We start from the raw sequence: 250,216 nt of genomic DNA, 5'->3' as shown, positions 1-250,216 counted from the left end.
TTTTTTTTCAGTCTGAGCCATAGCTAAGTTATTATACCCAATGCTTTTTGTATCAGGTGGCATCACGCTGAATATGCAGAGGAGGTATAGGATCTCGACACTTTATAACCTTTTTAAAAAAGAAACTTGTCTGTTTACTTCTGTCTTGTGTAAAAAGGAAAAAGAAAACAAATGTATGCCTTTTAGTTATCACTTTTTTTTTTTTTGAGTTTTATGAAATTACAGTGGTTTCACTCCAGCAGTGGCGAAATAAAAAGTGTTTCACTGTTTTGAACATGTGTTCCTGCTCCAGTTATCTCTCCCGGGTCTTGCAGAAGACCCTGTGTGCTGCAGTGCTGCTAGGGTTGGTGGAGGGTTGCACAAGGAGAGGGGTCCTTGGCTGGCATCTTCAGCCCTCTCTTGTCCCCCCCCCCCAAATGCGTCCCAGCTACATTCCCTGGGATATTTTTACCTGTCTCATCCCCCTCCCCTTTTCTCAGAACTCCCGGGACATATGATGGAAGTGGCTGGGAAAGGGTAGGACTTACTGTGACCTATTGAGACCCTGGAGCACATGCTCTATTAATTACATGCTTGATTGCCAAAACACGTCATGGTTCGTAGGTATCCACCTCGTCATCAAATATTTGGCATAAGCAAAGCTCACACACATGCCCTGATCCAGTGCCTAGCATGTCTCAGCTGATGGAGTTGGACAAATGCTGTTGCTACTGATGCTGTAAGGTCCAGAGATGCTTTATCCCATATAGAAAGAGCTGGCTCAATGGAAATGCTGTAGGGTAACAAAGCTGACCACCCGATGGTCCTGGCTGAGACCCCAGAGGACCATGGCTACTAAACCATACTGTGAAAAACCCTTGAGGTCACCTGGGCAGTGAGTAGCCCTTGTACCAGAAACACCAAATACTTGGATCAACAATGACCGGCCTCTCTGGGCCCTATAATGAAGCAGCAATGGGAGGAACCAGCTCCCAAGTAACCATCACCCACCTACATGATCTGGCATGGGTTGGGAGCTTGGGCAGGGACTGCAGCTGGAGATGTGGTGGCTGCTTCTCCCTCTCTTTCTTCTTCTCCCATTATAGACCAGTTGAACAGCTAAATCTACTGGGTGGAGAGCAGACACTGCGACTGAAGGCTTGAGGCAGCATCGTCCAGTTGAGCAACACCGGATGTGTTGACCTCAGTCCACCCAGGAAGGCAGACTGGGTGGACTGGTCAGCACACCATCAAGGAGGAGACAGGCTGGGTGTCTGGGCAGGCTGTCTGCTAGCAAGGAGATGGCTTTTGCCGGGAGGCTGTGGTGTCCAAGCCCTTGGAGGACTTCAGGAACAGGGCTTGTGTTTTGCCCCATCCAAGTTCAGGACAGGAGAATGACCTCTGCTATGTGATTTTTATCCCAAGCCATGCTAATGCTCTGGGGTCAGCTGTGGTCAGCCCAGCTCCTCTCTGGGCTCAGGACACACTGAACAAATTAAAACTGCTGAGATAACTAAGCTAGGCACAACATGGGCACTCAGAGACATCACGGATATCTCAGCATTGCTGCAGGAATTGGAATGTGTTTTCTATGGGAAAATATCTTCCCTTGACTGGGAGAGGGAGAAGGTTGAAATGATCAGGACTCATAATGTTTTCTGCAGGACAGGAACTTTGGAAGAGATTAAATGGGCTTTATATACCCACTCTCACCATCCAGGCCCAACTCTAGACCCCTCAGCTATGCCCATGGGGACTCCTTGAGAAACCAGTCACTATGATGTATCAACTGAGCAGCAGAAGAGGTGGGCTTTAGAATCAGAGAATCACAAAATTAGTAAGGTTGGAAAAGACTTCCAAGATCATCTGGTCCAAGCATCCCCTACCACCGATGTCACCCACTAAACCATGTCCCTAAGCAGCACGTCCAACCTCTCCTTTAACACCCCCAGGGACGGTGACTCCACCACCTCCCTGGACAACCTGTCCCAGTGCCTGACTGCTCTTTCTGAGAAGAAATGTCTCCTAATTTCCAACCTGAACCTCCCCTGACACAACTTGAGGCCATTCCCTCCAGTCCTAACACTAGTTACCTGTGAGAAGAGGCTGACCCCCAGCTCCCCACACCTTCCTTTCAGGTAGTTGCAGAGAGCAGTAAGGTCTGCTCTGAGCCTTCTCTTCTCCAGACCAAACACCCCCAGTTCCCTCAGCCGCTCCTCACAGGACTTGTGCTCCAGGCCCTTCACCAGCTTCGTAGCCCTGCTCTGGACCACTGTATCTCAGCAGGGCCAGCAGGCCCAGGAAGAGTTTTGACCCCCTTCAGTGAGTGCTGTGCTCTACAAAGCTCTGCCAAAGGCAAACACCCACTGGCCTCAGGCCCAGGCAGCACTGGCCCGGGGCTCACTGCATAGGAAGCTGCTGAAAGGTGGGTGCTGACATTACTACTTTGAAGAGTGTCATCCTTACACTTCCACTGCCAAACTGAAGGCTCAGAATTTGTCTTGAGGATTGAACTGTTTGAAACGGGGCCTGTAAGGACCATTTGTCCACCTCTGTACCCCAAGAATTTGAATCCAGGAACTGATTACATCCAACAGAGCATGAGAGCTCCCAACATTACCACGTTCCTACAGGGCCAGTGACAACAGCAGGTAAAGGCTTGCCTTAGGAGGAAATTCTTCACTCGGAGGATGGTGAGGAACTGGAATAGATTTCCCAAGGAGGTTGTGGATGCCCCATCCCTGGAGGTGTCAAAGGCCAGGGTGGATGAGGCTTTGGGCAACCTGATCTATTGGGTGGCATCCCTGCTTATGGCAGGGGGTTGGAACTAGATGATCTTTAAGGTCCCTTCCAACCCGAGCCATCCTATGATTCTAAGCAATATATCCAGTAGACCACAGTTCAACCCTTGTTGGACACATGAGAGTCCACCTAGAAGAGACACTGCTCACATCTCGCCCACGTAAGACCTGCTCAGTGCTTCACCACGGGCAGAGACCAGCCATGTGGAACAAAACCAGGCTTTGCTCATGAAACCAGCTGGGTTTTGCACTCTGCCCCCCATGGCCAAGGCAGGAAGGCAACGACTGGAGGCTCCATGGAGGCCAAGGAGCAGGAGTTTGCAAGAACAGACTGGTAAGGAAAGAAGGCTGACGCTAATTGTGTGAGCTCCTGAGTAATTACAGGGGTTTGGGTGGGGTAAGCAGGGAAGGGGGGAGGAAAGTCCCCTTGCACTGCTGTAGGCTCGGGGAGACTTTTCAGTGAGATGCTGGTTTGCAAGAAGGGAGAATTGCAGGTCAGATCACACCAGGGCACAGCAGTCAAAGATGTCCTTGGTTCGCCCCAGCGCTCCCCAAGTGCTCTGCAAGGCAGATCCTTATCTCCCCACCCGCTTTGAACCAGGCAGCTGCAAGGGGCACTGCCTCCAGGTTTGTGCAATAAGCAACTGGGCCTTCAATCAGCCTAATTGCTGCCTCGCCTCCCCACCAGAAGGGCCAGGGGGACTTCTTGAATGCAAGCATGTGTGCTGGAGGAACACCCGCCCGCACTCCTGCCCGTACATGCTGTCTCTTACCTGCCTGCATTCCTCCTCACCCTCCATCGCCAAAAATTGTGCACCCCTTTGCAGGACAGCCCCCGACTCTGTTCCAGGCCAGGCTGGTGCCTCTCCATGTGCCCATCCTCAAGAGGAGCACAACAGAAGCCCAGCAAACTGGGGCGTGTGGAAGGGTCTGGGTTGGTCACTCGTGGGTCCTGGGATCTCTTCCCAACTCACACCATGGTCAGCGGAGGAGTGGGTATCTGTGAGCCTACCAAAACCACGCATCTCAGAGCCTTCAGTCATGACAGAACCAAATTTAGTGAGATCCAGCCAGTTCAAGGTGAGCATCCATGGCGTGGTCTCATCCCCACCTCTCTAGTCAGCAGATATCAAGTCAAGAGCTGATACCGAAGATTTGGGAGAGACCAAACTCCTGCAGATATCCAGCTCACATGGAGACCCACTCTGGAGACCTGCAAAGCCTTGGGAGATGACCCTTCACTCTAAACTCATTCCATCAACGTTATTAAACCACGTCAGAAAGCCAGCTCTCAGCAGAGCCATGGAGGAAAAAGCAGAAGGGACTTCAGTGAAGCCATGGTCCAGGTTCATTAAACTGGATAAAAAATGCTTCTGGAGGGCCACTTTGGTCCCCATTTGCAGCACACTGAGCTGTGACAAAAACTTCCCTTGCTTTTTTTTCAATGTCAAAGCCAACACCATCTTGTCTTGGGTGTAACACCTCTCCCACTGTTCCCATCAAACTGCTCGGGGTTTGCAACATCTCCACCTAAGGACATGGAGCTGTCTGAAAGGGGACTTCCATCAGCCCCAACAGCATCATGGAGAGGCTGTGTGGTGATGGCAGGCTGCAGGGGCAAAGGTCCCACATCTCCCCAGGGTTTGGGGAGCTTTGTGGGCCCGGGCCATGTATCCAGCACAGGAGGATGGGAGGTGCTGCCCCACTTGCACTGTGGTATCTGGAAACTCCCGTGTTCCTAAGGACGAAAATGTAGGGCAGATCTTGGGCTGGGAAGAAAATTAAAATGTTCTCAAGAAATGCAGCTAAAAAGTCAAGTGAGAAATTAAGTGCTGCTTGGCAAAGGTACAGGGACTCGGATCGCCGGAGGTGAGTTTTGCCCTGGGAGCTTTCCCTGAAAACAGAGCAAGGAGGGGAAAGAGAAATGTTTTGCCCAGACACATGCCACCAGCCCCACGGTTCAGAAGGGATGTTTTCAGATTGCTGCTCCTTGATGTGACCATGCCAGGGAGTCGTGCTGCCCTGCTCACCGGGCAGGACTTGAGGGCAAAGAACTCATTTCAGCCATCAGGGAGAAAAAATATTTGAGTGGCACGAGGGCAAGAGGCTTGCACGGAGCCTGGAAAGGGCTGAGTCATTTGCTGACGGTGTCAGCAGCCAAGGAGAAAGCACCGCTGCCAAACAGCCACCTGGATCTGTGTCAAAGCATCCTTTAAAAAAAATTACAATAAAAATTTAAACTGACAGCCTCTCCCGCATCCCGACGGAGAGCTACGTGTGCAGCCGGGGAGTTCCCTGCAGAAAGCAGCAGCGGTGGATAATGCCCATCCCTGGCTGCAGGTGCTGGTTTCTGTTGCAACACCTCCCTTGGGGCTCACGGAGCAGGGGAGGCTGCGCGGCTCTCCCACAGGAACCGGGCAGCCTCCAGGGACGTGTCACGGCCAAGCCGGGGCTCGGGCCAAGGACCGGGGGTGGGAGATGATTAGAGACCTGCCAGCTGGGTGCCGGGAGAAGCATGACACAAGGGCTGCCTCCGCCTCACAGGGATAACCATGGCACTGGAAGTGCTGCTGACTTCAGCCTGGGACCGACACATGGTGGGTGATAGAGGACAGAGGTTTGGGCTCAAGACACTGAGAGGAGTCTTGATTTTGGTGTGTGGATGCTCAGCACCCCAAAGAAAGGCTGTAAATAAGAGGGATCATATGAAAACTCACTGGGTGCTGGCAAATGCCAGGGGCAAAGGTCTTGGGGCTTCTTCTGGGTTTTAAACCTTCCACATGTTCTAACAAACAAAGCCAGACCCCCCAAAAAAGCCTGCTGTGACAGCTGTATCTACTCCACCTGTAGCCAAGTGTCCCAGTCTCGAAGTGAGCCTGAGTCTTTGTGGGTGCAGCTCCGCAGCCTGTTATACCTGCACTTTCCATCCTCAGAGGGTCTCAGGACAAACCCTGAGCAGCTTGGGCTGACCCCAATAGCTGACGCTGCTTTAAGCAGGAGGCTGGACTGGAGTCCTTTCCAGCCTGGGCTATCCAGTGGTCCCACAATGATCCCAGCAGAGAAAAAAATATCTTACAGCTTATAGGATGCAAAGCTGCAACAGACTCCAGAGAGATATTCCCCTTAGGGCCTGCACCTTCTCCTGAAATTGTGACTGTGTCCTCCAGATCCTTGTTTTAGGGTTAAGGCATCCACAGCTGTAGAGCTGTAGAGATTTACCAAACGCAAAGCTCTGCATAAAGATGTCTGGCTCCATCAGCCGTTGCCACATGCTCCATCGTGCCATCAACGAGGCTGAGCTGCACACCTCAATCCTCCAGCCCAGGTCCTTTTCCCCAAGGATAAAACTTTTCCACCTGGCTGGGCTGAACTCTGCATCCGAATGACCAGTCCTGTGGCTGTCTGTCCGCACCACTCCACTATGTTTAATCCCTTCCCAGCTTCATCAGGGGCAATTTAGGGTTCATTTCCAGCACGCTGGTGGGGAATACTGTGTGACTTTGGATTTTCCTCAGAAGAAGCCGATCCAGTCATTAACGACTCCCCACTGATCACCACATTTTGAGATCTGTCAGTTGGCCATTGCTTAGCTCATTTCATTGATGCTGCGTGGGGCTTTTTTCCCTCCCCTGCAATGCCACATTGTACAAACCAAACATTTTACAAGCATGTTGCACATGCAGTAACGTTTATGAACCAATCTGATGATCTAAAAGAACAAAATCAAGTTGGTACAATGAGACCTTTTTGCTATAAAACCACGTTGACTGGCATTTTTTATATTACTGTTCTCTCTGTTTTTATGAATCAGATCCTAGATCAGACTGTTATTATTAACCATCAGCCTGTTATTATTAGCCTGACATCACTCCTAGATGTGTCTGGCCCGTAAAGGCAGCTGAGCTGTTCAGCAGGCTCCCGAGGCTTAGCACCACGTTAGTATGGGTCCTGGAGACTGAGAGGAGATGCTGGCCTGCTCACCAAAGCCTTTGCATCTCCCAGAGAGCTGAGCTTCAGTTTTGCTCGGGTTGAGCTTCAAGAAGCTGTTTTTTGTCCAAGAACAGGTTTCCTTATTTCGTGTTTCTTTTTGGGAAGCACAGGTAGGAGGTGGGTGCAATTTGGCTAGGCTCACGGGGGCTCACAGCATCCCCCTGTGGTTTTGTAGAGCTGCCAAAGAGAGGAGATGGTGGTGGTGGCAAGGTGCTCCAGGTGCAGCTGGGTGATGCTGCAAAGCCCTTTCTGGGTGTTAGCAGAATGGCAAGGATCGGGATGGACTCTAGGGTCGGACACAATGCTAGAGGAGGACATCCTGTCCTGAGAAGCTCAGGAAGACATCAGTCCATAAATGAAGATGTCTCAGGTTTTGGACCCAAGACTGAGCCAGATCCTAGTGCCCAATTCCACTGCTGTCTTGCTGCCTGCACCCACACCAGTTTTCTCTTCTCCTCCAGCAAAATCATCTACAACACTAAAAAGCAGCCGGCACAAAGAGCCAGCTGCCCACCCATGTTCTCAGCCTGCCACCAGGGTAGAGAATCAGCGTCCTTAAGGACACAGCCTTGAACAAAAGCCAGGGAATAAACCCAAAACAAGTTCTTCTGCAGCCTGACCTTTTATTGTCCGCACGGGGCTGCCAAACCAAACTGCGCCGCGGGGCCCTCCAGCTCCTTGCAAACTCAGCCCAGATTCCTCCCACCAAGGCTCACGGGGACTCCCCGGGTGCGAGGAAGACAATGGGGGGGGGGAGGGAGGGGGAGGAAGACAATGGGGGGATCCTCGGGGTGGGCAAACAATAGCCAGGGAGGGTCGCTTCCTCTGCCTCTGTCTGGGGAGGGGGCCTAAGGGGGCTGGGACCCGCAGCTCCTGGCAAAAGGGAAGGTGAAAGCAGATGCTGTCTTTGGGGCTGACCGCACCAGGAGGATGCAGAGGGTTTAATTTTCACCCCTCTGGGGTCTGTTTGGGCCACGCTGTAAAATAAATAAATAAATAAATTGTCCCCCTGTGAATGTCTGGTGCTGGAAGAAAAGCTTAGCTCTGGGCTGTGCTCACCCCAGAAAATCAATACCTTGCTTTGCTTTTGCTGCCCTGAGTTTTTCTCCATCAACACCCCGCTCAGCTCGCGAGCTCCTGAGGACACGGGCAAAGCGCAGTGGCCGAGGAGCCTTCTGCTTGGAGGGGACAAGCCCTGCTCCCCCCGCCTGCGAGCACGCAGACAGGGCTTGTCCACATCAGTCAGAGCTGGCTGCCTCCAATTAGCAGTGGGTAATAAATCCAGAGGGGGGGGAAATGACAACCCGGCGAGATGAATCCAAGCATCCTGCCTTTTCGGTTCTCTTCTCCCCATCAGACGTGGCTGGATTTACCCATTCCTGATGCACTAACTGAATGGGGAACCTGGTTTGTGTCCTCCCACCAGGCAGCAGAGGCACTCCCAGCCTCATTTGTCCTGCTGTTAGTGGAAGGAGATGCCAGAGGTGTCCCCTGTTAGCCCATGGATGGGCTCAGCCCCGTTGTCCAGCAAGGACACGCAGTGCCAAGCGTGGGACCCTACCCCAAACTGACTTTGGCTTGGTAGGTATTTTGGGTGAGGAACCACCTGGTCCCACAGTCTCCTTCAGCATCAGTGCCTGCAAAACAGGCTGGTGCAATCACAGCCGTGATTTGCAGAGGATGTGGGCAGCCAAGAGGGGTGATTCCCAATTTTATTCCCTTGTCCAGCCCAGCACAGGAGAGCTGGGAGCCCTGAAAAGCCAGCGTGACACGCATGATGCCACACGGAGACCCCACCATGTGGAGCTGTCAGTGCGAGCCCTGGCACCACCGTGACACACGGGAGCCCGGGGCAGGGCACCCCAAAACATCACCACCGTGCATTTCCAGTCGGAGAGCTGCTGGCATGGGATCAAGGGGAGAGGAAGAGCTTTGGCCAAGCAGACAGGGCGGGGTGGCCCAGCACTGCCCTTCCAGCCCTCCCCAGCCTCTCCCGGCTCAAGGAGCTCCACCCCAGCTCATGTGGAGGCCTGGCTCGGGGCTCAGACCATTTTTTTCCCGGGGTTTTAAGGAGGCTTTGCCCTGATCCTGCCAAGCAGAGGAAGGTTCCCCTCAATGCCACGCTCCCCAAGGGCAGTGGCTGCTTTTCCCCCGAAAATCTGGAGGGAACATAATCTCCTCGAGGGCTTTTCAGCCTCGGCGTCATTTGGGTTGAAACTGCCCAGGATGATTCACATAAATCTTGCTTCTTTAGGAAAACAAGGAAAAAAAAAAAAGCCGGGGTGTGGTGTAAAAGCAGCTTGCTGTGCCAGCAGCATCCCTGCTGGGCTTGCTAAGCCTTCTCTAGTGGTTTGCAACCCAACTCTGCAACTGGCTCTTTTGGGAGGCTATAAACCATCCTTGGGACCGGCACGGCTCTGGGGATTGCCAGCCCCAGGAGTGATGGAGAGTAGCGTCTGCTTTGCAGACCTCCACAGACAGCTCCAACAGAGCCCAGCCCTGCTCTGAATTCATCCCCCCTAAGGAAAAAGGGGACTCATGACCATTTCTCAGCTCTGTCCCTCCCTAAGCAAAGTGTGCACCTCAGCAGGGTGTTTCATCCCACAGCCTTGTGTTGTTGTCCTTTGGTTTATGGTGCGTTTCTCATTGCACCAGCCTTTATTGCAGGGAAAAGAAAAAGTGGGAGGGGATGTAGGAAATGCAGCCCTAGGGCTTGGGTCGAGGCCAGGGTGGGATGAGTAGTGGAGTGGGGAGGAGAGGAGGAGGACCTCATGGGACGTGGTTTCACAGTGATGCCTGGCTCCATCCAGAGACACCTCGTTCAGGACTGGAGGCTTGCGGAGGCACCGCAGATCCTGCCAGCAACCTGGAGAGGCAAAAATCATCATCAGCTGGAGCAGGAGGCAGGGGGTGAGGGTATGGATATAGAGCTGGTAATGTCTGGAGGTGTAGGGTGTAGCCTTGAGCAGCTGCTGATCTGCCAGCAGATCACTTCTCCTCTTTTGGAGCAGCCCAGCTCCTGTTTTGGGGCAAAAGCTGCCATTTGGCTGTTCTGGGCAGCGCCTGGCATAGTGGGGGCAGCAGAAGAGCTGTGACATGGGGCACGGGTGGGAAAAAAACGGCTCGTCCAGCCATCGTTCCCTCAGACCAACGTGGGGCTGGCCATGCACGGTGCATCAATGCCCTCTTCAGGAGCCATGCCGGCACCGTCACACCCCACAAGTACAGGGCTAAGGACTGCAGGGCTTTCTCCCCATCCCAGGGGGCCAGGGCATGGCCCTAAGGCAAAGCTCCCTGGGCTGGAAGAAGGTGAATAGAGAGAGGGAGGCAGAAGGGATGCAATTCCTGATGTGCCAAACTCATTTCCACTTCTTTCCTTCCTCACCAGAAAAGGGTTGGGAAAAGAAAATGAAAATTAAAAATGAAATAAAAGGAAAAACAGAAAATAAATAAATAAATAAATAAAAAGACCAAAACCACCTGGAAGCATGTTTTTGCATCTCCATTTGGTCTGGATTGTCCTTGGACATGTTTTTGTAGGGTCTACCCAAGGCCAACCCAATCATCTCCAAAGTGGGCCAGGTGAACAAGCACATTAGCAAGTTGGCAGCTCTCCTCCTTTCCTTTAAAAAGGAAATTGATAGGATTAGTTGTATGCTAATTAAGCATGCGAAACAACCACCGGTGAGACCTGCCGCCGTCTTGTGCTGTCATGAAATGCAGGAGCCGTAAAACAGGTCCACGGCTCCGAGTGGGAGTAACAACAACAAGGGGTTTGCCCTGCTCCAGCACCACAGACCCAGCCCAACCCTTCTGCAAGAACAAAACATGCGTTGCAAAACTTTTTTGAGCTGAAATATTTCTGCAGTTTGCTCTCCTGCAAGCGTATCTCATGCCAGCTGCAGCTGGTGTGCTGTCCTCGGTGCTCAGACATGTCCCATAATCCTGGGGTAGCTTCAGGCAGAAGCAGATCTTGCTGGAGGACTGCTATTGAATGGCATGGGGCTCTCTCAGCACAGTGCCCTCCACACCTCCTGCCTTTCCTGGCTCATGTGGGTGCCACCGGTGTTGTTACCAAACCTTCCCAAACCACAGCTCTGGGACATAGAGGTGAGGCAGGTTGATTTGGTTTGGCGTCTGTATCTTAATCCCATAATTTGGATGCTTCTTGCAGGCTTTCTCTGCTTTATCCATTGTGAGGGAAATGGGTAATGATGCCTTGTGTTTATAGGTAGCAATCTGAGGTGGTTGAACTAATAATTAACAGGAAGAGATTAACGAAGAGCAGATGTTGGAACAGTTGTTTCAAGTCTGCTTTCTCTGGGTAAACAACAGAAAAGGTCGAGTGTCTTTGTCATTGGATCCACCACGTTTGGTTTCCCTGTTTTCTTGGACTAAGCTAACAAAAATTTTCAGGCTGGGGCTCAGATTCAGCACAGCACCCAGCCAAGTGCTCAGATCTCCGTGGCCTCCATGGCACTTCACTGCGACCTTGTGCAGTTTGTTAAATTTGAGGACCCCGTTTTTTTTTTGGATAAGATACCATGTCTGTGTCATTGTCATGCTAAGGGTCACCAAGTTGTACTGCTGGCTAGCACCAAGCTCTTCATCACTTTGTTCTCTATGTAAGTGGTACAATAACTGACTAGGGTGTTTTCACAAGTTTTTATGTGTAAAAAAGTCATAAGTCCCTTCTGTGAGGCTGGTGGAGCAGCAGCAAGCAAGCCATGCTGATCTCTTTTATTAAGCAAGACTCAGGCCTGCCTCAGCCTGTTGGCCAGCTGGCTGAGAAATGATGAGAGGTGGCTCACTGCAGAGAAGAGTTCAAGATCTGAGGCATGACTTCGGTGGGCTATGTCCCATTTGGGGCTCATGTGGCACAAGCAAAGAGCTCCAGGTCCCTGCCCTCCTGTAAATGTCCAGGTCTGAATACCAGGATATCTTCAATAGAGAACCAAGTGCCCAGGGAACCTGTGGACCACACTATTGCTGCTGAAGGCCAAATAGTCTCTCCAACGCGATGCGTGCCCAAATAAATCAAGCATTTCTGGAACAGTCCTCCATCTTTGGTATTTACAGATGCAACGCAGATTGTGTCTTTACTGCTAATGACTCTTTGTGTCCTGGACAGTGGTCGTGTCCAGCCTGCCCGTTGGGAATGCTGTCTGGTCCACGTGCATTTGGAAATTAGTGGAAAGAAGCACAGGGTTGCTGAGTTAAGAGCACGTTAAGGACTCTTTTAACAGCTTAACATCCCACTCACCTCCCAGGCAGCTCCTTGCACTCTTTCATTTATTAGTAAGGATGTAACCAAGGATGCTGGGGAGCCCACTGATAATTGTTCTTTCTCCAATTTCCTTCCAGCCATGCACTTCACACTGGAAGTGGAGTGATGGTGTGGAGGCTGGAGGACAGAGCCAGCATGGCCATGCTGAGGCCATTTGCCATGACCAAGGGATGCCACTTATTCTCATCCACTATTTAATACACACAGCACTAAGATTTGGAGAAGATGGTCAGCTGTTCGTGGAGCTTCTCCCCTTCTCCCATCCCAGGGCAGTGATCACACTCTGGAGGTGCAATCTAGACCCCAGCAAGCACTGACTTTCTTCTGCAGGATTCATCTTATTTTCTAGCCAAGGAAAAGGGGTTCTAACATATCTCCTCCCCTCTCCCAGAAAAAGATGCATGTCCACACCACTGAAGTCACTTGTACCCAAAAAAGGGTGGCCACATGCTAGTTGCAGCTCTTGCTAAATCCCAGACCATGACAGGGGACCAAGCTGGGTGCCTCGGCACAACTCAGGACCCACTCTGCTGTTCACCAGGGTGGATGGTCAAGCTCCAGTGCTCAGGACTGTTCCTAGATGCTGTTTATTTAGCTAATGTATGCGGACCCAGAGCCTGCTAGGGGGGTGATACTAAGTTTCCCTGCTACAACAGACCGTGGTCATTTGCTGCTGCTGTCCTTCATCCCTAGCTGTGTCCTGTTAACCGAACCTTTTCCCCACTCCTGGAGAAGGGAGTGGTGACCACCCTCTGGGTCAGGAAGGCTGGGGTATCTGGGGAACAAGGCAGGAGAGGGGTTATGAGTCCTCATTTCCTACCCTCCTGCCCCAGGGCTGTACATGGCTGTGTTTCTAGGCTGCAGCTTACGAGGGCGAGAGAAGGAAATGCCCTGAAGTGGCACCTGGGACTGCTCTTCGGTCTGTGTACTGTTTGTGACACCCAACATGAAGCAGCATTTCCAGGACTTTCTCCAGGACAACAAGACGGGGTTAACCCGGGTGATTTTCAGCCCATCAAAGCCTTCTGGTTGCTCAGCGCCAGCTGGCTGAATCCATCCTCCTCTAAGACTCCCCCCTTCCTTCTCCACCTCTGCAGCACCCACTGTGCTCAGAAGGAGCAAGCACTGTCCCTCTGCCTTGGCTTTTGTCCCCTACGGATTGGCACCCATCTGGCAGATGAAACCCCTCATATTCAGTGTACTCATTTCTTTTTCCTTACTCTTGCACTCCCTCTGCTGTCCCAAATGATCTACTGACACCGAGAAATGCTGGTGCCACAGCTAAAAAACGCAGGGTGTTTCTGTATAACAGAAAATGGACCAGTTAATCCGAACTGGAGTTTACCTGTTGTTCAGGAAAAATGGGGAGGGAAATGGAGGTGTGACAAGTACAGCCCCAAAATGGGGTGGCTCAGCTTGAGTAAGGACTTCTTCAAAACCCCAAATTCCACCCAAATGTGGAATCCCCCATCTCTGGACAAGCTCAAAAGCAGCGGCAGTTTTTCAGTGGGCCAAGAGCCCATCGGTAGGATTGCCTGAGCTAGCAGGCCCCTAGGGCTTAGCCCCCCCCGAGCTAGCAGGGGCAGAGGATTGTGAGATAATCCAAGCTGAGAAGGACCTTGGACAGTTTTTAGTCCAACCTTCTGTCAAAGCAGAGTCAGCTACAGGGCTCAGCCCAGGTTGCTCAGGGCTTTCTTTAGTCTGGTCCTGAAAACCCCCAGGGATGAGGACCACACAACTTGTCTTGGTGTCCATCTGTCTTCACAATCCAACTCCATCTAGCAGCCCCTAAAACCTTGCGGTTTGGGGCTGGCACAGCCAAAGCTCTATCAGCTGCAGACACTCCTGCACATCTGCCTTTGTCATCACTAATGCTAAGTCCTTCTGGGTGCAGAAGAGAAGCTCAGCTGAACCTCTGGAAACAAGCAAGTGCCAGGGTCTAGAAAGCAAAGCTGCCTGGTACACTCTTATATTAGCAGGTCAGGCCATTAGGACCCATTTCCCACCACTAATGGATGCACCATCAGCGGAGAAAAGGGACACTAGCTCATATCAATGCCAGCAGCTTTCCTGTTCAGCTTGCAACTTGAGGAGCTTCACCATCTGAGGACCCTTTGCATGGCATCATCTGCCAAACTCCTCTGCCATAGAGACCCTAAACTGAGGTAGGGTTTTTCCCAGACAGGTCAGAGATGATGGCCAGGCTCAGAGGGGCAGGAGGCAGCTCTCCTCTCCTCCATCTCTCTCTTAGCAGCCCAGAGCTGCTGTCTTCTGCTTTTTCCTCTCCCAGTCTTGCAGTGATGGCTCAGGTCATGGTGACTCTCAGGAGCCCAAGGGATGCAGTAGAAGACAAGACAGGAAGGGGACAGGTGGGATTTCCTTTCCAAACCATGGCCAAGGCAGTGACATGCATCTGTCTTTTATCCACACTCTTCTCTGGATGCCTCTTGGTCCTTTGGAGTGGATTTCTTGGCTCGACCACCACGTTGGGCACCCATCCCTTCAAAAACAGGCCCAAAATAAGAAGCCTCATATTTCAGCTCTGGAGGCAAGCTCTGGAGGCCAGAAGAAACATAACCCACAGAGGCCCAGTTAACCTTTCCCCAAACCGCTTTGCCTTTCAAAGCCAAAAAGATGAGAACTAATGGGGCTGCTGGGAAACAAGGGAGAGCATGGAATTGCTCTGCGTGTCCTTTTGAAGGTCCCAAAAGGAAAAGGTCTCTGACAAGGAGTTTATTTTCATTAAAAATGACAGGCCCAGCTCAACCACTCAAATAAACAAAGCAAGTCTGTAGAACAGCAAGTGCAAAAGGTCCTGGGTTATTTATAAAGGGCTTTTAAGTATATTAGGCCTAACACCAAGATAAATCAACCCTGCTAGGATTCCAGAGGCATATCACATGTGGCTCTAGCTGTTGTCAGCTTTGTGCCGGAATATATTTAGCGGGCTGCTATCTTCCAGATCTTCCCTGCTTTTTCCCTAGAGACTCCAGTTTGAAATCTAATACATTGAGACCAAACACAAGTTCCCGTGGTCTGTCACATATTGACCAGCTCAAATCCTCCAGAAGCATTCAGTTGCCATTGCGTTCAACAGGTATTTTGCTGCCCAGCATATTGCAGAATAGAAAAGGAGCTTGTTCAAGACCAGGTTTTCTCGGTCTGGCTGGCAGTAGCAGGTTGGTTTTTATTTTCTGTGATAGGCTGTTTAGTTTAGTGGGTCTTCAACTTCTAACACTGTGAGCCCACGTTCAAATAAGTCTGAGGGATTACTTCACAGTTGGTCATAATGAAGATGAGGATGCTTGGGGTCTTGTGGGAGCTGTTCAAACAACCCATTTTATAGGGCAGGATGACATGGCATGTCCTCAGCTGTGCAGAGCAGAAGAGGGTTTCAGCTGGAGATTGACCATTCAAGTGTCTACATGTAGGTGCCTACTGCCTTCTAGGGGTGCAATTCAGTGTCCTAACCACAGCTGTTTCATACTGCATAGGGTATTCCCACTGACCTCCATCTGCCACAATGGAAGGATGTGGGTGTCCTATGGCTCCCATGCCATATCTGGCCTTTTCTACATATCTCTCAGGTATCCTGAGGCATCTCAAACTGTACCAGATGACTAAGCAACTGGATCGTTCTCTGTATGTCCCAGAAACTTGGGTGAAAATTGTCCCATATAGCGCCTTGCAAAGTATGGCTAGGGATAGGCCCATTTCTAACTATTGACTTTAATTCCTCCCACTCTTTTTTGGAAAGGATGCCACATCAGGGGAGGGGACTTTTGGGGGAGAGGAATAATCCTAGATTTATGTTCAGATGGGTACCCAACTTTGGACACCAGTTTCGCTGCCAAAAAACAGCTGCTTGTGCATCTCTGTCGGAGCAGTCTGGACAGTTGGATTCACTCTTCCAGAAGATGCAGGACAGGTTTTTTTGTCTTTGTTTGGTGATGAGGCCAGAGTATGTGTCACTGCCTGGGAAAGCGATGACGTTCTTTCAACACTGCAAGGCCAGCATCGTCGATAAGATTTAAGAAAATGAGTGGAGAGAAGGAAGTACTTGGTTTGGGGAACACTGGTGGAATCCTTTGGATTTGCTTTGTGATCCCACACACCTCATCTGTTTTCAATTCATTGAAATTAACTGCAATTTAGAAGCACCCAGTAACTGCCTAATTGGTTTGATCTAACTGACTACGTACAACCCAGAAGATACCAGCTGGTGACCTCCTGCCTTTCCGAAATGGCTGTGGGAATTGTCTGCAGGAACAATTGCTCAGCAGGAAAGGCAAGCTTTGCAAAATCGGGCTTACTGTGAGAAAAAGCTGTGGTTTTGTTCAAGTAAATTCCAAATTTTGGTTATTAGTTTGATTTTTTTTTTTTTTCTTCCCAGAAAACTCAATTCAACTATCCTGCTTCGGGTTAGTTTAGTGCCAGACATCTGCTTTTAAGTTTGTGCCACGACACACAGCGTGGCAGCTAACCTCTTGCTTCAGCTGAGCTGTGCTGGGGTTGCCCAAGAACATAGCTCTCCCCATTAGCCAGACAAGAAGCAGATGAAAGCACTGAGGAGACTGGAGAAAGTTAAAATTTGGCTTTCTCATATAGGGACTTTTGTAGCTTTTTTGTCACCATGGATAAGAAATAACACTGTTTTTTTCAGAGTTTTACTCAGCACTCCTAGCAGCCATCTTAAAGCCAACTGTCAGCCAAATTTTACCAACCCCACAGACTCAAATGCTCCCTATAAAAGACAGGGGTCTGGCCTCCATTGCCCATCACTTTTCTTTCTTTCCTCCATCCGTGCACTTAGCACTTGCAACTTGATGCTCCCGGTATTTCTGAGGGGGAAGTCAGTCTGGAAAATGTCGAGGACCAAGGTGATGTCCCCTCGAGCCTCTCAGCCCAGCATCGCTGAACTAGAATCACCAATACCAGCACTGCTCTGATCAGTTATAAAATCCCAGCCAAGTGTTTTCACTCTTGGGCTGCTCAGAGTCGGGTAATTCCTGGAAACTTGCACCAGATGGCGGTGCCAGCCCATCTCTGCCTTCGTCTCTTAAATAACTGCAAAGGCGAGCTCTGTGTGTGGAGAGGACAGGGAGAGGAGAGAGAAAATTGTCTTGGATTGCGATGCAGCATGGGATGTGGGTGACATAGAGCAACACCTCCTGTGCACACACCGGCAGCATGATGAGCAAAGCTGGACACGAAACAGGTCAGTCGAGATGTCAGCAGAGAAAACTAAGCTTTCTCCATACAAACCTCTGAAATACTGTCCTGAAAAGCAGCAGCTAGCAAGCCAGGGCTGGACCAGTTGTCACACTGGGGATATATAAATTGCACCGCATAGGTTGAAATACACAACTCCCCAGCCTGATCCTTCTCTGCCCAGCATTTTAAGCTTATTATTTCCACTTGAGCACCACTGGGAATGTGATTTATCTGGTCAGAGAGGAGCCTGGCCTCCCCCCCTCCCAAAGGTGTCTCTGGGTAGAGGCATGGAGAAGATGAAGAAACCAGTCTGGCCTCACTGGGACATGGCTTTTGCCATTTCCCACAGCAGTAATGAGTACCTGCTCTGTGTCATGGTGGTTTAAAAGCTCTGGTTGCAGCCAGCAGAAATTTCAATCCCTCATTTGCCCTGCAAGCACAACCTGATCCCAGGGGAATTCTGCATTGGAGTGAAAATGTGTCCGAACATTAATGGGTGCAAAGGTTTAGAGAGGCTGTCAAAAAAACCCTGATCACTCATGGTTTAGCAGTTATGGATCCAAGCTACGTAAATCAGTAACAGAGTACACTGGGAATTTGTCCACCTTTTTATTCTGGAAACCCTCAAGGAATTCAGTCATGATGTGACTGAGGACACTGCTCATCTTTCCAGCCTGTCTCCAGGTGATGCCAACCCTCTGCAGGATGGGATGAGCAGCACCTGAGCAGGGAAAGAGTGGAAGAACCACAGAGGGCAGGATGTAGGCAGCTTGGAGGTAGGTACCTTGCCTCCTGCTTTATTTAATGGGACAGGTAATAAAATGGTTTCCTTGTTCTCGGAACTTCCAAAGAAGTTCTGATTGGGGGAAACAAAAAAAAAAAAAAAAAAAAAAAAAAAATTGTTGAGTTTTTCAAAGAAAATTAGAGCGAATGATGCAAAATCAACTTCTGTTGCTTGGCCAGCCCATAGACAGGTCGCTTACACGCTTACAAACCCTATGACAGTCAAATCACTGTTTAACCCTCATTCAACTCAACCACCCAACTTTCAGCCACAATATTTATGAAGGCTGCCAACCCTGTTCAAGGGCTCAAAGCCAGAGCAGGTTGCTCAGAGCCCTAACTGGTTAAACTCTGAACATCTCTAAGGCTGGAGATGCTACAGGCTGTCTGGGCACCTATCCCAGTGCTCAGCCTCCCTCAGGGGAAATTTTTTTTCAAGATTTCTCATTGGAAATTCCTTTGCTGACACTTGGGCTTGTTGCCTCTTGCACCTTTGAGACGAGATTGGCTCCAGCTTTTTTCTAAGTCCCCTTTAGGCATCAGAAGCCTCTTAAGTGTAAAATAAAGGAGAATAATCAATTTCCCTGACCTGCTGGCTATGTCCTTGCTGAAACAGCCCAGTATATGGTTCATCTTCATTACTGCAAGGGTGCATGGCTGACTCCTACCTGTGTTGAGTTGCTCCATTTAGTAAGAGCCAGTGATCACTGAAGCAGGGATTTGAAGTTCCCTCTGCTATGGGATTTCTTATCCACCATGTTCAAATAAAACTGTGTGCAGTGTCCCTTCTTCTCCAGCTTTGACCACAGATTCATGCTGGGGCCTGAGAAAATTTTCTCAACTAAAGTTCCATTGAAAATGTTTTGTTCCATGGAAAGGTTCAGTTTCAAATAAACCAGCATTATTTTATGGGGAAAAAAAAAAAAAAAAAAAAAAAAAAAAAAAAAAAATCTGTTCTAGACACTTTTACTAATATCTACCCCAAAGAGACACTCACAGAAGTTTTTCTTCATTACCACAACTTTCGGGAAAGGCTCTGGAGTTTCAGGCTCTACATCTTTCTGATGTATAAATATGGCATGAAAGGTTTGGCCTTGATGATTTTACTGTGTCTGTCTTTATTTGAGTAAGAGATTTAGCATTGACCTTCCTTAGTTCTGCTGAAAAACATCTCCTGGATTCAAAAGGATATTTACTGCAATCTCTGAATTCTTCATAGCAGAGAAAAGAGTTTGACTCCTTAATAAGGACTTCCTTCCTCCCAGTATCATTCATTCATTGGAAAAAGCGAGGCTAAAATAAACATAAATGGCCGGTAAAGACGGAAATTTCAGCGATTAAAATATGATTCTCCCATTTGTGTTGCACATAACTTCCTTGATTCTTAAGATACAGCTTCTCAGCCTCTCCAGTTCATCCTGAATGACCTCAGATGGCGACAAAGCCAGACTTTATTGTGAATAAAGGTTGCAGGACTTTGGAAACAAGATATTCTGACACGCATGGATGGTTCCTCTGATGCCCCCAACTTGTAGATCAGCTGTTTATCAGAGCCCTGGTCGGATAAGGTTCCTTCTGCCTGAGCTCCTGTCACATTGCAATGGTTGTGTCTGTTGTCCAGCCCTGCTCCTATGTCAAACATTTGTCCATGTGCTCTGCATTTCTGCCTGAAATGTTGTCACTCCCTGCTTTCCTCAACAGCAGAAGAAACATCCCTCTTTGGAAAAGGCTTGATGATTACAAGCAGACCGAAGCTGACAGCCCGTGTTGCCTTCAGGGTTGTTCCCAGTCCTTTCCTAAGGAGGACACTGCATGGAGTTCATTCTTTAAACAGACATGAAGCCCTTTTGGGCATGGGTTTACGGCAAAATACTGATTAGCGCTTGTTGTAGGGAAGAGGCATATGTTCAGCCCAGGGTGGTCAGAAAGCTGAAAGGGAAGAGTTCAATTTGAGGCCACTTGAGCAATTACTGGCAAAAACACCCACCTCTCATTTTTGTTGAAGCTCCTTATGTGTTTAGTCCTCAGAAAACCAGATTGCCTGAGGGGAAAAAAAAAAATAAATAAATAAAGAATAATAATAAAAAAAGAAAAACGTGAGCATCATTTGACTTTTGGAAGAGAATAAATGAGAAAACAATGTGCATTTCGTCTGGCACGTGTCCACATCCAGCTCCCAATCCATTGTGTGCTTTGTGCTGCAGAAACACTGCCATTGCAGAGGTGGAACTCCTTGACTTAGGACCAGCAAGGGCAAAGCACGGCACATATGGCTAAAAGGGACTGCTAACCATGCTGGAACCCAGCCTGTACCCAAGGAGAGAGTAAGACAAAGTGTTTGATGCCAACAGAAGGAAAGGTCTTTTCCTCTATGTGATGTATATAACAAATTGGGGGACTTGTCACAGGATGTCATGGAGGCCAACATTATGACTGAGTTCACAAAGGATTTCTTCAAACTCATGGAGAATTTCAGCAGGACAACTTAGCACAGTGATCTGGCTTCAACTTCTGCCTTATCAACCCCCTAAAATACTGATTAAAAAAGGCTGAGCTTATCAAGTATGTTACTCTAGGCACCCCTGTTTCTCTCAGCCCAAACATCTGCTCCGCTGTCAGAAGCAGCGTACTGAGATGCACAACAAAGATTGTCATTTATTGCCCAGTGTGGCAAGGAAAGACTGGGGATCAATGAGATAATCCTTTATTTCACAGGCCTTGGAAGGCAGATTTTCAGCTGCTGTTAATCAGCCTAGCTTCCTACTTATCCGTGAGGCTCTGGAGATTTACCCCTGCCAAGGAACTGGCCCTGTTTGTCTTTTTCAGACGTGATAGGACAAGAGTTTCCAGCATGCCCTCAAGAGCTCCCCTTGCACTGCAGAGGGTCCTAGCAAAGCCCTTGAGGCTTGCTGGAGGTGCCCAGAGGAGTTTCCCCGTGTCCCTTCAGAACTGCCTTTAGCAGGGAGAGAAGGATTTCTTAGAAGTGCCTCAAGAATGGCTAGTCTGGGAGGTTTTCAGTGCAGCATGGGCTTTTCTTAGCAATGAACAACGTCCATCTCTTGGGATCCACCAGACATTTGAACCTTGGGGGGCTGGGCAGAGGTCTACATTATATCTGTTAAACTAAACATGTCAATGCAAGCCAATCCTTCTCAAAAACAAATTCAGAAACATTATTTTTCCAGCAGGAAAAAATGAATACAAATAAAAAATCACAATAGGGGCGGCTATTTGGCAGCTCCCACCCATTCTCATGGGACCAGCCTATCTGGTCCTAAAGGAATTGCCACCATCTCGTAACATTATAAAGTTTCTTTCCCTGTAAGTTGCTAAATAAACTTTTCTAATAACCATAATGTGAACTGATCCCAGCTGCTCAGAAGACGGATGGCCATATCGAGATCAGTATCAGACCCTGACGTAACACTCGAGAGCTTTGCCTCCCCTGGTTCCCACCCCTTACGATATCCTATTTCACAAGAGTAATTGCTAGCAATCCCCAGCCAACAGCTCAGAGGCTGGAAATGATATGTGGAGACAAGCTCTGCTCCTGCTCTGAAGGATTTACACCAGCTGGCTGAGTTGCTGTAGGCAACCAGAGAGAAGTGTTGCCTCCCGATGATATTAATGGGGCCGGGAAGTTTTGTGGTTCCTGCTGGTTGACAGAGTCAGCCTGGAGTGGTGGCAGCCCTTAAAGAACAGGTGATTTGAGCCCTGTTTCTGCTGGGTGTTTACCTGCAGAGCTCACATCAGCTACCAAATGCTTTATGATGAAAGGCTTGGGATTTATTGTCCTCTGAGACCGAAATATCACGTTGCTGCTAAAGGCTGTGCTTTCCACCAAACGTTGGCAGGGCAGTCTGAAGAGGGTGCTGTGAAGGATGCATTCTGTGCAGCCGTACATGTCAGGGCTTTATTTTTCCTGTGATAACAAATTTTGCCTGTGTGCCAAGGTAAAATGATCACCTGGTCCTTTGTTGTGTTAAATCAAAGATAGTCATGGGCCTTAATGGAAGTGTTATGCTCCCAGCAAGCTTCATGTGGGACTTCCTCCTTCAGTTCATCAGCTGCAGCCTATCAGTCAGCCTCGCAGGGGTCTTCCAGGGGTCTGTCCCACAGAGGACAGCCAAAGGTCTGGCTCCATCCGTCTTCCATCTCCCACCAGAGCCAGCAGTCACCTAGGAAAGTGAGTACAAACAGGGATGAACTGCAGTACAACTCCCCCAAAATATTCCCACTTCGGTCAGAAAAGTTATAATTCTCCCTAAGGATCCTAACTCTATTCTCCTTGCATGGATTTGTCAAGGCATAGGAAACCTTTTCTGCATTTACAAAACGCTATGGCATGGAGATCCGTGTTTAGCAGCACACTAGGTGAAGCAGGAGCTGCAACCAGGACCACTTTAAATATGAGCCAGTTCTTACTGTTTCCTGAAGTACAAGCCTCCCAGCCCTTGGTTTGGAAATGGTGTTGGTTTTATGTATTTTCTGTGCCAAAAGGCACCAAAGAAAATGTTAGGATCTAGGATTTCTTAGGAAGGTCTTCTGGGTGTCTCATCTGCCCAGAGGTGATGCTGGGCATCACTCAGAGTACATGGGGAAGGATGAGCCACAGCAGGCCCATTGGCACTACAGGGAAATACCGGCTAGAGGATGCTCTAAAGCACCACATCTGCATGAGACATAGCTGTAAATGTCTACATCAAGAGATGTATGCCCACACCATATGGCATTTCAGCTTCCCTTCACTGCAAGCTATTGAATCCCACCCCACCTGGCCATGTGCACCAGTCAAAATGCAGGTATCAGTGGCATAGACACTAAAACCTCTTCCTGCCCACCCATATGTGCTCATGGCCCAGCAGCTGGACGAGTCTATTCAATGAGCTCAACAGAGATGTATTTGGGAGCTAAACATCCTGAGGTGTAGAAGGGGCTGTCAAAAGAAAAGGTTTCCTTCCTTGTTTCAAATCCTACGGGCTTTTTGCAGCTGGAGACATCCCAGGGTCTTGTTGTTGTTCGTTAGCCTGCTCTTCTTGCCCCCAGCAGATGGATGCTTTTCTGAGATAACACAGGCCAGGGGTACAAATATATGGACCCCCTGAAAACCCAGTGTTTGATACCAAAAGGCACTACCCCTTGTCCCCAGTGCCAGCTCTGAAGTCCATTTGCTTTGTGATCACAGGAGCTTTTTTTCCCATTTTGGTACCTCTGACAGCACCTCCTTTCCTAGATGTGTTTGAGAGCTCTCACTCTTCTCTTTCTGTAGAAGAGGAGGGCACTGAGTCGAGCGTACAGGGACAATTCAGGTGCCCTGGCACCTGCCCTGGTTTTCAGCATCAATTCAATTCACTGCACCAAAAGAAAACACCACGAGGTTGTCTGCTGCTGTCATCCAATTTGTCCTTTAATGTGCTTACAAAAGCACTTTACCTCCGTGTGGGCTTTACCAGCCTTGTGCCCTGCAAAGTACTCAGAGTAGCCCCCAGAAAGGTGGAGGCCATTTAACAAGAGACCTTTAATGCATTAACCTTCTCTTCCCGACCATTTAACAAGACACATTTAATGCATTAACCTTCTCTTCCTGACCTGCTTGTGCCAACTCTGCGGTGGTTTCCTACCCAGTCCCAGCAGCTGATGGGTCCTGGTGCAGCCCAGTCCCTCTTCCCAAATGCAAAACCCTGCAGCAACCCCTCTTCTTCAACATCAAAGAGGAAAAAACCCTTCCTTGTGGACGTAGCCAGGATTTTTGGTGACCCTGGGAGGCTCCAGGCACAACCGCTCACCCTTCTGCCCCTTGGCAGCCCACTGGATCCAGCCGCTGTCCCACCGGTGTGGGCGTGAGCTCCCCTGAGGGGAAGGAGACCGAGGTGCCAAGAGATATTGCTGCACTGACAGCTGGATTTACACTTTCTCCATCTGGACCAGACGTCACTTTTCACAGCTCATTGCTCTGCTTTGTGTCCAGCGCTGCTTCTCCCTCCCTCCCCTCCCTTTATGTACAGATATTTTATTGCAAACACTCTGGGTTTTTACGACCGGATTTTTCACGCTCTGGCCCACTTCCCCCATCAATTCTTTTGTCACTTTTACTGTCAGCTGCTCCTGGATAAAAATAACAAGAAGGGCCAGCTTTCGTGAGCCGGTCTGCGTGCTCATGGGAACCGACAGAGAACAAGGGGAAAATTATTCTGAATAACCAGGCTATCTGTCAGGAGAAGAAGTCGCTGATAATAATAGGCTGGTGCATTGTAACTTACTATTTAATTGAAATGCTGCTCTATTCTTCTTTGAGGTCCTCTTGCTGGGTGTCCATTAGTTCACCCCAGCCTGAACTGGGAGCCAAAAATCGCCGCTGTAATTCCCAGCGAGACCCTGCTGCCTCCAGAGCTGTGCTCTGCCCTGCTCCCACCCACCCATGAGACCAACCAGCACCTCTCCCAGGCCATCTCGAGCAACCGATGTGAAATACATCAGCATATAAAGTCAAATCCAGGGGAAAATTCATCCTTTCCCTGGTTGACAGACGCAGACCAGGAGGGTTTCATTAGCAAAGGGAAAACCTCATGAGCAGCAGAGGGCAGCTGGTTCTCCTTGGCTCAGTCTGTCCTTGCTGCACCTTGTGAGATTTGCAGCAAACAAATCCAAACAATCCCTAAATACACGGTCTAATTCTAACTAATGCTGGTTTTCATCTTCCACAGAATAACCACACCTCACTTCTCCCACCAGGCAACTTGCATGCAGCCACCTCACCTTGGATGTAAGGAGAGTTTAGCAGTCCAGACATGCCTAGATCACTCCCATTGAGCTCAAGGGAACAGAAAATTCCCTGACACTGCTGCCTTTACTGTTGTAGACATAGGTGGCCAGTTGGAATTGCTGCTGCTGCCCTTCTAGCCTGAGCACTACTCAAACTATACCTTGTAGGACTGCTCCTTACTGGACCAGAAATGTTACAACCAAGGACTTTGCCACCATAACTTGTTCTTCACAGCAGTTTCTAATTGAAAATCTGTTTTCTTCTGTGTCCAAGAAAGCTATCTCTCTGTTTGTCCTCCTTGCCCAAAGCTGTGCTCCTGACTTGCTACCTACACCCCAGCCCCAGCATTAGCAGCTCCAAGACACCTTCTCCCAGACTGCACCTTTCAGTGCTTCCTTCTCCTCTTTTCACTGTTTATACCCCCCAAAAAAACCTTTTCCACAACATAATTTCTCAGTGCTGGAACAGCTCTGAAACACCTGGATAATGCAGCAGTTCATCTGCAGGGATATGACTTTCATTTATATTGCACACTAAACAAAGATACTAAAGCAGCACACTTTTTTCATTCATATTAATTAGGCTGCGAGCATCACAGAGAGAATGACACAATTGTGATTCTAATTGGCAGGAAAGCACAGTTTCCAAGTTAACAGGAAAAAAAAATTTCCTGTCCAAATTGGATTCAAATCAGTATATGTATATTTTTTAGTTTCCTGGAAGCTGGAAGCTTTCCAAACATGGAGCACACCCGTTGGAATTGGCATTTTATCAGTTCCACAGCCAGTAGCAGCAAACTAGAAATTGATACCAGTTGCACTGCGTTGCCGCAGGCAGCACCCACGTTCCCCTGCTCCTGGGGTTAATCGCTGTGTGAATGCAACCAGGGCTCAAAAAACAGCAGCTTCAAGAGTTCCTGGCCCATAATTCTGGCCAGGTTCCACTGAAGTCCAACCTTGGACTCAGTTAAATCTCTTTAAACCCAAGCTTTTTTTCAAAGAGGGAATTTCATGTTTTCTGAATTAGCATTTTCCCATGACCCTTTTACTTCAGGAAAAAAAGAAACAGCGACAATCTGAATAAACCTGACTGCAATGGTAGGTCTTTCGTATGCCTATCCTTGATTTTACATGGCCATCTGTGCAACTTTTCCTAGTCAAGCAACGGCCAAGCATGCAGAATATAATCATCACATAGCTAGTAAAAGTAGCTTGTGTCAGAGACACAAAGCTCCTGGAAACAGGAGATAAAACCGCAGATTAAAAATAACTTCAACCCAGATGGAGTCAAGGTTGAAAGCACACTAGCTGTTTTCAGGTAAATATGTTGCAGGATATATACACCAAAACAAAGTATTAAAAACATTGGGAATTCACTATAAATTTAAATTTAAAGAAATCCAAGCATGTTAATATAAAGAAATGTGAAGGTAAGATAACCAAAAATATTAACCCCATAGCAAGTCTACACAAAACCCATTTCATTATGAGAAGCACTCTAGTTCTATTTTTCAGTCATCAGATGGATTGAGCTGCCCAAGGTCATGTTAGATATTTTCACTTTCCTCCTTAGTGATGCTTTTCATACAAAATTAACAAACAAACGTCAAGAGCTTTAAAAGAGTGGTTTTGCAAAAGTACATGTAGGCAGTGGAATTTTCTTGCAATAACAGTCTTATGGCTGGAGTTGTTTAAATGTAGATGAGGCACTACAGAAAGAAACAAAGAGAGAATCCCATTCTGCTCCTGCTGGGGCATGTGGACAGGATGACCTAACAAGTCTTTCCCATCTGCCATCCCCGTGGTTCTCTGAGAAATCAAATCCCAGGAGACCCCAGGGCCTGATCCTGAGAGGTGAACCCAGCAGACTAGACTTCACCCTGCTTAGATTTACTATAAATAAGCTTGTGTCGGGGCCAATTCCTGGCACTTGCCTCTTTCTCAGTCCTCTCAGTCAACCCCTCTTGGCATTTAATGATGTGATTTTCCAGCAAAGTATGGATTGCTTTCACTTCCATGTTTTTCCCAGCTGTCTGACTCAGAAATGTGGGCTGTCCTGGTTAAATCTGGGGTGCCAACACTAGACAAATGGGCAAAGATGTCAAAAATAAATAAAGAAAACAGGCCTAATTTTGCAAATATTTGTGCAAAGGAAAAAATGAATCTGGATCTGACGTCTACCCTCTTGCTGAGTGTATAGTAAGTATGCCAACGGATGAGTTTTCTGGCAAGAAACTTGGTATAAAGAGAATACACTAAGTGAATTCTCAAAAATTTCAGGACGGTTAATTTTCATTGCGCAACCCTTATTCTAAATGCCATTAATCTCATCAAAGATCAAAAACATTAGTGTGTAATCTGTGTACCCTACAGAAAGTTAACCAGACATGCAACTGTCACTAACTGAAAAATATTTACTACAAGCAGATGAAAAATAATATCCAATAATTTGTACAATCAAGAAAACCTTCATTCCCTAGGGGACAAATTGAAAACAGAAGAGGAGACTAGATTCCTGGAATGTGTTATTTGACTGAATTACGTTCTCAGCCTTCATTTCTTTTTTTTTTTTTTTTTTTTTGGATGTGCCATCCAATCTGGGAAAAGCGTTTGACAATATTTTAAAGCTGGTAACAATTGTTGGTGGGAAACTACTCATTTAACTGAAATCAGCCATTTTCTGTCAAACCAGGAGTTTACACAAGAACTTTCCATTTTCCAGGTAATAATTTTAGCCAGAGAAAATGCCCTGGGACGGACATCTCAGTCAATCTCATGGAAGTTAGCGATTAAGTCCAGAGTGAATTGCTGAGAATTTGAAAATTATTTGCATTTAGCTTTCAAACACCAGCAGAACTTAAAATATAATATAAATTGTATGTTGCTTACAGAAAAGGACCTTGTTTCAAGTGCACATCTGGGGGCAGAGGATTCCTTTCTAGTCCAGAAAAACACCTTCACTATGTGCTGGCACTGCTAACAAGATAAACAGCAATGTTGACGACAACATTCTCTGTCCTGTGACTAGTAGCTACAGGAATCCACCACCCCCAAGGTTACACCTCAATGCCCTGGATTCCTTCTCCTTCGTACTCCACTGGGTTAGATATCATCAAGGTATCAACGGTGGAAAAATCCAGCTGAACAAAAAGATGGCATCTGAGAAAGACGAGATTCCAAGTGTAATAAAGTTCATATGTACACATAGGTACTATATTTTTTAAATAAAATAAATAAAAAAGTTGTGGATGGGCCTTTTTCTCAACCATACATGGGTCTGAACCCTGACTAGGACTCTATGCATCTCTTCCATATGAACTGGTTCTGGTGCAGGAGTGTCACATTTTATAGCCCTCTACCCCCACAAGTCAATAAAGAATACCTTGATGGGCCCAATTTCAGTCCAGAAATTCAGCCCAGTTTTTGTCACCTCAGCACAAGATATAAAGGAGCCTTTTGGTATAAATATGGGTGGTTTTCTCCTTCTGGTCTGTTCATTGGTTTCCATTTGCCAAGTTCTCTCTACTTTCCATAGGGCCACTATCATGGAGAAGGCGATGAATACATGGGCATGGCATACTGCTGCTTGGAAGGGCCAAGAGAAATCACTTGGATCACGGATGTCAATAAAAGGTAGACCTGGTGCCCTGAAAGATGGTAAAGACCTGGGGACATTCCTGGCTCTCTGTACCCTTCCTGTTATGGATAGTTTTGTGTCCATTTTGGACAGTACCACATCATGCATCCAAGAAGAAGACAATAAAGACTGTCCTCCATGTACTGCTGTGCCAGTATTCAGTAGCCCTAACCCTCCACCCAGACCTGTAAATGGAATGCTGAATTCTTTCTTTTGGCAAAGCAAGGTATTTTCTTCCCAGGTCCACAGTCAAATTTCTCAGTACTTCATAGCTGGACCATGTCCTGTGCTTCCACCTAGCCTGAGTGGGCTTTGAGAGTGACAATGAGAAACTCACTTGTGGAGCAGGCCGAGGCCACACTGGGGAATGACTGCATGTAAGGAGGAGACAACTGCATGGTCCTCATCTTCCTCCCATTGACCTGGAGGGCAGGCACAGAAGCATAGACATCTCAACACTGTTGTAGGCAAGCCATCACAGGGAACATACGGTGTTACCCAGCACTCCCAAGCCAAGGTATTGTGGACCTGGTGTCCACAATGGCAATGATGTGAGTCACATCTTCAGTCTAGTCCATGCAATGTCTTGCCCTTCCCAAAGCAACCAGTTCCAAGAGGGACAAACTGACATCCACTTATCTAAGCCTAGAGAAAAGCAGAGGACTGTGAATAGGTAGTGAGGGTAAAAGGAATTAGGGCTACTCTGTGCTTGCTAACTTCATTCCTCTGCACCCATTTTGCTAGTTAATAATGAAGACTACTCTTCTTCAAAGGAAGATCGTGCTCCTATCTCAGCCAGTGGCAGAATGCCCAGCAATTTTAGTGAGAATAAAACAAAGCGTTGTAGGAAAAAAAAAAAAAAAAAAAAAAAAAAGAAAAAGAAAAAAAAAAAAAGGGCAAAGAAGAAGGGGAGCAAAGGAGCAAATTCACACTTTCCATAAATGTGCCTATGTGATGGCTTTCTATCTGCAAAGGCTTTGTGTGAGCTCACCTCGTCCCCATCACCGCCAGCCGTCAGCCTGCACGTGGGTGGTCAGGGCAGTGCTCACCGCAGGGTGAACATATATCAAGGAGCGATGATATCAACAAGCCACCCAGCACCAGAGCTCTGCCCTGCTTGGGAGGGGAGATCTCCCATGTGCTGGGTAGTGCTCAGAAGGTGTACGCAAACAGTGCCAGCCCATCGTGCCAGAACCAGGAGGAGACAGATGAAGGAATTCAGGCTGGGAGCTTCCCAGCATTGCCATGCAGTGTCGTCTTCCAATGTTTGCTCATTCTCTGTCAATTTCAAAGCCCTTGCACATTGCTACCCTAAGTCAGTGTTAAGCCATGCTGCTGACATTCTGCAGAGGAAAGTGATGGTGCTGGGGATTTGGATTTTATTTCAACATACATCTTTGCTCTGATTCTTTATTGCCCAGGTGAAGAAACAGAGCCCAGGCTCCAAGGCAGCCTACCAGGCAAGGATCCTGGAGTCTCCAGCTCTGAGCAGTTCACCTGATGAAACACCTTGAATGTCCACCAAGATGCTGATCTGCTCAGAAGCCCCCACAATAATCGTCAGAGTAATATGGCAGGAACCAGGCTGACGTCCACTGGAGCCTACCTTTGTAGGAGCTAGGACATGTCAGCCCCACAGGATACTCCCAGGTATGGGAGGGTGTGGACTATAATCCCATCTGACACATAAGTGTAATTAGTCTTCATTTTCCTTGCTCATCACCTAGGTAGTTAGCCCCATGGGGCAGAAATGGCTTCTCACCTTGTCTAGTGGCAAAACCTCTCCTGGAAGCCCCACAGAGTAAATCAGCACACAATAGTCTCCAGCAGACTTGAGATACAACAATTTTCTTGGCAACATGTGAAACTTTTTCCTTTTTTTTTTTTTTTTTTTTTTTCCCCAAGGTCTTGACAGGCTCTAGGGGGAAGGTAGAAGAAATATTTTTTAAGATGAAAGAGGGACACAGGTGCAACGTGAGTTCTCATCTTACTGAGCTGTGGTTGTCAGAAGTGTTAGGGCATTGGGTTCTCAGGCATTCATCTCCAACTCTCTTGTATAAACAAAAGTCTAAACAGCCGAGCAAAAGCTTTATGTCCTAGGGAATTTAGCATTTTTCTACAGTGCTCTTCACAGGGAAAGAATTCAGCTCCAGAGATGGACAATTTGCTTTAAGCCATCCTCATGGTTGACGTCACTGTGGTTAAACTAAGCAATTCTGGGGTCAATAATGACAAAAAGGGCAAATTCTTCTTTGAACAGTTACACCAAGAGCTATCCCACCTGCTCTGAGGGCAAACCAAGCTCCTTCCCAGCTGACCAGAGGGCTCTTTGGAAAACAGAAAACACCCTGAGATGGCCACAGTGACCTGGCCGATCACCCACATTTTAACAAGAGTCCCACCATTCTCTTCAACAGGTCAGAAGAACCCCAAGATGATTGTACTTGAGGCCATCTCTCCCATGTCATCTTGCAAAGTGCAGGGTACAAAAGAAAACTGCATGGTGCAGCTGTGGGACCACAAGTGGAGGCCAAGGATAAGGGCATTATAAGATAGAGGAATGAAAAGGGATTAAATAGTTTGTATTCTCCTCGCCATCTTCCTGATTCACCTCCTATGAGGCAGTACAGGCTGAGATTCATTCCTGATTGAGACACAAAAACATAGCTGCTCCCATGTAAGTTTAGTGTCTGAGTTTCCACCAAAGTCACTGCAGATGAGTCAATGGCACCTAGAATTCAACCCATGCCATTCTACATAAGATAATCAGCTTGGTATGGGTTCATTTTCCTGAAAGGAGATATCTAGAAATGCCTGAGATGTCCAAGGGCATTTAAGATGTCCACATGAAGCTGGTAGATAAAGACACAGGGTCCTTTTCAAATGTGGAGGTATTTAGATAATTGAATCCCATCCACAGCTTCCCCATAGTAGTCGATGACATTGACATATCAGGTAGCCTGATATGTTCTCAGGCAACATGGATGCTCTCCTCAGCATCTGGTCCTCGGGAATGATCTAAATTTCTCGCTGATGCTGAACAAAGACCTCCACAAAGCTCATTTAATATTACGGATTAGAAAAGGTTAATAATTTAAGCAGAAAAGTGTCCTTGTATGTTCCAATGCTTTTTCATTTGAAGCAGCCAGGCTGCTCTGTTACCTCTCTGAAAACACCCCAGAAGAATCACTGTTCTCCACATCAATGACACTCTATATTTAGGCAACCCCTTCATCTCCAGAGTTCAGAAATGTTCTTTGTGTATCGGCTTTCTTAGCATTTAAGAACCATTTCCCACCTAATTCTCTCAGTGGCTTTACTTGCGTTGGTGGGACCTCCATTCAAACCATGCTTGCTACAGGCTTCTTGGTCCTAGAAGGTTACATTTGAATGCCCATGCCTAATCTATCTCAAAAAGAATATCAAGAAAGGAGTGACCAGGCTGCCTTGTTGGCTGAACCCAAGCTCAGTATAACCTCGGTGCTATTGCAGCATCTCCTTTTGGTGTAGACGTCTCTACACTGCTAATTCCTTCAGTATGGAAGCTAAGATGATAACAAAAGCTATCCATATCCTTTTTTCCCACTAAAATAAGGATTTCCTTGACTGCACCCAAAATGTTTTCGTTCCCCAGCTCTGGTGCACCAAGCACTGCCTCTGGACACATCAGCCATCCCCTGGGACTAACAGGAGAACAAGCTGGGTGAGTCAGCATCCTGCCTCCAAGAGTGGACGCCCAAGAAGGAACATAGGCTTAGGACAAATATATTACAATATTTCCTTAAAACACTTCCCAGCATTCAACAGTCTGGGAGTTGGGAATTTCCCAGGTAAGAGGGATTTCTGCATGTAGTCTTCAATGAATTTCTCTTCCAGATTTCACCAGTCTCTTTATGAGCCTACACAAGCTTTCCCATCCATCGCCTCCTTAGCAAGGAGCATCACAATTTTATGATGTTATGTGAACCACCACCTCTTTTTTCTTGTTTTGAACTTGTCCCTTGGTAGCTTCTTTTGGTGTCCTTTAGTTCTTGCATTGCAGAGATCATGAAGAGTCACCCCCCCAGCCTCCTCCTCTGTGCTGCTCAAGAGAAATATTTTCCGATGCCCCCTTACTCTTCACTTTTTCAGCCTGAGAAGTCCTAAAATTTGGCAACACTGCCACTTCTCTCCAGAGCAGGTCAGCAGAGGGAGCTGATGGTCTGAGCCCTTCCAGCAGCTCAGGTCTCTGTGCGTGTTTCAGCTTCTAGCACTCAGTCTAAATATAAAACAATACCCATTGTTTTTCCCAGCTGCGTGTCTGCAAGTTTCAGGGGAATGCAATCAAATAGCCAATTAAGGCAATGCTCTCAAAAGGAAGAATAGTGGTACTTAAGATAATGCTTTATTCTGAACAAAGGCAGATCCCAGGGCTTTTCGTAAGGGACCAGCCAAGGGAATGAGACAAGCAAGAACAAAACTCGTCAAAACTGAGTCAGAATGACCCCTGGATCTTTCCATGTTTTAGGGAAGTTGTTCTCACCTGAAACATCAGAGCCTGAAAGATCTTGCCCTGAATACCAGGGAATGTGGGGATTTGAAGGAATGCAGTTTGTGTTTTGCTGGAAACTGCTTTTAAGTCTTGGAGAGGTCACCCAAGCTCTCCGTGCCTCCATTTCTCCAAACACCTGGGCTTTGGCCACCTTTACTGTAAGTGCCCAGTACAGGGAGGATTTCTTGCTGTGGTGGTTAGATAAGGCTTCAGCTGATGGGACCCATGTTAACCTTGCCACATGTTCAGCTCAGAGGAAAAAAATAATCTGGCTGAAAAAGCCCGGTTTCCAGAGTATTCCCCTAGATACTAGCATATGTTTCTCCTATTTTTTTTTCTGCAGAATGAGAGAATTTTGCCTTAGGGTGGAGGAAGCCAGCATCTGGTGCAGATTGCCCCAGGAGAGGTGATCTTTGTGGGGTCCGCCACGAGACCCAGAGCACAGAAAGCACCGACTGCAAGTCATGAGCTCCCCTCGTGCCCTGAAGCTGAGCCTGGAGCCACTGGCTGAAATGAGCTGAAATGGAAGCCGAGTGCAGGAGGAGACCCAGGGGCCTGACAGCTTCCAGTCCTCCGGAAACTTCAGGGGGAAAATAGAAAAAATAATAATAACAAAGAAAAAAAAAAAAAAAATGTCTGGTTTTGGTCCCCCTTGGAACCAAACCAGGTAGAAAAAAAAAAGAAAAAAAAAAAAAAATAAGAAAAAAAAAAAAAAAAAAAAAAAAAAGCCTTGATGACATTTCCCACTAACCGGAAAGTCTGCTTTCTTTTCCAGCAAGCTCTCACTCCCCCCTCACCTCTGGTTCTGGCATCCTCCAAAGCGCACGTGCTTTGGCTGGATTTTATTTGATCCTCAGCGCAAAGAGGAGCCTCACGTCTCGTTTCTGGCAGCTGGATCCCACCACCGGGTAATTCTGTGGCTAAACTGTTTAAATAATGTTAATGGCTTTACAAATTCACTTTTCAAAACAGCCCGAAGTGTAAAGCCAATGCAGCTGAAGCAGCATGCTGGGGCTTAGGCGTGTTTAGATAAGAGTGGGTGCAGTGTAAGCTTTCAGAGTGCTCCACACGAGCTGTTCAAAAGCTGGGAACTGAGGACTTCGGCCTCTCAGCTGCATCTCCTGGGCTCTGGTGGGGTAGTTTCTTACTACAGCAGGGCAAGGTTTGAAAGCCAGTGCAGCGAGAGGCTTTGGGGGATTAGTATTTTTATTTTTCTTGGCAGCCGGATCCTGCTCTGTGGCAGGTGCCGTTGGAGAAAACAGCAGCTCCATGTGTTTCTTATTTTTTTCCAGGTTCTTCAAAACAGCAATAAATAAAAAGAAAAAAAATATATATCAAAGGCTTAGCAGAGGGCTCTGAATTTATGATTGAAGCTCAGGCCTTAGCATGGGGCAAATCTGGCTCACGCCCACTTCTTTGAGGCCGTAATCGCAGTTGTCTGGAGCCATGTCACACTCTCAGCTTTTAGCCAGGACCTGCCCTGGCTCCCCAGCTGCTGAGGAGGAGGTTGTGAAGTGTGATGTGGCTGCTGGAGGTGGCAGGACTGAACCTGGGCAGAGAGAAAACTGCAGAGCTGCAAGTCCAGAAGGCAGAGGCAGGAGCACGGTGATGCGGGCAGCGCATTTCCAGTCCCAGATGTTTCCTGGGTGCAGCACAGAAAGCAATCAGAAGAGATATAAGAACATATAAGAACATCAGAGCTCTCTGATATAAGAACATCTCTATAAGAACACCAGAGCTCCCCATGCTTAGTGGTATTTGCACACCTACAACTCTCAGGGCTTGCACAGGCTTTGCATCTCCCACGTGGGTCCTGCTGGTGCTGTGGTAGTCCTAACAGCATCACGCAGGATTATCCGTGCCTCATAGCAGCCCACATTTCAAAAGGGTCACACGCTGCTTCCACATAACTGCAGCTGTGCTCAGTAATCTCCCCTGGACAAATAAAAATAGGTTGGGGATGTGCGTGTGCTGTGATTTACATCGGGATAAATCAGCGGTTCTGCCCCAGTGATCGGCTGTGTACCAGCAAAGTGAGATAAGGTCGGTACAGACCTTTGCAGCATGCTGTGGGAGAGATTTAAAGTGTGTCAGCACGGCCAAACTCCATGTTACGTGTTTAGGAAACCAAATAAATTCAAAGGAAAAAAAATGTGTATTTTAACGATGGGGATGATAAACCACTAAAACTACAATACGGGAAGGGGTGGATTCACTTCTTCTTGATGCCTTCATAATAAATAGCTCCTCCCAAAATTGCTTTCAGGCAATTTACTGAGCAATGATGTAAAACGCAGAGGCTGCAGAAGTCAGAAGAAGGTCTGCCAGCGGCTTTGAAGGTTTACAGTCTGGTTTTAGCCTTGATGAATGAGAGGGAGCGAACAGGAAAGAGGGTTTGGGAGGAGAGACAATTTCAGGTCAGTGTGGAAGGAAAACCAGTCATATGATACCGTGGTGTTTGTGGAGACCACGCTGCAGACCTTGGCCATTGCAGGATTTGATGCCATGAGGTCAGGGCTGGCTGAGCTGGGGTCACGAGGACAAGAATCCCCCAGGCACCAAGCACAGGTCTCCACATCCAATGGAATCATTATGGGATAATTCTGGCTGGAGGGGACCTCAGGAGGTCCAACCTCAAAGCAGGGTCATCTCTGGCCAATAGCACAGGTCACTGTCCCCCAGGATGGGGACTTGGCAAGCCATCTCCTTGCCAGCAGAGTTAGGGTCACCCTGCCCAAAACACAAGCAGAGGAGGCAGCCCAGGAAGGATGCATGAAGGACAGGTTCCATGCTCACTGAAGCCAGACAGAGGGGCTTTGCCCTTCCTACACCCTCATTCCCCATCTCCTTGTGGACTCCTCCAGGCCACAGGAGCCCCAAGGCACCTCTTGCTACCCCAGGGTGGCAGCTCCCATCTCACCCTCTCTGGCAAGGGTACTCTGTGGTCATCCTCCTGCTCGCTGCCCTGCCATAATTCATGGCTCTTCTCCCACTCTTCCAGAATGAGGATCACAAATCCCAGACTGGTTGGGGTGGGAAGGGACCTCTGGGTCCAGCTGGTCCAGACCCTGCTCAAGCAGGGCCACCTCCAGCAGGGTGCCCAGGACCACATCCAGGTGGCTTTTGAAGGTCTCCAAGGACGTGACTCCACAACCTCTCTGGGCAACTTGTGCCAGGGCTCAGCCACCCACACAGCACAGATGCTTCCTGATGTTCAGAGGGAACCTCCTGAGCTCCAGTTTGTGCCCATTGCCTCTGGTCCCGGCACTGGGCACCACTGAAAAGAGCCCAGCTCTGTTTCCAGTGCACCTTCCCCTCACGTACTGAAGGTACAACTGAGAGCTGAGAAACGTGGCCACAGATTTTCTCCAGCCCCTTGTTTGCTTCGTTCCAGGTGGATGAAAGACTGCAGTGTCAGAGCGGGGAGGAACACAGATGGACAGACGCCCATTTCCTTATGAAACCAGGCTAAAAATAGGGTGAGATCAGCCCTTGGAAGCCACCCGGTCCATCCTTTTGTGCCGAGGTGGGACCATTTCTACGAAAGCAATTGCGACAGAAACTATTTTAAGCCCCCTCCAGCTCCTCCCCAAGCAAGCTGGTTGCGTTTGTCCCCATCACCCCACTCCCTTGTGTCACGGGGTGTCCCACAGGGCTGCCTGTGTCATCCCACCACTCTCCTCCTCTCTCTGCTCCTATTTCCAGATGTGTGCCAGACACACAGACTCTAAAACCCAGGGATTCAAGCTCTTATACCTCATTGACATCGGCCACTGAAGAAATGGGTCCCTCCTTAGGATTTTTTTTAAAAAAATGAACTGGATTTAAATTTCTATTTATTCCACCTGTTTTATTATGGGTGATTTCTGCCTCTTGACTTCATGGCTGATTTCTTCATTTCCGTAGATTTCCCTAGGAGATGTTTTCCTACAGTGAAAGCCATCTGCTCGAGCCTTCCCTGCCTCCTCTGCACCAGATACACCCCAATTTCCCCAGCCTCCTTCTGCTAAACATGAAATTGTTTCATCAGCCATATCCAGGGCAAGGTGGATCAAAGCTGATGAGCCAGTGAGAAGAGATTCTCCAACCCACACTCTCATGGGGGGCACATCCTTTGGAAAAGACATTCCTGCTAGTTTCAAAATTCTTTTCCCAGCCCTTTTCCCAGTGAAAATTCTTTTCACTGCCCTAGCAGTGGTGTCCACCCTGTTTTGGGTCAGAAATTTTGCCTTTCCCCTTTTCCTTCCTTTCTCCCATTCTTCTCCTTTGAACCAGCCATTCCCCATTGCTATATAATCCAGATTAAGATGTTCATCATATTTTAATTGCAGCAAAATCACATTTTTTTTTTTTAATTATTATTTTTATACTGGGAGATGAGGCCTTCTCTTTCTGTAAAACATTTATTTAGAGAGTGAAAATGTAATAAAATAGAATTAAAATGAAATATAAATAAATACATAAATACAACCAGAGAAGAGTGCAGCAGCTAAATCTCAGAGTTATTAGACCATGTACTTTTTGCTGTCTGCATCCTTGATGGGAAGGTTTTGATCTGTGGTGACAATTACTTTCTCAATAGCTCTTTCCTGCCCAGCAATTTCCTGATGTGAGGATGTCAGTCCTGACTGCAGCCGGCAGCTTGAGAACAGCCCTATTGCAGCCAGGGAAACTGAGAGACAACAGATGTGGCAAAGAGGGAATGGCAGTATTAGGCAGGCAATTCCCAGAAACATTCTTCTGGCTGGTGAGAAGAGCACAAAAAGGAAAGCTCTCTGGGGACAGCAAAGCCTGTGGAGGGGACACAAGATGACGCAGAGCTTCAGACACTCCAGTTCTCCCCAGACAGCTGATTCTCCTGAAAATAAAGACTGAAGTAAAGGAACACAAACGGATAAATGAGTGTGGGGTAGGACCAAGCTGGGCAGAAATTCAGGAAGAGGAAAAACGAACAGATTGGAGATGAGAAGAGCATCCAGAAGGCCTGCACACAAACCCAGCAGGACGGTGGTTTGCTGAACAGTTGCCCTTTAGTTCCATGTTTGCACTTTACAGGGGTGAGAGGACAGAAAAGAGGACATCCAGCTCTTTCCTCCAATGCCCCTTGTGCTCCAAGTGACAAAGCCACCCATCATTTTGGGCAAGGCTTTTCTTGACTCATGCTTTTTCTCACCGTGCTGGAACAAACACCTTCATCTGCCTGTTCTGTACCTGCAAGACAACTCCACCATGCTCCCACTGCTCCCTGTGCAATGCTGAGCATCCCCTGCACTTCCCACAGAGCCACGGGGTCACAGAATGGCTGAGGTCAGAAGGGACCTCTGGAGGCCATCTGGTCCAACCCTTGCCCACCTAGAGCTGCTTGCCCAAGCCAATGTCCAGATGGCTTTTGAAGATTTCCAAGGAATTGTGTCGTGGGACTGCCCCACCAACTCGGGGGACCATTGGAAACATTGCAAAGCGGAAAAGCAAGAGGAAAAATGAAGTGTAGCTTCTTGATCCAAAGGGTAAAATGAATTTAGTTTTTTGTTGTCATTGTTGTTTCATATTTCCTTCTTCATCCCTTTCTGTTTTGCTGCCCCCAACGTTTTCCACTGCCTTGTCTCCCTGTAGCTTTGAGCTGTGCTCATCCCAGCTACCTCCCTGTAGGATAAGCCTTCCTCCCTCTCTGTGCAAAGCCAGCTCATCCAGATCCCCAGGGGACTGAGGAGGGATGAAAGATACTGCAGAAATCCCCAGGGCCCTGGCTGCAGAGTCATGTTCCTGGAAGGAACGGGGAGGTTTAGCAGGGGTGATTCCTGTTTGCAGATCTCACACGCACAGCTGGACTTTGCAATTTCTGCGACTTGGCTGCAAAACCTTGGGTGTGATTTCAGATCCAACAGCCTGTGCTGTCTCCCCACATTGCTGCTCCTTTTCCATGTCCCTGGCAGGTGAACAAGGAGAAGTTGACACATGTTGTCATAGGGTGGTTATTGCTTTTCCTGCTCACATTTAACAGCCACATGTGCCCATTGACATTTATTTCAGACGACTTCCGTTTCTTCACAGGATGATCACGTCTCTCTGTGTGTGGAAAAATCAGCTGCCCTAAGTAACGAGCTTGTTCCATATGGGAAGGATCGGAAACAGCTTGAGTGGGGTTTCAAAATGCAGATTAAAATGATGGGCTGGAACTAGATCTTGGTTTTGGATGCACCATGAAAACATCAGCTCGGGTTTCGGCAGGCTGAAACTCTGAATTGAATTGCATGCCAGGATTTTTCAGGCTGGAAAAAAAGAGATGAGCAATAGGAGAGATGATGGAGGTTATAAAACCACAAAAGGCATGGAAAGGGTAAGCACAGGCTGACTTTTCATGGCCTCTTTTAATGCAAGAACTAGGCCTTTAATCAAACCAACATGAGGCAGCTGCAAAGCAAACACAAGGCAGTTCTTCGTGCAACGTGTGGTCAGACTGTAAAAATCCTCGCCACAGGACTCCGTGGGTGCTAAGCGTTGCAGAAGTCAACAGGACAGAAGGTCATGAAGAGAAGTCCACTGGGACTTGCTAAATATGTAAAACCCAGTGCAGCTCCGAAAGCCTTCAGTGCACAAGTACTGGAGGCAGGGAAAGTACTTGGAGGAAAAGCTTCCAGCACCTTTGCTGTTCTAACATGGTGTATGTACATACCATAGAGTTTTAATTCCTCTGTAAGCACAGAGGAGATGCAGAGGTCCCTTCCAACATGAATTATGCAATCACCCCATGACCTGGTGTTTACTTGCAGCCCTGGTTGGATTCCTCCATCACTTCCTTGGCAGTGGATCAGTCCAGCCCCACAGGGATAAGCTGACATCAATGCAACAAAGAGTTTTGGTGCAACCAAGTCACAAGTTCAACCTGTAATCCTGTCCTGGTGTCAACTGTATAGATCACATTCTGGTCCCTGGGATGCCCCGCTACAATTTAAATATCTTGTGCATCCTTCTGGCTGCAGTGATGAGAGGTGAGACCAAAACGGGACCAAGACTGAGCTCCGGTGACATTGGGGTCTGGGGCAAGGTGGATTCAACTGGTGACTTACGGTACTCCCCACTTTTCCCCACTGGACACACAGGGAGAAGATGACATTTTCCAAGTGACCCACCCCTGCTGCCGATGCTCCTAAGCCTCAACTATCACTCAACATCAATTAAATGCTCCCTTCCCTCCGAGCGTGTCTCTCTCCTGCTCCGCGCCCTCAAGTTCAGACTTGCCTCCAGGGAATTGCAGCCCGACTCAGCTCTAACCAAAATAAACTATTCTGGCACAAGTCCCTGTTTTTCAAGACGTAGCTTTAAAATACTCAGCAGCAATTTTCCCCTCTCCTTGCTCTTACAGACAGCACAGGCTCGGTTGTGAGAGCTTCAAAGATTGTCACCTACAACACCATAGTGGCCCTGGTGTACCCATGTATTTATTTTCTGATATTTCCCTGGCCAGTGGAGATTTATAAGCTGAAAACAGATGAGATTTTCCATGGCTTGTAAACTTGTGGAAAAAAAACAGAAAGACAAAGACAGCTTCGGGCTTCAGCCCATGTGATTTTAAATGCTTTAGACTTTATATCAATATTGTTCTTCCATCGGGGGGGGGGGGGGGGAGTAGGAAGAGGGACCCAGCTACTCCAACAGCAGGAGAAGTCTTTCAGAAACAACAACAAAACCACAGGCCTGGGTAATCCCTGTTAATAAAAACAAAGCTGCAGCGCAGATTGTATTTATAAGATGGAATCAGGCAAGCACTTTATTCCCATGGTGCTGTGAGACCAAAGGGATATCAGAGTGGTCGTGGACATATTTTGGAAGCTCCCCAAGTGCATCCTTTCGTTGTCTTCTCTTTTCTCTTTTAAATTGAAGGAACTGAGCCCCGAGTGCTATGATCTAGCCTGGATCTCCCACTCTGTCCCTCCTGTTATTTTAACTTTAGGCACAGCAGTCCTTTGAAAAAGTGTCCCGTTCCCACTGCCTGGGAGCTATGGGAAAAAGCTATCTTGGTCCTATCAGGAATGTGCCTCGCCTCTGCCCTGCGGTTGTGCTGCCTTCGGAGAAACTGGTGTCACAAAGCAGTGTGGAAGGACGGGCCACGACTTTCCCTCGGAAGAGCTGGGGATGAGAGGGGACAAGTGGATCAGGCTGTGCTGTCCCTTGGCTCCTCGGAGCTGGAGGAAACTCGGAGAGACCTGAGTGGTTTTTTTTCCTGCTTCTCGGGGATGGGAATGTTTTAGAGATGTGGAAAGTTTAGGTCAATGTGCCGAAGGATTTTGGAAAACCCATGGCCTGGGGAGCAGCTGGAGGCCAAGTGAGATGCTGGAGAGCTAGAAACCTGCACATCAGTCACTGAAACGAGACCTTTCTGGCTGGTCTCTGCTAACTAGCTCTCCAGAAGCTATAAGGGGAGCTTAGAAACCCAATACACAAGGAGACATGAACATGGAGGCTCCTACATGTCTCAGTCCCCATCCATTGCTGATGGGGAGCTGGTGAGATGGATTCCCCCCAACATGGCCAAAGGTTTTCATTGGGTATGGGGTCCACAGATATTACCCAGCAAGAGCTTGGTGGGGAAGAGCAGGTTTTGTAGCTTGGACCTACCTGACACAGCTCCTGGAAAGCTCATCTTTAAGCCCAAAGCTTCAATCCCTTTAAAGGTGGAAGAGCTTAATCCAGAAAAGAGGAGCCCAACAAGCAAGTACTGACACCATGAAGTGTTCATCTAGTACTTGCCTTTCAGCCAGGAGGGTTGTTAAGCTGCAGGGTACTACATATAGAAAGGATATATCTGGCATTTCCAAAATAGATCCCCTACCCATGGAAAATGAGAGTGTCCTGCCCCAGATTCTCTAATAGAGCTGTACGGAGTGACAAGGAGGGACATGCTGAGACATCTCAGAGGATGATCCTGCGCATTAGTTCAATCTTCCCAAACAGGACCAAAGTCTTTAACACTTTCAGTGTCAAAAACCACTGTCTCCCTCTACCTCTGCCCTCTCCAACCATCTGACCATACAGAAACCTCTCACGCCATTCAACCTAACCTAGGGTATCTAAGAGGTCCACCTGGGGATGGCAGATTTAAGTCCCACAGAAGCTGCAGAAGGCCCATGGCCTTTTGAACCAGTCAGCCAATATTCCCAAGGGCATCTCAAATACCAATACCATGCCTGACCAGATTCTCATACCCTCAAATCCAGCATCTCCATCTGACTTACTGGCTCAGCTTGCAGCACCTGGTTGCTCAGGGTCCAGAATTGGGGAGGTCTTGCTTCCCTTGGTGTCCACAGCAAAATTCTCATTGATGTCAAAGGAGAGGACCAGAAGTCATAGACTTTGGTGATGGAGAATGCACAGACAGGTGAAAATCACGCACACACACAAGAACAGTTTACCCAAATCAGCCTCCTCCTCAAGCACGTGGATCCCAACCACGGTTGGCACTGCCAGGGCCATCGCATTTGGCACCTGATGTGCAACCCTCAAGCACTGCCAGCTGTGTAAAACATGTTTGGCTCCAGTCTGGAAATATGAGCAACCCAGAGAAGAGCTCTTCCCCCTCTAGCTGTGACTGAAAAGGGCTGGTTAATCCTTTTGTAAGGGTACTAGGCAAGCAGCCAGGTCTGCCCATGGGGAAGCCATCCAAACCTGATTCATCCTCAAGCGATTCAGATTGTTCCTCTCAGTACTTTAGAAAAGGTTATCAGTCTTATTGTTTCAGGCCAGAGTGGATTGATGAATAGTGGGGGAGAAGGCAACATGCACTGCGCTCTGCCTCCTTCAGAGATGATGACTTTATCTATGGAAGGCAGATAGGTGTGTGATTTGGGACTGCCTAGTTTGCCCTCTGCAGAAATCCATTTTCCACACATGAAAAGAAGGGTTTTGTGCTGCTCTGCATTATCTGACCACCTTGGGAGATGCCCTCAGGCTGGCCAAGCAGCCCAGCTCCATAGGATGGGGACTCCATAAAAAGAAAAGCAGGCGGTGAGTCAGGCACTTGGCATGCAGTACTTTTACTCTGCAGTAAATGCATTGGTCAAAGTACAAAACCCAGCCAAGGAAATGACACATCCTAGAGCTGGGAAGGTGCATGCTCTCCTTTCCACAGACATCCCCAAGATCATGCTCTGGAGAAATCTGGGTGAGAACTCCTCATCTTTACTGAGCTACCAAGCCCAGGAGAGGAGGAGATGAGCAGCAAGCTACAGGTAAGCAGTGACTGCTTCCACTCCCTCTTGGAGCCAGACACTCTCAGAGGTGTAGGATTTCCCTTGCTATTCAAGCATCCATGTCATAGTGACTTCTGCTCATATCAAGACTGGTACAAGACCATAGGAACCCTGCAGGTAGGAGAAGGGAAAAGCAGGAGGGTGGCTGGGAAGGACCAGAGTAAGCTGGTTCTGCAGCACAAGCAGGCTCCACACCTGCTGATCCCTCCAAACTGTCTCCTCTGCCCACACCTTCTCCTGCCTTTTGTCCCTGTTTGGGAGGCAATCCAGCAGCTGCACAGGTTCTATGCATCCTGCATGTGGCCTTTCCACATGGAAGCAGATTTAAGAGCTCTTCTGACTGAGCTGTGAACTGAAACCAAGAACAAAGCTGAGCTGATTATCACTTGCAAATAAATCCTTCCCAGTAGTATGGGGTCAGAGGAGTCCTAATTAGATCACAGAAGACACAAAACCGAGGTCATGGCAAATACAATCAAAACAGGAGGGCATGTTTATCTCATCACGGCTCACCCAAAGTGGTCAGAAGTAACCTTGGAAGACCTCAGAGATGACACAAGACCCACTTTTATTCATCAGTGTTTGATATAGTTTTGCCTCAGAGCTGTGCTGGCAGCCAAAGATAATTAACAACATCGCTTTCCCATTAATCTGTAGCCCATTGGATGCATGGAAGCAAAACAAAATGTTGCTGAGATCTACTTACTTCCCCCTTTTTTACATTCCCAGTTATTTGCCAAAAGCCATCAATACAAACAAATCAATAACAGGCCTGTTCTCACTTCCAGGAATGAAATGTGTGCCAGCTCCTATGAAACTCCTATAGGAAAGACCTTGGCCTCATTGCTCAAACACACAGAAAGGCTTTATAGGGTGTAAATTAACAAGCTATAAAATATATCAATGACCTAGCTATTCCTTAAACATTTTACTGCTTCCTTCTGTGTTAATACATCTTCTTTATGGGATTGAGCCTGAAGATATCCTTGATGGGTACCACCAGTTATGTAAGTGGATGGAGAGAGCGTAGCAATTTCTCTTTAGAGAGCATCAACCAGGCTTACACAAGAGACCCCCACCAACAGGGCAGATAGTGTTGTTAGAGATCAAGTGCACATCAGAAAATAAGCATTTTCTTAATTCAAGAGAAAAATTATTCAAGGGACTGTGTCCTTTCCGACAACTGGTTGAGTGTAGCTCTGTGGTCATCTCCAGTCAACGTGAGTCCGTGCTGATGCAGCAAGGACCAGCCCTGCTTCACCCACCATGACCTTCCCACCAGTCATGGGCTCCCACGCTCTTTTTGGGCAGAAAGGCTGACTGGGGAACTGATCCAGCGTGGGATTAAGCACTGTTTCATTCATCCAAGACCCTTTCACATCACTTCTCTGAGTCATTTCCCAAGCAGCCACTCCAGTATTTTCCTGGTGTAAACATGGCAGAGAAATGTGCAGCTGAGTGAAGGGGAGAATGCAATGACTACAGAGAGATGTCCAAAGCAGGTGAAGCCAACAGGAGCTAATCCATGGCTGAACTGCTCACCCAGAGACAAAAGATGTGATTTCAGAGAGGGACAATGCTTGTCACCACCCTCTGTTTCCACCCACTGCCTCCTGTGGCAATGTGCTCCATCCACTCCAGTGCAAGTTCTTGTGGCTCAGCCCAAAAGGCAGTGAAAGTCGATTCTTCCAGGTTTTATCTGGGGGATGTGGCCTCCAGACTGGAGAACAGCCAACCAACAGTGGTAACCTGGCCATCAGAACCTCTTGAGCTTCTCTGTTCATATCTTTATTTGCTCTGTGACAAAGCAGACAAGAAAAAAAAGTTCATTTGCATCCATTTTTAGCCTATTTTGCATCATTGGAAGAAACTTTGTGTAATTCAGAATCAGGCTCAAAAGTAAAATTGTCTCTAGGAGTCCATCACTTGCACCTCACTCATAGTATGTTATTGTTTTGGTGTATTCATACAAGAGCTTGACAGAACATTTTAAATTGGAACAGGCTCTCCAGCACAGTGTTCATGACACCAAGCCTCCCAGAGCTCAAGAAGCATTTGGACAATGCTCTCAGCCATGTGGTTTGACTTTTGGGTGGTCCTTTGTGGAGCCAGGAGTTGGACTGGATGATCCTCTTGGGTCCCTTCTATCTTGAGCTATTCTGTGATTCAGGTCTTGGATGTTTTTTCATAAAAGGCTTTGGGTAAATATTTTACCCAAAACAAGAATTTCTGGAGAAGGCAAGGAAAAGCTGCTACATGTCATGCAGACACATAAAGTTCCATGTCAGCTCCTGTATTCGTGTCACAGTACATGACATATGGATTATAGATCACCTTCCATAATTCATGTTGAAGGTCCGGCATAGAAGCTGAAGGACTCCCACCAATTTTAACAGGAATAGAACTATCCCCAAAAGATTAACTCATTTGATTGAAATATTAATGTTCAAATTGTTTACATTATCGCTCCTTAACAAGGTGAGATTTACACTGCCTGGGAGTCTAGCTAGCACCAGCACAATAAAGTCCTGACTTTTCTTCCATTGGCTGTAATACTTTTCTTAAAACAAGCATGTTATTTTCTTTCCAAACATCCCAGCTCATTCCAGCTAAAAAATCTTTGAGTTCACTTCACCCTTAGAGCAAGCTGGCCAAGGAACAAGGAGGACACTTTTAATGAGGGCAGAGCTAGTAGAGCTTGAGTTGGTGATGCTAGAAATTTAAGGCAATAGCTATTTTCCCCCCTTTTTCTGCTCTGGCATAGATAAATCCCCCTAATGTCAAAGTTCAGCATTTACTACATAGCAAATGCACTTTACTTCTCAAACTCACTTTAGGTAGCCAAGGTGCCAGTGCACAAATAGCCAGCTTTGCATCAAAGTGGTGTTCCCATGGTAGACAGCTTAAGCTAACGCTTGTCAAGGTTGGGAACAGTTGCACAACAGAGCAGCTGGTGTTGGTGTTGCTGCTATGCCACGGGGCACCCATCTCACTGCACTGCGAGGATGGGAGCCAGTAGTTCCCTCAAGAACACAACCTCCTCCATCAAAGGTTAAACCGTGGAAAATTCCCAAGTACGAGATCATCTGCCATTTGCAAATCAGGCAGTTAGTTATGCATGTACTTCTCTGGCCACTTGAACTAGGACCTCTGTGTGTTGTCCGGTTGACTAATGGAAAGTTAAGCCTTAGGGGCTCTGAAGGCTGGGCCACCGAGCCTTAAAACTGCTGTGTTGTGCCAGTTTGTCTGAGACACTTTGGGCAGTACAGAACATTGTTGTTGGTTTGTTATTTTTATTTTTAATCTTAATTTTAGCTGGAATAGAAAAGCAAGATGATGGAAGAAATGGAGCAACAGAATTTGAAACAAGCATGGAATTTTACACAGGACAGAGCTCCCAGAAATAGCTCTGAAAGAGACTGCTTCAAAAAAATAAAAATAAAAATAACAGATTTTATTGGTGTTAGAAGGGTGATTTCTCAGGGCTCTATTTACTGAGACAAGCCTAGAAGGGAGGAAAAGTGTATTCCTACACAAGAGAAGGCAAGACACGTGCCATTACACAACCATGCAGTGCATGAGACCAGGCTCTCCATGATATATTCTGTTTAGATAGTGGCACTGCAGTCCTGCGTGTTCACTTAGCAAAATCCTTTGGTAGATCCAAATGAAAGACTCCTGGGGATCTGCTCAGATCACAAGCTTTGGATATGGCTCTTATTTGAGGGAATGAAAGGCTAAAGATGCAGAACAGTTGCAATCTGTTACTTCTCTTGGTCACTGAGAAAGGAAAAAATAAATCCAGGTTCCTGATGTTCCATTTTCAATGTTGCAGGTAAACTCCTTTGATATACTTTCATGTTTCCCTGGGTCTGGGCTGCCACCTAAATTTCTGCAAAGTGAGAAAGGAGAGAAAGGAAAAGCTCCTATGGAAATGAGAACAGACCGAGCTCCCTCCATGGTTACAGTGAAGCCCTTTCACAGCATTCTGTTAAAAAGGAAAGCAAAGAAAATGCCACCACTGAGCACAACGTTCAGCTCAGGTGAAAATGCACCAGGAGAAATAATAAACACTGGCAGGGCCACAGACAGGCCATTATGTTTTATGAGCTTGTGTTTCCTTTATTGATGGACCAGCTCGGAAACACAAAAATCTGCTTTTGCAAGGCAAGAGGAAAAAAACACCTTAGAAAATCCAGAAGTGAGGACCGGCATGGTTAGTATACCACGAGGTCAAGGAGGAGAGGTCATGGCAGTCCCCACTCTAATGGATGTTAAGATATTTCCCGAAAACCAGACCCTGAATATATACCTCCAGAGTTAACAAAGCAAAGACTGCAACACAGGTGTTCAGTGAGAGTTTCCTAACTATGAGGCTTGACAAAGAAGAAACCCCAAATCCCTGCCATCCTCAAGAATATCCACAGTTCTCTTTCAACCCAACACCTTCATGGTCATAAGTTCTTCCTGAAGAAACCTTCACACCCTTCAAAAGCTGTGAAAGACTCTAAAATCCCTGCCAGGTAAATGGAGGGTTAATATTGCTGCTACCTAGGAGGTTATCACTAAAATGGGACTCTTGCCCAAGCGTGATGGCTTATGGGCATACCTCCACTGTGATGGGCTCTTCGGAGGTAGATGGTCTTCCTTCTTTTGTTCAGGAGATCCATTTGTAGTAAAAACCTATAAATAAGGTTAATAAATAAGTGGATAGGTCAGGAGACAGAATGAAAAAGGGCCACTGCTGGGTCATTTAATGTATAGACAAATACATGTTCACTTGATCTGCCGTGTAAACCTCAACTGTTCAAGTTTATCATTCACTGCCAAAAATGCTATTACAGCAGCTTGAGATTTCAAAGACAGCTATATTCCTGTTTCTGACTGACCTTTGGATGGATTTTTTAACTCGGAAAAAAAAGAAAGAAAAAAAAAAAACACTTTATGTGTTCTGAAATGGAGCTTAAAAGGTTTAACACATTTCTAAGTATAGGCATGGTGATTTATGAGGGCCTCTTTTTCTGTTTTTTATAAGACTGTCTTTCTCTAGCAAAGAAAGATATATTGGTTCGGACAAGAACACCGGGAATCTTTAAGACTTTAATATTTATGACAAAGTGTGTGATCCGATGGCCAACAAACTGGACTTATTATTTGGCTCAGCCGTGGATGTGCCGAGCAACCCAAGAGCTTCCCCTCTCTGTGTCTCGTATTCTCAGTAGTGGTGGTACACAGGGACAGAAATTATTTTCTCACTGGCTGGTTTTCAGTACAATCTAATAATTTGGTGGTACCAGGTGAGATTTCCTTTCCCAAATTCCCTTCTCCCTGCAAAGTTTTATTACTGCAGTTTCCAAAGGCTGGCCAGCCCAATTACGTTTTTATCACCAGGTGCTTGGGGCTGTTCTAGTTCATACAGACTAATCTCAACACCTGCTCCCAAAAGCTTACAATTTATGGTTTGTGCATCATGGTATCACCTAGATGATCAAATAGCAGATGACAGACCCGTTGTGTAAGAGCTGGACAAGTGCATCATAGAAAGCTATGATGCAAAAAGTTCCTAAACCCAAAAAGAGCACAGGTTTAATTGCAGTCGTGCAACAATACAGGTCAAGCTCCAAATTCACCTTCAGGTGTGGCTCTAACATCTGAGTGCTCAAGTGCTTGCATCACACAACCCAAGTGAATGAGTACTCATGAATCTAACATAAAATTATCAGCATTAAAGGTATGAAAGCCTCACATTGGAATTCCTGGAAGCAGCTTGGCCACGCAAAGAAATCTGGCTCGGCTCCCAGGCAGAAAGGAGCCCTAAACATAGGTGTGATTAATCTGCTGTGAATAATTCAGCATTAACGATCACACTCACAGGTTCCAGTTTCCACTGGTGTTCTCCAAATCCTCCAAATCTTCCACAAATCCTGGTCCTGTGCACGTCCCATGCACATGTCCATGCACACGTCCACTGCACGGAGCTGGAGGAAGGATGCACACGCCATGTAGCAGAAATCTCAAGATGAATTCTGAGTCCTAATTGGAGAGAGTGAGATCTCCCCAGGAGAGGAGTATTCTCCAGCCTTCTGAGGGTCTACAGAGAGGTGAGTTATTCAGGTGTTGAACCTGGATGTAAGAAACTGTGACATGTAAGTGTGTAAAAGGCTGACGTGTGTGTGCACAGGTACATTGATGTGCACACTCATCTACAACTTCATGGGTATGAAGCCCACATCTTTAAGGCCACCCTTTGTGATGGGCACAGCAACCCAAATCTGCACCTCCTTTTCACTTGGAGACAGACAGAGCCTTGGCCCAAGCATGGAGGCAGCAAAACTGGGTGGCTGTGGCTGTGTGGCACCAAACTGCCTCTGTCCCTATTCCTTGAACCAGCACTTGGGGCTGAACAGCTGGTAGAAGGCAAGGTTTTGCTGGCGCAGGTGAGGAAGAAAACAGCTCCCTGCACAGATACAAGGGCCATGCCTCCAAACATCTCCATGTCCGGGTGGTGATCAACACACGGGGCCAGCTTGGCCTGGAGAAGCACCCTTTCATCTACCACAAGCCCCTAAAACTGCCTACATCACGAAATTCACCTCCAGCTCATCTTCGCTCCTCTCCCTCCCCAGCCCTCCCCTCCACCCTGAAGACATCCTTTGACCAAAAGGAGCCGCGGAGGCTAGGAAAGACACTGACGTCAATGTAAAAGTAAACCAAAGAGGTCTGGTTCCTGTATCGCTGTGCCGGGCTGAGCGCTGGAGAGCGAGCACGCTGTCGCTCGGTCGAGGAATCCAGGAGCGGGATCAGCAGCTGAGCTTTCTCATCCGAGCTGCGTAAGTACCGGCGGGGGACGTGCAGCGAGGGGGAGAGGGAGGGAGATTTACCAGCTGCAGCTTGGGAAGGCAGCCCTGGCTGGGCTGAGAGTTTGGAGGCACGCGGATTGGGATGGGAGTCCCTGCAAGCTGGGAAAAAGGAGGAAAAAGCACGTGGTTTTGGGTGCTGTTGGCTCCACACAGGTGGGAACGGGGACGGCAAGGAGCATCTCCTAATGTGCATCTCCTGATGAACATCTCCTGATGAGCATCTCCTGAGGAGCACCTCCTGCACCAGGTGCTGCAAGGGAAGGGGAGGGCTGGAGAGTTTTGTGCTGGTGCAGTGGGAGTCTCATCGAGGGAGATGTGGGTGAACTGGTGCAGGTGAAAGCCAAATTTGTGCTGGCCCACCTTCTAGCCAGGTACATATGCATGAGGATGCACATTTGACATGTATAAAGCAGGCTGCAGGCTGTGCTGAGAGATTCTGTATGAAAAAAATAAATATGAATATTTCTGGTGTATCTCCCTATTCTGACTACCTCTGTTGAGTCCAGCTACGTATACACGTACACATCTTGCAGATGTCCCCGTGTAGGGATGCAGAGCTAGACAGAGATTTTACACCCACACGATGAAAACGACGGTCTGAGAGGGCTCAAAATGAACTTTGCAACATACCATTAGGGAGCAGGAAACTTGGTATGGAAAGCACCCTTGCTTTGGATGTTCCTGAATGGGGGAAGCAGCTGGTGGGTGAAAGAGATGAATGGTCCCACGCGCAGCTGGCCGAGACGTGTCTGGCTGCAGTACATCATATAGAGAGCACCTCCTGTCGTGTACACAAACCATAGTCAGCGGCGGAGTGTGATGAATTGGAAATGCAGCTCTTTGGACCCATTTCAGCTGTGTTTTGGTAACATGAGGCGCCTTCTTTCCTAGCATTTCTCACATGCCAGGGCCAGTTTCTCTCCCTCAGCAAAAAGCTGTCCCTTCTCCCGAAATGGCCGCTCCTCCAGCAAAGCTGAAACTCCCCCATTCAAAAGTAAAAGGCAGTGGGCATAAAAGTTTAATCCCTATTACGTGTGCCTGATGGTCCCAATTGAAAACCACCGGGGCAAATGCCTCTGTCATCTAATATTAGATGCAAAAGGCTGCACCTCAGCTCCTGCTGCAAGCCCTGAGCAGAGCTGGAAGAAAACTAGGATGCCATGTAAAAAAGAGGCAGAAATGCCCACCACCTCCATGACACAGCATCCACAGGCACTGCCTTCAGTGGGAACCTCTTTACTAAGAAAAGAGATTTCTGTCTCCTTTGCCTGCAGAAATCTCTGCCAGCCCACAAAAGGGACAGCAAATGCCCTTCTTCCCTCCTCTCTTCCTACAAGGACACATGGCCACTTACTGTATTTATTAATTTATTAATAATTTCAGCATGTTTTGCTTAACTCCATTTGAGCCTCCTTTGCCTTTCTCCCCCCCCCTCCCCCATGTGTTGAGACAAAACACAGGGACGGAGCCATCTCTTCCCTCCCCTCAGAGCGCAAAGGCACTGAAAGCACCCTAAAAGCTTTCCTTCCCCTGTTTTGAAGACGGAGGCAAAGGCCAAGGAAGGAATTGTACACGAAACATCCCTCACGGCACGTTCTCCCGCAGGCGGCGGAATGGGGGAGGCTGCTGAACAGAGCAATAAATCCCACCCCGTGCACGTACAACGCCACCGTGGCGCTGCTCCCCCATGTGTGCACCACAGCCCTCTGAGGACAGGGATGAACCCTGGGGGGGTGCTGTTCTTGCAGGGACACGGGGCTGTCCTGCCCCTGTGTCCTCCTTCAGGGGGGAAGACAAAATCCTGCCCTCCAGCTGGTCAGAAGGGAGGTTGGCTGCCTGCATTTTAACAGGCTGGAGACACGTAGATGGGGATTTTCAGCAGGCAGGTGCTCAGCACATTTGGGGAAACGTCACCCTTTAAGGAGACATGAGTCCCAGCATCTAAAAATGCAGACGTCCAAATTCCCAAGCCCTTATTAAAGCGGGAGCCAGAACTCCCCCATGGGAGTAACACTCAGAAAAACACACAAAACACATATTGCTTGGACTTTTCTTTACACCAGGGCCAGTTTTTTTACATGCCCAGGTGTTGGGTTTAAGGAGAGGTAGAACCATGTATCACCTAAACGTGCATCTTAACAAACCTCCTGTAACATCTAAGGTCAGGTCTACAGCCCCATCTGAGGAACATCTGCTGCTTCTGCAAATACTCTAAGGACCCTGACACCTCTACTTGCTCTCTTTCACCTCCCCTCCAGTTTTCATACTTGGATTTTAATTTTGTGGCATTTCACTCAAAACAACCGATTAAGGCTACCCACAGAAAGAAAATCCTATCCACTGCTTAGCAGAGAAACTCTCCCCTTCCAGTAGGTCCTAGGGAGACACAGCAGAGCCCAGCCACACTTGACAAAGCCCCAAGGTCAAAGAAGTTGGGCTGGGATAAGGGGCGAGTGAGAGGAACAGAAAGGTGTGAAGCTTTGGGGCAGATGGGTCTGGGCTGAGCAGGGCTGGGTTACCAAAAGAAACAACATCACCTGGTGGGATGACACTAACTAGGGACACTGCTGTTCGATCTCAACATGATATTTATGGGGATCGATATTCCATTAGTGTATAGACCCAGAGGACTGAATTCTTTATTGCCTCTTACACATAATCCATAAAAGATGTGCAAGTCATCTATCATAGCCTCAAAGCGGCCATTGTCACACAACAAAAAGGGTGATTTCTTCCTCGTCAGTACAAAAGGATCTACTGGCAAATGTCCCTTCCTCTTCATGGCTCCAGCCACCTGCTCTGCAAATACCTGCCAGAAAGCTGGGGTTTTGGGACATGCCCTAAAGCCACCAAACGTGGGATATGACATCAGTCATCACTGAGTCCACTTGGGTTGTCAGTTCTCTCTGTAGGACACCTGGAGAGATGGATTTGGGTCTCCCTGGGGAGCTGCCCCATAGAGGAGCTGTCGCAAGTAGGATTTGGCCTTGTGGATGAGGGCGGGGAGGTTTGTTTAAGTTCTCTGCTTCATCCAGGACACCAAGGGCTTCATCTGGCAGGACGGAGAGGAAAACCTGGGTGGTTGCAGCCGGGGTTCACCTGCTTGCACTTGCAGAGTGGCAGTCCCCCGGGAGGCAGGCTGTCTCTTTTTCCCCTGCTCGAATAAGCCAAGCAATACATCTCCAGGAAAAATCCAGGCTGCCAAGGCACATCACGCTGTCTTCAGCCACCAGTTATGTAGATAAATTGTTTGTCATGAGAGTGATGAAGCAGCACAGCAAACAAACTTGCAGGAGCATGGCAGCCCGTTTTTCACACCCCAGGCTCAGGGCTTCCTGTGGCTTTGATCAAACACACCAAAATGTCTGCAGACTGCACTTGTGTTAGAGACAGACTCGGGAGCTGAAGCAAGTCAGCAAGGGGCAGAGCTTTCTTAGACACTGACCACATTCATGCAGTGCTGTGCAGGGTGAATTGAGCAAGTATCGATCGTGGGGCAAGCTCACACAGGGCAGGGTTGCATGGAGCAGGACTGCACAAGGAAAAGCCCAGGGAAACATGCTGCCCCCAGGCTACCCCTTCTCCCACCATCCCCAGATGGATTCTGAAATGCTGGGAGAGCTGCACAGGCTTTGCATATCCCACCCTGTCTCAGCCCTGCGTCCCGTGAAGCCACCGAGCAGCAGCCACCTCGGAGGATGCCCAGGACTGAAATAGCAAGGAGCAGACGTCAGGAGCCAGAGTCACTGGTGGGGAGAGGAAGGGGAGTCATGCTGCCTCTGGCCCCTGCCTAGATTAGGGATGTCTCATACCAGGGCTGCTCGCCTCCCACTCACCGCGGTATTAAGTTCTCCCAAGGAACAGGAGCTGCTAAGACACCAGCAGCAATAAATCCCGACGGTGTGACTCCTCGTGAGCAGCTTACCTAGGGAAGTGCCCGATTATTTTACACATGCTGATTTATTAATACACTCAGGAGGGCTTGAGCCACCACTTCTTGCCCAAGGGAGCTCAGCCATGGAGCTCAGCATCTCGACTCACGGTATTGGGGCTGATAAACGACTGGCCGTGATCGGATGGCATATCTAAAAATACAGGGCCTGCGGTTTATTTTTCTTGGAAAATGGAAAGACACCCAAAGAAGCAGAGCCCGATTTAGCAACCACAGCAGGCTGGATTTTTGCTTTAAAGAAGCCAGCAGAATGTGCCTGTAAGGAGGAGACACTTGGGTTGTGGTACAGTCATGGGTTTCACCTGCAGAGCCTTTTCCAAGGCACATATCCATTCATTAGACCATTTAACACTATTTATTACATCTAGTAGTGCTTTTCTAGGATGAAATCCTTCCAGGCGGTGCAAAGGGCCGCAGTGCATGGGTGCCAAATGGCACTTTGCAGCACCACCTGAAATAACAAAGACAGAAGCTAGGAGTAACGAGATGATGTTATGGAGAGGAACCATTTAGCAGTGGCAGGCTGAGCTTTTACTCCTGATAAAAAATTCACTTTGAGGCCAAAAACATGAACTGGAGGTCTTCCATACATCCTACCATCTCTTGCCCATACCTCAACGAGTTGAAGACGTCCTTGATAACTGGTAGTGATGACCTGCTCCTGTCCATAACCTCCTCCAAAGCAGAGAAAACTTTCCCCAAAATTTCCACCTGACCTGGGTCTACTGCAGGTCCCTTATGCCCCCTGTGAGGGATGAAATCCTATAGCAATCCTACGGCAAAACCCACCAACAGAACCAACAGTGCCTGCTGGATTCTGCTGCCCATCCACGGGTTTTCAAGAGAAAACTGACTGTGCTGGCATTGCAGTTTCTCATATCACATGCTAATTCCCTCCTCCACTTCCTGAAAAACTATCAAGAAAGGGGTATTTCTGCACCTTATGCTTAGAGGGGCCATTTCGATAATAGGGAAACTGAGGCACCTTCACAGGTGGTGGCTTTCTCGCCAGCGAGGCCCCTTGCACAGAGCTTGCTGTGGGAGCAGGGCCTGCCTGCAGGGACAGGAGCTGTAATTCCAAAGAGCTGAAAACACAAAGGGAAAAAAAAAATAAAAACTCCAAAATAACAGGAAAAAAAAAATCAGCAAATGTACCAGCTTCGTCCAGAGGCAGCAATTTTAGGAATCACTTGTAACCGAGCAGCAGCGGAGTTGGGTGGGGATTTTTTTGTTTTGTTATTTTTGTTGTTGTTGTTGTTGTTGTTGTTTTTCCAAATGGGGCCCTTTATTTTCTTCATGTTCCTATAGGGTTTTTCATCCCCGTGGAATTTCCTACCATAATCCACCAGATTTATGCTGCCCTATTCTGGACCAGAGCATCACTGAGCTCCACGTGCCTCTAACAAAAGGCAGCTCTGCGCAATCCCCACAAAGCAGGCGAACAAAGGGGACGGGAGAAGAGGATTAGCATGGGTTCAGCTTGCAGAGAAAAAGTACAGGGAGGGGACGTGATTTTCTGTAAAGCCATTGGGGGAGCGTGGAGCCAAAGAGCAGATTTTCTGACTCGCAGGCTTCCTGCCTCCTGGTTTCTGTGACTCCACGTGGCTCCGGGGCATGGGTTCAGCTGCTTGCACAGTGAAGGAGCCTGGCATTGAGCAGATGGTCCTGGCAGCATCTGCTAAATTGGAGCAGGTGGAGGTACCAGATTGGCCCCCTAAGGTCCCTGCTGCTTGCTTGCTGTATGTTTGTGAACGTCCTTTCAGTCCTCTGCACCCCACATCTACGCGCTCAGCTTGGGCTCACCAAATGCTGGAGGTGGGAAGGGACCTCTGGGGCCATCTGGTCCAGCCCCTGCTCAAGCAGGATGCCCAGGACCACGTCCTGGTGGCTTTTGAAGATCTCCAAGGAGGAGACTCCACAACCCCTCTGGAATACCACTTCCAGAGCTTGGTTCAAGGTTTTCTGGCTCAACCCTTTCACGTTGTGTTTCCTATCACCCCAAACACACAACCAGAGCACCAAGAGACACTTGGGGGTTCTGTTGACCACCCTGGAGCTGCAGCCCCGCACAGCCAAGCCCAGTGTCCTCCTGATTCCTGCTTTGCAGGCCTGGAGCCAGAGCTGGGCAAGAGCCACTCCACAGGGCCCGGCCCTGACCTCCTGGAGCATGTGTGCCCGAGTGATGCCAAAGCCCCGGCTGCCTGCATGGCTTTCCTCTCCAAGCACCCGTGTCCCTGTGCGCCCAGCGACAAACAAATCCAGCAGGGATTGCTTTGCTGGGAATGGGGAGAGCTCCGCGGTGAGGTTGTGACACTGGACGTTGTGTTCTTGGCAATTAGGTCCTGAAACTTTGAAAAAAATAGCAAGGAAGAAAAAAAAAAAAATGCAAGAAGTGGCTGCTGGCCAGAGCTGGGGGCATAAAGGTTAGAGGGAGACCTCACAAGGGGTCCAAAATGGTGATGGATAGCAAGGGGTGGTTGAGATGTGATGTGCTTTGTTGGGTTGCTGAAGGGTCTCTCCAGCTCTTTTTGTTGGTGTCTTGACTGAGGATCTTTGTCAGAAACCTCACTGGTGTGACAGCGGGGTTGATCTGGGCAGACTGAGCTAGAAAAGGGGATCCTGACCCCTCACAGAGTATGTCTATAGCAGGACAGGGCACATCCAGCTCTATACCCCTTGTCATACGAGAAATGGGCACAGGCAGGACCGATGTACCAGGACAGACCTCGGGGTCACCCGGAGAAGCAGCTCACTCCTCGTGCCCTGCAGACGCCTTCACATTTTTCAGCTCAGCAAAAATGCCACGGCCAGGGGAGAGAAACCCAGGGGGAGGAAATGCTCAGAAAATTCAGTTCCTAAAAAATGCAGCAGGCAGGCAGGAAACAGGCTCTTGCATACTTTCTCCCCCATGCCTGACTCACCCGCCGGGAGCCATGGACAACATTTGGGAACCACTTTTATTTCCCTGTTCCTCATCAAATGGACAAAGCACGGCTGCATCCCATCATCAGAAGCCCCCTGTCTGATCTCCCTCCCGGTGTAAACAGGATGGGGAGCCTGTTTGGAGGCTAAGGGTCCTTCTGGCCTTTGCTGTGCTCTGAGGATGCTGAGTGACAGCCCAGAGGGTGCTGGGAAGTGCCTGTGATTTCAGAGCAGTGCCTTGGCAGGAAAAAAAAGACTGCTGTCTGCTGAGCCTCTTATGTCAGGTAGGTACAGCTGCCTCTGGGCCCCGCTGAGAGGTAATTATAGGGGCAGCTGGATCATCTTTTATAGCTCACCGCAGCCTCTGTTGCTCATGCTGAGAAGCAGGTAATGGGATGCTGAATGTGATTAGGGGAAGCGGCCAGATCTCCTCCTCCTCTGGGAATAAAAAGCTCAGGTACCCCTTTGGTGTTTCTGCCCCAGCTTTGCAGGAGAGGGACAAGTTCTGGGAGACAAAAGAAGTTAGGGCAGGTGCTTTCATCCACCAGGCAGTAGCTCGGCACCTGCCGAACCCCGCTCAGCTCCGTGAGGCCCTGCAGCAGGGCTGGGACAGAAGCCAGCCTTTTGTTCCTCGTCCTTTGACAACGTTCCCACACTGCTGTCCAAGGCTTTCCTTCCAGGGGAAAGGAACACACGTCCGACTCGTTAATGGCAAGGAAGCGCGATGGGGTTGACCACGACCCTCTGCAAGGAAGGACATTCCTACACATTCGTGGAGAGTCTCAGTGTCTGCAGATTTTACCCTAAGCCAAATGTTGTGTAGTTTACAAGAGGAGCTGGGGAGGGTAAAATGGATGTAGGCTGTCCTCCATGCCATTAACTTTTCCTGCTGTGGTAAAGCACAGCATTTACTCACGTGGCAGGGAGCAGACTACATCCACATCATTCTTCCTCAAGCCTGCATCTCCGTTGGCTGGGCAACCTCCTCTACAAGCAGCCTTCTGAGGATGGGCTTGTGTTTGTGACTGTGGGCATTCCCTCTTCCCATTTCTCTTTCTGGTTTTCCTGCTGCCTCACGCAGGAGTGAGACAGTGGATGAACATTTTAGAAATACCTGTGTTGGAGGGAAAATGGGAAAATGTTTGAGAGGTGGGCTATGGGCATGTGAGTTCATGTTGTCTGAAGCAGCTAATCAAAAGAGGTTTCCCAGTCCACTGAGTGAAGATCCTACTCTTCTTGTGTCCTCCATGCAGTGAGGATCCTATCCTTTAGTGTCTCCATGAAGTCATGACCCTAAATAAAGGCTCCTCAACTTTTTGGGCTCTATTGCATTGGGTCTGGGTCCGGGAGCTACTTGGGTAGAAGCTCTCCTACAGCACTGAAAAAAGAATGAATTTCTGAGAATCTGTTCAGTCTAACTTCCCGACAAAAACAGCATGTTCAGACATGTTCATCCCCACCGTTACAGGATTGCTAGGAATTATTATGGGCCAGAAGCACTCTTCCATGCCCTGACTATTGTTATCCCATGTGCTAATTTCAGCTGATCCAATACCTCCTTCCACTTATACTCTCAAGGCATCCACTGCAATATTTGATATTGTTGCATACTCTTGGAGGTCTTTTCCAACCTTAATGTTTCTATGATTCTATGATATTGAGCCAAAAAGCTTGAAAATTTTCCACTTACTAAAGCTTCCCTTATTTTTCCCCTTCGGGAGCGTGATAAATGCCTGAAAAACAAGAGATGATGGAAGCTCTTCATTCATCAGCTACGGTTACAACTCCTCCCAAAGTCGAGTGTGGGAACTGTGCCTGGGCCAAAGCATGGCCCAGAACCCGGACGGACCTCCTCCACCTTAACAGCAGCATCTGCTTCCTGATAAGGCATGCTCTGCGCTATCTCAGACACAACTTGAAACTTTGCAGCTGTTGCCACTCCAAGTCTAGCTCTAAATTCAGCAAGGAGGGAGAAGCTGGGATAGTGGGGGAGTGACGGGCATTCATTATCCTGTGCATAAGGGATGGGAAGAAACTCTTGTGCATCACACAGAAGAACAAAACCAAGTTGGTCCTCATTTAGGAAGGGCCAGGAAATCCCAGAGCAGGTGAACTGAGTGCAGGTATCAATACCTCATCCTGGAGAAAAGTCTCCTCGCTTTTTTCAGTCTCGAATTTGTAACTCTAGAGCTGTTCCCTAAATATATCAGGATTGTTGACACGCTAGTAGAAAATTAAGCATTTGCTACCATAGGCAATAAGAACAATAGGGTACAAGTTCACCCTCCCCACCCAGCGCTGGTTGGTTTCTTCTCTTTCGTTCTTCATCTTGCCCAGCTCCCAAGAATGAAGGAAGTGAAGGCAATTTTATTAGCCAGAGATGACTCATGGAGGCCCTCCAATCACACTTGCTTTCCAAGTCATAAGGAAGTGAAAAGCAGATGAGATCCCAGGCACGTGCCTGAGCTGGAGGTCAGTTGTGAAGGCTGGGATGCCTGCATCAGGGAGCACGTAAAGTCGAGGGGGATGCTCCTGAACGTGGGGGAAGAATCTGCCCCTCATTCTGAGGAAACTCAAAATAGAAAATCGATGAAATAACCAGACTTAAGAGATCGGCTCAGACTTCCTGGGAAAGATCCAAGGGTGAAAAACTAATTCCAGAAAATGAGGTCAACCTTCTCTAATATCCATAGCTACTGTTTTTGCTCCAGCAAGACACGCATGTGTGGAGTTTACCTCTCCGCTATTTATGGATTTGGCCTCTTGACCTGGAATTCAATGCCTCTCAGTTGATCTTGTTGTGTTGTGACAGGCCATGTCCTGCCTCTTTGTTGTCTTGGCACCAGAGTGGTCTTTATCTAAATGGTGCAGGAAGACAGCAGCCAAGGGCTGGCACTAAATTCCTATCCATTCTCCCTGTCCTTCTAAATAACTACATTTGATGAAATGTTTTGCTTTGTTTTTTTTCACTGCCTTTTTTTTCCCAAGAGGGACCCCTAAAGCTCCTGTAAAGCCTCTTGGAAATAACATCTGTGCATCTTTGACGCCTGCCCCTCAGAAGATGGCTTTTTTGGTACCCAGTCTAGACCAGAAAACATCCCATCATGAGGGGTGGTCAGAGATTTGGGAGATTTGGGTCCTTACAGTATCGGTCCACAAAGACATCTTGAAAGCTGGTCCAGATGTGTGGCTTGGGCCTGTCTCAGCAAGGTGACCCTTCATTATGTTGTGCCCAATCTTATGTTGTGCCCCCTCTTCTCCTGCAGTCGAGTGTGAAGGAAAACTCAGCTCCAGGCTCCGATGCCCACAGTGACTCTAGCACCAGAAGGAAAGGGCTGTGTGAGGATGGTCGAATGTGCTGGGGAACTTCAGGCTGTCTATTTGCACCCTCAAATAGCCTTCACTCAACCCCTTCAACCTAGTCCACGGACAGATCTGATCAACCCCTCTCTCAAATGACTGCAGCCAGAAGTCACCAAGGCGTGCAAAGTCACCCTTCATCTCCCTCTGCCAGGTCCTTTCTTAGGGTCTGGACAGCTGGGCTGGTTCAAAGCACGTCCCAGGCATCATGTATTTGGTTCAACACCTTCCTGTGAGTGCCAGGGATGTTTCTATCTAATCCCAGTTCATGTAGGGAAGACAAAAAGAGAGGTATTTCCCTCCCGTGTCACACGGTGGTGGCTCGGTGACTTTGCAGTGGCCTTGAGTTTACTGAATGCTCAGCAAGGAGATTTTGTTCCCACAGAGACATAGGAAAATTGACCTGGGGAGGGGACAGGGTGGGCAGCAACGTCACTGTTAGTTCACTAGAGAGGTTCAGGCATTAGCACAGCGAGGAAGGCTGGAGCCCTCTCTAGCATTTCCAACACTTCATAAATTTCAGAGAGATTTAGGGCAAGGAGCCAGATGTTCAGGGAGAAATTCTGAACACTAAAAGACAAGTGGAAATATTTTTTTTTTTTTTTTGGTAGTGTGTATTTTTTCCCATTAGTTGCAAGGCTATATTTAGAAGGGGGGGGGGGGGAGACAGAGAGCGCACAAGAGAGATTAGGCATTTCTTCATGTTCTGTAGTCACTCCAGTTGTTCTGCTTGTAGGAACAGATGTCTCTTTCCTGGGGCGATAGCAGTCAGGTCCACGAGGAAATTTTCTTACCAGCAGCTCCTCTGACATAGAAGGGAGATCGGGCCAGAGGTAAGTCAGTCCACCGTGGAGGGATAGATCAGAAGATGCTATGGGATGTCGGTCCCAAATGGGGGAGCGAGTGATCGGGGAGGTGGCAGAGAGGGGGCAGAAGGGAGATGCTGAAGATGTGACCCCAAGCCTGGAAATTGAGGTTATCATGGTAGGGAGCCCCAGCAGGGTGAGGTGGAAAGAGCATGTTGTTGAATATGTGGAAGAGCTGCTTGCAGAGCCTGTGGCTCTGCCCTTGCTGCAGGTGTGGAAGATCTCCAGAAGGTGCCCGGGCTGCACCATGGGGCTGCTCTGCCCACATTGTGAGCTTCCCGTTGTGGGGTTTTGGGGCTGTGCCATGATATTTGTCTGTTTTCCAAGGAGATGGGGGGTGATGAAAGGTATGCAAAGGTGCTGGTTTCCCCCCAGTGAAAAGTACTATGCTAGCCCTTGTGAAAGTGGGGGGCTGTTTCGTTTGTGTCTGCGTAATGAAATTTGGGGAAAATAAATTTGTGCAGGTTTTCGAAGCCAGTAGATAAGTCAGTGCATTGCATGGCTCAGGGGACTGGGGGCATTTTATCTCTGGCCACACAGAAGGGTGCAAGTTCAGCTCTAGGAAAGATGCAGTTTTCTTTCTCTGAATCATCTTGCTGGGTCAGCCTAGGGAGAAGCAGATTCTCTCCAAGATCCTTAACAGACTTCTTCAGAAATTCTCCCTGCTTTTATAGCACCACATCCTTCAACACCTCAATGTTTTTTTCAGATTAATCCAGAATTTGCAAAACCCTTAAGGCACTAGGTGGGGAGCTGTCTGCACAGCACAGTGACATACATGCCTAGGGAGGGAAACCACAGCAGCCAGTCCCCAAAAGGTTAAGATCTGGTAATCCATCCTGGGATTCCTCAAAAAAATGTCTGCTCCCTGGGTTAATCATGGCTCCGTGCCTCAGTTTCCCCCTTCAGCCAAGAGGGCAGCATGGCTTGAAGTGAGCACTGGGCTGCAGAGGTGCATCTGTGCTGGGCTGGTCTGCTGCTCGTGGGGAGGTGCAAGCACACCAAAATTTTCATCTTCTGCACTCCCCTTTGTCCCCAGCTGCATTTGTGTCACCTCCTCTACTCCATGGGCATTCAGCTTGGCTTTTTCTGTCCTGGACCATACAGAGCCGCAGGTATTGCCCGAAGGCAAACCTCTGCTGCTGCTCTTCCCCAGCGTCCTGCTTGGGCTTCTTGCCACAGGACAGAGCCAGCAGGCAGCAGGAGGCAGAGATGGAAAAGTATTCATAGATAGCTAAATTTGCAATTAAAAACTTCCTTTTCAAAAACAAGGGGTAGATCACAGGCCTGATGTCACTCAGTTTAAACTCCCATCGTGGTTGTGTACATGCCTGTGGAGTTCCTGGATGTGCCTATATGGTAAAACTCACTGCAGGGCTCTCCTTGGACACAGCCAGGACAGCTTTTATTCCAAACTGACATTTCTAGCGTTGTGTCCCAGCCACCCTTGAAATGTTAGATGGATTACTCTAATCCCCCAAAAAATCAAATGCATTTCTCTTGTACTGCTGCAGCTTCCCAAGAAGACAGGCACAGATACATTTCTACTGGCTAGACCTACCAAACTCCAAGCCCATTAGTTTCTTTCCAGATTTAGCTTTAAAAAGAATTTTAAAACTTCTTGGAAGTTTGTTTTTTGTTTTGGTTTGTTTTGTTTTTCCCAAATAAAGATGTACTTTCCCCTCCTACTATACTAGTCCACTAAGGACAGAGAGGGATCCGAAGAAGTCATGCTCTGATTTACAGAGCTAAAAATGCTCAGTACCTGCTGCAGAGATGTCAGACCATGCTCCCTCGTGACAGATGGCACTTGGTAGTCCTGGCAAGCTATGAGATACTGATTTTTGCAATGCTAACAGCATGGTTTATGGGCCGTTCACCAAAATACAGCAATTCTGTCACTCCATGGCCAGGATCTGGTAAAGCAGAAAAGAGGGATGTGAAATATGCTGTGGTATCCGTAAGTTGTTGTAGACATCTAAATGTTGTCCTAAGATGTCTGGACAAGAGGGAATGGCCTCAAGTTGCACCAGGGGAGGTTCAGGTTGGAAGTTAGGAGAAAATTACTCTCTGAAACAGCAGTCAGGCATTGGGATGGGTTGCTCAGGGAGGTGGTGGAGTCACCATCCCTGGGGGTGTTCAAGGACAGGTTGGACATGGTGCTTAGGGACATGGTTTAGTGGTGACATTGGTGGTAGGAGGATGGTTGGAACAGCTGATCTTGGAGGTCTTTTCCTACCTTAATGATTCTGTGATTAGCACTTCTAAGGCGACTTGTACAAGCAAGCTTCATAAGAGATGTGCTGAAGGACCTCTGTTTGCCCACCACTGTGTGTGGGTCTGGAGAGGCAGGGGACCTGCAGCTTGTATCAACAATCCCACTTTGTTCACTTGTACCTGCATGTCTGGGCTCCTTCTTTCAAAGTCTGAGGCATTACTGCTGCAAATGGGCACAGAGGAGGTATAAGCTGCGCAGAACTCCGCCAGCATGTGAATTGCCTGCTCTGTGTATCTTTGGGAGCCTCGTTCCCTAATTTCCATGCATGCTCTGATCAGGGATGGACAATGTAGATCCGTCAGGTTTAATATAGATTGTCTCTGGGGTGTCCCGGACTGGCCATCCATCCATCACCTGGTGTTCAGCAGCCAGCTCAAGCCCAAATGCAGAGAGCAGACAAATCGAGCCAAAAGCCTCCCTCCTGGTCACTTTGCTCTGGGAAGAAGAGGAATGTGGTTGTGTTCCCACTCCTCTAACCAGCAGGGATCCTTCATCAGCTTGGATGACCTGTTGGACTAAATCATTGAGCAGGTACCCACAGGCTACTGCTCGTCCCCAGCAGAACCAGGCAGCTCACTGAGGACCTGAGTTTGTCCTTGGGTTTTTTAGGAAGTGTGGGGTACACCTGTGTGCACAAATAGCATTGAACACAACAGGGTGGGCTAGAAATATCATAAAATCATTAAGGTTGGAGAAGACCTCCAAGATCATCTGGTCCAACCATCCCCCTACCACCAGAGTCACCCACTAAACCATGACCCTAAGCGCCAGGTCCAACCTTTCCAATCAAATCACAACTCATGGTAACACCCATGGCCCATCCATAGCAGGGTGTTAGAGCTGGAGGACCATGGGTGGTCTTGCTGGGCCCATCAGACAGGAGGCAAATGGCTCAACAACATCACGGGATTGCCAACTAACATTGCATTACGTGGCCTAAAGGACAGCATCTGGTCATGCCTGGGCCAGGACATGCAAACTTTATCTCCAGCCAGCTGGAAATCTGATTCTGAAGAGCAACTAGAGAGCTGCAAAAGTCAAGGGCAATCACGATGTGGCTGAGTGGTGCTGGCACCAGGCAATCAGCTACTATCCATCCCCAGCCAGGCTGGTTCTGCTGTAAGGAATATGTGATTTGTTGTAAATCTGAAAATATTTAATACCAGGAAAAAAAAATAAGAGGCAAGCAAAGCACTCTGAAAGAAGCCATTCGGTCCTTTCAATGCCAAAGCAATTGTGAATTTGCAAGGAAGAAGACCTAAATGAAAGGATGTGTGGTGGAGAGTGCAAGTAAACTCCTTGCAGGTTCATAATGGTTCATCTGGCCGTACTCAGTGCCTAGTTGGGTGTTTGTCAGCTCTGGCTTCCTCTGTCCTCCCAGCGTTTTTCAATCTGTTGGCTAATTTCAACCAAAGTCTGGCAGAAGGGAAAGATCACCTCCATTTTCAGGATATTAGGCAACAACGAGAGGAGAAAGTTAAACAAGTGCTGGAGCCAAGGGAATCGCTGGAACGTGAATGCTCATTAAGGCGGCCTGGTGTCCACATGGGAAAAAGCTATTAATAAGCATCTCAAACAGAGGAAAGCTTTCATCCAACCCTTTGAGCCACTGCAAGGCACAAAACCATGAGAAAGCAGGTGTCATTTCATCTGACCCTCACAGAGCCGTGTGTTTTGTGTCTCCAAAGCGCCTTTTAGTTCCACAGCCTCGAAGGAGGAGGAATAATCCTACCCTGGACTGGGTTTGGCAGTTTTCAACTGCAATTCTCCCACAGCCAGGTGTTTCATACACTTCGTCCAGCCACCCTCAGACCAGGGGGCTTCATCAGTGCCCAGAAACCAAGTGAGAGCAGAGATGTGATGCCCTCAAATACAAGATCCTCCCCACCCCGGGAATAGCCTCATTTCTGCTTTGGGGTGGGATCTTTCTCCTCCAGACATCAGCTCACAGCCTTGGGGGCTAGATGGGAACCAGCTTTTCCCTGCTGGCAGCTGGATTCATTCTCTTTCTCTCCCTTTCTCCCTCCGTTCCCACTGTCAGCAAACCCACCCTCCCCAGGCTGACAGAATGAGCCCTACCATGTATAGGGAAAGGTCCTCAACATGCACAAAAACACCATATTTGGCCAGTTTGAGCCCGAGTTGAGTGAGAGCTTGCCAGAAGGAGAATCAGACAATTTAAACGGAAAGAGAGTGAGTTTAACCCTTCGTTTATAAATAGGATGATAAATCACCTAGGGAACTTTAAACAGGGAGAGGCTGCAAAGCTAAACACATGCTGCTGCCATGCCAAGGTTAGCAGGCAGGACAGGGTGAGGGGGACAGGGGGATGATGGAGGAGCCAGTTTGCCAGGTCAGATGGTCAGATTCAGGACAGGGAGATGAGGAAAGCTGAAGCTGTTTATACTAAACAACGCTTGCTCTCACTTATTAATGTCCTTTTCATCTTTCCCATCCCAGTGCATGGCTTTCTGGTTCTCTCTGTATGCAGAGATGCTATCTGCACGCACCAATAAATAACTCTTTTGGAGAGTGGTTAGGACGAAAGCTCCACTGCATGACCTGCCTTTTCTTTTGTATCCCGTTATTTGAATTGCTGAGCTAGATCCAAAAGTCCTCCGGGTCAAGGAAGCAACTCCTGACGATTTCAGCAAGCAGAAGGTCAGGCTTAGGGCTGATGCAGAGCTAAAAGTCGGGTGGAAAGAAATAAAGGACGGCCAAGGATATCCTCCTGGGGCAGATGTAGCACTGAGCTGCCTGTGCTGAGTGAACAAGAGGGATCCAAGCAGCAAATGAGCAAGACAAGAGGCAGCAGGTCCTGCTTTCAGCTCAGAGACCATCTGTTTCCTATTTGGCCCAAGAACGATGGAATTGGTTGCATCATGCAACGATGAATAAGTATGTCAGAGCAGGTCCCTGTCTCCCAGTGCTGAGCAGGGACCTTTATCAGAACAAGGGAAGCCAGGTCAACCTCCCGTCTCCATCCCTCCCCTTATCCCGTTCCTACCCAGATGCCTACTGTATTTTAAGCAAATGCTGCTCACAGCCAGCCAGACAAAATCCAGCCTGAGAGGTATAATATAACAGCACAGGCTAACTGGAGCACACAGACAGCCCTCCGATGGGAGGATATTTACCCATCACGGACTTTGCAGACTGCCAGCTCCACGAAACAGGGATTGCATGAAAATCTGGGGAGCTGCGAGCTGATTTAGGCATGGAAAAGCCCAGCTCCAATCTCTCTGGGCATTTTAGGAAGAGGGGTGGCATAAGGGCTATCAACTCCACAAGAAAGGTTGACTATGGTTCCTGTAGCTCTTCGTGAGTTCATGCTACAGCTGCAAGCCATGAATAGGTACCATAGCAAAACAGAGTTTTTTGGAGGCTGCAAAGCTTCTCATGTGCTTATCCACGACCCTCACTGACTGCTCCATGGTTATGTATAGTTGAACTGACCCCCCTTTAACACCTGCATGAGTATTTCTGATGGCAGAGACAGAGAGACCTGATTGGGGTAATTTTGGACTTGGAAATGTGGGTATGGGGGCAGAATTGGAAACCTTTGGAAATGTTCACGTTTCCTCAGACACGAGGTCACGCTGCCTTTCTGTTCAGCCTGCTGCAACATGGGGCAATGTACCTTTGTCAAGTGCTTGGAGACCCAGAATGGAAAAATACTTAGTAGCTGTTAACCAAGGGTTTGGTCCAGCTCCATCTCATTAAAAGCACTCAGAAGAATGCCGTTGCTTTGCCAGTCAAGCTCTCCATCCTCGCTGTTTGTGAGCAATCCCACAGAAAAAAAAAAAGAAAAAAAGAAAAAAAATAAAAAAAAAAAAAAAAAAAGGCCATTTACCCAAACATCCATCAGCAACAATTTGATTAGAGGAAGACTTTTCCCCCTGCAGCCCGAGAGCAGCTTTTCCATCGCTCGTCAGTGAGGAAATCTTCAGAATTACTTACATTTGTCAGGGTTTCTTTCATGTAGCTGCTCGTATTGTGAGCCCAGGCGGGGCAGCGATAGAGTAGGAAGAGACATCAGCTCTAACACAGCTCCTCCGTTACAATTTGGCAAAGTGCTGCCTGTTATTCTTTTGGGTGATTACAATATCTGGAGTTTATTTCACTGCACACGGAGCTCAGTGGAAGAGGGGACTATGTAAGCCAGCACACTGTGTATGCTGATGATTTTCATTTCTGTGTATGGGCAGTACTCATAGGGGATAATTTCCTATTAGGCTAAAGGGCCCTACAAACCTCAATAGCATTATGAGGATGGGGCACATTTGAAGGCAGTTCTGACTGCCTTCTACTGACTTCACTGAAGCAGGAAAAGAAAAATGAAAGATGAGTATCAGGTTCTCCTGAGAAGGGATCTGAGACTGAAGAAAAAGCTTGCAGAAGAGGCAAGCTACTAACAAGATGTAAAATCAGAGCAAACAGCCAGTGCCTTACGGTTACAATAAGAAGACAAATGTACACGCAAGTCAACACCCTCAAGTGCCTCCTAGAGGGTGGGATGGGTGATTTTGTCTTCTCCCCTTGCTCACCTATCTCTATGAACACAGATATACAAGCTCGTGCTGCACTCGAGAAGCAATGGAGTCTTTATTTCCTCTTTTGCACGGGTGTAGTGGCTTCTGCAGTGCTCCCTGTGACAGCATTTGCAAAGGGAAGCCTGGGAGCAGATCCAGGCATCTGCTGGTTTCAGTTTGTGTTTGTAATTAAAGAGCCACACAAACAAACAGAGCAGATCAGATGGTGAGAATATTAGAAAATCATAAGAAAATGGGCCAACTTTCTACATCCTCCCCATGCGTCTTTCTCAGGTGCCACACTTTGCGATTCCACTGCCTTCAGGAAGTCTTGGGTCTGTTTCTTCCTGTCACTTACCATCAGCATCCTTGGCACAAAATCAGAAGAGACAAGACTTTTCCCCAGGAGTCTGAAGGCTAGGTCAGACCCAGACAAAATAACGTAAACACATGTGCGACGTTGGCTGCTGCTAGAGTTCAGTGCAGGGGGAGGTAACCCAGGCTTTCCAAAACACATGTTCCAACATCTGGTTGCTGATGGAGATGTCCTAAGTGCAAAAGTGGATAGAAGTCAGGACCATTCCTCTTCGCCCAGCAGTTATTTGGGACGTCTGACACCAGGCTTCAGGATTTCAGTCCTGCAGAATAATTTGGGACTGGGTTTGATTTCAGGAGGGCTTTAGTGATTGAGCATTATCCATTCCAATGGGCAACCCAAATGAATGGATTTGAGCTGCTACATAAACATGACAAATTTCCATTTGCTTATAAACATCCTCCCAGGTTCAAGGATATTAAAACCCAGCTTTCCTTTTTTACCACCTCCACCGACTAGATGAGAGGCAAGAAGAAAGTAGAGCAGCCAACAGACCCAAGGCTGGCTGACCTAGGACACCTGATGATGGCAAAGTCAATTATGCAAACATCTCCAGAGGGGAGCCTGACGGCAGACCTAAATTCTTAGTCCTAATCTCTGCTTTTGCTCCACAGATAGTCTGCTTTAAGATCACTCCAGTGAATGATACAGAAAAATAAAATAAAATAATAATAATAATAATAATAATAATAAATCACGATTGTCTGTGACATCCCATGAGGACTCTTCATTGAAGGGCTGACCATGTACCAAGCACACTTCTTTCCCAACCCTCTCCAAGGTGAGAAGGAGCAGGAAAGCAGCCTCCCCTTCACCATTCAGCCCTCCCCAGAAGTTTGCCTGCCCATATCCTGACTCTATTCATCAGCACAGCTCAGAACTTCTCTGTTGGAAAGGACCTGGGCATTACACAAATGCAGGCTGGGTGGAGAATGGATTGAGAGCAGCCCTGAGGAGAAGGTCTTGGGGGTTGATGAGAAATTCAACATGAGCCAGTAGTGCATGCTTGCAGCCCAGAAAACCAACTGTGTCCTGGGCTGCATCAAAAGCAGCGTGGCCAGCAGGGGAGGGAGGTGATTGTCCCGCTCTGCTCTGCTCTCATGAGGTCCTACCTGGAGCCCTGTGTTCAGCTCTGGGGCCCCCAGCATAAGAAGGACACAAACCTGTTGGAGCAAGTCCAAATGAGAGACAAGAGGCTGATCAGAGAGCTGGAGCACCTCTCCTATGAAGAGGATGGGAGAGTTGGGGTTGTTCAGCTTGGTGAAACTCCGGGGAGACCTTACAGCGGCCTGCCAGTACCTACAGGGGGGCTAGAGGAAAACTGCGGAAGGACTCTGTCAGGGAGTGTGGTGATAGGACAGGGGGAATGGTAGGTTTAGATTAGACATTGGGAAGAAATTCTTTACTCAGTGGCGAGGCACTGGCACAGGCTGCCCAGAGAAGCTGTGGATGCCCCATCCCTGGAGGTGCTCAAGGCAGGCTGGATGGGGCTTTGGGCAACCTTGGCTGGTGGGAGGTGTCCCTGCCCATGGCAGGGGGGTGGAACTAGATGGTCTTTAAGGTCCCTTCCAACCCAACCCATTCTATGATTCTATGATTACAGTTGATTTTAAGCTGGAAAAAAAAATAAATAAAAATAAACAGCAAGTAGTGTGTTCTTACAGCTGACAAGACAAAGTGAAGACAGCACTACATCAGGAGGATCATGCTCAGCAGATTGAGGGGACATATTACCTCCAATAATTCAGCACTGGCGAGGTGTCCGCTTGCTTCCACTCCGTTCAGGGGAATGTTGAAAGACAGCAGACAGTTACCAGATGGGAGGAACCAGGTACATTCTGGGGCCAACCAGCTGGAAAGCAGCTTTGCAGAGGACTTGGGGTCCTGGTGGAAGTCTAGATGCACACGAGCCAACAATGAACCCTTGTGGCAACACTCTTAGTGTTGCCTTAGGAGGAACATTCCCAGGAGGTCAAAGGAGATGATCCATCTCCTCTGCTTAGCATTCAAGAGAGCTATGTCCAGCCCAAGGAATTCTGGCTAGAAGGACTTTGTCATTCATTAGCCCAACAAACAAGCTCTTGGTGGCTGGCCACCAACAGCCTGAAGCCTCTCGCAGGCAATAGGACACCCTCAGGCCATCATCCAGATCCCCAGAAGCAGCAAAAAAGGATTAGTGCAGATAGAAATTCAGCTGCCAGAGGATGCGGCAAGCTTGGAGGAGAACGATATCAGGAACCCATTAACATCTCAAGCCTTCCCCATTGAGACACACAGCCCAGGCACACCACGGTTCCCGCAAGCCCAGGGAGATGTGTTTGCAGCTCCTTGTCTCCTCGCCCTTCCGCACTTGGCTCTTCGGTAACAGGGATTTCAAACCCTCATAACTCAAGTCTTTCAGCATCATTCTCTGCTGATTCAAGCTGATTTTTTTAACCTCACAGTCCTGCTCAGCTGCTTTGAGATATTCCAGACATTTTTCAACCATTTATTTTTATTGAAACCAGCCAAGTCTCTGTATATATTGGGCTTTTTTTTTTATCTTTTTAATATACAAATCAGTTTAAAATAGTGTGTAAGTCAGGAATGATTTGCAAATTAAACTGTCAGACCCTGGCAGGAGTGGTGGCTGACGCCCCTGGTTGAAATTTCCTGGCTGCTGTTGCTGTGAGTGCAGATCTCTAGAAAAATGCCACACAACCTGCTTGTGTTTTCCTGGAAACTTCAGCCACCCTTTGCTTTTAGGAAAGTCTCACCATTCCTGAAGATGCTGCTGCAACTCTCTAATGGGATCATCTGGTTAAGAGAAGGGATGGGATATTTTAGGAGTCAGACAGTGGGGCTGTGGTTGTGCCAAAAGGTTGGGCAAATGTCTTCTGCTTGCCAGCACTATCCTGCTCCCACGGCAGGGCAGAGAGAGGCCCCAGTTAGGAAGAAACTGCTCCCATGAAGAAAGAACTCAAAAATCGAGTGCCTTATTCAGGACGTAAGACTTGGTAGGACCCTTATACTGGTCTGACACTCCCTCCCACAGCAGCAAATGGACTGTGCATCAATGCACCCTGATTACCCTCAGCAACCCCGTCCACTTCTCTGGGCCACTGGCCATGTGGTTGGCCCAGGTATGACACAAACCCCTTAATTTCCCTTCTCCTCTCTGCCCCCCTTTGGCATAGTTCACTTCTCTCTTCTTGCTCAGGTCTTAAATCCAGTTTTGAACAGGGCAGGGGAAGAGCAACTTGAAGTGCGGATCGCACTGTTTTGGGATTCCCCAAAACACCCTTGAAGTGGGGACTGCACGCCTTCCTCAGAACACCCAGCTGGAACCACTGGAAGACCGTAATTACAAAAACAGGTATTTTCCTAGCAAGTACCAACCTGCCACTTAGTGTATTGACTGATAAGCTGCCTAGAGAGTACAGCAATACATATAATTACCAAGGATGTGCAAATACATTGGTTAAAATGTTCTCAGGACAAGATTCTGAGCCTTAAGATGTGATATATCCATCAATAACCCTCTGTTTCTTCTGTTCCAGCTTGCTGAGAAGGCAATGACCATGCCGACCTCCTCCACCCAACTGCCAGCTCTTGACCATATCAATGCCACCCAGCGACCCAACTCCAGCATCTACTTGTTCTCCATGTTCATCCACCCTGACGAAGACCTGTACAGAGAATTTTACAGCCTATCGATTGCCCTGATGGTGGTCAATGCCATCATTTTCCTGGTGGGTGTCGTGCTGAACAGCTTGGCACTGTATGTATTCTGCTTCCGTACCAAGACAAAAACCACCTCTGTTATTTACACCATCAACTTGATTGTTACTGATCTCTTGGTGGGCTTCTCCTTGCCAGTCCGGCTCATCATGTTCTACAGTGCAAGGGACTGCCAGCATTGTTCTTTGGTTCATATCTTTGGCTACTATGTCAACATGTACTGTAGCATCCTCTTCCTGACGTGCATCTGTGTTGACCGCTACCTGGCGATCGTACAGGTGGAGGCCTCACGTAAATGGAGGAACCCCACCTGTGCCAAGGGGATCTGTGTCTTCATCTGGATCTTTGCTACCGTAGTGACTTTCTCCATCCTCACCACGGCAATACAGTTTGCCCAGTGCTGCCTCTCCAAGATTCTGGTCCTGATGGTCTGCGAGTACTTCTTCCCCCTCATCATAATCATCTTCTTCACTGCCAGGATTATGTGTGCTCTCTCCAAGCCCAGCCTCATGCACCAGAGTCGGGAGAGGAGAATGAGGGCTGTGCAACTCCTTATCACCGTCCTCATCATCTTCATGATCTGCTTCACTCCTTTCCACGTGCGACAGGTAGCCATCTCCATAAACTCCAACATGTCCCATAGGGTCAGCCTCCTCGTCTACCATGTGACGGTGACTCTGAGTAGCCTCAACAGCTGCATGGACCCTATTGTCTACTGCTTTGTCACCAACAACTTCCAGTCAACCATGAAAAACATCTTCAGGAAAACCGAGCCAGAGCAAGCCACTGTGGACATCCTGGGCACGAACAAGAACTCCAAGGGCTCCAACGCAATCATCGCATTCTCCAACACAATAGGAAGCCCTGTGAGCTTGCCATCACCAAGCAGTGTCCAGATTTAACCTACTTCCAAGGGGACTTGCTGCAGGAAGCCGGCATAATGATGCTGGAACATTGCTAGGGTGCATTGTACCATTGCCTGACATCTTTTTTTAGGGTGAGGTTCAGAATGACGGTGGTGGAATTTATTCCTCAGAAACATTGTGGTCTGTTTGGAAATAGAACTTGCAGTGTGGTTAGTACCAATACAAAAGAGAGATTATTAATTACTGTTCCCAACAGGAATGTTTTCTTTGTATTTTAATACAGACATTTTGCTAGCAACGAATTCCTTACTGTGGTTTTCTTTTCCTGTTTGACATTGTAATGATGACTACGAGTCCTATTATGACTTAGAAAGCAGTAAATCCCTCTGTTTTCTATGAAAGCTTTCAGGCCTTGGGCATGTGCTTAAGGGTAGAGGATAAAAGTGATGCTTCCAGAGCTATCCAAGACTTTAGATGCCAGTGGAGTGGGGCAGAATTATTCTAACCCACCTATTCCCAGTAACTACTCAGTTGTTTCTGAAAAAAGTCTGAACTTTCTCAGGGGAGAGATTGTGAATTCAAGCTGTAATGCCTCCTCTCACTATTTAAGCTATAAGAAAAAAAAAAAAAACATACGTGGGTGTGTATGTTTTCATGCACGTTTTCTGGGCTTGGGGGGACGTAAAGGATATGATCCACCTTTATTTGGATCCCTAAATCCCCTAAATTGCAGATGAGCATACAAAAAAAAGCTGTGAAAATGAATGTTCTTTCCAGCAAACTCTGCTGCTCAGCTCTCTCTCCCTGAAGAACAGCCAAGATGAAAAGCAGAACCAGACTGTGATGCTATACTATCTGTGTCTGAGTTTTCTTCCTGGCACATTGTGAAATCAGGGCTCGCAGTCCTAATTCCCTCTTTCGGTTCATCCACTCAGTCATTTAAATGCTGATGCTCCCAGGGACAGAAAAAGATTCCATCTCAAGCATCCAGGTCAAAACTCACCCCAGCATAAAGCCTCTAGGATGATTTAGGAGCCATGTTTGAAAGGTATGTGAGGATATGGATGCCAGGAAATTCTGTCCAAAATAGTGGGCAAATGTCCTCATTTGGACTTTACCAATTAAACCACGCCAATACTAAAATTACCCTAGGGAAAGGTCAAAACCTGCAGTGGGACATGGTTTAGTGGTGACAGTGGTGGTAGGGAGATGGTTGGACCAGATGATCTTGGAGGTCTTTTCCAACCTGAATTATTCAATGATCTTCAAGTATCCCAGAGCACTCCCCAGGCACAGACACTTCTGCTTGGACAGCTGAGACCTGTGCCTGAAATAAAATTATATATCTACAGTCTACAAATGGGCAGTGTTCACTCAGCTGCCGAAGGACCTGCAGGTGCCCCTTCCAGGATCAGCATGACATGGTCAGCTTCAGCCAGACCATTAACTTGGGCTCTTGTGGGTCCTGGGGCACTGCAATTGTCACTGTCGGGGATGTGACTTGTCTGAAGGCCTCCTGAGCCATGCAGGTGACTCAGTGCCCTTTTGCTGGGACCTCTATTCCTCTGAAGAGGATTTTTTCCTTCCTAGAGGTTGGGATGACAGCCACCAACACAGTGCTACATCCCATGGGATGTAAGACGGTTGTCCTGGCCATTGCTTCCCATTCTAGACATGCCCATGGTGAGTATTCCCATGGTACTCTGTTTTCTTTTCGCCTCATCTATTTCTTTATTCATCTAGAAATTACTGACTTTGATGAGGCACCTAACAGCCCAGGTCACCTTCTTGGCAGGTCTCCGACACATGATGCTTCAGCACACACAGTTTAGGCTCTCGCTTCTTGGCCATGCTAGCCACTTCACATTTCTGCCACCATTTTCCACCAGCCCCTCATTCTGAGAAAATATGCCCCCAAGTTCTGCACCGCCATGCAGACCCCCAAAACCCATGCCCACCAACCCAGAACCTGCTCTCAGACCGCGTTCTCATTACAACTAACTTGTTTGTAATGAAAATGTGCCTCGTATATACAGAGTTGTTAACATTACTGCCTTTTGCCAAGACTATTTCAGAGAAACGGGAGCAAAAGCGCAGGCTCGGTGCGCAGCTTATTTTAGGTTCTTTGTTCCAACAAGCTACAATTTCACACCTCCCTTTCTTCTGCTATCAGCGGTGTTTTTGCCATATACAGAAATGCTTTAACATCTTTCTCAGTGCAGTTGTTTCTTTGTGGCCAGTATAAAACCTCCAAGAGTATTTGCTTGGATGTTTGAGTTCCTAAATAGTGTCTCAGCCGAATCTCTCTTTCTGCTGCAAACTTAACTTGCAGTAGGCTGAATTCCCTTTACTTTCAGTGTATTATTCACTCCCCAGAAGACCCATTTGACACTGAATAATTCTCTTTACTTGGTAAAGCCTGTTGCCTTATCTAGAGCTTTCAGTGGTCCTTCTTTCGTTTTCTCCCAGCTCCAAAGCAGGATCAGGTCCTTTATCAAGAACACAGTCTCCAAAAACTGGCAAGCTGCTAAATCATTCACAAACTAGCCTATTTTATTAGTGACCCTTTGCGCTCTCCGTTTAATCCATATTGTTTACACATGTCATTTTTCCTCAGGGTGCAGCACTTGCCAAACTTCTGTCCTATTTAGAGTCAGAATTTTCTGCTCAGGGTACAATGTAGAAAAACAGGACCAAAAATTTGGCTATCGTAGGAAACAAGTTTCCAATAGCACAGGTTTGTTGGACCCCTTCCACTTGTCAGTTCTCTCTGCTGCTGAAGCCTCTCTCAGTTCTCTTCCATACTTCTAGAGGCTGGGGCCAAGTCTCTTGCCCCTAATCTGCTCCATCCTTCTGCTGAGGTCTCATCTGTGGTTGCCTCCCCTTGATCAGGTTGCCCAGAGAGGTTGTGGAGTCACCTCTTTAGAGACCTTCAGAAGGCACCAAGAAGTGGTCCTGGGCACCCTGCTGGAGGTGGTCCTGCTTGAGCAGGGGCTGGACCAGATGGACCCAGAGGTCCCTTCCCACCCCAACCAGTTTGGGGTTCTGCAATCACCAACAGGGATTGCAATAGTCCTCTTCCTACCCCAAGCTGCCCTTTTTTCTAATGAGAGCAGTACATCTGAAGCTGCACACGATAAATAGGGAAGCCTCCACAGGCACCGTGAGTAACGCCATGCACCATTAAATACACTCAGAGGCTGCGAAGGCAGAGCACCTAAAGACAGCTTTTGCAGGGCGAGCTTTTATGTTGAGTAGTTAAAGATTTAGATGCCGAATGCCCAACGATTTCAAACAAAATCGGGCACTTAACAGCCTTTGAGAATCTGAGTCATTAGCCAAAGGCTGAAATATTAATAGGGTTGGATGGCATTGCATAGCATGCTATCACCGCCAAGTCCGTGGCAGACAGAATACAGTGTTCCCTAAAGAGCTTAACAGCAATAAAGAGCTCTGTAAAAAGCTCCAGCCTTTCAGGGGAATTATATCGTTCATTCCCCTTTGATGTACCGTAGCTCTCTTGCACATCTCAAATCCTATGAAGTGAATTAGAAATATCCTCTTCTACCAGCTGCCCAGAGGCTAGAAAAAAAAAAATACTGCACAAAATCTCACGTGTTTTTGGGGGTCTCAGCCATTCCTGGGACAAGAGATCTCTGTTAACAGCAAGCTCGCCTGCCTGAGTCACTGATGTCTGTAGAGATGCAGAACAGCCAGCCCTCGGTCACAGTGCAAACACAGCTGGGCCTGGAAATGATGAAAATCTGCAATTTTCTGCCAGAAAAGGAGCCCCTGCTTCCACACGTGGGGTTGTCTGCCAAACCGCCTTCCTCCTGGGCTCTGAGCTAGCCCTAGCTCCACAACTGCTTTGATAATTGCAAAGGGGAACCAGCACAGCGGTGCTTGAGGGAAATTTCTTCCCTCCTGTTCATCCCTCTGGGTTTTGCCGCCCCTCAGATGTGAGCACAAGTCTCGATAGTATTGTGAAAGCCCAGAGAAGTGGAATCACCCATATTATGGCTAACCAGCACATGCTGCCTGCCTTGACAATGTACCTGTTGGCTGCCTCCTTCCAGATGTAAGGCAGGAGTCACCCAGAAGGATCTGGGAGGAGAAGGCAGGTCTGATGCTCACAGCCGCTCCAGGGCAGGGCAAGATGAGGACAACATCGCAGATGAACCAAAGCCCCAGACAAAGAATTAACAGAGGAAGGAAAAGAAAGGGAGATGATGGGTTAAACAAGTGGAGCTCAGTAGAGGGGAAGGCTGGTGAGAAAAAGGACGAGGAAGATAATGGAGGGGAAGGCAGCCAGGGAACGTGGGGAACTGATATTCAGCATAGGATGACACAGGAAAACTAGGGAGGGCTTGGCTTGCTTTTCCCCATCAGGGCATCGCTAGTCCTGAAACAGGAGCTCTGGGGAGGATTCCAGTGCTTGGATCAGAGCTGGAAGACTCCCATTTAAGGAAGAAAAAGCCTAAAAGCGGAGCACTGTACCCTCTTCCCAAGGTGAGGCCCAGCAAAGGGACAAGAGTGATCTCCCTGCAGCCGTCTGAGCTGTTGTGTTCTTGGGGTAGAGGAAAGGAAGGACTCCTTTGTGTTGGGAAAGATGAAGAAGGCTTTTGTCCCCCACAGGCATGGAAAAGGGGTGCAGGGGGTACAGGCAGGGGTGTGGTGTGGTATGTGTGGGCTAGTAGCAACATCCTTCTTGTATACTGGCTAAGTGATGAGCAGGATTGCCAAGGGAAGTGCTGGGTGACACTTCTGCTGGATGGTGCCACCTGGAATACCACATCACTGCACATGTCTTGTGCCCCATGGGGTATCCCAGGCACAGGCAGAGTGGGATATTTCAGCAAGTCCAAGAACATGGGAAACGAGTGGTCATGTCACCATAGTACCTCAGTGCTTGGCAGGGGGTACTGTCCATCTACTGGGATCTGTTGGGGACACAGGGGAGGATATCCCCTGCAATATTCCCTCCCCATCTCTCTGATCCTTTCTTCACCCTGTGCAATTCCTTCTCCTCAAGTCCCCAGCCTGCTCCATCCATTTCCCTCCTTCCTTTTGCTGCAGGACCCTGTCCTGCATGTCCCCAGGTCTCCAGGCCTTAGCCAGAGATCAGACCCCAGCTCTGCCAGCCTGTCTTTTTCCACCACAGGACATGTAGCCACAAGTCAGCTGCTCTCTAAGGTGTGCAGGCTCTTGTTTTCCTCTGCTGACTGCTGGCCTTCCATATAGCCATAAACACAGCAGTTCAATACCAAGCTGAGACGAGGACATTGGACCAGCAGAGTCCTTTACCCTGGGTGAAGAACTGTCTCCATCCCTCCTCTACACCCAGCAGATGCTACAAAAAGCACCCAAACTTCACTGGCAGAGACATTAAATTTCCTAAGCATTTTTGCAATCTGCCAATGCTGGCAGGATATCAAGGCCTTAATTCACGAAACTATCCTTCTTCAGGCTGTTTGACTGTAGTGTCAGAGCTCAGATTAATTTAAGTACGGCTTTGATTTCTATCACAAGTGATTTTACTTTTCTTTCACAGCTATATGTAGAGCTAACTGCTCAACACAGGGCTGCCCTTTTCAGCTCCCCATGCATCAGAAAAGAGCATCTCAGATTAAATAAAGCCAAATTTATGTGTAGGAGAAACCTTCACCTCATGGCAGTCTCATCAAAAACTCACAGAAAGGAGCTTCTACCACCTCAACCAGAAATTAAGTAGCCCTCTCCCAGCTCCAGTGCCCTTCTTATATTTGCCTTATTAAAACCACGTCTTCATATTAGGAAGGGCAGAGTGCTGTCTGTCACCTTTCAACACCAGGCCACAGAAAAGAAAAGGTAAATATTTGCCATTGATGTTTATATTAAATTCTATTAACAGTGGGAAATTAAACCACTGGCAGCCTTTACTGGTCTGCTTTCCTCGTTGTCTTGACAATGTAAGGCCGCCTTGGCAAGAACCCACCAAAAAATGGAACATGTCTAGGACCTCAAGGAGAAATGTAACAATGGGATAAGGTAGAGAAGCACGTGTACTGGGTTGACGTGGCAAGGTTTTGGTAGCAAGAGGGATGATGAGGTGATCTCTGTGAGAAGAGCCCAGAAGTTGCCCCATGTTAGATCAGAGCCAGCTCCAAAAGGGACCTGCTGCTGACCAGAGCCGAGCCATGAGTGACGTTGGTTGGGCCTCTGGGAGAGCAGAGTTAAGAAAGGGAAAAAAAATACAGCTGGGAGAGTGAGGAGTGAGGAAATGTAGAGAGAAGCAGCCCTGCAGCCCCCAAGGCCAGTGCAGCAGGATGGCAGGAGGTGCTCCAGGAATGCAGCAGCATTTCCCCTGCGGCCTGTGGAGAGGCCCCTGGTGGAGCAGGCTGTCCCCCTGCAGCCCATGGGTCCCACATGGAGCAGATCTCCACGCTGCAGCCCGTGGAGGAGTCCCCGCTGGAGCAGGGGGATGTGGCCTGGAGGAGGCTGCGGCCCATGGAGAGCCCCCGCAGGAGCAGGCCCCAGGCCGGAGCTGCAGCCCATGGAGAGGAGCCCACGCAGGAGCAGGGGGTCTGGGGGGAGCTGCCGCCCGTGGGGGACCCGTGCTGGAGCAGTTTGCTCCTGGGGGATGGACCCCGTGGGACGGAGCCGTGTGGGAGCAATTCCTGAAGAGCTGCTGCCTGTGGGCAGCCCACCATGAAGGAGCGGCGGAGACGAGGCGTCAGGGACTGACCACAGCCCCCATTCCCTGTTCCCCTGCACCACTTGGAGGGAGGAAGATGTTTTTAGTTTGCTTTGAGTTTCTCACTGCTATGTATTGCCTATGACTAGTCATAGGCAATACATTTCATTAATCTCCCTACACTGAGTCTGTTTTGCCTGTGACAGTATTTGTTGAGCAATCTCCCTGTCCTTATCTCAACCCTTGAGCCCTTCTCATCATATTTTCTCCCCCTTTCCCTTTGAGAATGGGGAGTGAGATAGCAGATGTGGTAGTCTTCAGCTGCCCAGCTGGGTAAGATCACCTCAGCACCTGACTTGCACCTGCGGTAATAGGGCTGAATGGGGCATGAATTGCTGATTTTCTTTGAGTGTTGTGCTCTTGACTACAAGATGTGATCAAGTAGGTATGTAACAGCATGTAAGCCTCTTGTAAGGAAGAAAAGGAGTCACTTCAGAGAGTTTTCTGGAGAGCACACTTGAAGCTTATTGTAGATAAAGGTGGGTAGAGGCCAGGTTGGCCTGCAGTGCTATGTCTTGATGGGCAACTGTGATCCAGAGTTTAGTTCCTTTATGGATCGTGAAGGGATATATACACAAACACCAGCTGACTCTCAGATGTGGAGACGTACAATGCTCCATGAATGGACAGATCTACTGGAATAGGTTTTATTTTGTCAAAAGGTCAATCGAGAGCTCTGATCCAAACATATCTCCTTCTCTAGCCATGTCACCTTTGCTCTTTTCAGTGGGCAGAGCCAAAGAGCAAGCACTAGTCTGAGCTCCAGCCCCACAAAAGGCATTTTTGAGAATTCCTGAATTCCTCTCCTCTCTCATTTGCCTTAGTATTCTCCTTGGTCCCTCGGTGAACCCTAACAGGACTTTCTTGACATGATCTTAAAGCAACCAGACAAAATTCCCTCTACATGGTTAAAGAACCTGGCCTCAAAATAATACCCAAGATTTTACTCACAGTGGCTTTACTTCCATCTCCTCCAAATGCAGATGCCTAAAACAGACCTAGAAATGGTTGTTCATCTCTACAGGGGAAGAAAAGATTGCTGCAAGTCAGTTATACAGATTCCCCCAGGAGATTTGCCTGGGGGAAGTCCATATCAGAGTAGGGCATGGCACAAAAGCCTTGGGCCGGAGCCCAGAAGTTCGCTCATCCTTCCTTTGATCTCACAGGCAGTACCTCTCCAGCCAGAGAAGGACCCCTATAAATTCATTCATGAGGCTCGTTAGACAGCAGCTTACACCAAAGCCCTGTATCCAGCCCCTTGACGTTTTGGAGAGCTCAGACACTGCCCAAATCCCGGCTCCCAAGGGCAGGCCTCTCTTGATTGATATTATTTAGAGTTGGAAATGCCATCCTGCCAGCACCACTTGGAAAACACGGCGGTGCTCAAGACGCTGGTACAGATGGGCTCCTCTATACAGCTGCCCGTTTGCAGCACATGTGGTGGGAATCTGTTGATAGGCTCTTGACAGAAGTTATGGTTTGTTTATCTGGTAGCTTTACTTTGTGCCTCCTACCCAACCCGGAAACCCTTCCTCTTCTAACCTCTTGGCCTGCTGTTATATACAGACTAGTCTACACGATAATTTTGGTAACCATGTTTCATCTTATGACAAACACTGCATAAAGCAAACAAATCAGTATTGTCATAATTAAAGCAAATTATTGGGTGGCTTATCTATACAATCCTAACAGTTCTGCCTCTGCTAACGCCGTACCTGGCCCGCAGAGGTTTCAGCAAGTACTGGGATTTATATAAATCCACACAACATCAAAATTAGGCACAAAAGCCCTGCTGCCTCCTGCAGTTGGCAGGACTTGGAAGCCTCCAGGAGTTCTTCTTAAGGTTACTGCATGCCTACTGGAGATGAGAAAGCCTCATGCAATCCCAGCATCAGCCCTTTTAAACTGGAACCCCTTTTTAGGGTTTCTTTAGGGGTTTTTAAGCCCTTTTTTAGAAATTCCTCCAGTTTTGCTCCAACATTTCCCTGAGATTTACAAAAGATAAAGCACTTTCCTTGTCTTTGCAGCGTCACATTCCAACCACGGATATTTGCTTTGTCTTTGTCTAACAGATTACTACACCCCACAATGCCAGATTTTTTTTTTTTTTCTTTTTCCCAGCAAAGGTATTTGTAAACAGCAATGCATTCCTGCATTCCAAACAAAAATTAAATGACCCTGTCTTTTCCTATGAGGCATACTTCCACAGTCAGACTTTCTGGTGGCTGTTTTCTGAACCTCTTCAGACACTTCAGCTGCCTTTTCCTGATAGGGGCATCAAGGAAGAATGGAGATGAGGAACAGATGGGTGTTAGTCCCTCAATTAACTTAATTTAGGTTAAACCCTTCCTTTATGTGAGGGTGATACAGACACTGAGGGACACAGCTGGCACTCAAGGACCACGGGAGCATGGTGCCTCCCCACCCACCACCCAGAGCTCCGTGTCTGCCAGCACCAACGTGTATCCCTGACATTTACAGCATCCTTTCACCCCCTACACTACCTGGCCAGTCCTGCTTTGCAAAGCCCACGTTCTCTGCATTTGGCAGACACAAGTGCAGCTCTTCCAAGCCCAAAAAGACTGCGGAGGGCTGTTCTCTGCACGTCATCTCTACAGCTGCCACTTTTAATGCCAGCAGGAGCAGCTGCCAGGACAGGGGATGCGGGTGTGCTGCTTGCAACGTAGTGTTGGTGATCAGTAGAGCATCTGTTTGTTCTTCAGGCTCCTCAGGGCAAGAAAAAATTATTGGTTCTGCCAAGAGTATTCTGGAGCAATGCTGAATAAGAGAGCAAGAGAGGAGAAGGTAGAGCCACACAAAGCAGGGCCGGAGAGCTGCACAGAGGCACAGGTGTGCAGAGCAAGCATGGGTGGTGATGTATCCTGTGTGTGTGTGCAGTTATAACGGGGTGATGGAGAAACAGGGCAAGGAGCCTGGCAGAGACAACTGCAGGCAGGGAACTCCTCTCCTCTGTGTCAGGCAGCAGGAGCCTGTGGGCTGTTAAATACACCGGCCAATTCCTGCTATGGGATGTAAATCAGACATCACCCAAACCCAGGTCTGGAATCCACTGGCAGCCAAGGAGGATTTCAGGGGTTTGTGGTCTGTCCTGGGGTGTTCCTGCAAGTCTTTCCCACCTGCTCCAGCTGTTGGTGCCTTCAAAAGAAAAAGCACTCCTGGTCCCCTGCCCTGGGGTCTGAGAGAGCTGAACAACCGGCTGAACACCTGAGGACCCCGGCACCTTGAGAAGCCCTGATTAATGCAAGGTTAATGCAAGCCCAAAGGGGTAGGAGATCTCTTTATGCTCTCTCCAGCCCCCTCAAGGACACAATTTGCTTCCCATTCATGGCAGGGTGAATTTCCTCCGCAATCAGCAAAACACCTCTATGGATTAAATATGCTTCAGTAGCTCTCCAGAGGAGCCTCTTTGACCACCTAGTGGAGCGTAAAATCGCAGGAAACAGCCTGGAGAATAGAAAAAGCTGTAAGGACACGGCCATAAATATTCTATTGCTTCTTTTTAGACTTCCAGGCTTCAGCCTATGAAGTGGCTCATCTCTTCTGCCAGGAACAGAGGACTCAGTACTGGGCAGGATCTGGCCCTGGGCGTTACATCAGAACAGGAATCCCATGCATCTAGGGCCCCTCCATCTTTCCAGGCTCTCACAGCTCGTTCCAGTTGGGACTCAGGCAGTTAATTTTTCCATCAGTCCTGGTTCTTTTCTCCTCCAAGGATCGAGCAGAGCTGTGGGAGCAAGGAATTGTGATTTTCTGCTTTTCTCCCCATAAGTCATAATAACACTGCCACTTGTGCCATTGAGACCTATTCCCTCTGTGCCCTAAAAAGTGCCCAGCTGGGCCATGCCCAGTCCCAGAGCAGCCAGCACAGACGGCAGGGTTGGCTCGGTCTGGAGCAGGATTTTGACCTACATTTTAAATGAATACATTGAAAAATACACGTTATCTTTCAGCCAAGGTGGGGAAGGGCACAGGGCCATGGCAAGCACACAGTAAGACGAAGGGCCAAGGCCAGGCAGGCTTACCATGGCTAAGTGTGTAAATGTTGAACCTCTCCACTCACATTCCTCCCAGCCTTCAGAGATCCCCATGAGCTTTTTTTCTGCCTTAATAGCAGTGTTACAGCCATTCTACCATTCCTTCTCAAGCCTTACTCACACCAGTGCGCCCAGTGTCGGTCAGTGAACCAGAATCCAGCCCTTCCCACACAGAGGTGAGATCCTAAATCTATCCTAAAGCTATCACTTGACAGGCCAGCAGCCACCGAGGGACTGTCACAGGAGCTGTCCCTCAGCATTCCCTTCCCAGGCTTTCTGGAGCAGCTCAGAGCAGTTCCACACCGATTTTATTATGTTTAATGAACTTTCCCAAGGCCACCTACAACTCACTTGCTCAGTCCAGGTGGCTGGTATCCTTATTTTGCAGGATTTTTTCCATTTTCTCGTGTCTCTTCCCTTCCCACGGGAACAGGATGCCCGGACGATGAGATGCTGCGTGGTATTCCTAGCTCACATGAGCAGTACTGGTTACAAATACTGCTTAGGGAAATTTTATAAACACAACCAGCAGGTCTAAGGATTTTTTTTATTTCAATTAAACACTTGGGGATAACAAAATGCCAGACTCCTAGAAAAGCATTAGTAAATCAGTAGATTTAAACCAGGTCAAGGAATAATATTTTTTTTCCTTGGAAATCCTTTTTAGCTCTGTAAAATGACACCGGGTGGGAAGAGGGAGGTTTGCTGAATTTCCCCAAAAGACCCACAACCATCTCTGCTGCATTACACTGCTGCAAGGCAGGGAGGATCTGCTTCCACCACTGCTTTCTACAGCTTTTTTTGGATACTCTGCAGCAAAGGGATTTCAACAAACAGCAAAGGCTCACAGCACAGGCACAGAGAAAGGCTCCCAGACTGTGGCAGTGGTTTAAGAAGGCTGACGCTGCCAGCCAAGTAGTGACCAAACCAAGCACTGCCCTCTGCTGAACACAGTCCGAAGTCCCCACAGAGATCCCAAGGATCCAGCTAGCCAGAAAATTAACACTGAAATCCTATTTTGCTGGGAGGATGGAGAAAAACGACCCCCTCCTATATTAGATCATGAATTTCTCCTTCAAGTCTTCTGCCAAAATCCTGTATTTTGTGGCTTTCATGTCGAATCCCTGCTACAGGATTGCATCTCTGCAGTGCATTTAAGTACACATTGCTACGTAAGGCTGCTATTTGGTGCTCACCATCAAACATGTTTTGTATTGATACCTTTCCACCAGCCACCCTGGTTAAGGGTTTTAGCAAATGTATAAGAAAGACCAAAGTTTATGCTGAGTATTATCACAAAAGTGCATCCAAATAAGCAATGACATGGGGAACACACTACATTTAAGAGGAATCACCCACTGAAAGTGATTTCTAACGGACCTTGTGGAGTCTCCATCACAATAAGACAAGCTTGGGTGCCCTCCTCAAGTGCACACCAACATCTAGCTACAGAAGGAGGTGAAGTCACTGGCCCCATTCAAATGAAGGTCAGTCTAGGTAACTGCAGTAACCTCCTTCAGGTTCAGAATGCCAGTCGTTCTCTTGTCTGACATACTTTGGGCTCACTTTCCCTCATTGAAAGAGCCTGAGGAGCTTTGAGGGTGATCTCACACACGCCTTCGTGTGCTGGACCCCACAGAAACCCCTGGTGGGTTCTTCCATCCCTGAGCTCCAGCCCAAAGCTGGCAAAGGACCACACATAGCCAGGGGCAGGAAGGATTCTTGTCCACCACCAACAGCTTTTTGTACACCTATTCTGAGACCACCTGTCCCCAAGGCTCTGAGGGTGAGGGGTTAGTCACCAGTGCCCCCAGGATGGATGGGTGCTTGCTCCACGCACTGTAATTTAGAGTAGGGCAGCCAAGCCCGAGGGCACAGCACACACAGATTGCTACGGATTCATTTATTAAAGCTGCCAGCTAGGACTACCCTCGGCACCATCATTTGATTTATAACACACTTCTCAAAACATGCCAGCCAGCCTGGAGCCAGGAAAGGAGCAGAGACCCAAGAGCACAGCTCCGTGCCCTCCTTCTGGGACTGATCCCCTCCTGCTGCTGAAAGCAGAGATTTTCCCATCCAGCCACCAGACTGGTCCTGCTCCCACCTTACCCCAGGTGCCTTGGGTTGTGACTTGCCACCACTGGTTTAGTAGCCACCGTGCCATTCAGCTGAGCTGGGCTGGTCTTTCAGCATCCTTGTGGCCTCTCCTGTGGACACACAGTGTAAGAAGTGCCTGAGACCTCCCTTGTCTTACCACCCTGGAGACCCCAGGGTTACAGACTGGAAACACACAGGGTTACAGACTGATGGACACCTCCTTATTCCACTGGTGGGCTTCCCTGGCATTTCAGAGACATCAGCGCATGCTTGATGCCCTCTGCCCATGGATTTCAGACATTTTCTAAGAGATCATTGCAGTTGGTCCCCAGTGCTGCTTTTAGCTGCTGAAAGAAAAAACATGTCAGAGCTTGTGGGAAAGCATCTTTAACACAGCACCAGGTGAAGGAAAATAAATGTTAGCCCCTACCTAGAAGGAGGATAGAGGTAGAAGGCTGCGCATCTCTCCTCAGGGCTCTTCAGCATTTGCTGAAGGGGGGGCTCTCTGCCATTTGCCGGAGAAGGTGGCTTTGCCAACACAACCCACACACAACACATTTCACCCTAAACTCCCACCCCAGACCCCATATCCAGACCCAGGCAGCCTCCTTCTCCCCAGGATCCGTCCCCCATAGCTATGGTGTTGGCACCCCGTAACAAGTCCCCAGCTAGACACCACAGACCCAGGACCACGGGCTGAATCGTTCTCCCTCCTAAATCACCTCAGCTCTTGCCCTTATCCTCGACCTGAACCCATCCCACTTTCCACACCGTATTTCTGGTGCAGTTTTAATGGTGGTGCTGAGCCTTGGTTCAGAGAGCAGGATCTGCCCCCAGACACCTCAGCCTGAGGCGGGCATGGCCGTGCTCATGTCCGCGGGCACTGCGAGCTGGGATCTAGTTTAAGGACCTTGCCACCGGGACTCATGAAAGGAAGGCAGCAGGCTTCCCTTCCCCGGCGCCATGGGGGAGGCTGAGGGGAGGAGACGGGAAGGAGGTGGGAGAGTGGGAGATGGGAGAGCCGCCGCCCGCCATGGCCGCAAGATGGCGCCGCGAGAAAGGCCGAGGGCCGCCATGCCGCCGGCGGTGTGGGGATCCTCAGTGACAGGAATGCCGGCCCCTCGGTGGCTGGGCTCAAACATGGTCCCCACATTGTGGCAGGTCTCTGACCCTGTCCCCTCAGAGGCAGGACGTCAGCCCAGCCCCAGGGTGGCAGGGCTCTGACCCCTTCTCTTCAGTAGCAACGCTCAGCCCCTATCCTCTCCCACTGCCCATGGTCAGGCATGGAGCCGTGGTGAGGTCTTGACAGCCGTGGGCAAGGGGACAGCCACTTTGTTGTCCCCTTCCCTCAGCAAGGGAGCAGACTCAGGAATGGGGGAGCCCAAAGATTGCTCCGAGCACCCCCTGCTCCCCTCCATTTGAGAGGTGAGGCAAGGCGACACACTGCTCCTCTTCACCCACTTCGGCTCGTAACACAGCCAACATTTGGCCCCATGCTCTCGGCCATTTTGGGTATCAAACTGTCCCAAAAGCTTCCAAAGGCAGCAGCAGCCAGGCATATGTCAAGGTCAAGGTGGGAATTGTCTTTGGGTGATACTGCACAGGGGCAGCCCCTCTAGCTAGGCACGTGGAAGGGATGCAGCTCTGTGACAGACTCTGCTTGTGTTTGGGGGATGCTGACATCTTTACAAGAAGGGTTCCCCTGTTCTTGCCTTGGGATAGTGTTGCAGAGGTGACCCTGGCATGGTCCTAGGATAACTCTTCCCACTCGAAGTCTTACCTCTCTAACTCCCTCTAGCCCTGATTCAATCTAAATGACTCCGTTTGTCTTGCACATAGATACATAGGGAATCACTGTGTCCTGCCTTGCCTGCCCAGCTCTATTCAGTTTCTTAAACATACCTGGTTAGAGCTGTTTTAAGGCTCTGAGGCTCTCATCCACCCCAGGGACAAGTGGTCTAAGCCCAGGCCTCCAGATGAAGTGCAGTTAATATCTGGCCTGGGTGCACAACAGGACCCAGGACTTGGAAATGCTCTGGGTGTCACAGACAGCACGTGTGGGAACCCCTCAGCTCCAGGGAAAACCTGCACACCCTGCATTACGCTCTAGCAGTTTCCTGTCTGAAGCTGTTTTATTTGTCATCTTCTGGGATTGCTAGTAAATCAGGGGAAAATAAAGCTATGACTTATCCCTTCCATTCTCAGACACAAAGTGCTCCTGGTTAAGCAATGCCTTCACTGCATTTCCTTTGGGTTACCAAGTCACTACAGAAGGAAAAGGAAAGGTTCTGGTGGAAATAAGTCACCACAAATCAATCCTGTGAACCACTTGCTTTGGAGTGCATCTCCAGACCAGACCATCTAAGTCGCTTTGTGCATTTTCCCCAGACACTATGTATGTCTGAAAGAGCCCAAAGAAGCCCTGTTCAAAGTTTTGCTCCACCACCACCCTCCATGTGCAGCACAAAACACAATAGAGCATCCCAAGCAGTTCTCAGTCAAGGAGACACTTGAAATACAAAGGACTAAAAGCCTCCAAGGACAATATGCCATTGCAAAAAGGCAGGAGACAGCAAGTGTCTTTCCAAGGTCATGGGTCCCTGTCAAATGATGTCACCCTCTGCATTACAGAGAAGGAAGGACCCAGCCCAGTTCCTTTCTGACGTTAGGTCTGATTCTGGGATAATTTCTGGGGGTGTGGACCATTCAGAACATTTCTCTCTCCTTCCAAAAGCACGAGTGGAGTGCTTGTCCTCCCCAACCGGCTATTTTTACATGGGCTTGTCCAGTGGTAACAGGGAAGGGAGAGAAAAGAGCCCCCAAAATAAATCAAACCCAAAGCCAAGTCCTGCATCAAGGAGGAAAGGTTTCCTTCCTCCTAGCAGAAACCCTGAAACATGGGAACAATTCAACACGGTGAAAACAGCATGTAGCATGTAGCTGAGAACAGTAATGAGCGTCCCCTTCCAATGCCCTCCTACAGATACGAACAAATCCCACATCCTCACCCAGATGCTTCACTTCTGCCTGTGGGATGGCACCTCTCCTGTGCAGACCCTTCCTCTGCTTCACCTGTCTGCTCACTGAAACAGGTTTGGTGCCTGTCTTTTGAAACCTTTCATAATATGCTACTGAGGCTTACTAATATTATCGTCCCTCTCAAGCCAAAGATGTTCATGTCCAGTATGTCCCCATTTGATCCTCCACCAATACTATCTTTTACCATAAATACCTCTCATATCCTGATGTGCTTACAAAGAGCATCTTTCAGCCCTGCTTCACCAAGTGATCCATTTGCTCTTCTCACAAAATGCATCCCCCGTTTCCCTGGTCATCCAAGGGACAGTCCAAGCTCCCTGAGACTCTGGGAACCAGCTGGTAACCCCCGATGCTTAATTCCTCTTTGGTTTCCCTTAGGCATAGAGACTTTCATGTCTTAGAATGCAGCAAGGGAGCAAATATTTCTATTATCTCCTTTCTACCCCTGATTGCACATACCTCTCCCCGTGACACATAGCCTGCTGCAAGGCCATGAGGCATCCATATGCTGGGAACATTTTATGACGTTCCTTTCCTAATCCATTTGAACCCTAACAATTTGACAGGTCAGGCAAACCTAACAGGTTTTGCTACCAGCTGGCGGAGCAGAACAGAAGAGCTCATCCCTCTTTAAGTAGGACCCAAAGGACCAGGAGGCCATCCCAGCCTCCAGCCCTGGGAAATGCACAATTTGGTGGGCTGCTCAGGGAGACAATCACCAGTAATCCCAGAGCCTTCCCTATAATTCACACTCCTTCGGACAGGGCACGTAACTTGCCTGTGATTCATCCTGTCCCCGGGCAAAGTGCCACAAAGGAAGAACATTGAAAATGGCCCACGATGACTCTCCATTGCTTCGCTCCAAATAAAACAAGAGAAGCAGCGGCAGCTGCAGAGCCTATTTCAAAACACAGAGCCACGGCGAAATGGTGACACAGCAATTCGCCCAAGCCCAAAACACTGCAAGGCTCTGACATAAGCAGCCTTTTTTACAGCCCAACCTACAGAGGCGGGGGAGCTCGCCTGGCTGGTGATTTGATCTGTTTCTGAGTGACAAGTCAATGGAAAAAAATGTGGTGATGCATTGCAGTCAGAGACAGTTGCACGCAGAAGCCAGGTAACTCCAGAAATTGCCCCCTTTTACCAAAGTATTTTTTTTTATCCTGGAGATTGCTGCTATTCTGTAGGTAGAGGAGCCACCAGCCTTACAGAAGAAATTTATAGTCCATGGAGGAAGTGCAGTGAATGACTGCATCTGGCTAAAGAACCATACGGCGAAATGATACTGCTTTGGCACGGCTGTCCTGGGGCCCTTTATATCCTCCATCCTAAAACACGGCCCTGCTCTTCTAGATCTTACTGTTTTCTCAGCATACTTGCTTAAACCACATTAAACCTGCATGTTGATACTGAGAGTCAGAATTAAAACAACCAGATTTCTATGGAGCTTCATTCACTTTGACGTGGTTTAATGAGCACACTTTAAATTCATCCTGTTGGGTAGTCCTGTTTAACTTGGAAAGTTGGCTCTGCAGGAGCGAGCTCCCCAGTAATGGATCCGTGCTAGTTCTTTGCTCCAAACCACAGTTTTCTCTGTGCTTTAGTTTAGTATGGTTTTAGAAGTGGAAGTTCTGAAAGCCCCAGTGGGAAGGATTAACGTGGCTCGTATTTGTAGGGTGCTATCTACATCCTAGCTGGAAATGATTTCAACATAAGCGTTGCCTGTATCTACCCTCTCCTGCATTTGCTGACATGGGATCAACCTGATCCTCTTCCCAATCACACCCATCTGGTGAGCTGAGCCTAACCCTTTAGATCTGAGCTGATAGCAAAGCCATAGTACGGGAGGGCAGAGAGACACATGGAGCAGGGCACATCCAGCTATACCCATCCAAGGAAAGGAGCTGGAACATGCCAGCAAGAGCAGAATGAATGGGGCAGGGGTTAAATAGGGTGTCCTCAGAGGCTGTGGGGTGTAATGGTCGAGTAGGTGCTCAGCCTTCATTCCAACCTCTGTACAGACAGAAATGGGGTATAAATGCCAGCTCCTTTGCTCCCTGAGGAGCCAACACCCAAGTCAACCTCATCAGCAGAGGATGACCCCAGCCACGGGCAGGAAGAGGACAAGTTACAAGTGCGTCCCAAATAATCTTGCAAGCTGATCATATCATCATAAAAGCCCAGTCCTCATTAAGCCAAGCAAGTGCTCGGTTTGAAGGAAGCCTTTGTGCACTCATCTTAAGACAATGACTTCTCCAAGGTGCCTCCAGTTGTGGTGGTTTGCCTGGAGAGTCCCCCCATTCTAGTTCTGGGAGAAGGTTCAAGTCCGCCCAAGGTTATAACCAATCAGCAAAATTAGCAGCGGCTTCATCTCAGTTAACCTCAAATTGCCTGTGTCTACCCAGACGCACCTTGAAGCAATTGAGCTCAAGCTTTCCGTTGGCACCAGATCAAGCACCATAAATTTGCATTTGAGTTTTAGCTCGCACTGCACATAAAGTTCATCCAGACAACAGGCCCACATGAGCATTTACGAGCTGCTTCCCTTCCTTCTTCCTATTTCCACGGAAAATTGCTGAGGAGTGTTCCTGACAGCCTTTTAAAGCACAAGTGGACAAAATATATTGGTATGGTATTTATAGGCTGTTGAAGCAGTAGAAATAAAAGTAAGAGCCTGCTACTTTGCTGCAAAGCTCAGATTCGGTCTTGAACAATGCCTGCTGTTTGCAAGCACCTCCACGCACAGCACGAGGCCTTATCTGTGCAGAGGTTATACTCACGTAACAAGTGGTCAGTGTAGCAGGGGGCAATACTTGCAAAATGTCCCTGTCACTGTCACCATTCCCAGCATTTGGAGGCATGGAGGTCATCGTGGCTGCATTCGTGGATGGATCCAGCTTTGGCCACAGTCCCGTTGCCTTCCCCACCGGGAGAAGGAGGCAGATGGAAAAAAATGGGCTGGGAATTGCAGCTAGGTGCAGGGCAGGAGCTGCTGATGCAATTTGTTTGTATGAACTTTGCTTTTGGGATTGTCCCGCGTTTCATCACTGTGCCGAGAAGAGCCTGATGGCCCGTGTGGCCTGCTAGATCAGATTCAACCACCAAAGTTTGCAAAGACCTTGAGGTTTTTTTTGCAGATCAGCACAAACCATTTTATGTGTTTTTTTGGTCCTCAGGAGCATAACCATTGTATTGCAAGATGCAAACCCCGCTCTACCTGATACAATTTGACCCAGCTGCAGATCCATGGAGGTAGCTGGGACCAGCCAAAGCACAGAACAATTCTTGCTCTGTGCTGCAAAGGATGGAGCCTGCTGAAGATCACTAGAACACTCTCTGAGTTTGCTCTGTGGACTCTCTGCCCTCATTAAAGCAAAAAGAGATCTCCTCTCAGTGCCTGTTTCCAGCCCCTAAGACCACGAATCACATCTTTGCCCTTGCTGCCATTGTGGCGATTACCACTGAGCATTAGGAGCATCCCTTCTCAGGAGGAGTGGGGCATGGAGTGAGAACACATCCGTGCATCTTTGCACTAATTACCTGACTATTATGAAGTCTCGTATGTTCCACAGGCCACGAACCATCCCATTATCACCAGCCATAAAGCAGTTTGATCCAGCAGCACAAACGCCGGTCTGCAGGTGTTTCTGGCAGGGGATGGACTGGGGAGGACAAATCGTACAAAGAAACGAATTAATGGTTAACATTCAGGGTGGCTTTTTGCGTGTAAATAGCAGTGTCAGCAACTCTTTCTTCTTGCAAAATGTAGCTGCAGATGTGTCGTGGCCAAATCTCTTCTATAGTGCCTTAAATCTGGCAGCAATAGGGTGCTGAGATGTGTACCTGTAAGAAAGCATGCATGGAAAATCACAGAGCAGCCAGACAGACGCGTGCCAGGTGCTCCCCTTTATCTCCAGGACTTTGCCTTGTTGTTCCATGCATCACAGTGCTTCACCCCACAAAGCCCTGCAGAAGGACAGCCTTGCCTTCACCAGCAACATGTTACAAAACCTCAAACAGGTTGCAAGGCTCCAAGGCCTCTTTGGGAGCTGGCTGGAGGAATTCAGACAGTCTGTAATACGTGGGGACCAAGTTGTGCTGAGAAGTTCCAGCCTTCAGTCTCCTCTTGTGGGGATAACACCCACTGAGCACGTTTGGGTAGTCCCTGAAAGTGAACGATGTCTGGAGGAGGTGGCCAAAATCTGGTGTGGAAGAGAGGACAGGCAGCAGATGCCCGCTCAGCCACCAGCCAGCCAAAATCCTCTTTTGTCTCCCCTTGCAAAACCGTGATCAGCTCCCCCTCAACATCTTGTGATGGTAGGGAAACACTGGGGGGTCTTGGCAAAAGACACAGTGAGATTTCTGGGACTTGCTGAGCCAGCCCACACATCTGTAGCTGTTTCCATCTGAAAATGTTTCCTCTCGGATCTAGGTGCAGTGATGTGAATTGGGTGCCGTCAAGAAAAAACAGTCTGCCCTGTTAAAATGGCAACGGGTCCTTCGCTTTTAAAACAAAAGTCATTGGTGTTGATACATTTGGCAATAACAATATTATTGTATGCTGGCCTCATCCCGTTTTAATCTGATTTCTCCCCCACTGCCCTGGGCACAGACACCTGCAGACTGCAATGCTGCTCTCCCATCTTCTGATAAATCCTCCCACACACCGCTACCCACATAGATCATTGCAAGGTATTTTTTTCACTCTTTTTTTTTTCCTTTCAAACCACTAAGACGTGAAACAATTTTTACGTCCATCGCTGCTTCTAATTTTCAGACTATTTTCCTTGGCTGTCTCTAAAGACGAGAGAAAGCTGCCAGCCCAGGACTGCTCCCGTAGCTACTGTTTGGTCCCCCAGCCTGTGGCCGTCCCCGTTGTCTCAAGAAAAACATTTCACAGCAGAGACCAAGGAGGATGGAAGAAAAGGACACAATCATAAAAACTTCCAGAGACTCGCTCCCTTCTCCAACACCTTCCCAGACCAAAGCTGGTGTTATTATGACCAGCATAAGAGTCAGGCAGAGGCATCTAGAAAAAAAAAATGTGACTCCAAACCTTTCAAAAACCCTCTGCAACATCTCTTCCTGGCCAAGCTCTCATTGCACCTTGGGCCACGAGGGGCTGCAGTGATGTACTGGTTCTCTAACAGATATAAAGGACATGTTGCTTAATGCAAGCTCTTTTCCCTTGTCCTGCTTGTAATTAAAGATATCAGAGTCACTCCGTCTTCACTTGGCCGGGCAGTCCGCGCAGGGAAGATGCTTTTCCCTTGCTAAACCAACACGACCACAACAGCTGAAATAATATCTGCAGGGTTTAAGCATCTGGTGCTACACTTTATGGGCCAGACTCTGAGCTGGTCTAAGTGGATATAGCACCACCTGAGTTGTTTAAGCTGCAGTAAATGAAGGGATCAGGATTCTTTGCTTCCGGTGCATCCCTGCATGTGTTGCGACTTAGTAAGTAATAGCTAAGAAAAACGTTGAGTCTCCCAGCCTCGGTGCTGTGCAGAATATCAAAGTTATCTCACCAGGAGTGCAATAACATGACTTTCCCCGTCCTTTATAATCATAAAAATGTCCTTGCCTCCCACAGCCAGGGAAACGGCAAAGTCATTTATCCCCTAAATTACCCCGAAGTCAACAGAAGCCGCGGAGTCCTCGTTTTACCTGACGTGCCACTTGAAAAGGAGCAACGTGAGAGCCTCTGTCATGGTAACTGCTCGTCCCTAGCAGACGAGCTGTCTCCAGGCCTCTCCGATTACATCTTTGCCGTTATAATTCACATCCTGCACCTATCAGCGATAAGGTCGATAGCAGCAAGCACAATGGGAGCTGCTGAGAACTCTGTTGTTGCACATGCTCCCGCCGACACTCACTGTGCTACAGAGACCAAAAATAACTTCCTGGTCTCCCAGAGCGGCACGGAAAATATTTCCCTGTATTTTCTGGGTTATGGATAACTTCCCTTCTTTAGGTTTATGGTAGCTGTTCCTCCAGGATAGCTGAACACAAATATCCCTTGGGGGCATGTGCCATTTTCCCCTGCACTCTGCAGAAGTGCTCTCACCCCAGAGACCTTCACGCCCTCCTTACAAGGGCAGAAAATCACTATCCTTTCTCTGTCTTTTATGCTTACGAAGCATTTATTCGATATTTCTCCTTTTCTTGTTTTTTCAACACCCTCAGCTTTATCTTCTTACTACAAATCTCCTAAAACTTTTATGTGAGCTCTCAGTGTGTGCTCAGAGCACAGAGCAGCAACACTGCTTGTGTCCTTTGTTGTTACACTCAATTAAATATATGCAACCCCTGATACTCCGAGAGGCACTTTTCTATTTTTTTTTAAGCAAGAAAAGGAAAAAAGTGTTCCAGGAGCTCCAATTCTTCCCCAAGAGCACCCACGCCTGCAATTGCTAAACAGCACCAGAGCAATGGGCCATGAAAATCAAGGTTTACTCTGTATTTTAGGCAGGGAGTGGTTTCTTATGGGATAAGTTGTGTCCTCATTGCTTAGACTTTGTGGTTTTGTTTCTTTCTACTCCAGGAGCTTTCTATCAGCTGCTGTTATTGACATAAATTAGAGTTAACCCAGGCAGGGACTTTCTCCCCCTCTTAATAACATCCCCTGTTCTTATCTTTTGTCTGATGCACAAAAGTTATCAGAAACAAAATACTTCTACTCAAGCACTCCAGATTTTTTTGCTTCTCCCTTCCACCTTTCCCAATTCTTCCCATGCTATCTCTCACTGCCTTTGTATTGCTCTGAGCTCCTGTGGCGAATGCAGAGATTGTCTCTGTGTGCTGGCATGGTCTATTCTGCTTAAAAGTTCCCAAATTGTCCTTGGCAGTCTATAATTTGTTTTCAACACATGCTTGTAAACTCCAGAAGTGCAGTGAGAAGGGGTAGGAACAGGATGTGAGAGTCTGGCCAGGTTGAGAGTGAGCAAAAAAGAGTATCCAGGGGCCTTCGTGAAGGTCAAGTCCTGTAGATAAGCCACCATATCATAAAAGCCATTAGCACTAATTGTTTTTCCAGCAGGAATCCCTGTCCCTTTTCCACCGTGTATATGAAAATACAGCTCATACACACAAGGGATGAACCTAGAACCTGCTATTGCAGTCACATCTGGACACCTCAGAAGCCAGAAAGGCCCCATAGTGCTGTCTTACATGGATACACATCGTAAGTCCTGACCCCAAGTAGGTTAAACAGGCAGAGCAGAGCAGGAACAGGCAAATTTATTACTCCACTGGCCACGGAGAGGGATTCCTTTGCTGGGCCTGATTGGTCTGGCTGTCCCAGACTCCCAGAACAGCACATGAACTCCTGTGTTTTCACGGATGCTAAAGGCTTTGACATTCCCTGATCCAGCTGCAAAAAACACCAGCTTTTTTGACAGTGTGGTAATGACTCATTGTCAGAGCAAACATCTGTGTCTCATCTAACATATGGTGCAGCACAAAAATGGACCAAGTTATTCTGTAAGGAAACCAACAATGACCTGCTGATCAGGCCAAGAGGAGGCAGGCTTCAAGCTGGTTTGCACTGCTCTGCAGTCTCCAGAGCACCATTAATATGTACAGGGACGTGAGGGACCTGGAACCAGTACTGCATACCCTTTTCTGACCTCATACACTGCAGCCAAGTCAGAGCTGTTGAACACCAGAACTTGTGAGCAGCCAGCTGCTTGGGGAAGCAAACCCAGATGTGTTAGGGAGGGCTGGATTTTGTAGGGTGAGACTACGATCTCCTTTAAAAGGTAAATTCCCCAACAAACACTTGGACTTTAAAAAGTCCAAGAAGCTATGCACGCCTAATTCTGCCTCTGTCCCTGTGAGCTCAGGCCAGACATGTGAAGTCAGCCATGGGGTGGCAATTTTCTCTGGGGGCTGGGAGCCTGGTAATCGTGCTGACGTGGTTATTTAGCCTTTGGGTACCTCCTGCTCAAGGCCCTGGCTTTATACTGAGCAAACTGGGCAGCTGGCCTCAAGTCTCCAGTGTCATCAAAGTCACTGACTGGCATCTGTTAGGGAAAACTCAGCATTTTACTATATTGTCACCAACATGGCACCTCCTAGGCCCAGCCTCCTGCTCCCTGCAAGGACTGATAGAAGAATCAGACCAAGTTAATCAGGGTTTTACCCAACCCAGCCTCAAAAACCTCAAAGGATGGAGACTGCAGATCTGGTCCCCCTGCTTATCTTGTCCTCATGGGGAAAAGTCAGCCTGACAAGGTCAGATCTACCCTCCAAAAAAGTGAATTTGTGTGTACTTTTTGATGTACTTTTGATGGCATGTCTTGTCTGTCCAGGCCAAAAGCTGATCTGGGGGTCCCAGTGAGCAAATCCCTGGCTCCTCACCCTAACAGGCCAGGATATGTCGCTCACTCACACATCAGTAGGCCAAGTGCAGGCCCAACATGGCCAAGGATCTCCCTCAGGGGGTTTGATGGATACTGAGGAGACCAAGAACATCTTTCAAAGGAACTGCCTAGAGGTTGCTTCTTCAGCTCTAACAAGGCCCAACTGGTGTGTGGTGCTCCAAGTGAGAGACCAGAAAGTTCTTCAGACTGCTGGAGGCTCAGGTTGGTTTAGTAGTGAGACTCATGGCCCAGGAGAACATAAGGACTTCTGAAAATCCAGCAGAGCATTTCAGCCCCGACTTCCTGTTGCTGCTGCTGAAAGCCTTGCTTTGGAGTCTTCAGGCTGGGATGTCCCAACACCTGGCCACCACAGAGCCCATGTGCTGAAGATTGTCATGGAGAAATCTCCCTCCTTTCCTCCCAGCCAGCTGCCCAAAGTTTCAGGCAGTCATTTTAGGCCCTCCACCATCTCTCCCAGCACACATCCCCTCACCTGCATCCTGACAGCCTCACATTCTTCTCCTCCTTAACTCCAAGGCCCTATCTGCTGTTTGGACCAAACCCGTAACAGGATACATGCATCTGTGGCCATTTCTCACCCCCTATAGATGGCCCACCAACATCATGAGGTAGCTGACTTCACACCAATCTCCTCCCGTAGCTTTGTCCTCCACCCCAAGCCAGGTCCCCACCAAACCCACCTTCTGCTCTCCTCAAACCATGACCCCAACCCTTAGCTTCTGCTCTCCACCTCCTCGGCCCTGTCCTCCTCAAGCGGAGCCTTCCCTACACCCATCCAATAGATCTAATAAACCAGCCACCTGTTTCCTTCCCATGCCTTCTACCTCCTCCATAGCCCAGCTCATGGCTGTTTTGGAGCCAGAACACCCCACTGCAGGGAACCATTTGGTTTACTCCTGTTCTCTTATGGGATCAGATGTGACAGCAATGAACACAACAGAAAAGCTGTCACTAGAGGCAATGTACAGAGACTGGACTTCAGATCTAATGACTTAGAATCATTTCATGTGTTAATCATTCTTCTTTGTTGTTCTTTATCCAAGTTGAAGCTAAATCTTAATCTCCTTAATCCCACTATTTCCATGTGAAAGGTCTCCGGGCAATGTGGGAGATAAACTCATTTATTTCTCTTAGAAGTTATGTCAAGGAGCACAACGGGAAGATCTGCATAGGCAGGATTTTTTAGCAACAGTCCCCCAGGGTGCGAAAGCCGTGTTCTTTTTTTCAAACCTGATTAATTCTGCATCACTTGGGCACATTACAGACACCATTTTCTTGAAGTCTACAGTGTATTCCCTGGGCCACAGCTGCTGCTTCTGCCACTACTTGCTATTTCTGGAGTGATTGCATCTGACAAATAGCAATGGGAGATTTCAGCAATGACTCAGAGGCAAAGGCAATTTCACATCCAATTTTACATCCAATGAAAGCTTTTCACTGGCTACAGAAATTTGAATGAATGAGGCTTCTTCCTGCCCCAACAGCCTCTTGGGATCTTACTGAATGTCACACCTCAAGCTATGGGCATTCCATCACCCTTCAGCTTTTCTCCTTTCCAGGCACAAGGGACAATGACTCTCAAGTCCTCATCAAAATTCTTGGATTTCTCCCTGTTTAGTGACAATGTGCTGGGTTTGGTGTACCCTTTTGTCCCCTAGAGGAGCTGCCAGTGCTGGGTCTCTCCATACTTTCCCACTTCTGTGAGTCACCAGGATTTACTCACTGCCATTCCATCTCCAAGTCCGAGTATCTTGTGACAATGCACAAAGATGTGCTGAGATTTTGTCAATTTGCTCATCTAAGAGCCATTTACACCTGCCATTTGCACAGCCCCTCCACAATGGGTCCCTTCTGGTGCTTCCACACCAATCCTCATCTATCCTCCATTCTTGCCAAGCTCAACATTTCCATCAGAACATCAGCAGAACACCAGTACAGGTGCAGTAGTGACTGCTCTGCCACCTGCAGGATCCTTTGTCCTTCAAATGTAGACCTAGAGAGCCCTCGTCCTCCCCTATAGGTAAAGCTGCCCTGTTATCCCATCCCTGCTAGTTCTCCACCTCTGTTTCTGCTTCTGGAAAGCAAGGAGCATCATCCATATCACACAGCACGGGGACAGAGAGACCCACGCCAGACCACGCCTGCAGTCCCAGCAAACCATGTGGACAGGAGCTGCTGTTTCTCCAAGATTTTAGTTTTCAGAATTTGGATTTGTTCCACATTAGAGCAATACTCCAAATGTTTTGAGTCTTTTCTCCATGGAAGAAAATGGTGATGCAGAGAAAGATGGATTTTTTTATTATTTATTTATTTTTGAGGCTCAGTTTTAATCGCCTAACTTTGCGTTAAAACACCAGTATTTCACAAGTTGCAAACAGCCTTCTCAAAACACAGATTTTAAAATATATATATTTGAGAAATACTAAATCTCAGCTTTTCTCTGTCATCAGACAGTGGCTGAAATCCCCCCAGCTCCAGGAAACCAGGAAACCCCTACTATATGGAGACATATTGACCCTGCAAAGGGAAAATCTGCATATATCTGCAAATATTCCTTAAATTCTTGCCATAATCCCCAAACATGAAAATTACACATTTGTACATCGCTTCCACTTCTAGAATTTGCCCATTCCGTGACTTTTTTCTCTTTTCAGGAAAAGCCTTGAGCACCTTTGCAGAGAGATGTGCAGCAGGTCACTCTTGCCTCCTGTGGTGTGAGTCAGGCTGAGCCTTCTCCTCGTGGCCTTGTGAAAGTAACGTGACTCACAACGCCGAATCACTGCCCTCCAATTCCAGGAGGACTAATAGCAGAAATGGTAATTAGCACGTTGGAGGATCAACAGTAATTACTGGTATGTATTAACACCTACTATTACCGTCATTGTTATTAATATCAATAATGGTATGAGAGTAATTGTTGTGATTCTTGTGGCAATTAGAAGAGTAATTTTGTTATTACTGTTATTTTGTGCCTGTAGCCCTGAAGCACCTTGGAGTCCTTGCCATGAGCAGAGCTGGCTGTGATGGCGCCAGCCCCAAAGCCCAAGCCAAGAGGCAGCGTGGGGAGATGCAGAAATGGAGATGAAGGAGGTGGGGACACGAGATGGTGTCATCAGCACACAGGCATGAGCAAACAGGTGCTAACGTGCCAGCTGAGGAGTCAGGCGATCCAGAGGCGTTCCCCATCTCCACCACAACCTTCCCCGTGTGACATCAAAGGAGGCGTTTGGAAAGCCATCGGGGAAAGGAGGCAGCTGCAGGTTATGGCACTTAATTGTAGGTGTCTCCATGGGTGTAGGTGCCTGAGCTCACTTTACAACCACCAGGGACCAAATCGGAGCTGCCAGTGGAGAATAATAAATGATTTAACTGGCTGAGTGTACAGCTAACCCACCTGCCTAAACATAAGCATGATAGACAACAATTATATCAATAAAAACAGGAGTTCAGTTTGGTGGCAAAGCCATGATGCTCAGCTCCTGATTTAAGTTACAGTGCTGGGCTCCCATGCAAATGTAGTTTTCATTCATCTCTGGATGTAAGATCTCAAAATGGGTGAGCCAAACACTATATATATGTGTGTTCTGCATAGCTCACGTGGTTCTATCCTCTCTCGGCTCCAAAATGAAAATAACCTGCTGTGCCTGGGCCTCTCTCTCCAGAATTTAAAAAGTCACAGAGGAAAAGATATTCATATCGGTTCAGTGATCCAGCAGAGCCAAGAAACAGTTGTGCTGTCATAAGTGAGAAGAAAAGCAAAACGTGATGGAGGCTCAAAAGCAAAGGAACAAGGATGGGAATTTCTTAGGCCAGTTTCACCACAAAAACCAGCATCTCGTTAAATGGTACCCTGTTGCTCCTCCTCTTCCCAAGGTCTCCTCCAACCTGAATGATCCTGGGACTGCAGAATCCCACAACAAAGCCCAGGTGTGCCCGTATGAACGTTGTGCCCACTGGCACAGCCTCATGGCAGGAAGGCTGCTCTGAGGAGCAGGGGGGTTCTTGCTTCCAGGATAAGGGCATATGTGTGTCCTTTGCTCCCATTTTCTCTATGCCAGGGGTCCTGGAGGGCTCTGTCCTGCCTGCCAAGCCCAGGTTGGCCTGGGCAGACCTGGTGCTGAGGCAGAGTGGCCAGGGCACAGCACCACCTTGATCCAACCACGCAGCAGAGCCAGAGCGTTATCTTTGGTCCCTCTCCAGCAGGTCGCTGACCTTCCCGCTTCTGAACAGGCCTTTTGACAAGAAAACACACGATCAGTATTTCATCCAGGCCCTCCCTTCAAAGCAGGACAATTCCCTATGCCCAGCAGGGCAGACAGCCCCATCTTTCCACAGCACTGTGAGCTGGGTGCGAGGCACACAACACAAAGCTCCCGCCTGTTCGTATCGGCGATGCTTGCTAGATGGAGCCCACGATTTCCTCCTCCTGGCTCCGGGCCACGGAAGGACTCTGTGTTATTCAGCTCCCTGTTTAATCATTTACAGGAAGTTGGGATGGGCACTGTGCTGCCAAGACCTTTCTGCTCAGCAAGGTGACACCCCCAGGAGCCCCAGCCCACCTATCACTGCCTCTTCTGCCCCACACCAAGCCAAGCAAGGGACTCATCCCCAACCACAGCAGAGCCTTCCAGGAGGGCTGGGTTATTCGGAGGGGTCCGCATCCAGCCACCTATCTCCAAGGTGACACCCTCTGTGCCTACGTGACCAACACCTAGTTCCTTGCCCTCCCCACCCAAGGAGAAATTAACCCACGGCGAGGCTCCCCGTCACACCCTGGGATCCTGGTTGTTACCTGGTGACCTGCTAACAAACACATTCCCCACACCACAATGTCATGTCCTCTCTGAGCCCCCAGAAGGGTGTCAGTGGGCAACCAGGTCTCTTTGCTGTGTCAGGAGCATCTCTGCACTCCTCATTCCCTGTGCCATGTGCTGGGGGCATTCACGTTCCTGAATGGTCCCCTGCTCTCGTGCTCTTAGGAGAGCTTTCCGGGATGGATAGTGGCTGGCATGATAAAACGCAGTGGTAACCCTGTGATGTGGTGGAGAGCTGCCACAGCATTAATTCACTGGTGTTTTGCACTGAGGAGCACCTCCCGTGGTGACGCAGCTCGGGGAGCTCTGCGCGTGATGCTCACCGAATGCCGCGCTCACGGCCCCGGAGCCCCGAGCACTCTAAAGGCTGTAGGAATGAGGGCATCAGTAAGACATAAACAGGAAGAGTGAGAGAAATCTGTGTGTCACCGCTGGGAGGGCCTTGTTTCCGAAGTAACTGGGTGGATCCTCAAGCCTCTGGGAAGGACACCAAGAGGTGACCTCCTCCTTCCCTCCGCCCCAAGGCAAGAGCAAGTGTGCCTGAACCAGTCCTGAGTGCTCTCAGCTTAACCTGCCCCTGAAATATCACAGGACACAACATTTGCTGTCCCCAGCTCTGCCAAAGCTCTGCCTCGGTTTCTCCACCTGTAAAAGGAGGAATTTGCAACTGGATCCATTGCTGGGTTATCAGAGAGGCAGTGGGGAGGGGAACCTCCAGCTGATGCTCGATGATTTGCAGCTATTTGATGAAAAGCAAGAAATACGCATGGAAAATTGCGTACTTAGGGGTGTTGACACCTGCTGATGTGGGTGTGACACAGCTACAAAGTGCTCTGAGTCTCATGATGGTCCAGGTGTGCACACACGTGCTTGTTTGGTTCTTCTTGTGCTCCTCCAAGCACAAAGGGAGCATTTGCCTTGCTGAGCAGTTCCCAGTGCAGGGACCGTGGCCAGATTTCCAAGGGACACCATGTACCTCCTTTTAACTGCAGTTTGAAAGAAGCTTTTTTATTTTTATTATTATTGTTGCAGTTGTTATTCTATTGGGCTTGGAAAATAGTGTGAATCACAGTGCTAGACTTCCTAAAAAAAAAGTCAACATTTGGTTGATCGGGCCAGCATACTATTTCAGCAAGGAGAGCGGCAAGAATATTACTATTTTTGTCCAACGCTGCATATATCTGGAGCCTGTGTGAGCACTGGATTGCAAATACAGCCAAACATGTGTTTTAAAAAGGGAAGTATTTTTATAGCTTTAATTGCAACGCCCTCAATCTTTGAACCCTACTCTTTGCAGGACATCGTGGGCTTCCAAAGCTGCGTAATGTGGGTCCAGGTCATGACCGATTCAACGCTTTGCCTGAATTGGTAAGTCTCAATCCTGTGCACAATCATGCCATCAGCTTGAGCTTGAATATTCATGTTGCACCAGACAGGCTCTGTGTGCAGCAGACATCCCAGAGAGCCTCGCAGCTGTCTACCAGCCTGCTGCAGAGACACTGCAGGGTCTGCCCAGGATCTATAGGTTCTCAGCGTGATTCTCCACCACCCCATATTAAACACAAGGACTTATTCCTGAGAAGAGAGACAGACAGGGACTTCTCAAATTTGGACAATAGCTCCGGCTCCTGCAGAGCAGCAGGTCAAACTTACTTAGCTGAAGTTGGTTCAATGCCCCATATGTTATTGTGTTCCCAATTTAGCTCTGAAGTCACTGCTCCAGTCACTACTTAGAACACTAAACCTGTGTCATTAAATCATCTCAGAGCCCTCTGGGGAACAGTTAAGACTCAGGATGGCCTCTTGGTATTACTGTGCAATTTAGCTGTGTTCAAATCCTGTTAGCTGAGAAATATGATGAAAATGTATCCAGGAGACCAGTGCTCAGCAATACATCTTCTATTCTTGACAGATGCACAAGCCCAACTTTCCACTGATAGTAATTGCTGAAGACTTGGACCTCATGGTTTATCCAAGGCTCTTAAAAGCTTGATATTTGCTGTTCTTCCGGCATGGAAATGTGAAGCTTAAATATAAAACCTGCCTCAAAAAGTTGTGTGCCATCCAGCCGGCCAGCAGGTTTCTTACAGATGATAGTGCACTGATCCTGGCATAATCCAATGTTTCATAAATGTCTTAAAAGATTAACGCATCATTTTCTGCTCAAATGACAGAGGAGAATCACATCTCTGCAGAGTAAACACTGGCACCGGTCTTGCATAAGAGCCAGCAATTTCTCTAGAATTCTCCTCTGCACTTCCTTACAAGGGCAATTACATAATCAGAAACCTGCATCTATCAAAAGCAATCCTTTTCATTAAACAAGATGCTCTGGTAAATGCACAAGTGCACACTGAATGAGAAGGAAGGGAAAGTATCCGGACTGCATCGCCTGGCTGGCTTGCAGAGATGATTTTAACCTTTGAACGACTCATCCCTGCCTATTTTCTTTTGTTTATTATCCATCTCCAGCGCTAGGAGAGTGAGTCTGGTTGCACCAAGACCCCCTGAGTCCCCATCTTGCGAGGCTCAGTGCTTACAGTCTTGCACATGCCCCATCCTTTTCTGTAAATACAAGGCTTGTACCTGCAAAGGAGGAAGGGGCAGAGCAAGACTCAGTGACTAAAAGACCTGTGGGTGCAGAACAGCCAAAGAAACCTCCCTTGTTCCTTGCTGAACCTTTGAAGAACTAAAGATTTTCTACAGTTTCACTACACACTGTCCTGCTCAGCCGAGCTCCCTTAGGGACATGTCGTGCCTCTCTCTCTGCCAGAGTCCCTTAGTTTCTAGTTTCTCCTAAGTCTCCAGATGCATAAATTAGGGCAATTAGTGCTTAAATCTTAAGGTCAGTGCAGACAGAAATGGGTGTCTGCACTTCACCTTTTCATCTAGACCCCATACCATCTGTGGGGAGACACCGCCTAGGATGAGATGTCCCAGTCCTTCCTGTTTCTCTTGACTTTGATGGGTGAATCTGCCACAACCTGCCACAGCCCTGTCACTTCTCTGCATTTGTTCTGCAAATAGACACAGCAATGGACACCATTAGCGCAATCTCCAGATACAGATAGCAGATGTCTCAGGACAAATGTCATTTAGAGCCATATACTTGTCCTGAAGGACCATATCCAGGTATAAAACCATCAGATAGGTTAATTAGCCTGCTAAAAGTTCTCTGCTGTGCTGGTAACAAGAGCTCTAGGGAAAGCCTGGATCTAACACAGCTTTCTGCCTTACAGAAAGCTGTGCCCTCACTGGATTCCCCCCTTGAGCTGATGGCATGGGCTAGAACTATTCTTGGGGAAGATAATGCCAAATTTCTCAGGAGCCCCAAGGACGCCCATCTGGGTTTGGGAAGGGCTTCACATCTCAGTTCTTACTGCCTCATCGTGGTGCACCTGGATGGAGAAAATAATGGACAAAAGGACTCAGAGAATCATAGGATGGCTTGGGTTGGAAGGGACCTTAAAGATCATTTTGCTCCAACCTCCCTCCATGGGCAGGGATGCCACCCATGAGATCAGGTTGGCCAAGGCCCCATCCAGCCTGGCCTTGAACACCTCCAGGGACACCCACAGCTTCGCTGGGCAACCTGTGCCAGGACCTCACCACCCTCTGAGTGAAGAATTTCCTCCTAACCTCTAATATAAATCTATCCTCTTTTAGTTTAAGACCACTTCTCCTTGTCCTATCATTATCTACCCAATAAAAAAAAATCCCTCTCCATCCTTTTAATAAGCCCCCTTTAGGTACTGAAAGGCTGCAGTGAGGTTTCCCCGAAGCCTTATCTTCTGTAGGCCAAACTTCCCCAGCTCCCTCAGTCTGTCTCCACAGGAGAGGTGCTCCAGCCCTCTGCTCAACTTTGTGGCCCTCCTCTGGAGCTGTTCTAACAGATCCATGACTTTCTTGTGCTGGGGACCCCAGATCTGGATGCAGAACTCCAGGTGGGGCCTCACAAGGGCAGAGCAGAGGGGGACAATCACCTCCCTCCCCTGCTGCCCACCCCTCTGGTGACACAGTTGGTCTTTTGGGCTGCAAGCTCACACTGCTGGCTCATGTCAAGCCTTTCATCTAAAAAAAAACCCAAGTCCTTCTCCACAGGGTTGCTCTCCATTAGTTCTTCTCCCAGACTGTACTCCAGGACTGGATTTACCACACGCAGCCTCCCCTAAGGCAGCCGAGTGAGGGATGTAATTCACTGAAGTGCCTTCTCTCAGCAGGAGAGACCTTCCTGACTGCTGCTAACGAAATTGCAGGAAACAATATTTTCCTGCTCAGCCCTGGCAAGCGAACAGCACAGAAGGGACGTTTTTGGCAGAGTCCCTCTGAGAGAGCAAAAGATAACACGATGACTGGGTGAAGGCAAGTGGGAAGCAAAGAGAAGGAGGCCATGACAGCAAGGTCAGTCTGAGACAGCCCCGGGCAGTGTTGGGGGCTGGAACAGGAAGGGAGGCAAGCACGAGGAGGAGGAGGAGGGAGGAAGAAATGGGAGAGGGGCAGAGAAGCAGAAGGTGGGATCCTCAGGGAGTGCCTGCCTGAGGCAGAACTGGAGGTCCTGATGCCACAGCTGGACCTGCCAATGTCTGTGGGCTTCCTATGGGGACTGTCTCCCATAACGAGCAACGGTATGAAACCAGATGGATTTCATTCAGACCTTTATTTCTGAAAATATCCCACGTTATGTTCAGGCTGATCCAGTAGTGATCTGAAAATTCTGTGTTTGCCTTCACTGCCATTTATTGGCTTGCATTCAGGCCCCTTAAGTTTCAAGGCTAAAAGGATGTAATATCCCACCACCACCGCCCACCCACGCTCAATTCATCCAGTAAATAAATTTCTGCCTCTGAAACTGCACCTGCTTCTCATGGGCAGCAAAAGGAGTTGGTATAAGCAGCATGGAGACACATACCAAGGAGGATACTGCTGTGGTCCACCCTCCCCTCACCCAGGCATGAAGCCACTCTCCTGCACTGGCAGTTTCGGTGCTATAGCAGTTCATCCTGTCCAGAGCTTCCAGAGTAGGGAACTACAAGCCCAGGAAGCTTTGGCAGAGGATCTGGCAAACTCTTCAAATCATCCACTGCAGTGGACAAGCTGTCCTTGGAGAAGTGCAACTATGAAGCCTATTTTTTTAGAAATGGGAGGTTTTTAAAGGATGGGTTAGGAGATTTTTAGAGACTTCTCTGAGGAGAATGTAGTGCAATCATAGCACTGTATTTCCAGTATTGGAGACACCAAAAGAGACCTTTCCTCCATCCAGTAACTGGTATTTGCAAAATTGGCAGGAGTTTTGATACCTAAGGTCTTCAGCCCTTCGTCTGACCTGGCTGAAACAGGTGAAGGATTCAAAGGCCTGAATGACCAAAGGGGGAAAAACACATAAGAGAAAGCAAAACAGTATCTCCAGCAAACTGAAATCAACGTTCTTAGCTATTGCCTGTGACATGCTTTAGGTATTTCTGGATCTGACCGTGAAGAGTTCTCAAAAGGCAACTCAGTCATTTCAGTTTAAAGTTCGTATTTTCAGGAAAAGCTGGGCACACCCTGAGAGGAGGAGAGCAAACACCAGGCAATTGTCTGAGGAATTTTTTGACATACGTTCACACAGGCAGTTGTGTAGTCAATAGACTCATCGAAAGTGTGTTTCAAAGCCAGGCATGAGATTGGTGGGATAAAACAAAGATTTTATTGGAAAGCATTAGCGCTGGAACTAAAAGCCTGTTGTGGTCTGCCCCTGGGATCTCTGCAGCTTATCTCCCCAACAAGAGAGAGCATCATGAAAACAGCGGCAGGGTTAAAGAGCAGAGCTCAAAGAAGAGAAAGGTTGGGAAGCAGCTTGGAGGAACAACCTGTTCTAGGAAGCCACTTCCAAATACTCTAGGATGGGAGTTAAAATGGTAACGAGGCTCTTAAGATCAATGAGTCTTTGCAAATGATCCCCTGCGACTGAGTTTCTGTGAGCCAGAGGAAGGTAGCACATGGGTTACGGTGGGAAACAGGCACCTCTGCATCCTTCTGAGGCTCAGCAGGGTGAGCATCATGCTAAGATGGTAGAAATGTCAGAGCCTGCACCAGGCAGAAGAAAAAAATCAAGGAAAACTGCTGATGTTGCTGCCAAGGGGATTGAAAAGCTGAACTGCCTTAGAGCAGGTCACTTCCAGAGCACTTGAAAACTGCCTTCAAATTATCCGGTCAAATGAGCGTTAGATAAGCAGAGGCTCTTTTGGGGCCTTCAGGGGAATTCAGACAAGAGGGTTATTCAACAGCTGGGTGATTACGAAAACTTTCTGAGGCAGGTGGGGGATAAATCATTGCTGCCAACCCAAGACTCAGCTGGGAGGGTGGCTGAGGAAAGCTGTGGGGCTGATCTGGGGCAGGCTCCTTCCTGACCAGCTATCAGATCCCCAAGCTCTTTGAGGAAGCTGATTGCAAAAAGAGTTGTTGTGGTTTTTTTTTTTTTCTTGGGTTCTTTTTCAGCCAGGTTTCCTATGTGGCTAGGAAATCCCCTTATGCAGTCACTGTGCCTGTCTGTTCCTCCCCTCCTGCTCAACTGTTTTCACCCCACCAGCAACAACCCGGGGCCCACAGAAGCACAAGGAGAGGTTGTCCTGCATGTGCTGTGAAAACGGGTGGGCAAATACAGCGAGGTGTTTGGGATCTAAGGGCTTGAGCAAAGTGTCACGGGGTCACAGTCCTTCTGTCCCTTCCCTAATACAGAGGACCAGTCTGTAGAAAAGCTGGAGGATGCTCACCCTCAAACAAGCATCGGGTTTTGGAAATGGATGGAGGATAATCCCATTTGGGGACCATCTCAGCCCACCAGCAGCCAGGGCTAAGCCTGCTCAGAGACACACTGAGGTTGTGCCCAGCGAAGGGACCTGAAGAACGCCACGTCTGTGGTCTGGCAGAGGACTATCAGAGGAGATGGTGATGAAGACAGCTGGCAGACAGGAGTCTGGCTTCCGCCAGTGAGTCACTGCAGAGCTGGGCAAGCTGCACGTCCTCTTGTGCCTCTGGTGCTGGCAAAAAAAAAAAAAAAAAAAAAAATAGGATACAGATCTGTCTCCATGTTGGGCTCTGAAATTCTCCAAAGGAGGCAGAGGAAGGAGGCAGGGTATGTGTGCTAGCCATCACCTTTTGATCCCTAAAAATGGAAAGTGTTTGGTTTGTCCTGCAGCCAGCAGCTAGCAGTGCCACGTTAATCAGCTGATGATGAGTCAAAGTCTATCAGCAAGGTTAATGAAGGACATAGGAGTCACTGTTTCCCCTTCTCTTCCCTCTCCCCTCCTTGTCATAACAAAGATCTCCTTTCCTTCTCTTCCCTACAGAATAAGTTAGGTCTGCCCATCTCCATATCAGTCTTCTGCTCTTAGAAGGATCATCAGAGTTAGATCAGGACCCTGCTGGGTGAATTTTGTGTATCACCAGGGATGGAGATAGCACAGGGGTGTTTTGTGTGGCTGCACCAGAAGGAGGAAATGGCAGGGGAAGGGCTACACAAACGGCATGTGCTGATGGCACCTAGGGGAGCAAGGCAGCAAGGTCCCACATCTACGTGCACTCTCTCAGGACAGCTGGGCTGGGAGACTGAGCAGTGAGTAAATCCTGGTGACGCACTGACATGGGACGGGGTGGAGAGACCCATCACTGGCAGCTCCTCAAGGGGACAAAAAAAAAAATGTATATGAAACCAGCAAGCTGTCACCCACCTAGGAGGAAGCCAGGAGACATGAGCAAGTGGCATCTTCTTGTTCTCCACAGGGAATCCTGGACAGGCAGCTTGGACGCCAGTGCCATACTGGTGGGCACACATCTCTTGGTGTTCATGGACATGAAGGTGAGAATGCAATGAGTGACACCAGATTAGTTTGGAGTTAAAATTAAACCACCTTCCCTACTACAATGTCTCACGCTGTGCATTATTACATTGCCACAGCATCATTTCCTACAGCTTCAATTTGTGTTGTCTCATCCTTTCACTGTGCACATAGGAGAAGAGCCTCACTGCCTTTTCTACAGCCTCTCCTGAAACAGTAGAAGACAAGTACATGCCCCTGAGCATTGGCTTTTCCAGGCTGGTCAAACCCATCTGCTTCAGCCTCTTCCCGTATGTCTTGTGCTCTCCACTGGACTTAGACCAGTTTGTTGGTCTCTTTTACTGGGGAACCCAAAACTGTGCTCCACACAGAGGAGGACCATCACTTCCCTCAACCTGCTGGCTCTGCAAGGGACCTGTAAGAGAATATCAACTGCCCTTAAATTCAGCAATTGTTGAATCAGTCATCTCAGAAGACGTAGAATCAGAGAAATGAGCAACAGATGGCTCCTGCTAGCTTGGAGATGAAAGGGTGCTTTTAAATCATTAAGAAAACATGATTTTTTTAAAAAATAATATTCCAAAGCAGGAGCTTAGTTCAGCTTTTAATCACCCCCTCGCCCCTCCAGGCTCCATTGACATGTTATTCCCCCGGCTGATAAAGCTCCTCGTAGACCAGAAGCGAGAGCAGGAGGCTGCGAGACAGGACGCCTGGGCTGCCCTGAGGTCTGCCCCCGACCTGCTGTGGGAAACGCGTCTCAGCCCTGCTCCTGATGGGCTGTGCCAGCAGATTTGGAGGCCGAGGGTTTGCCTGCGAGGTGGTTTTATGCAGCGTGCGTCACTGCAGCTGCGGTTTCCACTGCACTTATCGTTACGGCACCGTAACGCTTCCCTGTCTTACAGAAGTGTCAGGAAGATTAGTTGATGTTTGCTCAGTGCTGGACAGATGCGAGGAGAGGGGAAAGGTCCCCTGCCAGCTCTTCCTTCTTGCTGAGCAAATGTCGTTCTCGCTGATGATGTTTTCAAGCCCTGCCAGGATCCCTCTGCTTGCCTTTACCTCCTCCCCTCCGGTGGCCCTTGCAGACCAAGGTCCCAGAGCAGAGCTTCTCCGCCCAGCATGGCAGGAACCTTCTCATGGGAAACATCAGGGCTCTCAAAAAGCCCTTCTCCTTTCTCACCCCTTGCTTTTCTACTGAGTCTGTCCCTCCTGCTTTGTGGCCACACACTGTGTGGGTCTGGTAGGAAGCGCTGGAGGGGCCAAGTAGGACCAAGCCGGTCCCTCCTGCACCCCCATGAATTATTACTCATGGAACAAAGGGAGAAATCCCATTTTATGTGCCCCTGCACTGGCCCTGCTTCTCTCTCTCTTTGCTGACATCGCATTGCAATGGTTTCATCCCCAGGACAGAGAGGCAGGTTAGCTCTGAATCAGCTCTGCAATCCCACAGAGCCCAACGCCTGCAAAAATCTGCGCTGCTCCCAGCAGCATGAGCTGATGCCAAGCCCCAGGATTGGGGCTGTGATGGGGCTCTGAGGCTCTGCTGTGTCTCAGCCCAGAGCAGGAGCACCCCAAGGGCAGAGGGTTGGGAGAGGGATATGAAAGCAGCAGCATTGTTTCGGGAGAGCAACACACCTGGGGAAAAGGCAGGGGAATTAATGCACTTGCTTTCAGCGTAGAAAGGGCATTTGGGTTGATGCCAACCTCATGACAAGCAGAAAAAAAGCAACCCACCAGCAAAAGCCCCCTCAGTGAGGCATTCCTGTAGTCCCAGGGGGAAAATTCATAAAGCCTTTACATGTGTGTTTGTTTTTTAAAAACCCTTATCCTTTAAAATAACCAAAAATAGGACAGCCAGAAGAGGCAGGAATTTCAGCAGCTGAGGAGACCCACACTTTCAAAGCATCCTGAAACCCTTCCCCTGAGATACCTGCTGGGCTGACCATCCATCCAAGAGTCCCTGCTGAGGCTTTTCCCTCTCTTGCTTTTGCCAAGCTTCCCGGCTTCGATGGAGGATGACTGTACGAGATGTTGAAGCAAATTTATGAAGCAGGTCAGGACATCCATCTCTTGTGCACGGAGCCCAGCCTCTGGGTATTGCAACCCGCAGGATCACAAATCCCAGACTTGCTGGGGTGGGAAGGGACCTCTGGGTCCATCTGGTCCAGCCCCTGCTCAAGCAGGGCCACCTCCAGCAGGGTGCCCAGGACCACGTCCTGGTGGCTTTTGAAGGTCTCCAAGGAGGAGACTCCACAACCTCTATGGGCAGCCTGTGCCAGTGCTCAGCCACCCGCAGAGGAACAAAATGCTTTGTGACGTTCGGACATAAACCAAGGCCATTCACCAGGCTCAGCAGCGTAGCCAAGTGGGGCAGTAAATCCGCTTGGAAGAGGAAAAGCATTTTTGCAACGCACCAAGGTGCCCGGCCAGGGTTTGCTAACCACCATGGGAGCAGTTGCCATAGTAGGAGGAAAATCTCTGGGCTGATTAGGATTAAACATTGGCTTCCCACAGACCAAAGGTGGCCCTGCCTGAGCAGGGGCTGGACCAGGTGACCCCAGAGGTCCCTTCCCACCCCAACCAGTCTGTGACCCTGTGATTTTGTAAGCAGAGCTCCCAGTTCTCCAGGTAATGGAGCCATGAGGTTTCTCAGATGACTCTGGCAAGGAGGCCCCATGACCTGCTGCTGTTTCTCAGAGCCGTGGGGCTTAAGGCACATGGGGCGTACAGAGCTAAGCAATCTTCCTTCTTGCAGAACTCAGCACTGACCATCTCCACCAAGCCCACAACGTGCCTTTGAGCAATAATTTTTCTGCTTTGATTTCAGAGATTTCCAGCGATGGGGAACCTTCTGTCCACCAGCTACCCCAGGTTGGCTGCCTGCAGTGGTTCGCAGCCTCCGCTGGTTAAAAACAGGAGGGTTTTGAACATATCCAGCCTCTGCTCCAGCTGGCTGGATGTGGTTGGGTTTTCCCAGCGTGGCTGGAGCCTCGTTCACCCCTTGGCTCCTCTTTGCACTGACCCCATCCAGGTCAGCTGTGGATGCTAACAGCTGGGTATATTTTCATTACAGCTCAGCATCACGTCTCCAGCACACACAATTTCAGTGGTCCTGGTAATGCCAGCACTAACGGCACTGACAGCCTTTGGCATGACCTCAGACGAAGCCCTAACCCCAATTTCCTTCCTGTACATCCCCGTGGCCGTGTCCTCGCTGCTCTGGTTAGCTCACGCTGTTTTCTGCTTTAAGCCAAAACTCCTCCCCGGCGTTTGGTGCTGTCAGAAAAGCCACCTTGCCTTTCAGCTGCCGGTTTCGTGGGCGTCCAAGGTAGGGCAGCTGCTGCCAGGTGGGACACGGCAGGATCCCAAAGCGGTGTGAAAGCCGCAGGGATGAGCCACGCAACGCCTGGGCTATCTCAAGAGGAGCGAGAGAAGGAAAGCTAGCGTGTGAGATCTGACAGGCTCATAACAAACCCAGCTGGCTGGCACACACACCGAGCCCAAAACACCCCAGGCCACCCCCCTCCCACCCTCCTGATACCATCACACCCCTCCGCGTTTAATTAAAAAAGGATTAAAGCCGGCTGCAAGGACGTGGGCGACGGCTGAGGTCAGGGGGTGCCTTGCGAACAGGCGCCAAGCCCCGCAGCTGGTGCTGGGCCACTGGGCTGCCTGCTGGCAACGCCGACTTCTCCAAAACCTGGGAAGGTCTCAGCAGAGAGCCAGGCACCGCATCCGGGCTGCTTTTTTCTTACAGAACCACTCCAGGAGGAAAGCTGCAGGGAAAGGGTAGGATTAGTGCTGCAGAAACCCACGGGGGATGCTCACACTGCTGGTAAGGGTGAGCAGGATGGGGGCACATCTCTGCTGGCTCTTCCTGAGGCTCATGTTTGGCTGTGTGTCCTTCCACAGCTAATGTCCTACCCCCAGGAGCCCCGTGCAACCATCACAGCCCCGTCAGTGAGGTTCAGCTCAGGCAAGCAGCTCTGTCACACCACAGGGCCACTCCAGCCCGCTCCCCACTTCCCAAAGTGGGATTGTTTCACCAGGCAGAGCTCAGAGGTTTTTTTCCAGCCAAGCAGACACCAGTCCTTCCCAGATCCAGGCTCATGGAAAGCCCTGGGAATGTGTCCATGGATGGGGCACAGTGCCAAGGAGCCCCCATCTCCCCTCGCTGGAGGGGCAATCCCTAACCACGGTGGGAGATGGCTGGAAGTCACCTCCACAGTGGGGTTAACTTGGGTTTGAGGTCTTAATGTCAGTGAGTTTCACCTTCAGGAGAGTAACTTTTTCCCAGGAAGGCAGAGAAAAACTTAGTTAGAATTTTATTAGAATATCCTGGTTTAGAAGGGACCCACAAGGATCATTGAGTGTGACTCCTGGGTCTGCACAGGACAACCAAAAATCAGACTTTGTGTCTGAGAGTGATGGGACGTGGTGTGTGGAGAGATGTCTCGGAATTCATCTGAAAGACAAGAGCGGATCCCTTGTCAGCAGCTTGGTGGCTCGTCCAAGCTGTGACACGGGACCAGGCCCTGCGGGTTGGACAGGCCAGTCCATGGCATTCAAGTGCTCCTGGTTTGAGCTGACCCAGTCACACAACCCCTAAAACATTTCGACTCAGCCCCAAACCCAGATCTTCCGCGGTGGCTTGGCCATAACAAGCCTGAAGAACCCAGCAGAGTTCCTGGTGGCCTTTTAAGCTCTTCCTATTAGGATTTAATAGAATCATAGAATTGTTAGGGTTGGAGAACCTCTCCAAGATCATCTGGTCCAACCATCCCCCTACCACCAATTTCACCCACTGAACCATGTCCCTAAGCACCACGTCCAACCTTTCCTTGAACACCCCCAGGGACGGTGACTCCACCACCTCCCTGGGCAACCCGTCCCAGTGCCTGACTGCTCTTGCTGAGAAGAAATGTCTCCTCATTTCCAGCCTGAACCTCCCCTGGTGCAACTTGAAGCCATTCCCTCTCTATAGGTAGCTGTAGAGAGCAATAAGGTCTCCCCTGAGCCTCCTCTTCTCCAGACCAAACACCCCCAGTTCCCTCAGCCGCTCCTCACAGGACTTGTGCTCCAGGCCTTTCACCAGCTTCGTAGCCCTGCTCTGGACATGCTCCAGGGCCTCGATGTCCTTCTTGTAGTGAGGGGCCCAAAGCTGAACACAAGGTGCAGCCTTGAGTACAGGGGGACGATCACCTCCCTGTTCCTACTGGCTGTACCATTCCTGATACCAGCCAGGATGCTGGTGGCCTTCTTGGCCACCTGGGCACACTGCTGGCTCTTGTTCAGGTGAGTATTGATCAGCAGATCCTTTTCCCCTGCACAGCTTTCCAGCCACTCTTCCCCTTCCCACCTGTGGAGAACTCTACTCAGGCTCAGGCTCTCTTTTAGATCCTTTAAAAGCCCCCAGTCCCAGCAGCCTCATTAATTGCTGCCGTCCCCATGGTGCTGTCACCCAGCCTTGGAAAGAGCTCTGCCTCCCTCCACACCTCACACTTGCCAGAGCCCAGCTGAGTCACCCGCTCCGCCTCGGGCAACCCACGCAGCCACCGATGATTGAATTACCTAACGATTAAGCAGGGCCTTAAATCTGTGCAGCACTTAACGTGTATTGACTAATTAACCCCAGCACCTATCTGAGGTAGGTTAGGTTCAGTCTTGCAGGCGAACATGCCCACGGCTGCCTCATGGGTTGAAGGCAGAGCCACCATTTTGGCCCCGTGGGCCCTATAGGGCTCACTGGGACCTCAAAGGGTCGCAGGGCCCATAAGACCATGTCCCTAGCCTAGGGTTCTTGTGAAACCTGGCCTTGTCTGGGCTTTTTCCCACATTTTCTGTCTTCTCAGAGAAGGCAGGGTTCAGATTCACCAAGCTATGGGCACCCCACATGCATCCAGATGCCTGAGGGGTCCCACTGGCTGTGCCTGGTTCCCAACCCCACAAGACTTGGGGCCTGATCCTGAGTGAACCATTTACCTTTTTCCTCCAATGCATACATTTTTCACCCAGACAAGAATAAAAGAAAATGCCCTGCAGGTTCCCAACCATCAGCTAAGGCCAACATTAAGCCTGCCTTGGTCCTCCTGCAGTGATGAGTACAGGATCCCCCAGCACAAGGACGGACACCCCAGCTGTAGGCAACCCCATTTGACTTCCTGACACCAAAAGGTTCAGCTCCTGCTCCAGCCATGTGGTACCCATAACAGCAAGGAAGGGGCTTGAGCCAAAAACCCTCAGCGTGCAGGTTGCAAAGGTATCTCCACATCTTGCAGGGGACAAGGGACACCCTTCCCTTGTCCTCAGTCTCACGCTGCTGAGGACAGGGCTCTTGTCTGCCCTGCGGGTACACCATTTCCTTGCTTTTTTAATAAGGAGAAGAGAAACTTCCACCCTCACCATGAAATCCACCCCAGAAAACCCAAAGTCCTAAAGCAGAGGAACTTGTAGACTAACACTTTACCTCTGGGTCATAAACCATCACATACATTAGGAGGATTTTTTATTTTTTTATTTTTTCTCTTTCCTGAATATGTGCTGATCTCATTCATCTGGGGAAAAGCACGGCGTGTTCTCAGCCAGGCTCTACCTGGCAAGCTGCACCACGCTGTGACAGAGGGAGCGAACTTCTGAGCAAGCTCTGCAGTGGCTGCTGCCGGGCTTCTTGTGGTTTCCTTCTGGAGTGAGAGCTTGGCTTCTTCACCTGGCCTTCTGGAGAGAGATGAAGGGTAAGTCAGCAAATCAGCTCCACGCACTGCGAGCATCCTCTGCTTTCAGCCATCGCACAGATTAGCTCGGGTTGGGATTTGCCGCTAGCTGGGCGAGAAAACGTCTGCAGGCTTCCCCCCCACCTCCCGGGGAGCAAGCAAATGCTTTAAACATGCTGCATGCAGGCAGGGAAATCAACGGGGAACGCTCCTGATGCTATTTTAAACAGAAAACCGCTAGCTAGCGACGCTGAATCCAGCAGGGCTGCAGAAAGCCAGGAGCAGCAAGCAGCAGAGGCACCGGCTTCCTGCCCGTGCAGCAGGGAAGCGTTTGCACCGACGCGTGGGCTGCTCGGAGGGTCTGCTTCGTTGGTGTGTCTCCTCCCGACGCCGCCGTGGCATTGACATGTCGGCTTCTAGATGCCTCGGCGTCCCGCGGGCAGCTCCGGGGTTAAAAATGATCCGCAGCTAAGCCGTCCAAAGGGATCCTCGCTGCCGCCCATGTGAGTGCCAGTGGAAGTTTGCATGCGTGGCTCCAAAGGGGGGATGCAGCTCTCGGCCGGGTGACTGATGAAAAACGCCGTGGTTTGCCCCTGGAGAGAATGGGGAAAAAGGGCACGCGGCGGGCTCGCTGCATCCGCTGGGTGCTGCTGAAGGCAGCGCGTGAGATTAAAGGTGGCATCTGAGAGCAAAGATAGCACAGCAGCTCCCAGGCTAAAAATAAACGGTATTTTAGAGCTAGCTGCTGCAGGAAACGTCCCCTCGGTAAAGCACTTGGAAGGAGAAGAGCAATTATGTGGCTGCCGCTGCAGGTCTTCTCGTGGGGTTAATTTGGGGTGAGGATTTTTGCTGGCGGTTAAATGATGCAGCCTGGGAGGCTGGTTAAAGATGCAGAATTACCAGACCGGGCTGCTGTTCGGAAATGGCACAATCATCTCAAGGCAGGGGAGCACAGGTCGGTTTGATCTCATCCTAGAAAAAAAAATACATGCTTTTTAAAGATAAGGCCCATTTTGCAAAGCCCAGATGCCACAGTGATGGGCACGACCGAGAGCAGCTCTTTGGCCAGGCCTTTGCAGAAATGCAGCTTGTGCAAGCAAAACTGCTGCCGGAGGAAAAAGCTCAGTCGCTGGGGAGCTTCTTGTGCGTGAGTGCATGTCTGCACTTGGGGGGAGGAGGTGAGAAATGCTCCCCGTCCCCCCCAGCTTACTCTGCAGCCAGTCGAGCACGATGGTTTTGCTGTGGCTGTGATGCCGGGTCCGATGCAGGGCCTTGCTTTTAGCAGGAGAAACCCACCTGGGTTTAACGTGATGGTTATTTCTGGGGCTTTCGGTGCTTACAGCTTTGGGAATTTCATAGCTACAACCTGAGTTTGTTTCTGAAAAGCTGGTGTCGGGGGCCCGTTGCTGCTACTGATGGATTAGGATTGATTCCCCTGATGGAGGGATTGATCCTGTGTGGTCATTACGTGCTCCAGCCACGGGTCCAATCTCCTCTCTGCCTTCTCTGGTTCACATCCCTGTTCCCTATTTTGGGGGATGAAAGTTGGGGAAATGAGGCCTCCAGAATGAGTTTTTTGGTCTGACCTCCGGGGAGCAGGGGGTAGAAGCAAACTGCAGCGGTTCCCAGGGGACGTGGCACGGAAACGAGCCCGAGAGCAGGGAGCTAGTGCCATGGGCAGAGATGAGCAAGAGGGAGGTGGGAAGGATGGGGCAGAGGCACAGCCCCTTGGGTGGCATTTGGGGTCCTCCCTCTCTGAGGATGGAGGGGACATGGGGAGGGATGGGCACGCACACATTTTGTGCTTTTGCACAGAAAAGGGACCTTCGCTCCTTCCCCTCTTCTCCATTAAATTTCGCATGGCAACCCCTGCTGCAGCTTTCCTTACAGAGGGGAGAGCACAGCAGCTGTGAAGACTGGTGTCTAAGAGCAGCAGGCAAGGAGCTTAAAGCTCAAGCTTCATCCTGCAGACCTTCAATCCACCCTAAAATCCTCACGGCTGCTTCAGGACAGATCATCACCAAATTATTCAGCTGTGTGCAGGCCCTTCCTCCACAGAAGTAGCAGCCTGTCCTGGATTGCTACTTCATTGCCTTTCACTACATAGTTATTTTTTGCACTAAATTTACGGTCTGTATTTTTTTATTTAACGCAGCTGAGGACAAAGAGTCCTCTGTACTGAGGAACCATCTTAAAATGTGTCTATTAAACCTCGCCCTGTGAAACCGTAGGGGTTGAGTGCTGCGGGTGCTTGTAGCGATGGCCCCGATGTTTCTCATCCTTAAGATTACAGGAACTGAGCTCAGAACAATGCTGTCATTGTCAGAAACGCTGGAGGGAGGGAGGAAGGACGGCAAGATTGGCACACAAGGGAAGGCCTGCAGCTCTCTGACTTGCAGGAGACCTTCCTGGTGTCTTCACATGGAGAGGTTGTGGGGTCTTCTCCTTGGAGACCTTCAAAAGTCACCAGGACATGCGCCTGGGCACCCTGCTAGAGGTGGCCCTGCTTGAGCAGGGGCTGGACCAGAAGGCCCCAGAGGTCCCTTCCCACCCCAACCACTCTGGGACTCTGTGATTAATGAGCTGGATGACCAGGAAAATCTTCATCCACCCCTGAAGCACAGCCACTGCTTTGCTTGGCAGGGATTGGCAACCCACGCATACTCTGCTGCGGAATTGGGCGTAGCGTGTTAGCCCTGCCATCCACCCACCTTCCCACTGTGATTTATTCCGGGTGCTGAAAGTGACCAAGCACCACAAACAAACTCCTCCTGGATGAGCAGCTTTCCTGGACCGATACCCACAGAGTGCCTCTGCCTGCCCTGAAGCCATTCGCAGGCTGCTCTGAGATGGATCCAGACCCTCCAGGGACCAAGGTGAGGGCAAACATTTCCAACATCCCAGAGCAATAGGAATTAGAACACACACACAACAAACACCTTGCTAGCAGCTGCAAGCATGCACGAAAACACTGACCTGAACAGCAGCCAAATCGTGTTTTTTTATGAGAGTGCCCGGTTCTTGAGCAACTTTTCCAGTACGTCCCACGCAAAGAGGTTTTCCTTGAACGCCACATGGCAGCAGTTACCACCTCGTGCCAGGTTGTTTTCTTTTCTAATTGTGTAAGGGCTGGGAGGGCTCTCATGTATCACTTAGTGTCTCTGTCCTGGCTGAGACACCCTGAGTGAGGCATCCTCGGGGTGCTCGGGGACCGAAATCCAGTCAGGTTTCCCTGCCCCTGCGTGATGTGCATAGTTCTGCTGAAGTCACAGGATCCCAGACTGGTTGAGGTGGGAAGGGACCTCTGGGCCCACCTGGTCCAACCCCTCCCTGCTCAAGCAGGGCCATCTAGAAGAGGTTGCCCATCAAGGCAAGCTGAGACAAGATCCCAGCTTTCCACAAAAGCCTCAGGCTTTCATTTTGGCATGTACATGCGGGTCTATTAAGGTATCATCCTTCCTCTTCTCGTCACGGGAACAGCCTTCCCGGGACAGGCACATTGACTCTTCCAGGTTCACATGCACTGAAGAAACAGTGTTGAGGCTCAAGCTCCCTCAACACTAGCATTGGCTATTAGTGTCTGGGATATTTTGCTTAATTAACTAAATTTTTGGTTGTCAAAGAGCCACAGAGGGAACAAGGACAGTGTCTTTAGGGCTGCGGGTATACCTTAAGTCCCACATACTTCCCAAATGGCCCAGTGTAGGCTGTGCTTACTCTGAGTTTGAGCTACTGTGAAAAAAAATGAGTTTTTAAGGCCTTATTTGACTTAATTTATCAACTTCAGCCACATGAACTGACCCACAAAGCCTCCACTTGTCCACGGGATGCAAAGATGAGCCAGGATATATGCCTTAATGGGTAGAAGAGGATAGTTCGCCCCTGCTGTGTTGACCGCAAATATAGGATCCCAAATATCTACCAAATCATGTATGATGTATCACAACTATAAGTGATGGACATGCAATATTTTACTCCTAACTAAGGGAATGAAATGGTCAGACTCTCCCATCCCACATGGGAGAGCTGCAGGGTTATTTCTAGGGGAGCTGCTCTGCTCCTTGGCAGACACTTCTCATTGATCCAAACCTGAAATCCCATCAGGTCCCTCATTTCTGTATGCAGGAGGGAGAGAGAAGCCAAAGAAGCACTGTCTGCCCTGCCTGTCTGCCTCTTGGTACCCTGTATATTGACCTGATTTGAAGACCAGGAGAAAAAATTGTATTCATTCAAGAGAATCTTGAATGGATCAGAGGCCAGATTAGATCATTTTGAAAAGTCCATTTCAAAATGTAACCCCCGCCCTCCTCACCCCCATCCCTCCCCAAATAAAAAGGCTTGGGATATACAAAATTTGCTTTCCCCAGTTTTCTTATCCAAATTTGATCTTCAGTTTGCTTGGCCGTGATGAATTTTTGGCCTTTAACATTTCCCAGATAAAAAAATAAATAAATTTGGAGCCCCAAACAAATAAAAATGTGAGCAGAAATTGAATATTTTCCTTTATTTGCAATGTAACACACCACACAGTGCTCAGAAATGCAGGCTGAGCAGCTTGCTACTCGTCCTTTATATGTTCTTTTAGATTTCTTTTGAGGTATTAGACATGATTAGCTAATCATTAGGCTTCTGGCTGGGATCACGACCACATTGTTAGCTGGGGACTCCTGCGTTTGAGTCCTGTGTTAATGAACACGGGGCAAATAAATACCTGTTTGGAGAAGAGGCTGAGCTAGTTTGTGGGCCGTGGGCTATGTAGAGGATGCAGAGGATCCTGCCAGAGGATTCAGTGTGCTTCAGTGGGGAGGGGAGTTTCAGATCACAATTACCTCACAGACATGTACAGAGAAAACAACAATTAACACACAGTGAAAAATACAGCTTAAATTCAATTTAGTGACCTGCAAAAATCCTCATGAGCAGTGCTGCACATGGGGGGCTTAGCATGCTTATGTCCGAAAGCTAAGTGGCCTGAGGAGTGAAGAAACATCATGAACTGGTAATATTCTCCTCAGTTCTCATCTAGACATCCCAAACCTCTAAATTTTTCTCTTCAGAAAGAGGCATTGGGCTGCAGAGCCGCCTGCCCTCAGGAAGCTTTGGCAGCCACGGCGGGGAGGCTCTTGGCACTGACGGCCTTGGCAGCCATTTTGACACGTCCATTGTGCGGGCGGGTTCGTGGACCCAAGGAGAACAGTGGCCTCTTCTGCGAGCAGGCAGGGGCTGTGGCTCTCCACACGTTGCGCCGGGACTCGGTGGCACAAAGGCCTGCGAGCGAGGGAGCCAGGGCCACGTCGGCTCTTTGTGCGAAGGCCGGGCAGACATATCCAGGTCATTCGCTCCAGACGGCATTCACGGCCTGCAGTTTTTGTCATCCTCCAGCTGGCCCGAGGGGAGCTCGGTGCCTTGGCAGCAGCCCTGCCGCTGTCCCCAGGGTCCCTGGAGCATGGCCGGAGCGTGTGGTGGCTCAGGAGTTTGGGAAGAGGCCACCACGTCCTGCTTGGATGTGAGGTGCCTCACGCACAGGGCGCCTGGCCACGGCACCTCTCTGGTTCATTTGGGCACAAAGCTTGTTCCTCACTGGCTGAGGAGACATCCAAGGACGGGATTTAGCTGTGGCTCAGCGTCTCCTTCCTTCTCCTTCATCCTTGTACTGCTTTTGGCTGGGATAGTTAATTCCTAGGAGGCATAGATGCAAAAGGGAATGAAGCGAAGGTCATCCATGGCCAAGTCCATAGTTATCTTTCTCCATGCCTTGGTGGAGTCCAGCATTCAAGCTTTGGGAAGTGTTTGGAAATGGATAAATGAGCAGGAAAGGCAGCATTTTGGCAGCTGTGAAAAGGAGAGGCAAGCTTTATCCTTTGCTCTGAGGTTTCCCTCGGCTCCCAGGCTTTAGACACTGAGGCGCAGGGGCTGGCAGAGCGCGAGGAGGGAGACTTGGCCACACTTCTTGTTGGGCTGACAGGAGGGACTGTGCTGGAGGAAACAACGGCTCGATGACGGCTTTCACATTCACAGGGCAGTTCATGGCCGTGCATGCCTTTGGTGTGCTCGTTTTCATGGCATTTTTAGTAGATTTGAGAGGGAAATAAAATTAGTGCAATATCCCATTCTTCTAGCAGGCCCTACCTTTCATTTCTGAGGCCAGCTGTCTGTTTAAAAAAAAATACTTTTCTCCACAATCCTGGAGATAGAGCTGACAGTACAGGATCAGCTGCAAAAGATCAACTTTCTGCAGCAAACCCAACGCCCTCTGCACCAGCTGAGAGAGCGGGATCTTTGCTTGCTTTGTTTCTACACAACAGATCAATTGAAACCAGTCAATGAAATGCTGTGGTCCTGCATGGTCCTGCAGGCTGGTGGGATGGCCGGAGCGGAGAGCAGGTCAGAGCCAGCATGCCCGGTGACACACACAAACACATTGTCATCTGGTGAGACCCCAGGTCCTCCTGCTGCTTTGCCTTGGTTCTCCGTAAGGGAAGGCCCATTCAGTGCAATCACCGTGAATTCTGGCCTGCTTTGCCGCTGATATTTTGTCTTCCCACAGCTTCTGTGACTCACTCTGCCTTATTCTCCTCCTCCCTCTTTACTCCTCTTTCATGTGTTTCCTTTATTTCCTCCTCTAGCTTCTGATGGGGTTGCAGAGGCCTGTGTGTTTGCTTCTCTTCTCAGGGATCACTCATCCACAGGAGCAAATTCAGCCACCTCTCTCTGCTACTAAGAGCACCTTTCTATTCCTGACCAAACCTTCTGATTCCTTCTGCCCTACATACCACCTTAGCCTCTCCTACATCTTCCCATGGGTGTCTAATTAATATTTAAAGGTCAGCCTGGCTAAAACAGGATTGTGGATATCCCCTTCCTCCTAAGCCTTCTCCCTAAACCTTATCACAACACAGCAAGCAATATGATGTGTTATCTGCCACGCTAATGCAGCTCCTGGATGCCAGCTCCACTTCTCACCTCTCTTTCCATGGTCTGTGCATTTAGGATGGCTTTAAACCTTGTGAATTTTCTCAAGCCCAACTTCTCCAGCCCTGCAAGTAAATTTCTTGTGTATCTCCTCCTTCCTCTGTTACCGAACTACCTTCCACGTGCCCTGATAGTGCTTCGCTCTAACCCATCCAGGATCCTTCCTACAAGGTGGTTGATGCCCCATGGTTTCACTGTTAAGAGGCATTTGGGCAAAGCCCTCAATAATATCCTTTTAACTCCTGGTTAGCCCTGAAGTGGCCAGGCAGTTGGACTTGATCTTTGATCTTGACCTTTGTAGGTCCCTTCCAACTGAACTTTTCTATCCTAGAATAAGCGTTTCTCCTAACTTCTCCTTTTTGTCTTCCACAAATAACCCCAGAATAGCTCTTCCAGTCCCCGGCAGGAGCCCGTCTTTGCTCCCGAACATCCGCACCCACCACCCTGACAAACATGACGTTCTTTCCCCGTGATGCCGTTTGCCTGTGCCCATCCGTTCTCCTATGTCTCAATCCTGGAACGGCAAACACCAGGAGTCGTTGCGCAGCACAGCTTAGCCCAGCTGCAGCTTCTTGTCCTATGGCAACAGAAACCAGGAATAATAACAGCAAGGTGATGACTCATTAAAACCAATAACCTCAATAATTAGGCTTGCTTAACTTTTCCAATTGTATAAACAACTGAAAATAAATAAATAAATCTTATACTTCTATACATATACATTTAAATATACAGGATATTTCACTTGTCCAGTTCATCACATAGAAATATGCAATTTTGGGCGCTTGTCTCAGGTCTGATTTCCTCTCAACCCAACAGCAGTCCCAAAGAGCGAGCTAAAATGCTTGCTTTGCCCAGGTCTGTTAGTCCTAGAGGCTTCCCAGCACCTCTCTTCTTCTGAGCAAGAGGCAGCCCAGCTGCAGCGGTGCCTTGGTGCTGACAACCCTTCAGCTGCCATTGCTACAGGGAAAATAAAAAAAATAAATTAAAAAAGAAGAAGAAGGCAGAACTGTTCAAGTTTTGACTTCCTGAAAAAATCTGTTTAGATCAGGTCAGGAAAAGCTGTGTTAGAGTCTGGATGCAAAATCCTCTCCAGCTCTGATGCTCGGGTGGGTGCATTTCTGCCATCCACCAGTGCATTCACCATGGGTGCAGCCTCTTCCCTGCTGCCTGCCCCTCTCTAAATAACCCTTGTGTGCTCGTTGCTCTGGATGGAGGCAGAGAAGGAAGGTGCAAACCAAGACGGGAGCTGCCTGTGGGATTGGGGAGGCTGTTTGTGGGACAAGGAGCCATCAGGCAGAGGAAGCTGAGGACTGAACCTTGGAGAAGGCACCTAAGGGGAAAATGGGCAGCTGAGACCCCAGCAGGGTCTCAGCAGGGTCTCAGCAGGGTCTTCTCCAGCACTGGAGAAGCCTTAGCGTAGGCAAAACCTCAGAGCACTCAGGAACTTCACCTCTGGGCTGTCAAACCTGCCCCATAGTCCTCACACCCCCCAAAAAACCCCCAGTGAGTACAATAATGTGGTGTTAAAAACGGCAAGTGTTTATGGAGAGAGACCAGCTCGCTCTGCTGCACCGAGCTGCATGTCCTGGAGTCCCTTTTGATGTAAATGTGTGAAATTACACATTTATTGCAAGGCTCAAACGTAGCTATGGCAACGTGATTATCAAACAGTTCCATATGGAAGCGCAAATCCATACGGGTTTCTGGCTGTTGAGATTAAACTGCCCAGGGACAGGGCTCGATATACACCAAGCTCAGGCTCTCTGCGTCCAAAAGGAATCAGCTCCAGCTTTGGGCCGAGATATTTTCCATTTTTTTTTCCATCCAAATTGCCTTCTTTCAGCTGGGCTCATCACCAAGCAGATGCAGCAGAGCCGGTACCATCAGCAGAGAGGCAGCATCATGCGCCTCTCTGGTCTTTTATGAAGTCAAAAACTTCATAAAAACTCCTTCGCTCAGCCCCTCAAAGCCTCTGTGTCCCCGAAGAGGAGCCTCAAGTGGTTTAGGTTGCGCCTTGAGCAATCATCAAGCTGTCTTTGTGATTTACCACGTGAGCAAGCAGGCTGAGCAGCCAGCGGCACCGTGCTCGGGGCATTCCCCCACCCATGGCACTCTCATGTGACAGCGATCTGGTGACATCCCAGGGGGACGAGCGAAGCTGGCAGGCTGTCACCCGTCCAGCCTCCAACCTTGCTGGCCCTTCCTCACAAGCTGGGCACCCCGATTAATCTTCTGCAGCCACCAGCTCGGGGCTCAGCCACAATATGTGGGAAAAGTCCAGAGGGTAGGAACCTCTGATCCTCATTTCCAGCAGGAACATCGCGTGTTTCTGTCTCCAGCCAATGACTCCTGCAGCTCTTTGTCCAATAATTTAGTTAGCCTGCTAAATCCTGGCACCTGCTGCCGCAGCAGGTATTTCTGGGGACTGATCAAATCCCTTTCAACCTTCCCTCCTGCGAGCCAAACATGTCAGAGCTCCAGCACGCTCTTGTTTCCAAACCCACTTCCCACATACATCAACTGTCCTCCTCGGGTTCCTGCTCTGCAGTGGGAGGTTTTGTAGCAGAACCTCTTCGCTTTTCCTCGGAGACTATTTTAAGGAAAGGTTTTGCAGGATATTTTTTGGGTGAATGCGTACAGAGTGTTGTCAGCAAGGACAGCCCTTTCTCGGTGAAGAATGCGATTTTGGAAAGAAAAATATCATTTCTTAATTAAAAATAAAGGTGAATCACACCCAAACTCTTTTGGAAAATTAATAGAAACTATTGCAGTGCTGATTGATGTTACCCAAACCATTTTGGCTAGGAGCTCCTGCCTGTGGCCACGCAGATATGGGGAGCTGTGCATATGGACCTGCTGTTCCTGGCTGCAGACTGAGCACCTGATTTGGGGCTAGCTGTGAATCGCGGATAAAATAAAGATACCAAAACCCAGCCTGATGCAACGCCCGCGATGCAGGAACATCGGTGTGCTGCCGAAGCACCCAAGCCATGACACACGGCGTCTGCTCCCCAAACTTGGTCTCTGCTGCCGGAGAAAACCCTCTGAGAGGGGAGGCGAAGCTGTTATCTGCATCCTCTCCGCTCAGTGTAAACCCCTTGATCTCCGTAACCGGAGAATACCAACGGGAGCCTGAAGTGGCTGCAAGCCATTTTCTTTATTGCTGGACGAGTGGATGCAATCTGCAGGCACCGAGCGAGTCAAGAGCTTTCCGCTCCTCGCAGAAATGAGTACGCCGAGCAGCCGGCCTCGGCTAACTGCTTTTATGAATGGACTTGGAAATACCAGATGCTGTGAAGCTGTTGCTAAGAAGCTTTTTTTTTTTTTTTTTGCCTGCTGCCCTGATTGCTCCGGCCAACGCAAGCCCCGGTGTCCTGAGCGCAGCCCCCAAAAACGAGGAAGTGGGCAGGGACAGAAAAGGTTCCCGCTCTGCTCTCAGCCTGCAGCGGGTTGAGCAATTATACAACCCCGTATCTGCAGTTATTTCTGGCAAGGTTTCTTCACCTCATGGGAGACTTCTGGAATAACACAGAGCTTTTCTAGGGAGTGTCAGCCATCAGGCGAATGTGCCTTCCAGAAGCGATTTTTATTTTTTTGTTTAAATATGTAAGTAATTGTTTCTTTAGTGTTTGGTCTTTGCCTTTTAATGACTCACGCTCCTACCTTGTCGGCTTTCAACACGGGCCCTGCCCTCCCTCGCAGTGCTACAATCCTCCCAGCTCTCACCCACGGCGCCAGGTCACCCAGGGTGAAATGGTGAAAGACGAGAAGCTCGCTCCTGCCCGCGCCGGCCAGATGTTCTGCTCACGGGGGGCTGCTTTTGGGGGGCTACGTGCGCTGCAGCAAGCAGGCAGAAAAAAAAATAAGAGGTGTAGGCAACGCCTCCGATAGATGTAAATTGAGGTTGGGCTGTGGTTTGGGATTTGGACGAATCCAGACGCATTTTCACGGAGACAGCGACAGGCTCTGATCCCCGGCACGGCTTCTGTGCCAAGCGTCTCCTTTCTGTTCCAGCCTCCTGCGGCGCAAAAGTGCTCTTCAAAATAAAGAGGGAGAAAGCCTAAACATTCATAAAACTACTGCTTTAGCTTTTAAGCTCAGTGAAAAATGACCCCACCTTTCAGGGAGGGCTGTTTTTTCTTGTTTTGGTTTGGTTTGTGCGTGTAAATTTTCCCCCTTCACTCCTCTCCAAAAAAAAAAAAATCAACTTGAGGCAGAGAGCAATTATGGAAAATTTCAGGCTCAATGGTTAAAGCGTGGCCAACTTGTAAAGTAATTGGAAACACAAGGAGAGAAAGGGAAGTGTTTGGCAACACGAGTATCATGCCTTGGGATGAAAGGTGCTGTGTAAGTGGAGGATTCCTTTTTATTGCCCGCTCTCCTCTCTCTGATATGTTAATTGCGTTTTGCCTGATCCCTTGACAGTTCATTAATTTTTTTGTCCAATTGCAGGCTGCGGAGGGCAGATAAATTTCAGGCTATTATGGGAACACCCTAGAAGTCTGTATAGAAAGGAAACTCACCGTTTCCTGTATCATCCTTCTGGGGATCTTGAAAGAGCTCACAAAAAACACTTAAGCAAACTTTCTTTGCTGGAAAACGGAAGGAAAGGAAACTGTGAACAAGCAAACAGCACTCAATTCCATGAGACAAGAGATACTCGTAGGTCATTAGAGAGAAAGTAAAGGCGATGGCTGCAACGCCACCACCCCCACGCAGAAACTAGCGGAGGGGATCCTGAAAAGAACGGGAATCTCTGCAGCTGCGCAGCATTTTTCATCTGTAAAAGGGTAAATGACGCCAACCACCAGTGGGATGGGGGGGCGGGATATCCATCCCAGCAACGCCTGAAGGCCTCTTTGAGGTTTTTGTGAAGGTTCAAGTAAATGAGCTGGAAATGGTCACGGATCACCTGTGTAGCTTCGCTTTCTTCCTGGAGGTAACAGCACAGTCGGCAGAGGTCTGTTACCACCAGCTCTGAATTTTTGGTTACGTAGACATGGAAAGCAAAAGTCGGAGCAGCTGCAAGTTTTCCTGGGGCTGGCCTCAAGTGCAGAATTCACACAGAGCTCAGAGGGCTGGGCCAAACACAACTTCAGGTTGGCATCCTCCATCTCCAAGCGCAGGAAACATTGGGAATGACGATTTCTGAGCTCGTCCCTATCTCTGAATTTCAAGCCAGCTTCCTAAGGACGTGAGTTGGCATGTTCTCATGAACTGCTGTCCCCCTTCGTGATAACTGTAACACTTCGGGGTTTCAGCTGCACTTCAGAGGGAGATCAAAATCACAGAGCAGATGAAACTCTACAAATTTGTTCAAATAAGTGCTCAGATCTGCAAGGGGCTCATTTGGGACATTGATTTTGTGGAATTTGGTATGAGTACGTGCACATGGCGGAGAGACCTTCTATCTGCTTAAACCCCAGGAAAACTTCTGCTTGACTTTCACAGTCAACAAGACACAGACCTGTAAGAAGCGGGCACACACGTGCCCCTCTCAGAAGAGGAAGAATCCAGGTCTCTGGTTTGATGTGGATAGACGGATGATAAGAATTGGTTTCTGCTCCATACCTGTTGTAGAGTTTAAGAGCGGATTTCTGTCTCCAAGGGTGCTGACCGGCAGTTTTTGAAAGGCATCTATGAAAATATCAATTGTGAAAACATTTTTTTTTCTGGCAGATTCTGTATCGCTCGCTTCTGGTCTGACCAAAACCACTAACAGGAGAAAGGAAGAGAGAGGAAAATATATGAAACTTTTGCCAGCTGGAAGAAAATACCTCGTTCAAACTTAGAGCAACCCATTCAGGCCAGTTGTTGTCTAATTGAGATTGGGGAGGGCCATTTTTGCAGAAATAAAGCTGATTACTGGATGGGGAAAATATAAACTCCTCAAAACCGTTGCTTCTGGTCTTTTCTCAAAGTTCTGCACAGCAACAGTGCTTCCCCGGGGAGCTCATTAAAACACCCCCATTGCTCTCATTGCTAAGAATTTCTCTCCTCCCAGTTTTATTACAGAGGAAAAAAATCAAGAGGACAAAACTTTTGGTCCTACCAATGCAGTCCTGGGTCTTCGAGGTACTTAGTTTAGGAATGTAGCTGCCAGACTCCTTTTACAAGTCAAGGAACAAGGTGCTGAACTGATAGGATCACCCAAACAAGAACAGCATCGGGGAAGGATGTCTCTGTTACCTTCCTGCTTCGTTTGCTGTTGGCAGTGCTCTAAAAAAAGAGCAATGGCACCTCTGGGTCCCCCTCCAGCAGGCTGGCTCTAGGATGATCTGGGAAGTGTACGAGGAAAATGGTGAAATCGCTCAGAAGAAACTGGAAAATGCAGCTGGCTTTATAGGGGTCAAAAGTGAGAACGGGAGCGTGACTTACCCTGGGAGAGAAAATACTATGTGAAAGGGTCTGACCATTAGCTGCCAGCCTCCGCAGGCTGAAATGAGGTTTAGCAACCGTGGCGTGAGTCAATGTGTGCAGTTTATCCAGCAGAAAACTGCCCACTTTTTACGTTGGGTTTCCCACCAAATTGGCTAGACACACTGGCTGATCCTGAGCGTATACTGCGAGCAGATGAAAGGAGAGGAACAGAAGAACCCCTTTGGAGAGCAAATAGATTTTAGATCATTGGCACTGTAAAGTGAAGCTGGAGCTCAAGAACAGCAGCGTGTGGTCTCCACGCTGTCCTTTAGGTAGAGGGATTCCCCCACATAAACGTTACATGAAAATTCACGACTGGGGTGACAGTTCTAGGGAAAGGGAAAAATAATAACACTTTTTTTTTTTGAGCGAATTACAGAATTTGTGAATTTGACATTTTCCACCCACCTCTTAGGGAAGACTCAATTAAAAGAACCTTAAGAAAATAAAAATAAATAAATAAAAAATAAACCCTCAGTATTTTGCTGAGGATTTTAATTTCCATTCCAAACAATTTTGGACTTTGGAAATGATTTTTTTTTTTTTTCTCTAAGTTTAAAATGGCTTTAACATGAAACACTTCAGGGTCCGCAGTTGTTTGGCTGTGTTTGGAAATTCAAGTAATTAGGATAAAAAATATTCGCCCGATTCGTTTCAGTTTCTCAGTCACAACTACAACAACAGCATGCTCCAGGTTATTCTTGAAACCTGGATTGCTTAAGTCATTTAAATAGATTTCTATTTCAGAAACAAAATGAGAGCCAAGAATTTCACAACTAAAAGCTCGAGGGCTATAAAACTTGGCTTCACCTAAGACTCTTAACATTGTTTTTATTATCTTAATCACTAGGTTCTTTACATACTAATTTTCCATCCCATTGCCAACCAGTGCCAATCCAGCTCGCTTTGCCATCACCCAGGTGAGCGTTACTCATGTTTTCAGGGGAACGTAAAAAAAAAAACGGTGAATGTAGTCGGTACAACACAGCCTATTTTTGTGACTGCTCACAGACCTCCGCTAGCACTGAGTCACGGCTGGAGGAGTCATTAGCTTAGGTGGATTCCTGGAGTTGCTCCCCAGGATCCTCCAAAAAACACAGAAAACACTGTTGCTTTTCCACGTGCCGTTTTCATGACACAGGGCTGAACAATTTGAAATCCTGCTGGGACCCAGAATATTGCAAGCACTGATTAGGTACGGTACCGATTAGGCAAGGGAAGAGATGAGATAAGTCACACCGTGTGGTTGTAACAGGCCTTAGCAGAACAAAGAGCAAAAGCAAGACCTCCAGGAAGGCTCCCGAGGTTTCAGGTCCCACCTCGGCGATCAAAACAGACGTGCCCAGTAACACCTGCGTGCTTTTGATTCAGCTGTAGCTAAAAGGCTGAAAGACAAGAAGGAGGGATGAGTAAGGATAAACCGTCTGTTAACTGAAAGTCCTGGTTTCGGGTCTAGAGCTATAGGCTCAGCATCTGTGTTGTGACCAGATAAAACATGACATTTGATTCTGCGCTGCACTACCCGAACTGGCATCACCTATCAATAAGTTAATCCCCCAAAAGGTTGTTTTGTTATGAGAAAGCACTAGGGAACAGAGATATCCCTCAGGTGAGACTTCAGTTGGGAGCTATCTCAGTCGGCTTTGCAGCACACTGCAGGGGCCTGTACAGGGAGAAAATCAGCACAGCTCCCCGATCAGGTCCTTTTTCTGTGTTCACCGGTGTAAACGGGCAGTGATACTGGCCATCTTTCACCAGGATAAAGCTAAAGTGAATGAGGTCACTTGGAAATCATCTCAGACTTAACCAACCTCCCGTACTTCAGGGTTTGCTTCAAGGTTTTGGCTCTTCGCAAACCCAATGCGATGAAAACGTATCCGTTTTTCAATTTGGGCAAAAACAGAGAGAGACCAGAGCACAAATATCCCAGCGCAGCGATGGAAACTTCATAAACATCAGCGTCATGGTTTAATGTGAGACAGCTCGGAAGGAATACTGACTAATCGCAGCTCATTGCCCAAGAGGAGAGAAACAGAAAGAGAAAATAACTTTTAAAAGGGGGGTTTCTGGTCTCTCCGTTGCAAGGGAAGAAGTGGCTGAACTGACCAAATCCTGCAGCTCTCAAATGTTGTCCAGCAGCCACTGTTCTTGAAGGCCAGACAAGTAAATTCCCCGTCAAGTGCAAATTGCACTGGAGTTTAATGCCTCGCAGTTTTATTGTGCAGATAATTATAGAGCACATAAATTCAAAAGGCAGGGTAATTTTGCAGCTGTTAATAGCGATTTTAGCTGTGCAAACCCGGAAAATAAGTCTCATTCTTCAAGGCATTCTCCAAGAGACCTCACAAGCAGCAGCAGGAGCAACAATAACACATCTTAGGGCCTCGTATTTTGCCAAAGTACCTTGAGACCCGACCATCAGCCATTTATTCTTCATACGGGGGTGGTTTGGGGAGGCTTAGCTCCTGCTCCTGCTCCAGGTTTAGGCACAGAGACCCACAACTGCCCCGCTGTGTTTGCTTAGGACCGTTGACATTGCTCCGGGGTGACACGAGCCAACTGGCCCCAGATGGGTAAACTTTTGGGGACAAGGAAGGGCAAAGGGCTGGGTTGTTCTCTGTAGCCGCAGGTGCTGTCCAAAGCTATTTGGATCTGAAAAGTCAAGCTCGAAGCCAAGTTAGGCTACCACGGGCGATCTCAACTGACCAGAAAAAGTGCCTGTCTGGGTCCCCGTCGCACATCCTGCTCTCCGTGAGACCTTCTTGTGACTTGTCTGAGTCCAGACAAAAAAAAAATCTTTGGTTGGCTTGGCACAAGTCGACAGCTTTTATCTGATAAGCAGAAATTAGAATTGTATCTCAATGTTTTTAGGCAGAAAAAAAATAATAATAATAAGCATCAAGGGACATGGGCCATTTTACACAGCCATTTCAAGTTCCAGCTTAATGACAGCGTGTGTTGGGGAAGGGTGGGAAGAAGGAAAAACAACAGTTTCAAGCTCAGGGCGCTGTTTTCCCATCAGAAATGAATCAAACACCCTTTGTGAGAGATACCCGAGGGATAAGCTACAAGCCAAACGTGTGAAAGTTGAGGCTCATTTTTCATGTCCTGTTTACGACTGTCCTGGCTGGGAGACATCAGCTGGGCGTCGGAGGGCTCGGCTTTGCTTCAAGCCATGCCTCAGGTCTCCTAAACCCATGGGCGCTCCCAGTCAGGAGACACCTCTAAGAGCCGCCTTTGTCACAAGCCACGAAGGCTGAACGCCAGCCAAAAAAAAACCGTGGGCTTTTGTCCACCAGGGGTGACGAATTACCTTTTTTTTTTTTTTTTTAAAGTCCGGGTTTTCAAAGGATTTGGGAGCAGCGGCAGCCTCATGAGGTTGCGATAATCTAGGAATCCCTGCCTTTCACATAAAGCAATTCGCACCAGATCTCAACACTGGCAAACAGTCAACTAAATCCATTATCGCACGATAACGCTCGAACATTTCATTAATTCCTAAGCAGCTGTCCTCTGCTCCCTTACCCCTTTCATCACACAAACATTTCTTTAACTGTCGGAGGGAGGGGGGAGAGGGAGGATCAGACGCAGCCTTGTAAAATTCCTTCAGCCCGCTTTGCCTGCGGCAAGTTATTTCTTTTGACACACATGTAAAATAATAACGGGGGTGTTGTTTGTTTGGCTTGGCTGCGTGGCAAATTTTCATAACAATTTTGTAAGCCAAAAGTACCTGAGAGACGGAGTAGGGAGTACTCACGGCAGCTTGTTGACGATCCTGGTTAATTAACACAGCTCATTAAATAGAGGAGACCCCTTGCTCCGATTTCTACGCCAAAGACAGAGGGCATCATGTAGGGAGCTGCATGGCTTTTAGGGCAGGATGTTGCTCTCCAGAGGTCCTAGAGATTTTCTGGAAAATCCTCGGGTCTTTCATACAAAACAAACCACTGGAAGCAAGAATCCTGTGAGAGAGGAGAGCCTGAGGGGGTTCGCCAGCTATGTGACCCACAAAATGGAAACCCAAGCACTGTACGGGTCACTAGGAAGAGTTTAAGGTCATTTCTGGATGTTTTCTTTATGGTGGGCTCCAGCTAAAGTGCTTCAGCCTGCTACACATTGCCAAGGGAGAAACAAGCTCGAGGAAAAAGACTCACAAAAAAACACCCCTTTGAGCAGGGACCCACTAAAGGTAGACCATAACAAATGCTGGGGAGGGAAACGTGTCCCAGACCTCGTCCTTAACTATTATTTAGGATCTTTTCTCTCAGCCCCGCAAACATCAGACCCTCTGCTGTGCCTGGACCTCAGCTCCATGTCCCAGCGGACACGGCTGTGCCCAGGGTGCATCCGCGGATCCCTCGGCATCAGCAAGAGGAGAAATTTCATTTCTCCCCTGCCAAGAGTCGAGGAATGTACGGATTAAATATTTGGAGTTGAATAAGAACCTCAGAGGGAAGAGGTGGGTCTGCTTCCTCAGATTTTTTTTTTTTTTTATTTTCCACCCCTTCACTCTCTTTATAACAATTTGGATTATTTTTTTTTTTAAGTAAAATAGTTGCTTTATGGAAAATTACCCTTTCTGGCTCTGGGCTCAGCTAGTGGCTGACAATTAACACCTCTCAAGCGAAATTCACATGAGGAAATAAAATGGAGAAATATCTGGACACATCTGGACACGTCTGGACACTGCCTGAACACGTCTAAAATGTCAGGGTGAGGAAAGGACCGAGCTTTGCCACAATGGCAGGCAAGAAAAGGACAAAAATAAAAGGGTATTTTCCTCAGGTATTTTAAAGTGAGGTGTCAAAACATCAGGTAGCCGGTGTTGCCACAGTTTGTGGGGAAGAAGAGGCACATTTGGGATGTTTTAACTACACGCACAGCTCCAGGTTCCTGCTTGGTGCTTCCAGTTGTGCTTGCTTCTCAGATAATTGCGCTGAAATCACCAAGGTTTTTGCCTCACCACAAGCCATTAAACCTCTCCACTACTATCCATATAGGCAAATTTTGTGTCTTCTGTGGAACCAGCTTTCATGTTTTATTAATGTACTTTCAGCTGAGGTATAATGAATGCTGTTTTCCTGTCAGGAGGAGGTGTTACACTAAGCTGCTATCGGTGTGGTAGCTTTATCTTTACCACGTGCATAATTAAGACAACGGTTTTGCTGCTTTTTTTTTCAGAAAGGTAACAATGTCATTAGAGCTTTTATATACATGAGTAGTACATCAAAAAAAAACCATCAACCCTTCTTTGAATAGACTTGGGGAGTCCTCACCAGGGGATGGTTAATTCAGCAAGTTGTATAGGATTGTGGTTACGCGTGCTTTTTAGTCCTTGGCCTGAATTAGCCTAAAAACAAAGATATATTGATAGTAGTATTCTAGAATAAAAGATTAGCTCTGGTTTTTGTTTCTTTAGGGTATGTAATCACAGTCATTTTGCTCGACTCAGAATTAATATTGCTTTTTAATAGCGTATAGACGTATGCCGTTCTTTCATTTTGCCTTCTGTGGTTTTCCTTTTTCTTTTCTGAAGTCTGGTATGCTTTGTGGTTTATTCATGAACTGCAGAGAAAGAAGTTCACAAGAAAAAAAAAAAATGTTTTGGAATATACACTTAATGGAATGGCAAGAAACAGAAAACAATTACACTTAGGTGATATAACGTGCGATTTTACAGGCCACTAACATGCTACTTTATGCATCTCTAGTTTACGTAAGTAAAGAAAATTAAATATTACCCTGCCCAATGCAGTCAGCACAGTTAAGGCTAGATGTCAACAATTCTGATTTAAAAATACATGCTTGTATAAATTTTAAAAAGAAATTTTAGGGCAAATTTGCATGTGGTTCATACGATGCAGCAGGAGCTTCAACATAAGGGGATTTTCTCCTCATGATAAAGGAAAACTTTGGACATGTGGTGTGTGGAAAACTTTGGAGATCTGGTGTATGTAAAACTTTGGAAATTTGGTGTGTGGAAAACGTTGGAGATTTGGAGTGTAGAAAACTGGAAATTTGGTGCATGGAAAACTCTGGAAATTTGGTGTGTAAAACTTTGGAATTCGGTGTGTAGAAAACTTTGGAGATTTGGTGTGCGGAAAACTGGAAATTTGGTGTGTGGAAAACTTAAGAGATGTGTGTGGAAAACACTGGAGATCTGGTATGTAAAACTTTGGAAATTTGGTGTGTGTGGAAAACATTGTTTGCTGCATGGAGAACTTTGGATATCTGGGGTATAGAAAACACTGGAAATATGGAGTGCTTGCAGTACACCAGGCAGGGAAGGCACTGTGCCCCAGCACTTGTGTTTGGGTGACCGATGGTCGCTTGCCATGGCAGGCGGCAGGGCACGGCTGTCCCTCCCGGGGGACACCCCACGGCACCGCGGCTCGTCTGAGGAAAACACCCGGAGCCAGGCCGGGCCTGGCGGCCGCCTCCTTCCACCCCCGGCTCGCTCCCCGCTGGCCTGAGGAGGCAAAGCGGCGAAAATGGCCGCTACACCTGCTCCCCCCCCACCCCTCCCCGTCCGCCCGCCTCCGCCATCTCCCTCAGGTGGCAGAGCCCCTGCGAGGGGCCAGGGGCCACCCCGTAGGCCGCCATCACGTCTCCTTAGCAACATTCCCCCCCACCCACCATTTTTTGGGGGAAAAAAACGAGATCACGCCTCCTTATACATATTCATGAGGCCGGTGGCGGGGAGGGGGGCGTGGAGGGGGCGGAAGCGGAAGCGGGAGCGGGGTTCCGAGGAGCCCGGTATAAAGCGGCCGCCGGTGCCCGCTCGTGTCGCCGTGAGGGAGCTGAGCCCTTCCTCCTCCTCCTCTTCTTCCTCCTTCTCCTCCTTCCCCCCCACCCTCCCCGCCGCGGGCACCTCCCCCGCCGCACGGAGCTGGTCCCGGGTGCAGGGGGGAGAGCAGGGGGCAGGTAAGGGGGGAGTGGGGGCGGTTTTGGGGGGGAGGTTGAGGGGGTTGTGGGGGCAGTTGGGGGTTTGTGGTGTGAGGGAGGGGTTGGGGGATTTGGGGTGAGGGATGTGTGGGGTTGTGAAATGGAAGAAGGTGGGGTAAGGGAGATAGGGGGCCACGAAGGTGAGGAGGGGTTGAGGGGTTTGGGGTGAGGAGGGTGTATCCCTGTGGAGGAGACGGAGGTGGGATGAGGGGATAAGGGAGCAGGAGGGGTTGGGGTGGTGGAGGTGGAGGGCTGTGAGGGGGGGATGTGGAGGTGAGGAAGGGTTGGGGGATTTGGGATGAGGAACGTGTAGGGTTGTAGAGGGGAAGAAGATGGGGTGAGAGGTTAGGATGAGGTGGGTATGGCACTGGGAGGGGTTGGGGTGATGGAGGTGTAGGGTGATGAGGGGGGAGAGAGGGGACTGCGAAGGTGAGGAAGGGGTGGGGGTATTGGGGTGAGGGATGTGTGGGTTCTTGAAGAGGAAGAAGGTGGGATAAGGCAGATACGAGACTGTTAAGGTGAGGAAGGTCTAGAGGGATTTGGGGTGGGGGACCTGTGGGGTTGTGGAGGGGGAGACAGGGTGTTGGGCTAAGGGGGATATGGGACCAGGAGGTGTTGCAGGGATGGAGATATAGGGCTGTGAGGGGAGATGTGGGGGTGTGGAGGTGAGGAAGGGCTGGGAGATTTGGGGTGGGGGGCCTGTGGTGCTGTGAAGGTGGGGTGAAGGGCTGGGGAGCTGTGAGGTGTGGATTTGGGGTGAGGGAGATAGGAGACCATGAAGGTAGAGAACGGCTGGGGAGGTGTTGGGGGAATAGAAATGTGGGGCTGTAAATGTAAGGAAGCTGTGGGAGAAAGGTCTGCAACTGGATATAGGGGAAGGTGGTGAAGCTTTGGGGTGAAGGTTGTGCTGTGGGGTTGAGTAGCTAGGGGGTGAAGGGGATGGGGAGCTTCTTGTTGAGGGAGATGAGAGGCTGCAGAAGGGTGAGAAAATGGGGAAGGGAGTGAGGTGAGGGAGCTGTGGGCATGGAGAAGGGATGAGCCCCGTGGTAATGGGTTGGAGGAGCTGTGGGGCTGCCTGAGCCAGGTGGGGTGAAGTTCTTGGTGATGATGGGTGGGTGGTAGGATGAGTAAGGTGGGATTGGAGAAGCTGAATTGGGGTGTCAAGGGTAGACCAACAAATCCTAATGAGGTGAGGATGGGACAAAAAGAGGTGGCTGTGGGATTCTGCTGGGAGACTTGATGAAGGGACCAAAGACGGAAATCAGCTTAGCCTTCCGGACTATTAAACTTGACTTGTCTGCCATTGCAATAATTCCATGTTTAATCTGTAAGATGATCTCAGTGTGCACCACCAAACAGTGAGGGCTAACCTAGACTGCTGTGGTGGCTGGGGAGTCCTGGGGGGGTGGAAGAAGAAATTACTTCACACTTAACTCGTAAATCTCCCCCGAAAGCTGCAGTTTTCCTCGAGATCGTTATCGGTGATTTGCAGCTCTGAGCTACCCTCGTTCTGCACCTGCTAGCTGTGCTAAAACTGCTTTTGACCTTGAAAAATACCCTCCCTTTGGGGCAGTTTTCCACCGTGGTGGGTCCTGTAAAGGCTTGGCATCCTTTAGCTTGTGTGTAGGGGAGGAAGAAACCCAGCCAGGGCTCCGACTGGATGCAGCGGGTGAGTCAGTGTGGCTGGAGCTTGGCTCCTGCAGTGAATTGCAAGTGGGAAGGGCTAGAAGAGACACCGCAGGATGGTGGAGGTTGGACAGAGGAGGTGATTTCGCTCAAAAGGAGGTGTGTTACTAGATGCACAGAACTGAAATCACAGAGGGATAGCTGTGGTGTTTGGGGAATTTGTGGGAAGAAATCTCCCTGTTACAGTGTGTTTCTCTTCTTACTCAGTAAGAGCTGCTCTGGTACGATCTGCGTCATGTTCTGCTGCATCAGATCAGGCAGCGCTACTGAAATATTTAAGGAAATATGGCTTGAGCTGGCACTTGAGCTCAAAGAGCTGGTGGATACTTGCTGTTTCCCTGTAGAACTCAAGCTTTTCTGTAAATACTTGGCAGGAGTACTTGCTGATGTGATTGCTCTGACACTTCTGCTTAAATGCTGGACCTGCATAGCTTGTGCCTGCTTTTCTTTCCTGTAGGATTGCAAAAGATAAGGTTTTCCTCGTTTGGTTTGTTTAATGATTATACTGGATTGATGAAATGATCAACAGGCCTAAGTGCTCCCTTCCTAAATAAGGAGAAGCAGTTTCAGGTAACAGATCAAGGTGTTTAGTTGATGCTCTGGCTATAAATGCTTCCAGAAGTACCTTTTCACCTAAGGCTTGGAAAGGTAATGCTCTCATAAGCTGCTAAAACTGCATCCAGGTCTGTCTCGGATGCTCTTGGACACCACTCTCAGCTCCTCCCTGTCAAAGGCAGTGGCTTGGAAGTGAGAGCATCAATCCTATATGTACAAAATCGGGCATTTAAGGGAGCTATCACAACAAAATAACTCCATGTAGTGGATGGGATCAGTGAATGTATATTTGGGGCTAGCTCCTTGTGATATTGGAGGCCAGCTCACAAGAGTTGGCTCGTGTCTTATCGCTGGAAGCGATAGCGGGTCTTATGCTTAAATTTATACAACCGAGGCATTTTCAGTAAAACTGAAAGTGTGTGTTCCTACAGATAACGCTCTTGTGTAACATGTTAATTCCCAGAAAGCAGCAGGTTCCTGCAGGAGTTGGTTTTAGAGGGGAGCGAGCAGTGTCTGCTGCTGTGATCTCATTTGGGTGCTGTGGGGGCACCTCAAAGTGGAGATGTTCTGAGCAGTTCAGTTTCTGTACACGTAACGCTTACATCCTTCCTTGCCAGCTTAAAGCAGTGCAATGTATCCTGTAGATATCCTTTATTAGTGGTGCTTAGACTTAGCTGTTGAACTTCCTGCTTCTGTGTCACGTTATGACAAAAATCATAAATTGAAGCAGCAGCTTCTCTTCTAGGACAGACTCTGAGGAGCTTAGAGGCTGAATTTGGACCCGTCTCACGAGTCTGTGACCTCAGAGGTTAATTACCTTTAAACTCACTCCAGTCTTGGCTTCAGTGACTGCTAAAAAGTAAGGCCTTGGTAATTTAATATGGCTCTGCTTGTCTGCTGAGGCTGGAATGTGTGGACTCCGCCGCTATCCCTGTATGAACTTGTTTTTCAACGGGTTGTTCCTAAAAGCTGGGAGAATAGGAACGTTGGGCGGTATTTCATTAGTGAAACTGCTGTGAAGGATCGAGCAGCCTTGATGTCAAAATGTTCGGTTGGCAGTACAGCTTAGAAAGCATGTTTATGCCTAGGTGGGAGCTGCTGGCAGCTGACCTAGCTGCCATGAAGTGGACAGAAATGCTTCCAACACTGCTGCATTTTAAGTAATAAACAGTTTTTATGCTGATTTTTGTCTAGCTTCATCATCAAATTCTGCTGTCATTCTCAGTGGGATGCATCGTGGCTTCAAGCTTCAGTTCCAGGAGCTGCTAGCTGGCTGCTTGCACGTACTGTTGGCACCTCTGCTTCCATGCTGGGTGGGATCCTGCACGTCTCCCATCATGAGAAGCAGCAGCTGGCAGTTTTCGGAGCTTAGCTAGGGGTCTGTACCTCTGTTACTGCTAACAGCAGGCCACCCCAAAATACTTGCACTGAATGATCAAGCAGCACGTATTGAGCAAGAGCAGTGTCATCTCGCTTCAGATTAAAAACAAAACAAAAAAAGGCTTCTCTTGCGGTTCAGGCTGACTTTAACCAGATGGTTGGTGTAAAAGCCTGCAGAAAAGAGGCAGAGCTACTCGAATTGAAGTGGGACTTGCCAGCTGATCTGCCAGGAGAGCTGCTGTGGATGTAGTAAGGTCATAGGGGGAAGCTTTAGCAGCTAGCGGAGGAACTGGTAGCATGAAAAATGGCTGGACTGCTTTTGGGTTTCAAAGGGTCGCTCCTGTGACCTTTACGTGTGTGATTTGCAAAGCCCCAGGCTGTGGCCTGCTTCTGCTGTAGGCAGAAGAGTCAACAAAACCCCTCTGATGTTAGAGCCTCCTGTGCTCGTTTCCACTGGAGAAGGCTTAAACTGATAATTCTTCTGCCAGGACTCCCAGTCCTTCAGTGTGCCGCCTTCTGCCGGCCTCATGAGACCGCTTTCATTCAGAAGCGGTTAACTTGGAACTAACAAGTGCAGCGGCTGTCACTTGGCTGGATTTACCAGCATTAAGCAGCTAGTAGCGCTTGAAACAATGCTCCGCTTCAGCAGCGTTATCCCTACCGAGTAACTGTCCTCATCAATGAACTTCCTCGCAGAGAGCTCGTACGTCATACAGAAACACAAAGCGTGAGCGGTTCTGGCAAATCCAGCTGCCAGAAAGCTGAAGCAGAACGTCTGCAGCCAGCCCGAGTGGGGTCTGGGGCTTTGTTTTGGGACTCGCCCTCCAGATGGGCTGCCCTGGACAGCCCAGGAGCAGAGCTGGAAGCAGACACTTAAGCTGGGGAGGTCTGTGCTGTGAGCTAAGGACTTGACACGCTCTCAGTAAGCTACTGCTGGTCAGATGACTGCTTTACAGGCTGCAGCTTATCAGCTACCCACACATCTCGCATTTGGGTCACAGCCCTGCTCACGGCGTGTCAGTAACCACCCAAAACTTCAGCTGGTGCAGGACTGAGCGGCTCTGGAACCCTCAAGCCCAATGGTTAGCGATATCCTCAATAAAGGGGTTATTCTGTTACACTCCTATATCATAGCCCTCTCCTCTGGGCGGAATAAAATACTCTGCATCCAAAAGAGCTGAGTTCATCCTATCCAATTTTGATTTAGGCAGAACTTGCCTCGAGCTAAGAGCTGAATTTTGAGTGTCACAGCAGCCACTTGGGAGGTTTTATGCCCTGGCACCATGTGGCTTAGCCAAAGCCCCTTCGTGTTGGTGTTCCCAAGGTCTGGGAAGTCACTTAGACCATAGCTGGTATTTGTTAGAACAGCCTGGGATAAGCAGCCAGGTTTTCTCATCAAACTCATTCTTGGCTGGGACACTGGGCTATCGTTTGGTAATAATTTGGTTTGGCGTGGGAGCTGCTGCTGGCCTTGGGCTCGCTCCCTTGGCACGTGCTGTGCTCGAGCATGAACCTCGAGGTGGGGGTGACGGGAAGTTTGTCTCCACACAGACAGCAATAAAACTGAAAAAATGTGGTTCAAGCTGGGGGAGACTCGCTTTCCAGCACTCCCATCCTGTGCGCTATTAAAATTAAACCATCCCTTTCAGCTGGCTTGATGCTGTGAGGTGTGACTCTGTCTCCCTTGTATGAGGACTGACAAATGTGGGGCTCTCCAAGAGACCTTGCAAGACCAAGATTTAGTCACTTGTTGCTGCTCAGGGAGCAAGGCATGGAAGGACAGGAGGTAAACAGCTCTTCTTGGCCCCAGAGAACAGACTGAAGATGCTTTTTAAAATCTTAGCTGTGTGTAAACAGCAAGAGGAAAGTGTCACCCCCAAATTGTTTGGATAAGCTGTTTCTGAAGTGGTGTTTTGGGCTCGCAAGGCTGGTGATCTTGGAGCAGAAAGCCCAGTTCCTCATCTTGTTTTAAGTGAGAGCTCTGTTTTCCTAACTGAAATTGAAACCAGTGTTATGCTGACCCTGCATATTTTCAGTCCTCCGCTGGCTGGCCCGCGCTACTTCTGCATGCAGCATACTTCATTTATTTTGGAGGCTTGAAAACAAGCCGTTATCACCCTTCGGTGCCAGATAAATAAATGATCTAACTGGGGGCCGAGCCCGCAGCTCTCTTCAGACAAAAGCACGTCACGCTTAGCTCCTGCCTCCTGGCCTTGAGGATGCGATCGCTCTTCCTGGATCGTGGCCAGAAAGCGGTGCCTTACCCTGAGGAGCGGTGACTGCAGCGCCGTCAGATTTCTGTGCCACTTAATTTCCTATCATCGCTCGCACGCAGCAAGCGATCTCCTAGAATATGCTTTATCTGTCTGCTGGTTCACCCCCAGCTTGCCTATCAATCAGCGGGGCCTGGAAATGAGTTGATGAAACGAGCGAAGTCTCAGTGCTGGCTTTCTGCTTCCAGGTAATGAGACAGGGACTTTCTTTAGTGGGGTGCGTGCAGGGTAAAAATAACTTCTCCCCTTTTACGAGGGGAATATCTGAGCAAGGACGCTGGGCTGTGCAGCCTGGCCCTGGGCACTCCCCGGGGAGTGATTTGGCAGTGTGAACTGTTGCTCCTTGGAGCAGCGTGGCCGGCCAGCCAATTCCCAGGAGCTCAAAAAATAACCCCAAACAAATGCACGGATAGCTTTAACGCTGACACATCTCGCACAAATGTCCTGCCTGCTGTCTAAAACATGTCCGGGAGAATTGCTTCCCTATACAGCGCCCATACCCTTCTCAGCACCTTCCTGGCTCATTCAGCTTGGTGCCCACCAGGACCCCATGTCCCTTCCCAGCTGGGTGGCCCCAGCACATCCTGGGGTTGTTCCCCCTGGTGCAGGACTTCACGCTTCTCCTTGTAGGACTTTGAGGCTCTTCATCAGTCCGCAAACTTTTGGCTCATTCCAGCAGCCCAACGCTGCACAGCATTTCCCGGAGCTGCGCTTAGCAGCTTTCTTTTCCTCATTAACTAGGCTCCTAAATTAACACCCTCTAAAGAAATCAGCTCCGGTTCTGTGTTAGGGTTGGTTACTGAATAACTGATTGTAATTAATGCTGAGATTTATCACTGGGACAATAATAGCCACACTATTCCCCGAACTTCAGGCTCTTTCAGAAGCTTTTGGTCAACGGGCTCCTTGTCTGGGTGGCTCTGGAAGGAGCCTGTGTAGGTATTTCTGAATATCTGACAGGATCCTTCACTGAGCTGACAATAAACTGCCTTGATTGTGGATCGTAACCTCGTTCTGCCTGCTAGGATTTTAACAACTGATGCATCCCTGACAGCCTGCACGGATCTTACAAGCTGTAGAAGCTTTTCCTCTGACAGCTCCAGGCTGGGGAGTGGCCCTTGGTCAAACATCTGCACCAGAGCAAGCTTGAAGTCCCTCCGTGGCGATTACTGGGCTGAGACTTAACACCCAGCATAGCTTAACGGGAGGCAAATTCTTCAAGTGAGCAGGGAATGAGGCTTTGGCATTACGTGGAGAGACCAAATAACTCAGTGTTCCTTCGAAAAAAAGCTGCTGCAGCTCTGCCTTAACCATTAACCAACTTAATTTGAGGGCAAAAAGGAATTCTGAACGAAAGATAGGTGATCTAGGGGGTGTTGGTCACAGCTCCCAAGCCTTTAATCCTCAGGGTGGAGTCTAACATCGACGTGTTTACGTCCTTCTGCGCGGTGCAACGTGCTGCCTGCCTGAGGTTTAAAGGAGCATGGTCGGGGTGGAAGGATGGGCAGATGAAAGCCACACCGTTGTTTATCTGCAGTGGCAGCCTGCAGTTCATTAATATTGCATCCACCCCTAGCTTGGAAAATGAGTGGAAGCCTGCCAGTGGCAAATAATAAACGAAAACCAGTTCTTTATTGTTGCTCCAGTGGCTGCCCAGCATCCTTCCTAATTCTTACCTGGTGGTTACGCAAGGGCCATTAAAATGCTTCATTTTCTTGCTCCCCATTGATGCAGGGATTAAATAACTTCCTTTAGTATAATTTTCTGAGTAATTGCAACATCTTTTCAAATGAAAATACCGGCCAATTCTTTCAGTGAATTAAGTTTTTTAAAACCGAGATTGAGAACAAACCAGGAAGCCAAGGCTGGAAACCTCTCGACCCCACCCTATCTGATAAAGCATGCGAGAGCCCAAAACTCTTCATCAGTTTCTTAGCATCAGAGGACAAATTGCAGCTCTGTAAGGTGTTAGCAACTAAGACTAAAGCTGTGTGAGTCTGTTTTTTTGCATCTACGAAGGTTTAAGCCTGATGTTGCCACCCTTTCAACCCCCCAAGAAGGAGTGGGGAGTTGAAGAGAAGGCTCACAGACCAGTGAATAAATCTCAAATCATGCATATATTTGATTTGTTAGATCTTCATTCCTAATCTTTCTGATAAGGTTAGACACAGAAGTGAGCTGCTGACTGTGCAGGGGAAGCCTGGCACTCTTCGGATTTGTTCCACCACCAGTTTTGCTTGCGGTGTGTGTGGGGAGGATGTGCTCAGAGTGACAGACCGGTAGCGATCTAATGGGATTCGAAGCACGGCTGCGGGGCTGCCAATGCTTCTGAAATGAGCTGAATCACACCAAATGGTAGGCACAGCTGCTGCTAATGGCAGGGATCTGCTTCAGTTGGGTGTTTTACACCACGAAAAAACTTCAGTAAGTTTAAAAACCCAAGTCTCAGTAGGGCTAACCAGCAAGTGGGAATTATCTGCTCCTGGACTTTCAGCGCCGCATTTCTCTTCCGTGTGGCCGGAGTGAATAACCTGGTGGTTATCCTGAATATCCTGGGACTTATCCTGGCAGCTGCTTTGTGTGCGAGGCCCTTTGCTCAGCCTGTGGCCATCCCGAGGCTCAGCTCCCTCTCCGTGCAGCTCAGTGGTGTGACAGCAAAGCCCCATCTGCTTCCTTCCTAATTCCGAAGAAAGGTGAAGGTGGAGGATTGAGGATAAAGCTGGGGGATTCTCCAGAAGATGCCAGAGGACGACTTTGCCAAAACTAACTGGCGTTTCTCCTGGCTCTGTCAAATTGAAGTCGATTTGAATTGATTTTAACCCTGTAACGATGAGCGAAGTGATGTCTGTGCTTTCTTCTAGACTCGAGCAGCCGATGTGACAGTAGCTTCCCAGGCAGGAGACAGGCTCCATCTCTGCCACCTGTCATTACGTGATGTTTCAAAGCTGACCCAGCCCCGAGCAGTGCCGTCCTGGGTGAGAAGGAGGTGGCTGAGACATGAGGAATAGACAGGCTATGTATGGAAAGCCGTCCACATAAGGAATTTTGTGCACCTAACCCTGATTGCTTGTCTTGTACACACGCAGGATTGTTCCCAAGGTTATGCAGAAAGAGAGCCGCAAACATTGTGTCAGGAAAGATGAGTCTGAAGGTTTTACGTGTGTTATTTTCTATACAGCAAAGAAATCCAGGCTCATGTCTCTCAAGTCCCTACCCAGATGGCTGCTTGTTCCCAGTGTCTATCCCTGAATAAACCAGAGTCTGTTTTGGTTGTGCTGAGGGCACTCTTCTCTTTGCTGGAAGTCATCGTGGCATACTGAACCCATAACGCTCGCGTTTCTGCTAATTTTAGTTCCATGTTTTGAAAGCCGATAACACTTTTTTTTTCATTTAAATATCACCAGTAAAGCATCCGTGCTGTCAGCACTACTTATTTTTTTCCCTAATAAGCTTATAACTAGTTATCCCCTGCCTCTCTCCTCCAATTAAGCTACCTCGAGCTCACTACCACTAGACTGGAAACCAGAACACGAGCTCAGGACGGTAATGTGTCACATCACGGCCGTTAATACAGCACCGTGACTTGGGAATCAAAGTGTCTTCTGTCTTAAAAGTTTAAAATGAAGTAACCTTTTGAACTATTTCTGTTGTACTGCACGTTGACTTGTACCTCTTCAAAGAGCTTCAATGTCTGCCCCTTTTTTTTCCAGGTAGCAGAAGGGTGTCCAACTTAAAACATTCTCCTCTAGAAGAGCTCAATCTTATTACAGGCTAACGAACGCCTTTCCCTTCAAGGAGGTAACAGGGAAGTGGTGCCCCTGTTTTGTCTATTAAATTTTGGCCACTATACAAAGCAGCATTAGGAAATCTTAAGTCTATTTAGGCTCTTAAGGCCTAAAACGTTTGAGTATGTATTACGCGTAACTGCGCATTGCTTCAATCAAATCTCAGTCCTCCCCGAAATCTGGCAGGTCATTGTTCAAGCAGTAAACACATTAGTTTATTGCATAAGCGGGTACTGTAATTGGAAAAGTAAAATGACTAAGCAGAGTTCTCAGTGAAGCTGCCAAAATAAAATAGTCCAGAAGGACGAGCTACTTTTTTTGTTAAAATAAGCTTGAACGGCCGTGAAATTCTTCACCCTGAGGGCTTTCCTCATTTTGACAAGTGACTAAGACCTAAAATGTGAAAAACCTCCGTGTGCTGACCAGTAACTTTCATCAAATTTAAGATCTTTGTTAGTCAAATACTGACTGTACTTTCTTGTCCACAAGCTACAAGGACTGAAGAATTTTCTTCCTGATTTTTCTTCCCGAGCTTCCTCGTGTTTAATATCGAGGCACCCAGCTACAACTTGCAGCGCGAGGGGAAAGTCTGCGCCTTTGCACCTGGTAGGAAAGCAGTTGTGTGTCTTCACAACTGGGTGGGTGAGGGTCGCGAGGAGCAATCTCAGCTTGCAGAGCCACGAGAAAGCTATCAACGAGTGTGGTAGGGAAGGAGTAAACCTGCTCTGCCTTCCTCGTGAGAGATAATAACACTCCTGGTACCGACAGCATGGGGAGAATGTGCTGTAATCTTCCTGGTCGCAGCTTAGGCCAATTTCCTCTTCTCTGAAGAAGAGATCTCTTAGTGCTGCCTTTTCAACACATTTTGCATTTGAATCTTATGGTCAAGTCTTTGTTTAAACGAGAAGAATAATTCCGAGCCTTTCCGCCTTAGTCATGTCTCCTGGCTCTCCCCCTGGCTTTTTCTAGTTGGCTGGCAGCCGTTTAAGTACGGCGTGCTTTGTGCGCTGAAGTGTTCAGGATGAATGTTGTTTTACTGGATGAGGAGTCATTAGTCATGTGAGGTGATCCTCACCTCTAGGAGCCCGCTAGGACAAAAGTAGGAGTATCTGTTCTCAACAGGAGACTCGCTTGGGTTCCACTTCCCTGCTGTAACCCACAGACCTTGTAAAATCTGCGATTCCCTTCCTCAGTTAACTGTGCTCGCACGAAGAGTGTTTGAATAAATACTTGCTGGTTTTTCATTTTTAATTTCAGACTGGCCTTTGCAGTTCTTGCAGGTCTGCTCAGTAATTCGGTGCAATAACTGCTACTCCTGGACCGACACAAGAAAACTCGTTAGAAAGACGAAAGACCTTGTAAGAGATCCAGGTTAGATATACGGAAGAAATTCTTCACTCAGAGGGTGCTGAGGCCCTGGCACAGGCTGCCCAGAGAAGCTGTGGATGTCCCGTCCCTGGAGGTGTTCAAGGCCAGGCTGGATGGGGCTTTGGGCAACCTGGGCTGGTGGGAGGTGTCCCTGCCCATGGCAGGGGGCTGGAATTAGATAATTTTCAAGGTCCCTTCCAACCCAACCCTGTTCTATCTCTGCCAGTCACTCAAAGCTCACTTGCTTCTTTGGTTTGATGCCCACTTTTAATAGCCATATGCTTTCAGCAGTTGTAACATGTTCTATACTTAGCACACGCACATCACTGTATCGAGGTAACGTCTCTGTCTGCTCTGTGAACACCAAAACAGCGTCGTAGCTAAGTGGATTTATATGCACGGAGCAAAACTGTTCCTTAATCTTAATTCCATCAAACTTCTTTGTATAAGCATCCTGTAAAGAATTAGTAAACAGGCCCAACGCGGTGAAGTAACTCAAGGAAAAACATTCTGTCCCGTCTCAACTTCGTGTTGTATAATTTCTCTTAGCTGGTTCTGATGGGGGAGAAAGGAGTCCTGCAAGTGTTAACTATTTTCTTTGGAACTGGGTTGGAAGCCAAGCCACTATCTTGTACCAGAATAAACTGATAAGAGAAAACATTCGGTTAAAAGTAGAACAGTCCTTTAAAGAAATAGACTGAAGGCCTAAAACTCTTTTGAAAAGCTGAGGGTAGGTAATAATCAGTATTCATCCAGGTAATTGACTTTGGTTTTGCAGCTTCGGCTCATTCCTTTGTTCTCGGAATAATGACTGTCCTGCTGTTTCCCCCACCGATGTAAGGCCATGATTTCCTCTGTACCACAGAAATAAGGCATCCCTTCCTGAAATCTACCTGGTCAAAAACGCCTAGCAGCTTTGACTGGGTGCACCTGTGCTCACATCACCCCTTCTGTGTCTTCTGCATGTGATTTTTGCTGCTCCTTGCTCAGGTTGCTGCTGTTCTTTACCTGTGGGCAGTTGTCATCTCCTGGAAGATTACCACCGAGCTGATTTTGAATGGAAAACCAGCATATTATAGCAAGTGGAAGCCACCAAGGGGTGAAGTGCTCAAAGTGATAAGGGAGATCAGAGAGATCTAGAATACCCCGAGATCAGGCTCAGCTTTCTAAAGGAGCTGTGAGAATTAGCATCCATCACACCTGTAGGATCAGAGAACATAAAGCAAGGGAAGCTTTGAGCAAAGAGCTGAATATCCTAGCTCCTGGTAGCCCTGTTCCCAACAGCTTTTCCTGAACCACAGAAAAAGGTGAAATCAGAGCCAAGGGAAGAGGCTAAAAAACTTGTACCAGCAATTCTTCCACCATGTGAGCTGAGCTGAAGCCAGACTGCATGAGAGTGGGGCAAGGTGAGGAAAAGTGTAATAAAAGTGTGGGGATGTGAGAAGCTGAATGGAGAGCTATTTAACTACCTTTAGGAAGCCCACGCTGTTAATTTAGGTGCCTGTTAGACTAATCTTAAAGACTTCTGAGAGTAGGGCACTGCTGTTGGTGTTTATGCCTCAAATCAACACTCAACTGACTTCACTTGCTACTCCAAGCTGTGCTTAGTACGTATTTGGAACATAAAGGAAACACTGAAATCTTTCATCTATAGATGCTTGTCCGCTTCAGGGATCCTGAATTTAAGTTGTAGCCCTTAGCTAACACTGACAGCATACTCAGACTGGGGAGTCCCTTTGATTTCCTTCCTCCACAGATGGCTTACACTAACTGCCCTGTGCAGTTTGAGGTCTTTTTAAACAATAAAAGCACAAAACCAAACCTGTTTTGTCTGGGGTTAGGTTACTGCTTCTCTCCCCATCGCACAACCGAATTTCCCACTTGCTTTGAGACTCCAGGCTCTGTCCAGGGCACCAGTGAGAAAAATTGTTGCTTGACCTGACTCTAGTGAACGCATCTCTATAGAGGAGTTGATGCATTTCTGAGGATATGAGATAACTGGTAGGATAACCTGGCAAGTCAGCTGTTGGCTCTTTATTGCCATGCCTTTGTGTGCTGAAATTCTAGCGTTTCCCTGAAGATCCTGCTTGCTTTCCGCGTGCGCTGCTTTCAGTGCCTGCGAGTTTTAAAGCAGCTCTACCCACCTCCAGAAGCGCTCGTGATATTATCTGACCACAAATTCATTCGGGCTCTGAGAACGATCTGGAAGGGCACTCGAGCTGGTATGCAATTAGCTGTGCATAAAGAAGCAACCACTAGATTAGCTTTGTTTTCTAAACAATCAATCGTGCTTGTAGAGGGCGAACTTCTCATTTCTACCTTCTTTATGGCAGCAACCCTGCATCTAGAAAATGACTCAAGTGCAATCACTGCGAATCTCACAAGTAAATCAATGTTGGCTATGACCTGTTGACTTCAAATCCCCCTTTTATGCAAAGAAACTCCTAGAAGAAACGTGAATAATCCAATAGAAACTACACAACTGTATTTTTACTCATGAATGTTCAAGAAAGGATGCTTTAATATCCGTACAACTGATTCCCTGAGGATGTTTTAGGTAATAGAGGTTACATATCTGATAGTTAACTCCGAGAGAAATACTTGTAAGAGACTAAATGCTCTTCAGTCAGTATTTGCTGATAAGAGCACGATCAAATTGAAGGTGACAGGGCTAAACCCAGCCTGTGAGGTAGATGTACTTTGATTTTTCCTGCTGAAGGTGACCATCAGCTGCGAGATCTACCCTAGTAATGGCACCAGTACGACAGCAGACCATAAAAGTACCTCAACCACAAGTCTCATCCCATGGAGGTCCAGATATCGGCTGCTTAAAGCGGTGTGGAGGCTGAAACTTGTGCATCCTATGAGAGGAGAGCGGCCGATAGTTATTCCCAAAGTAGGTAAAACCGCCAAAATCTGAGCAGCCTTTGCCAAACAGCTCTACAAAGTCACAAGTGGAAGAGGTCTGCATGCCCCAAATATTCCCCCGCTAGCAGGTCTTTATGCACTGCATCCAACTGCCAAGCCTCTTATTATTGCAGCGTGCACGTCGGTAAATGTCTTATCTCGCCGGTGCTAACGTGGTTAGGGCTCGGCAAAAGCCACGACTGAAGTAGCATTTGTTCGTAGTTAAAAATCAAAATACGTTGGTAGCAAGCTGCTCTTGAACGCGGCCACCAGCTTTCTGCCGGGCTGCTTACAAACCAGCTGTCTAAATCCTGGGACTTGCAGGAAATTTGTCTAAAACAGATGGTTTGTAAAATGCATCGTATTGGTCAAAATGCTGTCTGTTCGCGGGCTCCTAGAAAGTGTAATTCTGAAGTGATACATTTCACCTAGTTTTGCTTAAAATTGAATATTAAAATACTGTCAGTGGAAGTTCTTGCCGTGCTCCTAAGCACTGGGGATGTGGTCTGAAATCAAGTGTGGTCGTGCAACCCTTCTAAGCACTGATTTATCCATTTTATGCGCAGGACAACCTTCTTCTGGTATTCTTAAGATTTATTAATTTTATTAATTATCAGCGCCTCAGAATTTTGGTCCTTTATCTTGTGTCTCACTTAAAATATACCAGCTACGCATCGCTGCTAGGACAGTTAAAATGTTTATTTAAATCCTTCAGAAACTAAACGGAATAGCTGCCCTTTAGGGCAGCGAACATAAACACGTCTGGTGCTTGGGACGGTCTGAAAAAGCAGAGCAGGAACCTGCTCAAGTGATGTAGCTGCACTTTTGGTGGAGTAGGCGTCCTCAGAACTTGGTTCTGGTCACTGGTGTTTCAGAGGAGAGATGCTGGAGGTGTCAGTAAGAAATAAAATTCCTGTTAAATACCTTTATTCTTTTCTTTCAGCGCAAGAGCAGTCAGCTCTGTTTCACATGGGGCAAGTAAAATGATCCAGGAGGCCTTGATGAAAGGAACCTGTGCAGACATTTTGGGGTGAGGACGAGGCAGAAGGCAAGGCATCATTTATTTACACTGACGAGAGGCAGACCGCTTCTAGCAGTCATGCTGAATCAGTGCTGGCTCAAAGTGCAGGTTCCAGGTATGATTTGAACAGTTACTTCCGAATTACCAGGCTATCACGGTGAAAATGTACCGGCTTGGTCTCTCAGTTCACTTGAAACAGGCAAAACGCAGTGCGAGATGATGTGAGTGGTTATATTTAGTTGTTTACAACCTCTTCGGAGGATCTGAAATGTGAGAAACTCTCTTCTGAGTTGCTTTGCTTTTCCTCTCGGGGCGTAATTATTTCCTCAGATTTAGGAAAACGTAGCCAAGACGTAACTTCTCCATCTTCGTTGGAGGGTGGACAGAATTCTGTGGACGCTTTCAGAAGCTCAACTTTAACAGAGCTTTCAGAGCCTGAGTGATGGTAATGCATTTAGGGACTGCTAATTGGAGATAATTCCAATGGATTAGACTTTGCAGATGTTAACGATATGCTAGGGGAAGTCAATTTAGGAAGATCTATGCTCTGTTCTTTTTTGTCTTGATTTACTGAATAGCTTCTGTAATGGTCTCATACATCTTCTGGCACTAGCAAGAAACCAGTTGGTACAGCCTGTGAGTTTTCGGAGCAACGAGTATCATTAGCTCAAATACCAGTGCACGTAAATAAAGGAAGTATTGTGCCCTTCACCGCAGGTGCAGTAACATCTGCAGGGAATATCTACCATTGCCAGTCCGGCTTGACTATTTCTGTTGGATGAGTATTCGTGCAAAACGCTAGTCTCAGCCTCTAGCAGAGCGTATTGCTCATTCTGGGGAGTAATTTGCCAGTGGTTGCGCTGATAGAATTCATTTCCCACGCTGCAAGCAGGAGGACAGCCCTGGTCAAAGGCCTTGCGAGAAAATGCTCGTGGCAACCATGCCCTGATAGTTAGGATTGCACTCGCGCCACCGGCCGTACTGGGTTGGCCATCGTCCTTCCTTCTGCAGGAAGGTAAGGTTGCCCCAGTTAATCCACTTAGCAACATCTCGAGATGTTCCCTGATGATAGCCTTACGGTTGTTTTCCTGCATTGCCCTGCCTCGTTGAGACGAAGGCGGATGAATCAGCTCTGGATGGAAGATAACTCTCGTGTTCAACGTGGTTTGAAACTTGAGGATCGTTCCACTTGAGCTGGACCATACTTACCCCACACCAAAGTTTGCCTGGGCTTCCCTGACCAAATTAACGCTTTTCCTTCGTTAAAGTTTTCATTTTCACAGCAGCATTTTCACTTGCACAACACCGTATTTGATGGAGTCATCTCCACCCCAACGAGTTTCGGATGACCAGATAGTCATTTTTCGCTTTTGAATGCACTCGGTGCTTGCTGTCTTGCCCTTAACCTTCATCTAATTTTGAGGGTAGATCCCTCCACTTGGAGATCCAAGACCAAGGCATGCTTTTGTGTGAAACTGCTTCGAGTCTGCCTTACCAGCGTCACCGATCCCAGCTGTTTTCCGCTAGTCAGCAGGGTTTCTCTATCGTTATTTGTGCCCATGCCTTCCTAGCAGCGTACTTGTTTCATATATCGCTATGAATACACTTCAGGCTAACAGGAGCACACACAAAGTGGCTTTTGGTTTGTTTGTTTGTTTGCTTTTAGCGGTAAAGCCAAGAGGAAGTTTAATCAGATAATGGCACCTCCCCTGTTCAAGAAAATGAAGTATTTCCTAGTAAAAACAGCAGCAGCAGTGATTTAACAATGTAATCTGATCTAATATTAGTCACAGGCTGTGCCTTCAGGGAGCGGTATAATATCCAATCCACCGAATCAAGTCTGTCTCGCATTCAATTCGGGATCCCTTTGGAAAAGATGGCTCCCCAGGACTGGTTCAGCACCTTCATAAAAAGCCACGCTTCCCTTCGTTTTTTAGGTTTACTGCCGGCAGGGCCGGAGTTGGGTGCTCGTTTAGGTCAGGTTTTAATAATTCCTGGCATTTTGTGTACATACCGAGGAAAGGGTGCAGTTAGTATTCCTGAACCCTTTCAAAAGGAGGCCACACACACTTCTGCTCTTATTTCATCTGGGTTTCTTGGGGGAGTCGGGTATATCAGAGTATGGCCTCAAAACCAGGAGAGCTGCCAGAACCCTCTGCTTCCCCTAGACAAGTATATTTTCCAAAAGTTACAGCCTTTGTCCTTTTCTTCCTCCTTTTTTTCTTTTCTTCCTCCTTTTTTTCTTTTCTTCCTCCTTTTTTTCTTTTCTTCCTCCTTTTCTCCTTTCCTTCCTCCTTTTCTCCTTTTCTTTCTCCTTTTCTCCTATTTTCTTTCTCCTTTTCTCCTTTTTTCTTTCTCCTTTTTTCCTTTCCTTTCTCATTTTCCTTTCCCCCTTTCCCCCTTTCCCTTCTTCCCTTCTCCTTTTTTTTTCCAGTCTCAGTTCTCAACACAAACTCGTCCAAATCTCATCCCGGTCTCCGCTCGGTGTCGGCTGTGGGGTTGCTTAGGCACAATCTCCTTGTAAAACAAGCCGGTTTACGCTGTTTGGATTCGATGCCTCTGATTACCTGCCTGATGGATTAAATGTTAGGACATGTCAAACGCGGTTCTTTATTGCACCCAGTTAGCCTTAACCTTTTTCCTTTGGCAGGCTTTTCGCGATTCAGAACAGGTTAGTCCTGTTTAATGTAAAATCAGAGGTTGTCTTCCAGTGTCAGGAGAAGTGTTGCTCACATGCGGGGCTGTTAAGTAACGTGTGGTGTAACTGCATTAAAAAAAAAACTGGTGAACAAGCCCAGCCTTCCCCTTCTGTTAGGGTTAGCGCAGTTCTGTTTTTAGAAAGCAGCGCCTGAAAAACCCTTCTCTGTTTGCATTTAACTAGGTGAGGAGTCCTAATGGGAATTTAATCAGCTACGGGGCTGTAATTGCTGCCTTTTTGAACCGAAGGCCTCGTGACTCGGTTACACGCTGGTGCTTCTAGAAAGGTGCAGGATTTTTGCTTGTAAACGTTTGCGAAGGAGCAGCGCAGGACGATGGAAGGATCCGGCCCCCTTGCACAACTCCAGCAGAGCTCTTGAGTGCCTTTGTCCAGCAGGGTCAGAAATTCAGGTATGTTTTCTAGCTGCTTTGCATCCTCCTACCATGGCCGAACACTCGAGCCTTGGCATGGGCCAAAGAAACTTCCCCTGTGGCCAGTTCTGTTACTATAAACAGCTGCTAATAATTAGCAACAGAGCCACAAAACACCCGGGCAGAAAATAGCTGCCTGTTGGCTCAGCGAAAGGCATTCTGCCTCGCATCTCTCAAGTACTGCGAGGCAGAATAAATGCTGGCACTGGCAGCTGAAGATCCTCCTTCCGAGGAGGAGGAGCATGGAGCTGAGCAGGTGAGTCTGCTTTTTGACCTTGCCGCTGCAGGGAGCTGCTGACAGCTTCTTTGCTCCCTGGGAGCTGCAATTTCTCACTGGGTCTGGGTGGGAACTACCCAAAATGTTATTTCGAGCTGCTCCTATCGCTCCCATCCCCTGATACGTTGGTGTGGAGCCACGCAGCCAGGTAAAACCAACCTGAGCCACACAGCCAGGTAAAACCAACCTGACTTTGTTAAGGATACGTTGATCTTTTCTGGCTGGGCTTCTGTCAGGTTGGTTTTTAACCTCGATCAGCTTCATAAATGCTCGTGGGGTTGTGCAGGAAGGGGTGGGAGTAAGGAAGAAAAGGAAGAACAGAGTGCTGCTTTTAGAGGAAGTCCTTGTTTATGCTAACTTGAAGTGATTGAGAAACCTATAGCATTAGCAGTGTGAGAGGCTGGCCGTGTATTTTATGTATACCTCTGCAAGCAGCAGGCTGCAAAGCCAAAGTTCCCTTCCTAGTGAAGCTGGCTGTCCCAGCAGAACGGGTTGCTGATAAACGTGAGGGAGCCACCTGTTTTGGTACAAAATCATCTGGATTCCTCTCCTGGAACCGTTTTTGACGTTTCGAGAAGCAGCAAGTCCATGTGAGGTGGCATAGCCGTGGCTGCAGAAGGATGGGGGGCAGCCTTTAGTAGCTGCCCTTTCACAGCACCGCGCTAGTGCTCTGCTGGTGCGGTAGGGGACTGGAGCTCCAAATGCCAGCAATTTCCTTGGACGAACGCCATTCTCCTCTTTCAAAAGGCACAAGCCCAAACAATGCATCATCCTGCAAGCCGGTCAAATGCCGAAGCAGAACCGAGTCTCCTTTTTGCATTTAATCAGAGAAGGAATAATAAATGATGTTTGTCTCCAGCACAGAGGTGGAAGTGTTCAGCCAAACGTTTATTTAGTCTGAGGAAAAGCCAGATGCACTCCGAATGCCTTTCTTTCCTGTGCTAACATTAAAGCTGCACTTAAATCATTCGAGATAACTTTTCAAGGGATGGCCAGGTTACTAGAAACTTGAGCCTAAACCAACTTGACAAGGAAATGGGATGAACTGGGCAGTTAGAGGCTTGCTAGCCTAACATAATTCCCAAGCTGAGTAGCGTGGCTAGCAGTGCGTGTGTCCGTGGGGTGTGCTCCTTGAAGAAGTGACGGAGGGTGGCATTGGTATGCAAGGGTGGCTCAAGGCAGCTCTTCATCCTTTGTTCCAGCATCAAGAAGATGAAACTTCACAAACTGCGGGGTCTTTGTTTGAGATAGGACGTGTACTGCATCACTAGAAAACAAGTCCCGGGCAGCAAAATGCAGCTCTTCGCTACGATTTGTCAAACGACACGAGGAGGCTTTGATCAGCCCGGGTGCTTACATGGGAAGGCAAGTAGGGATAACGGAAGAGGCAGGTCTTGGAGAGAGATCAGTGGCTGAAGTTAATGCAAGGCGCTTTGAAAGCGAGGATGAGCAGTGGGTTGTTTGCCTCGGCTCATCCCCCAGCTTATTTCTTCAGATATTAGCGTTTGCACAGAACACTGTAATATTTTCCATCCTTTTCAGTTTGCTCATCGTTTGACTTTTTCTTAGGCCATGCTTCTTTTTCCCTTAAGGGCTTCAAGATTCTGTAACTAGTGCACAGAATTCCCATTTTCTCGTGATGTCCACTTAACTGCATCTACTGGCCAGGGTTTGTTGCTGCTTATTAAAGTGTGTGGGTGATCACCTGAAGTGTGCTGCGTGCATCGTAGCTTAATTAAGGTCGCAGGCTTTGGCACTGGCTCAGAATGTCCCGTTGCTCGTAGAACAGTACATTACTACTCCTTGTAAGCAAGAGATATCTGGAAACACGTATTAAAAATAGTTCTGTCTTAAAAGATTTGGGCAGGCCTGCTGTTAAACCCCCGTTTAGGCTCTATTTTGGGACCGATGGGTGTAGTGCCCCTCACCTGATCTCCAGACAGTGGTGTCACGGACGTGAAAACACGGCTGGTCGACCTCTGAGCCCCCACCATGCTGGGAAATGGGAGAGAAGTCATTTGCCTGAGGCATTGCATCATTACCTAGCGTGTTTCTCCTATCTCAGTGGTCATTCGAGAAAACAAAACCACAGAACTGCGTGGGCCACGAGTAAGACCCGTATAGCAATTCCTCGTCTTTGGAAACCCAAGAGAAGGCAGTAATTTTCCTCGATGATTCACCCGCCTGCGAGCAGGGCCTATTTGAGGCACGGGATTACGGTGGGATCGACTTGTCAATCTTCTAACGTGCTGTTCTGTGCCTCACCTTGTTGTGCTACGACTCATGCCTGGATGGGGGAGAGTACGGATTTAACAGATTAGAAGAGATCTGAGCAGCTTTTGTAAAATTTTGCTCGCAGGTTAGTTCTTGGAGTTGCCTTTGAGGTGTTAACCTCCCCTTTCTTGTTTGTACCACGTGCAGCGGGGCCAGAGGTCGAAGTAAAACATGCAGTCAGGCTGAAAGAAGAGCTGGTGTCATCAAATCTCCTCCAATATACTCCTTACAAGTGTGCATATTTCTTCATTTAAGCTTCTGCTCGTACCCCGCCTCTGTACAGTGCCCGACATTAACCCCTTTGTCGGGCTGAGACATTTTGTTCTACTTTCTCATTCTTTGTGAGTCACGAGAACGCCTTTTTAAGCGTTAGGGAAAGTACACTTGGACTGCCGGGTACGTGGTCTCGTCTTCCTAACACACATTTTTAAGTTACTTCGGGTGCTGCGTGGCCTGATGTACCTGCGCTGCTTGAACGATAGGTAAAAGGTAAGCCTAATTCATCGCTTTGCTTTATTTTTTAACCTTTTTTAAAATTATATTTAGAAGGGATGACAGCACGGGGGCCTGTTTCCTAGGTCGCCTCTTTGGAATGAAGCCTTTGAACCTCAGGAGGAAAAGGAGTTTGCTGTATTACAAATTCCCGTTGATACTCAAAACTACAATCAGAACTATGTTGTCAATTAAATTTTGGCTTTATTAGCCGACAAAGGTGAAAACAAAAAACCATCTGTGCTAGATGCATCCATGGAAGTGTGCCCTCTTTGCTGTTTTAATCCAACTCCTCTTTAGATGCCATTTACTTTGGATTTGGAGCTCTTTGCTACGTAAAAGCTTCTGCAATATTTACTTCCAGCAGGTAAATGACTTTGCCTTCCTTTTTGATGCGGAAGAACGCCGCTGGTCCAACTTGCCAAATTCAAAACCAGCTTGGGAAAAGAACCTGCTTGTGAGCAAGATGAGCCTGAACACAGCCTCCAGGGCTTACGGAAGGACTGGAAGACCTTCCCGAGAGGCTGTTGCCCTCTGGCTCATGTGCTGGAGGTGTGCTTGGAGTCAGATGAAAGTGCCGCAGGGAGACAAGCGTTACACTCACCACAAAATTGGCATGATGGACCGGCAATTCTCCGTTACTTTAGATAAAACCAGTCCGTTGTGCATCCCGCTATCACGCTTGAAGACTGCGACCGCTTTTTCTGGTGTGCTTAAAATCTACTGCTCTTTTTATCTGTGTCAATTACAGCTTCAAAGTCTGCCTCCATCCATCATCCGTTATTCCCGACTCTTAAATTATCGTCTCCTGCTTCAAGCAGAACTTCTCCAGCCCTCAAATCTCAGATATCCTCTTTTGTCCTTCCTCGTTATCCATCCTGGTAACAAATGCTCCCAGCCTGCTCTCGGCCTGCTTGCATATTCAGGCAGCCCCAGTGCATCATAAAATGCTCGTCCTGCCCTGCAACTACCTTGTAAAAGAAGTGTCTGGGGGAAACTGAGTCAAATCCCTCCCGGACGGTGACACGAGGGGACGTTGAGCCTAGGAGAAAGCTCTGGGCTTTAAAGCCATCTAGTACGGGAGCGTTATCGGCGACCTCAGCCTGTAATACGACGTGCTTGTTCTGAGAGATTTCCAAGTAGTAAGAGCTGATACGTAAACTTATTAAATTCTACCGAATGCAATTTTGCCTGCCTGCCAGCAATTAAGCGTTTTATTACTGTAATTAAAATAATCGCTTCTGCCCTGGAACCTGTACTCTCGAGGTTTTATTCACCCAGGCCTTCTGTTGTGATAAGCGTGTGTGTTCCGTGGCTGCCTTTTGGTGGCGGCGCTGTTTGGCGTGTTGGTGGTTTTTTTGTTACACAGTACTTAATTTCGTATTTGTGATAAGCTAATCACTATTCGAGGAGCGAGCTGAAACCTCAGACACTAGAGCAAGGTAAGAGAATCCCATCCCTTTCCTTCCTGCTGCTAATTGCTGGGCAAATGAGCTCTGCCACACGCAGAACGTAGCAAATCCAAACACCGATGGAAAGAAAATGCTTTCTGGAAACACGGGGCTTACGAAGAGCTTGGAACAAGTTCCCGTGCTTGCCGTGATTCAGTGACCCTGGGCAGTGCATCTCAGCACCTCCTTTTCGTACTGAATGGGTGAAGAAATGCTTTCTTGAGGCCCTTTTGTTGTGAAGTATTTCTTAGTTGTAGATTAAAACATTGGAACTTAAAACCCAAGTAACATAACCTATAGCACTTAGTTGTTTTAACTTCTCTCGCGTGCTTTGACTAGCTCAAAAGGAAATTATAGGAATAAGTTACTGAGGTGACCGAAACCGAGACTTCAAGTAATTTGGGGAAGTCTGGGAGGAGAAAAAAACCAGAATGAAAAAAAAAAGATGCTTTTGGCTGGAAGAAGAGAAGCTCTCAAGATGATGTTCCCTTGCTGCACGTGCAGAGCAGTGTGTTGGGGTCACGTGGAAGCAGAGTTGTTGGTGTGCTGCTTTAAACCCCAGACATGTCATCTTCTTCTTAGGGCTGACTTTTAGGTTCGGTGCCCCATGATCTGATTCACGCTAGAGCCCACAGAGAGGTTTGTAAGCACAACTGAAAGGGTTGGGGGCTTGTTGGGGTCTGGCAGCGTGGAACCATACCCCCCGAGGTTTTGTCCTGGGATAAGGCTCCTTCTAAAATGCTTTTTCATTCTCCTAAATGGACGTTTGATTGACGTGGTACTGTATTTATGGCTGCCTTGACTTTGCGGCACAAAGGAAGGGGAAGGACGGGAGAAGCCCGTCTTACCTGGCTGGGATGTATTTCACGAATAATGCACGGTGCCCCAGCAACGTATATTGCACCATTATTTCTTAACAAATTCACAAATCTCATAGGATATGCCTGTGCCGTATAGATCTCATTAAAAGTTTAAATATTTAAATGCCAGTCTTCAAAAATTATGTGCCTGATAGCTTATTTCTGCTTGTGTTTGCCTGAGAAATATCCTCAGTCCGCAATGTTCTGAATTTGCACGGTGATAAACCCTTCTGCCAAGCCGTGCAATCGATCTGCCTGCGTTAGGGAAGTTCAGAGGTGCTGGGGGCTCTCAGACGTTCCTGCAAAAGTAGCTGGCAACTTCCAAAAGTCCGACCTGGGCTGTCAGTGAGTAAACGGCAGCCTATGAATCACCTTCCTGGCATAGTGCTGGAATATCCCACGCTGTTTCTGAGATGGAACCTGCCTTGCGTTTCCCAGAATCTGTCAGCCTTGTGCTGGCTGCGCCGAGGGTCTCAGACACCGGTATGTATTCCTCGGTGGCTTCGTCTGGGACCGCAAGCTGGATGAATTCAGGAGCTCAGATCAGCATCGTTTAACACGAGGAACAACTGCATTTCACTGGCAAGTGCAGGGGTAGGAGGGATCGTGGAATAAAAGACCCTACAGGAGGCAGGGACAATGGAAAGCATTAAGCAGGAAATAGGGTATATGGTTAAAGGGGGGGGGCACAATATCCTGAAAAAAATGCTATTGAAATTTTTAAATGCTTGCTTTTTGTTGCAGATTAATCAGCCACTCGATGGGGATTAACAGTGGAGCACCTCTTTGTGTCGCCTTTCCACCTCTCTGTAGCAAGAATAACAACTTCAGCACTTCTTCAATAATAATTATGAAACTGGTATTAACTGAATGGCAATTATGGATTTTTAACTCTAACTCTCAGTAAACCAGCAAGCCATATGTTGAAATTCCTACCAAATAGCTTTTCGTCCTCGATGTCTCGTATCTGTACAAGAAGTTGCAAGGTTCCTGTTTGTACAAGAGGAATATAAGCGTTTACTTGCCTGAGGAACAGAAGCTGAAAGAGAAGACACCCTGACTTGTTTGTGGAGTTATGGTAGTGTTATTTATATAGATATAACAAAGAGATATATATATATATATATTTTTATGGTAATGAAAATGGCTCCCCAGAATGCTGACTCGGAATCTATGCAAGTTCAAGACCTACCTGTGGCACAGCTTCAGAAACCAGAAAACAAGGAGAATGAAAGCAGAGAGGAGACCATTAGCGAAGGGTCCATAGACCGGATCCCGATCCGCCTGTGGGTGATGCATGGCGCGGTCATGTTTGGCAGGGAATTTTGTTACGCCATGGAGACGGCTTTGGTAACGCCTGTATTGTTACAAATCGGTGAGTCTCGTTTCTCTTCCTCAAAGCTTTACACCTAAATTTTCTTTGCAGTCAGAAGGAAAAGGGAGTTTGAGCTGATAACCCTTCTTTTTTTACCATCTGCAATTTTAGTTTGGCTTTTTTTTTTTTATTCCTGGCTGTGCCACAGATTGAGTTGTGTGACCGTGTTTAAGAGGCGAGGATTTCTGTCTGCACTCATCTTGCTTTATTGCTTTGCTCCATAAAAGTTTAACCTGGTATAGGTTTTAAGATGACGTGTAAAACTAGCCACCTCAAAAGCTTCTAAAATTCAGTGTTAAAAGGTAGGTATCCTTGACACCAGCAACTTCAGGCTATAAAGGATTGCAGCGAAGCTTTTTTCATTCATGAAGAAATGCTTCAGGTCACAGTACTTCAGAATGGCTAGATGTTGAATTTGGCTTTTCCAACTGTTAATGCAATGTTACATTCATTTCAACCCTCTAGTGAGTGTTGCTTTATACGGTTAATGTGCTGAGTTTATCATTAAATACACGAACGCTATGGATAAGCCACGATACAAATAGCTTTAGAAAAAATGAAGGAGAAAGGGGAATTAGAATAGGATTAGATTATGGTAAATTTTGTGGTGAGTACTATAATTAGGTTGCCAATAAACTGCTTGCAGTATTAACGATATCTGGCATTACCTAATCAAATTCAGAAAATCACCTTCCTCTATCAGATACCAGAAAATATTCCATGAAAGTGAACGGAGACACTGCAGCGAGCGTGGCTCCACGTGAATAAATCAATCGTGTGCGTACACCGTGTGAGGGTGTATGCAATGTAGGCGTGTTACATCTTTGCTAATGTTTGCTTTGGTTTATACAAGCAGTCGTGCCTTACAGCACGCTCGCTTGTGGCCAAACAGAAGCACCCAGCCAAGTCCCTGAATACCGCTCGATGAACGTTTTCCAACATCCTTTAAAAGATTCGAGGTTAGCGTTTGAAATGAAGCGTTCGGATTTTATGTGATGTGACCGAAGAGCATCAGAGATTGAATGTGCGAGCATGCGATGGACAAATTCCTTCCTCCCTGCAGTTATAAACGTGTTTTCAAATGAAATTACTGATGGGTTTATTTTAGATCAGCAGATGGGTTGATAACCAGTACAGGAGCCATGAGAGATCCCGAGGGGTTATTCCTCCGAGCTTTCCTGACAATTTTCATTCTCAGAGCTCATCAGGTGCCCTCTTTGGGTATATTATTGACATAGTTAAAACAGATTATGAATGTATTATAATGTAGTATTGATATACATTATACCTGCTATAAATATATTCAACTCCTCTGAATAGGAACTTTCTGCTCAGCTCGACTGGCTGAGTAAAACACATGCAAAGTTCACCTAGGGATATTTATAATGGCTGTCACTTCTTTCAGGATTCGGGGGGTCTTGGATAAAGTCAAGATTCAGGGATTCAAAATACTCAAATTCTATTAGGAACCTAGATTTAGTTGCTGCCTACCGTGGCTACAAAATACTTGTGTCCTGCTCCGCACGGAGAAGACCCCCAGTTTTGTAAGTGACCTGTACTTTTTTTTTTTGGTGTTTGTGCTGGCACTTGGACGTTTAAATGTATAGCTGGCTGAGCTGACTTTACCTTCCCGCACGATTAAGGTCAGACAGTGTAAACAAACCATCCTCTTAATTGCTGATCACTCTCCTGGTTCGCAGTTCTTTTGTGAGCTCTTCCAGCAGACCTGTTTCCTCCAGATAATTGAAAAATCTCTCTTCCCTTCCTTCCCTAACCCCAGTGATCGCCAGAACATTGGGATCTGGGGGAAGGGAAAGGAAGAAAAGAGCTCTTATTTCTAGAAAAGCTGGCAACTGGGGATGCAGCGGTGATGTTGAGTGCTGTATAGATGAGAAGTGGAGGTAGCTGGCTATAAACGTGAGCATTTGGGGAATTAACTGAAATTCTCAGTGCTCTTGCTCGTGTTCTCTTAGCAGAGCAATAAAGGCACTGAAGGGTTAAAGTTATTCACGGGTGACTTATCTCCTGTTTTGTAATTACCTCTTACATGCTTCTGTTTACCTTTATCAACCTCAACATCTGTCAGCCTCAACAGGAGCTCTATTTCTGCCTCGGTGGAGGGGGCTGCACGGAGCTGTTTGACTGCCGTCATATTCCCTCTGCTTCTTGTTCTGGTGCAAGCTGCGTTCGGTTCTTTGCTCCCTGAGATTCCTTTGGCTTCAGAAACTTTTGGAGGTGGCAGCTGGAGAAGCGTGGCAATGCAAGCAACTCAAAAGAAAATAAAACCGCTCAAAATAAACCAAAAAACCAGAAGGATGTGCAAGGCAGGCTCCCCCTTACAGCTGTACGTTAAATCTGAAGCTTTCTGGTTTGTACTCGCGTTCCTCATCTCAAAGAAAACCTTTGCTCCCCGAAACACTCTGAGATTCTTATCTGATGCCCCGGTTAAAACCTTAGGCGTGTTAGCATGGTGCTAGACGCTTATTTGACTTCCCAAGCTGTTGTGTACCCTGCATCAGAGGTGTAGCTGCCGTCTGGCTGATCCTAACCACCCTGAGACTTCAGCAGCTGAAGGAGGTGCTCCCTTGGCGTAGTCCCTTTCCAGTTCAGCCCTGGTTGGATTGTGAGCGTGTTTAAATTCCCCCAAGTTCTCAGTTCCTTACAAAAGGGCTAAAGGTAGAGGTGGGAGCTTCTCGACTCGAAGGATACTGTGAATTCCAAACCTCTGGAAGTCCCTAAATGCCGCGTGCCTGCCAAAATACGTTCAGATTTGTGACTTTAATCTTCGTCTTTTATTGCTGTGCTTAGATTGATGTTACATTGCCTCTTCAGAAACGCAGCCACAAATTGGTGGCAGTCTTGTCATAAACGGGTTTTAGTAGCTTAGCAACAGGAACAAGACAAATGCATCTCACGGGGTGTTTTTTATTCTAACGTGTTCTTTGATTCCCTGCTAGCTGCAGCTCAGGAGTTCAAAATTAAGCAGATAACTTGTTGAGGATAATTTGGAGGACGCAGAACTACGCCCGGTAGGAGAACTGGCAGATGAAAAGCTACTAGGTGGCACTTTTGTAAGTTTTAACCTCTAAAAACCCTCTTTAACCTTTTTTTGGAGGCCCATTCAGGCAGCGGTTCTCCTAACCAGTGTTAAAACCTCACAAAAAAGCAAGTGGCAGCTCCTTCAGCACACTGGGTATAGTTGTACATCAGCCCAAGGTGGTTTTGGAGGTGTTGAAGGAATTTTAGTTATTATTTAGGATGTTCCCTGCATTAACCCTGACTTACACCAGCTACTGCTTGCTTCCTCTGCCACATTTCCATATGACAACTTCCATAAGAGCACGAGGAGGCTTTGTCTTCTGAAACATCTGGTGTGCGATGCTGTTATCTGTGAAAGAGAATTAAAAACCCTGCTGTTGTTAAAGAGGGGAGAAGATACGCTGACACTTAGAAACCTGGCTTCTCAGCCTTAAACCTCCAAATCTACTGCCAGTTCATAACGGCTCGGGGAAAACTTGGATGGGGTTTGGAACTGATTTTGCAAGGGATTTGATGTGAATAAAGGTGAGGAGAAGGTAAGGACTGGCCTGGCATAAAAACTTGGAGAAATCTGTGTTCTGGGGCTCGGGGTGGCTCCTACCTGCAGGAGGATTTGCCGTGCGACACCTGAATGGTGGTGACGCAACCACGGAGTTTACATTTTAGATTTAATACGATGAAAGCCTCGCCAAACCTTTCCTGTTGCTTCAAAGGCTCTTTCCCGTGCTGTTGAGTGTTTTGTGAATAGTTAATAGGCAGAGAAGTGCCTGCCAGCACCAGAGCTGTTCCTCATTCCCCTGCATAAATCATTAAGGGTATTACACCAGTGCTTTAGGAAGAAACCATGTGCATTTCCATACGGAAAAACACAAACATGCCTTGCTTACCTTTACAACACCGCTTCAATGTAGGGCTGTTTCTCTGAAAAAAGGATTTTATTTACAGCTTTTCTCCTAAGGAATACATCGAAGGAGTGGTTTTGCAGAGTCACTGAAGCGCGTCAGGTCTGGTACAGATTTTTACCTATTTCACCTGAGTGCCCATCTGTGATGGCATTCATCATGCTGGAGAGTTAATGGGCTCTTGGAGTAAACAGTAGCTGGTCCGGCATTAAATATTGAAGCAGTTGGTTTTAAGCTTAACCCCGACCATGTGTCTTTGCAGGCAGGACCACGAGGGAATAGCATTTCTGGAAACGGAGTATTTGGGTGCTAATTCATAGATCCTAATACAAAGAAAGGCTGAGCTAAGCAGAGTGGAACACAATAGGTTGGTTTGCTTTGGAAAAGCAATAATTTCTCTCATTATGAGCTCTCACACCAGCAGAATCCTGTCGCTGCTGCTGTCTCACACATGTGGGATAGCTGTCTGGGGCTTTGGGCTGTCGGTTCTCAGCGAAAATTTCCTTCTCAGCTCTTCCGACTAAGTGCTTTATCAGCCCAAAGCTTAGCAGACCGTGCTCAAAGGGTCTTGAAATGGAGTTCACGTGGACTTGCCAGGATGGGAAAAGTGTGTTAAGCAATAATAGAAATTGCTGATCCTGAGAAATCTTAACGTGGTAGCTGAGAAGTGTCTACCCTAAGCAGATTTAATAGTACGGGGTGAACTTTTGGCATGAAGTAGCTGGTCTCCCCCTCGAAATTCAGTGTTGATACCTGTCTGAGAAGAATGCGTGTAGGTAAAGAGGAGATTATGGAGATGCACTTAGAAACCAAGCATGAAATGTTAAAGATAAGTTACCCTGTAGGGTATGGCTCTTCAAAGGAATTAAAGTATCAATTGCTGACTCAATTCAGCGTGGAAGGGGATAGTCTTCCACGGCTAAGCCAGAGATCAAAGGCAATCTGAAAACCTTAAAGACCTGGTGGGGGGAGAGGGAAACAAAGGGATTGGATGAGCTTTTTGAGGCTGCCTATAATTCAAGTGAAAAAAGGCTGGCTGGCTGGAAAAACTCGCAGATGGAGGAGCCTCTTCAGCATAAAAGCAGGACTGGCTATTTATTTCAGCTCGTCTCTCCTCTGGCAGAGAATAATATTAAGGTTATAAAGGACATACGTACGTACAACTGTCCACGAATCTGCGTCTTCCCATTTACCTTACCTCGCCTTACCAGGAAGAAACTGTCCAAGTTGCCCTCTGACTCTCCAAGTTAACCTTTCCCTAAATTCCAGCTGCATCTGGGCTCCAGGGCGTAGCTGCATTAGGTGCTGAGAGCGAATTGCAGGATCTGAGTTCCGCCTTGGAAGAGTTAATGGCTTGAGAGCTGACCTGGGGGACTGTACCACAGCTGACCTAAGGGCAGGAATTGGATTTACAGTGGCTCCAGGAAACTTAGAGCAGTTAAGGCTTACATGAATTCACTTTCCAGCCTTGGTAGCTTGGAAGATGCTGGTTTTAAAATCACATAAAGTTTGAATTCGAATCTCAAGGGGTGGGAAGGATAAAACAGCAAACGTTGTGCCTTTGAGGCTAACGGCCCTATAAAACCTCCCACCCGTCGTTTGTTAGTTATCGACTAATTTTATGTCTGCTAAGGGGTTGTGCAATACTAATTTTACTGTACTTTAAACCAAAAATCACGTCACTGAGGCTTTCATATCATACATCGCTTTTCTCTTACATAAAACACCTCTTGGCTTGGAATCGGCAGCAGCACAGTTTCTGAACGCCTAGGAGAAGGTTTGGATAGGGATTCATTTAAGGCACCGGTAAAAAAATAAAAAGGTGCGATTCTCCAAGCTGAGAGCGCTTTGAATCCTTGGAAGTTTTCCTTTTGAGAAGCTTGGGGGTAGTGTGAGTAACCATATAGCACATGCAAGAAACATCTGAGACCTGCGGGCAGAGAGAGAAATCACAACGTGCAAGACAAAGCAAACTGCGTGACAGTGCACGCTGTCGGCTCTCGTGAGAGGATGGAGATTTAACTGTAACTGCTTCTATCTAATAGTAAATCTTTCCTGTCCAGCACGCTGGCTTTTTTTTTTAATCTTGACTAGCCAAGGTTTAAGAGAGGTTAAACTTTCTGGAATGATGTACGAGGATTTTGACAGCTGTGTTGTCCTGTCCCAAACCTCTCCAGCTTCCAGCAGGTCCAGCAAAGCGGCAGAGGTAAGGACCAGCTACCACCACCACGTAAAATTAAGGCCGGCAATTGCCTGGTTTTTACTTGGAAAGAAACTTTTCAGCTCCTTGGATGGAGTTGTGGTGGTGCAGAACCGAGGTTGGCGCACCTCGCTCTTAAACCGAGGGGCTTCTGCCCAACATGGGTTGTGAAACAGGGAATGGAAAGGGGGAGGGCTGAGTACTCCTTAACGAACAGGAGGCTTACTTTTCAAGGAAATAAAATTAAGGCCGCTTCTGAAATGAAAAGAATGTCAGCGGGCCGCTGCCAAATCACGGAATGCTTTAATAAAGCTCGCTGCGAGAGGATTGTCAAAGCTGCAACCCCTTAAGCCTCTATTCTGCTCCGAGTCTCCTGTGTGCTTGTTGCAACAGCGTTTCTGCTGCGATGCACCCTCTGGGACTCCCTTTGAATCGGCCTTTTTTAACCAAACAACAGTTGAGAGGGGTTCAGATATGCTTCCTGCAGGCTATTCTGCAAGAAATTATTGGAGAGCTTCGGAGCTGCTGATTGTTTGGTGATGAAATTGGATACGAGTCCGTTTAATTAAACACGGAAAAAGCAAGGCACAGATTTTATTTCCGTGGGTTTGGAGAAACCCCCGATGGCTCCTGTCCTTCTATAATCATATTCCCTTCTGAAGTGTGAAGGTGAGGTCTTGTAAATGGCTGTGCTATCACTGTAGCATCTCTCTCTGCTTACGCTGGATCTTCAGAAATGGTTTGCAGGTTGGACTCGAGGAGCTTTTAACCCCCTTCCAAAGCAAGGCTGCGTTTCCCCATGCAATGCCGACCTGGAGAGCAGGAGCTGCACCCAGAGCCGTGGGCAGGATCAGGCCCTGTCTGGTTCAATCCTCAGCATCACCTTTGGCAAACGTCTCAATTGCAGTGTGATTTCTTTCAATCTGCTGCTAAATTTTGTACGCCTTCTGCTGGGATCACCTCAGACCTGGCTCTGGATCCTGATTTCTGGCAGAGATCCTGCTCCTGATCCCGATTTCTGGCCTCTCTGGCTCAAGTGATAAACCGAGCTGGACCCTTTTCTGCATGTTCTTGTGTATGGGCTGTTTGGAAACGTGAATTTCCTCCTTTTCTCACTTGTCCTGCCCCGTAAACAATGGTCTTTGAAAAATTCAGTCTGTCAGAATGGAGCCCAGCACCCCCCCAGCCAGGATAATCTGCAAATTCCAAAAATATCCTGCTGGCTTTCACTGAGCTCTCGCTCTGGAGGTGCTTGATACCTCCTATAAATGTTATACGAGCTGTTCAGTACCTCCTATAAATGTTGTAGCTGGCCACTTCCAGAAACTTTTGATTTCTTTGCAGAGTGGAGATCAAGTCCCTGCACTTCAGAGCTTACGTAGTTGGCCAGAAAATCCATGTTAAATGAGATCTTTTCAAATTAGCGTTAAACGTGGATGCTCTAGGAGAAACCTAAAGGCAACAAAACGCCCCCGGTACTCAGACAAATGATTTTCAGGGGCACGGACGGGTCGTGGCGGGATCCGCTGTGTTTTCCTTGCCTGATTTGGGAAGCCAGGCGTCGCGGCTCGCCAAGCCAGGCATTTTCTGGCAGGGAAGAGTCATTACAGGCATACCTGCTGCCTGACATGGGCTGCATCAGGTGACTTTAAAATGCTTGTTTATCCTGCTCGGGTACAGATTAGACAAATCCTATAGTGATGGGCTGCCCCTGCAGCCTCAAAAACATCTGATCTTGTATTTTGTTTCAAGGTAGGAACACAAATGAAGAGCGGACGCATTGGGCTGTGCTCCTGCTTTTCCCCCTTGAGTTATTTTTTCTTGACAAAAATCAGTTTTTGTTGTCAGTTTATCACCTCTGTGGTTGTTCTGCACTTCTAGGAAAAAGATTGTTTATTTAAAGGGTTTAGGGAACCACTTAGGGGATATATTCCTCATATTAACGCAAGCCGAAGAAGTGCATGGAGGGGCTTTGAAGATAATCTGGGGCAGAAGAAAACAAGATGTAATCAGTTAAAAAGCTGAGGGTGGCTCTCCCTCAGTAATTTAATTAAGAGTGCTTTAATAATTGCTCCCTGCTTCACCGAGGTGCTGAAAGTTGTTGGTCACAACTCCTGTGCCAGGGCTCCAGTGGTTCAGAGGTCCAGCAGTTGTGGAGGTAAGCGAAGAGGAAGGTTAGTTTTCAATTTTGGAAGGTTTTTAAGCTGGAACCTTCCTGGGAAGGAGCTGGTACAGCTTTGTAAGGTGTGAAAGGATTTAGGATTTCTGAATTCAGTCCTCAAAAACGAGTCGGGTTTCCATGGTTCAGGACTACACGACGCTGTGTTGGTGAGTACCCCCATCACTCAGATGTGTCAACATTTAGCCGTTCAAATGATGACAAAAAAGCTTGTAAGCAGAGTTTGGAAATGAGCTCTGCTCTGCTTTATCCCTGCTGGGGCCTAAATCTTGCACGTTCGGAAAGGAAATGTTTGCTGCCTTCCTGGAGAGTTAACTTCGCAGGAACGGTTTTTATGGGTAGACCTGTCATTCCACGCGTAGCCGCGCTGATTCAAACATAACACGTGCAAAAATGATTGCACGTAAAAAAACAACAACAAGAATTAAAGTCTGCAGTACGAAGACTTTTCGTCCTGGCTCAATCCGTTTTGTCCCAAGCTATCAATCTCAGTTCTCTGGTGAAAAGTGCCTCCGTGGGTGTCGTCGTCCTTCGTACAGGAATGCAGGCAGAATAATTTTGGAAAAGCTCAGAATTCCGGAGCCGCAGCGAGCAGGTTATCCGCGGTGCTGGCGGGGATCCGGGGCTGTCGTTCTGCTCCGATTACCCAAATTTCCTGTCTTCGGCTTCGAACTACGGCCCTTGGAGCTGGAAATCCTGAGATGGAGATTTTTTATTTTTTTTTAGTAGCTAGAGTTTGGAAGGCTTGGACGTGAAAGCAGCTGGGCATTTAAATCTCCCTGGTACGTGTGCAGAGTGCGTGTCAGTTGTGTTAATGTTCAAGCCAAAACATGCAAGTTTATAGGAGAAGGCATTTCGGAAAGTCTGAGGCAGGCTGTATAAACACCGCCGCTGTCTTTGCCATCAGCCCCCATCGTTTTGTTTCTGGGAGGATGGCTTCCTCTAACCCCCTACCCAAAAGGCAGGCAGTTGGTGCGATGAATACCTAGAGAGGGGGGCGATACCGCTTCTTTTTTGGGGGAAAAAAAAGGTGAGTTGATTAAAATGCTCTGTCTGACAGCCCTGTTAGCAGCCTTGGTTTGTCTAGAGCTTGTTGAAACAGCCGGGGAACGGCGGTGTGCTCGCACAGCGATGCTCTGACTCAGGGAGAAACCATCCCTCCGGCCCAAAACCTGCGGCTCGCTTGCTGAAGCCAACGGGCAGAGCTCTAATGGGATTTCTCTTCCCCTCAGTACAGCTACACGAGGAATTAACCTCAATAAAGGCAGCGGCGCGGAGGAATGTAGCTCCTCTGGAGGAGCTTAGCGTGGGTTATTTTCCAGATTCCTCACTTTTATCCTTTCTCAATCTGTAACGAAGGAGAAGAAGCGGGGCGCTTACCGACATGTCCAATTCGGCGGCGGTTTTAAAACACGAAATAGCTTAAAGGGAGTCCTGAGGGCTTCAGAAAGGGCAGGAGGCTGGAAGAACAGCTGCCAGAACGCAAAGGTTACACCAGATACCTGCAAGGTTTGTTAGCTCTCGTGTTTCCTTGGCTCTAGGGCAGCGACCGAAGGAGCTGCCCGCGCTGCTTGAGGCCCTTAGGAGGACCACACGGACGTGATCCCAGCTGAAATTCGGAGAGAACTTCATGTCCAGGTGCTCAGGGAGTTGTCAGGCCAAAAGCCACCTTCCTGAGTCAGCTTTCCAAGCGTGTAGCCTAAAAACCAGGCTGGTTTTCCTCAATGTGCAAAGGCAAGCTGGTTTTTGCTCACTCACCCTATTTAATGCGCACGCAGGATTTGGGATTTCCTGTCCAGGCTCTTCATCTTACCACAGCTTGATTTGGTGAATCATGCTTCAGCCTCCTGTCAGGTTGGGTAAGAGCAGAGCAGAAGGGCAGCCAAGGCTTCCCCTAGACAAAAACCCCATGGAGCAGCTGCTGGGCTGCCCCCACCCAGCTACCAGCCGCCCCGGAGCCAGCAGGTCCCCGTTAAGCAATCCAAATCCTCTTGAAAAATGGCTCTTGATCATCAACCAGATTTTTTAGGGGCCTTCCTGGGTGGCACAGAGATTTCAGAGTTAACGCTTGAGGTTTGGCGCTACGCGGAGGGGAAGAAAATAGGGTTTTTTAACACCGCTTTGGGTTTAGGTTCGGTGCAGCGACGTAATGTTCATACCCCAGGGTATTAATGCGTTAATCGCCGCAACAAAAGCCCCACTGTTGGTAACGGAGCAGGCTTGCACGTTGGTGCTAGAGGATTTCAGGTTGGCTACGTAAATCTGTTGGGTTTAGGGATTGCGGGGTGCGTTGGAGCTGTAGAATTGAAAGTGCGTTGGAGCTGAAGTGCTTTTGTTTCTAAATTTCCTGACGTTTCTGAAGCAGGGACGGGAAATTATCGAGCCCGGGACAAACTGGGCTGCTGCATGGCTCCAGGCGACGCACATCCTCGGAGCCGCTGCGTGCTCCCGCAGCAAGACGGAGCGCTGCAGCCTTACGTAACGCCAGCACAAGTGGGGCAGCGGGCACAGCTCCCGCATTTTAATCGAGGCCCCTAAACGAGGATCGGTGTGGCAAAACAGCTTGCTGATCTTGGAATTCACGTGCGGGTTTGTACACCTGGTAGTGTTGCTCGTGACCTTTCAGTCCCATATCTGCAGCTTGCAGCAGGAGGCAGCGTTTCAGACCGGGAATAAACGCAGAGTTAGCCTCGGGTGCTTCCACGGGTATGTAGGGGTAATCGGGTACAACCCACATCTCGCAGGCACTCCAGAGGAAGTTCTCAGCTTTTTTTCCTTGATTTAAACATCTCTGTTACATCCCCAGACCTGCTCTTCGCTGGTTACAAGGCGATGTTTTTATTGCTGCTGGTTCAGCACGCTGGAGGTCGCATCAGTTTTAATCCATGCTCTACTTCAGCACGTTAAGCGCCGGGGTGCAGATTTCTGGTTAGTGTCAATGTGATGCAAGTTCTAAATATTGGTTAATGAGGGACAGAGGAAGGCGAGTTGAAAACAAGAGCCCAAAAAGATGGCACAGGTGATCTAGAAAACTGTAGTGAATCGGTTTCAGCAGTGGATTTTTACTGTAATAAAAAAGTCTACAACAGCAACTGATTCTTGGGTCTTTTGACCAAAGAATTTGAGCATCTAATAAACGTTGCCTTTCATTTCTCCTCTTCGGCAGCAGTGGGGATAACTGAGGTTGGCACCTGTGTCTGTTAGCCACCTCCTGAGATATTGGTTAAGAAAGCAGAAAGTTGGCTTGTTTCGGTGGCAGTAAGCTGGAAGTGATCTTCTACCCGAATTACAGCAGGTTGCTGCTGTGGAAGCAGGCAAGTAGGAGGTTTAGAGACATAGAAATAAATAAATAAAGCTTGAAAAGCTTTCCTTGGCAGCCTTTCTGGTCGTGCTGAAAGGAAAACCCCATTTTCCTGCCTGCAGATCAGCGCTGGTGTTCCTTCTCCGATGCTTCGGGCCTCAGCTGTTCGCAGGCTACGGCCTCCCCTCTCCCCCTTTCACACGTCCCTTTGGCTCACTCCTCTTAACATCCCCTTCCCTGACACGGCACTGTAAACCGTGGCTATAAAGTGGAAACGGCCAGGGAAGCCGTATCAACCTTTCCACACCTTTGGCAGAACGGCGGTGCAGCAGCAGAGCCGTTCTTTTTGAGGAGGGTGCCACCTCCTCAAAACGCTGTGCCTTTTATACCCTCGTTAATATCCCTTCTCATGATTTCTTCTCTCGGTTATCTCTCCCTTCTCTCCCCTGACTGTTAATAACAAACAGCGGCAGCATGCTTTAACCATCCCTCTCGCAGCCCACAGCTGATTCTTCCTTCTCACCCGGCTTCGCTTCGTGTCGCCAGGAGCAATCCCAGACCCTTCAGAGCCAAGCAGAGGACGGACTTCTTGCAGCTGGGCGGTGGTTTTTGCTCCAGAAAAGTACGTTCAGAACGCAGGGCGCACGTCCTGCTGCCCATAAGATGCACGTCACGTGCTGACAGCTCGTGAAAGCTGCAGACTAGGGGGATCCAAGCAGGAGATAGCTCAGTATTTATATTTTCAAGGTTAGGGAGCAGACATCTGCTTGCGTTTCTGAAGCCCTATTCTGAAATCCCTGTTCCTCATCTAGATGCTCCAAAACCCCCAGATTTGCACTGTTTTCTCCAAACCTGCTGCAACGAGACGAAGAGCAGACACCGAGGCTCCGGCTCTCTCACAGCTTTCTGACAAGCATTGATCTTTGCTGGCTGTGTTCTTTAAAAGTACAGCCTAAACAGAGCAGCTTGCCGAGGGAACACACTCCAAACGGATCAATGCCCGGTATTTTTAGCAACACGCCGTATTTTAAAGGGGGATGAAACTGCAGAATACAAAGTATTTACGTGCAGGGCCCGACAGCTTCTGGTGGTAGCCCAGAAACTCGGACGGTGTTTGCTTTCGGCACATAAACAAGTCTCTAGGTGATGATTTTCTGACGAATGAAACCAGGCGCTTAGCATCCTATTCCCATATCAGATCGCATTGTTAAGCTTATAAAGAACCTATTTTTCCCCCAATAGAACTTATCAAAAAGAGGCTTTGAATAGAAGGCGCTGCATGGGACTTAATCTTTCTTCCACGGAGCCCGTGACCTCACGCAGCCCTCAGCCCGCTGGTGACACAGTGAGCATTTCCTGTGAACCGTGAGCGCCGCTGGTCCCACTATTGTTGGGCACTTTTTTTTTTTTTTGGCCTGGGAAAAAAACAAACCCTTATTTACTAGAAGCCAGTGTCCTGTTTGTTTGTAGCTGGCTGGGAAATGCCATGTTACAAGGGTCTCAGTGGCTGCCGGCGCTGCTAACAGAAGCTGTTGTTGTGGTTTGCTCTTTTTCTCACTGATTTCCATGAGACTTCGGAGTCCAACTTGTGACCCGCTCCGGATCCAGTTCACGGCACAAACGCTAACCTTGTTTATCCAATCTGCTTTTCTCCTCCTCAGTGTTTCCTCAGATTAGCTGTCAGTGAAACGCTAAATAATAATCCTGCAGTTGCTATTCCTCCCCCTTCCCCCCCCCTCCCCGTGAGGCCGCGTCGCTGCTTTTCCAAGCTGGCGCACGGTCGAGCTGCTACCTGGCAAGGCAAACGCATTGGTGGAAAATTCCGGGCAAAATAAAGGAACGGCATTGCACTGGTAATGGGATGCAGCTGCTTTGGCCTTCAAGTCCCCCTGCGAGCCTCTGCTAAAAGCTTTGGCTGCGGGATTTCTTCCCTTGGCCATCCGAAATCTGCCCCAGCCCAGTGAGAGCCTGTTCCAGGTGGGTACAGCAGCTCCCAGCAGCTGGAACGTTTTACGTTTGGCTGTGGCAAGGCCGTCACGTCGATGTCAGGCCTGCTGGGCCTTGAAATCTCATCCAAACCGGCGTCTGTACATCTGTGGTGCGCATCAGAGGCTGGATGCTGCCTCCTGGCACGTCACCGCGGCCAAGGGTTATTTAAATCCGTGCTGTGTCAGAGTCCCTGCCGCTAGATGGGGCATCAGGAGGAACTTCTCGGTGTTAAAATGTTCCCTTTCTGTCTTCATTTCAGCTCGTCATCTTAGATGCCTTCTTAACTGTCTTCCCACTTAAAAATACTGCATGAAATGGTCAGGTGGTGTAGGTAAGGTATAGCGCATGTAAGCGCGGAGAAGGGAACCGTTAGGATGTGTAATTCCCTCCCTCAGCTGCCCAGAACCCTTCACAGACCCAATTTCTCTAAAGTTTCATTGGCAGAGCTTCTTGCTGTGAGGCTGCAAACTCGTGGAAGACATCCACGTATGTGTTTATTGATATTTAAATATTTCCATGTAACCCTGCCACGGAAATGATGACGGTGCCGTACGCTCTGCCAGTAGGATTCTATCTGTAAGGTACGTTTTGAAGTCTGGCATCATGGTGAGACTGCTTCAGAAAGCACTTTCCTGGAAGACCCAAGGTGGGTAGGACTCTGTGAGCTCTACAAAAGTTGGATTTCCCGTCACCAGAGTGCAGACATCAGAGGCAAGACCTAAATCTAGATGGGGATAAGGCTCCTCTTGGCTCAGAACATCACAGTTCAGACCTCTACTTGGTACAGAGCTTTGCTGCTCGATCGAGAGAAAAATCTTGAGAAAATCGAGCAAGAGAAACGAGAAAAATGGTCCTTACCAGTGCGGGTACAACCGGTGGGAAGTGCTCCTCCGTGAAAGTTACCCCTTTCCTGTTTATCTGGGGCAGCAGGGCTTCTGCAAGACAGAATTTTAGGAATTCTGCTTGGTTTGGGGCTAATGGTTCTTCTAGAGGTTTTTATTTTTATCACGGCCTCTTTTTCCTAAGATAGACGTTTGGGCTGCTAAGGAGTAGTTCAATAAACAAATCCAAAGTGGTTTGTGTAAAGCAGGATCTCCAAACATTACGTGCTTGGATAAGTGTCCTCTTTTCCCTTCCATAAAAGCTACCATACCTCCCTAGCTCAATTTTGAAATCCTTGAGCTCCGTATCTTCTGCAAGCCATTTGCAATGCAAATATTTGGATTTAGGCTTTAATTCCTAACCGATGCTAGGAAGATCGCCCTTTTCCATCAGTGAAGATGAAGCCTTCTTAAGAAAGCCCTTGAGTCTCTCTCCCGTGACTCACAGATGCTACGAGTCTCCGCGTCTCAGCATGTAACAGGGTAAAAGCCCTTTTTTCCTTTTATTTACCACTCTGTAAAATCAGAATGCGGGCTCTAAGCTGCTTTGGAGTCATTACATGTAAAGTTGACCTTGAAAGTACTGAAGTCAGAGCAAGGCGAGCAGTAAAAATCCTTGGGTTTTGATAATCTTGGGCCACTCTTATGCCAGCTGGTGAGTTGGGGCCGTAAATCGTGCACCAAGCAGCTAGCTTTCCAATTTAGAAGTGTGCAGTTTTTACGACCGAAGGAAAAATATTTGTAAACGGGTCCCAATTCTGGGCAGAAGTGATCATTTCAGCTGGATTAAGGTAGCCTTTCAAGAACTTTTTTGTTTTTGTTTTTTTTTTCACCCTAAATGAATCGCAGCCTGCTCAGCATTTAGTTTTGCGTGCCCTGAGCTAAGCTCGTCCTCTTTTCCATATTTATTTTCTTTGGAGCAAGCCCCCTGGCGTGTGCCTGTACGTATGCGGCATCCTAGAGCAGGTGAGGTGCTGGTTAAACACACGCTGCCCAACTAAAATCCCAGGGAAATGGGGGATTTCTCTGCTTATCACATAGACCAAGGTTTCAGACCTCAATTCTGAATCCTGATGGTGAATTTGTTTTTCTTAATGGCGCCTTGTAGGCAAAAAAAAAAAAAATGGCTTTTTTCCTGTAATGTAAGAACGGTGTCACCAGAAAATTGGGAAAACCTGCTTTACCTAGCGGAGGAAGCCAGCGTCGTCAGGATTTGATGGCACTTTAAATAACAGGAGATTAGACTTCCAAACTCGCAGCCTGCGCTGTTCCGGAAGGGGATTGGTGTAATCCCGCTGGCAGCAGGTGCCTGAGGACGCAGAACGGAGCATGAGGGGCAGGTCGATGCCCCCAGCGAAGGTCAGACTCTGCTCAGACTCTGCTCTTTATAATTGAGAGCGTCTGGCTCTCAGTTATAAATGATTTTCCTTCGGAGGATCAAGACACCGAGCTTGTTTGGTCTTGGCGTTGGCTGGGCTGCCGGCGATTGATTGTTTTGGTTGCGACGCTTTGCTAAAGAGCACGTCGGAGGGGTTACCTGACCTGTGCTGATAAGCTCAGACGGGGACAGATGGCAAAAAAAAAGCCCTGAGCACAGCTCTTCTGGACCAGCCTGCCATCTGCAGGCCGCTGCTTTCCGTGCTGGAGAGGTGTAAAGCAGAGCTTTTGGGTTTCCTTCCCCTCCCACGCAGCTCTCCTTCTGCCAAACTTATTATTTGTAATATTCTTTTTTTTTCCCTAGGCAAACATTACATGGTAAGTCCGATTGGTTTCCGTCTGATGCTATGCACAGTTCCCTCCGTTCTGGAAAACAAACTAAAGCCAGGGTATTAGAGACAAGCGAGCTTCTTTAGCTGATCTCTGCATTTTAACGAATCATTATTTCTCCTTCCATTCGCCGTTATCAATTCCATCCTAGGCAAACATTTAAAAATTTACTTAAAAATGGGAAATTTCATATGGCAGCCAAATTCTGCCCGTCATCCTCAGCCCATGCAATCTTTAATAACTCCTTGAGGTGGTGCTCTCGGATGTGCAGTGCTGCTGTGGTGTTTGGCTGCTGCTGGACATTAGAAGTCCTGGTGAGCCGGCGACGTGCGTACGACCAGCAGCTCGCTTCCAGGCATCCCCAAAATCTTTGGTTTTATCGTCCGTGGATGGACCGAGGACGGAGCAAAGCAATCGGGCTTCTACACGGCAGATCTTGGCTGCTGCTCCTTTCCAGAGGCACTCCCTGCTAAAATCCCTAACCAAAAAAGATCAGCACGTTCAGAGAAATTCAGCAAAAGTGGGATTTGGGGGCAGGGGTTCAAACCTGGTGTAATCAAGCCTGATTAGCCCCCGCATCCTTTTTATTTTAAACTTTTATTCCAATAGCTTAAATATACTTATTCTTGTGGGGTTTTTTAACCATTGTTAAGAAATCTTACCACATTTAGGAACAAATGTGAGTAAACCAAAGAGCAGCTGACAGTTTTCCAAGGTAGAACGAAATGTCCTGCACAAGGTCAGATGTCTGCTGCGTACCCTGTAACCTTTAAATCCTTTTTGTCTTTTTTTCCAGGTCTTCCTGAGCAATACTACAGCCTCACTTGGTTCCTCAGCCCTATCCTGGGCTTGATCTTCACTCCGCTTATAGGTTCAGCTAGTGACCGCTGCACGCTGAGCTGGGGCCGCCGGCGGCCTTTTATCCTCGCTCTCTCCATCGGTGTCCTCTTTGGAGTTGCACTTTTCCTTAATGGCTCTGTTATAGGTAAATAACGGGGAAAATGTATCTCCTGCTAACATTGCTACTTCAGGATTTTTATGTAAGAACTGACTGTAACGATAAGCAGTCGGATAATTCAGTGTTAAAGTCACTAGAAATCTCGGCAACACCGCATTTGAGCTGTCCACCCTAAACGTTTTTACTCTTGCTCCGAAGTCAGAGCTGTGCTAAGTGTTGTACAGGAGGAGCTGTAGGGTTTGCTGCGGAGTTATTCACGCCGCGGCTGCCAGCAGAATGTTTGCAGTCGCCGAGATGAATTTCGGCGATCCTTGACATGGGAAAATTGTAGCAACCTGTTCACAGGGAAATGTTTCCTGTTGTGATCCGTTTTCCCTTTAATGCATATCTGGCAACACATCCTGTTTCCAGCATTATTTCAAAAATTATCTTTTCACTTTTTCTTGTGCTTTTCTTAGACCCGGCATTGAAAAAGTCCAGAGCACGGTTAATATTTGTTTATCAAAAACCATGTGGGAAAATAATTTTTCCTGAGCCCCCATCAAAGCTGGTAAAAATAGTTCTCCTTGAACATGGTTTACTACAGAACTTAATCTCCCATCTAAGGCTCTTTTGTAAATTTAGTGTAAGAGAGGTGACAGCGAGTACATTTGGGAAATGTTTACATTGTGATGCAAATGAAAGGAACTTAACACCTAATAATATCCTCTTGGCTCTCATTTTTTTGGGGGGTTAGGTACAGCTCTATTGTGAAAAAGTTGTACTAATTGAGGGAAGTGAGCGGAACATTGCCTTGGCTCAGCACGTTCCCTTTTCAAAGCCAGGTTGGATTGACAAATGAAGCCTTTCAGTTCTCTGCAAAGCGCAGTGGACAAGCTGTGCAGATGAACAAGGTTTTAGCTTATGGTGTTCTGAATTTACCCGAGCAATAAATATCAATTATTTGAATTGCTCTCGTATGGTACCAATGGTGCGTCCTTGTTGTGTCACCAAGACTTACTCCTCCAGCTCCAGGTGCAGGCAAAATACTAGACTGCAGCCCTACTGCAAGATTTTAATTGACAAGGAGCTCTTATTTCCTCACCTTGGCTTAGGGCAGAAGCTAATGCACCATTTATAGGTTTATTTTGAAGTATCTCACCCTCTAATCAATCAGCTCAAAATACGGTTGTTGCCTTTTCTCCTATTCTTCCTTACACATCAGTGCAGTTTATGGCATAGCTCTCTGGAAAACCCACGTTTCAGATACCCACAGCTACTTCTGCTCAGTGAAACTTCTTTAAATGCAGAGGTTGTTGCAGTGCATTGCGAAAGTGATCCGTGTTCGTTAGGCATCCGTTCCTGGGATGTTGTGGTAGATTTTGAAAGAATAACCCCTTCAGAACAGCACTGGGAACGCTGCTGTGCCTCTCCCACGGGAGCCTGGAGCAAACTCAGCAGAAGTGAGATACGTTCCCTGGTCTTCTCCAGATCTATTTTGTAGTCAGATCATCTCTTTCCACAGTCCATCTACACCGGTTACACTAATATTTGTATCGCTCTTGCATGTCTAACAACTAAACCCCTCTGATTCAAGTAATTCACGCCTTTGTCAACGATCAGTTTTATGAAAAATTCTCCGGCAAGAGATGAGGTTTGTCATTCTGCGTTCAGAGGCTCTCCTCTCTCACCGTGGCTGTCTTTTATGAGAACAGCCTTCAGCATTTGGAGGAAAATAGACGAGGAACATGAAAAAATCTCCAACGCAAGCAAAGCGCTAAGAGACACTTTAAAAATAGCATTTTGAAAAATAACTGTCAGCCTTCCAAGTGTAAAAACATAATCTTCTGCCCCAGACCTTCCATGAGGCTGTGCCAGAGAGTTAAAATTGCCAGTTTATTCTGCAAAGCAATGTTTCCAGTAAGTGTGCTGGCCACCTTTCTCGTAAGATTAACCTTGCTCTTTGCAGTGTTTGCTTTTGGGCCGACGTGCTCAGATTCCTCTCCTGTTCTCCCTCAGGTCTGGCTATTGGCGACGTCCCGGACAAGCAGCCCATCGGTATAGTTCTCACGGTGCTTGGCGTTGTGGTGCTGGACTTCTGCGCCGATGCAACGGAAGGGCCAATTCGGGCGTACCTGTTGGACGTGGTGGACAGTGAAGAACAAGATATGGCCCTTAACATCCACGCCTTTTCAGCTGGTACGTGGCTAGTTAATGTCTTGGCAGCTGTCCTCCCTTTCTGATGACCGAGTTTTGGCTGAATTGATTTTTCCTGAGTTCTCTGCTTGTTTGTTCATCCTTTACCATTTCCTTACTCGTACTGAAGCTCGTAGTGCAGCTGTCTTGGAGGAAATAGCCATAAGGACCACCGGGCACAGAACAGAAAAATTAGTTACGTAGTATGAAAGATAAGAGCAAAGAGCATGTAGCTCGTGGCATAAAGCAACGAGGTGGTGGTTAGGATTATAAAGCTTTTAAACCACTTGGTTAAAAGTAGGGCTTTCAGCATGTAGCCAAAATGGGATATTCCCTGCCCTGAAACTTAGGTTGAGTAGACAAAACTGAGCAGTAGCAAACTGGAGCAAGTCTGTTACTTAACCGTAGGTTTATGTTCTTTTCCCCAAGCGCCGTACTTGTTAATGAACCTTGTATGCATTACCTGTGCGAGAAAAGGGTGGTCACCTACAAACTGAGGAGCAGAGTCACTGCTGCACCTTTCAGCCGCACTCCTTCAAAGACGTGAATCCAAAGATGTATCCTCCAAACTTACGCAGTCCTTCCTTTATTTACCATTTTTCTCCTATACGGTAGCAGCTGTACAGCCCCAAAAAACATAGCTTTGCACAAAAGCATCTTGTTTATTTACTCCTCCGTGTCTTTATGGATGCGTGGAAACTGGAAGGGCAGCAGAACTTAGTCCTGCAGCCCTCAGGTTGTCCAGAGCTAGAGCATATCCATGTGTCACAAAGAAGGCATTTTACCAAAGAAATAGCCCTATCTGTCATCATCTTGTGAACCGAAAACCAACGAAACTTTCATTTACATTTTGTTAAAGCTGTCTGATGTAAGCAGCTGTCAGGTTTAATGTGTTTTTTTGGCAGTGCGTATTGACATAACTCCGTTTTCTCTTGCACAGGTCTCGGAGGAGCAATCGGTTACATGTTAGGAGGGCTGGACTGGACACAGACCTTCTTGGGTGTTATTTTTAAATCTCAAGAGCAAGTCCTTTTCTTCTTTGCAGCCATTATTTTCTCAGTCTCCGTTGCTCTCCACCTTTTCAGCATTGAAGAGGAGCAATATAACCCTCAGCAGGACAGGATTGACGACGAAGGAGACACCCTTTCTAGTGTCAAATTCAGCGGCAGCCTCCCGCCTCTGAATCGGCTGAATGTGATCAGTGAGGAGGAGCCGTACGGAGCCTCGATGTTCCACGACGAGGTTCAGTCCGAGCACGATCTCAACATGGAGTTCCTTGAGGTGAACATTGTGAGGAGTAAGAGCGACTCCGTTCTGCACATGCCCGACGCCACTTTGGAAATCGAATCAGAGCTGCTTTTCCTGCATGACATCGAACCCTCCATTTTTCAGGACGCTTCGTATCCAAACACCCCCCACAACACCAGCCAAGAGATGATGAAGTCCAAACTGAACCACCTGTCTCCTTTCCTCAGGGACAACGAGAAGGAGGAGGAAATGTTGCTCGATAATCGCTTAAATGAAGACAAAGTCCCAAACGTGAACGGCTCCCTACGAAAAGAGTTCCTCAACGGCCACGCTAGAATAGGCATGAAGCAGTCCAGCACTTGCAACTCCATGCGGAGGCGGAGGCACATGTTCTACCGGCAGCCCTCTTACACTTTCTCCTACTATGGCAAAATCGGCTCTCACCGCTATCGCTTCCGTCGAGCCAACGCCATCGTCTTGATAAAGTCCTCGCGCAGCATGAACGACATCTACGACATGCAGAAGCGGCAGCGGCAGAGGTGCCGGCACAGGAACCAGAGCGGCACGACAAACTCGAGCGGAGACACCGAGAGCGAGGAGGGGGAAACTGAAACCACTGTCAGACTCTTGTGGTTGTCGATGCTGAAGATGCCAAAGGAGCTGCTGAGACTGTGCGTTTGTCACCTCTTAACGTGGTTCTCGATCATTGCTGAAGCTGTGTTCTACACGGACTTCATGGGCCAGGTCATCTTTCAGGGTGATCCAAAGGTAAGAGAGGAGTTGCCGTTTGCAGACCTGCTTGGAGCCGATGGTTTCTGAGGTGCGCTCATCAAAAGAAAATGTCTTTGTATTTGCGTTTGGTGCAGGCCCCTTCCAATTCAACGGAGTTACATGCCTACAACGCGGGAGTTCAGATGGGATGCTGGGGGCTGGTGATTTATGCTGCTACTGCTGCCGTTTGTTCAGGTAAGAGACTGCACAACCAGGACGGTTTTGAAATGAAAATCAGAAATACATATTTCTGAAAGTCTCTTTCTCGCTTTCTCATGACAATGTAGGCTTGGAGTACAGGCTCTGAAACTGAGAGCTTCTGACAGACTTAAATTCTGCCTTTTACACCCCCGCGTGCAGGCACGCCTGCACAGATCAGTACCGTGGGGGCTGCCTCTTCGTTGAGATTTGTCAAATCGAAATTCAGGCAGGGAGCTTGTGTCTGAACACAAACTGAAATACGGCTGAAAACTTCAATCATCTGATCATTTCATCTAGCAAATGGCGTTTGCATTAGAAAGAGCTCTGTGCTCGGTGTACGGCCGCATCGGTGACGTTTAATAAATAGATAATATCAATGAATGGGCTTCCACGGAGTGGACCGTGGCATGATTGAGTTTCACGTTATTGAATTGTGCAGCAGACTCGTAGCAGGGCTTTGGGCAAGTCCCTGAGCTCGTTAGTTCCCATCTCTGAAGCAGCAATAATTCCTTTTCCCAGTGAGGGCTGAGCAGCGATGCTAAGCCTTGCCAAATATGCAGTGAGCATGCAAATCCTGAACAGCATGTCAAACTACCCCGGCCATGTCGATACCATAAAAGCTCACCAAGTAAGCTGGCATCTGTTTGATTCTTGATCTTTTGCAGCCTTGTTGCAGAAATACTTAGACAACTACGACCTTAGCATAAAGGTGATCTACATCCTGGGCACACTGGGTTTTTCTCTTGGCACTGCAGTGATGGCTATGTTCCCCAACGTGTACGTCACCATGATAATGATCAGCACGATGGGAATAGTCTCCATGAGTATCTCCTACTGCCCCTACGCGCTTCTGGGACAATACCATGAGATTAAAGAGGTATGTGGAATACTTTGATCAAGGCGGAGCATTTATCTGCTCTAGGGAACCTGCTTTGGCAGGGGGGTTGGACCCGATGATCTCTTGAGGTCCCTTCCAACCCCTACAATTCTGTGATTCACGCTTCTCCGAAGATCGAAGTGACAAAGGAGATGTACCAAATCCAGTTATTTGAGACACCTGCTTTGATGGGACACGTGCCAAAGCACAGATTCGTCCTTGACAGTAAACAGCAAGAGTTGCTCCTTAAGTCAGATGGAATTTAATGTGAAGTGGGCTCAGCGGGGTCGCGATTGCTTTAGCCTGTGCTGAAATATGAAAGGATTTGCGTGCGTATGGTAGATAGAGAGAGAAAATAATAATTGGAGTATTTATTATATCCATGGTGGTTGCCACTCGTAGGGTAGCATTAGTGCGGTTCTTGGCAGTCTTCGATCTTGAGGTGAGTCTGGACCTGCAGCTCAGGGTGTGGGGAGATGTCAGGCAACCTGCTGCTGCTGGAAATGAGGACAGCTTTACGGCCCAGTTCTTAGCACCGTGACATTTGGATTACAGACTGCGTGAGGATTAGTTATCATAACACGTTTCTACGCTGGGGTTGGAAGGGAGATGCCTTTTAAAATCGGAAATAATTTTCACCAATGGTTCCATGTAGATTTTTTTTAGGAAACCTAATCCTGGAGCCAAAGTCCCACGAGGGGTGCCACAGTAAATATCTGCCTTGGAGATTAGGAGGTTTTGATAAGGAGATGAGGAGTTTGTTGCTTTAGGCATGGGATAAAGGTGACCACGTGGCTGAGATATTCAAGGAAGATACTAGTCTAAATGTTTGATTTCCTGCTTTGCTTTGCCTCCTAACACATTTCTTGTCTTTTCCCAGTACATTCACCACAGCCCTGGGAACTCCAAGCGAGGATTTGGCATAGACTGTGCGATTCTGTCGTGTCAGGTTTACATCTCCCAGATCCTCGTGGCCTCCGCCCTTGGCGGCGTGGTGGATGTGGTCGGCACGGTCAGAGTCATTCCCATGGTGGCTTCGGTGGGATCCTTCCTGGGGTTTTTGACAGCCACCTTCTTGGTGATATACCCCGAAGTCAATGAAGAGCCGAAGGAAGAGCAGAAAGGACTGGGTCCTCCAGAGACCACCGAGGGCAGCAGCACGAGCGCGGAGAAGCCGACCGTCCTGAAGCTCACGCGCAAGGGCACCGCCGCGTCAGAGCTGGAGAGCGAGTCAGCCGTGTGAGGCCGCCGTGTGTTCACCACATTCCAGGGAGTGCAGGTGCAGGATCGAGAACTCTTTTTTTTTTTTTTTCCAGGAAAACAAATTAGGATCTTCACAACTTGTAGCTAAAATTGCAGAAGAAAAGGCAGTTTCATGCAAAAATGTAAATGAAATTCTGTAGTCCTTAATATAGGTTTGAACAGGTAGCTATGATGCTAATTGCTTTCTCTACAACTTAGAAATGTCATTTCTGAACACTTTTTTATTACAAATACATTTAGGTTTCAAATAAGTTTTATTAATCTGCATGAGACTCACAGTGTATACAATTAGCAGTTAGAAAAAATTAAGTTCTCAGCTGTTTTTAAACTAACTGAAAATGGAAGCTAACTCGCCTCCTAGTCTCTTGCCGTTTTTTTTGTCTGAACATTTCAGATTCCACTAGTGCAGTAGCTGAAGCAAACGCTTTGACACCTTGATCAGTTTTTTTCAGGAGCGTGTTATTGGTCCGACAGCTACAGTTCTTGGACGTTAATTTTAGGTTTCATGGTTTTGTTAGTGCAATTACTGCAGAATAGTTTTATTTTCAAGAAAAAACCAACAACAAGCAAAGGCAATCGCGGCGGTTTCTAAGAAACTGCTGTGAGCCCTTTTAGTCATACTGTTCAACAACTACCCCCACGTCTGCTGCTTGTCCCAGGCGGGTGGCGTTGGGTGCGTGATGTGACCCAGAGGTGGACGGAGCGGCGGCTGGGAGAGGCGGTCGGCGCTCGCGGGTTTTGAGCACAAGTGCTGAGCTTTACGAATGGCATTGGAATAACGCTGTGACAATTCTCGGCCGGGAGTTTCGTGTGCCGGTGAGCTCTGAGGTGTTCTTGGCATTTAAACCTGATCGTCTCTGGATGAAGCCGCCGTGGGGAAGGGTGTCTCTGGGGTGGGCTTCGTGGGATGGGGCGTGCGAATTCTCACTCGTGGGGAAAGGAAAGCCGTTGCCTGATTGCACTTTTGCTGATCCTTTAACCTCCCGGCTGGGAACGTGGCAGCCGGGGTAAGGGCACAGTGTCAGTCCAACAACGAAGGCCTACCTCTGGAACTTGCTGGCATAGTCTGGTTGCGTAAAAATCTGTGTCGGAAACAGTTTTTAGGCCTTAAAATCCAATCCACAAGCACGTGTTGCTGTTCCAGTCCGTGTGTCGGAGGACTTGTAGGCTGGAGCTCTCCCGAGCTGCTGTACCAGTTCTGGCAGCGCAACCTCCGTGCCCCCTTCCTTGATTCAGGACGTAGCTGCGGTGCAAAGACGTTTGCTGTGAAGAGCTTAAAAGAGTCGCGCTAATCCGATTTAAAATCCGATTTGGATCGCTGGCAGTCCCCCAGCCCACGGGCAGACAAAGCTCAGAGATCCAGCAGCCATTTAAAGCAACTTCAGAACCCGAACTTCCATCTGGCGTCTTCTGAGAAGTGTTTTGTGATGCTGTTTACCCATTTTCGCATGGACCTACGGGCTGCAGTCAAGCCGTGCGCTAAGCAGACAAACCGCACAGCTCGTCGTCAGATTCCTGCTGCCTCAAACTTCTGATACCACAGTACTTCAAAAACGCATGCCGCAAGATAGGCAGCCGAAAGAAAAACTATACATGTATTTCCAAATGAAAAGCAGTTTTTAATACGTTACTTGAATTGTCGGATGTATTTAAGAAATGTATGTTTTGGTATGTTTGAAGTCGACGTGCAGTCTCGGCTGGCGTCACCGGCGAAGTCGTGGTGGCATGCGGTGTGCTTGGCCGCCGAAGGCTTGCGGTCGGTGCCGCCGTCCGTATGCTGTCAAGGGGGACGATGTCGTTTTCAGGCCGGCCAAACTGCCGAGCGCTAAGTTTGTGTAATCGCACAGGACTTTTTTTTTTTTTTTCAAGTGTCTCAAAAAAAAAGTCTTTTTTTTTTTTTTCTTTAAGGAGATTTTTTTTCTTATTTAGAACACATACTGTGAACTGTGTTCGGACAGGGGAGTAGTACTACTGAAAAATACGAGACCTTACTGAAGAAATCAGTTGTGAGAAACGCTTTAACTGGACTTCTGCCGTGAACTTCATCATCTCCGTTACATTTAATATATTCTGGTGATATTCCCACCTAACAGATGCGTGTTGTATTTCGCCCTCCAGCTGGCATTCGTGTAAAATACAAACCGAGTTAGACGTTTCAAAGTGGCTTTAACATTTTACTCTGAAAGCTTCCCGAAGATTCTGCTCTGGGTTCAATGAGCGCTGTCGAGTTACTCCTTCCTTTAATCTCAATTTCTCAAAAGGTTCTTCTGCGCTTTGAAAACCTGCACCTTCTGCTCAGTGCCAGCCTTACCCCGCTTCCCCACCGGCCGTGGTCTCGTTGATTCAGCCCGCCGTTGCTCCACGCAGCACCCTTGTGAGCCAAGATTTCTTTCACAGCACGGCCGAGCTCCCCAAGGTCCAACGGGGAGGAGATGCTGAAGCTCCCTCTCGCTGCACACCCCACAGAGGGAACGCGGAACAGTTTTGGGGGGGTGAGATCACGCTTTTATTTCGCTTTCTCGGTCGGGGCAAGATGTGAGGAGGGAGAACGACATTTCCAGCCCAGGGGGGTTCAGTCGCAGGCAGAGCAGGGCCGGTTTGTCCCAGCCGGCGTTTTGCTGAGCCTCGTTTCAAAGAATTGGACATAAAAAGCCAGATTTGGGATTGTTTATGGGGTTCTTTAATTACCGTTCACAACACATAAATACGCACACCGCTTTGTAGCAGGAAGCTCTATTTCACTGCCCTCTAAAGCCAAAGGAAATAATTATCCATTGTAAACAGGCTGAAGTATTTGTAGTATTGCCAGAAGGATTAACTGGGGGCAGCCCCTGCCAAAGTATCTCCTTCTGTGCCTCGGCCAGCCCGCGAAACCACCGCGCTGACTTCCAGCGCGCTCGCCAGCGATGGTTTCTGACGTCTTTCAGAGTAATGCTTTTTCTGGAATTTATGAGAGTTTTCTCCCTAGCCCCGGCACTGCTCAGGGTCCAGCAGGCACTCGTTTGTGTCTAGATGCGTCCCTTACCTTTATTTTGATACAGAAAAGATGGGTTTTGTCTTAACTAAAAGGTTAACTAGTAGGATTTTGTGTCTTTGTTGCAGAAGAGAGTTGAGGGGGCTTTTTTTTTTTAACTCCTGGTGATAAGAAGTGTCGTTTTTGTTTGCTGGTATTACTGTACGAGCTCATCCTGTGTGCTCCGTGTCCCGGGACCTTCATGCAGTCGTCTGAGGTGCAGTGGTTTCATTCCGAGTTCCTCTATACTGTAAACAATTTTTATGCTTTTAGCTGCGGTCTTTCTGACCTCCAGCACCTCTGCACCAGGCACCGGTAGCGCTCAGTTTCTCGAGCGTTTCACGAGGACGTTGCGGTCGGTGAGCTGCACGGGTAGGAATATCTACGGGAAGGCAGAGAAGCTCAAAGCGATCCGCTCAGCGAGGCGTAGCGAGGATTTTGCACCGCTGCGTTATCACAAGGGTGCAGTCGGGCCTGAACTGTTTGCGGCTGGCAATTTGAGATTCCAGAAGCAATAATTTCTTAGGAATGTTTCCCTTCCTGCTGGTTAGGTGACGTTCAGAGAGATTTATTACCTCCATAGCCTTTTCAGAACACGGCTCTGGTCGTTTGCGAGCGCTGGCAATAAGCAGTCACGGAAAGATGGGGGTTGTTCAGCATCAGGAGGGAGGAAGCCAGGAAATCCAGCAGAGGTTCGCGCTCCCTGAAACACACGATGCTGCCTCGGGAGCCCAGGGCGACGCCGGTTCAGTCTCTGTGACAAATTCTAGTTCGAGCCCCGAGAGGTTTTTGAGGTGGTTGTGCTCTTCGTCACTGGACTCAGCAAGGTTTTCAACTGAGTTCTTCCAGGTTTTCCCTCGCCCTTGCCTGCTGCGCGACGGGCTCAGCTGTACGTATACACCTTATTTAAATCACAAAGTAAACTCCTGCATGATATCCCAAGCACATGTAGCAGCTTCGGCATCTGAAGTATCTATCGTGAAAGAGAAGTTGGTTTTCTTTGCAGCTGTTTTGTCCTCGTTTCCTTTTCCTAGGCCAAATAAATGTTAATGAACACCAAATGTTGCACAGAGATGTTGTTAATGACTGTGTAGAAGAAATACCAAATGTTATTTTTCTTTGCGGAAACTTTTATGGTTACAGAGAGTCCTCTAGCTGTTATTCTTAAACGACTAAAGCTGAACGTTTGTAACGCGCGTTGAAAGTGGTCATTTGAACCAGGGGAGCTACCCAAAGTTTTCTGTTTCTCATGTTGCATCCAGAACAAGCGCTGCGCGGAGGCGAGCTGCAGCAGCTCAGCTGCCAGCCGCCGGTTTGTTTCAGAGCTCAGCAGCCTGGCCAGTTAGAGATGGCGTTAGATAATAACCGAGGGGCTCGGGCTTTCAGCCTCGCACGGGGAAACACGAGCACTCTGGCCTTGAACGAAATTACGGCAGTTTACTGGCAAAATTTTCCCCCCCCCCCCCAAAAAAAAAAAAAGAGTATTTTCAAATTTCTTCTCAAATTCCATTTTCTTCTCAAATTCAAAGGCTTTTGGTGCAGTTGTGACCTGCTAAAGCTTTACACAGGCTCCCTTTGGCACGCTCTGCCACGTTGTTCTGAAATTTCAGCAGTTTCAGAAATTTCAGAGTTGTGGGTGGAGCTCTAGGAGCATTGCCTCGCTCAGCCAGGCGTCGCCTGCACCCATTCAATCCTCAGCGATAGCCAAATGGTAGCAAATAGCCCCAAAACCAGGAGGACCCTTCTCTCTTCCCACGTTGGCAGTTCCCGATGAGTATTTTCTTTCTGGTGTAACATGAACACTAAGCCCTTTTGGTAGCCAAATGACCAGCTTCTTTTAAATGCCTCATGTTAACAGAAAGCTGCGTATAGGCATCTCATAGCGGAAAAAAAATAAAATAAAAAGAATATTTAGTTCCTTTGTGAACTGGCCATATGACAACTACTTTTTTATCAACTTATTAAGTTGGGGCACTATAATAGCTCTTGCTGAGTTTAGCAATGTTTATAAGCATGTGTTAAACACATAATGTTAAGTTTTATGAGGAAAAAGGGATAAAGAAAAGCAATGTCACAGATGAATGTTTGAGTGCATAGACGGCATAATGTATGTATGTTTTTTATTTCTACACTGTTGAGCTTAAATTTTCTGTTTTAAGGTCAAAAAAAAAAACCGAAAAGATTTGTTGCATGAGAACTGTTTTATTGTGTTCTGCACTTTCTGTTCTTTTTGTATAATCTTGATTTTTTTTTTTCATTTATGCGTAGAAAACAAACAAAAATCAATTTAGAGATATTCTGCTTCACGAGACGTTGTGTTCCAATCCGTTGTTCTGAAGTTCGATCTTAATAAACATTTCAGTACGAGTTTGGGGCTCGCGTTCCTGCGTTGTCTGTAGGGGGCTCGGGTGGGGGCACTTTTTTTGTGACACAGTTTCACGTTTGGGTCTAGGAGGAAGGGAATGCATGTGGAAGAGCAACGTGCTGAAGCCTGGGAGAGCTGCACGCCTGTTTTTTTGCTGGTTGCCCTCAGTGCTGTGCGTTCCCAGGGAGAGGCGAGGGGTGGCAGCCACCTGCGAAGCCAACAAATGCCATTGCTGAGAGCACCACAAGGGCAAAGGAAGTTTAGGGGACAGCTTCCTCCCTCCCTTACCTGCACAGCAGCCTCTCCTCTGCTTTAATGTGGTGTGAGACCCCCGGCCCAGGGGAGAATGGGATCATTGCTGCAGGAACCAGGGTCAGGCTTTACTTTGAAACCAACCACAAGCAGCCTCCAAAGATAGCAGCTCACATCCAAGCTAATTAACCACTCGTGCTCTGCAGGTGACGAGGGGAAAGCTGGAGGGACGTCTGTCTCAGATGACAAAGGCCAACTTGCAGGGTTAAACCTGCAGCACGAAGATCATTTTCCCACTTGGATTTCCAGCAGTTTACTTGATGGATTTGGTCTGTGATTGCTCCTGAAGGAACTACTTCAGGAGCAGCAGCTCAGAAAACGTGATGCCCAGGCAGTGTTTGGTTCATTTTTGGCCTCTCTTCGTGTCCTCTCCTGCTGTGATTAAAACTGAGGAGGCCAGAGGGAGGCAAAAGCAGCAAAGAAACAAGCCCAGTGTGGAGACAAGGTTGTGTCAAAGGGAGGAGGGGCACCAAAAAGGGGCAGGGGGAGCCACAGGGCAGGGACTTGGCCCCAAAGGGGCCACAGCGATGAGCGGGGAGTTACGGCAGGAAAAAGTGCACCAAAGCCTGGGGCCGAGGGTGGCGGGCAGTGGGGAAAGCCAGGTGCCTGCAGGGACTCCTGCAGCCTCCATCCAGCACGCCCTACCTTATCCTCAGCTCCCAAATGGCCTCTGACCTGGTCACAGACAGGATCCACGGCAAAGCCATGCAGCCACCACGAGGTGTGTTGCGTCCTCAGGCGGTCGTGGTGGGGATGCTGGAAAGGAAAGCGGGCTCTTCAGGCACCCGGAGGAGCACAGCAGCTGAAATGATGCCGAAAGAAAAGAGGTAAGCAAGCCACGGCAGCCGCGAGATGATGGTTTCTGCTTTTTCACTACAGAAAACGACAGAAGGGGGTCACTCAGAGAAAGGGGCCTATTCCTGCGCGCACCCACCCACCAGTCCATGACTGAGGGCTGAAGGGCTGAAGCTGTTTCCTCACCGTACCCATCGGGGAGATGGCAGCCAGCACAAGACCGAGCCGCTTTCCAAGCAGCTCCCGTCTCCGCAGTTCCTGTGGGTTATTTCCAGAAGCAAATGCCGCCATCCCTCGGCTTGAACAATCAACTGCAGGAAGGACCAGACCAAAATTAGCCTTGAACTGCAGCTGGCATCCAAAAAAACGGGGAGTATTTCCAAGAGGCGGCAGAGGATGCGGGGTGGGGGCAGACCGAGCTGAAGGCTTCACATCGCAGCTGACCAGCCCCAGCAGCAACTCAGGGCTAAAGAGCCACTGAGTGTGCTCAGACAGGTCCCTGCTGCATCTCTGCTCCTTAACAGGGCTTCCTAGAGCCCAGGAGGTCCCTGTGTCCCCTCAGGCAGGCAGTTACTTGGTGTTAAGCTGAACAGAGAGAGGCAGAGAGGAGCCAAAGCCTCTCTGGGCAAGTGAGAACAGAAATATCACCTGTCTGTAATACAGGCTGGCAGGATGCAGCAACTCTTCCTGGCTGATCAATAGTTTATTTATAAATACTTGTAAAACCCGGCTTTTCAATTTGTATAGCAATCTCTAAACACTGTTTAGAGAAGACAATCTCAGAACATAAAGCTCTCCCCTTTGTGTGGCAGCTTGTTTTGAGCCCCTGACAATCTGCTTTTGACTTGAAAGGCTCAGCAAAATGTTTACAAAAACCCAAGCATTTAAGCACTAAGGGCCAACGCGGTGTTGAGCGTTACATGAACACAGCTAGAAGATGGTCTCCCTTCAAACAGCTTACCCCAGCGTTAAACAGGTGGCAAGAGCTGAGCAAAGAACACACAAATTGAGGGGCAGCATCAGTCAGCAGGTCCAGCGTGGGCTGCCCACCACCGACTTGCATTGCAGCAAAGAACAGCTCTGAGGATAACGGGGCTGCGGGTCCCTCTCCCTGAACCTTCCCCCCATCACTACGAGAACAGACTGAAACCGAGCAAAACTCCAGCGCCTTGGTCGTGCAGGTTCACTTCCATGCCTGCAGTGCTGGAACACATCAGCAATAGTAAGAAAACACATACCTGAGCTTTCTCATCGCACCTGGAGATAAAATGACATGGCATCGTGCTGCAAGTCAGCTGAGTTGGTATTGCTGCTGCTCCGGCTCCTGGGGAGGGCTTATTTGGCCTGAGGGATCTGTGCCATGCACGGTTTTGTCCACTGTGTTAAACTGCTTTCCTACAAGCCTGTGTTCAGCAGCTGTAGTAACAGAGGGTGGCAAAGAAAGCAGTGCTTGGAAAAGGAGACATCGAGTCAGTAAGTCATGCAGCTATTCAACAAATACATTGGACTCTTCTATTAGTTAGAGAATTTACTAGTATAAAAGTGGGCATTTACTGTTTTTGTCATCTGACACTTAGACAAGCTGGGTATGAACCACACAAGAAGCAAAAATAGGTTTAGAGTCCTGCAGGGATGAGATCTCAGGCAACGCCAGGCGGGTTGCTGCAGCTGGGGCTATCTCCACAGCTGAGAATTGCACTAGCGGCTCGTGTGCTTCCGTACACAGAAACCTTTTAATTCGGTAAATAATTCATGTCACTTACCACCAGCAGCCAGGCAAGTGCCTGGGGAGGAAATAAGGAACCCGAAAGTTACAGGTGAGAGGCTCAATAAAGGGCACATTAGCAGCAGAAGCTGTTTTTAGGAAGGAGAATATGTAGAGAGGAATGCAGGCAGTTATTGTCCGTAACACACAGACAATGCACGTCAATGCTAAAAATCATTCTTGAATTGTGTACCAGGTTACAAAGGAAAAAGAACAAGATATAAAGACGGCCTGGAGTATCAATATAGTGTTTAATATTCTTAAATTGAAAAAAATACTAAAAAGATAAAATTACAATTGCCATCACATGATAAAACCGTTTGTCAGTACATCGAAAGAGTCAGAAGTATTACATGAAGTACATTTCCAGTAGTTTACACGTCACCGTTTCAGTTTACATGTGTTAAAAAAGTAGCAGCCCATTTTTTTCCTTCTATTTACAATAATTTAAATATTGTATTCCACTTTACTGAGACAAATAAAATTATTCTGCAAAGATTTCTTGTTTTACTTGAAGATGATTTTGTTATCAAGGGAAAAAAAAAAAAAAAAACAACTCAGGAAGAGATCAGGGAATGCTGCTTGAAAGAATCCCTTCGACTGCAATCTGATGGTGCCCACGCCGGTACTTGAGGAGTAGTTTGATGACTTTGCAGAACTTTAAAATTAAATTAAATTAAGCGGGTTCTCCATTAAATAACGGCAGCTCCTCTGCTTACAGAAATGGTGACTGAAGAGAGGGCTGGCAGAGATTTGTCCACACGGCAACTATAAGGTTGCTTCCAAAAGAAAGTATTGTATACTTTCTTTCAATAAACTAATAATAAAGAACTGCTGCATGTATTAAGTGCTTCAAATGAAAAAAAAAATGTTTCACAAAGTGTTACGAGTATCAGCTGCATTGTTTTTACAGGAAGAACAGGTTTAAGAAGTGAAACGTGATGGAGGCTACCCAAGTATCTTACTTTCACCAGCAGGAAGCTTTCAGTGCTACCAGGGAGAGCCTGCCTGTAGCTACCTTTTCAATAACAGCACCAGAAATATACACGCAGTGGTAGCAGGCAGTCCTCCCACCTCAGTCTGCTGGTTCAGAAAGGTACTGGGCATTTACAGTAACTCAATAAATCAAACACATTTGGGTGTTTTGTCTGGGGTCTTGCTGTTTTTTTGGATGGATGGGGTTCTGTGTTGTTGTTGGTTTTCCCCTCCTGCGAACATTTCCAGCTATCACAGGCTGTAAAGAGATTTTTGGTTTGTTTTTAAGGTAATCCATGCATCGCTGAGAAAGAGCTCCTGTGGAATTACCAAGCTTATCCTCCACTAGCTTTGGCATCACAGAGTCTGGCCTCCAACTCTGATCCTTCACACCAAAATAGGGTAAGTTGGAAGCCAGGGACCCCGCTATTCACATTTCCATGTCGTTATCAAACGTGCAGGTGCAATTCAAGGTGCAAGGAGAGATTCACTTCTAGTCTGATGTTCTACAACAATGGAGCTCCTAAAAATAACTCAATAAATACAAAAATAACACTGACGGGTGGTTGAAATAGATGCAAAATGCTACAGTAAACAAAGCCTGAGGCCTTCGCTTCTTCCAGCACAGGCAGACGAGTTTTGAAAAGCTGAACTATTCAACTTTCCAAATTGCAATTTTCCCTTCTTCCTTTCCAGCACCGCTGAGGACGTATCTGTCCTCTGCCGAGCAAAGCGCCTTCACTGTGTCGGCGTGACCAACCAACTCTTTCTCCACGGTCTTCTTCTCAGCGCTGATCACGTAGATCTTCCCTTTGGTTTTGCCTTGTGATGTTCCGCTGCTGCCAACCCACATCTGGAAGAAAAATAAAACAATATTTTTAGATATATTTTGTTCGAGGACACAGTCGAGACAGGAGTTTCACCTGCCATGAAAATAAAGTGATGGTTCTCCTTTGCTAAGCTGGAAGAAGGGAACACTGAGAATCTCCTTTATCTGTATTTATCAGAGTTCATGGCTTCCCCTACAAAGAAAGGGGTCCTGAAGAGCATCCTTGCAGAAAATAAAATACCAAGACTAACACGTCTGACTTCCATCCCTGGAAAGACAGCAGAGAGCATCACAGAGAATAAGATCGCTGAGGAAATGAAGAAATTCTTACTGGTGGTGAGCATTATACAATATTTTTTAATATTATCTACTGGGAGCAAGTCAGCAGGGCTTCTGTAAGAGGTAAAACTGCCTCATTGTCCTGCTGGAATTCCAGGAGGGTGTTAACGTCCACGTGGATGGAATGGAGCACAAGGATTTTGATTCTTCAAGAAGCTCTTAACTTGTCTTTGGTTCCACAGAGACGGTACAGACAGAAGGGGTCACTTCACAGCTGTATAAACCTCAGCCTGCCCCCATCTAGGAGCAGTTCTGGTCATGCAGTGCAAGGACACAGGGAAGATCCAGGGAAGGGTAACTAAAACTACAAAGGGCCAGGTTCAGCTGTCATAAATGATTAAAAAAGACAGAACTCCTTAGATTGGAGAGAAGGCAGCTAAGGAGGGATCAGATTAAGGTTAAAAAAAGATCAAAAAGATCACAAGAGTGCAGATGAGAATGTAGAAGGAGAATGTAGAACTATTTTTCGACAAATCCCACAACTAGAGAAGTAAGGGCCCCATGTGGAAACCAGAAAGAGTTTAGTTCCATGCAGAAGAAAGCACTTCTCTTTAGACAGCTGTCCGTGAAATTCTGGAACCTGCTGCTACAGGAAGCTGCAGAACCAGCAAATTCAAGATGGAATCAGATTTACACAAATCGGGTCCAAAAATAGGTAAGACTGAGGAAGAGGTATACCCTTTTTTTTGTTTGGTACCCCTAAACAAGACCCAGGGACAGCGAGGGTGTTTAAGGGGAGCAGTGAGCAGGTAGAGGCCAGGTCCACCTAAAGGTCCACCTTTAGAGCACCTAAAAGCAAGCCCGTGGCAGAGAACCCCAACGATATGTTGTTAGCCTTTACCAGGCGACAAGTTAATTCTCATAACTGCAGGGCTGTGAGGAAGAGGAGCGTGGGTGCTCCAGGCACGACAACAAGCTTGGACAACAGAGGCAGGCTGGAAGATTGTGTGTTGAACACTCAGGTTCAGGAGATGGATCACACAGGGATGTTTTCCAGTTGTTTCTTTTATATGAGTGTTAAGGTGGAGTTGAGTGAGGAATGAGAGAAAGAAAAGAGAAGTTCTAAGTAGGGCAAAAGAGAGCCTCATGATTTGACTTTCCTAGCAATCCTCTAAATTACCGGTTAGCTTTTCTCATTTTGGATCACAAACCAAGCCAAGGGCTGGATACACAGAAAGCCTCCCTGCTTCAAGAGGCACTCCATGAAAAAAGTCATTTTACAGGAAGGCAGTATGGAAAATCTGAGAAGGGGAAGTTTTTTGCCCCAACAGATATCTATTAACCATTTAGTTGTGAGTTAAACATAAACCTGTCCATGTGGTATCACAACTACAGCCACACGCACAGCTTCTGACACTACTCAACCAGCAGGTACACAGCCTGGGGCCAGGAGTGACAGGGAAACGAGAGAGCTAGGGGGGAAGCTGTTGGCTCCACTGCTCTCTGTCGAGTTATGCATGAGGTAACTAAACAAGAAAAAGGTCGTCTACAAAACTAGGCAGGCTAATTGGCATTTATTGCTTGTCTATTAACCTTCTCCAAGGCTCAGCTGCAGGAGCCCTTAGATTAAATATCAAGGGACCTAAACTTTCAGTTTCTACGGTTCTCTGAAAATGTTAATGGCTACTAAAAGACACCATGCATTTCATCACTGATGAGAGGCGTTGGCCTGACACACGTTTTGGGGTACAGTCACAGCAGTTAGTTGTGTTGGGTGTCGATTTCGAAGAGGAATTCATCTTTCAAAGCAGCACGTGTGCAGACACCCTGTAAAGTAGCTAACTAATGACAGCCCGAGAGAGTTGCAAACAAACAAAACTTTAGTAAAGAATTCCACGAGTAAGAACAGCCCAAATGTCTCCCACCTGGTTTTTAACTTGTATCATGCAGGTAATCTCAGAGCAATCTTGAAGATGTATTTTTTGGGGTGTGTTTGTGAAGTCTTTGGTGTTCCAAATATACAGGTCACTGCTCCCTGAGTAAGATGCCCACACTTCGTTTCTCTAAAAGGACAGAAAGTTGTGTTTAACAGCACTGCTGACAGGAAGCATAATGTGAGAAGTAACTATATTTTCAGTTGTAACACCACACAACGTGGCATGGAGACAGCATGACTTGATTTAAATGTAATACCTCAGGAAAGAGCTGGAAGCAGAGGAAATATGAACGCAAATCCTTCAGGTGACAATCAATTTTCATCTGTAGTCGAAATTCGTAAGTTGACATTACGAGTATGCAACTTGCAGTACCTTCAATATGAAAGAGAAAACGCTGTTAGCAGAAGTGCCTGCTTCTTCCACAGTCACAAACCACGGGGAATTCAGGCAAAATAAAACAGATGCATCTAACAGCTGTCTTGTTTCTCAAGTCAACAGTGAAATCTTGGAGGTTCTTCTTCCTCTTTTTTATAATATCTGTTTTTTATATCTGTCCTTTCTCTAAACTCTGGTTACTATTCTGCAGCACAAACATCTGTTAAGAGTCCAAAAACAACAAGAGGAGAAAAACCTAACTCCTTTGAGTTAGGAGATCTAAAGGAGTATTAGGAGATAATCCTTTACCCAAACATAAATCCTGCCTTTATTTATCTAGACTTCTGCAGAGGGGATGACAGGTTCAGGGCCAGAAGGCAGGTGTGAGGATTACCAAGTCAGACCAATAACATAAAATCTAGCTAAAATATCATGTGGAATTTGCAAACATCACTGCCACTCCAGACTTTAAAAGGGCTTTCTCAAAGCTTTCCATTCCAATCTACAGGGAAGGACAGACGAACAGGGTGAAGCAAGAAGTCACATCCTGTGGGAGGGGCAATACCTTTAGGAAAGATCCAACTGTGTAAGTGTTTTGGAAGCCTTACCTGCTGAAGACAGCTTAAACAGACCAAGTGGAAAGAATAGCACATATACAAAAGTCAGTGTTTGAGATGAATGGGTTGTTCTGCCTAATAAAACAGCGTATTGTGTGAAGATTAAAACAAAAAATAAGTTAATTGTTTGAGTAATGAACTTACAGCACCACAGTTGGTCGTTATGAAGTTTGATAGAAGTGAGGTTCTGGCAGGGCAGCTGAAACGCACGGTTAACTTTCAGAGTGCTGATGTTCCAAGCAATCACCGTTCCATCTAAGCTGCTGGAGTATGCTTCGCTGTTGGTACAGATAAAAAATTAATAATAATAGCAGAGCATACATTCAGGTTCAAAACAGAATTCATACACAGAAGAGACTTATTTGCAAAATAGCACATTTTACACTAAGCCAAATTAACATTTTTCACTTCATAGACTGGAAGCCCTTCAAAGCCAGACACAAATCATTTTAGCAGTGAACACTCAGCCTCGTTCAATTATTTGAAGCAGTGACCAGAGCCTTGAATGAACAAGAGCATGTCCATCCCATCATCCCATTCCCACCTAGGTGCCTAAGGAAAGGCCTACATTTTTTCATTCCCTCACTACACCCTGCATAGCTGGCTCTAGACAGCTGCCTTTTATGAAGGCACTTGGCTTATCAGAAGGGCTTTGGATCCCATTCTGAAGTGACCAATTCGATCCTTGTAGCAAAAGTGCATTCAAGCAACATACAGGGTTGCAGCCAGGCATCCATCTTTCAAGCTGCTTGTCTCCTCTTGGAAGTATTCTAGCACAGATATGTTCTCTTGTCTTTTAAGACTATACTCCAAAGACTTTGTATCACTGGAAACATTACAGTCTAATTCAGACCTCAAAGTGAACTAGAGCCTCGATTACGTCATACTTGAGGAATTAAGTGCAACGAAAACACCCCCTATAATCCTCCTGAACATCGGTGCCTGTTAGGACTTTTGATTAAGATTTTTGACACATGTTCAGCTTGTCATCGACCAAACCCCCAGGTCCCTTTCTGAGGGGCTGCTCACCAGCCTCTAATCCCCCAGTCTGTACGTATGTCCAGGGCAGCCCCTACCCAGGTGCAGAATCTGACACTTGCTCTTGTTAAACTTCATACAGTTGGGGACTGCCCAGCCCCCTAATTTGTCCAGATCTCTCTGAAAGGCTCTTTCCTTCCAACATCTCAGATCAGCCAGTGGTTTCCTATATGCTCTTTTTCCTCGAGCAAAGTTAATTTTTTGTTCTTGCTTCAGTCAAATGATTAAGGCACCATACTGCATCACTTAGACCTTTAACGGGTCCTGCACTGCAGGCTGAAGTTGCCCAGGCTGATGAATACTTCTCCAGCTACATAAAATGTCTTTTTATTTAACCACAGGAAGATTCTCCTTACATCCACGACTCTTCCAGTCTTTCACTTTTGATTGTAAATGTATTTTAAGAAGAAAACATTGTAATTAGATATACCTGGGTATCCCGTTCTTCTTCTCCACAACGATGTCTGTAACATCAGAACGATGATCATTTAGCTGCTTATTGCAGGACATACTGTGGGTGTTGATTATATAAATAATGGAGTCCTGAGAGCCGATCCACACTTGACTCTGTTCTACCATCACCATACAAGTCTGGGGAGAGAAAGCAGGATTAAATACAATTCAGAAGAAAAACACTTTTGAATGAAACATGGAAAAATGCTGCATTAAGAGTTACAGTAATTACCATAACACTGTAACAAGATCAAGACTCAGCACTCCAGTATTCTATCCTTTGTTCTGCTGGAGAAAAGGGGAGAGAGAAAGAAAGAGAGGTAGAGAAGGGACAGACCTCTGCTGAGTTTAACCTCCAGTAATTAGGATTAATCATGTATCGTGGTTATTGACTCAAAGCTGTGTTTCCTGGCTTACACACAGTAAAAGTTACAGATGGTGCCAGGGGAAACCACAGAGGTTAGTGTATTTCTGTCTGGATTAGAAGCTCCACTAGCCATCTGATATAAACATACTTCCTACTTTAGTTAGAAATGGTGCCTCGGAAAATATCATCTTTACTGCCTCCGGAACATCCTGCCCCCATTCAGAAACTTTTGATTTCTCTCCCTCCCAAGTCCCATAAGTCCCAAACTTCTCCAGAACATGCTGGCATCCAACTCCTCCCCTTTATTTCCACTTTTCCTCCACCCCCAACCCCTCACCATCAGCTTTACTTTTCCCTTTCTCCCACATTTATCCACAAAGATGTTTCTCAACTTCCATGCAAGTCCCCTGTCCAATTCCTTTGCTGCTTGTTCTTTCTTCTGCATGTGTTTCACTCGGTCCCAAGCCTGGTTTAGCTCTCCCTTTCATTATCATCTTTCTTTCAAGTTACTTGTTTCAAGTCAAGCGTCTCTCTTTAATCTGTTGTTAGTCATCTTCTTTTCGACTGTTCTCTCTCTTACAAAATCACCCACTGGTTTCCTTGCAGCTTTTCCCAGTTTCCAGTTCTCCAGCACAGATGACTTTCCTTGTACACTTCAGGCTCTCCTCAACTTCTCTTTAAGGAGATTCTCTCCACTCAAGCTGTTTCAAAGCAGCCTCCCTGCCCCAAGAGCCCGCACCACTAGCCCAGCACACCTGACCAATGCTCAGTCCATCACTTCCTACCAGTTGAGTAGTTTCAATATAAATCCATTTCCTCTCCTTTTTTTTTCTGAAAAAAAAAAACTTCCATTTCTCCAAGTTGACCGTAGCACAAACAACTTGAATGTCCTCCCACCACTTTTAATGAGTAACAGCGTGGCCTAGCCCACGATCCAGGGTCACACAGGTTCTAACAACAGAAAAACCAAGCTGAAGCAGCAGTCGCGACATGCGTTATGTCTCACCAGCCTGCAGCGGCACATTCTGAAGCAGTGCTGTTGGATAGACCAGGTAGACGCATCAAAGACCACCACTTTCCCCTCGTTTAAAGCACACCAGAGTTTCGGGTGAGCACTGTCGGGTCTTTCCGTAGGGTCAAGATGCCCTAGAAACAAAACAGAGAAGAAAATAAACCACTTTTGGAGACACAAGGAAAAAAACAGGTAGGCAGAGCAATTTTCTAACAAAACACACCCGTGTCCTGGCACTTACATAGAATCACAGAATTTTCTAGGTTGGAAGAGACCTCAAGATCATCAAGTCCAACCTCTGACCTAACACTAACAGTCCCCACTAAACCATATCCCTAAGCTCTACATCTAAACGTCTTTTAAAGACCTCCAGGGATAGTGACTCCACCACTTCCCTGGGCAGCCCATTCCAGTGTCTAACAACCCTTTCGGTAAAGAAGTTCTTCCTAAGATCCAACCTAAAACTCCCCTGGCGCAACTTAAGCCCATTCACCCTCGTCCTGTCACCAGGCACGTGGGAGAACAGACCAACCCCCACCTCGCTACAGCCTCCCTTGAGGTACCTGTAGAGAGCGATCCATCTCCAGTTAACATCTCCAGTTAATGGATCGGATGACACAGTTCACGATGAATTTGTGCTCCTGATCTATCTGTTGAGCCCACCTGATGGTGTAATCTCACACTTCGATGCTACTCAGAGCAGAGAGAATCTTTTTTCACTGATGACTAAACACTTAGCTAACTGGGGCTGCAGGGAGGCTTTTAAGCCCTATGAAATAAAACTAAGAAAGCCATTCATTCCATCTGCCCCAACACGACAGCTCCGGTTAGAAGCTTCATACTATAAAGAGAGAAAAGCACAACCATGCCCTCACCACCACCATACGAACACAGCTCCTCCTGCCCGCTTCCTTAACTGTGAAATTCCCTTTTGTCTCAGATTGCCCAAATATTAGGAATTAAATGTGAATTTGCATCAGACCACTAGCTAGGTAATGAAGTTAACCCAGAATTAGTAGCTCATTAGATCAGGATCTTGCAGCAAAGGAGAGTTATTTCTAGGATTTCTCCTTCACTTTCTGGCTAAATGCATGCAGTGAGTGAGGCAGAAGTTAGGATCTCTAGGGAATTCTTAGTGCTTCTGAGCCAGAACACCCGTGTAAGTCATTTAATCCAGAACTCCTCATGTACAGCACCTCCAGACGTTAAACCTGAGGTGCACAGCTGAATTTATATTCAAGTCTCATTAAGAAGTGGAATATGACTGCTCTGAAAAATCAGATCCACAACAAACCAAATTAAGCATCTGAAATGATATGAGGCTTTTGTCCTTAGCTTTTTTTTTCTTCCTAGCATGTTTTGAATCAGTGAGGTACAAATTTGCCAACTATCAAACTTTTGATACGCTTTCTTGATATACTTTTTGAAGCATGATAATGCATTCTTCAGGAGCAGACTTGAATCACGTGCAATGAATTAGACATGGGATCGCACGGGATGCAGTGAGAACCACAGGAATATAAATCTGTCTGGGATTTCAAGAGGTAGTACACTATTCCCTGCACCGTGGTTCCACAAAACACCCCTGTATGAGCCTACTGGAAGATAAAAAGGAACAGTGAATGAATATTGATCAATAGTGAAGCATCCTTCTTCCACCCTGCTCAATTAAGGGGGTGGAAGTCTTAATGGGAAATCAGCGCATTAACACATAATTGAAGACTATTACAACACATATACACATAGGAAAGCAAATTAAAACTTTGAAAGTATACCTTGGAGTATCTTAATATGCAGTATTACTGTTCTTTTTTAATGATTTTCCTGTTTTAGTATTCTATACGCAACCAAAGGCTGTCAGAATGTGAACAGAATCATACCAGGTGCTGAGAGATAACCTGCTTTATAGGCTAATTAAAGCTAACACAGAGAAATTCACCACCTCACCTGGAGTATAAAGCAAGACATCTATTGCCTGTGGAAACGTCTCACCAGCTGAAGGGTTGATCTTATGCTTTAATGTCTCCGAGGTTGTTTTGGGGACCATCATGGGCACTGAAATAGAGTTGTAAGAGGTTACAAAGTGCATACTTAAGCCTGAAAAAGATCTGTAATTCTTATGAAAGAATGATTCTGCACCACTTATTAAAATTAGAAGTATTTTTCATTTTTCTTCCCCCTAACTTCAGCTGACCATGAAAGCCCAAACAGTATTTGTATGAATTCTGGTAAGAGAAGCATGCATACAACACCCTAGCAATAAAGAACTGAAGCAAAAATCCAGCAGCCTATGCAGATATAGACATACCACCTAAGGCTGTGATGCACAGGAACAAAATAAATAAATAAAGCTATAATAAACAAACTATGGCTACAAAGTGCAATAGACTATGGTCATCTTGTATTTCTGCAGATAACAAGCTCGAAAAACACAATGTAAACTGAAGAAGCTGAGGCAGATGGTGAGACAAGAGCAGGCTTTGTGGCATTGCTGTGTGACTGACCTTCATTTTTCATCCTGTCAAAATACGACAGTTTAGAGGCTGCGTATATGCTTTTGGAGGACTGCAGTGCACCAACCACAGCATCCATCAGGAGAACGTTTGTCAGCGCCTGCTGGATATACTGAGGATCCTAAAGACACAAGTCTTATTGTAGTTAGTTATTGTCACAAGTCTCCGTGTCCAGCCATCACAATGCACACCATGCTTAGCACAAGCACCAGCCAGTTGCATCCCTGGAGCGCAGCCCATGCTAAGTGCAGTCAAACCCCATTTCAAACCCCACTCCCACATCCCACTTCACCCCCAAGCAAGGGCACGGAGCAAGGAAACAAGGGCTACTGTTAACTCATTGCACTGAAAGAAGTATTTCAGGTCTGGCACAGTTCTGACTCAGGATGTGCAAACGAAACCACGTGAATTGCACTGACGGAAAACACGCAGCATGGACAGGATAGATACCAATTTTCAGCCTGGACCTCTCTGCACAGAAGAGAAGTGCATTACTCTTGATCTCAGCTAAAATGATCCAAAGCCTTCCTGGAGAAACACCAAGATACATTTTCACTATTAAGCTCATCACTGATGGAGAATTTGGTATTTTAGATGGATCACATTTGTGTGATCCTTTTTCTCAAGGTTTCTGTGGCAGAAGAAAGCATCTTGCTCTATTTATTCAAAGGGATCTACAACCACCAAGGTTCCAGCACAATAAAAATCCTTCTATCTATTATACTTTTTAAGGGAAGCAAGGGAAGCTTTATTTTGGGATCAATACTCTCATGTTGTAAGTTTAAACTGTGAAACTATTTCCCATAACTGGTGACTAAACAAAAAGGTCCAGGCTAATGGATTAGAAAAAAGTTAATTTTTAAATATAACTTCATTTTTTTGGGGCAGTATTCCGGATGTATCATATTTAGAAGAAACAGCAGAAACAACAGCTTATTACTTAGCTATCACGTGCTGAAACCTAGAAATGCCAAGATTGATACATGAATTATTTAGACCAGAGAAAGCACACCCTTATTCAGTTAGATATGCCTGAATTTATACCTTGTGATCATCTGCCATTTTCTTTCCAGCCCACATTTCTTTCACTATCAGGTGCCAGAGATCACACTCTGTTTTAAGGTTAGCTTCAAAGACTTCTTTTTTAGATCTTGTTGCAATCCTCAGAGTAGGTATTTTCAAAAGAAGGAAAGCTACAGTTGTGACCTTAACATCCTGGAAAGAAAGAAAGCAAGGAAGATGTACCATGCAGACATGGGCGAGGTGCAGCACTCATTCTACAGGGCAACCTCCTCTGTTTTAACTACAATTCATCATTTCATGGTCGCTGATCAGGTTTTGTGAAAATGTTAATTACCAACAGGCTTCGTTATACAGTGGATACAGGCTGGCTACCTGACACCACAGGGAAATTTAACACGCGTGTTTTTACACGCCTCCAGCTCTACATCCTGCATGCCGTGCTTTGCATCCTTCTGTAAATCTAGAGGTTACGGGCTCCAGGTTTTTGTACCATGCCATCTTAGCACCCAGCACACCTCAACCCTGCAATTCTTGGCCTGAAGACCCGGAATTTTATCTGATTGCTTGTAAGTTACTGATATCAGAGGTGTTTCCTACAACCCTTATGGAAACAGGTTTGAAGCAAACCTCTTAGCAGAATGGAACATGACTTGTCAGCTTAGGATCATGCAAGAGAAATTCCTTGCTGCCCACCTCTATGTCCCTGAAAGCAGCAATATTGACATAGCCAGGACGTCCTCCTTCGGTCAAAAGGAACAAGCGCTTTTGGGTCAGTGCTATTTTTCCTACACCGTAGTTAGTTTTAACTGAGCAAGACAACTTGTAGACACATTCGTTTTTATCTAGATGCTCTATTACTGCCGGTGGGAGATTCACTTCTTGAGCTTCTGCTTCAGTTTCTTTCCAGTAGTTGTAGAAATCTCTGAATGTTTCGGGATCGATTTGTTTCTGATGCCCTAAAAAAGCAGAAAGCTGGTTACTGTGAGAAACTATTATACAGATTTAAACAGGAAGATAGCTTTAAAGGATACTAACTTTCAAATTATGCTTCTAACAGCATAATGGGTAAACAGAGTACAAAAAATACCAAACAAAAGCAGGCCTGGAAAAGAGTTTGGAGACAAAAACCTTCTTGAGAAGGATTTCTACAGAAGGAAGAAGCAAACACTGCACCATTACTTCTTTTCTTTAAATTCGTATCAGAAAAACCCAGTCAGCCAATGGGAAAGTATTTGTAATTCCCTACTGCACTGAATATTTTTCATTATTACATTCCAGTTCTTTATTCTATACTGCGTTACTATGCTACTTAACAACCTGGGATAAAAGCTAGACTTACAGCAATTAAAGGCTTCAGCAACAGTTATTCCAAAGATTTAATTATTCTAGGAATTCAAGAGGGTTTGGACAGCAGAACCAAACAAATTCTTGCGAGATGTATGCTACCTGTGGCTTCAGAAAGTCTTGCTAGTTTGACCAACATTTAATCCTTTGTGGCACAAAATATAAGCGTTACTGCAGTAACTAGGTGCAGAAAGAACTGAACAGCGTTTTATAAAAGCACTCTCAAACTGTTTTTAGAAATCTGTCACAAGACTCGGATCTCATTCAGTAGATAAGAAAAAGTTCTCTCAGATGTAGAAGTAACCTCTCCTTTTGCTATGATGACCATCCAAGAAGAATTTAATCTGTAGCTACTTGAATTCTGGAATTTGCAAGCTGCTTTTAAGAGTCTGCCACCTTGCCAGGCTACCTAGTGATTTTATAATAGAGTTATTTTCCATCGGCAATTAGGACAGCCTTGTATTCACTTTACTCATCTAAGCCAAAGCAGAACTGCACACCACAGATCACAAAACAAGCAAAACTACCCCGTCTACACAATCTGGAAAACTGTACGCTGCATTGTGGTGGTTTTACCGTGCTAGGCAGTTGAACACCACAACCGCTCTCTCACTCCCCCTCCTCAGATGAGGAGGGGAAGAAGTAAAGGAAAGAACAACTCATGGGTTGAGATAAGGATGATTTAATTAAAGAGAAATATATATATATATTATTAAGGAAATATTATTATTAATTAAACAATTCAACTAAAGGGAAAAAAGGGAAAGGGGAAGAGGGAGGGGAAAAAGGGAATAACTAAACAAAATAAGTAAAGGCTATGTGGAAGTGCAGAAGAAAGAAATTACTCTCTACTTCCCACAAATGAGTGATGCTTGACCACGTCCTTGAAGCAGGGCCTCAACGCACGTAGCCGGTGTTCGGGAGGAGGACAGATGTTTTCGCAACGAGAGCCCACCCCCCCCTCTTCTTCCTTTTTTCACCTTTTATTGCTGAGTGTGACATCATATGGTATGGAATATCCCTTTGGTTGGTTTAGGTCAGCTGCCCTGATGATGTTTCTTTCTCACTTTTTGCCCATCCCCTAGGAGGGTCAGAGAGAGTCCTGATGCTGTGCCAGCACTGCTCAGCAGCAGACACAACACCGGTGTGATACCACTGCTGTTCTAGCTACAAGTGCAGAGCGCAGCACTGTATGGGCTGCTGCAGGGAAAGTTAACATCCCAGCCAGACCCAGTACATGCATGCACATAAGTGGATTCCTTGTCTTTATTGTGACATTGTCATTGTCTCAATGCAGATGACCCATAAAAATGCATTTTCTACCCACCTACTGTTAAGGCATCAAACAACCGATGTATAGTGTCTTTGTCTCTGACAATCCCAGATTCCTGGATTCGCTTCACAAAATCATCCAGTTGCATGTGTGTTTTTGGCAACGCAAAATTTTTTACGTGGTCATCTATTTTTGTAACTTCCCTTTGTTTTTCCATCACTCGACTTATCAGCTTCTTCAGCTCAGGCTTGCGGTCTGCTTGAAAACGCTCAGAAGGAGGCATGGTTTCCACAATCTTTCTTACAAGATCAGTAGGAAAAATTCTTAAGTCTGTTTTATCTAGGTTCTGAAAGTCAGAAAGTGCATTTAGTAGTTTCCCTTGCATCAAGCTAATAAGTCCCCGGAGGTAGAAGTACCTTGCCAGCAATGCTGACTTATCAGGTGGTAAGGTATTTATAGCTTTGCTGAGATGGTTGAAGAATTCTGTGTAGTAGGAGTGAACACACTGGTACATCAGAGGAAAGTGAATTTCTGGGATTTTGAAGGTACTGACTGATTTGGAGGGCATTTTCAGAGCTAAAAACAAAAAAGAAGATACGTTGATTAGCATAAACAGCAAGTAAAAATGTGAGCATCTTCACAACCAGCAGTACTATAAATAATACAAAGAAATTCCAGTGGTGCTAAGGACACAAATGCATTGTGTGTACACCCTCCTTAGTATCAGAGTATTCTCTATTCTGGTAACATCAGTAATAGAAAGTATATTATATTTTAATTTGTATATTCATATATAATATATACATGTATATATAATATATATTCATATATAATATTATATATATATATATATAAGCACAGATGGGCCCCAGCTCAAAGTGACCCAGCTCACCATTTCTTTCTAGCATCTGACCCTGTTTCTGTGGAAATCATTCGATGATGTCACCCATAAAGATGACAGAAAAGCATTTGTTTGACACGTTCTTCCCTTACCAATGTCTGTTTCTACTCTTCGAAACGAGGAATTTCTAGGGGGGGTTTCTGGCAGCTTGATATCTTGCAGATCAGGCATACTGATAACCATACGCCTATTCATCGTGGACTGTGAATTCCTTTGTTTAGAAGCCATTTTCTCCGTAGTCATTCTTCTTGGGATACGAAACATCAAGTTTAATCTGAGAGAAATAGTTTTAAAAGTTAAGTAATTAGTTTTACAACTCTGTAGACATACACACTAAATGACTACTTGATTATTTTGTTGCTGTTTTACAGTATTAAGTGACAATCATTGTGTTAATTTAAAATTCCAACAGCCGTGACTGGACACATTTATATCACTCTTTCACAGCAAGCTTAATAAAACAGCCTATCAGTTAGTCACTCTCTTATTCATAGATAACCTGATCTCGTACCAATAGAGTCAAAAGAACTTTCATCACTGACACCAAGATAAGATTCAAAAACACAATAAGAAATGAGAAAGCATCACCTGTCTTCTTCAGACTGGGTACTCAGCTCAAGTCGAGCAAAAGCATCCATCTTTCTGTTCAAGCGGGCTTTAAGAAAAGAGTGAAACATGTAGGTCTCCAAAACCTGTGAGAGACAAAGTGGTTAGCTCCTGATCATTTACAAGTTATATTAGCAGCATCTTTTGCTCGTTTTTATTAGTTTGCATATACAAAGCTGGGAACGTTGATTTTACCAGTCACAAAACTCTTAGTACTAACACAGAGCACTTAAGTATTGTTTGAAGTTAAACAATTCTGAAAACTGATCTATTCAGAAAAATCCAATGCAAACTACATCAGGAGAGTGTTATAACCAGGAATCATAACCATACCTGTTATAACCAGGAATCCTGTCTATGCTATGCAACTTTTAGCAATTAGAAACGGACTGACGCTAACAGAAAAGCTGTTCTATCTTTGATTGTAACTACAAAAATTACTTTTAATTAACGCTTTATCACAGAGGCTTGGCTAAAGTACCCTTTTTAGTCTTGCAGTTATTGGGGGGAGTTTATTGATCAGATAAACGTAAGCAATTCTGATTCATAAATCAGATTCATAAGTAATTCTGGTACTCTGAACTTAATGGAAACATTTTCCCAATAGCCTGTTTGTACTCAGGATGCCTCCTATCTATTTGCAATGCATCCTGTAAAGTGGCGTCTACAGAAGCACCAAGATTTCTGCTCTCATCTGTTCTCCAGTAGATGGCGTATTTTCTTTTCCAGATGTACGTACAGGAGCCGATAAGCTGAAGGAACTGAGTCCTTCCTAATGGTTTTTAAAGATAATTAATCAAGATAACTCCAGATATCGTTAGATACCATTAACACTACCGATAACACTAGATACCACTAGTAATTAGTGAATATTTTGCTAACTTCTAAGATTTACTTGAAAGCAAACCTACCACTATGGTGTTTTAGTATTTAAATGAGTCAACTGTTCAAAGGGCTTCTTAAAGGTGGACGTGCTTTAAATTTCACCTAATGAAATTGCCACTCCTTCATTTACAGTGTTAGAATCTGCCACTGAAAATATTTCAATTGTTTCTGTTCATTTGAAATCCCAGTCAGAACATTTCCCCTAAATGTTTGGCCTGCTGACACGTTAATAGGTTCTGTTTAATTTTTCCTTATTTAGTTCGTCTTTGAGAATGTTTGCCAGGTGCAAAGCAGTTGCTTTGGAAAGCCAGTTGCCAAATTCCAATGAGAAAGGTAACTTTTGTAACTGTCATATGTATCCATGGAACATAATTAAAAGAAAATCTAAAATGGTAGATGCACTTTTTATATTCCTTGTTAAACTTTTGCTTTGACCCACAGCTTGCTAAACAAACTATAATATCACTGAAAAAAAGCAAAGAGCACACAACTTTATTATCTTTGAGAAGCTTAAATAAGAGCACATCATCTCACAGCAGGCTGGAATGAGAACCTACTTAATAAATTATCTGTTAGAAAATACTACGTAAATTGCATTAAAGGTGCAAGAAACTGGGGAAGATGCCTTACATCTCTTTAGAAATTAGGTATTGACCACTGACACTCCAACTTCAGGGCAACAGTCTTCCAATTAGTTTTCATTTAATTAAGATACACTTTTATTTGGTCAATCCTGAGACTTGAAAAATCATCTGAGTTTATAATTTTGGATTTTGGCTTGCTTTGTCACAACAGAATTCTCCTAAAACACTGTGAATGGCTAGACACAAACCCTTAAAACACATAAATTCTATTTCTCAGATACGTGATGGTTTAGTTTAATTACTTGAAGGTAAATATTAATTTAATTAGGTGCAAACAGTTTAATGAAAAATTAACTGCAAAGATAAAAATCTCAAGCTTTGCACTTCTGGGCAAAGTCCCTCAACACTTCAAGAAGCTCTGGTGTAACCTGTCTATTCTTAGCCTCTCTTTCTCCCCCTGCTCCTTTCCTTCTTCCATTTTCACTTCCTTCCTCCTCACTTCCCCTCCTCACCCAAAGTGTGTCCAGCCTTTGACGATCAGTGACGGCCTCACACTGAAGAGAACAGCACCAAATTCTATAGTCTGGTGACCAAGATACTCTCTTTTTAATGAGGAAATCACACCCACCCCATTTCTTTAGGATATACACAGTGCTTACATTAAAAGCATCATCATGCACTGGTGTTCCACAAGGAAAACGCCTACAGCCTCGCAGAAACCTGCCTCACTGCACACACAGGGTAAAAACGGAGTAATCTGGGAGCTTCAGCAGAGGACCTAAGTGATGATTACGCTAACAGAAGGATCAAGCTGATCAGAACAGCAACAAAAGGAACTTGGGGCTTGTAAAGGCAAACTCCATGGGCCTACAGGGTTTTAAAATCAGGTACATACCAATAAGTTGAGTCAGCAGGAGTGCTAGGAAAAACTAAGGGGGGGTTTAGGGTGTCCTTTAGCCTGAGGAGCTGTAGTTCTACCTATTGAGACCAACAAGAGACTAATCCTGTGCTCGGTGTGAGCAGCATGCTCTCACTGTGCCACTCTGTGGGAAACGGGCTCGGGGCCTGGAGCCAAGCAGGCATCAGCAGCTCCACGCCCCGCTGCTCAAGCTGCAGATAAGGCAGGTGCTTCAACTCGTGCCATTCAGGCTCTTCGGCCACACTCACAGGCTTGCCCAAAACTTGTGTCCACACGTGGGCTTTGGTCCAAATAGTTCAGACAGGTGCCTGCGCTTAAAATGCCGTTCAGATGTAGCTTTACTGACCATCTGCCAAAGGTGTATCGCACCTGGGGGATTACGTTTTATTTGCTCTGAAATTATGCAGTGTCTTGCTCTCCAAAATGCTGCCTGCTATTTAATCTGTTTACAGTAAACAAAATAAATCTCATAAAGAGTTCTGTGAAAGCTGGTGAGTCAGGAACACTACACAGCCCAAACTGTGACCATTCCATTAATTTTTGGCATTAATCCTAAAGTAGGGATTAATAACAGAATCACAACACATTTAACACTGAATTTACCTTTCTATAAAACGGCTGGTCTCCCACTGCCCTTGTTTTCAGAAATTCTTCACTGTTAAACACTCTGTGTTCATAATTTAGATGGTCTTTTACTTCCCTGGAGATAAAATAAATAAGAAGATAAATATGCTTGGGGATTTGAAAGTAAGTTGCCCTTTTGCAGCAGCAACCCACTGGTAGCACTAAAAACATGCTGCAGTATCAGAAGGCAAATTCAGTTTTACCGAACAAGTCTGAGCTACTGAATCACAGAAAAAATAGACTCTTAAAAGAATCAAAACGGGCTACCTGCTGCCACTGCCATTTCCAATCAGCAAGGTCACTTACATGGGATTAATTTCAGTAACCCTTGGAGGAGAATCTGTGTATTTAAGTCATGACTTAGGCTCCAACCCTGAAATTGTGTTTATATACAAGATCCCATACAACCCACTGGAGGCACTATGAAGACAAGTGCACCTCTCCACATAGGTAATGTGGAATATGTGATCTGGCTTCACAGTGTCCCATTGCATCACATCTGTAACATGTACATGAGACACTGCTAATTTTTTGCTGTGCTCTCAAACTCTGCTCCTAAGCCCAGCACTGACTGACAGCTCGTGTTGTGTCTGAAGAGAAAGAATTATTGAAATAAGAGAGAAAAGTGTGCTGCAGAATCGATGCAATTTTTAGTATATGCATGGTCACAGCAGGCAACAGAGGCTCTGTGCTATCCCTGAAAAAACAGACATCAATCAGTTGTGTCCTAAAAATGAGACAGAACAAGCTGTTTCAGAAGCAGCATGTGTGAGTTTTTCAGGAAAAAAAAAAAAAAAGGTTCTTGGAACTCAAGCCCACGAGTAAGTTCTTTACACTAGATGTGTCTAAGTGGCTAAAATCAGGGCTCCTTTTATTACTATATCTTGTTTTATCTATTTATGCTGGATATTAAGACATAAAAAATCCATGAAAACACATGAATGAAGAAAATAATTTGGTGAGCTAAATATCAAAGGTAAGCACAACAGGGGTATCTTATACCCCTGCAGAGACCTGACAAAAAGCCACTACATTGCTCGTCTTTCACGTATGTGTTCAGAAAAATGGTAGTTAGTACAAGTATATAGTTCTATATAATTTATCATGGTTTGCTTTAAACATGGAACCTCGTGCACACAGAAATACTACAGTGCTTCACTGGAGAGAGCAGCAACTGGCAGCACAATTGCATCAGAGATTTACTTTCCTTCGTTCCTGGACGGTGGTAGATAGAGCGTTAGGAGATAGAAGAAACAATGCTGAAAAAAAAAAAGAACAAAGAGAAAGTTTGAAGGAAAGGAGAAAGAAAGCAAGAAAAGTATCAACCCTTTAACCCTTTTGCAAAAGGTTATTATCATCTCTTAAATACCAAAGCATCTGTTCATTTTTTTGTAGACAAGCATTTAGTGAGTTAAAGAGTTCGAGCTGTTCAGGCAGGAAAAGGCATTCCTTGTTCATCTTTGTCTGGAACATATTGCTGCCAAACACTGAAATCCACCAAATCCCACAGTGGCAGCACATCAGGCTTAAAATGTATTTCGTTTCCCAGATCCAGCTGTGCTCTCTGTTGTCTGTTGATTCCTCCACATCCAGCAGCTATTGTCCTTGTGGAAGGCCCAGCCACTTGTGTGACTGTTCTCTAAACTGACCCAAGAAAAGCAAGGCAGTTAACAAAGCCCTGGCACTTGGGCTGTATAAATTAACCCAGCACCTCCTGACTGGAAGTGTTAGGAGCAGGCAGGTGAGCAGTTCCGTGGCTGATCCACAGAGAGCTCCATCCCCAACAAAAGGCAGTGGGAAATGGCTGGGGAATTTCCCCTCTTTTTCTAGAGATGAGGGTTGCACTTCTCTTCCTGGAATCTTCACACAAGAGACATGCAAGTCCAAAATTAGAACAGGTTTACCTAAGATGTCCTAAAATTGTATATCACCAAATCACTGGGATTGGAAGGGACCTCTGGAGGTCATCTGGTCCAACCCCCTGCTCAAGCAGGGCCACCTACAGGAGGTACTAGATGTATCTGAATACATTAATGACTGATATCCCAGCAGGCTTGCAGAACCTCCTTCTCATATTCCTTCACAAAACTTTACAGATTTACAGAACGTCCATGAAATAGGACAAAATAGGAATATTTTCAGTGACATCTTAACCAGTACCATATGCTCATATACTAAAGAATTCTATACCCGCTCACCTGAAGATATTAACAATTAACTGCAAAGTCATTTGCTGAACTTCTGTATTCAGCTTCTGCTGCCAAGCCCTTCTGCGCATTTGGAGTTCACCAAGATCTGTGCTGGCACGGAGATGGCACAGCTCTAGGTCATAATGCAGCTGAAGACCCTCCACTCTACAAAGAAAAGAAAAATAAACTTCAAGTTACATCCTAACACCAATGTTCTCTTCCTATCTGTTAAAGAAAAAGTCATTTAGTTCTCACAAAAAAACTTTCACCAAGATAAAGTGCAAGACTGATTTACAAGCATTGACAAGCTAACAGGATTCCTTCAAGTCCTACTAGGACACGTAAATCACAGTGCACTCAGTGCACTGTATAAAGAACACTAAAATTCAGAAAATAATATTTGTAATCAAAAAAAAGCCAGCATTCTAGGTGTAGCAACATAATATGGTTATGATTATGACTGCTTGAAAGTTACTTGTATACCTATTAATTGAAACCTTCCATTTTCCTTCATCAAATAACATTTTATATGAATTAAATAATATAAATTAATAATAAATAACACAAAATAAAAGCATTAAAAAGAGGGTCAACATGATTTATGCACTATGACACCATTTCCATATCTTTTCACCTTTTTATGAAAGTTTCTGCTGCTTGTGCTGGAACATCTGGAATTTCAGGTTCCTCTTCATCCATTTTTGAACGTACAATATTCCCATTATCAATATTAATTAGAATTAAATCTTCAGTTTCCTTTTAACAAATGAAAACAGGAGGACTGAAAATATATTTCTGTTTCTCCTTAATATACAAGAGTACTACCACCGACTAAAACAGTGTTACTTAAATAAGAGTCTGAAAAATGAGGACAAAAATAAACCCTCAGAATAACTGAGAAGTTATATTGTTTATATTGCTGGTTTTCTTTTTATTAAATAAACAACTCCATGCAGAGAACAACAGCTCCATTAGAATATTTTCAAGTGCATGCTGACCTCTTAACCCAGTTGCCTGGAAAAGGCATCTAATTCATCCCACACAGCTCTTCAAGCAAAGATCTAAAGGGAAATCACTCGTACACAAACAACATGGAAATGGAAGTTTGCCCCAGATGAAAAAGAAACTCCCAGAAGCCACGAGAAAAGAAAATAAAGGTAAGGGATATAACAAGCAGCTTATCCCAATAAGCCAATGGTCACACTAACATGACTATTACTTTTAGTTTCTTCACTTCTCACACACCTAAATAACAAAACCAAGTTTCTAGGTGAATCTGAAAGAAGGGAGGGAACACACACACGGGAACTGAACAGCAAGAATGGGAACATACCGTGCTAACTTCTTCAAAGTGATCGATATGACACCCCATCAGAAAAGATGTTGGGGCCATTACGAAATCCAGCATATGACGAGACAGAATAGGCACAAAAGTGTGCTGCCACTGCAGAGGATGAAGGTACAACATAAAGCATTCAGCCACGAGCGTCAGCAGGGCCCAGTCAGAAGAGAAGAAAACAATTCTCTGCTCAGTCAAAATGCAGGTCAAAATCTGAAAACAACAAAATGCTAAGTGTTTACAAGGAATTACATCTAGAACATAGAACATATACCCAAATATTTCCTCTGCTGGCAACTCACAAGTTCTGTTTTCTAAGATACCTTACATATTTTTAAAATTGAAATAACATCCATTTACGGGCTCTTACAAAATTAAGAGAAGAAAACAGAGAAGGAGAGTAAATTTAATTACGGAAGTCAACAGGAGTTTTGCTACCAATGTCAAGGAGGTTAGGATTTAGCTGGAATTACTGAAGAAGACCTTTAATCTCTTTCTGGCACCGTTTTTGACCAAAATCAAAAAAACAGTAAAAAAATATCCAGATGAAAACAATCAAACCAGCGTTTGAGAGTGAACATTGACTCTCTAGGTTTTAACATCTGCTCAAGATGATAGCTAGTCATATTCCCCCACCACTTCCCTCTGATAGAGAGGGACTTAATGGCATCTCAGCACCAAACTCAGATGTCTCATGTTAAGTGGGATGACTCCAAGTCAAGACATGGCACGTATCAGCTATCTCACAAAGGTGCGAACACAAAAAAAGAACACCAACAACAAAACAGCATTGCTTCTCCTCTCAGGACTGAGGAGGTTTACAAAAAGAGGTCTCCAACCTGCACTTTTCATGGGAAGTGACACCAGTACTACTGAAGACCTTGAACAACCTAATTTAACTTTGAAGTCAGATCTTACATTTAAGCAGAGTCAGATTAAGTAACCTACAAAGACACTCCAAATCAAAATTACTGGACAATTCTATGAAACCCTGAAAAAAAAAATCTTTGCAAATAGCTTCTGCTGTTTTCTTGTCTTTCTATACCATTTACATTCTCTTTACAGGAATGTCAACTGTTACTAATCCATCCTACAGGTCCCTTTTTTACAGATGAAAAAGCGTTCTTACGAACTTTCTGAAAGTAAGTTTTATGAGAAATCAAAATAAAATCTGTCTGCTTGGGCATTTATATTTTAAAAGGTGTGCTTACGAAATTTAGCACCTGTTGCTAAACTGCAGGAGAAATAAATCCAGTATGCCTTAATCTGGTCTTTAAGTAAGGAGATATCTTAAGAAGTACAGTTTATTATGTTATATTTTCAATATGCAGAACTAAGGCTACTCTGAATTCCTGGGTTTATGATGTTTTTTGGTAACTAAAATGCCTTGTGTTTCTTTGGTTTGTTTTAAATACAAATTACCAGTACTGTCAATCCCACATACAATTTAAAGTGTTGATGAGCTTTACCTGCAGCACCCGCTTTGGCTTGAAACACAGCAATGGAAGATGAAGATCCAAGTCAATAACTGGACTGTCCGGGTCCTCTCGTGAAGGAATTATTATTTGAAGTGGTTTCATATTAAATACCTGTTATAACAGATATTTTCTGTTTATTTCTTAATAAAAGCGTTCCCACAACACATTTAGCCCAGAATTTTAGTTCCAGCTACAAAGCATTAACTGCCAGCAAAAAGACAGGTATTGGAATAGAAACAGAGGGAAATATCTAAAGATAAAATCTCTAGTTTGAAAGACTGACAGGGACTTTGTTTCCTTTCATTATCGTAGGCTGCTTGTCCAATAAAACTTTAAAAGAAAATACTTTAAAGACTTCAAAACCTTCTTTGTTACAAGTATATCATAATGCAATTTATATCTGTAGATACAACTGGAAAACTCAAAGTCTTGATAAAATTCATTTAGGAAACAGAAAAATTACGAATGTTATGTGAAGAAGACAAAACAAGCCAAACCAGATGGATTATTGCAGTGTTTCAAATATTCCACTTCAAATATCAGGGGGACAAATGCTGCATGCGCTGGATACCTTGGCACTCAGCTGCTGGTTGATCCAATCACTCAATGTTCCACCTATGCTCTTTTTTCCCTCTTCTCCAAACCCCTTATCCAAGGTTCAAGGAAATCAGCTAGGGAGAAGCACGTGGCTGAAGCGCTGCTTCCTTGGAAGCCATTTGAGGTAGATGGAAGATAACAACGTGCCCAAAATCAGACACAGGGCAGGGAACTCCCACACTTTGGTCAAGTGACAGTTACAGGATTTGCTAGGGTTTACATATGTGTATTCAGCGAGGTGGCAGTGGCATACTGTACAGGTGAGAGGGAAATTTTGTTTCCCTTTTGACATCAGTTATGTATCAGCAGGCAAAATCTCTGATCTGACAGGGAAGAATTTTCTCTAAGCAACATCCTAGAGCTTTATAGTGTGTCATATGAAGATAATTAGGAAATTCAGCATCAGTAATTACCAAGTGCAGTGGTCCTGGTGGCGGGCTGGGTATTAAAAATAATTTTGCTGCAAATTCTTTTATGTGATCATCGACATCTAAATCCTTGAAAGGTCGCAGTTGAACCAGTAAGCTGAAATTAAATTATAGAAAAATATTTATAAATAATAACATATAAACATGAAAAAAGCCTTTTTGTTCTGACAACCTAGAATTAAGAGGCATTACTAGGAGCAATGAAGCTATTATACCAGATAATTTGTTTCTAATTTATTGGATACTTTAGTGGCTCCATTTAATTTTAATGATGCTGCTGTGTCAGAAGCAGAATAGTGTTTTGTTTTGGTTGTTTTTGTTTTTTTTACTTCCTGGCATAAAATAATGCTCCATATGTATCAGAGGATGCAGCTGGCACACTTGGTCTCATGATGGCAAAAGAAATCTAGAGGTGAAATGCAGCTTGAGGAAGGGACTTATACAGATTGCTTCAAGAACAACACACCCCCATCCGTAACACAGTGCCGTGATTTTCATCCCATCCCAGGCATCAGACATCAGCTCTCCAATGGAAAAGACTGTCACAAAAATGAGTTGTAGATAAAAGAAAGAAACAGGCTAAAGTGCAGAGGAATCTGAACAGCCACACTTCGTGTAAGGCCTAGACCTGCACCATCACCACTGTTTGTTATCGTTCCTACCCCCCAAAAGGACAAATGCAAAGTGCAAACTTGTCAAATACTGCTATTCTGGATCTGTATTACCTCAGCTGTTCCAAGGCCACACAGATCACGCAGTTTGCATTATATGCCAGCTCAACTCACGTGCATTTAAACGTACACTGTATTATTGCTGCAAACCAGGAAGTCCGGCAGCATTCCTGGAACACAACAATTAAGAAGCTACAAAATTTGAAATTTAAGCCTGATCTATATGTGCAGAAATTAGGAATTTCATACAGTTAGTAGTCTCCACTGTGGTTTTATTCTGCTTTGTCTTTTTTTTATCTTCTTTGGACTCTTGCAGAAAACTTGTTCTTGGGAAAGGAAGCAGCGTACAAAGCAACTGAGCAGCTCGAGAGATATATCAGAAGTCAGGACATCGTATTTGTGTATGGAATGTTGATTCCTAAATAAAGACATACTGTTCTGTGTCACCAAGCTTTATAGCACGTTAGCAATAAGGAAGACATTTAAATTTACTAAATTCACCTTTGGAAGCTGCCTTGGGCTGAGTACTAGGCTGCAACATGTATCTCCCAGAGTCCATCAGCTACCAGGGGGCATGGGGGTGTCAGGGAGACAGGAATTTGGAAATTCTCAAAGAAATCCAGGCAGCAGAGCCATTTTAAACATCTGCCACACTTTGTAGTACCTTAGATGTGGCCTAACAGCACAGGTAGACACAAGAGGTTTTTGTTTGTTGCTTTATTATTATTTGAGATTAAAATGGGTAACACTTCCAGTAAATGTTACAATAGAAACTACCCGACCCTGATGCTGCAAAGGAGCAGATGTACCAAAGGTGCTGTGAGAGCCTCCTAATCACTGCGCCCATCAGAGTAACAGGAGCTGACAGCTCTACACTGCAAATGCCTGCTGAAATAAAGGAGGTAATCTCTGAGACATTAGAGAGGGAGCTAAGGAGTTTATGCACCTTCCATTACTTCTATTAACTGCCCTCAAACAGATTTTTCAGAAAGCAAGACCACGGGAGGATAGGTGCTTTGTACTGCCTCGGTGCTGCGAGCTATTTGAACTGTTTGTTCTCAAGGCAGCTGAATAAACTCTTACACAGGTTGGAAGATTTCTTGTTTGGACGGAGCCTGATCATCAATCCAAGATGAGAGTTCGTCCAGAGGGAGATCACTGCCAGGGATATTTCACTTTGTGAATGAAAGATCATCATTACTACGACAGAGGTTCAGAAGTTCACCTTGCAGTTCAAAGCACCTACATGGATCTAACTTTTGACGTTGTGTTCTCATCTTTAGTCCGAGCCTGTTTTCCAGTTGTTATTTTTCCTGTACTTTGGTGTTTGATAAAGATTAGGAGCCCAAGTTTTATCTGGAAATGCTTACGATGATAAAACACTCCTGAGGAATCTTCCCATCGAAAACAAATAACCACCCCACCTATGCACAATTCTCTGCACTGCAGGTCCTGCAGACAATGAGCTCTGCAGAGCAGAGCTTTTTATTTTTGTATTTTCCCAGAAATCTCTTGCTGGGACAGGATCCTGAACAGAAACAGAACCTACTTTAACATCAGCCCTTTATTAGCAATTACAAAGAGATTTTTTTCCCACAGGTAATTACAGGAAAAAGCTACACACTAGAAATAGGTGGTTTAAAGTCCACCAGCAAGCTTTTTCAAATCCCCAGACTGGCAGGATGATAACAGTAACAGATGGCAGTAACACAACGGACACCAAAAAATGTTATTTCTCCACTTCTTCCTCTCCTTCCACTCAACTCCACCCTGGCCTAGTATGATACCTTTTTATAAACAACCCAAAGGGTAGACATTCTGATCTTATCTGTCCAATGGAATCAAAGAAAGCGTGTGGTGATCACGAGCTTTGAAACAAAAATAAAAATCCTGAAGAACATATAGAAATGTAATCAGTTGAGTTTCCAGTTGGGCAGGAAAAGCCAGCACCGAACAGAGTTCTGCCACTTGCATTTCCCCTCTCCTTCCAGCTGCACACACACACTAGGATCTTACAGCCAGATGCAGCAGCGATACGGAAGGAGGAGAGCTGTGTGATTAAATTCCCCCGCTATATGACTTGCAGTTCTATTACCCTGGGGAACTGCCATAGAATTATCGACATATTTACAAGTCAATTAAAGCTTAGATGCCAGGTTAAAGATAAATTTGAACTGCCCTTAGAAACCAGTGCAGTTTAAAGGAAGAAGCCAACTATAGTTACCTTGGAGGCTAACGCTTTAAGTGAGTGCAAAAAACATGTTATGCGTGATCAAGGCGGAAATATTTAATTATAATGTTTAAAATACCCACCCAGAGGCAGAAGGTTGCATTTCTAAAGAGATGACTACCTGCAAGTTCCTTTCCACACGTGCAAGACTCCACCTGCAAGCTGGTTCCTGTCTGCTCTGACCCTAGAAACATTTCTGTAACCTCTGGAATTTTCCATGGTTTTCCTGAACATTTTCCACTTCTCCCTTGGTGTGCTATTTAAAAATGCTTTCACAAACTGACTGCTTCATCCAGCTCGGAAGCATCTCACTTCAGAGTGAGAGATCCGTGTTGGAGCAGTTTGCTCCTGACGGATGGACCCCGTGGTACGGAGCCGTGTGGGAGCAGTTCCTGAAGAGCTGCTGCCTGTGGGCAGCCCCCGCAGGCTCAGTTTGGGAAGGATGACATCCAGTGGGAGGGACCCCACGGGGAGCAGGGGCAGAGAGGGATCGTGAGGGAGGGGCAGAGACAAAAAGTCAGGGACTGACCACAGCCCCCGTTGCCTGTTCCCCTGTACCCCTCAGGAGGATGAGGGAGAAGAAGGTGGATCGGGAGAAGGTGTTTGTAGTTTGCTTATAGTTTCTCACTGCTCTAGCTTGTTAGTCATAGGCAATAAATGTCATTAATCTCCTTATGCTGAGTCTGTTCAGGCTGTCACAATAATTGGTGAGTGATCTCCTCAACCCTTGAGCCCTTCCCATTGTATTTTCTCACCCTTTCCCTTTGAGGAAGGGGAGTGAGAGAGCAGCTTTGGTGGAGCTCAGCTGCCCAGTTGGCTAAAACCACCACAGAAGCTTATTATAAAGGCCTGATAAATTGCGAAGCATCACAGTGCAGGTATACAGTTGTAAGAGTTACACAGATTAGCTTTTATTTGAGCTTTGGGACTATAAAAAGCAAATGAATCACCTCCTGCAGTACCAATGGCTGATGCAACTGACTAAAATTGAAGGACTGGAAAAAGTGATCTGGGCAGGAAAGGAGAAACTGAAACGAAGATTTCCTTTCTAATTTACTGATCCTCTGGATTTTGCACTAGCCTGTGAATACCTTGTTTCTACCACGTCGACGTCCCTCGTCCACACTTAACCCCTTTATTATTGCTCTGAAAGAGACAGGACAGAGCTAGCATGAAAAACAGCAGTGAGTGTTTTCTACTTAAGGGCAACCAAGAGTTACTCGCTCCTGGTATCAAAGCTTTTTGGAGGAAACATCTGAATTACCAGGAAGGAAGGAACTGCTTTGTTCTTCCAGGACTCTTATCTAAACCGGGGAATGCCAGCCTCTACTACATTCAAGCCCACAGGGGAAACGACCAAGGTACAGAGTCCAGTTGGGAGGTAGTGATGCACCCACCGCACCCACGAAACACACTACTGCCTGCTCACCTGCCCACACCAACAACGGGCAGAAACAGGTTGGCAGACTCAAGCTGTGACCTAAAACCCTAGTATTTCTCAGCTTACATATAAGAACATCACCTGCTGAAGCAAATCCCTGCAAAAAGAAGACACCTGACTTCAAATTTGTCTCTACAAAGCTTGACTGAAATTTAATGAAAGGAATCTTCTACCTCTGCAAGCAAAGATTAGCCAGGAACATCCACCATGCAGTGCCAGGCTCCCTCACGCAAGGAGCTTTTAAGCCACTTCAGAAAAGCATACAGATTTTAACAGTTTAACAACAAAGCAACATACGAAGGTTATGACCTCAAAATAAATTACTAAAGAAGACAGACTTATGTTCACTTATCTTTTAACCCATCTGCACTGCAGAGTTTGAGTGTTTCTGACCCATGAAGTACTCTAACACTACAATTTTATCTCCTAGTTCTACGACAGCCAGGTAGCCACTGTACTCCCTCAAGTAACTTGGATTATTTAGTTAAAATGTCATTAAATGCTTATTCATACACATATTCATGTTCTTATGACACCTGCATGGTGCGTAATAAAGAGGTCTTTGGCTTTTGAAGTGATTTTCACCAGTGTGGCAGAACTGCACTCATCCTTCTTCCAATGGAAAGCAAAACAAAAACCAACCAAACAAAAAAATCACCACAAAGTCTGAGGCATCTGTTTCCTGCAAGTTGTTATTCTTCTAGGCATACCAAGAATATCAAAGAATACAAAGACGTCATCGCAACTAAACATCACATTCTTTGATATTTAGAACTTGCGTTTCCCTGCTGCCCAGGTAACATTCGCTTCATGTTTCTTCTCTTCCACTCCCTCCCATGTGATAGCATCTTAAAACTGTTTTAGCATTCTGCACATTGTGGGAACTCATGCATGAAAACCTGCATGGTTATTTCCAGTAGAAAGGCATAGGATAGCAAGCCTTACCATGAGAGACAATCCTTGAGGGCATTAAAATACGGGTATCTGGATATAACGCAAATAGCAAGCGGTACAAAACAGTCCGACTTCTTCTCAGTCCACGCATGTTCCCACTGGTGCTGCCCGTTTGAGGAAATACAGCCACCCTACAAGGAAACTACAGATTAATGCATTTATGTTAATCAGGAATTTGTGGCTGGTATTTTCTTGAGAGCCCAAGAGATACGATACCCAATTCCCTCTAAATTTTCAGGGGATTTGGATGCCTATCTCGTTTGAGCTCTTCAGAAAAATTTCAGCCTACAAGACTAAACATACATATCAAAAAGAATTTGAGCACAGAAGGTATTTAGAAAGAACAGAGGGCACAGCCTTCACAAAAAATATGCCCAAGGGACAAGTCTGCTCTTAAATATTCAATCAAAACTCCCCCAAAAAAACCTGTTATGGATTTTAATCAGAGTACACTAGAACAGCAATGCATTAAATTACAGCGGCATTATAAAGTATGATTTGTTCTATACCCCTACTAAGAAAAAAATATCTTTTAACTAATTGCAGAAATTAAACCCAGCATTATTTTCCAAGCGTTTTATTTTGTATCTTTTAATACGTTTCAATAAAGGCATGAGTTAAATAACATACTTGCATAGGCTGGTAGTACTGTGCAACAACACCATATGTTCTGTTACCACAGACATCTGTGAAGACCAGGAAATGAATCTGGTCCTCTTTTGATTCAGAAGTTATATGAAGTCCTCCTGCAATGAAGACAGGATTTTTTTAAAACTATATATATGTGTAGTTAAAATATATAATGCTATATATACGCACACAGTGACAACTGCTTGAAAAGTGATTATTTAAAACAAATATTGCACATTTCCACTTAATTTCAGAAGAAATGTGTCATCTGAAGGGTTTAGAATGCACGTATATAATCCATTCAATCTGAAGTTTATTACAAAGGTTTTAAGACACACATTACTGAAGAAGCAAGAAATATTCCACGTTATTTTGCATTTTAAATGGCGAAGTACAATAGATGAGTTTTGTTCACTTCCCCTTCAAGATATTTGTAACGTCTGCAGCCCTAATATGCATGTTAAAATTGCTGCAGTTAAGCCTGGAGGAAATAGTCATTACCAACTTCATTGTTTATCTTAGAAAGCACTAATCAGGCTATCTTAATAGCAAATGAAAACTCAAAGAGTCGTTTAAAGGGAAAAAAAAAACAATGCACATGTGCCCAACCATTTAAGCCAAGATTCACCAGCAGTGGACAGGGATTTTCTGCTTCCCCTCCCCTGCACTTGCTGCAGCTACTCGTGCTAACAGGTCCCACACAGCTCAGCCCTACTTTCATCCCTGATCTGCTGACAAGCAGACACTGTTTTTGTACTGTGGAATTCAGTAAGAGAGCAAAGATGATTGTATTACAGGTCATGAAATACATATTAAAACAGCTCTCGTTTAGAAGTGAGAGCCCTATGGTACCTGGGAAGCACAGCTGTGGCAAACCAATAAGATCAACGTCCTTTGGAACTGTAATGTCCTCGGTGTCGGGCACTTTCTGCTCCCCGTTGACACTCTTGACATTTTCAAACTTCGGTTTCTCTTTCTTCTTTCTGAAAGACCGACGTTTACTTCTGTTCAAGTTATTAGCGCTTGTATTAGCCATGTGAATATCATCTCTGCTGATAAACGGAGGCACGAATACAGAAAGAACTTCTGGATCAAGGGGAGGAAGATTTTTGGGTTTTCTTTGAGTGTCCTATAAAAAATAACAACAATAATGCATTAAGTTGCTACTCATCCTGCTAGGTTTTTGAACCATTTTAACCCTGCTCCTAAAATTGTGGGTTTAGAATACACTTTTTCTCTTCCTAAATAATTAATTTTTCCTTCCAATTCCCCACTTTAAATAAATTAATGCTAGGGGAATAATCTGGTCATTTTCAATCTGTAAAGAATCATTCTTCAACTTTCAAAAACATACCTTATCAGTAATCCCTTTCACATAGGAAAACTAACAAATATAACTAAAAAACTAACAAGGTATTTCCTCCTTCCAAGCATTAGGATTAAACATAAGCTCTCTATAAAAACTGATAGCAAAACAAACCAGGCAACAAGTAAAATAAACAAAATAAAGGAAGCAGAGCTGAACTCCCTGGGTAAGTCTTTGTTCAATTTCAGGGAAAGTTATGTTTTGACCCAGAATAACATCTACAGGACAAGGAGGGGGGCCCTTTCACAAAACAACTTTATAAGGAGGTTAAGAATGTGATTAAAAATAAAATTAAAAAACTGTTATAATAAACACAATGTTAAGCTACTGTAAAACATGAAGCCATGATTTTTTTTTTTTTCATATACTGATGAGTATTGGAGCAAACATCCCAAGATCATGTATGAAATTACAACATTTTATAGCAGGCAACTTTGTGAAATACTACTGCACGGAGAGCTCTTGCTACCTCGCTTTGAAAAGCTGAGGGTGAAATCCTCAGAAAAGGAGATTCCCTTCTACCTCAGAAGAGCTTTTTGGATTCTTGACCATGTACCTGATATGAGTAGCTGCATTTTAACTACTTCACTGTAATTTTAATTCATTTGGCAAGGCAAAAGCAGCAAGTGAGAGCTTTGTTTAGACAACGGATATTTGGAAACAGGAAAGGCAAGTCTCACTGTGGCCGACAAGCCTTTCTGTGTGCACTTTTTGCCAACCTTAAACACAGACAAAGCATACATGCCGCTTCTTTTACCTTCAGACATGATGCAACTATCGTTTATGTTTTAAATAATCCTTGAATACCAATGCTGGCCTCATTATTTTCTCCACTTTTTCAGGTATCTGTAATATACAAAGCTCTGTTTGTTCACTGAAGCCCATCCTCCTCTGTCAAAGTTTTGTAACAGAGAGTCTCAGCTTACACGTTCCAGCCAATGAACCCACCAGCAGTCTTCTTCACGTGTGAAACATCACAGGAAAAATGACAAGGAATACCTACCTTCATGACATATTAGTTACTGGATTGTAAAATACCATACTGTCTAATAGCATACTTGGAAAAAAAAAAAAACAAACAAAACAAAACAAAAAAAAACCTTCCATAAAAATAAGAAATAAAGAATGTGGGAAAAAAACACTATTATTTCAAAGAACAGAGTCTGAAGTAGAAAGAAATAGAAAGGAAAAGACAAAAGTTCAGGGAAATATCCACTGAGATACTCTAAAGGTACAGTAAGGACTTTAAAGAGCTTTAAATGTGTAAGAGTCCCTTACAAATTGGGGTACTGAGTGCCATACCCCACCAAGCTAAGAACTTCTAGTATCATTTGTCTTAGTTGGCAACTGACAACCAAAGAGAAATCTAACGTGATCCCTCTCAAAAAAAAGAAAACACAAACAGAAAAAAAAAACACGCTGCTAAGCACTGCAGAAGGAAGTTAAGAATTAAGGCTTAGCCCTGAGGCTGTTGTGCTAGGGAAACACAGAGCCACTCCAACAGCAGCAATCTCAACTTGGCAGCTTTGCTCCGCAGAGTTTTTGATAGGAAGCTGCTTTGACAAGGCAATCCCTGACTGCCTCTGAAGGCATCTCTGTGCTACAGAGCGCTGGACGGCAGCCAGCGATTTAACGGCCTCTCAGCCTAACAGCTTCTAACATGGCAGGGCCTTGATGGCTGGGACTACAAGAGAGGCATTAGACACCAATCTTATTTTTTCCCACAGAACAGCCTCATCAGCGCTGTCGCTGGCTCAGTGACCCAGTTGTCAGCAGTCAGATCAGCTCTTATTACTGTCTAAAGCCCAAGTCATATTTTCTTACCCTCTCAGATCAGAGAATGAATAGGCAGCAACCCAGCAACATCCACTTGTGTCTACTATTCTTTGAGCATTTCTTATTCTCTGATTCAGGATGCTTCTCTTCTGACTGTTGCTTTTCACTACCGAATGCCCTTGCAGCATACCTAGCTTCTTGTAAAGACTTGTGCCTTTCCTCTCCTGTAATTCTGCAAGATTCCTGAAGTCAGTGATCTTATACCATCGCCATTTACACCAATTATACTCCTGTGATAACAGTGCCACATGCGACACGGATAAAAGAAACTTTTTTTAAAACAAATAACAAAACAATGACCACACTGCTTTAGACAAAAACAAGAAGTAGGGAGTTGAAACCACAGAACAGAGCGTCCTCTCAGCCGTGTGATCTCAGCTATTTGGTGTCTCCTTGATGGCATTCTCCTCTTCCCATCGCTGAAGAAGTTAATTCCACCTCAAGTGTTACCAAAGAATTTGCTTATTTAAGAAAAAAACAGACAGGGAAATGTATGAAGACTTCCCCTAGAAGAAGGGACCTCTGGAGGTGACAGCAATGGTAACTTTGAAGTTAGATCATGTTGCTCTGGGTCTCATCCAGCTGTTTCAGAAATCCATTCAGAAGCAGATTCTCCCAACTTGTGCTGCAGCTCTGAAATAACTCAAACCACTTCTTCTGGTAGCCCTCTTGTTGGTCAGCAGCTGTCTGCATCGAGGTACCCAAAGGCGGGCTGGTATTTCAGGTGTGACCTCAAGAGCACTGAGCTACAATAATAACAATAATCATCACTTGCCTTCACCTACTAGCTAAGGTCTTGATAACACAGGCCATTGCCTGGCAGCTTTCACTGCCACAATCTCACGCTGCTGACTAACATTCAGTGTGATCACACCTGGCTGCTTCTGCACAACACGACACCTCGCTTCCAGGAGGCCATTACAGAAAATGTCACCAAAAAAATGGTTTGGTGGTGATGTCTGCTTTGGGATGGCCAGAAAGCACAACGCAGCCATTATAGAGCAATATTTGTAATACTAACGGTGGTGAGCAGATTGAAAACCCAACAAAAATGGTGCCAGTAGAAGATCCAAGACATCTCGCTGACCGCCTGCATGTCACAGTCATCACTTAAAATGTCAGCTTTATACCTGGAAATCTTAGAGCGACAATTATCTTGGCAATAAGCACAATTACTGGGTGACAGCCCAGAAACTTCTGTGCAAAATTGTCTCTTTGTTCCCAGAATCCCCACTGGTAACAGGTAAGTCTGTTAAAACTTCTCCTGTTTGGGGAGTGGTTTAAACACCATGCTCCCACTGACCTCATTGACTTTATTACTCCACGCTTCAATAAAGTTAATGCATAAACACAATTTCAAGACTAAGATTTGAAGCATTGACAAGGTTATCCTACTGTTACATCTGCAAATATCACCAGAGTTTCCATCCACATTTTATTATTCCTGTCAGGAGTTCTCTTCTTTCTGCACTCACTGGAATTACACAAAACATATCCCAACGTTTTCTCATGTAGATAGTGCTGTGGAAGGAAAAGGAAGTGGGCTAAACCTACAAACTTTCCCCAAGATAACAATTACTGGTGTAACAGCTTGAAGAGATGTTACTGTAGTAACATCCACACCCCTAGAGAGTACTTTCCTTTCTGACACTGTGTTTCGTATTGTGAGCAAAGAGGATTCAAAGAATGTGATACGATCAGAACAATGGAAAGGCTTCTTTTTTTTTTTTAGCCAGTTTCCTATTTATTGTTCCACATGTTTTTGGAAGCAATGAGCTCAAACTGAGCATATAACAATGGATGAAAGTGAAATTCATCCCTTCTGGGTCTGCTCCTGAAGCAGATGCCAAAACAGCACGTCCACACCGATTTCAAAAGTCTGGTGGTAACATTTATGGCATAACTACTTCCCCAATTTGAATGTATACATGAATGAGATCCTGGAATTTGAACCTCTGTTTAGCCACTATCACTTAAGAAGCTGACATCAGCAGAAACCGTCTCCCGAGTGAGTAAGCAACAATATGTTTAACAAATCATTTTTTATCTAATGCTATGAGACTGCACGGCCAAATCCAAGTTGAAGAGAGACAGCAGAGATACGTGGGAGCAGAAGCTTGGCTTTCAGCATGGGCCAGCAGCGTCACAGCTATTCCCACAGCCGGCCATCTTCGAGCAGAGCCATCAGCACTTATCAACAAAGCAAAATTAACCAGGGGACTTTAATTGTGAACTCACGTGTGCAGTGTGCTCACGTGTGCTCACGAGCACATTACAAATGTTCTAGGCTGAGTCCAACCTATCGACTCCTGTCATACCTGAATGAAACAGGTTATAATTGGGAGCACTTACTGAGTCCAACCTTAGTCTCAATACCGGGACTTAGACCTTTATGTTGTCCTGAGGGTACCAGTTACCTGGCTTTATTCCCCTATTTCTAGCTTGTTTTCCACCAGAGATTTGGAAATGAGATGTTAACCTGTAAAGGATACACCCTATTCAAGCATTTTGCTTATATATAGCTACTTTGCACCCTTCACCAAAGCCCAGACCTTCAAAAAAGCGTAATTACTTCACATTTTGGCCGAATTCTCCCTGCTGTTGACGGTCTCCTGTCAACTTTTCAAGCATTTCTGCTGCATCCGATGACAGCAAGCAGGCAACCCAGGTGCTCCATTCGCGTCAACACTTGGGGAAAGAAGCCCAAGGAGGGCAGGGAAGAGTTTGCCCGGCTCGGACATGAGGTAAAAGCCGGGTAAGAGGCTGCAGAGGCTGTCCCACGGAGTTTGCCTCACGGAGGCTGCCCCACGGAGGCTGCCCCCCGTTTCCCTCGGCCCCCCCGAACCCCCTCACCTGCAGGAGCGCCCTCAGCCGCTCTTTGGGCACGCCGACCATCAGGCAGACCTCCAGCAGGCCCGAGGGCAGCACGTCCTCCATGGCACAGCAAGCAAGGGGCGGCACGGGCCGGGAGGACGCGGCGCTCCGCCGCCTTCCCTCAGCGCCGCCCGTCCCCTCCCCTCAGGCAGCCGCGGGGAGGCGCCGCTCCCTCAGGGTGCTCCGCGCCCTCCTCGCCCCTCAGGCAGTTCAGCTTTCTGATTGGTCTTCCTTCCCGTCGCTCTGAGGGATGTGACCAATCATAGCCGCGGAAGGGAGTTAGGCGGGCTTTTAGGGGCGAGGCGTCGCCGCTTGTCCCCGCCCGGGTTGAGGGGGAGCCTGGCTTGCCGCATGGCGGCTGCTGTTTGTCGCCTGTCCCGGCTCCTCCTTCGGGAAAGCTCCCGAGGAAGCCGCTCCCTGCCTCAGGGGGAAGCTCCTTGTTTTATCCGGAGAGAAAACAAGCCGGTTTTTTTTTCAGCCCTGAGGTACCTTGAGGCTGCCCGCTTCCTCATAGAGGCGGGTGCATTCAGCGCCGCGCTGAGCGGTGCCACTCGCCTCATGTTTGCTCCAAGTGACTCAGCAGCAATGCGTGGCTGCCATTAAATAAGAGCCGTTAAATACGAGCCTAGTTTATATAACGTGTCATAGTTTCGACGAACCGTAACCGCAGAGCGGGTTGCGGGCTGTGAGGTGTTTTTGCTTCACAGGGGCAGGGCCCTGGTTTCGAGCTGCCCACGCAAGCGAGGGGATAACAAGGGGATTCCGTGGTTTCTTTTCCAGCTCTGTAACCTGCACAGGTATTGAGTCACTCCATACGTGTTGTCTCAAATTGGCTTTCCCTGACAGAAATCTGCATCCTCTGGGGCTGGCACGTAATTTTATCGGTGACTGCAAGAGGTAGCTGCAACTGCGGCGAGCAGTTTCTTTGAAACCGAAAGTGTAAGAGGTAAATTTACCACAGCTGCCAACCTCTGTGGTTTATTCACATGTTTTACACACAAAAAAAAATCCCGGTAGAAGTGCCTTTTCATGGAGATCTTATTATCTGATTTTTTAATTTTATTTTTTTAACAGCCTCACATGTTCTCAAGTAACTTTTGGGGGGAAGTCACAAACTCAAAAGAAACTTATATAGCACTGACTAAAAGAAGGAAATTCTTGAAAACTTAGAGGGTCAGGGATTATTTCTTCAAGGGGCTCACAGATTTATCGGTTAATCCCTTACAGCCTTAAAATTCATTGTTAAAATCATCTTGTTTAGCTTGCATAGCCCACGACAGAGAATCAGTGATTTGTGTGTGCTTGTGACTGATGCATGAGTCCTGAAATAGGGTTTGATTTCAATCTCTGATAGAAGTCATCTTACTTTTGGTTTCACTGTTCAGTTCAGATTTTTGCCACTAGTTCATGTTGAGCTTCGCCTGCTGTTTGAACAGCTTCTTCACTACAAAAAGATTTCTCCTTGCACAGAAAATGTAGAGTTCAAGACAATTCTTGATCTCAATTTATTTTTAAGAAATTATACAATTTATGTATACTTATTATAATTCTTCCTAGTCACATCTGTGCATCTTTTCTCAATCTCTTCAAAGTTGTTGAATATTCTTAGGGTTATTACTTCCACGGTGACAGCCCTACATCTCACATGCTTTGACCCATGTCTGTGACCTGCTATTTGACCACATTAAAAGAAACATACAAATGAACAAAGGCTATTTAGCAATCTAGGTCACCCTGCAGTTCATTAATCTGTATTATGATTAGTTTCAGATTTCTCTTGCTATCCGCAATGATAAATAGTGAATGATTCCTGTTCATAATTAAGCCTTCAAGAAGCTATTATAAAAGCAGAACTACAAGATAAAAGGTAATAATGTGAATCTCTGATAAAATCTCAAAAACTTTGGAAACAGGAAAACAGGTATATGGGATCACTGGGAAGAGGCAGAGTAACTGACTCAGAGAATAATCCCTCTGTGCTACAAAACAATTCACGTAGTTGAATCAATTCTTTTCCTCCAAAAAATTGACATCTGAGGAAGAAATACTAGCTTCGATTATGTGCTCTCTTTTTACAAGAGTACAAATACAGTAGATGTTTGTTAACTATCCGATGTGGTGCTCAGCTGCTTAAAGTACGTGAAGAAAAACTGCTGCTGTAGATATATCTTCAACATGGGCAAGGCTGTATCAAACCCGAAGGCCATGTCTTGGTAAAGATTCCCTTAACATAGAAATCTAATTCAGCTTTCAGTGTTCCTTTGATGCCATTTTGCTTATAAAATATAACCTACCCAATCAGATGAGAAGCCTTGAGCTGTCTCTAGCATTAAGGACATCGTCAAAATCCCGTGCTCATAGGTAATATCTTCCATCTTCCATTTTCTGCCTTGCATTTGAAATCTCTTCCGAAATCTTCTCCAGGTGGAAGACTTTCAAAAGACTTCTTTCAAATCGAATGACTGCTAAACCAATTTGTCAGCCGTGCTGTGAACTGTATGGACATTGTTGATGTGTTCTCCATCACCCCAGAAGAGAGCTCAACGTGACTTTGTTGGGTTGCAGACATCTGTACAAAACTTAGTTAAATGAACTAAAATTTATTTAAAATGAACTAAATGAACTAATGAACTAAAATTGATTTAAAATTTAGTTAAGTTAATCCTACCCATGTAGTGGTAAAAGCCAGTCAATGTGTCTTCATCATGGTATCTTCCCACGCATGTGTCTTCTGTCGTCTTTGGTACCCATAATATAGTGCTCAGTCCTCATCCTTTATGCTCCCTCGCAATGGGTATGGCACAACCACCTGATGACAGCAGCTCTGAGGTAAAGAAGAGAAAGGAGTTTGCCCTCCAGAAGCTCTAGGCCTATGAGCTGTAAAGCACAGAAGTGCCTTAAGAAGTCACAAAATGATTATTGGGCATGTTATTTTAGTGCTGATTTCCATTCATGCTTGTGCACGTTCTCAAACAAAGCTGTGAATTATATGTAGGCTACACAAGGAGCGTACAGTTTCTAGCTTTTGCAGAGCTTCACCGTGATTTATATAAGTCTACAGGAATTTCCTTTTGCCACTGAATATAGACATCATTTGTATTCTGCAGGTTTATTCACACGCTGCTCCGCTCAATATCCTCCCCTTCACTTACAATTAAGATCGTTGCACAGCCGTGTCTTTCTTTAGGTGAGAATTGAAACTCAGCCCGCTGCTTCCTTCCACCAACTGGCTCACAAGAATCCTCGTTTCTGTGTCCATGCTGTGCAAGGTTGCATAGGTAAGTCTTTATTCTGGCTGGTAGGAGCTGTGTGCCCCAGCTGAAGAGAAGAAGGGAACTACAGTATGAAGTACGCTGCTCTAAAATGCATCACACTAACTCTTTGCAGTCTAGAAGTCCAGGAAGAAACACAACATCTTGAGATTTTAAACCCTTTAGCTGTGAAATCAGCTCTTATTAACACTTAACTCTTATTCGTAGGTGGAAAGATTTGTTTTAAACAAAACTCAGGGACATCAGCTTGTAATGTTCTTCCCAACTTCAGCATTTCAGTGTTATAATCCTTCTCTAAGAAGGAATACGAAGCAGGACAATTCCATGGACATGCAGAGAAAGGTATTTATGGGCAGACATGACATTGCTTTCGTTGCCGGACAATGCAAATTTCAACTGGTATTAGCAATCACTTGGTAACTGGCTATGCAAATTGAATTATTATTTTCGAACATGGGCCCCGCACAGCCTTAGAATTTCTCTCTCAGAGTCTCAGATATTTATTCCCATTCTTACTAATGCTATAAAAACTACTGTGACAAATTTGTATTGTCTTAGTTATTGTCCAGCTGAGGATAACAGCTTTGACTTCAATATTATTCTCTCAGAGGTCACCAGATTCAGCAGGAAGGCATCAGAGGGAAAGGAAGGAAAGGCTTCGGGATCTCAGCAGCTATTAACAGTTCCATTTGCATCTTCCTTTTTGACTTGGCTTGTCTGGTACTCTTACTGTACCAAGCTAGTACCTCTACGCTGCCCCACAGCATGCAGTACAGACATCCCAGAACTGTCAACAGCAGTCTTTGCACCTGCAAAAACAGCCAATTAATTTAATGTGCTGCACACAGAATACTCGTCAGCTTTTATGATGCTTGCAGTTAATTATCTTAATGTCTGTCATCTCCTTTGAGATATAAAGGCGTATCCAGCCACGCTGTGAATGAGGGTAGGATGTTGGAGGGAAAGGAATGTGCCACGACCCCATGTGTGCGGCAGCGTTGTGTGCCCTGGTTTGTGCCCCACCAGGGAGAAAATGAAGGCTAATGAGGAGATTAATATCTCCTTAGCCCCACTGTAATCCCACAACCTGATAAAAGCTGCAAAGGATGTAGGATAACACTGTGCAAGACTAGTATGAAGACAAAAACTGGAACAAATTCAGTGGAGGGCTGCCATGTGGAGGGCCGCCATGTGGAGGGCCGCCATGTGGAGGGCCCTGAGAGGAGTTAAGAGAACGGGGCTGGAGATGAGATGGCATCGGGGAGCTAAGAGCAGCTCCAGTACCTCCAGAGGTCATCAACAAGATAAAGCCAAGCTCATAACCAAGGTGCACAACAGGAGATGGAGCAACAGTGGTCAAAACTGAAATGGGAAGTACTGAATGTATCTGAGGAGAATATTTTTCATTCTGAGAATAGCAAGGCACTGGAAAAGGGGCCTAGAGATGTGCCGTGTCCATGGAGGTTTTCAAGAAGAGACTGAATAAAGCCATGAGCACGTGGATCTGACCTGACAGCTGACCCTGCCTTGAGCAGGAATTTGGACTGGAGACCTCCTGAGGTCACTTGAGCCCGGATGAGTCTGTCATCCTCAGAGACTCTCTGTACAAATACAACAGGAAGGTTAAAAATTCTTTCCATATAGGAAACGAAATGTTAGAATTGCAGTCAACCAAGGAGGGAAAGTCCTCAGCCAGCTGGACAAACAGTGACCTTTCAAATCAACACAAAGTATGTTTTGTGACAGGGTAACCGAGCCCCAAGGAAATAGCTTTGGGTATCAATGCAACATTTATTCTCCGTCATCTCTATATTCCCATGAAGTAGACTGGCCGTAGTTTTAGTTTTTTGGTCAAAAAAATCTGTTGGAAGTCCTTGGAGGGAAAAAGAAAAAAAGCTGAGCTTTATCACATTTGGCAACACAAAGCTCTCAGGTGCTGGCAAAAGAACCAGACTAATGTGAGTGCTGTGAATATTAGAAACATTTCTCATTTCAGATACTGTGAGATTTTCCTGAGGCTGCAGAAGAGCTCCTTCCTGAATCTAATTACTATAGGGTCAATTTTAGCAGTGTTTTATTTATGTGGGATGTATAGCATGTCCCTCAAATCCGATTTGCTTAACATGACATTTATTGTTCCAGTTATTTGCCATCTGGCACAATCTCAGGCAGCCAATGGGATTTTGATAGTTTTACAACTTTTTTTATAGTAGCATTAAGCTTTCATAACGTTTGTCATTTTACCGCAGTGCTGTTAAAGAATGCCGAGTCGGAATTATCGAAGTGGTGAGACAAGAGAGAGGAGAGCTCAATTAGCGCAGAGAGAAGGAAAACCTGATACAAAAAGTAAAACTTCAGGTAAAATAATTTTTGTGTACTAATTTTTGTATAAATCAACCTAAGAAGCCTTAAAATACATAAATACAGATATCATAATTCGTAACGATAAGCTGGTTTTGTTTGTTTGTTGTAAATAAAGGAAATTTGTTTCTGTCCCTGGAATCTGACAGAATCTGAAGGTGCTTAGAAGTGGTGAGCATGGGTTTACCAAGGTCAATCAACAAGGCGGTGTAATCTCCTTCCTTAGAGGTTTTGGGAAATTGGCTGGATAAAGAGCAGAGCAACCTGGTCTAGCTTTGAAGCTACCGCCATTTGAGCGAAGGGTTGGACAGGTGACTTCCAAAGGTTCCTTCTAAACAACGTCTGTCTTTGTTTCTATAATTAATTAAGCCTATATTGCTTTATTTGCATCCAAGGGTCCTTAGAGATTTCGAAGTGCAGCAGAGAGAGAACAAAGCTCGAGCATTTGCATAGCTAAACATATCAGGTACTTTTAGGTGTACTTCTATACCACTGTAAAAGAAATCTATTTAAATGTTGCCCGACACGTCAAATATAGCAATTAGACACATGCTGCTGTGTCATGTGTGACTGAAACTGGACATAACGTAACTTCTGGTAAATAGTTAACTCCAGTTAACTGCTTCAAAATCCCTCATTTGCATGGGGACATCACAGGGCAACTTTGAACATGAGAACAGGCAGCCTGCACTGCCCCAAGACCAAGGAGGATTCCATATGTAGCTGGGTTTGTAAAGAAAAATTACAATAGTAGAAGCATTGCCCGTGGTCTGTGCCTGTTTTTTATGCTGCATTTTTCCTGATATTATAAATAAAGAACTACCAAAGTCGGGGCTGGTAAATTTACCTGACAGTGTGTCCCCACTGTCGTGTTTTCTATGGTCCTTGTTTGCTCCTCTATGATGGGAATTTCAGTTTTCTGTAGGGTGTCCTGTTGGTTAAAGAGCAGAGAGAGTATCTACAAAGGTGAATTATTCATCAAAGGTGTGAGGCTTTCTTTTCTGGCCCAGCTGAACGTTAGCTGAACGTGTCCTTATTTCAATTTATCTTTCCTTGGTGCTTGGAGAATTTTTCAAAGTCAATTTACCTCAAATCTTCTAAGAGCAGAAAACCACCTAAATATGATAACTCTACTAGATGAAGTAATACAACCCGGCGTAAAAGGAAGTGACTGAAAATCATAAAAGAAGGGCCATACCCCACACAGATGAACTTCAGATGCGATAATCAAGTGACAGAAAGAGCAAACTGGTTATAACAACTATGGTTTTCTTCTAGTAGCCTAAGTTTTGTTCTCATCCACGTGTTTGATATATTGGTGAGCTCGCTTGCTGCCTCTTTTTTAAAATTAAGCCTCCAGCCCTCAGTTTCTTGTTAAGGATGAAGCCCACACAAGTCATTACAGCATTGCAATGTCAGGCTGTGAAAGCCTCAGGTCAGGAGGCATCGAAATACACGTGAACTACATCATTCTGCTGTGGCCTGTACTGCACCAAAAGGGAGGTCGTTTTTAGAGCACGCTGGGATTATGTCGTGCAGCAGTACCACGTGAGCTTCCCTTTCAGGCCTTTCTCCAGGCTGTGCAAGTTGATCATAGATCAAGAAGTTGAACATGTACTGATAGAATCCATATGTCTTTAATGAGCAGAGTACACACTCCTAGGAAAAGCTGAGCCCACTAAATTGGTTGTGTCTTTCCTGTCTTTCTGGGGCTATAGTTATAAGAAAGCGGCATTGTTAGCTGAGAAAGCATATTAGGGGAGTTCATAAATGAATCCATGAACAGATTTTCCTGCCGGGTCTGTTCTTTAATTCATATCTCCCTGGGTTTTCTCCTGGATTTAACAAGGTTCTTTTTTCACAGAGGCTTTCTCACGGTGATTTGCTGCCAATATACTACAGCACCAGTGTAGACTTGACTGACCTGAACAAGATACAACCACCTCTTCATAACGACATGCACGATTGCCCCTGAAAACCATGTAATTATGATAAAGACTTCAAAAGGAAAGAAGGTAATTTATTTATGTACTGTCCAGAAACATTCAGTCTCTTGAACTGAAGCAAAACTTGAATCTCAACATGGAAGTCTTTAGAGTTACTGCAGTAGGACCAGTCTGAGTTCGCCAGGGAAGAATCACAGGGACTATTAATAAAGCAATGACTAGAACAGTGCTGCAGGGCACCGTGCTGCAATGTGTATTTACAATATGCTATAAAAGTTGCATTTATTTTAAAATTAACATCTTTTAAAAGCAGTAAATTTTGCTTCGGAGAAAGCAGCCCCCAGCTGGAGTCTCCAAGTGATCCCGACCTATCTAAATCTCATGAAATAACAGCAGCCAAGCCTTCTGTTTTCCTTCTCAGCCAAAAAACAGCCCTTAAATATAAACAGCACAAAGGCTTTGGCACCAAGCAGCATCTGTAATTCAGCACTGAGCCAGCTGTTGGATCCCCCATCCAATATTTTGGTACTCTGCTTTATTTTTGCTAACACCCAGGTACACTAGGGGGCTTGAGACACCCTTGATGCCAAGCATCCTACAGACCTATGGCATAGCGTCTGGTCTGAAGAGCTTACAAAACCAACAGCCAGGCAACAAGGGCTTGTTGTGTCTTTATTCTCTGACTACAGATGGTGTGCAGTTCTGCTAAATTAAAATAAATACCAGAACTTAAATATAACATCCACATCCTCCAGACAAGTGATTGCATAAATATGCAGAATTTGCAGCCTTGTTTTCATATTAATTCTAACCACATCTCACTCGTATCGCCAGGCAATGTTTTCCCCTTATTATCTTTCACTACCAGTCTCATTTCAGACAGCAAAGCCAGCTCCAGACAGCCAGCTTTCTGTTAACAAAACATCCATGGCTCTGGCTACCCCTGCAGCATACGACACAGCTCTGAAAAGCTCTGCTTACCCCTCCAGCTCCCAGAAAGGAAGAGGGAGAAGGTGTGCGAGATGATGATTCAGAGATGGCCACTGCCTGAGCAACACCTACTGAGTTCTACTTTTCCATTCTGTTCAAGGCACAAACAGCAAACCAAGCTCTTCATGACTTTCCCCTGAGTTTTCTATCCCAGATCTTCTGCTTAAATTCATCCCTATTCCCATGTCAGGAACAAGGTTTGTATAAAAGATACAGGTCAGGAAGGAGGCGGAGGTCATTGTTTTTTCAGGTACACCTCATTGACTCTGCATAACACGTTTCCCTTCCCTTTTACAAAGGAGTTGTAAAAACAGTTTCTGTAGAAGTCATTTGTACTTGTACTGCAGTGGTACCTGAAGCCATCTGAATCCAGACTGCTGAAGGCAGGATAAGCTCCCAGGCTTTGCCTTAGGGAACGTGTTCTCCACCTTTTCTCGCCCTCATTGCCCATTCTGCCCTGAGGCAGCATGGAAGCAGTTAATGATAGCTGTAAGGCTGGCTGCTGCTCGAGGGAACACCGCAAGCCCTGTGGATGCCAATACTAATGGCACGTGTCTCTTCCTGCGGCTCCAATTTCATGGCATCCAGGCACTCTCAGTACTGGCTAGGTCTGAATTGCAAACTAGGCTCTGGTTTCCACTCTTGCAATCATCTACCCATCCAGATTTTCCTCCTTTTAATTAAGAAAGAGACGTTGTGAAATTCCTGTTGCTGAGCAACCTAATCTAATTTCCACGTTAGCCCTGCTTGGAGCAGGGGATTGTACTTCGAGACCTTCAGAGATCATTTCACACTTAATTTTTTTCTGATTCTTCTCTCTGTAAAAGCAGGTGCATTGGGTGTCCTCCTCTGAGTTTTGGTAGCAGGGCAGCTGCATGAGAGGAGACCAGGGGCTGCTTGAGCTGAGCCAGTTCCAGCCACCTCTAAAAGATGGTAGGTTTAACTTAGACATTAGGAGGAGGTTCTTCACTCAGAGGGTGCTGAGGCCCTGGCACAGGCTGCCCAGAGAAGCTGTGGATGCCCCATCCCTGGAGGTGCTCAGGGCCAGGCTGGATGGGGCTTTGGGCAACCTGGGCTGGTGGAAGGTGTCCTGGACCATGGCAGGGGGCTGGGGTTAGATGGGCTTTAAGGTCCCTTCCAACCCAACCCATCCTGTGATTCTGTGAGCTCCAAAACGCACCCACTGCAGGCCAGAGCTGAGCCCATCAGTGTTTCTGCTTGCACCTCTGCAGTTTTTTTTTTAGGAGAAAGGGTAAAAACCCCACATGACATCTGTGAGGTGCACGGGGAAGGCGTTTTTAGTTTTGTTTCTCACCATCCTGCTCTATTCTTAATTGGCAATAAACTAAATTAATCTTCCCCAAGTTGAGTCTGCTTTGTCCATGACAATCATTGGTACATGATTCCCCCTGACTTCATCTCAACCCACAAACTTTTCTCTCATTTTTCTCCCATTGTCCTGTTGAGAAGGGGGAGGGCAAGAGCAACTGGTGGGAGGCTGGCAGCCAGCTGACGTCAACCCCACTACAGCAGGTAATGAACTTTACAAGCCATGCCCTGAGCACTTAAAGCACCTAAACAGCACTATGGAACTCATGATGGGATTTATTCAAGTGCATAAGGGTATCAGGATGTGCTCCTTTATGAAAATCCTGCAACAACACTCGGAAAGTATTTTCTGTTCATAGTTGGGTCACTGAAATCATGTGGTGTCACTCAAATCCTTGATTGGTATTAGGAAACAAGAAAATTTTCAATTATCAATTCCAGTTCTTTGCTCTCATTGTTGATATTCTGAGTGCATAAATACCAGCATGATACATAAAAGCAACAGAGACTCTATTTCTCAAAAGGGTTAAGAAAAAAAAGAAGAAAAAAAACAGCATTAAGGCACTACTAGATGGTGACAAGGCAGAGATATTTATTCCAAGCTGAAGGGACTGGTTTCACACACAAAGGTGACCAGGAGTCAGTGTTATCTCCCTCCAATTCATATATGTTCTTTGTTAAGTTTTAATCTGCTCTGCTCTCACAAGTGTCCACTTTTTTTTTCCAGGAGGAGGGAAAAAATCTGGCAGCACTGAGGATGGAAGGAATAAGGAAGCTTGGGAAAAGAGTGCACGTATTTACTTGTGAGTACTGTGGAATGTGGTAAGGTAGTGCCAAGTGAAGTATGTCACATCAGATTCACAACACCAAATCCAGCCACCTCTGCTCACAAGATATACCCCCACGAGCTGCACATAAAGAACAGGAAAAAAAAAAGCAGGAGGTGACCTTGATAAAAAAGCTTGGGTGGAACCATGACTTCTCCTGGGGAAGAAAGGGAAAATGCCATGTTATTATTGATTTATTTAGTATCACAGCTCTTTGTGACACACTATAGGCATGCAAGGCCCTACTGGAAGGAATCTGTCTTTGTGTGTGCAAACACCCTGGATGCACACCATGAAACTGCAAACAAAGGTGGCATGCTCTGCTTTTGACTGAGTAGTGTGGTATGGGCAAGCGTGCGATGAGAAATAATCACAGCTCTGTAACCAGAAGTTCCGTCTCCCACTACTACCCCCCAAATAACCAGCTCTGCAGAAGCTGCTGACTATTAAGGATGTTCCACAAGCAATTTCTTTTCTGAGTGTTAATGCCGTTACCTTTATGTGTTAGAAGAACAAAGCAAGTCTTTTCCCTCCAGCCTGTTGCGCTTCAGGCTCTTTGATATAGCAGATACAGACCAGTATGTAAAGATTATCAGTTGTTAGGGAAACTGTAGCTCTGGCTCCTAACAGCTGTGGAGACCAGGATTCAAACTGACAGTGGGATGAGGACATCACTGAGAACAGAGGGAGTTTAGGGTGAATTTCAGCCTAGGTTCTTCACTTGGTATCAAGACAGATGTGATAAAGCTCAGCTCAATTGTTCTAATAAGAGTACAGATAATAATTGAATTAATAGGTAGAGATAAATTCTCAAGAAGCATTTGCACATCTGCATCTTTCCAATTACAACAGAGGGGAAATAAAAATCACACTTGATATCATCTGCACATTCACTGCTTAGACTGTTGTTGGGATGATTAACAAAAAGCTAAGTTAGGTAGTGTCTTTCCACCAATTTTTAACTGCCAATTGCAAATTACTAAGACTAGCAAATGACTGCCTGGAAGATTAGTCTGAAGTTCGTAGTTCTGGAATACTAAAAATAACAAGCTGGATTTCCCTTCCCTGCAAGCTCATCAGTATTGAGTACCAACAGCATTTTGCATGTGATGAAGAGTAACGCTCTTATCCTCGAGTTTATAAATAAAATACGTGTACCTGCAGCACTGTTTGCCATGACTCACCTCCGTAAGATCACATGGGGAAAATCAGTGCACTGCTCTCACCTCTCCCAGGCAAACAACGTTGGCTGCAGATGAACAATATCAGGCCTTGACATTTAGGACCTGAGCTGACGTCTTCTTTGTTTCATCTTCTGTGCAGAAAAAGCAGGTACGTACAATAGTACCGCAGGATTTATTTTTAACCAGCTTATTTAACTTGCTCCATCTGTTCAAAGCAAACAAACATCATGAACAAGACAGGTAAAAGGCTGGGCCAGATGTACAGAGGTTGTTACCTCTGGTCTATTTCACGCAGCTCCTGGTCTTCAGATTGAATAGGTGAGGACTTCCTCTTCTCAAGCTCTGTGCAAGCAGTAACTCATAAACATACCCATGGAAATGTAGGTAAGAAGCAACCATTTCAAAACTAAGATGACTCAAAATTTGTTAGTTCTGGGGGGGAAAAAAATGTATTCTTAACTTGGGCTGCCGTGACTATGGCAGCTGAGGCTTTTAACCTGGGTTAGTAGTAAATGAAAACTTCAAAGGGAAACTTGAGTGTAAAACCTAGCCCCTTCCCTCTATTAAAACCCCAGGTGACTTCTCTTCATCTTTGCACAAATTAGGAGTGTACTTTCTTCTTTCTTTCTTTGGAATGTAAGCATATCCTAAATGGAGGCAAGGAATTTCCAAAGCAGCTATTAATTTTGATTATGTTTCCATACATAGAGTTTGAAGTACCTACGGAAAATTTTCCAAAATGCTGTCTTTCAAGCTGCAGCTTATTCAGTATGAACTGGAGGTGCATGGCCATCACAGCTTCTTGGCAACCAAAGATATCTCTGAGGAAGCTTGCGGGTAGATTACTTACCCTTTTTCTGAAAAACAGAAGTTAGATGGTGAAGTGTGGGCTTCCCTTCCCCAGTGCTGTTCATTACAGAGAAAGAAAAGCTATACTTATATGTTCTGTGCCAGCAGGTGTAGTAACTGAAATCAAAGTCCTCTCTTCTACAAAGGGCGTACTTGGAGTAAACTGTTTCCTACAACCGAGAACAGGATTTCCCCTACCACAAACTACTCCTTTTATCTTCCTTTTTATAAGCAGTATCTTCTAGCTGAGAAAACCCCATCTCCTTTTGTCCATGGCCATTTAACTCTTGCTAAGCCTAGTTCCATATTTGCTGGAACAAATGAATATTTGATTTTTACTGTGCCTTAACAATTCTGTTTGGGTTTTGCAGAGACTCAGAAAATTTGGACTGGCTGCAATACCCCAAGAGCCACAGAGTGAGTTCGTGTCTGAGCCAGCCTGAAACTAAAGCCTAGGACTTGTTAAATTAGTTCCCTATAATGTCTAAACAGATCTAACCAACAGCCTCTCTTCAAGAAAAGGAAATATTTCCCATGTCATAAACTTCCTTTTTGGTATAGGGAGATCAGACTTCTAATTGTCCCAGAGAGGAAGAATGCTGTTCTTCTATGGGGTTCCTGCTCTGAAGGTCACGAGGAGATGGCAGGAGTTCTTTCAGCTGGTAATGACAGAAAATATTCGTTCAAATACATTCAGCATGTCAAGTGGCATTTTAAAAATCCTTTGAGAGTGAGATGGACACAGCTGCAGGCAACTGCTTTTGTCTAGGCAGGAATAGGGCACGGAGGGGTCACATTTGCTTCAGACTGAATTATCTTGCACACATCATGCTAGAAAAAAAATCTTTCTAAAGGCTTCTTGAAAAGATCAGTTTTAAAATTCAACTCTCAAGATTAGACTCTTAAATCTTATGAGTTTAAAAGAATAAAGACTCTTAAATCTTGAGAGTTTTAAAAAATATGCATCTTTGCAGCTATTCAGAAGGATTCAAGACTAGGGGATCTGTGTTCCAGGAAAGATCTGCTGCTGTTTCAGGAAAGAGCTGCTGTTACATGTCATGAATAACTGTGACTTCATACAAAGTCTTTTTTCACAAAGGTCCTCCCAGTTGTATCTGCACTGCAGACAGCAGACCAAAAATATTCAGGGTCAGTGGACTACATCAGGAATTTATGCCAAGGAGCTTTGTGGGATTAAATGTTGGGGTCTTCTAAAAGTTTCTTTATTTTCCATATAATATTTTTAAAATCAAATATTATGTGTTACTGAGACGTGTTTAAGAGAAGTGTTGGCATTAGGTATGACACTTCCTTCATCAGAATTACATCACTTGTGCTGAGATAAGCTAACTTCTTTGACAGCAGCGTGTTGACTGTAAGTCATGCTATTTATGCTAGATCTTTTATCCCAGCAGACAGGTAAGTAGCTCTCTCACCCTAAGTTTCACTTCCTGAAATAAACACATGCACACTAGCGCTGAAGTCAGAGCAACCACAACCAGCATTTTAGCCACTGCAAATGAAATTAGAACCCAATTTGATATGGCAGAGTCTGCAATTGCTAGAAAATCCCTTTGGCAATTTTCATGCTAATAACTTCCTCTGCTCATACCAGAAGGTTATGGCCTAGCAGCTTCCAATTTCTTCACTCGTCGCCTGTCTAAAATCACACTACCTTTCTTTAAAATGACTCTAAGACTTTTCCCTGGATTGATTAACTTAACAATATTCCACTCTTCAGTGGTATTTAAATACTCTTAGACATGCTCATGAATTAACCTCCATAACCGCCATTATGAATTCATGGGAATTGTACTTACTACACAAATTAGTTACTGTTAGATGCTCAAACAATCAATTTAATGCTTTCTCTCATGCTCTGGGCTTACAAAAATATTTACAGAGCTTTCTCATTAGCTTTTCTCAAACCCTTTTTTTTTTTTTTTTCCACAATACAGAAGCCTCAGCAACAGCTTACATCCTATGATCAGTAGTGATCAGTAGTGCTTCGCTCAGTGACTTTATCCATCTGTTGTTTCTTGTCATACACCTCAAAAGCATTTTGGAGCAGGATTAGCTCTTCATTTCAGTTTGGTTCTATTCACAGTAGTAGGTAATGGGGAGACGGATAGGAAAAGGCTAAATGACTCGCCTAAAATATCCATTGATGGCTAGGAATTAGGGCACTATCCATCTTGCTGCTTTTGCACCCTTTTTCTCACAATTGCCATCCTTCTCGTTTAGAGGAAGCCCAAGAGTTCTAGAAAGGATGAAAAATCAAGTCTAAAAAGGAAGGAAAATCACGATGGGTCGAGTTCCTCGTCTAGTTTACCGAGAGAGTCAAAACTCCAGCAAAGCTCATAAAAAAAAAACCATGCCATGGCTGCTTTTAACCACTAGGAGACGTATTCAGACCACCTCCCGCTTATAAGAGGCATGGCAAATTTTAGCTTTTAGGTCAAGGGAATGGTAAAAATCTTCTGTCAGCCAGGGCTGCGGTCATTGACACCTCATCCATGCTTGCGTTTGGGATTGCCAAACTCCCGATACTCTCAGGAACGTTCAATATTTCCCAGACTAAGCTGAGACATAAACTCCATGACAACCCAAACTCTTCAAGAGTGCCTACATCCAGCCCAGATTTCCTCACAATCCCACTCTTCTCGGTGTGATCAAATCACTTGATGGCCAGTATTGACAAAGCTGGAAGGAAGGGAAGTGGTTCCACGCCAATCTCACACAAAAACCTTAGGAAATATGAAAAAATATAATAATAATAAAGAGAGGGTTGTAGCCCTCTCTGATTCTGTGGAGGTTTGTAGCTAGAGCCCCAACTTCTCAGAAAGTCACTTCAGCTAAAGAGTCCATTGTCATTAAAGACTCATCCTATTTTCATGAAGACTCATCCTCTGGACTCCACAAGGGCCTGGAAAGGGGGCAAACGTTTCTCAGCTAGGCTTGTTAAGCGCCACGGGCTATTTTTGCCTGAAAGTGCCAGGCAATCTGAGGATGCTGGGTGTTTGATTGTTTTAAATGTTATATCTTGAAAATCTCTAAATAGGTCTTTGGGGGATTTTGCACTCCCGTGATATTCATCATTTCAAAGCTTGGAGATCACTTTAGGAAAGTACACCAGGTCAGCTGCAGAAAAAAATGAAATTTCTTTATCCACTGCCAATTTTACCAAACAGCTTGAAAATATTAAGAGATTCAACAATGAAGAAAGAGACGAACAAAACCCAGACCTTTGCAACTTCTACTTCATCAGTTTTTTCCTGATGAAATTAGTTAAATCAGTTAAATTCTGCCCAGTGTAAGCAGTCCACACACAGAGCAGTTTGCAGGACAAATCCACAGGCTTGTTACAGATTGCCAAAGCTCAGAAACTAATTTAGAAAACAGACCTTTTGTTAACTTTTTCATTATCCAAGGAAGTACATAATATCTGCATTTAAAAATGCCCATGCAGCTGTTCAGATTTTATGGGTGTGCTTTATGAAAGCAGCTCCCACAGTCCCACTACGCTGCCCTCCTCCCTGAGAGCAGCAGCTCCTCCCAGTATTTCCCTGCCTATTACAGATGTGAGCGTGGTAGTTCGATTAGTTGACCTTTTGAGAGGTATTAAACCTCTCAGGATTGTACAGCGCGGTGCAGTTCTCGTATGAAGAAGAAGCATCGAATAAGCATACAATTAATCCACAGATGAAATTTGGTCACTTGAGGTTTTCTGTTCTACGTGTATTTTTCTCAAGTGTAAGAGCTATCCATAAAGCAAGCTATTATATATGGCTTATCTGTTCTCATCAGCAAATACTGCAGAGCCCAGAGCTTGAAAATGGTGGTGCTGCTCAAACAAAGAGGTGAGACCAGGTCACAGGCAGCAACGCAACTGATGCACATTGGCCAAACAGTCCTGCAGCCACTGCACACCCCTGATGTGTCTTCAGGGCTGGACATCTTTTCCTAAGCCTTTTGTATAACCCCGAGCAAATCACTGCACCTGCCAGCCACACAATTCTCTAAAACGAGAAGTTTTCCCTCATCTGTGGGGAACCACTTCCTAACATATGCAAAGTACTTTGAGAACCCCTGATTAAAGGTTTAAGTCTAAATGTTTCATTAAGTAGTACATGAATAATCTCAGAGATCAGACTACATTTGCAGCATATGGTGATGACACACTGACAGCCTTTTCTAAAAGGAAGCAGTGTCATGGCTGTGGACTGATTTCTTTTTCTTTTTCCTTTTTCTTTTTTTTTTTTTAAGCTAGCTACAAGCAGACGTCTTTCAGCACACAAGAATTTGTACAAGTGATGTTTGAGCACCAACGAACCGTGGATTGCTCGAGACTTGTGCCCCAACTCACTGCCTTCTGCACATAAAGAAGTGAAAGCACCAAGTGGAGCTTTTCTCACAGTAGCAGTACCTACAAGGTGTCCACCCGCTCTCATTTGAGGCACGAGTTTACAGCCTTTGCTTTGGTAAGGATGCTTACGGGTGCTTTTTTTACCCATCTGCCTGTTTTCACAAAGGAGGCAGGAACTTAGTTCTGCTCAAAATTTTGCCCTTCTGTCACATTTGACTGAGAAGAGATTTAAACATTATTTGCAAGAGAAGGAAGGGTGAGGAGAAATCCATCAGATGCCATGATCCTACGAAGTCTTTGTAGGAACCAATGAGAAAATGTGCGATTAAACTCCAGCCAGCATCGGAGAGAGATGGGAAGACACAGCTCTCACTGGACAGAATGAAAGTGCTCTGGCAGCCAAAGAGAGCAACTTTCTGTGAAAGTTTCTTTCCAAACAGCACAGAATATCCAAACATGACCTTTTTCCTCTGGAGTCCAGCACTGACTGTTGTTTTTTTTGCTTAAGTTGCATACATCATTGCTGAATGCAGGAAGCACCTAGGTCTTTATCCATTCTCCAGTACAAAAAGCAAGAATAGATGGGCAAATTTGTTTTTTATTTCCCAGCTTAGAGAAAATAAATTCTGTCGGAAGGGCACCAAGAAGAGCTGACAGCTTTCTGAAGACAAAAAAACCTCCTCTGGCTCCATTCCCAGGAGATAAACATTCATTGTCGTGCCACACACATCTGTACCTTCTTGCACTTTTCAAGGATCTGCTGCCACAGACCCAGCTCTCCTGGACCTGGCCTCCCTACTCCACAGGGTTAATGTCTGCAGCCAAATGCACACTCATTTGTTTGTGCTCAGCTGCAGGGACAATGGAGCCACAGTGATGTGCAAACAACACCTCGCCTTGTAGGCAGCAAGTCACACGCTGGAAATTGAGCACAAGCCATGTGCAAGCTCATCTCTGGCCCTTGTCCAAATCCCCCAAGTACGATATTAGATGGCGCTGAATACCTAAATTTAAACTCTTCTTAGTTTTATGGAAGTAACAGATTGCAGCTCCTTTTGGTTTCTCCCAGCATACAGGCTCAACAGCTAGCCTGCTGCCCAACTACATGCAGCAGGCAGCACACCTAAATCATTATTATAGCATCTTAAATGATGTCTGACAACAGTCAGCAGCCCTCCTACCCTGCCTTGGCAGAGCCTGCCCCCTATAGCTAGTAGCCATGGGGAGCAGGTGGCCCAGATTGCTCTCCCCAGCTCCCTGTGCCATATTATCCCATCTGTCACAGGCACCAGAAGGTATGCCCACCCTATACACCAGGGTGGGCTGCCCAGCTGAGGCTGTGGCTGCTTGGGGGTTCCTCTGACCCCCTCCTGGATCACTGAGCAGAGCTGACGACACCAGGATCAGCTGAACCAGAGGAGCAAGCAGCTGAGGAGCAATTCGGCACAGCTCAGCAATATCCCAGCCCAGCAAACTCTGACCCTGGGGTCTCCTAAAGACCCAGACTCCATGCTCAGGGGCACCACGATGCAGACAGCGCTTTTACAGAGGGCTCAGCAGAGCCGGGTTTAATACACGATGTGAATGCAGCCGTAATAAGCAGGTGGGTCAAGTCCCGTGCAATTTGCTGTGCATCCTCTTAATTCAGCCGCACACTCTCTGCTCTGGTGATTTCTGCTCAGTGATCAGGGCTGGACTGGCAAAATTCTGTGGGCAGTGGGGGTCCCTGAACCACAAGTGCTTAAGCACATGGTAAACCCTAACATATATATGCATATGTATCTGTATGGGAAGGGAAGGGAGGATAGGTGCAATTGAGTGCATTTTTCCAAACTGTACATACCATTACCCCTCGTCTGAGATTCAGAGGGAAGCCACTGCACGTTGCATGCCCTGCTGAAATAAATTCCCACTGGGATGTGGCTCTGAAGCATGCTATTTCAATGAGTCCTCCCCAGTTTAAACATCCTGGCTAGAGGCTGCAGCACTTCAGACGCATTTTTTAACTTAAAAAAAAAAAAAAAAAAAAGAAAAAAGAAAAAAGAAAGGCACACCTGACAGCACTAACTAGTCACAGCTATGGAAAACCTAAGAAAATGCATTAAAATCAGAGCAGAGCCTTGGCTCCCAAGACAGTGTGTTCATCAGCTGCAAAGTACAGATAACATTTTTTGTCTCTTGCCTATTTACATTTTGAGAGCCGGATGTTCCCTGCAACCAGGAGCACCTGAGTGCTTCATACCCCAGTTGTTTTCAGTGATTTGTGCACTCATCATTTCTCTCCTTGAAAACTTAACTCGAACCCATACCTAGCTCTAACGGGGGGAAGTTTCCACAATCTGAGGTATGTTCTTTTTGCATCACTCTAGTTTTATGTCACCACCGATGCTTTCCTGCTGCGGGAACCTGCAGCAAAGCCCTTGCTATGAAACCTTTACCTACTTGGATACGATAGAGAAGGGAACCTGAAGGGAAATATCTTCTTTGCTGGAGGCACGGAGAACCCAAGCACAGCCAAGCCAAGATGCAGACAAAGTCAAAAGGATGCACACAAGCGCTAGAGTCTCTCACTGCCAGTGCCACTGCTGGAACAGGATATTTGGTCAGGAAGGAAGCCCCCTTCTCATCCCCAGTGGGATTCCCCAAATCTGTGGTGTGATGTGAGGTTCCCCATCCTCCTCCTGTACCACGAGCAACTGCTGCCTCACCCCTGAGG

At 46.7% G+C, this 250,216-nt stretch overlaps 3 protein-coding genes and 1 long non-coding RNA gene across 9 annotated transcripts; 2 read left to right on the top strand and 2 right to left on the bottom strand.

Annotated features, from left to right (window-relative positions):
* The first annotated feature begins 49,947 nt into the window (after window positions 1-49,947).
* Window positions 49,948-73,265, top strand: GPR20 (G protein-coupled receptor 20). 2 transcript variants are annotated; one of them, XM_035319774.1, is made up of 2 exons: window positions 49,948-50,061; window positions 71,917-73,265. In XM_035319774.1, exon 2 carries the CDS (start codon window positions 71,932-71,934, stop codon window positions 72,997-72,999), a length of 1,068 nt encoding a protein of 355 aa, XP_035175665.1. In that variant the 5' UTR covers window positions 49,948-50,061; window positions 71,917-71,931; the 3' UTR covers window positions 73,000-73,265. The 2 variants fall into 2 exon arrangements, with proteins under 2 accessions (XP_035175665.1, XP_035175664.1); XM_035319773.1 differs by lacking the exon at window positions 49,948-50,061 and adding an exon at window positions 60,943-61,158.
* A 27,963-nt stretch (window positions 73,266-101,228) lies between these two features.
* On the bottom strand, window positions 101,229-119,481 carry LOC118161648. The gene is made up of 3 exons (XR_004748117.1): window positions 119,037-119,481; window positions 105,896-105,903; window positions 101,229-101,240 (listed from the first exon to the last, which is right to left on the bottom strand). It is a non-coding gene; the product is annotated as an uncharacterized LOC118161648 (long non-coding RNA).
* On the top strand, window positions 116,479-187,331 carry SLC45A4 (solute carrier family 45 member 4). Of its 4 annotated transcripts, XM_035317204.1 has the most exons (10): window positions 136,744-136,934; window positions 154,812-155,038; window positions 161,158-161,788; window positions 178,843-179,031; window positions 181,003-181,182; window positions 182,120-183,195; window positions 183,294-183,393; window positions 184,065-184,276; window positions 185,157-185,555; window positions 186,684-187,331. In XM_035317204.1, exons 3-9 carry the CDS (start codon window positions 161,545-161,547, stop codon window positions 185,517-185,519), a joined length of 2,364 nt encoding a protein of 787 aa, XP_035173095.1. In that variant the 5' UTR covers window positions 136,744-136,934; window positions 154,812-155,038; window positions 161,158-161,544; the 3' UTR covers window positions 185,520-185,555; window positions 186,684-187,331. The 4 variants fall into 4 exon arrangements, with proteins under 4 accessions (XP_035173094.1, XP_035173095.1, XP_035173092.1 ...); XM_035317201.1 differs by lacking the exon at window positions 186,684-187,331 and having other exon boundaries at window positions 185,157-186,087; XM_035317203.1 differs by lacking the exons at window positions 136,744-136,934; window positions 154,812-155,038; window positions 186,684-187,331 and adding an exon at window positions 116,479-117,118 and having other exon boundaries at window positions 185,157-186,087.
* A 6,690-nt stretch (window positions 187,332-194,021) lies between these two features.
* Window positions 194,022-230,541, bottom strand: DENND3 (DENN domain containing 3). 2 transcript variants are annotated; one of them, XM_035318564.1, is made up of 23 exons: window positions 230,356-230,539; window positions 225,153-225,429; window positions 224,301-224,416; window positions 223,662-223,801; window positions 218,360-218,471; window positions 217,341-217,460; window positions 215,866-216,084; window positions 215,167-215,288; window positions 214,542-214,697; window positions 212,323-212,419; window positions 209,314-209,417; window positions 208,818-208,999; window positions 207,879-208,400; window positions 205,901-206,163; window positions 205,229-205,399; window positions 204,176-204,305; window positions 203,619-203,726; window positions 201,666-201,805; window positions 200,270-200,430; window positions 198,946-199,079; window positions 198,066-198,181; window positions 197,798-197,935; window positions 194,022-195,617 (listed from the first exon to the last, which is right to left on the bottom strand). In XM_035318564.1, exons 1-23 carry the CDS (start codon window positions 230,437-230,439, stop codon window positions 195,417-195,419), a joined length of 3,813 nt encoding a protein of 1,270 aa, XP_035174455.1. In that variant the 5' UTR covers window positions 230,440-230,539; the 3' UTR covers window positions 194,022-195,416. The 2 variants fall into 2 exon arrangements, with proteins under 2 accessions (XP_035174455.1, XP_035174456.1); XM_035318565.1 differs by lacking the exon at window positions 194,022-195,617 and adding an exon at window positions 197,394-197,533 and having other exon boundaries at window positions 197,759-197,935; window positions 230,356-230,541.
* Between the last annotated feature and the right edge of the window lie 19,675 nt (window positions 230,542-250,216).

Source organism: Oxyura jamaicensis, chromosome 2 (assembly GCF_011077185.1).
Source record: "Oxyura jamaicensis isolate SHBP4307 breed ruddy duck chromosome 2, BPBGC_Ojam_1.0, whole genome shotgun sequence".
NCBI lineage: Eukaryota > Metazoa > Chordata > Aves > Anseriformes > Anatidae > Oxyura > Oxyura jamaicensis.
The sequence above is the reverse complement of the archived record's forward strand: the minus strand, read 5'-3'. Positions and strand labels throughout refer to the sequence as shown.

Bases quoted from the DNA above. Each gene is read 5' to 3' on its own strand.
- DENND3 (XM_035318564.1), bottom strand. From the start codon at position 230,439: ATGGAGGACGTGCTGCCCTCGGGCCTGCTGGAGGTCTGCCTGATGGTC. The intron at 218,472-223,661 runs GTAAGGCTTGCT...ATTTAATTTCAG, and splicing joins CTCAAGGATTGTCTCTCATG to CTTACTGGTTCAACTGCGAC. The intron at 201,806-203,618 runs GTGAGGTGGTGA...TTTTGTTTCTAG, and splicing joins TGTCTTGCTTTATACTCCAG to GGCATCTTGACCCTACGGAA.
- GPR20 (XM_035319774.1), top strand. From the start codon at position 71,932: ATGACCATGCCGACCTCCTCCACCCAACTGCCAGCTCTTGACCATATC.
- SLC45A4 (XM_035317204.1), top strand. From the start codon at position 161,545: ATGGTAATGAAAATGGCTCCCCAGAATGCTGACTCGGAATCTATGCAA. The intron at 181,183-182,119 runs GTACGTGGCTAG...TCTCTTGCACAG, and splicing joins CATCCACGCCTTTTCAGCTG to GTCTCGGAGGAGCAATCGGT. The intron at 183,394-184,064 runs GTAAGAGACTGC...GATCTTTTGCAG, and splicing joins TACTGCTGCCGTTTGTTCAG to CCTTGTTGCAGAAATACTTA.